The 288,358-nt window shown below is 42.1% G+C and overlaps 1 protein-coding gene across 4 annotated transcripts; it reads right to left on the bottom strand.

Annotated features, from left to right (window-relative positions):
• Positions 1–65,417: 65,417 nt before the first annotated feature.
• On the bottom strand, positions 65,418–287,153 carry ADGB (androglobin). 4 transcript variants are annotated; one of them, XM_030556520.1, is made up of 35 exons: positions 287,066–287,153; positions 264,699–264,858; positions 258,975–259,067; positions 247,926–247,997; positions 245,366–245,575; positions 234,613–234,752; positions 227,807–227,893; positions 225,869–226,062; positions 222,571–222,699; positions 216,127–216,221; positions 211,845–212,019; positions 209,978–210,068; positions 203,298–203,442; positions 188,687–188,732; positions 166,587–166,755; positions 162,126–162,189; positions 160,130–160,232; positions 157,908–158,049; positions 153,948–154,062; positions 152,298–152,465; positions 150,758–150,896; positions 147,643–147,777; positions 144,005–144,098; positions 143,131–143,265; positions 139,298–139,451; positions 129,992–130,179; positions 126,237–126,421; positions 111,666–111,862; positions 105,519–105,630; positions 84,961–85,148; positions 82,404–82,559; positions 81,103–81,211; positions 71,052–71,160; positions 67,886–68,069; positions 65,418–65,809 (listed from the first exon to the last, which is right to left on the bottom strand). In XM_030556520.1, exons 1-35 carry the CDS (start codon positions 287,140–287,142, stop codon positions 65,618–65,620), a joined length of 4,752 nt encoding a protein of 1,583 aa, XP_030412380.1. In that variant the 5' UTR covers positions 287,143–287,153; the 3' UTR covers positions 65,418–65,617. The 4 variants fall into 4 exon arrangements, with proteins under 4 accessions (XP_030412380.1, XP_030412381.1, XP_030412384.1 ...); XM_030556521.1 differs by lacking the exon at positions 247,926–247,997; XM_030556522.1 differs by lacking the exons at positions 65,418–65,809; positions 71,052–71,160 and having other exon boundaries at positions 67,946–68,069.
• Between the last annotated feature and the right edge of the window lie 1,205 nt (positions 287,154–288,358).

Below are 288,358 nucleotides of genomic sequence, written 5' to 3'. Positions count from 1 at the left end.
TGCAGATTCCACTCACTCAAACTGCGGGGACAGGAACCCCTTGGTCGGCCGATCCCCGGAAGGAGACGGCACCCAGACTCAAACACTCCACAAGAGGACGGATAGACACAGAGACAGGACAGTCCTCAGTCCAGACAAAACACAGAAATAATTACCTGACCAGATTCCTGACGTTAGATCCCGGGATCCCTACCAGAACAGAGTGGGAACTAACAGGTTTGATGGCGTAGACTTCACTGTGGTCGTGCGCCTTTCCACCCTAGTGGAGGACTGCTCGGGCCAAATGCCCAGGTGCCGGCTGCATCCTACAAAAACGGTCAGGAATCACATGGCCCCAGTGAAGACGGTTGCCATCTCGGTGGGACCTCCAAATTGTCAAAGTTAGACTCAGGACTCACAATTTGTCAGACCACTCTGTTTTATTAGCAGAGCGCTCTGCTAATAACATCCAGATAATGTGAGTACCATGCAAGACACAAACTATCCTATTTATACAGATAAAAGAGCGGGAATTAGACAAAGGGACAAAGAAAGCAAAACAGTAAAATTCACCTGGGGCACAGCATGCATATACTACTTCCTTACTAACTCTTAGGGCTGGTCCAGACTAGGGGCGGGAAATCGATCATAGATACGCAACTTCAGCTACGTGAATAACGTAGCTGAAGTCGAATATCTAAGATCGGATTACTCACCCGTCCAGACGGCGCGGGATCGATGTTCGCAGCTCTCCTTGTCGATTCCAGAACTCCGTTGGGGTTGATGGAGTTCCAGAATCGATATAAGTGCGCTCAGGGATCGATATATCGCGTCTAGATTAGACGCGATATATCGATCCCCGAGCAATCGATACGGCGGGTAGTCTGGATGTGGCCTCATAGATCTAAGGCTAATACTTCACCAATTGCCCTTAAACGATGCAATTGTTCTATGTTAATGTCTGTATTCCTGACACCTGGATTGCAGCATTCCAACAATTTTGCTTAAAGTTATAGACAGCATTTCTTTAATCCTTTCTATTTTCACAATAGAATTCATTCTACTTTCACACTATTCTACTATAGCTATGCCCGAATAACTCCCCTTTCTGACACTTTGTTCTGGAAGAATTACTCCATTCACAAAGTGGAGCAATTATTCTGGAACAGAGTCACATTTATTCTGGAATAGAATGTCCACAGGGTGAATCTATTTTGGAATGGACATAGTAGAACAGTTTATTCTGCTATAGCTATGCTGGTCATTCTCCTCATTTAGATAAGTCCTAAGAGTGTTAAGAGGATAAGTCAGTCTTTGTATCCATTGTCTAAGACAACCCACATGGGTAACAGTTACAGTCAGTATAATTGATTTGTTATGCACTTGTTTTCTAGCAACTGAACGAAGTATTATACATACAGCACACCCCTGAACTAGAGGGCTATGGGCTCAGACCTACAGGCAGGATCAGATGTTCAGATTTTAATTCACAGTCACTCTAGATGTACTATGCTGAAAAACTAAACATACTGAGTTGTGCAAAAGTGTAGATTTGGGATTGGAATTCAAATCTTTACATATGCCAGTATTTGGATCCAGGGAGTTTGTTTTCTGCCCATCACAGAAATAGAAAGTGTGGAGCTGGATCAGTTTGGTCTGAGCTTTTCTGGATGATGAATAGCTACAGAACTTAGAAACAATCAGCCTAGGGTGGCTTTGAACCAGCAGCCATGAGTTAGAAGATTTGGATAGAAGATTTACCATTCTCCTAAAATCAGCCAGTCCCCTATGATAGTCATCTGAGCACAGGCAAATGGAGGCAGTTCAAGAGTGAGCAGCACCAACTAACATGCTACAGGAGTATAATCCGTTTCTCTGGCAAAGGTTTTTTGTTTTATTTTTGACTACTCGCTGACTGCATTATTTTTTGTACACATCAGATTATGCAGTGTAGAAGGGATCAACCAAATGACAATCTATTGCTTTAATACCTGTGTGTGTGTGTGCTTAATCCCAGAATTTCTATTTATATGACTGAATACAGTTTAATCAGAAAAGAAGAGAATGCTCTTACCTAGATGAATATTAAGAACTTTTTAAAAAGCCACCATCTCCAAAACTTGGGCTATTTTGGACTGGAGTTTAAAAACTATCCTCCGCTTAAAACCCAAAGAGATGTATTTACTGTATGTACAAACACTTGTTCAAACCCTAAAAGGCACACTCTGTAAATAAGAACATAAAAATGGCAATACTGGATCAGACCAATGGTCTATCTAGCCCAATATCCTGTCTCTGACAGTAGCCAATGCCAGATGCTTCAGAGGTAATTAACTAAACATGACACTATCAAGTCATCTATTCCATTGTCCTGTCCCAGCATCTGTCAGTCACAGGTTTAGGGACATCCAAAGCATGGGGTTGTGTCCATGACCACCTTGGCTGCTCCAAGAACTTATCTAATTATTTTTAATGCAATTATACATTTGACCTTCATAATATCCCCTGGTAATGAATTCTACAGGTTTACTGTTCATTGTGTGAAGTACTCCATGTTTGTTTTAAAACTGCTGCATATTAATTTCATTGAGTGACTCCTGGTTCATGTGTTTTGTGAAGTGATAAGTAACACTTCCTTATTTACTTTCTCCAGACCATTCATGATTTCATAGACCTCCATCATATCCCCCCCCTTAGTCATACCTTTTCGAAACTGAACAGTCCTAGTCTTTTTAATCTCTCCTCATATGCAAGTTGTAACATATCCATAGTCATTTTTGTTGTTGTTCTCTGTATCTTTTCCAATTCTAATATATATTGAGATGGGGTGACCAGAACTACATGGAGTTGTCAAGGTGTGGGTGTGTCATGAATTTATATAGTGCGTTATCATCTTTTCTCTCTTATGATCTGTCCCTCTCCTAATGGTTCCTAACTCCAAGATCTCTTTCTTGAGTGGTAACAACTAATTTAAATCTATTCATTTTGTATGGATAGTTGGGATTATTTTTTCCAGTGTGAATTGCTTTGCACTTATCAGTGATTAATTGTATTTGCTATTTTGTGCCCAGTAGGAACCATACAGCAAGTGTGAAAAATCAGGATGGAGGGAGGGGTAATAGGCACCTATATAAGACAAAGCCCCAAATATCGGGACTGTCCCTATAAAATCGAGACATCTGGTCACCCTATTGTCCAGTGATCCAGTTTAGTAAGATCCCTGTGAAACTTTTTGCAGTATGCTTTGAGCTTATCTTGAGTAATTTTGTATCTTCTGCAAATTTTGTCACCGCTTTACCAGCTCATTTATGAATATGTTGAACATAGGTCCCAGCCCAAATCCTTGGGAGACCCCACTATTTACCTCTCTCCATTGAGAAAAGGGACCATTTATGCATATTCTTTGTTACCTATCTGTCAGCCAGTTACTGATCCATGAAAGGACCTTCCCTTTTATCCTATGACTGCTTACTTTGCTTAAGAGTCTTTGGTGAGGGACCTTGTCAAAGGCTTTCTGAAAGGCCAAGTACACTATATCCACTAGATCACTCTTGTCCACATGCTTGTTGAGTCCCTCAAAGAATTTTAATATATTGATGAGGCATGATTTCCCTTTACAATGTTGACTCTTCCCCAACATATCGTGTTCATCTATGTGTCTGATAATTCTGTTCCTTACTATAGTTTTAAAAAATTGCCTGGCACTGACTCACTGGCCTATAATTACCAGGAATACAACTAGAGCCTTTTTAAAAAATAGGTGTTACATTAGCTACCCTCCAGTCATCTGGAACAGAGACTGATTTAAGTAATAGGTTACATATCACAGTTAGAAGCTCTGCAATTTCGTATCTGAGTTCCTTCAGAACTCTTGGGTGAATACCATCTTATCCTAGCAATTTATTACTGTTTAATTTATCAGTTTGTTCCAAAACCTTCTCTATTGACACCTCAATCTGTGACAGTTCCTTAGATTTGACACCTAAAAAGAATGGCTCAGGTATATCTTCTGTAGTGAAGTCGATGCAAAGATTTCATTTAGCTTCTCCACAACAGCCTTATCTTTCTTGAGTGCTCCTTTAATATCTCAATTATCCAGTGGCCTCATTTACCTCTAATGTACATTTAAAAAATTGTTTTTGTGTCTTTTGCTAGCTGTCTCTTCAAATTCCTTCTTGGCCTGACTTATCATATTTTTGTACTTCAGTTGCCAGAGTTTATTCTCCATTCTATTTTTCTCAGCAGGATTTGACTTCCAATTTTTAAAGGATGCCCTTTTGCCTCTAACTGCCTCTTTTACTCTGCTGTTCAGCCACTGTGACTTCTTTTTTGGTCCCCTAATTTTTTATTATTATTATTTGGGGTATCCATTTAATTTGAACCTCTGTTATGGTGTATTTAAATAGTTACTATGGAACTTGAAGGTATTTCACCTTTGTGATTGTGCCTTTTAATTTCCATTTAATTAGCTTTTGTGTAGTACCCTTGTTTGAAGTTAAATACTACTGTGGTATTTATGGTTTTATGTGGTGGTTTTTTTGGCATTTTCCCTCTACAAGGATGATAAATTTAACTATTTTATGGTTATTACCAAGTAGTTCAGTTATATTCACATCTTAGACCTGATCCTGTGCGCCACTTATTACTAAATTAACAATTGCCTCTCCCCAGGTGGGTTCCAGGAGAAGTGGCTCCAAGAAGCAGTCATTGAGGGTGTATAGAAATTATATCTCTGCATCTCTTCCTGAGCTAACCCGTACCCAGTCACTGTGGGTATAGCTGAAATTCCCCTTTATTGTTGAGTTTTCTGCCTTTGTAGCCTCTCTAATCTCCCTGAGCAATTCACAATCACTGTTACCATCCTGATCAGGTGGTCAGAAGCATATTTCTGCTGCTAATATATATTCCTGCTGTTAATTTTGCAATAGGTTTAAAAATAAACAGATTCAGAAAAAAATCACTGCCATCCATTTTTCCCAGTTATTACAATCAATGTTTTGTTGGGTAGCATCTTTTGTGGTAACCCTTGGCTACATTAAAGAAAGAACATAAGAATTAAGCACTTTCTAATACTCTCCTGATGAAAGGATAGTTTTCCAACAGCATCCATGGTGGTCTCAGTCTATTTCCTACAGGAAACCCTGTTGGCAGAGATACCAAAGAAAGCATGTACATGGAGTCTGAACTATTCACTCCTCTACAGGCAGGCTCTCCAGGCCATGGTGAAAGCAAGTTAAGAATTATGATGTGGAATCTGGAAAGCCATTGCTACTGCTTGGGTTGTGACTGTTTTAGGAATAAATCAAGGCAGTCCCCATCACCCCCAATTCAGCTCCTTTCACCAGCACTTCATTTCAAAAATAAATCTATATGAAGAGTCTTTCATGAGACATATATACAAAAACCTTCATCATAGGACCAACCTCAGAGCTTCTGATGCCCTGCAAGAGACCAGAGGGAAGCACCTTCTGTGGTGTCCCTGATAGGTGATTTGTACCTGAGTGTTTGCTCCATCCGAGTGCCTCATGCAGAGTCAGTACAGACATCACTTCTGAGCTTGCAGCCACCAGCATCCCCCATCCCATCAAGATCAAGCACCAGTGGAAATGCTATCATGATGTTTATTTCCAGTAATACAAGCAGCTATATCCTAATAGTTTTGACACTCTTTTACTGAGAATGTGGCATCATTCATGTATCTCCTCAGTGCACATTCATTTTGATGTAGGCTATTTTCTGTATTTTTTTGGCTCTTTACCTTTGTTACTAAAATCATGAAAATAAGATTATTACCTTGGAGATCAGCAATGACCCACTTATTTCCCCACTTGCTTATAATTAACTCAGAATCAGTTCCACAGCTATCGGTTTTGAGGTCACGGATGAACCTAGGAACTGAGGTAAGGGAACAAATTAGCTCTGGAATGGGAGATCTCAAGTTAAATGCAAATATTTAATGTTCTAAAGCTGAAAAGACATTCCAGAAAATAATGTAGATGATTACACTGCAACATGCTTTCTAAATGGAATGCTCAAAACCATGCAGAAGCAGCTCTTAAAATTACTAGTAAAACAACCTCCCAAATACTAGCAAGAGGTTGTCACTTTATAATTTCTAACCAAGTTGTTACTGTGCTCACCACAGGCAGCAGCTTGGGCTGAGGACTGACCTAGGATCTCGGACAAGGGTATACTTGGGTGGCTGTCTGAGCCACGCCTGTGCTGCTGCAGCCACACTGCTTCTTTGAGGACGCTAGTTCAACCAGAGCTACCACATGTATGGCTACCTGAACTTGGAATTACACCTCCCAGCTGTAGTGTAGTCATAGCCTTAGGCTGCCCTAAGTGTATGTAGCCACTGTTTATAGCACTGGTTTTTATAATCCTCTTTTGAACTGTTATATGGCTGATTGCAATATGGTTTAAATGCAGTGGACTGACTCCTAACATCAGCAATGGCTTCTTATCCTCCTTCTCTAAGTGAAACTTGCATCAAGATTGTCCCATTCCCACCCCCAACCCTTCCACAAAACTGTCATGTGATCTGATAAAATATTGAATGGGCAAATACAGAGCTAGTGCTTGGGACAGACTTCCCATTGTTTAGCCATAGATTGCAAAGCCAAGAGAAATCACAGTGATCATTCCTCAGCCCCAGCTATTTTGTGTGGAGTTAGGCAGGCTCAGAACATGCCTACAGGATTGAGCCCTGCAGGGAAGATCTCTCTGGGGCTTAGGTGTGAGACAGAGATCTGTACCCCTGCTCAGAGGTAGAAACATAAGCATCTAGGTGTCATGGCCAGGTTGCGGGCAGCCAGACTAGTGGTCAGAGCTGGCATCCACAGTCACAAGACCAGGGCTTAATTTGTAATGAAAGTGGTGCCAGGGCTCACGCAATTTTTTTATATTCATAACTAATGTGGCAAGCCCAGAGGTTCCAGGGATATGAACTGCCAAGCCTAGAGGTGCCCGGGCTCAGTCCTGGCACAAATTAAACACTGCACAAAACAGAAATTGAGAGTCAGCTGGGTCAGGATATCAGGAGGCAAACTTGAGATCAGAACCAAAAATTAGGAACTAGAGTCAGGCAACAAACTGGAGAGCAGAACCATAAGTCAGACACCAGGAACTCAAGTCAAGAGAGCAGAAGCAGGATGGAAACCACTTGTTCAGAGCTTCTCGTTCCTGCTGCTGGCTTAAGTAGGGTCAGCAGGCCAATCAGCTGCTCTGGGACTCTGTCAATAGCAGCTCAGGGGCTGAGCCTCAGATGGGGGCTAGGCTTCATGGGACCTGGATAAGCAGTTGTCAGCAGACTGCCAAGTGGAAGAATGAGCATGGCTGCTCTTGTGGATCTGGGTTCAAAACCCTAGGGAACTCTTACAACACCATGAGAGTTTAGGATGGGCAACAGCTGAATGGGGGATTAGTGGATTGCAGTAGTGCCTAAATATATGGATCTGGGCCATTGTCTTTCCATTACCATCACAGCCTTCCCTACAATAGGTGCACCTCTTTAAAAAGGTGCTATTGTTACACTTGTAGCCCTTAGATTAGGCATGGGTTTTATTGCAAAGACTGTGGGGAGAGAGAAAGATTTTGTAATATGTCAGAGTTGGCCAGGGCAGCCTACCTGCAAACACTTCTCACATACAAAGCTTTTCTTGCAGGTATTTAAACAAAAAAACAAAAACAGAACAAAAATAAACAAACAACCACCAGAACTTCACAGCCCTTGAAACAGAAAATAACAATGTCTAGCATACGTTATAACAAAAGCCAAGGCCTGAAAATCAGGTTTTGCTCTCTGCTTTTTCCAAACTGCCTAAGCTGGCCTGTTTCCAGCAACTTCCACCATTCCCCCTTCTCTATTTACCCACAAGTTTCAATAAGATTTCAGTGTATACGTCCTCCGCATGCAGTTGCTCTCAGTCAATAGGTCTGCATCAATATTCCTGCAACCCTTCATACCTGTGTGCAATAACGCTCTGCTCACCTCTGCAGCAGCTGTTTCTGCCACATGCAAAGTAGGCCTCCATGCATCAGAGTCTTAAAATGAAGTCACGTTATGGTGTGACTTGGGGTTGTTTGAAAACATAGTGTTCTGAGCCCATATTTGTTCAGATTTCCATATCCTCGTAATTCATTTTATATCGTTCTGTAAAGACTAGCACTAAATTGCGATAGTATTTGATACATGTACACTTAGAAGCAATTAAATGTTACCATAATCTTCCTTCAAGGTAAGATAGCAAAAAGAGTAAGTTAAATTCTGTAAAATGTTGTTCTATTAATGATGTCCCTAAAACCACAGGAAGTCTTACACACACACAATTCTGTTGGAAAGGATGAAAGAGTTTGCCTAGTGGTTACCTAAAAGCAGAAGGAATTGGGTAATTCTGTTGTTTGTTTACAGATAAGGGTTCAAGAAGCAGAACAGTTAAGCAACTGTTCCTTCCGCTGCAGGCACTGCTGCAAGATAACAGCCCTCAGGATTTCTGTTGTGTTTTGAATCCGAGGGAAGGTCATATAATAAGATATGAGTTCATTTGTCTCAAAGTGAACTTTGCTGCTGCAATGAGATCCCTCTTAAAACACTTATTGGGCCAAATTCTATCCCTCTGCATGTAAGCAGTGTCACTGCTATAAAAGAGTAGAATTTTATTTCAGTGAAATGATACTGGTGCAGGAGGCTGGAATCTGATCTATGGTAATTTTTCATTTTAAATGACTACGTCATCCTGTTTTAAAGTTAGTTAACTTGCTGTTGTGGAGCAATGTCATTACGCAAAAATTAATAAATAAACCCAAGAGACCCACACTGCACGAGCTGGATGTCTTAGCACGCTTCTAAAATGAGTCAGAGCCTCAGTCAGACCATGGCTGGGTTTGAACATAGTTTCAACCTCAGTGTAGACAGAGCCCTAGAGCTGGAATCTGTTTGGCTAAGAGAATTCCAGTGTTTTTGAGACATTCAGTTTCATGAGGACCTGGAAGTTTTGTGACCTGGCTAGATGTGCCACTGCTGGTTTCAGGTCATATTAGCCACTGGGCCCATGGTGCTCATGTCCACAGGCCCTTGCCAACTGGGGGGCCTTGGGAAAAATTGCGCAGCCAGGCAGCGGAAGCCTGGACCACAGCTTCCAAGTGGGTGGGGCGGGGCAGGGGAAGCCACTGTGCCCTGATCTTGCTCTGTGGCAACAGCACAGAGCAGGGGAATCCCCCCCTTAGTGGCTCTCAACTCCAGTCCCAGCCAAAGCCGCAGGAGGGGAGAAGTTCCCCTTCCCCATCTGCTCCCAACACCACCCCTGGCACATGCCCCCAGGCAGGGGAAGCCCCAGCGCTCCCCACCCAGCCCCCGCAGAAGTTGCAGAGCAGCAGGGAACGCCCCCACACCCCCACACCTGTCTCTGCTTTCCAGAATAAGCGCTGGGCAGGGTGGGAGGAGCCCCAGCCCCCCAACCCTGGTCCCCCCGCAGAAGCATGGGGGTGGCAGGGGAAGCCCCTGCATCTGGACCCCCACTGTGGCCTTGGGACTGGAGGAGATGTCACTCTCCACTGCATGCCAGGGCCCTGGTGCGGGGACCGAGCTTCTCCAGTTGGGGCCAGTGGGTGGGGAGCAGAAAGGAGCAAAAGGGACTATGGGGCTGCAGTTGGGGGGAGAATGAGGCCTCCACCCCCAGGGAAGGGACAGAAAGGGGTGGGGCTGTGGGCAGGGCTGAAGGTGGAAGAGGTGGGGAGGAGTCCCCCATTTGCTCTGGCCCAGGGCCCCAGGAAACCTTAATCTGCCTCGGGAAACTAGGTGCCATAGGTTGATGTATTTATAACTGTCATAAACAGATAGTTAAGGGTTAATAGAACAGGAGTACTTCATGTCTCTTTTGCCTGTAAAGGGTTAACAAGTTCAGTGAGCCTGGCTGTCACCTGACCAGAGGACCAATCAGGGGACAGGATACTTTCAAATCTTGAGGGAGGGAAGGCTTTGTGTGTACTGTTAGTTTTTGGTTGTTGTTCTCTCTGGGTTCTGAGAGTGACCAGACGTGCAACCAGGTTTCTCTCCAATCTCTCTCATACAGTCTCTTATACGTCCAGAATAGTAAGTACTAGGAAGATAAAGCAAGTTAGGCTTATGTTTGTTTTCTTTATTTGCAAATGTGTATTTGGCTGGAAGGAGTTCAAATTTGTATTTTGCTGAAAGGATTCTAATTTGTACTTGTATACTTAGGCTGGGAGGGTATTCCCAGTGTCTATAGCTGAAAGACCCTGTAACATATTCCATCTTAAATTTACAAAGATAATTTTTACCGTTTTTCCTTATTTAATTAAAAGCTTTTCTTGTTTAAGAACCTGATTGTTTTTTTATTCTGGTGAGACCCCAGGGGACTGGGTCTGGATCCACCAGGGAATTGGTGGAGAGAAAGGAGGGAAGGGGGAGAGAGAGGTTAATTTTCTCTCTGTGTTAGGATTACTTTCTCTCTCAGGGAGAGTCTGGGAGGGGGAGAGAGAAGGACGGGGAAGGTGGATTTTCCTCTCTGTTTTAAGATTAAAGGAGTTTGAATCACAGTGATCTTCCAGGGTAACCCAGGGAGGGGAAGCCTGGGAGAGGCAATGGTGAGAGAAAGGGTTTACTTTCCTTGTGTTAAGATCCAGAGGGCTGGGTCTTGGGGGTCCCCAGGCAAGGTTTTGGGGGGAGCAGAGTGTACCAGGCACTGGAATTCCTGGTTGATGGCAGTGCTACAAGTACTAAGCTGGTAATTGAGCTTAGAGGAATTCATGCTGGTACCCCATCTTTTGGACGCTAAGGTTCAGAGTGGGGAATTATACCATGACAATAACAACAACAGAAAAAACAAAACAAAACAAACCCAAACCCCCAAAACAGTACAACTCTGGCAAACATAGCACATGTACAAGCTGCAGTCCGTCACTGGAGTAAAATCAGGAGAGAAAAGTACACAGTGCTTTGGAGGGCTGGTACTTTTAATTTTAGCTGGCGACCATGTGGAAGATGGGTATGCTTTTATATTATTATGCACAAAAATTGATCATCTAGCACTGAGGTATTTACATTTCTCCTGTTACTGAAAAGAGCTAATAAAATGATGTAGCTACTTCTGCTGGGAAAACAGAGAAGTTATTTATAAGTGATAGTCACCATCACTAATCAGATGCAGTCGATTCATTTCTAGTATAGGGCAGAGTGCCCAGGATGTGAATAAATACATACATACATATGTCCCCATTCTGGGTGGTGGTCTCTTGAGCTGAAAACATCCCACATGTACAAGTGTGCCAGTAACTAGCAGGCGAAAGAAGGAAACAGACAAGGGAATGTGAAAGTCATGGCCTGGTTCGCCCTCACAAATCTTTTTCATCAGGCTGAAGAAAATTAAAGCATCTCCTCCTGTTATCTTTGGAAAGGTTAACCGTTAATGAAGGCAAGGCAATCTGTACTGATAAGAGTATTGCTCTCACAGTCAAACCCCACACATATATTTCTTCTGGGAAAGGCTGTTGCTTGCAGTGTATTGTTTTAAAGCAAAGGGGAAATAACACAGTTAATGCCACAGCAGAATTTATGTTTATGAAGCTCCTGATAACTTCTTCAGTGTCTGCCCTCCGTATCCCCTTTCCAGAAGAGACAGACCATAAGTGAGACAGGAGCAGTTAAAGTAACAAAATAATAGGAGCCATATCTAGCTGTTTTGAACATGCATCCTGGAGTTGTAAGAGAGACAGCCAAGAAAAAGCTCTTTCAACACAGTTTCTGAAGTAGCAATATGCATTACATCCCTCAGGTCTCCTCCACTCTCTGCCCCCCAACCCCAACTTTTATCCAGGGATGACAAGAGGAACAGTTTAATTCAGGAGGCATTTATTGATGGTCATTGCCAAACACCTATCCTTCCCTTATATTTTCTCTCTGGGACACATGGTGTGTTTTGCTGATTTAGAAAAAAACAGAACAGCCCAGAATAATGCGTTGACTGTTTGCTATTAATGAAGTGTGCCAAACATAAAGGGCCAGAAACTGCTCTAACACTGGTGTAAATTCAGTAACTCAGTACTGTAGTCAGGTTCCCCCAGATTTACATTAATGTGAGGGTGGGATTTAGCTCACAAGATAAACAGGATAATTGGACATGGCAGTCATAGTATACAAGGAATAATGTAGCAAGGAGAGATTCAACTGTGAGAAGCCCAGTGCAATGACTGAGGGATTTGTACTGGTCAGGCATTAAGCCCATATCCTTCAATAGGATCAGTATTGGTGAAAACTTGCACCTGTAGTTAACCCCATGGATTCCAATGAGTTTATACTGGCATGAAATGGATTGCAGGTGATTAATCACAGGAACAAACTACCAAGGAAAGTGGTAGATTCTCCATCTTTCGATGTCTTCAAATCCCAACTGGGTGTCTTTCCAGAAGATACGCTTTAGCCAGACACAAAGATATTGACTTCAGTGCCAGGGTAACTGGATGAAATGTAATGGTCTAGGACATACAGGAGGTCAGATTGTGATTCATCTGGCCTTAAAAATCTTTGAAAAGATTTGATATTTTTCACTTTAAATGAAGCTAATATTTGAGGTATACTAAAATTAATAAAGGTATCAGATAACAATTAATTAGCTATTAGATTATGATGATGCAATATCATGTATACGCATATGTAAATCTTTTAAATCAGAATCAGAGAAGTGTGTGTGCAGGGGCTGACTTGATTTTGTTCATTTCAGAGTTAATAATTAACACTACATTTTTATTTTTAATTATATGGGGTCCATGCTAGAGGATTCCTGGATACCTTGCGAGGGTTGAGTTTGCAAATAGCCATGTCCTGAAAAATGCTATCTGTGGAGAGCAGCAAACGCAGATGGGATTAACTGAGAGGAACAGGTGGACCATTAGCAGCTACAAGGATAGAAGTTTGCCGGAAAAAGGGACTGACCTACAATGAACTACTTCTGAGAAAATGCTTTGGAAACTGCATGTGTGGGGCCCCAGAAATCATGAGGTTGGGTTTTTTGATTTGCTCTTTGATTTACTAGTGGGTTTTTTTTAATGAAAGCTGAGAGTCTGATGTAATCATGTGACTCCAGGAACTGGCGCTTTGATTAAGAACTAAATACCATGAGATTCATGATAAAATCAGGAGAGCTGGCAACACTGTATGAGCATTCCAAGGTTTGGGGAAATTACAAATATTTGGTTAAAAGTCTGTAGATTTTATGACCATTTTCTCATCGCAGTTTTAATACCTGTGTTTTTTGTTTGGATCTCAACAGCAGGCTGGCTGCGTCTCGGGTGATCACCTGGCCACAACTGCTTAGCATGGCGACAAAGTGTTCATTGGTTTAATTTTTGTTAAAAAGTGGGTGAAGGAGGGTACACAGTCAAAGATAGATTTGAGGTGATTGTCTGAAGGAGGAAATAATACATCGCCATGTGGCACACTGTGTTGACTTCAGACCCTTTTTTCAGCATATTGATAGCAAAAAACAAACATAGAAAAGGAAGAAAAAAAGGCCAAACACTAAGATGGCTAGAGCAGTATCTTTAAAATAAACTTTGTGCGTCTCTGTCCATCCATCCCACAGTCATCCTTGTGGTATCTGAGCAAGGTACCACAGTGACTTGTGGCTTCAAATGCCTGTAAAACATAGAAGCCATCATAACCGGACTCCATTCACCACACAAATGTCTTATGGTATCCAAACAAGCGAGTTAGTGGCTTGACAAATGCAGGATGTCAAATATTGGTTGTACAGATATTCCTTGTTCTGTTATCTTCTATAGTGCCTAATCTAGACAGCACCAATAATGTATTTAGATTAACACCACATGAAATAGAAAACTGAGCAGACTACCACTGGAAAGGCACCTTCTGGAAAACAAGAGATTTGTGCCATAAAAAGGTCCTTGTAATGTGTCTTGAGGAGTTCTGTATGTTTTATAGATTAGAACAGACTCAGCAGGGTGCTTTAATATAATGAAATGCTAAATAACCCAGGGTTGAACAATTTGTATAAAAATTTCTCATTTTTGTGGAGGGAAAAGGTGAATGTGAAGAAAGCAATTGCAGCATTGCACAGAGTAATGCTGTAAAGGGGGGGACATTGTAAGTGCCCCACATTGTAAGTGCCCCATATTGCTTGGAGGGGAGCAGGAATTGTGGCATGAACCAAACATTTCTGTGCGGCTTTTTTCTTCTGTTATGGCTGCTTTTCTGTACACATTGACCAAGCTTTTCACTGTCACCCTGGATCTGGCTCTTGCTGAGATGCATCACACACCCTTTGCATGCTGCATGTCCTCAGGCAAAACAGCTCATGAAAACGCGATCACAGTGGAGTCAGGGTTTGAATTAGATCTGCTCAGGCGCTCACTAAGAGGGTTTTGTTGTTGGTTTGTTTGTTGCATCTCCACTGGCTGTTAATTTTTATTGCTTGCAAACGTCTCCTGTCTAAAATCTGTGGGAAAAGCTGGATTATCACATTAAAGGATATTTACCAGATGAGGACAACATGGATGATTAATGTGGCTGCTTCCATCTTTGCTCAGTGTTGTGACACATCCTCACATTGGGTAACATGAAATGCAGAGAAACAAGAGCAGTGAGCACTGACAACTTTATGTGCCATGCTTTAATGCCTGGAGCTGACTAGGGTTTGTGTTTCGCAAATCTCTTGGACCTCTTGAGGGTTTTTTTTTTCTTTTCTTTTTTAAGGTTTTTCTGAAGAAATGGAAGGGGGGAAAAGCATCTTGCTTCCTACTTTCGATTTTCCTGTGTGCAAAATGAAGACGAGGCAGAGACTTTGGTCTGCCTCATATAGGGATTTAATTGTCTTAGTAAGTTATTCTATAGTATATGCAACAATCTTTATTTCTGCATATCACCTTTATTCTTCCCAGCCCAGAGAGGAAGGAAGGTCTTATGGTTAAGGCACTAGATTAGCACTCTTGAGATTTAAAGTTCGGTCACTAGTTCGGTCACTGAGTGACTTTGGAGAAATTGTTTATTCTCTTTGCTATCAATTTCCTATCCATAAAATGGAGATGATAATACTTCTTTCTCTCATACTTTGTCTATCCTATCTATTTAGACTGGGAGCTATTTACAGAAGGAACTATTACGATGTAGCACCTAGAACCTGAGGCCCTGATTTTTTGGGGGGGCTTCTACTATATTCATGATAAATAAATAATAATAATGATAGCATTTCATAAAAAGTGAGTGTTGTAGACCATTTCACTGCTCAGTAGTTTATATTGTACCTACAAATATTGTACCATTCAAATCTGTGTACAGTAGTTCACATTATATTCTGAAGGTAGAGTTAGGGTGGACCTAGATGCTATGGTCAAGTTTCAAGGAGGCTGATGGGGCCCAAGATAATTGTAAAGGTGTAAAATGTATTTGTTTCTGTGATGCTGTGTGTAAGACAGATGACCATTTGTATTATGGTTGCTACCACTGTTATACAGTTGCAATAAATCTTTTGCAAATTATGCCATGTAAGGTGTCAGTGGAAAAGTTGTGATTTGCTAAGTATGAGTGTCCTGTTTATATGCATGCATCATCTTTGTATCTGAAGTTATGAATATTGGCTAGGTACTTGCATCTTAAACCTGTGTTGTATTCCTGGGTGACACACCCCAGGATAAGATTTACAACAGGGCTAAACAGTTATGTGTTGTTGGCCTATCCAGGACACTCCATTCTCACAATGGGCCATTGAAGAAACTCATCTTGTCCAGATAGCACTTCCTGAGGATAGACCTCAGACAGCAAGGAGCCAATGGCCATCCCCTGTCATTCAGCAAAACATGTAAGGACATGTGATATGCTCCTGTACCCTGGACTCTGTCTTGGGTGGATAATTTAACATTCCACAGACAGGTTCTGTGGGCTTTGCTTGGGACAGTAAAGTTCCATGTGCCTGGCAAAGGATGTAAAAAGACACCAAAAACACCTCCATATTGCCTCTTTCCTGCTTCCAGTCTCTGGACTGTGGATTTACAACTAAAAAGAGCATTGTGAACTATGGATTGAAGGCCTGCCCAGGAGCAGCGCCAGGGTTTCTGACGCCCTAGGCGGATGGCCATTTCGCCGCCCCCCGCGGCCCCGGTGGACCTATCGTAGTCATGCCGGCGGACGTTCCGCTGCTGGAAAGGCTCCGGTGGAGCTGCCGCAGTGATGCTAGCGGGCAGTCCGCTGGTCTAAAGGCTCCAGTGGACCTGCCGCAGGCATGACTGCGGTAGGTCCGCTGGAGCCTTTAGACCAGCACACTGTCCGCCGAAATGACTGCAGCAGCTCCACTGGAGCCTTTCCAGCAGCGGACCGTCTGCCGGGATGACTGCGGTAGGTCCACTGGACCCACGTGCTGCTCCCCCGGCAAAATAGCGCCCCCCAAAAATTCTGGTGCCCTAGGCCATTGCCTAGGTCGCCTAAATGGTAGCGCCGGCCCTGGGCCTGCCAATCTTCTGAAAGTTATTAGAGAGACTTTACAAGCCAGCAGTCTATTCCATCACTGCTACAAAACTGATATAAGAACTTTTGCAACCACTTGTCTGTATATGTTCTATTAACCATTTATAATCACTTCTTTTCTTTTATTAATAAATCTTTAGGTAGGTTACTAAGGATTGGCTGACAGTGTGATATTTGGGTAAGATCTGAGATTCATATTGACCTGGGGGGTCTATGTCTGATCCTTTGGGATTAGAAAGACCCTCACATGTGGTGAAATGGGTTTTCAGTAACCTCTCACTATATTGGATTGGGTTGTCTGGATGGGGGCCATGGGCTGGAATGTCTAAAGGGGACTGTGTTTGGCTTCTTGTTATCCAGTGTGGTACTGCAGAAGCTCTTTTGTTACTGGCTTGATTAGTCTAATTATAGAATAATTTTTATAGAACCAGTTTTGGGGGATTGTCTGCCCTATTTCTTGCAGTCTGCTCTGAGTGTGGCATTCTCAGTGTGGTCCATCCCAGGCGCCCGGTCACAGTTTCATTAGGGAAGTAGGAGTGTTAGTGAATGGATACAAATCAGCCATTTGGGATGTGAAATAATAAACAAGAATCTTTTCAGCACTGCAGCACATATTTATAAGCAAATACACTAACTTGCCCTGACTCCTTCCAATATATTGGCTCCGTGTTCCAGCAGGGTTCTGTAGTAGCTGCGATGGTGCGCATTGGAGTGTCACAATAGAGTGGGAACTGATTGGCCACAACATCATGCATTTTACATTTCAAAATTAAAATCAGTTGTGCTGGATGCCCCTCCCTTCTGCCACACCCAGCTGTCTCTCTAATTCCATGTCTATCACTCCCTTCCCAAATAGATAACTGGCATCGCTGCCACCCAATCCATCTCTGCTCCCTTGCCAACCTTAGTTCGTCCTCTGATTCCTATCATTTACAGCATTGTCACTGACCTATCATTCCCCTCAACTGATGGCAGGGCAGAAGCCTCCATGATATCCCCACCTCACTATTTTTTACCTGTTGCAAGGCCAATTCGAGGGCATTAATTGCTGCATGGTCTATTCCTCAGCCATCACTAGCTTTTTCCATAGCTCACACTCAGGCATAGGCTTCGATGAGGTCTTTAACCTTGTCTACGTATTGCTTTTCTCTGTACTAATGTCAGTACACAGTTTGCCTCACCAATTTGTTCTCTGCAGCGTTGGTGTCAGGGCACTGATTTCCATGCTTCAGAAAATCCTAGCCTGCTACAGGTATCATTATGAAGTCAGGGCCTGTGCAAGGATGAATCACGCCCTAGGCAAAATTTCCACCTTGTGCCCTCCCCCTCCCCTGAGCCCTGTGGCAGCTCCCTGACCCCCCTCCCCCGCCCTGAGGTGCTCCCCCCTGCAGCAGCTCCTCACCTCCCTCTCCACCTGAGGCACTCCCCCGTAGTAGCTCCCCCGCCCCGGAGAGCTGTGCGGCAGCTCCCCACCTCACCTCACCTCTACTCCACCCTCTCCCCGAGTCCTGCAGCAGCTCCCCACACCCCCTACACTGAGGCATCTGCCCCATGGCATCTCCCCACCCCCCCTCCACCCTGAGGTGCCCCCCCTGTGGCAGCTCCCCACCCCAGCTCATCCCTGCTCCACCTCCTCCCCAAGCACACCATCGCTCCTTCACTTCTCCCGCCTCCCAGGCTTGTGGCACCAATCAGCTTAAGCGCTGCAAGCCTGGGAGGCAGGAGAAGTGAAGCAGCCATGGCGTGCTAGGGGAGGAGGTGGAGTGAAGGTGAGCTGGGTTGGGGAGTTCCCCTGCCTGCCGTGCCTTCCCCTTACTTGCTGCAGGTGGCCCTCCCCACACTCCCCTGCTCCAGCTCCCTCTGCCTAAATGCAGACAGCGACTGGGGCGGCCGAAGATCTGGCCGCCGTAGTCGCCACTGAAGAAAATGCCGTCACCCAAATTCTAGCACCCTAGGCGACCACCTACGTCGCCTAATAGGTTGAACCAACCCTGTATGAAGTGCCCTTGAACTTGCTAAGTGTTAAATTGTAATTTCTTGTGCTAATATCACTTTCAATGACAAATCTAGCAAAATGGCTGAAACAGCTCACCCAGAATACTGTTCTAGACAGATTTAAATGGTCAGGTCCATCTATAGAAGGCAAAATTAAAGGAAGAACTAAAACAATCTATGCTGATGTTAATGTGAGATAGTTAATCAACTATGAGAAATTACCAGAACATGGCTATAAGCATCTATTTAGAGAAAAGCGAATTACTACTTAATTCTATTGAGCACACATCTGAACCGAAAACTGTAGATAGCCAAGTATGCAGAGGTAAAATGCCAAGGCAAGTGTTAGCTCGGCCAATCAAAATAAAATGAAAAAGATGAGAGGAGTCTCAGGTGCAATCATCCTAATCTTACCTTTTATGGATGTTCTGTGCACTATTTAACTCTTGTTTAAAAGGAAGTAGCACTTAGCACAGACTAGAGCACAAAATAGAAGCTGAAAATTCTTCTCTGTGGTTCTTGAGGTTTATCTGCAACAGCCCTGGCCCTAAATTTGAGGCTGCTCTAATTTAGGAGAGCTGGTTACAGCTTTCAAGGGATTGCTAGAATGTATCACACTCTTGCCTCACCTCTCTGCTCATGCCTCACTCTGCCCCCCTATGCTGTGGATTAGTGAGGCGGTTGGGAGTAATATAGGAACCCAATACATCAGCAGGACGGAGTCCACAGTTGTGGAGATATGGGGGTTTGTACTCAGGCAGCTCAAAGGAGCTGGAATCAAGCCTTAGTATCTGACCTTGTATTTCTACTTGTGAATCCAGCTATGATAAGTGTGTGGAAATTTGCAAGGAGTAGTAGGAGGCCTTTGATCTAAACACAGCATATATTATACACAACAAGGGATTCTATAGAGAAAAAGCAACTGATGAAAGTTTCAAAGGGACTTGACAAATTACAGGCTGATGGCACTAATGTCACTGTCCCTCAGGAAATCTGGCTTTATCTAATTAACAAAAAGAACTAGACCCACGCACGAGGACAGAGTTGCAAAACAATTCAGAGAAGCTACAGATCTTTCCAATACTTAGCCAGCATATCTCATCCTGATTACCTAGGTCGAGGTGAAGTGATGAAACATGGCAGACAGGGCCGGTGCAACCATTTAGGCGACCTAGACAGTTGCCTAGGGAGCTGAGATTTGGGGAGCGGCATTTCCTTCGACAGTGACCGCAGTGGCCAGATCTTTGGCCACCCCAGTCGCCGCCAGCATTTAGGCGGAGGGAGTTGGGGCAGGGGAGCGCAAGGAGGGCAGCCTGCAGCAAGTAAGGGGGGGGACGGTATGCAGGGGAACTCCCCACCTCAGCTCACCCCCGTCCTGCCTCCTACCCGAGCATGCCATGGCTGCTTCACTTCTCCCGCCTCCCAGGCTTGCGGCAATCAGCTTAGGAGGCGAGAGAAGTGAAGCAGCCACGGCGTGCTCGGGTAGGAGGCGGGGCAGGGGTGAGCTGGGGCAGGGGGTGTGTGTGCCTCAAGGTGGATGGTGGGGAGCTGCCACAGGTGGTGCACCTCAGGGTGGAGGGGGGGGGGAGCTGCTGTGTGGGGGTGGGGGGGTAAGGTGAAAGTTTCGCCTAGGGCGCGAAATATCCTTGCACTGGCCCTGATGGCAGATGGAACATAATCCTGAGTTCCTCTTCCAGCATTTATAATTGATGATCCAGATTTCTACCCCAAATCTTTGTTTGAGAAGGAAGTTCAGTTTGTTGTATCTAAATAATGAGCATGTGTGAATATAAAATCATGGAAAATGAAATTCAGACTGTTGTACATTTTTAAAAGACCTACACCCCTGTTCAGTCAGCTCAGCATCTCTCAAATGTAGTTTGAACACTCTTACACTGGGATTCATAATAGGCTTGGTGCTAACAAACAAACAAGTTGATCTATTGGTAACTAAGGGCAGGTACAAACAAGTGGTGTGTTTTGTATTTCATAAATAAACAGGGAGGTTTTTTCCCCAGGCTGGAGAAAATCAAAAATCCAGCAAGAAGCTTAAAATAATGCTTATGTGTCAAACAATGAATTTGTTTCTGCATTGTTTGTGTTACCTTTTCTAGGGCCAATTTCATGAGTCAGTGTTCATCAGATATTGTAAATTATTTATAATAACCATGGACGGGACCAAGGTAATGATTTATATCTTGTATGTCCACCACCATTGGCTTGTTTCAGTACCAGGATCCAGCACTCTTCTATGTCTGAGCACAGGCCAGAGTGCATTATCTATCTTTGGGAACAAGGCAAATAGAAGATGCAGCACATTCAGCCTCTGGTGAGCTAGAGTGAGAGAATGACACTCTAGCCTAGTGGTTAGCACACTCACCTGTAGATTCATGTTCAAGTCCCTGCTCCAATGACTATTTAAGCATTTTCTACAAAGTGGAACAGCTTCAACAGGAGAGACTCACTGCAGAATACCTAATAGCCCAGGGGGTTAGGGTACTCTCCTGGAAGGTGGGTAATCTGGGTACAAATCCCTATTCTTAATCAGTCAGAGTGGAGATTTGAACCTGGGTCTTCTACTTTCTGGGTGAATGCTGTAATTACTGGGCTGTAGGGCATATGAGGGGACACCATTCCCTATTGAACTGCGTTTGGTGTGGGGCCTAATCCAATAGGCAGCATCTAAGATTACCTACCTGATCAGGCCCCCAGGTGCGCTACGCGGGGGAATATCTCATTTGAGAATCCTGCCAGGGGTTAGGTACCAAGCTTCTTGGCGGTGTCAGGATTCTGGCAGCTTTCTGCACATGCACTGGAAGAAATGTACCCACGCACAGGGCTTTACTGGCATAAATGCGGGTGCTTATGGCATATAGGTGCCTACAGGATTAGTGGGAGCTGAGTGGGGCATTTTGAGGATCTGAAGTTTAGATTTATGTGTTTAAAGTGGTAGGTAAGCACCTAAATCCATTAGTGGAGCTAGCAGGTATTCTCACAGAAAGAGAAAGTTGTACAAGCAGCAAGAGGTGGAAGAGCAAAAGGGGGCTGCTGGGAATGGGGGTGGGGCAAATTATGATGGTTTTTATTTTTTTTTAAGAATGCCACTCTTTTTTCTCTGACCTCTCTCTTCAACCCCCTGGACTAGATAATAACTATATAGTAAATCTGTTAAATCTCTACATGACATACATGAAGCATTGTAAATTGGCACAAGGCTTTTCTCTGCATATCAAATAGTCGAGTACTTGGCACCTAAATGCTGTGGTGCATCTATAGTACAGATGACTGTGAGTTTAAATATTCATATAAATAGGAGAATGATGAGACTAGTACTTGCTGGATAATTTATGAGCTGGCAAGCAGGCAATAGCTTATGATCATCCCTTAGAGGGTATGAAGTGCTTTCTGCCAAAACGAACAGTCCTTAAGACATTTCTTAACTTGTCTCAGCTAGGCTTTTCCTCTCAGGCTTATTATCAAAGACTGCCTGCCAACTCTGCATCCAGTTAAAGAAGAAAACAATCCGTAGTGAATAATTTTTCTACAAGAATCTGAAATGCATTTGGACTGGGCAGTGTAACATCAGGCACAGAAAAGGCAAGGGAAGTTCTTTCAGGAGTAAGCTTGTTATTGGCCTGTTCAAATAGAGCCACTGGCCAAGAGTTTCAAAAGTGACTAGTGGTGTGGGGTGCCTCAGCGTTTGCTCACCCACTTCGAGACACCTTTTGGGACCTGCTTTCAGAGGGTGGGTGCTCAGCACTTTCTTTAAGCTCCACTTCCTTTGAGGTGTCTGAAGTTGGACACCCAAATACCGAGCCAGTCATGTCACAGGGCAGCTGGCCTCCGGTGACTGAAATAGGTCCAGCACCCCTGGGCCAGAGCAGGTGCTCCCAACTAAGCCAGCTGAGGGGATATTGGGCAGTGGGCTGTACCTGGGCTATCTAGGGTGAGAGGGAGTTCAGCAAAGGCAGAGCTGGAAAGGAAATTGTAGAGTGGAGCTGTAGGGCAAGAGGGTCTCCTTTAATGGTTCCCTGAAGAAGAGAGCTGGAGCTGGGTACAACGCAGCTGAAAGGTTTGTTTTTCCTTTGGGAGAAGGCTGGCCAGGCCTTGCATAGCATCTTTTCCTGCTGCCCCAAGAGCAGGAAGGACAGTATCTCAGTAGGTTAGATAAATGTCTATTAGGGATGGTCTAGACAGTATTTGGTCCTGCCATGAGGGCAGGGGACTGGACTCGATGACCTCTCGAGGTCCCTTCCAGTCCTAGAGTCTGAGTCTATGAGTCAGGGAAGAGAGGCTGTGAGCAGCTTAAGACTGGGTGGAAGATTCATTGTTGTGTTTGCTTTTTGAAGCTTTGTGTTAATAATGACACCAGACCTCAGAAAGGACTGTGTTTGGATGAGCAAGACTGTGAAGTTTTGTTTAAAGACTCCAGAAGTAGGGGAAAATGCAGCAGAGCACAGCAAAGGGCTCTCTGGCCACAAGGGGGTGCTGGTGTGGCAGACATTGTGTTGCAGGTCACTTCTGAAGAACAAGTCCTACTTGCCCACACAGCTGAAGGATTGAGTCATTAATTTCAGGTTCAGTCCAACTATGCTATTACTGTTAGTGGTCTGGGTTTGGTCTAAACAATACATTGTCTGGCTCCCTTAATACAATCATTCACTGCCAACATTTTTGGTGAGTTTGCAAATGACCAGAAGGCATGGGCAAAAGTGGAAAAGTGTGAGAACAAATATTGTAACAGTTATTTCTAGAACTATGTTTTATGTCATTACTTAAAAAAGCACCAAAACCTTCATTCAGCTAGTCACACTTGCTTCTTTCCTGTTTTCATGAAATGACAGCTTTCTACATTACCACTCGCTGCATGGAATTACAAGCTCAGCCTGCTGCTGGCACTCTGGCCACAAAGCTTCCTGTGATGCTCCCCTCATGAAATGTGAAGGGATTATGATAGTGTGCGGTACACAGCATTGGATGACAGGGGCACTGCAATTGTGGATGTGTGTAATGCATCCCTAGAGCACTGCAGCATTTGTAGAGAGACTTTGGGCTTCATTCTGACCTCACACCAGTTTTTACACTGGTGCAATTGATCTGGATGGAGTTCCTTCCTCTTTACCCACTTGACAGATCAGAATCTGTCCTGCTTCCCAGTTACTTAAGATACGTAGGTAAAGATTTTACAAAAGGGAGTGACCTTACTAGAATGTTTTCCTGATCTAGTCTGAATTTAAATGAAAAAGAGCTGTGGGATGATGAGAAAGTGAAGCTGAGGAGAAACTGACTCAGAAGCTCAATTGTTTTGAGTTGGGTAAAATGCAAAGAGTAAACAACACAAATAGAAAGTAAATCAGATTTTTAAAATGTGTCTAATAAGACAGGTGAGGAATTGGTTATTCAGCACTAAATTTATGCTATTTTTTTAAATAATGCTCTATTTGATCAATTCCCTGACTAAGTGACTATCATGGATAGGGCGATCAGATGTCCTGATTTTATAGGGACAGTCCTGATTTTTGGGTCTTCCTCTTATATAGGCTCCTATTACCCCCCACCCCCGTCCTGATTTTTCACATTTGCTGTCTGGTCACCCTAATAATGGAGCAGATTCTGACACCCTTACTTTTGGGGAAGAGTACTTTATTCCTCAAATGCTCCCACTGACTTCAGTAAGACCACCCATGGAATAGGATCCTACTCAACGTGAGTAAGGGTATTAGAATCCGTTATCCTCAGGATAAGGAAAGCATGAACAGTAGCAGTGCAAGCTTGATTACGTTGCCATTAACTTTCATCGCTATAGATGAGGGAATATTTCAGTCTCTACGCCCATCGACTGAGCCTCTTTGAAAACAATAGAATGCCAGTTGTGAGGGGGACACTTTTTCATGAGGGGCCTAATCCTAAATCCACTGAAGTCCATGGGAGTCTTTTCAGTAACTTCCCTGGAGTTTCGATCAGGCCCTAGGAACTGGTCTGAAACTGTTTCATCATTCTTTCTAAGGCTGACAGTGTCCCATTCACTTTTTCTGAACTCATTTTTTCTCTTCAGTGTTCCTATGATTACTTTCCTTTCGACCCTTTCTCTCCTTAGCAGCATGCTTTGCCTGGCTAATTTCTCCTGAGATTATATCAGCAGGGATGATCAGCAGCTGAGAGCCTTTTATGAATCCTGACGCAGGCAGGCTGACAGATGAAAGAGCTCTTCAGAAGCTCACAGGGGTCAGCCTTTAAAAAGAGAGAGAGACTAGCTGGCAGGTAGCAAGAACTGGTTGCTTTTGATTAGTATCTTTTGTTGCTTTGAACCAAGAACAACACAGGGAAGCTTCCATGTGTTATGCTTCCCTTGATTTGCCCAGAGGAGTCTTGCTGGCTACTGGCTGGTCAACAACCTGCTCACACAGACTGCATTATGCAAACATCCGACAGCTTTTCATGTCAGCCTGCATTATTTCATTCTTCCTCCCTTCTGAGATGGTACCTTTCCTCAGGAGTAACCTCTGTGGTTTAACCTGGTAGGCCTGTTCTAAGAGAAAACTCCAAGTATTCCGGCATTGCCATTAATTCTGTGAAAAGTGATGAAGCCACTGAGGGGAGGACAAGTGAGCTGTGGTGGAATCTCCCGAAACCTCTCTCCAGAGGAGGATTGTGCGCTGGATGCTTGAATCTTGTCAATATGTACTCTACATTCAGAAGAGTGAATCCATGAGCAGTAGGTGGCATTGTTAAACGCTGTGGCTGTTGACTGGACGTCTGTGATGAGGCCGGCTGGAGAGGAAGAAATACATGGTGGACAAATGATATGACCTTCAAGACTGGAGCAGGGGGAAAAGAGTGGCTGGGAATAACGTTACTGCCTCGTGACCAGTGTGCACAGAATATACTATTAGTTGTCCAGGAGGGTGTCATAAACAGATAGCTAAGGGTTAATGTCTCTTTCACCTGGAAAGGGGTAACAAACAACACCTGACCAGAGGACCAATCAGGAAACAAGACTTTTTCAAATCTGGGTGGAGGGAAGTTTTGGGTGTGAGTCCTTTGTTCTTGGTCTGTTCTCTTTCTGAGAGTGACCACAGGAATCTCCAGGCTTTCTAATCTTCTGTTTCCAAGTTGTAAGTACAAGGATAGTAAGACAATAGGTTTATATTGTTTTTTTGTATTTACATGTGTGTAGTTGCTGGAATGTTTTAAATTGTATTCTTTTTGGATAAGGCTGTTTATTCATTTTTTCCTTTAAGCAATTGACCCTGTATATTGTCACCTTGATACAGAGACCATTTTATGTCTTTTTCTTTCTTTTTATATAAAGCTTCCTTTTAAAGACCTGTTTGAGTGTTTTTCACTGGTTAAGGCTAAGAAACGAAGGGAGGGGGAAAATCTCTTTGTGTTAGATTTACTAAGCCTGACTTTGCATACCCTCTGGGTGAGGGGGAGAGAGATTTGATCTCTCGGTACTTGTATTTCAAAGACTTGAAGCAGGGAGGGTGGAATCCCTTTGTTTAGATTCACGGAGCTTGAATCTGTATATCTCTACAGGAACCCGGGGGGGAACACCTGGAGGGGAAGAGGGAGAAGGGAAGTGGGTTATTTCCCTTTGTGGTGAGACTCAAGGAATCTGGGTCTTGGGGTCCCCTGGGAAGGTTTGGGGGGACCAGAGGATATCAGGCCCTAAAATTCCTGATTGGTGGCAGCGCTATCAGATCTAAGCTGGTAATTAAGCTTTGGAGGTCTCATGCTAGCTTCTCATGTTCTGAACTCTAAGGTTCAGATCTGAGTAGGAAAGTTATGACAGAGGGGGATAAAATGTTTGTGTATTCAAGTCTTGCTCAGTCTTAACCCACTTCTGCCCCTTCCCTGGTGGCTTCAGGAAAAAATAGAATTACTATCAGATGGGAAGCATTTCAGACAGGGTAGTTTTCTTGTTCTAGTGGCACATTTATCAGTCCACTGGGCAGACACAAAATTCCCAGAAGAGAACGGAGTCCACACGGGCTCTGAATATCTCCCTCCCCAAACCACAAACAAGCAGTAAAAGGAGGTGACAAACACCTCCTCAGAACTTGATGCTTTTACAGCACTGAATTATACACCAATCACTTTGTACCATATGGCCTCACCTCAAAGAATGATTTTGATTTAAAAAGGAGAAGCTGCAGACTTGACTCTTGTTCTCCATTGGCAGAATCCATTTTATTGCATTGCCAGCTCTTGTTATTTTTTGGACTGTGTCATAAACAGATGGTTAAGGGTAAATGTCTCTTTTACCTGTAAAGGGATAAGAAGCTCAGTGAACCTGGCTGACACCTGACCAGAGGACCAATAAGGGGACAAGATACTTTCAAATCTTGGTGGAGGGAAGTCTTTGTTTGTGCTGGTTGTTTTGTTCGATGTTCGCTCTTGGGGCTAAGAGGGACCAGAAGTACACCCAGACTTTCCCAATCTTTCTGAATCAGTCTTTCTTGTTTCAAAATTGTAAGTATAGCCAGGCAAGGCAGATTAGTCTTATGTTTGTTTTTCTTAACTTGTAAATGTGTCTTTTTGCTGGAAGGAATTTTACCTCTGTTTGCTGTAACTTTGAATCTCAGGCTAAGTGGGAGGGGGAGGAGTCCCTCTAACCTATATGAATCTGAGTACCCTGTAAAGCATTTTCCATCCTGATTTTACAGAGATATATTTTACCTTTTCTTTCTTTAATTAAAAGCTTTCTTTTTAAGAACCTGATTGATTTTTCCTTGTTTTAGAATCCAAGGGATTGAGTCTAAACTCACCAGAGATTGGTGGGGGGAAAGGAGGGGGGGGATGATTAATTCCTCCTTGTTTTAAGATCCAAGGAGTTTGGATCGGTGTGAAGCTTCCCAAGGCAATCCAGGGAGGGGAAAATCTGGGGGGAAAAGGAGGAGATGGTTAATTTCTCCTTGTTTTAAGACCCAAGGGGTTTGGGTCTTTGGTTCCCCAGGGAAGGTTTGGGGGAACAGAAGTGTGTCAAACACAGACTTCTGGCTGGTGGCAGTGTTACCAGATCTAAGCTAGGAATTAAGCTTAGAAGGGTTCATGCAGGTCCCCCACATTTTTACTCTAAAGTTCAAAGTGGGGGAAAAAAACCTTGACATGGTGAGCAGCGTTGGGATTTTTAGGACCCAAAAGCCAATAGGATTTTTTTTTCTCTCCTTTCTAGCTGCTTGGAAAGCAGCCCGAGGGCAGAGGTGTTAAGTTTTTTTAACAAGGGTCTTTGTTAAGGGGAGGCTTCAAGCTGTGAGCCAGCAGACAGCCAGCAAAAGGCATTTACAAGTGAATTGTTTTCTTTCTTTCTATCTCTCCGGTATAGCTAGTTAGAAAATCTCTGTTAACCAAGCAGCCTGAGCTGCAGAGGGGTGCGGGCAGCACAACAAAGCAGAAAAATGAGTGCCAAGAAAGCAGTTAAATAGGAAATGGCTACTCTGGACGCAGAAGAAAAAGCCAAAGAGGCTGCCCACAGAAGAGCTATAGAGAGGAAACAAAAAGAGCTGGAGATGAAACAAAAAGAGATGGAAGAGAGGGAAAGAGAGAGAAAGCATGACCTGAACTTAGCACAGGCTAAGCAGGATGGAACAGCCAATCCTAACAATCCTTCTCCAGGTTCCCCATCCCAGGAAATTCCCCACCTATAAGGCAGGTGATGATACTGAGGCCTTCTTAGAAAATTTTGAAAGGGACTGCCTTGGGTACAACATCTCTACAGACCAGTACATGATAGAGCTGAGGCCACAGCTCAGTGGACCCTTAGCAGAGGTGGTGGCTGAAATGCCTAGGGAAAACATGAACGATTATAAACTTTTTCAAACCAAGGCCAGAATCAGAATGAGGCTAACACCTGAGCATGCCCATCGGCGGTTCAGAGCCCTAAGGTGGAAACCAGATGTGTCATTTACCCGACATGCCTACCACATTGGAAAGAATTGGAATGCCTGGATATCAGGAGCAAATGCTAACTCTCTGGCAGAGCTGTCCTTCCTAATGCAAATGGAGCAGTTCTTAGAGGGTGTTCCTGAGGAAATAGAAAGGTACATCCTAGATGGGAAGCCCAAAACTGTAACTGAGGAGGGAGAGATTGGAGCCAAATGGGTGGAAGTGGCAGAAAAGAAGAAAGCTACTAGCAAGAGGAGCGAATATGAGAGGGGGCAAACCGAAAATAAATCCTATCACCGAGGGCAACCCAAGCCCCACCTACAACCCAAGGAAAGCCCCAGACACCCTATTGTCCCACCTCACCAGTCTCCAGCAACCCACCTCGGCCCAGTGACCAGTCAGCTGGGCGATGCTTTAAATGTAATGAACTGGGACATTTAAAGGCCAACTGCCCCAAGAAACCCAACCGAGTGCAGTTCATTACACCACCATCACACCAAAGATCCCCAGGCCCAGATGCCTCTCAACTACCCTCGGAGTGAAGGGAAACCTTGAGAGTGGGCGGAAAGAAGGTTATCGCGTGGAGAGACACGGGGGCACAAGTGTCAGCTATTCACCAATCCTTAGTGGACCCCAAATTCATCAACCCAGAGGCCCAAGTGACAATTTACCCATTCACGTTAAAATCTGTAAACTTGCCTACAGCTGAACTGCTTGTCCAGTACAAAGGCTGGTCAGGAATGTGGACTTTTGCAGTCTATGACAATTATCCCATCCCCATGCTACTGGGGGAAGACTTGTCCAACCAGGTGAAGCGGGCCAAGAGGGTGGGAATGGTAACACGCAGCCAAGCCAGGCAAGCTTCCAGACCCATCTTTGTTCCTGAGTTGTCCACAAAAGCCCCGTCTGTGTTACCAGATACCCAGGCAGAGGTGGTGGACCTGGATCCCCTGCCAACGACGGCAACAGCCACAGTGCATCCAGTCCCAGAACCGGAACTGGAAAAGCAACCAGCACCAAAACCGTTGCCAGCACTGACACCAGCACTTGCAAGCCCATCTACCACTCCAACACCAGAGGGCACCAGCGGCCCTGAACTGGCAGAAGCAACAGACAACTCTACCCAAGAGGCTCAGCCAGAGCCTGAAATATCGCATAGTGCACCAACTGAAAGCAGTTCACCATCAATGAAAACAACCCCATCACCTACATCGCTTCTAGAGGAACCAAGCCCAAGTCCACAGTCTAAGGAGGAACTGGTGTCTCCAGCCTCAAGGGAACAGTTCCAGACTGAGCAGGAAGCAGATGACAGCCTTCAGAAAGCTTGGGCGGCACGGAGCACCCCACCGCCTCTCAGCTCTTCTAACCGATCCTGGTTTGTTGTAGAACAAGGACTTTTATACAAGGAGACTTTTTCTGGTGGACACCAGGAAGATTGGCATCCTCAAAAACAGTTGGTAGTTCCAACTAAGTACCAGGGAAAGCTCTTAAGCTTAGCCCATGATCATTCCAGCGGCCATTCTGGGGTGAATAGAACCAAATACAGGTTGGGGAAGTCCTTCCACTGGGAGGGGATGGGCAAGGACGTTGCCAAGTATGTCCGGTCTTGGGAGGTGTGCCAAACAGTGGGAAAGCCCCAAGACCAGGTCAAAGTCCCTCTCCAGCCACTCTCCATAATTGAGGTCCCATTTCAGCGAGTAGCTGTGGATATTCTGGGTCCTTTCCCAAAAAAGACACCCAGAGGAAAGCAGTACATACTGACTTTCGTGGACTTTGCTACCCGATGGGCGGGAGCAGTACTCTAAGCAACCCCAGGGCTAAAACTGTGTGCCAGGCCTTAACAGACATTTTTGCCAGGGTAGGTTGGCTCTCCAACATCCTTACAGATTCAGGAACTAATTTCCTGGCAGGAACCATGAAAGATCTGTGGGAAGCTCATGGGGTGAATCACTTGGTTGCCACCCCTTACCACCATCAAACCAATGGCCTGGTGGAGAGGCTTAATGGATCTTTGGGGGCCATGATACGTAAATTAGTAAATGAACACTCCAGTGATTGGGACCTAGTGTTGCAGCAGTTGCTAGTTGCCTACAGGGCTGTACCACATCCCAGTTTAGGGTTTTCACCCTTTGAACTTGTGTATGGCCACGAGGTTAAGGGGCCATTACAGTTGGTGAAGCAGCAATGGAAGGGGTTTACGCCTTCTCCAGGAACTAACATTCTAGACTTTGTATGAAACCTGTAAAGCATCCTCCCACACTCTTTAGCCCTTGCTAAAGAAAACCTAAAGAATGCTCAGGAAGAGCAAAAGGCCTGGTATGATAAACATACCAGAAAGCGTTCCTTCAAAGTAGGAGACCAGGTTATGGTCTTGAAGGCGCAACAGGCCCATAAGATGGAAGCATCATGGGAAGGGCCATTCACGGTCAAAGAGCACCTGGGAGCTGTTAACTATCTCATAGCATTTCCCACCTCCACTCTAAAGCCTAAAGTGTACCATGTTAATTCTCTCAAACCCTTTTATTCCAGAGACTTAAAGGTTTGTCAGTTTAAAGCCCAGGGAGAAGATGACGCTGAGTGGCCTGAAGGTGTCTACTATGAAGGAAAGAGCGACGGTGGCGTGGAAGAAGTGACCCTCTCCACAACCTTGGAACGTCTGCAGCGGCAACAGATCAAGAAGCTGTGCACTAGCTTTGCCCCATTGTTCTCAGCCACCCCTGGACGGACTGAACGGGCATACCACTCCATTGACACAGGTAATGCTCACCCAGTTAGAACCCCACCCTACCGGGTGTCTCCTCATGCCCAAGCTTCTATAGAAAGGGAGATTCAAAACATGCTACAGATGGGTACAATCCGCCCCTCTACCAGTGCATGGGCATCTCCTGTGGTTCTAGTTCCCAAACCAGATGGGGAAATATGCTTTTGCATGGACTACTGTAAGCTAAATGCTGTAACTCGTCCGGACAACTATCCAATGCCACCCACTGATGAGCTATTGGAGAAATTGGGACGTGCCCAGTTCATCTCTACAATAGACTTAACCAAGGGGTACTGGCAAGTACCACTAGATGAACCCGCCAAAGAAAGGTCAGCCTTCATCACCCATGCAGGAGTGTATGAATTTAATGTGCTTCCTTTCGGGCTGCAAAATGCACCCGCCACCTTCCAAAGACTTATAGATGGTCTCCTAGCAGGACTGGGAGAATATTGTGAAAGTAGAATGAATTATGTTGTGAAAATAGAAAGAATTAAAGAAATGCTGTCTGTACCTTTAAGCAAAATTGTTGGAATGCTGCAATCCAGGTGTCAGGAATACAGACATTAACATAGAACAATTGCACCGTTTAAGGGCAACTGGTGAAGTATTAGCCTTAGATCAATAAGAGTTAGTAAGGAAGTAGGATATGCATGCTGTGCCCCAGGTGAATTTTACTGTTTTGCTTTCTTTGTCCCTTTGTCTAATTCTCACTCTTTTATCTGTACAAATAATATAGTTAGTGTCTTGCATGGTGCTCACATTATCTGGGTGTATTAGCAGAGCGCTGTGCTAATAAAACAGAGTGGTCTGACAAACTGTGAGTCCTGAGTCTAACTTTGACAATTTGGAGGTTCCACCAAGATGGCAACCGTCTTCACTGGGGCTGTGTGATTCCTGACTGTATTTGTAGGATGACCGTGGCAGCCGGCACCTGGGCATTTGGCCCGAGCGGTCCTCCACTAGAACAGAAGGATGCACAACCACAGTGAAGGCTATGCCATTGAACCTATTGGTTCCCACTCTGTTCTGATAGGGATCCCAGGATCTGACATCAGGAATCTGGTCAGGTAATTATTTCTGTGTTTTGTCTGGACTGAGGACTGTCCTGTCTCTGTGCCTATCCGTCCTCTTGTGGAGTGTTTGAGTCTGGGTGCTGTCTCTGTCCGGGGATTGGCCGACCAAGGGGTTCCTGTCCCCGCGGTCTGAGTGAGTGGAATCTGCACAATCGCAGCCACACCGCACTTTGGGTAAAACCCCTGGTGTGAAAGCAAGGGCGATTGAGGCAGTAGCCTGTGGGCTCCTTTTGTGTGCTGCAGCGGGCATCGCTCTGACGAACCCGAATTTCCTTCTTGTGTGATTGGTGTGTGAAGTCCTCCTGTATTGGTAACCAGACGTCTAAGTTGGGACAGTTCCCTAAATGAATGCTGGCTCATTTTATGTATTTAGGATGGGTCCGGACTCCTCTGAAAAGGGTCCAGACTCCCGTAAATTTCTGGAAAAATGGTCTAGGCTAACTCAGGGGGATCCCAAAACTCAGTGGCCACTGTTAAAATCTTGGAACAAAGACTGAGTAGACGTCTTAAAAGACAAACTTGGCCAACCTAAAACTAAATTGGCTAAAGGAGAGGTTAATTGTTTCATGCAGCGGTGGGAAGAGGCAAATCGTAGGTGGACAAAATCAAAACTTGCCTCTCTCAATTATTCAAATAAGTTAAAAGCTTTATTAAAAGCCTCCTCTCTCACCACCAGACCGAGCGCTCCCCTTTACCCCGTTCTCCCCTTTACCCCGGATCGATCCAACCCCCTTCAGACTCCCATCTCATTGTAAAAAGGACAAAAAGACCCTTTTTCTGTTCCCCTTTGTTGTCTGCCTCAAAAACTGATTCTTTAGTGTTCCACTACCAATTCAGCAAGGAGGGTGGGCTCCTCAACTAGCCCCCACCCTTCCTGGTCCCTTTCCTTGAACATTTCTTTCAAAATTGTGAAATGATCACAATATCACTCACAAACGGTTCATTGGAAAAAGTAGGATCAGGCCCAGACAAGCAGGCAAGCAACAGATAAAGAAACAGGTTGAAAGCCCTAAGGGAATAGTGTCAGGAGTAAGAAAAGCAGTAAGTGCAGGCATGAACCCCTGGAACAATACTTAAAATGGTGAAATCTGAGGTGATAAAGGTGTCATTTTGGGACATAAACAAGTGATTTAAGGAAAGAGAGTGAAAAGTTAACTCTACAGAGGCTGGAGAGAATTAAGCAGGTAAACTTTGTGAAAATGTTAAAAAAGGACCATGTTAAAGAGAGAGAATTCTTGGTTTCTTTGCAGTCATTCTGAAGGGAAAATGGGCCCTTTTCCAGAAGAATGGTGTAAATAATCCAAATATATATACAGCTATGTAAAAACAAAGCAATGTAAAGGAATGTTAAGGAAAAGAAAATGTGTATGTATCTATTTGTCTGTGAAAATATGTAAAGTTCTAAGAATCTAAACCAACACATCTGGTTTGTAAAACTCCTGTTTTGTAGGCGTAAGATAAATTGCTTTTGTTTTTGTTTTTAATGCCACTACAAATTCATTTGACTCTTTAATTCAAAGTTGCAAAACTGACAGACCTTTTTGCAAGACCCAGGTAAGTAGTGCTGTTTGGCTTTGGGATTTAGCATTTAACCTTTAAGGGGTAACTTGATTCTTTACAAAATTAAAATGTTTTTAAATAAAGACCAAGTCATGGCTGCAATAGGGCAGTCAAAATCAGGAGAATAGGGAGAGATTCTGAAGTCTTTTTGTTTGTTTGGTTGGGTTTTTTTGTAACAATAGTAGATAAGAGCTGTAGTGAAAGAATAAGAAATTAATAGTGACCCTCTGAAGCAACAGCAGAGGTGAGGTGCACAACACAAAAAGAAGCAATGTTAAAAACACTGAGCCTTAAAATAGCTCTGTGTAATCAGACTGTCACTTTGATAAGGGTACATGAAAACTCTGTAAGAACAAAAGAAACAGTTACACCTTATGCAAAAATTGATATGGCTAATGTTTTTTTAAAAAGTTATAGTATAGAAAGAATGTGCATTTTCCCTAGGACATGTGCAGTGTATATTGTAGAAAGGGGTAAAAGAAACGCAAATGAAACGTGCTGCTGAATTAAAATCCTATCAGGGCTCCAAAAAAGAGCCGCAATAGGCTGTGTTTTCTTTTTCAGATCCTTGTGTGTTAAGACAGAGTCTCTGAGCTCTGCTGATGGCTTTGAATCCAAAAACCAAGCCTGTGTTGATGCAAGTTACCTAACTGATAAAGACAGGTGAGAACTGCCAGCACAAAAGAAGCTGCAAATAAAGAACATATCTGGTCAGCAAACAAATTGCCTACATAAAAGGCCTGGTATAACAAGATACCTTTAACAGATCTGATGCTTATGTTATTATTAATATTAAACATTGAAATAAATATTATATTAGTAAGTACCCCTGTAACAACTTATTGTGTATGATTTTTGGAAAAATCCTTTAAAGTAATATGGTAATGATGTTTCTCAGCTATTACCTGTGAATAAACTTAAAGCTTAACACAGCAGGAAAAACATTACAAACTTGGTCTGCTATATAAGAGGAAAAACTTGAGGTACACCGCCTCATGAATTTAATAACTAAACAGTGGAATAATTTCCGCATAACCCTTAAAAAGTAGAAGCCATTAAAACCTGGCCTGCCTATAAAACAAACAACAACAAAGAAAACACACAGGAAAATATGGGGGTAATTCCTCTGTTTTGCCTGCAGTAAGCAAGGGCCTTTGTAAAAGAACAGAATCTTTAACCAATAATCAATGCCACCCCAAAAAGGGTAGAAAAATGTTATCTTTGTCTTTCAGATAATCCAAAGTACAGTATAATGGGCTATGTATATGTGTTAATTCTTGGGGAAAAGTGTTTAAAAAGTGTTAGCAACCCACCAGAAGACAAATGTAAATGTAATGTAAGTACTGTGTTTACCAATAATCACATTTACTGTTTGCCACAACAACAACAACAAAAGAGTCTCAGCTTACTGTAAGCACTGATTTAGCTGAGTTCTCTATCAATCTTGGCATTGAATGGCAAACAGTTACCAATCATCTGTTAAAAGGTAAAAAGATAACATAGTTCCTAGAAAAAAAAATGTGGAAAACTGGACCATTCATATTATACACACTGTGAAGGGGGAACCCAGGCCCACCCACTCCACTGTGTTCCAGCCCGGGGCCCTAATAGTCGCTGTCACCACTAAGGGTCAGTGGGGTTCCTGACCGCAACACACTGACAGGACACAGGTAATTCTGCAGCCTGACTAGGGTCGGCTGCCCCTGGGCTACTTCCAAAATTCCCCTCCGGGCCTACCTGGTCCGTGGTGTCCGCTCCGGGGAGGTCCAGCCACATAGGTTCCTCATGGCCAGGGCTGGGTGGGAGGTCCGGCAGTACTTCTGGGAAGTCTGGCCAGGCCTGCTCCAGGGGTACCTCGGAGTAACAGCAGGGACGGGGCGGCTCCGGCAGCCTCTCGTCGTAGCAGGTGCGGGGAAGCTCCGGAAGCTCCTCGTTGTAGCGGGCGCGGGGAAGGTCCAGCCAGTTAGGGCAACAGCCCTGGGCCTCAGCAGCTTCCCAGTCACGGGCACCCTCTGGCAGGTCTGCTCCCGACGGCGGCTGGGCTCCAACTGAGCGCTGACGGCCGGCTTTTAAACTTCTGGGTCGCCTCCTAACCCTCTGAGGGGTGGGCTCACTACTCTGTAGCCCTGCCCCTTTAGGTGTCTGACGGGGCTCGACCCTCCCTGAGGAGGAGGGGAGACACACCACCTCACTACATGCCCCCCCCCTCAAGTCTGGCTCCCGCCTGTCGGAGCCAGGCTTTTCCATCTCCTCGAGGCGAAATAGGAAGTCTGCACTGGCATGGTCCTTGCTGGCCCGATGCTGGATGGTAAATACGTAGGGCTGCAAAGCCAAGTACCAGCACATGATGCGGGCTTTGTTATCCTTCATGCGCATTAGCCACTGAAGGGGGGCATGGTCCGTGACGAGTGTGAATGGGGCGGCCAGGAGGAAGAACTGGAGGGCTTCGCAGGCCCATTTCACCGCGAGGGCTTCCTTTTCGACCACAGCATAATTCTGCTCCCGGGGGAATAGTTTTCGGCTTAGGTAGAGCACCGGGTGATCTCCTCCTTCCCCTTCCTGAGATAGGACCGCCCCTAGGCCGACCTCTGACGCATCCGTTTGGAGGATGAACCATTTTTTCGAAATCTGGACTATACAGGACTGGTTCCTGACACAGGCAGCCCTGGAGTATCCTGAAGGCTACCTCGCACTCCGGGGTCCACCGTATCTGTCGGGGGCTATTCTTTGTTAGCAGCCCAGTTAGGGGTGCTGCAATGGATGCAAACTGCAGGATGAAGCGCCTGTAATACCCCATGAGATCCAGGAATTGTCGCACCTGGCACTTTGTTGTTGGCGTCGGGCATTCCATGAGGGCTTGCACTTTCCCTACAAGGGGTTTTACTCGTCCTCGCCCCATGGTATAGCCGAGGTAGGTGGTCTCCTGCCAGGCTATACGGCATTTCTTGGGTTTAGCCATCAACCCTGCTTGCCGCAGGGTTCTTAGGACCGCCACGACCCGATTTAGATAGTCTTCCCAGCAGTGGCTATAAATCACCACGTCCTCCAGGTATGCAGTGGCATACTCCTGATGCGGCCGTAAGAGATGATCCATGAGCCGCTGGAAGGTCGCGGGGGCCCCATGGAGACCGAAGGGCATCCGGGTAAACTGATAGAGTCCCGAGGGGGTGGCAAAGGCGGTCTTCTCTTTGGAGGTCTGCTCGAGCGGGATTTGCCAATAGCCCTTGCTAAGGTCTAGAGTAGTAATAAACTGGGCCTCCCCGGGGTGGCCCAGCAGTTCGTCTACCCGGGGCATTGGGTAGGCTTCGAAGTGCGATATAGCATTGACCTTCCGGAAATCTATGCAGAACCGGCGGGTGCCGTCTGGTTTAGGCACCAGGACCACTGGACTGCGCCACTCGCTCCGGGACAGCTCGACAACCCCCAGGGCCAACATGGCCTGGACCTCCTCCTCAACCTCCTGGCGCATTCGGTACGGCAACAGCCGGGCGGTTTCTCGTATGATCTTCACTGGTTCGGTCCGGATCGTGTGACAGGCCAGGGTCGTGTAACCTGGTATTGCCGTAAAGGTTCGTCGGAACGCCTGCAGGAGACACTTGGCTTGCTGGCGCTGTTCCCCCGTGAGTCAGCTGCCCAGCAGGGGTTCGGTTGAATCCCCCGTCTGGGCCACCTCGGGGCCCAGCTCCAGTTCGGGCGAGCAGGGGTCGATTAGCAGACCCTCCCGGTCGCGCCAAGGCTTCAGCAGATTGACATGATATAACTGCGTCTTCTTCCGTCGATCTGGCTGGCGAACCTCGTAGGTAATGGGCCCCACTTTCCGAGTTATTTTGTAGGGCCCCTGTCAGCGGGCCAATAACTTCGATTCACTTGAGGGCAGGAGCAGCAGGACCCGGTCCCCGGGAGCAAACTCTCGCACCTACGCTTCTCGATTATAGCTTCGCCCCTGTCTCTTCTGGGCTACCCTCAAGTTTTCCCGTGCCAGGGTTCCCGCCTGAGTAAGATATTCCCGCAGCTGGAGGACGTACTGGAGGAGGCCCTGGGTTGGGGAAGCCGATTGTTCCCACGTCTCCCACATTAAATCTAGGAGGCCCCGCGGCCTACGCCCATACAATAGTTCGAAGGGGGAGAACTTGTTTGATGCCTGGGGGACCTCCTGGACGGCCAGCAGCAGCGGAGGTAGGAACTCGTCCCAGTGGCGCAGCTCCTCTGGGGGAATTTCTTCAGCATGTCCTTGAGGGTGCGATTAAACCGCTCAATCAACCCATCAGTCTGTGGGTGGTACACGGAGGTGTGGAGCTGCTTCACCCCCAGGAGCTTGCAGATCTGTTTGAGCAGCCGGGATGTAAAATTAGTACCTTGGTCGGGTAGAATTTCTCTGGTTAATCCCACGCAGGCAAAAATCTTTACCAGTTCGCCTGCAATGGTTCAGGCCGTGATGCTCCGCAGGGGGATAGCCTCCGGGAACTGGGAGGCGTAGTCTACGAGGACCAAGATGTACTGGAACCCGGCCGCGCTTCTGGGGAGTGGGCCTGCCAGGTCCATAGCGACCCGTTCGAATGGGGTCTCGACCAGGGGCATAGGGATCAAGGGCACTTTGGGTACCCGGGGCGGGGCGGCCAACTGACACTCCGGGCAGGAATTGCAGTACTGCTTCACTTCTTCATAGAGCCCCAGCCAGTAAAACCGGGTCTGGATTCGGGCAAGGGTCTTCTTGTGCCCTAGGTGTCCAGCAGCCAGCACATCGTGAGTCAATCTCACCATGGCCCGGTGGTGGCAGCGTGGCACGAGCAGTTGAGTCCACGGCTCCTGCGTGTGGAGGTCCTGATCCACCCGATAGAGCCAGTCTCAGCGGAGTTCAAAGTGGGGCCACTGCGTGGCCTGATGAGGATCGATAACCAACCCATCAACCGCTGTGAGTTGCTCGTAGGCCCGGCTGAGAGTGGGGTCCGCCCGCTGGTCCCGGCAGAAGTCCGTATCAAAGCGGGGTTCGGAGGGGGGCTCCTCCTGCAGACCATCGGCTTCTTGGTCTTCTGCTTCACCCTCCTTGGCGTCCTCTATGGCCTCTGGCGGGGGTTCCTGGGGTTCGGCCTCCAAGGCCGGCATGGACCGGAGGATCTCCTCGAAGGTGGGCCAGTCCCGCCCCAGAATCACGGGGTAGGCTAGTCGGGGGGTCAAGCCGGCTATCAACTGTCGAGTGATGCCATTCACAGTTAGCCGGACCCAAGTGCTTGGATAGGGCCAGACGTCTTTGTGGATACATTGTAGATGAATCGGGCCCAGGCAGTCGTCGGCCGGGGGTCCCAGGGCCTGGCGAACCAACGTTTGGCCACAGCCAGTCAATTATGGCCCGCGTGACTTGGTCCCCAACGACCACCGGGACCGTGAGTTTGGGGGGCTGTGATCGTCAGGCCCAGCCCTCCCCGGCACAGACCTGCCCAAAGCTACACTCCATTTCGGGGCAGTCCTGCTGTAGGTGCACCGCCTTCCCACATGTGAAGCAGGGTCCGACCTCTGCGCATCCGCTCCGAGGAACGGCGGTTCGGGGACTTCGGGGAGGGCTCCGGCGGGCCCTCGGGAGCCCCGGGGTGGAGGCCAGCGGTATAAGCTGCGGGGCGGAGTCCGGGTGCGGGGTCTGGGGTGCCTGCCAGGTGTCCGGTCCGCGGTTCAGGTGTCACGGCCCGGACATGGTGATTGCCTTCTTCTCATCCCGGGAGTACTCAGGCCCCAGGGTGGGTGGCTGGAAGGTAGGCCCCGTGGAAGCTTCCGTGGCCAGGAAGCCCTCCATTAATGAGACGGCCACTGCCAGCGTCGCCGGCCGGTGGCGGAGGACCTAGGCCCTCCCCCGGGCAGGCAGAATATGGACAAATTGTTCCAGGACCACCTGCTTGGTTACCTCCTCCGCCGTCCTGGCTTCTGGCTGTAGCCAACGGCGGCACGCCTCCTTCAAGCTCTGGGCTACCAGCTGAGGACGGGCGCCTGCCGGGTAGGTCTGGCTCCGAAAACGTTGCCTGAAGGTTTCGGGACTGACGTCCAAGGCGTCCAGGATCGCAGCCTTCACTCGATCGTAGTCCCTGCCCTCTTCCGCCGGCAGCCAGCGATAGGTGATCTGGGCCGGTCCGGTCAGATACGGGGCCAAGTGCGTGCCCATTGGTCTCGGGCCCATCCCGCGACGAGGGCCACACATTCGAAAATGATCAAGAAGGCCTCAGGGTCATCACCCGGGCCCATCTTGGTCAGGCGCAGGGGGGCCGCTGGACGCGAACCCCCGGCGCCTTCTCCCGGAGTCCAGTCAACAGGGCGGGGCACAGGCCCGATAAGTTGCTGCAGCTGGCTCCCCAGTTGCTGCATCAGTCGCTGCTGGAGCTCCAGCTGAGCCGCGTGCTGCTGCTGTTGCTGTTGGAGATGAGCGGCGTCTCGCTGCTGCTGCTGCTCTAGTTGGGTGGCATGCTGCTGCTGCTGTTGCAGCAGTTGGACCGCCTGCAGTCATTCCTGGCTCTCCGCTAGGAGCTGGAATAGCCATTCCATATCCATGTTCCCTGGCTGGGAGGGGGTGTAATCTACCACCCTCCGACTGGCCCCTTCTCACAGGGGCGAAGGTTAACATCCCTGCTCAGGTGCCAGTTGTAAAGGCACACGGCTGGGGCTCAACCCTCCCTGAGGAGGAGGGGAGCCACACCGGCCTCGATACGCATCATCTACGTCAGCCCCTTTCTTCAGGGCTGAGTGACGCTGCCGAATCGCTCAGGGCCCGGCCTTCTGCTATAGGGCAGGGCAATAAACACAAAGTTATAGAGGCCCAGACCCTCCTGGCTCAGGACTGAGCAACAATAGTTCAGGCAGCTCAGGCCCTTTGGGGCAGGACCGAGCAGTGGCACAGTCAAAGGGGCCCAGGCCCTTGGTTCGGGCGGGGCACCAAATACACAGTTACCAAGGCTCTGACCCTCGTGACTCAGGGTCGAGCAGTCAATCAATAGACTGGATGGCCTTCTTAGGCCGGGGAGAGGGGGATTCTGCCACCTGGGCACGGGTGGCAGGCGGAACGCAGGCCCACCCACTCCACTGCGTTCCAGCCCGGGGCCCTAATAGCGGCTGTCACCGCTAAGGGTCAGTGGGGTTCCTGACTGCAACACACTGACAGGACAGAGGTAACTCTGCAGCCTGACTAGGGTCGGCTGCCCCTGGGCTACTTCCAATATTCCCCTCCGGGCCTACCTGGTCCGTGGTGTCCGCTCCGGGGAGGTCCAGCCACATAAGTTCCTCACGGCCAGGGCTGGGTGGGAGGTCCGGCAGTACTTCTGAGAAATCTGGCCAGGCCTGCTCCGGGGATACCTTGGGGTAACAGCAGGGACGGGGCAGCTCCGGCAGCTCCTCGTCGTAGCGGGCGCTGGGAAGCTCCCGCCAGTCAGGGCAACTGCCCTGGGCCTCAGCAGCTTCCCAGTCACGAGCACCCTCTGGCAGGTCTGCTCCCGATGGCGGCTGGGCTCCAACTGAGCGCTGACGGCCAGCTTTTAAACTTCCGGGTCGCCTCCTAACCCTCTGAGGGGCGGGCTCACTACCCTGTAACCCCGCCCCTTTAGGTGTCTGACCGGGCTCAACCCTCCCTGAGGAGGAGGGGAGCCACACCACCTCACTACACACACAAATGGGGACATGTTAAGAATTGCCAATGCAGAAAAAAACATAACAGCTTACCATTGGTATAACATATTTTCTGGATGGTCTCCCACAACTACTGGCATACTAATATTACTACCCCTAATTGTTTTTGGTTTTAAATTGTATGTGTTTAATTGAAATGTTTAAAATGTGCTGGTGGATAAAACAAATGTGTGCCAAGCTAAAGCCACAGGTCCCAGTCACCTCCCAGTATTTTCTATTACGTGGACTAAATAAGAAGTGACACTGGCGATTAATAATCTTAATGTCAAAAGGGGGATATGTAGGAGCAGGATTTTATAATGTCCCATAAGAATTAAAGTATAATTTGATTTCATCCTGCTAGCAACCTTTTTTTAAATAGCAGAAAGAAATGACTCCCTGGGACTATAAGATTCTGTTTTCCCATATGCATTACAAATTGGGCCCTCTCTAACTCTTTGTTTTAAGATTTAGGTAGTATCTAACTCTTTGTTTTAAGATTTAGGTAGTAAGAGACAGGATTCTCTATTGTGTCTATGTTAAGTAAATTAGAGAAACATTGCAGGCCTGGGTCTCAGTGTAAATTATCTTAGTTATTAATAGTAAAACTTAGCAGGGTTTAATTTACAAAGCTTTTTTGCTCAATATAAAATACTACTGTTTGTATTTTCAATCTATTTGTGTGAATGAGGAATGTATGCATCAGGAAAAGATAAGGTGTGAAGGCCATTGTTATAGCCAGAGTCAAGGAAGAAGTAGTAAAGAGACTTAAAGAACATCAAAGAATCATCAGGCACTGCTTACTACCCCGACGGCTGTTAAACTGTCTGGCATCTCAGAGTGGATACATGCTTCGCCATGTAAAAATGCACCACCCCCAGCGAACCAATCATCACTTCAGGACCACGCAGAGTCAGTTGTGACTCCAGAAGAAGATGCAGAGGAACAGCCTGCAATACCTTACAATCTACACTCTCGTAAGGGTTGCCAGAAGCAGACGACAACATAAAGCAAGGCCCAAGAAGAAGCAGTAGTGAGCCTAGCGCCTGCTGCCTGGTGGACATAAAACTGTGACTGCAGTTCCCTCAGTTGAGGTTGTCAGAACCAGAAGGGCCCTGCCTCCAGCATGCACCTCTGGTGGTGCCTGTTCCTCGGCTGTTGGCGTCTTAAGGTTTGGGGAGTCTACAATGACAATTCTTTTATCCAGCAGCAAGTGTGGATAGCTCAGACCCTTAATATTTCTAAATGCTAGGTCTGCAGCCACATCCCAGCCCACTCTCAAACTGGTGTTCCTGTCCTGGTTACCCATTCAATTCCCCAGACCTCACTGGAGGACCTTGTCCGTTTAACGCAATATGGAACAGTAATGACACCTGGGAAGAGGCTATTGGCAGTTCCTTTATCCCACTTGGGGAAGTAATAAACCATGCAAAAAGCTCCTGAGGTTACAAGCAATAGTTAAAATAATGGCAAATAAAACTGGAGAAAGTTTAAGAGCCCTGGCCAAAGAAACCGGGGCGATCCGACAGGTGGCACTCCAAAACCGTCAGGCATTGAATATAGTGCTGGCGGCCAAAGGAGGATACTGTGCTCTCATTGGAAAACAACACCAATGAGATAATAGATCATGCTAGCCACTTAGAACAAATCGCATATCTTCCCCATGTAGAGCCGAGTTCTTTATGGAAGTGGCTAAGTAACCTGTTCAATTTCTCTGGCATAGGAAACTGGTTGTTTCAGGGAGCCCTAACTATCCTTTTTGGAATCTTAGTGATTTTTGTATGCTTTCAGTTAATCTCCTGTTGTATCCAGAATTGTGTCACCCAGGTGACTGCCCCAAAACAGAGTGCTAATATGATGATTTTGAATATTGCTGATGAACAAAGAGATAAGGAATGGTTAATTTGTGGAACCCAGTAATTGTTGGTCATGGCGTGCGCTTGACCAAAGGGAGGGATTGTGAAAGTAGAATGAATTATGCTGTGAAAATAGAAAGGATTAAAGAAATGCTGTCTGTACCTTTAAGCAAAATTGGAATGCTGCAATCCAGGTGTCAGGAATACAGACATTAACATAGAACAATTGCACCGTTTAAGGGCAACTGGTGAAGTATTAGCCTTAGATCGATAAGAGTTAGTAAGGAAGTAGGATATGCATGCTGTGCCCAGGTGAATTTTACTGTTTTGCTTTCTTTGTCCCTTTGTCTAATTCTCACTCTTTTATCTGTATAAATAAGATAGTTTGTGTCTTGCATGGTGCTCACATTATCTGGGTGTATTAGCAGAGCGCTGTGCTAATAAAACAGAGTGGTCTGACAAACTGTGAGTCCTGAGTCTAACTTTGACAATATGCAGTTGCCTACCTCGATGATGTGGCCATTTTTTTCTGATTCATGGGCAGAACACCTAGAACACATGGAAAAAGTCTTTGAGCGCATCAGGCAGGCAGGACTAAATGTTAAGGCTAAAAAGTGTCAAATAGGGCAAAACAGAGTGACTTACCTGAGACACCAGGTGGGTCAAGGAACAATAAACCCCCTACAGGCCAAGGTGGATGCTTTCCAAAAGTGGCCTGTCTCAAAGTCAAAGAAACAGGTCCAATCCTTCTTAGGCTTGGCCAGATATTACAGGTGATTTGTACCACACAACAGCCAAATCGCTGCCCCACTAACAGACCTGACTAAAAAGACCCAGCCGAATGCAGTTAAGTGGACTAATGAGTGTCAGAAGGCCTTTACCCAGCTTAAGGCGACGCTCATGTCTGACCCTGTGCTAAGGGCCCCTGCCTTTGACAAACCATTCCTAGTAGCCACAGATGCATCTGAGCGTGGTGTAGGAGCAGTTTTAATGCAGGAAGGACCGGATCAAAACTTGCATCCTGTCATTGTTTCTCAGCAAGAAACTGTCTGAGAGGGAAAGCCACTGGTCAATCAGTGAAAAAGAATGCTATGCCATTGTGTACGCCCTGGAAAAGCTATGCCCATACATTTGGGGACAGTGTTTCCAGCTACAAACCGAACATGCTGCGCTAAAGTGGCTTCATACTGCCAAGAGAAACAACAAAAAACTGCTTCGATGGAGTTTAGCTCTCCAAGATTTTGATTTTGATTTTGAAATTCAACACATTTCAGGAGCTTCTAACAAAGTAGCTGATGCACTCTCCCGTGAAAGTTTCCCAGAATCAACTGGTTAAAAATTGTCCTTAAAATGTTAAAAGTCTTGTAGTTTACATAATTAGTAGTATATGTAAAGGTGCATGTGTTTTATTAATCTGTTTATTCTAAAGTTCTAGGAAGAAATCACCGCCAGTGTGGTTCCACTCTCTCTGAGATTTGGGGGGCGTGTTATAAACAGATGGTTAAGGGTTAATGTCTCTTTTACCTATAAAGGGTTAAGAAGCTCAGTGAACCTGGCTGACACCTGACCAGAGGACCAATAAGGGGACAAGATACTTTCAAATCTTGGTGGAGGGAAGTCTTTGTTTGTGCTGGTTGTTTTGTTCGTTGTTCGCTCTTGGGGCTAAGAGGGACCAGACGTACACCCAGACTTTCCCAGTCTTTCTGAATCAGTCTTTCATGTTTCAAAATTGTAAGTATAGCCAGGCAAGGCGGATTAGTCTTATGTTTGTTTTTCTTAACTTGTAAATGTGTCTTTTTGCTGGAAGGATTTTTACCTCTGTTTGCTGTAACTTTGAATCTCAGGCTAGGCGGGGGGGGGGGGGGGAGAGGAGTGTCCCTCTAGTCTATATGAATCTGAGTACCCTGTAAAGCATTTTCCATCCTGATTTTACAGAGATATATTTTACCTTTTCTTTCTTTAATTAAAAGCTTTCTTTTTAAGAACCTGATTGATTTTTCCTTGTTTTAGAATCCAAGGGACTGAGTCTAAACTCACCAGAGATTGGTGGGGGGAAAGGAGGGGGGATGATTAATTCCTCCTTGTTTTAAGATCCAAGGAGTCTGGATTGGTGTGAAGCTTCCCAAGGCAATCCAGGGAGGGGAAAGTCTGAGGGCAAAAGGAGGGGATGGTTAATTTTCTCCTTGTTTTAAGACCCAAGGGGTTTGGGTCTTGGGTTCGCCAGGGAAGGTTTTGGGGGAACAGAAGTGTGCCAGACACAGACTTCTGGCTGGTGGCAGCGTTACCAGATCTAAGCTAGGAATTAAGCTTAAAAGGGTTCATGCAGGTCCCCCACATTTTTACTCTAAAGTTCAAAGTGGGGGAAAAAACCTTGACAGACTGACTTATTTTTTCCTTCAGTAAAGTTGAGAGTGGGGCTGGCACACCAACCTTGCTAAACTCTAATCTTCAACATTTATACATCTGTAGGCATACAGATCTATACTAGCATTGCCAGAAGTAAGCAGCCAGTTCTCAGTGGATCCGGGGAACTACAGGCCAGTCAGCTTCACCTCAGTCCCTGGAAAAATCATGAAGCAGGTCCTCAAGGAATCAACTTTGAAGCACTTTGAGGAGAGGAAACTGATCGGGAACAGTCAGCATGGGTTCAGCAAGGGCAAGTCATGGCTGACTAACCTAATTGCCTTCTATGATGAGATAACTGGGTCTGTGGATGAGGGAAAAGCAGTGGAGGTGTTATTTCTTGACTTTAGCAAAGCTTTTGATATGGTTTCCCACAGTATTCTTGCCAGCAAGTTAAAGAAGTATGAGCTGGATGAATGGACTACAAGGTAGATAGAAAGCTGGTTAGATCATCAGACTCAACTGGTAATGATCAATGGCTCCATGTCTAGTTGGCAGCCAGTAACAAGCTGGGGCCGGTTTTGTTCAATATCTTCATTAATGATCTGGAGGATGGCGTGGATTACACCCTCAGAAAGTTTGCAGATGACACTAAGCTGGGAGAAGTTGTAGATATGCTGGAGGGTAGGGATAGGATACAGAGGGACCTATACAAATTAGAGGATTGGGCCAAAAGAAACCTGATGAGGTTCAACAAGGACAAGTGCAGAGTTCTGAACTTAGGATGGAAGAATCCCATGTACTGCTACAGACTAGGGACCGAGTGGCTGGGCAGTAGTTCTGCAGAAAAAGACCTAGAGGTTATACAGTGGACGAGAAGCTGGATATGAGTCAACAGTTTGCCCTTGTTGCCAAGAATGTTAATGGCATTTTGGGCTGTATGAGTAGGAGCATTGCCAGCAGATCAAGGGACGTGCTCATTCACCTCTATTTGGCATTGATGAGGCCTCATCAGGAGTACTCTGTCCAACCAGTTTTGGGCTCCACACTACAAGAAGGATGTGGAAAAATTGGAAAGAGCCCAGCGAAGGGCAACAAAAATGATTAGGGGACTGGAGCACATGATTTATGAGGAGAGGCTGAGGGAACTGGGATTATTTAGTCTGCAGAAGAGAAGAATGAGGAGGGATTTGATAGCTGCTTTCAACTACCTGAAAGGGGGTTCCAAAGAGGATGGATCTAGACTGTTCTCAGTGGTACCAGATGACAGAACAAGGAGTAATGATCTCAAGTTGCAGTGGGGGAGGTTTAGGTTGGATATTAGGAGAAACTTTTCCACTAGGAGGCTGGTGAAGCACTGGAATGGGTTACCTCGGGAGGTGGTGGAATCTCCTTCCTTAGAGGTTTTTAAGGTCAGGCTTGACAAAGCCCTGGCTGGGATGATTTCGTTGGGGATTGGTCCTGGTTTGAGCAGGGGGTTGGACTAGATGACCTCCTGAGGTCCCTCCCAACGCTTATATTCTATGATTCTATGATTTTTCATGGAAATGAGATTGCAAATGTCCCACAGACCCTACTATAATGACTTACTCTTCCTCTATTTCCTTCATTTCTCTTAAAGAGAAATTGTCACACTGAGGAATACTTTCACCTAAAAACAAAAAATCATTATTGGGGAGTTTCTTTCATCTCCAGCTCCTAGAGTCATCTGAATACAAAAGAACCTCCACTATAATTTTACAAAAAAAGTCAGTTTCTAGCTCTCAAGGATGTGGGTAAAAGCTTGAAAATATAACCTGATGTACTCTACAAGCTAAGAAACTAGAAGGCAAAGAAAAATACCCAAAATGTATTAAAATAACCCCCAAACTCCTGATTTTTAAGCCACTCATTATTTGGGGGAGCTGACTTGTGATGTTCTGTTTGGAAGAGTTCAGCAGTACCTAAGCCTTGCGCTGGCTCCTCTGGGCTGGGGTGACTTTCATCCAAAGTGAATGGACATAATGTAAAGTCAGATGCAGAAAGGCTACAGCCAATCAGTACTTTTCAGCCTCAGTGTGGAAGTCCATATGGACTCCCCATTGAAGAGCCTGGTGATGCATTGTCTGAGCTCCTTCTGACTTCATCTAACTAGATGAGAATCACCATTTAAAATGTTTCACTGTGGAATCTTTTTGTGCACAAAAGAAGGGGAATGAGTTTGGAAGAACGTAGATCGTCTTAAGTAAAGTCCGCTAGTGATGGGGGAAATGCCTGATATCAATTCCTCCATTGGGGCGCTGTAAAATTAACTGCCAGAAAGGGTCCTTTTAAAAAAAAGCCTTTTGTCCTGTTAAATTCTCACTTAAATCTGTAAAAGAATGTGTGGTGGGAAAAGAGCAGAATGGGACTTAGGTTAATGTTAATTGTACAGCTGGTGGACATTTCTGTGCTTCATTAGGGGAGAGAAAATCATTTGACTGGCTGGTATTCATTTTCCATTAGCCTGAGTAAAATAAATCCTACAAGCTAAAATAAGTCCCACAACATACATTCAGTCTCAGGTTATTCGGTATAGCACTAGAAATCTGCAGCTAAATTTTCCCCTCAGTTACAATCCCGTTGAAGTCAATGAGCAGACATTGGCCCTTAAGAGTGCAATTAACCAGTTTTTTCCTACCACTAGATGTCACTCTTGTCATATGAAATGATCCTCACACAAAAGTTAATTTTTGGGAGCTTAGTTTATTTTGTAAAAGCAGCAAAGAATCCTGTGGCACCTTATAGACTAACAGACGTTTTGGAGCATGAGCTTTCGTGGGTGAATACCCACTTCCTCAGATGCATGTAATGGAAATATCCAGGGGCAGGTATATATATGTGTGCTAGCAAGCAAGCTAGAGATAACGAGGTCAGTTCAGTCAGGGAGGATGAGGCCCTGTTCTAGCAGTTGAGGTGTGAAAACCAAGAGAGGAGAAACTGGTTCTGTAATTGGCAAGCCATTCACAGTCTTTGTTCAATCCTGAGCTGATGGTGTCAAATTTGCAGATGAACTGAAGCTCAGCAGTTTCTCTTTGAAGTCTGGTCCTGAAGTTTTTTTGCTGCAGGATGGCCACCTTAAGGTCTGCTATAGTGTGGCCAGGGAGGTTGAAGTGTTCTCCTACAGGTTTTTGTATATTGCCATTCCTAATGTCTGATTTGTGTCCATTTATCCTTTTCCGTAGAGACTGTCCAGTTTGGCCGATGTACATAGCAGAGGGGCATTGCTGGCATATGATGGCGTATATTACATTGGTGGATGTGCAGGTGAATGAACCAGTGATGGTGTGGCTGATTTGGTTAGGTCCTGTGATGGTGTCGCTGGTGTAGATATGTGGGCAGAGTTGGCATCGAGGTTTGTTGCATGGATTGGTTCCTGAGCTAGAGTTATTATGGTGTGGTGTGCAGTTACTGGTGAGAATATGTTTCAGGTTGGCAGGTTGTCTGTGGGCAAGGATTGGCCTGCCACCCAAGGCCTGTGAAAGTGTGGGATCACACACTGCTGAGCTTCAGTTCATCTGCAAATTTGACACCATCAGCTCAGGATTGAACAAAGACTGTGAATGGCTTGCCAATTACAGAACCAGTTTCTCCTCTCTTGGTTTTCACACCTCAACTGCTAGAACAGGGCCTCATCCTCCCTGACTGAACTGACCTCGTTATCTCTAGCTTGCTTGCTAGCACACATATATATACCTGCCCCTGGATATTTCCATTACATGCATCTGAGGAAGTGGGTATTCACCCACGAAAGCTCATGCTCCAAAACGTCTGTTAGTCTATAAGGTGCCACAGGATTCTTTGCTGCTTTTACAGATCCAGACTAACACGGCTACCCTCTGATAGTTTATTTTGGAGTCCCCTCTCCAGATGGAAGTTTAAAATCCAGGTCCCTGGGCCTCTTTCCCCCCCTAGTTACAGTCATTTCCTGATTAATGCAAGATGTTGCACAGTAGGCAACCACACTTCTTACATTTAAAATAAGGTGAGGAAAGGTTGAATTTACTTTAAATTACAGGAATTTTCCCTGGTAGCAAAATAAAGCCAATGCTCTTTCAGCTAAGGGGATTCTTCTACTGAGCTCTGAAGTTTTGTATACTATTGAATAGCATGAAAAGAAGGGCAATTTTATGGTTAAGTCACTGGATTTGGACTCAGGCGATCTGGCTTCAATTCCTGTTTCTGCCTATGTGATCTTCACCAAGTCACTTCTCTTAGGGCTTGTTTTCACTACCACAGTAAGTTGACCTAAGTTACTCAATGTGAATAACGTCACTGTAGTCATCATGCCTAGGTCAACTTACCCCAGTGTCTTCACTCTCTCTGGTTGACTTGCCTTACTCTTTTCGGGGAGCTGGAGTACCAGAGTCGACAGGAGAGTGCTCTGCCTTTGACTTAGCGGGTCTTCAGCAGACCCACTAAATTGACACCTGCTGCATCGATTGCAGCAGCATCAATCTCCCGGTAGTGAAAACAAGCCCTCGATTATAATAATACTTCCTTTTCCTATATTGGCTGGGATCTTTGGGAACTATTATTAATAGTGACACTTCTTTACCTGCGAGGATAAAGGCATTAATGGTTGTGATGTTCTCAGATGCCATGTAACGATAAGCTATATCCCTACCCGCTATGGAAGAAATCTTCAGAAGCTCTGATTGAAAATCAGTCCAGTTTTATTTAGGTGCCTAAAGTTAGGCTCATACGTTGGAAAAATGTTGGCCAGGATAGACAATGAAAACACATGAAAGTAAAATGATTTTATGTTTTTAGGTGAAAGCATTCCTCAGTGTGACAATTTCTCTTTAAGAGAAATGCAGCAAATAGAGAAAGAGTAAGTCATTATAGTAGGGCCTGTCAGACATTTGCAATCTCATTTCCAGGAGAAATCCACTGAGAACTGGCTGCTTACTTCTGGCAATGCTAGTAAATGCCTACAAATGTACAAATGTTGAAGATTAGAGTTTAGCAAGGTTGGTGTGCCAGTCCCACTCTCAACTTTACTGAAGGAAAAAATAAGTCAGTCCAAAAAATATCTGAGATTGCAGTTCTGAACCACAATCTTATACTCTGATATATGTGGATAGACCCTTAGGCCCATGCACACCTTACTGGAGTCTATGTAGATCCTTAAGGGCTCAGTGTCCATCTCCATGGATCAGATTGCACGATCAGGACCAGAATATATATTTATTTTAACGAGCAATTGGGAAATACTGGGAGCAATTCTTCACTAAACAAAGGTTACCATATTTCAAGTTCCCAAACAGAGGACACTGCCAGGGGGAGGGGAAATTGGAGGGAGAAGGGGAAGGGTGGTAGAGTTTCTACTGTACAGTTTCTTTCTACTTTGAATATCTAACATTTATAAATAACAAGTGTAATGGCCTCAAAAATGAAAGCAAATCAAATTTATATGTACCTTTTTACATGCACTCAGTTCTTTCCTACTGTGCTTCTTCCTGTTGTGACTTAGCTTTCTCAGCAGTGGTTAATTGCTCATCATGTAGCCATGAAGGTCTTTGCAAGGTGTGTGCCTGAAGTTGTGCTGTGCAAGCAGGATACCTTTCAGTGACTCAACAGTCAATACCATGCCACTCCTGCTTCTGTGCTGCAACTGGCAATGGTGCTGGCTTCAGATCTGGGCAGCCAGACTGCAGCTGCTTCTTTCTGGCTGCCCAGCTCTGAAGGCAGAAGTAAGAGTAGCAAACCAGTAAACATGCACACCACTAGTAGGGCATGCTGGGAACTGGATTCTATCAGAATCAATGCTGGGAAAAAGGACAAACAAGGAAAAATCACAGATATTTGTTCATATTTCAAAAATCCATCCGGCTGGAGATCAGAGGACCAAAAAAGAGGTCATGTCTGGGAAAACCCACACTTATTGTAACCCTAAACCAAACTGACTTAGCTGGAGGTTCCTGATTTAAGGCTCTTCCCCTGACACAGAGCATCTGAAATACACTAAGATCAGCTGTTTGAACTTTCTATTTTTAACAGAGTAAATACCTGCCCCACTGGCACATAACACTGACTGTACAAACTTGCATCCTCTGGCCAGCCTATGTAACTTTTCACTCAATTTATTTATTTTGGGTATTTCTGGTATATGATACACCAGGATGGGGATAGTTTTTCCTATTTAATCCTAACCAGTTTTTTACAATAACTGTGAACATTTACTAGCTCTTACACAAATACTACTTACCCACATCTTATCATGAAGATGAAACAAAAGAATGATAGTTTACTTGCCCATCCAAAAAATGTATTTGCACTAGAAGGGTAGGGTGAATATATTTAGCAAGGCTACATTGTTACCGTCTTAGCTCTTATGATGTTATTGTGGAAGAAAAGAAAGCAAATATGTTTTGTTAAAGCTGCTACATATAATGAATGGAGAAGACAGATCACAGTAGGGAGCCTATTTCTAGAAAATAGCCTTGTTCAGTCTTGCAAATACAGAGTTCTGACTCCTGTAAAATTCCTACAGACTTCAGTGGGACATTTGCATGAGTAAGGACTGAAAGATTAGCACTGTCCTACATGCTCTTAGTTATATCAAGGATGATAGGTTGAGGCTTTCAAAGCCAGCTATAGGGGTGTTAGCGTTATTGTCCCTATTAATTTCAGTGGTTGACTTTGAAAAATCTCAGTCCTAAAATTCATCATTAAGCAAATGCCATGATTTGATACAAACTTCGACACAAACAAAAACACTTTAAAAATCCTTCAAAAGGCCCCATGATCATCTAGGATCCTATTTGGTTGTCCCTGCACTGAGAAAATTTTTTACCATGGTTATGGCTGCACAACCCACAAAGCTCATGATGAGACTATTCTCTGCATCCCACTCCTTTGAGAGAAGATGGAACCCTCTGAGCCCACGGTGCTTGTTGACATTTTCAACACAAAGTGGAAAAATAATCAAATCTAAATGGTTCAGTGAAATACTTAATGCTGTAATTAGAGTAGTTGCTCAAAGGAAACAAAATATGAATATCGAACACTTTCATAAACTACAGGGAAAGGTCATTCTGCTGTTTGAAAACCCCTCATAGTGTGGCAGCAAACAGGTGGGGCTCCAACTACAAAACAAATTACAGCTGCCTTAAGCTACAGGTGTCCAGCAGCTCACTTGGTGAGAAGGAGTAAAATGGTCCAGCCCAATGTGAACTGTACAGTGTTTTCTTTTAGGGATGCATTCTCCCGTATGCAAAAATATCCCACAGAATGGCATGGAAATCAGGGCATTTCCTTCTGTCTCTTTTAATGGGCAGGTTACAGGTTTTATCCCCAGTGGAAGAGGCTGGGTGTGCCAATCCCCAGACTCACAGAGCTGGGGTTGGGGGGAGCCTCCCTGCTGCCCAACATACAGCTTCCCCTGCACCTTTGCATGCTGTGGCACCTGCACAGCACAGTTTGTACATAAGAACACAAGAACGGTCGTATTGGGTCAGACCAAAGGTCCATCTAGCTCAGTGTCCTGTCTGCTAGCAGTGGCCAATGCCAGGTGCCTCAGAGGGAATGAACAGAACAGGGAATCATCAAGTGATCCATCCCGTCACCCATTCCCAGCTTCTGGCAAACAGAGGCTAGGAACACCATCCCTGTCCATCCTGGCTAATAGCCATTGATGGACCTATCCTCCATGAATGTAACTAGTTCTTTTTTGAACCCTGTTATATGCTTGGCCTTCACAACATCCTCTGGCAAGGCGAGCCATAGATTAACTGTGTGTAGTATGAAAAAAATACTTCCTCTTGTTTGTTTTAAATCTGCGACCTATTAATTTCACTTGATAACCCCTAGTTCTTGTGCTGTGAGAAGGAGTAAATAACACTTCCTTATTTACTTTCTCCACACATCATGATTTTATAGACCTCTATCATATCCCCCCTTAGTTGTCTCTTTTCCAAGCTGAAAAGGCCCAGTTTTCTTAATCTTTTCTTATATGGCAGCCATTCCATACCCCATCATTTTTGTTGCCCTTTTCTAATTCCAATATATCATTTTTGAGATGGGGTGACCACATCTGCACGCAGTATTCAAGGTGTGGGCATACCATGGATTTATATAGCAGCAATATGATATTTTCTGTCTTCTTATTTAGCCCTTTATGAATGATTCCTAACATTCTGTTCACTTTTTTGAATGCATTTTTGAGCGTCCTTAGATTTTCAAGCTGCGTATCAAGGGGAGCCCTTAGATTGCAGCTGCCCTGGAGCCTTCCTGGGATTGAAAGATTAACATTAACAATCATGTAAGTGCAGATTGACTACCATTTTCTTTTGTGTTTGTGCAGTGCCTAGCACATGGGCTCCTGGTCCATGACTAGGATTCCTAAGCACTACTGTAATATAAATAAATAACAAGAACAATACTGTAAATTATGCAGACTTCCCCTGAGGGGAAAAAGAATCCTGCCGTGGTGCAGGGCCAGAAAGGGTTTAACATCCTGCAAAATAAATGACTCAAACTCAACCCCCTTAAAGACATGTGGGAAGATAATGTTTGTGTTTTGTGTGTTTACATATATATGAGTAGGGTCAACAATGTAATCAACAGTCCCTGTCTATGCTGTATTCTGTTAATTCAGAGGGCAAAAGAACATCCTAGTATTTAAATGAATTGTAAACATGGGATATCTCTGTATTCATCTCTCTTTGAAATGTATAGTAAATCATCAGTGAATGGTGGAGGAACAGCTGATTAAAAAAACTGTTAATTTGTATAGCTTAGTACCAGCAATGGACCCACTTCAAAGATTCCCTGATTACCTATTGTGCCCCCAGGGACTCTAACTTTTCAAAGAAGAGCTGAAATTGTATAAAAGATCCTTGGGTTCTGATCCTTTTTATCTCAGATCTGCTTAAGCTTCATCAGAGGAAGTTTGAGTCACAAGACTGAGGTCAGAGTTAAGCTGGTACACGCTGGATATGATATTGGACATTGGACTACAACATATGAACTAAATTTTAAAGGAACTCTTTGCAACTACACAGCTCACCATCTGCTATGTATCTGAACCTCAAGCATTGAACTGATGTCTGTATATATATATTGATTTTTTAACCATCCTCTCTCCCTCTTCTTTTTAAATAAATTTTAGTTTAATTAATAAGAATTGTCTGTAGCATGTATTTGGATATGATCTGGAATATTCATTAACCTGGGAGGTAATGAGTCTGATCCTTCAGGATTGGTAGACCCTTTTTTTTTTATTTGATGAAATAAGATTTTCAAAAATCTTCATTATATTTGACTTCATTATATTGGTACTTGGATGGAGTTTAAGGGAACTGTGTTGTTGGTTTCTGGGCAACCAGTGAGGTGCTGACTTGGTAAATCTGAGTATTAAAAATATCCACCAGCTTTGGGGATTGTCTGCCCCATTCTTTGCAGTTCACTCTAATTGACTGACCTTAGCTGGCCCCCATTGGGATCCCAGTCACACCTGCAAACCCTAGATCTCATCTCTTCTCCCACCCCATTACCTCCAGATACTGAACTCTGTGTCATCCCAGCAGAAGGACTTCTAAAGGGCCAGGCAGGTGCACATGGTCTGGAAATGGCAGTTGCACACTGGGGGCCCTCTTTACCTGGATCTCCAAGGCATGATCTTGATCATCATAAACAGAAGGAGGAAATGCCACTGAAAATAACAGTGAAATTGTTTACAATTTTTCACATTGATTCTTCTCTGGGTCTGTTTCAGTGTCATGTCCAGTAAGAGGTTACAAATGTGCTGTGTATCAATACCAGCCAACATTTTCAGAGTTAGGTACCTACAGCCAGAGTTAAGCAGCTGAAATAGTTGATTTTACCCAGCGGCTTAATTTGAAGTGAATGGGAAGCATAAGTGCTCAGCATGCCAGAAAAACAGACCCCTCTTAATTAGATGCCTAGGTTTAAGTAACTGATTTGGAACATTTTGGTCTGTTTGTACCGTGTAGCCTGATATACAATCACTATGTCTCATTGTTTTCCTTGCTAAGGGACTAGGAGGTCACCTATGAGTTATATAAAGAGAAAAGCAACACACTAGGTAAATACAGTCTTCTAAGTCTCAGAGAGCCAAGGCATTTAAATTCATGCAAAAAATGTAAGTAATTCATGGAAGTTTATGCTAGTGAAGATTTATACTGTTGCTGTAATAAATGTGCCTGGAATTTACTGCACAACAATTATATATATTGTTCAACTATGCACAATACTTTAGAGCAATACAGAATACTTACAGTGCAATCGAATTCAGTGGCTGGGCTAAGCCAAAACAGGGCACAACCTTCAGTAGTCTAGCTAAAAGCAGTATGTTTTTGTTATTTTGCAGGCCAATGACTTTCAGATATGTATTTTTATTCAGTCTGTTTATTTATAGGACTACTCAAAACTGAGTACATATTTTGCTGTAGGTTAAATACAAGACTAAAAAGATAGCTATCCTGCCTCTAATGCCTCAGAAATAAACCCAGCTCAGCTGAAGAGTCAGCAGTTCTCTCTTGGGCTCTCATTTGCTGATGTACTCCCATGGGGGTGGGGAGCTAATCAATAATACAGGTCTTACCTAGAGCTCTTTTCATCAGTAACTTAGCACTATGGTGGCATACATGTGGAAATGGTCATGTTTGTCAGAGGTGTGGGTGCAACACAAATAAGCTTCAAGGAGACAGGGCTGATTTAATTGGTAAACTGAAAAAGCTTGAGTTAGCGTCACTACTTAAAAACAAGGCACATACAGAAATGACTCCCTCTAGTGAACAAATGCAGAAATTGCTGGTGTGTGTTAGGTCTAGGGTGACCAGACGTCCTGATAAAACTGGGACTGTCCCAATTTTAAGAAGTTTGTCCCGTGTCCCGACCAGAGTACAGTTGGGACACCATTTGTCCCGATATTTTGTTTCCTGGTCTTTGGCGGCAATTTGGCGGAGAGTCCTTCAGTCGCAGACCGTCTTCGGCGGTATTTCAGCGGCAGGTGTTTCTGTCTTTGGCGGCAAGATTTATTACTCACCAATTACTCACCACTGAAATACTGCTGAAGACCACCCGCAACTGAAGGGCTCTCTGCCGAATTGCTGCCGAACTCCCAGACGGGTGAGTGTAAAAACAAACAAACAAACAAAACTCACACACACCCCCTGTGGCGGTCCCAATATTTTCCCCTTAACATTTGGTCATCCTAGTTTGGTCAGCTATGCAGCTGCTTGCCTGAGTCTTATGCTATGCATTGCCGTTTTGGTTCTTGGCTTTAAGTTTCACCCAAAGTGTGTTTAACCCTTTAGAACTGAGGGAGGGAAGTCATTGCCATATCTCCTGTGTCTGCCTGAGGGAGGCTTGTCTTTGCCTGAATCAAGAAGCTATGTGATCTGACAGAAATGACAGAGCTCTGGGTGCTGTAGGCAGATGTAGCCCTCAATTAATAGAGTTTGCAAGAAACAGTAAATTTGGCAGAAGAGACATTATATCTGAATAGAATGTTGATGAATATTAAACCTACGATAAAGGCTAAAAACTCTTTCTCCCAAAACTCTGACCAAGATTATTTCTTTTGTGAAGATGGCAAAGAACCTTTAGTTCATTCTTCGAGAGAGCTGGCATTTATTTTTCTGGAGAGTGGTGGCTGGAGGTTATATGATGCAGGTAGAGTGCACAGCTGTGTGACTCAAAACCCCCTCAAAGTTATGTTGTGTTTTGATAACTGATAAATACAATTGTTTAATTTTAGATGTCATTCAGTGACAGTTCAACACAGACATTCACAGGTCATTAGCTAAATTGCATGCGCTCTTCTTTGTGTCATCTCTGGCAGTGTATTTAGTACATGTGGCACTGGCACGATTCTCATTTCTGATCAAGTGTTCATTTCAATCTCAATTAATATTAATTCTTCCAAGCAACAGTCATGCTCATGAAGATTTAATAATGCTATGATTCAGGTTCTAGATCAGTGGTTCTCAACCTATTTACCATTGTGGGCTGCATATGTGGCCCACAATGTGTTATGTGGGCTGCATTCAATACTATCTCTATGCCCTGAGGATGTCACATGGGCTGCAGCCTTGCACTGATTGGGCTGCAAGAGGCCTACGGGCCACAGGTTGAGAACCACTGTTCTAGGTTAAGTGGTTCAAGGGTGAGCCTTGCCCCTTTGTTAATTGTACTGTCCTTGCTTACACCAAGGGCTCTTAAGCGCTTCCGGACAGAGATCTGGTATGACATTTTCTAGCTCTTCACTACTTAAAAAAATATCATTTAAGGCACATCCACACTACTGAGATTCCCTGCTGCAACCCGTGAAAAGGATTCTGGGATGCATTAGGAAGCAATGAGGCACCAGCTTTTGTGGTTACTTGTCCTTTGTGATAATTCTTGGCAAATTGAGTTGAAAATCTTCAACAAAGCAAGTGCTGATGAGGATACCCCTACTCATTTCTCTCCGGAGGTGCTCCTCTGCTTTTACTGTCCAAAAGAAAAGAGTTATAGTTTATTCAAAAACCAAAACCCTGCCAGGCTTCATAATGGGCAAAGCCAGATTGTTTTCCTTGGTATAAAGTAAAACTTTTTCAGAGAGTCCAAGTTTGTGTGCCTGGAGCATGCTCATCTCACAACCAGGAACATGCAGAACTTGGTGTTCTCTTCCTTGTCTAAGTCCTGGTCAGAACCTTTGTTTGCCAAATGGTGGTCTCATGTTCCTCAAATAATAGCAAGAGGAAACTCATTAATAACTTAGCCTCCTGGATCCTGGTTTCTCCGGACTGTAATTACATTGTGACAGTCTCTGGGGCAAAATTACTTGGTGCTTAACACCCCAACTCATATATATTCATGTACATTATGAGCACATTGTGGATGAAATCCTGGCCTTATTGAAGTCAATGACAAAACTCCTATTTCCAAAGCCAGGTTTCACCCCCTAAGTTTTATCAGGCCTGATTTTCCATTATCCTGCAGCTTGTGTGGTCTGGTACATTGGTACCAAGTGGGCATAAAATGTTACTAAATCAGAATGGTAGTATTGTGCACATACTTATCACACATTTCAATGACCATAGAAGGTACAGGGCAATGGAGAATCTGGTTCCCATTAAAGTAGGTGGAAAGACTGGAAATAGGAAATGGATAAAGCCTTGTATTCTTGACTTTTCATTTCCTTCTTTTCAGTACATGGAACTCATAAATGATATGACAGGCAAGTACAAAGTCATCACTTGGCAACTTTTATTGCCTTTTAAAACTTTTTGTTTGTTTGTTTTGGGAGTAAATCAGAATCTCTAATGAAACATATGGCTAGAAAAAGAAAATCAGAAATCTAGGTAACTGCTTTTCACTTGAGCATCCTTCTCAAACATAATATGGATAAATTATAGCTTTTTAGAGTATCACTTATAAGAAGTATTTCCATGTAGAACATAATTAGAATCACTGAGATGTTCTAATCAAGAAGTAATACTTAGTTTAAAAATGAAAGCACAGATATAACTTTCTTATAACTTTAAAGCTAACTAGTTGATACCAAAATTCATCTAAGACCAAGTGAGAGATTTCTGCATTGTTGGTCTGTCAGTCTTCAGGAATTCTATCCCATGGACTGGGCCTCTTGACAACTAGGGGGATGATAGAGAAATATCTCTAAAAGCTCAGGACCAGGACAAAGGAGGAGGCAAGAGGAAGCTATCTCTGAAGGGTGGGGTGGCTCTGTCATCATGAAGAAACAGTATTCCCTATTTCTTCTCATCACTGGTGCTCTCTGGGCTGAGAGAGAAAACACAGAAATTGCTCAAGATACTTGCAATATAGTTAACAATTTCCATCTACTGTTTTTTCAGACCTGTCCCTCAGTCACTGAGCACTGCTATTCTTGAAGAGGTAGTATAAAAAATTATATCTGTAATGTCAAAATGGACATCCCCTTTATTATCCCTCTGCCCACGGCTCTGCTGAAATGGGGCAGCTTCAGTCTTTGCTGGTAGCTCCAGCTCTGGCTTCACATGTGGAGGCTTCAGCAAGGATACTCTGAATCAGGACATAGCTCATTGCCTTAGCCATATAGTCTAGCACTATTTACTTTTTGGGCAACACTGCTGCCTGTAAGATCCTACCATGAGTAGAGGTTGCTACCTTACAGGTGTCTTGTGACACAATGGCGTGTGAGTGAATTCTTTGAGGCCTTTTGCCAAGCTGGTCCATTAGCTAATTAATCCTGAGAACATCCCTGTGATATATGTAGCTATTATGAACCACCTTTTACAGAGGGGGATTCTAAGCCAAGAAGGCCCCCGTTTTTACTCTGATGCCTAGAGTTAGCCATCTAAATCCATATATAGGCTTCTACACGAAGTGACGAGATTTTCAGAAGGGCTGAGCACCTGCAGCGTCCTGAGAAGTTGCATCCCCCTCATTGGCCTTCCACCTTTTTCCAATAGGAGATGAGGCTGCTAAACACCTATGAAAATCAGTTGGTTTTTTTAAGGTATCTAAATATGGGTTTAGATCCCTGTTTTTTAGGTACACAGGTTTGAAACTGTTGGAATAAGTGACTTGCCCAAGATCACTCAGGAAGGTTGTGGTGAGTTTTCAGGCTCCCAGGCCCTAATTCAACTGTCATTGAAAGTCAATGGGACTTAGGTTCTGGCGTGCCTGAAACACTTTTGAAAATGAGATATAGGGTACACCTATGCTACCTGTGCTGTGATTTAGGGTATAATTTGCAATGTATGTAGGTGTACCATACTAGCTTTAATCTCGCTAGCATGCTAAAAATAGCTGTGTGTGTGTGTGTGTAATTCAATGTGGACTGTACAAGCCTGCCCCGCTTTCTGGATGCATGGTCACATTGCTAGCCTGAGCCTCACTGCTAGATTTAGTGGACTGACCAGATTAAAACAAAAATGGGTATGTCCACAAGAGCTGCAAATTACATCCTTGATTGCTGTGTAGATGTGCCCTAAGGCTCTGAAATCATTAAGGCCTTGCAAAGCTGGATGAAGCAATACCTAAATACAATTAAAAACCTGGCCTTGATTTGCCCAGGGTCATGCAGGAAATCTATGCAGAACAGGGCATTGACCCCAGGCCTCCAGTCACAGATTAACAACGGACCATTTGTCATCGTCACTACATCACCAAGCACGTGATTAAATTCCATTTACATCAATGGGCCCCAATTCTGGTCAGATCACACCTCTCTCTCTCCTTTTATTTCCACTGTTGTTGTAGGTGGCATTTGAACATGCCTTTGTTTCATACTCTTCTGTCTCTCTCTCAGTACCATATGGACTTTCTTCTGCTTTTCCCTGGCTTTCTTTTGTCTTTCTGTTTTTATCTTCCTTTGAGGTAGGTACATCCCTGTGATGTCATGGAGATGTTGTTTTTCTGAAAACAAGAATATCTAATCACAGATAAGTTACTCGAATTGTGCAAATAGGGGGAATAAAGTAGGGTTGATCCAAGAAATGAGACAAGGAACAAAGGGCATTTGGAGTCAAACACCTGTTCAGAATTCTAAAGGAGAGATTTCTGTCATTCCACTAAAATGCTAGCAGCTCAGATATGCAAAGTTGTTCCCTTAAGTTTCCTGCCAGACAAAATACGGTGTCAAATCTATTTCCTGTTGGAGGAGAAATGGTGTCATAATAGTGTGCGTGTATAAAGGTTATAGCTGGTCTAGACAACGATTGCCTGTTGCTGGGGTGAGCAGATTGGCATCTTGAGACTGAGTGTCATTTCACAGCACACAGCTTGTCTTCATACTCCAGATGTAAGACATCCTGGAACAGACTTGTCAAGTTTTCTGCAATTCATTATGCAAATTCTAAACAAATTAAAGGAATGCAGATGGGAAAAGGCATTTGCAGTTTAATGAAGCTATTTGCCTTTAAAAAAAGAGACTCTAAATGATTCTGTGCATCTCAGGTACCTTTGGAAATGCAGTTTAATTACAAGGATTTTTTTAGCTCATGATTGCTGCTGGATAGCCATGGATAAAGGGGAAAACCAGTACCTAAAGCTTAGCAGAATGCACCAACAGATTGTTATTTAAAGTGATCAGCTCATCACAGAGATGACCCCATATTTCTTCTCTAGGGGCTTGTCTACATCAGAAAGTTGCAGCGCTGGTGAGGGAGTTACAGCGCTGCAACTTTGAAGGTGTACACATCTGCAGGGCATCACCAGCGCTGCAACTCCCTGTTTGCAGCGCTGGCCGTACTCCCGTTTTGTCTCGGGTGTAGAGGATCCAGCGCTGGTGATCCAGCGCTGGTAATCCAATGTAAACACTTACCAGCGCTTTTCTTGACCTCCGTGGAAGGAGGAAGCCTCTGGTAATCAAGCTGATCTCCTTTCCCGGTTTGCTCTCTCGTTCCCGGAACCCCGAGCAAGCAGGTAAGGAGAACCGCTTGCTCGGCGGTTCGGGGAACGAGAGAGCAAACCGGGAAAGGAGACCAGCTTTGCCGCGGTTTGCTCTCTTGTTCCCGGAGCCACCCTGCAAACCGCAGGGAAGGAGAACCGCTTGCTCGGCGGTTCGGGGAACGAGAGAGCAAACCGGGAAAGGAGACCAGCTTCGCCGCGGTTTGCTCTCTAGTTCCCGGAACCCCGAGCAAGCAGGTCTCCTTCCCTGCGGTTTGCTGGGTGGCTCCGGGAACACGAGAGCAAACCGCGGCGAAGCTGGTCTCCTTTCCCGGTTTGCTCTCTCGTTCTCCTCTCTGTTTTTGGAAGTGATTCAGTTTCCACCACAGAATGTCATAGTAGCATTTGCAGTGACATCAAGAAGATCACTTTAATCTCATCCTCTTCTACAGAAGTCTTATCGCAGAATCACACAAGAAAAAGGTCAACACGTGCCATTGCCATGGAAACGGTATTGAATATAGCAATAACGCTATAATATGAAATGCAGAGAACAAAAGGAGCCAGTCCTGACAAGTTTTTACATTTGCAGCCTACAGCAACAAACCAAAACTTACTAGGCTCCTGAGCTCTGAAATATAGGTGGCCAACATATGAGCAGGAGTCTGGTTTCATATTCTTATTTGCATATACAACAAAATTAATTGGAACACCCTTGAGGGGGTGGAGTGTCAGACTGGGCTTCACAGGCAAGAGGTGTGTGTGTGTGTGTGTGTGTGTGTGAGAGAGAGAGAGAGAGAGAGAGAATGCACAGAAAGGAAAAGGAATATCACAGAATGAGTGGAGGAGGGTGCTGATATGCTTCACGATGAGAAGGAAGCTGGAAAGCCCAACAATCAGCAAGGGGGTGGGTGGGAACACACTAGAATGGGAAGAGAAGGAAAGAGAAAAGAGATACAAAAGAAATGTCACCTTTTAGCAGCATTTGCTGTCAGAACAACTGCGTTTAAAGTCACAATTTTAATTTGATTTGTCCCACATTGGTATCCAAACTTTGTTTGGATTCCATCTGGCTATAGCTGAGAACTGTGTTTACAGTAAACACAGTTTTTAAATGTGACTCATACAACAGTGCAGCTAGTGCTGTGGGGGGTGGAATGACAGATGTCCTTCCCACAGATTATGCCCTTAAATCACTTTAACAAAGGGATGCAAACCAACTAATGAGGAATTGCTCAAAGTAGTGGTGACCTGAATAGCTGGTGTTTAGTAGTAGAGGCAGAATGGTATATTCTGCAATGGCTGCTCAAACAGCTAAATATGACTGAGTGACTGCAGAATGTTTTCAAGTCACGTACTCTAGCTGTTGTGATTTAGAACATTTTGAACATGGTCTCTTTCTACAAGGACTGGATATCGCATAACATCCATCTTCATGGGTGATGACTATATCCCGCAGTGAAGGACCTTCTATACCCATATAAGCAGCTGCTCTAATGAGTGATTTCACTCTACATGGAGAAGGCCAGGTAACTGTCACTGCACACCCCTATTGGTTCTATCTATAGGGAACAGCTTTAAATTCCAGTCAAGGCTCCAAAGGCTCTAAGGCTATGTCTACACTGGCACTTATGTAGGTATAACTTATGTCCTGAAGGGAAGTGAAAAAACACACCCCCGAGCGACATAAGGTGCACTGTCCACACCAGCACTTATGTCCGCAGGAGAGCTGCTCCCGCCAACACAGCTACCGCCTCTCACTGGGGGGTGGAGTAATTATGTCACCTGGAAATCTTTCTCCCACCAGCACAGCGCAGCTACATGAGAGATCTTACAGTGGCACAGCTGCATCAGTACAGATGTGCCACTAAACTCTCTAGTGTAGACATGGCCTATCAGTGGTTCTCAAATGCGGCCACCGTGATCACATGGGGCTTTCTTGTGTCCACATTCTCCTGGGCTGTGATGGGGGGGGCCCTATCCCCCTTCCTCTTACTCCTGGATGCACCACTTTGGTGTTGGTTGCTGGGGCTCCCAGGTGGGGTTGAGCCCTGCCCCCCTCTGGAGACACCTGGGGCATAACACTGGAGGAGCTCACAGCTGGTGAGTTCCCCACCTTCTCAGAGGCAGTGGGGTTCAGGCTTTGTGCTTCAGCCCTGTGGTGGCCAGGTAGTAGGCTCTGGCTGTGGGACTTTGCGTGCCAGCCCTGGGCTTCGGCTGCATGACGGCAGGCCCAGCTACATGGCTTTGGGCTCTGATGTGGGGCTTCAGGCTCCAGCTCCCCACCCGGCTGCCGACCCCCATTGCCCCTGGCCCCGCTGCCTCCCCCAACCTCCCATCCAGGGCTTAATTTGTCCCCAGGCTTGCCAGGGCTGAGTAAGTCTGCTATGAAAAGTGATACACGTATGTTTGTTATCACTTTTCATAACAGACTTAGTAGCTAGCAATACATACGCTACAATGATTTGGACATGTATCACTTTTCACAGCAGACTCGTTTTTATTTGTTTTTCCTAAAGTTAATTAAATATTTTAGGGAAAAGTGTGAGAGCGGCCATCAGCAAGAGTTGGTGGCTGCACTCTGAGGCCAATAAATAATTTGTCCTGAAAATCCTTGGATGAAAGCCCATCAGGGACTGTGCTATGGGACCCGTGGACATAAATTACACTGAGCAGTGACCTCAACATGAAATGCCTCCTCCTCACTGCCCCCTGCAAAAGATAAAAACCACTACATAAAAGCTGAAATGAGAACTAGACAGGTAGAAAAAAGGGGAAGAGAGTAATGTGGTCCAGTAATTCACAATTTTCAGTGTACAACCATAAATCTAGATTCTTAATGGTGTGACATGAGGGACATACTCTAGGGAGCTATCATAGGATTTGAAAGAATTTGTGAGGGGGGGAGCTAGATGCGAAGAAAAAAAAAGTTTTAGTATCCAAATAACTTGGAGATGTCTAGTATGATAGTCTTTTCTAAACATTTTGAATTCTGCCTATGAAATAGAATGGTGTGGTACTACTTAATTAGTATGCATAACTCAAATCATCGTCCACTGAAGGAGTTCATGTTTCTGCAAAGTTCAGTGACACAGAATCTAATAGCCCAAATTCATCCTTAGTGTGACCCTGGTGAAGTCATGAGTATAAGCCCACAGAAGAAGCTGGTCCTAGGTACAGCCTTGAAACTGGACATCTGTAAACATTTTGGAATGCTAGAGAAATTTCCACACGAGGTTAAGCACCTTTTCTTGATTCCTCGTGCCCTGTTAAAAAGAATAGTCTTTTCTTCTTGATCCAATCCTTTCAGAGATGTTATTGCCTTCTTTTTGACTGTTTTTCAATTGAAAAATAGGAGGACAGACACGAGGTACTGGGAGAACAAATCCAATACAATATGAATAATTTTAGTGTAAAATTTTATTTCAGTTAAAATAGATAAACTGTAATGGTATGATTATCATTTATCATATGAAAACTACAAACTTTTCATGTTAAAAAGAAAGCAATGCTAGATGGATTTTGGAAGAATACCTGGAAAAGAGAAAAAACTGTATTTTCTGGGTAACAAAACATTGACTTAGAAAAATATTGAATAATTCTTTTAATCATTAAAAATAAATTCTCTTTCCTAAACAATGGGCAGAGTTAACCTTTCAGGTTGTTACTTTTTTTTCCCTGCACTTTTTGCTTGCTTTTTTTTCTGTGCATCTGGACTTTTCTTCTCTTGCTCTGCTCGAACAGTTGCTTCTTCAGCAGCTAGTGCTTCTTGTTTTTTGAGTTCAGCCTCTAGTAGCTTACTTCTGTATGCTTCCCGAGCACTGAGAACCCTGCCTCGTGCTTCATCTAAGGATACCTATCCAAAAACAAATACCCCCCACAATCAAATGAGCATTCATATATATAATAAGGTCATGTACCCTGCCATTTATGTTTCTTGCTCCTGTTCTGACCTTGACTATATCGAGGACTTCTGATTTCTCCTTTACTTGTTAATGCATATGCATTGTCTATAGTCCTATCCTGCCCTGTGTCAGAGCTGCTTAGTGATTACAAACAGGTGATCTTTTACATCATGAAGAAGAGGAAGGAGTTTACAAAAAGCTTCCTTTTAAAAGCATTTCTAGTATGATAAACAATTAGTGTGGATAGAGGATAGGGCACTGAACTGGTCAGGCCCCTGGTTCTAGTCTCAGTTCTGCCACTCACTACTTGTGTGAGCTTAGAAAAGTCACTTAGGGTGAAATTTTCCAAAAGTGACGTAGACCCATTTTCAGAAGTCACAGTGGGACCTAAGTATCATTGCAAGTCAAGCTCCTAAGAGCTTTTATCACTTTTGAAAATGAGATTTAGGCACTTTTGACATTTTTTTGCCAAGTCCCATTTTCAAAAGGGACTAAGCCGCCAAAGTCCCTCTGACTTTCAATGAAACTTAGGCCCAAACTCACTTTTGAAAATTTTTCCCTTAACCTCTCCATGCTTCAGATTCCCCATCTGTAAAAGCAGCAGTAATGATACTTAGCTATTCTTGTAAAGTGCTCTGAGAAGATTATGGATGAAAACACTTTAAGTGCTGATTAGTGTGGCCATGATGTTCTGAAGTGACTAAAGAGTTTGAGTGCTGAACAACAACCCTCTAAAAATCAACCCTTTAAGATGTTCTTAGTTGGGCACCTAAAATAAGGCACCTAAAAAAACTAGTAAATTCTGAAAATCATTGTGTGTGCTTTATTGAGGACCCAGTCCTGCAAGCTCCCTTCACCTGTTGCCAGTGTGTAATTGGTCAGTTTATCTTATATGCCTGTTTATGTACTGTGCATTATTCAGTATGGCATATTGGAGCTTTTATGAAGGAGAAAGTTAAAATGATTTCAATAAATTACTCCATCTTATTGGAAGGATACTTTCACTGGCTCTTATCCAGCTCTAAAAGAGCAGTACTGGGGTCACTTGATTCATGGTGATTAATGCATCACTGTGGCTTGCTTGTCAAAAATCATATTGCCCTTATTTACTCTTAAAGCTTAAGTCAATTTTGTTAAGGTATCTTTACCCACTTCATCTATTAAATAGATCCCAACCTTGACACACTGCACTAATGTTGTACCATCTCCTGAGTGTATTGTTTGTAGCTGTGTTTTATCAATACTTAAGAACTCTACTACTTTGCTAGCTGGCCTTATGCAGATTTCAGGAAGACTGCAACATACCAATATTGTATTCTTCACAGCAGCGGCTCCAGGCACCAGCGCTCCAAGTGCATGCCTGGGGCAGCAAGCTGCGAGGGGCGGCCTGCTGGTCGCTGTGAGGGTGGCAGTCAGGCTGTCTTTGGTGACTTGCCTGTGGGAACACTGAAGCCGTGGGACCAGCAGACCTCCCGCAGGCATGCCGCCAAATCTGCGAGTCTGGGGACCTCCCGCAGGCGCACCGCCAAAGGAAGCCTGGCTGCTGTGCTTGGGGTGGCAAAAAAGCTTTGAGATGCCCCTGATTCTTCAGTATCTCACTTGAAAACATCAGTAGTGATTATTTTTTTGTCAATCTAGTTTTCTATTGTCTACAAAGTTTTCTTTCCTTACTGAAAAAAGCTACATGGCTCTGCATCAAAAACAGGCGAAACTGGAAATGCCAGATATAGTATGTACACACAGGTATGTACCAAACACTCCGCTTACTCTCACTTTGAACCATCATACTACGTTGTTATTTACAAAGTAGTGCCCCTTGAATGTAGTACCTCAAGAAATGTATTGTAGAGTATCATTTCTACAATGTTGTGTAACACTAATATTTTTCTGGGAACCGTGTGTTTTAACCATGGTACAAGTGAAATTTCAGGCTCATTTACTCTAATGAAGTGTACTTATTATAGAAGTCCAAATAGGTTTGTGTGCATAGGTGGTTGAAATCACAGAAAACCTATCTATGGACTTACTTGTAGATGCTCATACATTTCAAGTATATTTTGCTTCAATAATGTGCGAGCATTTTGGTCTTTTTCTCTTTGTTCCAGAACCAGCTGTCGAAACTCCCTAAAATGATTGATTTCTTCTGCTTTACGCATCTCCTGCTGTTGAATAATAGACTCATTTCTTAGCACAGGCTCAGGCATTGTTTTTCTGTAGGAAATACAAACATTGTTTGTCTCACTTCAAAGGCAGATTAGAACAGTTTTTACATGACTGTCACCAGTATACAAAATATCTAATTGTACAATTCAATGTTACTATCATGATTCTAGGTATGGTTAAGGAGCCAATTTTATTCTCACCTACTGTTTACTGATAATCATAACTGGAAAAATGATTCTTTTGGCCAACATTTCTCATGCCTGATCCTTTGTTTTAAAATTTTGGTAAAATTGTGCTCATCCCTATTTTAGTTATCTGGATGGGAATTCTGGTGTTTCTCAAAAAACAGGGACATTTTCAGATTTTTCATATTGCAATAACTCAAAATGATTTTTAAATTGCATGTGTTCAGTGAGTACCTGTGAGTGTTTTGATAATGTTGATAAAATTGATTGAGAAATAAAGAAGTTATAAACTATTGAAGACATAACATAAAATCCTCGAAAGAGTCATGCATGTGACAAGATATTGGGTCAAATTTTCTGCTGTCTCAGGCCACGTCTACACTACAGCATAAAATAGAAATTATTAAAACTGGTTTTATAAAACTGGTTTTATAAAATCGATTTTACGCGTCCACACTAGGGCACATTAATTCGGTGGTGTGCGTCCATGGTCCTCGGCTACCATCGATTTCTGGAGCGGTGCACTCTGGGTAGCTCAATAAAAGAATGGGACCAATAACTTCGATTTCCGTCCACACTAACCCTAAATCGATATAGTAATATCGATTTTAGGGTTACTCCTCTTGTTGGGGAGGAGTATAGAAATCGATTTTAAGAGCCCTTAAAATCGATTTAAAGTGCCTTGTAGTGTGGACGGGTACAGTGTTAAATCGATTTAACGCTGTTTAAATTGATTTAACGCTGTAGTGTGGACCAGGCCTTAATTTCATTCTCTTCAGTATTGTACTAGTTTCCTTCCCAATTAAAGCCCTGATTCAGGAAACTGTCCTTATGCTGGACAGCACTTAAACATGTGCTTAACTTTAAGCATGTGTGTGACGTTGCACTCCATATGATTTTATGAAAATATGCTAATGAGTGTGAATATAATGTAACTGGAATATGCTTCATGCAAAAGGTCTCTTGTAAGGTATCAAAGCTTATAATCTACTGAGCGTGGTCATCCTATTTGTACGAATGTATCATTCTTGTATCTGAAACTAGGAATATAAAATATAACTCCGAGGTCCTATTGTTGTTAGGCAAAGAGTGGGCCATTAATGGTGGTTTAGAATTTTGATGGCTCCCATCAACTAGGACAATTAACTGTAGATGGCTCTGTTTACTTGCAAGCCTTCCTGTGAGTCAGGCCAGGAAGAATGAAGGCTTGGGGTATCACAGGACATGTCACCATTTCACCTGGCACTGGAATCCATCTTAAACATGGTGCTCTTCCATTAAGGAGGGGTGGGGACCCAGAGAGAGAAAAGATTCTCGCCTTGTGCCAAAGCTATAAAAGGTAGTAGAAGAGAACAAAGGAGGTTCCAGCCATGAGAAGTCTCCTAGTTACCATCTGAGCTGAAGCTAACAAGGATTGTACCAGGGGAAAGGATTGGGCTCAGACTAGGAAGGAGTCTAGTCTGTGAAAGAAGCTTATTGGAACACCTCTGAGGGTGAGATTTCATCTGTAATCAGTTTCTTAACTGTATTAGGTTTAGACTTGCGTGTTTTGCTTTATTTTACTTGGTGACTTGCTTTGTTCTGTCTGTTATTACTTGAAACCACTTAAATCCTACCTTTTATGCTTAATAAAATCACTTTTTGCTTATTAATTAACCCGAGTAAGTAATTAATACCTAGGGGAGTAAAGAGCTGTGTACCTCTCTCTCTCGATCAGTGTTATAGAGGGTGGATAATTTATGAGTTTACCCTGTATAAACTTTAACAGAGTAAAACGGATTTATTTGGGGGTTGAATCTCACTGGGAACTGGGTATCTTGGTGCTAGAGACAGGAGTGCTTCTTAAGGTGTTTTCAGTTAAGTCTGCAGCTTTTGGGGGACATGGTTTGGACTTGGGTCTGTGTTTGCAGCAGACTAGTGTGTCTGGCTTAACAAGACAGGGTACTGAAGTCCCAAGCGGGCAGGGAAAACGGGCTCAGAGATAGTCTCAGCACATCAGGTGACAGTCCCAAGGGGGTCTCTGTGACCCAACCCATCACAATATGCTTAAGTTCCATTGTAGTCAGTGATGTGCTTAAGTGCTGGTCTGAATAGGAATGGACTTAAAACATATCTCCAGTGAACTGGGGCCTAAGTGTGTCTATATCTAGAAAGCTGCACATTAATACACACAGTATTTATTCCAGTGATTAGACATATTTATTTAAATGCATCATTACACATATATGTGCATTAAATATAGTACTGAAAGCTTGCATGACACTCTGACATACTGGAAGTGCACTAAGTATGATTATTTTAATGTATGATCACTGAAACAAACACACGTTAAAATAAATTTGCATGTGCATTGTCTCGATTCCACATATTTAATTCTCATGTCATACATTGTGTTACTGTTCAATTCCTTTTTTATTTAGTTTTATACAAAGAAAATGAATTGCACTTAGTTATAGTAAGGCATAGATTTTAAACACATAAAAGTCAGGTATCGAGCCAAATTCTGATATCACTTACACCTCTATAAATGTGAAAAAACTATTGAGATCAGCTGAATTACTTCAGTTTCATAGCATGAAACTGAGCTCAGAATACAATTATGGTTTCTACAACTACCGTGACAGGCAAATGACCATCATGGGTTGGGCTAATAAAAGCTGAGGAATAAAGGCTAATGCCATATACAGTAAGTCAAAGTACTGTAGTCTATACTGTATGCACCCAGAGATGAATTACACTTGTAGAAACAATTTAATGCATGCTGTAACTCTTCTATTTGTAAATTCTTACTGTAAATACTGTTTTAACATATTTTTAGCATTTAATTACATTTGCCACAATTTACCTAACGTAGGGGGTTAGGTCTAGAGGTTCCCATTCCTTTTGCTGAGCTTGTGTGCTTGCGTCAGTGGCTGCTGGTGATGCTGTTATTTCAAGCACAGGGGAAACTGCATCTGCAGTAAAATAGATTAAACTGGTTACTTTGGTCATGAAAATCTTCCTCTCCTTAATAAAGATCTACCCTCTTCTGGCTCAGGAGCACACATTATTACTGCTGAGCAGGAGAACAACTAATATTTAGCTACTTCTGTTTCTTGTGTTATCCTTACAGAATCCCAGAAGATGGAAAGCACTGTACATCTGCCAAGGTACATTTTTAAACCTTCACAATATCTATTTTATGTATAAACTTAGTTAAACCCATATTGCTCACAAACAACTATGGCCAATTTCAGCCCTTTCCAAGTTATTCATTTCCCCAAAGGATCTGAGAGCAAAGTATCATCCCCAAAGGCAAAAGAGTGAGATACTTATGAGTATGTGAAATCAAGAGCTTATTACAGAAACAATTTTTCAACCTTTACTATATCTGGTGTTGGGAGAATGATATGATACTGTAAGTGCTGATGGACCCAAAGCAAAACCCCAGGTCCAAAATCCTCTGAGCTTTGGGGGAAAAAAGGAGAGTTGAATCCAAAATCAGATTTCAGTTTTTGACCCTATCTTCATAATAGATCAGATTAAAATCTTAGACTCACATGCCCCCAGATTGTGGTTTGTTTGAAATTTTGATCCAAATGTTACAGCTCTGTTTCATTTCTAAATTATGTAGCATTTGAAATTTTGTATGAAATTAGTAGTTCTACGTCTTGGGCCAAAACAGCCTAGAGACCCACTTCCAACGTGTCCATCTGGAGGATAAACGGTTTTGAAAAATTAAGGCTGAAGAGAACTGGCATCTGGGTTAGCAAGTTCTTCAAAGTTCTAAAGGTCTGTCACATTCCTCTGTCTCTTGCACTTTCTGGGGTGAGTGCTTTTTACCAGATCAGTAAGGGCATCAGCTATTGTGGTGAAGCTGCACAGCCTATAATAGCCAGCGAGGCCTTGGAAATGTTGCACTTGCTTCTAGGTTGATGGGGTCAGGCAATAGGTCAATGCTTGGACCTTATTTATCAGGGGCCGTAGCCAGTCCTGTCCCATAGTGTACCCAAGGTAAGTTACTGCTCTCTGTCCCAGGCAGGATTTGCAGTAAGCCCCTGATTCTTGAGGGCCTGCATAATCGCAGTGACGTGTTGTAGGTGGTCTTCCTAGCTGCAGCTATAGATGGCTATGTCATCAATATAGGCAGCTGCATACTGGTAGTGGGGATGCAGCACCTGGACTATCAGTCACTGGAAGATGGTTGCTGCTCCACGCAGGCCAAAGGGCATGGCCACGAACTGACAGAGGCCGAAGAGAATAGGGAAGGCTGTCTTTTCTCAGGATGCCTTTGCCAGTATCCCTTGGTCAAATCAAGCATGGACCTGTACTTGGGGTTCCCAGTCTCTCTAGTAGCTCATCCACCTGAGGCATCGGATACGTGTTGAATCTTGATATAGCACGGATTTTTCTAAAGTCTATGCAGAATTTTGTTGAGCCATTGGGTTTTGGCACTAGCACAATAGGACTCCTCCACTCACTGTAGGATTCCTCAATGATCCCCAGGTTCAGCATAGCCTGGAGTGCTTCCCACATCTTCAGCAGGGGCTGATGATTCTTTGTCTGGACATCATTGCAATGTGATGTTGCGTTAAGGAAGTCCTTCCTGAGAGGGCCAAGAACACCATGGGGAATGCCTGAGTCAGTTGTACTATTTGGACTTACTGACTCGAGTTGAGCTCTGACCCCACTGGCACAGGTATTTGTTTCGGGGATGTCATGGCTTGAGGCCCCACTTCTGGTTCTGTGGTATATGGGGCTATCAGAAGGCTCTCCTGATCCTTCTAGGACATCAGGAGGTTGACGTGATACATTTGTGTGTTCTTCCATCTCACAGGCTGATGGATGTTCTAGTCCATTGGCCCTACCTTTCTTACTACTTCAGATGGCCAGTAGTCACTGGTCAACAGTTTTGATTCAGATGTCAGGAGTAACATCACCATCCTGTCTCCTGGTCTGAATGTTCACAATAGTGCCCCCTTGTTGTGTGTATATTTCTGGAACTGTTGGGCCTTCAACAGGTTTTCCTTGGCAAATCCCACTAGTGTTTTCAGGTGTACTCATAGTTGGAGCACATAATGCACTGAGCCCATGACCAGAGACTCCTGTTCTTCCCATGATCCCCAAAGGAGGGCCAAAATTCCTCTGGTTGCCTCCCAAACAGGAGCTCAAAGGGCAAGAACTCCATGGAGACTTGGGGGATCTCCTGTACAGCAAATAGCAATGATAGTAGCAGTTGGTCCCAGTGCCAAGGGTCTGCGTCAATTAATTTGTTCAGCATGGCTTTCAGTGGCCCCCTGAATGGCTCCACTAGCCCATCCATTGGCGGATGGTAGACAGAAATCTTGAGGGCTTTGATTGTCAGCAGTTTGCACAATTCCTGCATCAGTTCAGATGAGAAGTTGGATCCCTTGTCTGTCAATGTTTGCCTTCATATTCTGACCCTCATAAAGATCTTAATGAGTTCATTCGCTATGGTGGGTGCTTTAGTTGTGTGTAGCAGGTTGGCTTCATGGTACTGCATGGCACAGTCTACTATCGCTAATATATAATGGTACCTTGGTGCGTTCGTCCGAAAGGTGCCCACTAAATCCACTCCTATCCATTTGAAGGGTACACCCACCACGGGGAGCAGATTAGGGAGGGTTTGGGCATCCCTTTTGGCCCTGCCATTTGGCATTTGGAGCACAAGGCACAGAAGTTGTACACCTCTTTGTGGATGCCTGGTCAGAAGATTCTAAGGGCCACCCTCTCCAGTGTCTTTGCTCTCCCTTAGGGAAAGCAAATGCTGCATCCTCCAGCAGAACTTCTTGGGTACCAGCAGCTGTCACCATTTGTCGGGGTTTGGGGGTTCTGCATCATCAGTAAAGCTGCTTATTCCAGAGTTCAAAGTGGGGCCCACTGGGTTTTGCGATCCTCCCCATCAGAGATGGCCACCTGCTCCCAGGTGTGGCTCAGTGTCTGGTCCTCCTGTTGTTCACAAAGTCCTCATTTTCTGGTAGCCAATCATGGCTTATTTCCTCAGGTGTCCCCAGAGCTAGTGGGCTGCTGAGTTGGTGTCCCTGGATGTCCGGAGGAGCCCTTCTCCAGGTTCTTCTGCCATGTCTTGACCCATAAGCCTGCTCGTTTTCAGCTTTGGGTTGCTTTCTGTGGGGGATTCCTGTTACAGTGCTTAAGGAGCTCCCCAATCCACTTCCAGTCCTGAGCTAAGATGACCAAGTAGGTCAGGGTGGCTGTTGGCTGACTGTGCAAGTCTCCATGTGGCCACCTACCCTCAGCTGCACGTTCATCACAGGGTAGAGTCACACGTCCCCATGGATGCACTCGGGGTGGATCAGGGCATCTGACATATTGGAGGACTCTATTGTTGCCCATACAATAGTTACACCCAGAGACTACCAAGCCCATCACTTCAGCTCCTTTGACCCATAACTGCAGAAGCATCTTGGCTGGGCCCCACCTAATCTCTAGTGCCTACCATCCATGCTAGGCCATAGCTGCAATCCATGAGCGAACACTCCCGCCTGAAATGCCCTTCCTTGCACACTTGAAGCAGTTCCCCTTCAGGGTCAGAGGTGGCTGGCTCCCTTCTGGGACTCTAGGGTCTCCAAGTGGGACATACCCCTTTCCTTGGCAATACTAGTCCCCTCTCTACTCTACATTGGTCATGTCCTCTGGGTGGGAGCAATCCAAAGGGGGAGGGGGCAGCTGGCTCATCCATCCTCAGCCTCTTCTACTAGCATGGCCCTTGCTAGGGTTCAGAGTACTGATTCTGGGAGCCCCTGTCCTCGGTGTTGGTGAGACTGGACTATTAGCAGCCACATAGTTATCCATCGGGGTCATGGCTTCTACCACGGTGATGTTAACCACACCACTGTATAAACCAGGGGTAGGCATGGATGCCGAAGGCGGCACAGGAGCTGATTTTCAGTGGCACTCACACTGCCTGGATCCTGGCCACTGGTCAGAGGGGATATGCATTTTAATTTAATTTTAAATGAAGCTTCTTAAACATTTTAAAAACCTTATTTACTTTACATACAATAATAGTTTAGTTATATATTATAGACTTAGAGAAAGAGACCTTCTAAAAACGTGAAAAAGTATTACTGGCACGCAAAACCTTAAATTAGAGTGAATAAATGAAGACTCGGCACACCACTTCTAAAAGGTTGCTGACCCCTGGTATAAACCCTACACTGTGGTATTTGCTGTAGTCCTCTTACTTTGACTACAAAATGCTGCAAAAGCTGTTGTAAATTTGAATACAAGTACTCAGGTAAATTTCAAGATGTAATGGTGTTCACTACAGTTTGTTTCTATGAAAGTATCTGGTTCCTTTATTTAATTCAGCAACCAACAAGAGGCTTTTAAAGATATTATTGGAATTTTCTCCCCAGCAACAAGAAAGATAGTGCTTGAGCATTAAAAGATTTTACTCCGAGGCTGGAAGCATTTGTGTCAGTATTTGCAGATAAGTGTCTGTAGCTGTTTCAAGTTAATTTTTAAAAAGAGTTTTGAAATGCTTCATATGAAAAGCTATATGCATATTCATTACTGTTAAGAAAATTGCTCTCACCTGCTACACAATCCTCCTAAATTGCATATATGGGTATAATGACAAACTCAATTAATAAATAGCAAGAAATAAAATTTAATTAAATTGAAGGCCCAAATCACTACTGAAATCTAATCGCTAAATGGATAAATTCATCACGAAGGATGAATATAGGCAAATAACACAGGAATGCAGAGGCAAGATTAGACAAGCAAAGGCACAAAATGAGCTCAAACTAGCTATGGGAATAAAGGGAAACAAGAAGACTTTTTATCAATACATTAGAAGCAAGAGGAAGACTAAGGACAGGGTAGGCCCACTGCTCAATGAGGAGGGGGGAACAGTAACGGGAGACTTGGAAATGGCAGAGATGCTTAATGACTTCTTTGTTTCAGTCTTCACTGAGAAGTCTGAAGGAATGTCTAGTATAGTGAATGCTTACGGGAAGAGGGTAGGTTTAGAAGAGAAAATAACGAAAGAGCAAGTAAAAAATCACTTAGAAAAGTTAGATGCCTGCAAGTCACCAGAGCCTGATGAAATGCATCCTAGAATACTCAAGGAGTTAATAGAAGAGGTATCTGAGCCTCTAGCTATTATCTTTGGGAAATCATGGGAGACGGGGGAGATTCCAGAAGACTGGAAGGGGGCAAATATAGTGCCCATCTATAAAAAGGGAAATAAAAACAACCCAGGAAACTACAGACCAGTTAGTTTAACTTCTGTGCCAGGGAAGATAATGGAGCAGGTAATCAAAGACATCATCTGCAAACACTTGGAAGGTGGTAAGGTAATAGGGAATAGCCAGCATGGATTTGTAAAGAACAAATCGTGTCAAACTAATCTGATAGCGTTCTTTGATAGGATAACGAGCCTTGTGGATAAGGGAGAAGCGGTGGATGTGATATACCTAGACTTTAGTAAGGCATTTGATACGGTCTCACATGATATTCTTATAGATAAGCTAGGAAAGTACAATTTAGATGGGGCTACTATAAGGTGGGTGCATAACTGGCTGGATAACCGTACTCAGAGAGTAGTTGTTAATGGCTCCCAATCCTGCTGGAAAGGTATAACAAGTGGGGTTCCGCAGGGGTCCGTTTTGGGACCGGTTCTGTTCAATATCTTCATCAACAATTTAGATGTTGGCATAGAAAGTACGCTTATTAAGTTTGCGGACGATACCAAACTGGGAGGGATTGCAACTGCTTTGGAGGACAGGGTCAAAATTCAAAATGATCTGGACGAGTTGGAGAAATGGTCTGAGGTAAACAGGATGAAGTTCAATAAAGATAAATGCAAAGTGCTCCACTTAGGAAGGAACAATCAGTTTCACACATACAGAATGGGAAAAGACTGTCTAGGAAGAAGTATGGCAGAAAGAGATCTAGGGGTCATAGTGGACCACAAGCTTAATATGAGTCAACAGTGTGATACTGTTGCAAAAAAAGCAAACATGATTCTGGGATGCATAAACAGGTGTGTTGTAAACAAGACACGAGAAGTCATTCTTCCGCTTTACTCTGCGCTGGTTAGGCCTCAACTGGAGTATTGTTTCCAGTTCTGGGCACCGCATTTCAAGAAAGATGTGGAGAAATTGGAGAGGGTCCAGAGAAGAGCAACAAGAATGATTAAAGGTCTTGAGAACATGACCTATGAAGGAAGGCTGAAGGAATTGGGTTTGTTTAGTTTGGAAAAGAGAAGACTGAGAGGGGACCTGATAGCAGTTTTCAGGTATCTAAAAGGGTGTCATCAGGAGGAGGGAGAAAACTTGTTCACCTTAGCCTCCAATGATAGAACAAGAAACAATGGGCTTAAACTGCAGCAAGGGAGATTTAGGTTGGACATTAGGAAAAAGTTCCTAACTGTCAGGGTAGTTAAACACTGGAATAGATTGCCTAGGGAAGTTGTGGAATCTCCATCTCTGGAGATATTTAAGAGTAAATTAGATAAATGTCTATCAGGGATGGTCTAGACAGTATTTGGTCCTGCCATGAGGGCAGGGGACTGGACTCGATGACCTCTCGAGGTCCCTTCCAGTCCTAGAGTCTATGAGTCTATGAGTCTATATCTAAAGCAAATCACAAAGTCAGCATATCTAAACTCCCTATTTTCCATTCTGATTTCTTGACTCTAAGTTCCTGTTAAGGGGAGGGGGAGGGAAATAGAATTCACAGAACTGCTCATATAGTACTTTGAATAAAACTCAAGAATTTAAACAGGATATTTCAAAATCTATACGTGTTCAATGCTTCATCTCTTTACAGCTCCAACTTTCCCTCAGGTTGACATCAGTTGTGTTTTTTATTACACAATTTGTGCATTACACTATGTCATTCTGTGACAATGGGATTAAATGAGTCAAGATTGTTTTGGTTTGATTAGAATTTAATTTACTCAAAAAGCTTCACTGTTCTTGCTCTCCCGTGTACATCAGGCAGGGAGGACAACATTTTCATTTATTGCTGATGTCTTTTTTAGCCTTTGAATTTTTAATCTTAAATACAAATAGGGTCAGATTGGCTTAATGTTGGATCCCTTGTGGCCCTTTCCTGAGTGCAAAGAAGAAGCCACCTACACAAGAGTCTGGCCTGGGATATTGTTGGTTGGGACTATAGCTTCTCTTCAGTCACACTGGGACTCTCCCCTCCCTGGATCACTAGTCTCTGTTTTAAAAAGGACAGAGGTCTGTCCTGGAGGCCTCAGCTACTACCCACTAGAGCAGCATGGGGAGGCCTCTTCCATCACTAGCCCAGCAGAGCCAAGACAGGATGGAAGAAAGGAGGGTCTCCTTCCCCTCCTAGCCCACGGTCCTCTGCTTGGGTAGTGTTGGAGAGCGCCCTGGAGAGCACTGGGTTTCAAGTCAACACCCATTAAGATGTTCCTGTCTGTCAGAGAGTTCGTGTCTCACTTCGTATGTCTCAGAGAGCTATTACGCAGGCTGTCTGCAGAGTCAGGCAAGTGATATTACATCAGTTACACTTGATTCACATTTCAAGTTTTTCTTTGCAAGCATGAGGGCTAGAAACATAACTTTTACAAAAATTAAAGCTGAATTCCTGATGGCTTACCATGACTTCAGGAGCTGTGACCCTAGGACCAGGTCTACAGTGCTTATGCCTTAATCTAGCCTTGTGTACAAGAACTATACCACCTTCTTTTCCTTATCCCACGCAAATGTCATGGTAGATGGACTTTACCAGGACAGCCACTCCCCCCAAATATCAGCTGGCTGTGGCCTACTGTATCTTATTTGTGGTAGCTGGCCTATGGTACTGTGCATGCAGCATGTGAATAGTGAAGGAGCCTTCTACATGGGGGTCTAGCCAGGGTGCTAAAGGAAGAATTGTAAGTGCCTTTGAGGCTATTTATCAGACAACTATTCTCCAGAACAAAACAATTACAAAGATACTGCACACAAAAATGCTCATAGGCCCCTTTTTCCAGTTGCCACTCTTTAAGGGACTGATCCAAAGCCCATCAAAATCAATGGAAAGTCTCCCATTTACTTCAAGAGTCTTTGGATCAGAACCTAAATGCTCAATTTAGTTCAAATTCTGGCATTCAGTACATGGTTGGTGACCTTGTTAATCGAATGATCATCTTTCACTCATGTTCTGAGCACTCCAGACCCAAAACAGTTGAACTATATTATAAGTATGAAATATAGCTGTGGTTTTAAAAATAATAAATGTGTGTCAAGTAAGGTAGATAATCAGCTGGTTCAGGATAAATGAAACATGTGATCAACATTTCTGATTTACTGAATGAGTATGATACTATTTTACTCAGAAAGTTAATCTGCTGGAAATGCTGCCCAAAATTTTTTCAGTACTGTGTATTCCTTAACACAGTGGTTTTCAAACGTTTTAGGCTGCATACCCCTTTCCAAATAATGTAGTCTGTACCCCCATCTAAAGTAGGGTCTAAAGTCTGCATACCACCATCTAAAGCAGGGTCATAATATACCTATGAAAACAACAAAAAAAGGTCTGTAAGGGATAAGTTCACCATTACAGGATTTTTCTCACATACCTCCTGACGAGAGCTCATATAACCCTAGGGGTACAAGTACCTCAGTTTGAAAATCACTGCTAAATTTAAAATTGCCTCTTTTGTACAAACCTAAACGGCCAGCAGTAAGATAGCAACGTTTTGTATATATTGTAGGAGAAGTCTAGACATCAGGTGTCTAGCTCTCCAGATAAGGGGAACTCATGCTAAAAAGCAGCTGGAGGATAACTATTAATTATGGGGACTCTGTTCTACAACCCAATATACAAGGAAATAAAAATTCCAGATTTAACTCAATTTAAAATGTAAGAAGTAGCTATTGCAGTGTACATATAAAACACAAGACATGGTGGGCTAGGTGATGATCTTTTGTGCTTTATGCTCTGAAATATACAGTTGAAAATTATTTTCCTATCTGGCAATGAATTAGTGTTAACAGTTTAATGAGTGGGTGTGGGCATATTCTTGATTCTTGCACATATTAGTCATACTTTTAAATTCCACCCACATTCGCAGAGACCAATGTTGTTACAATTAGATTGGTATTTGATACTGCATACTCTCTGGTGGGCTGATCTCAGTACTATTCTTAGCAGAAAGATACTGCAACAAAATAACCACCAGGACAATTTTACCTTTGTTGGAATTCCCACAGAGTCCAGTGATCGTTAGGGAATGAAAACTGAACTACCCCTAGAAATATGCCCTACCAGAAAGTTGGATGGCATTTGTAGAGTCTGTGGAGAAGCTTGTGCTGCTACAGTATGTGCTGTATGTGCTCTGTGGTAAGCACTTCACTTTTCAGAACTGTCAGTCTGGCCTTTTTCATAAGCATCACATTAAAACAGAAAATGAACATCAAGAGATAGTAATGTCCTTGAATCAATCATAGTGATTATTTTAGCTTCTGAATTCATTTTTAATATTTCTACAGCTATGACCTCTAACATCAAGATAGCTCAAAAGGGTGTGTTTTTGCAAGGAACATATATAAATAACTATTGTAATGTTTACTAGTTAGAACCCCAATGTGCACTGAACAACCTTGATGAGAGCTATGTCATCCATTTGCCATCAGCATTTAATGAGAAAGGTTGTTCTGATCAAAAAAGTAATGAACAATGGGATGTTTAATCTCTCAGCATCACACGTCTGTATTAAAAAACAGGCTAGGACATACATGGGCCATATGTTAGGATGCATCATGGGAAAGTCTGTACTACAGTGATTCACAGAATTTTCATTTCTGCAATCTCCTGCCCGCCATGTAATTACTCCTTCTGAATAACTTTACATTCGAATTCTTCTAGGTAGGACAACTTCTTTTGCAGCAAAGTTATACCCATACCTCCTTCCCCTGGGCCCAGTGCAACACTGACACTTTCAGGCTCAGCCATGGGCTCTGCAGAACCCTTCTGTGTGCACTTATTAATGAAGTGCATGCGTTCCTGAAAAGCCTAGAAAACAAAAACAGTTTTTCATTATATGTTTTTAAAACATCTGTTATTTAGTTTTAACATGCCATATTCATGAGGAATATGACACTGCGATTTATGTCAAGTACACCTTAAGTGAATGGGCAGGAGCCCCTAAATAAGTCTTCATAATTGTGGTTCAGTAAAATGAAGAGTATGCAATACAATTTTAATAACATGTTAAAACTCAAGTAACTGACTTTCTTATCACTACAGTCTTTCCATACTGAATATCTACAGTATATGCCACATACATGATATGAATGCTGTCTGCATCATCTATAAACAATGGATCAGTAGGCTGTTGTCTATGACTCTGCCTGAGGCAGGAAGCAAAAATGGAGATTTTTAGACAGATCTAGTGCTGGGTTACTGCAAATATGTTTGGAGAAACAAAGCCTGTTTTACACATTGCCTTTCCTCCTGTTATGGCATCATATAACATATTGTGTCAGTGTATGAACTGACATAAGAAATAGCAATAAAAATAAATATTTAAACAAATATCTTTCCCCTTTAGATTTGGTGCTGTTTAACTGTTAGCACTTACACAGTAAAAACAACCTTTTGTTAACCATAAAGAACAGAACACTTACAAAAACAAGAATTTAAAGTGCTACTCACTAACAAGCAAGCAATGAGAGGTTCTGTAGAAGTTTGGACTTTATTCTGAATACTATGATCTGTTTTTTGGAAAATTAAAAAAATCTCTAAAAATTGTTTTTGCATTTCATTAGGTTTAGCAACAGTAAAAAGTAATAATAAACTAATAAATAAAAAATACTGTTTACTCTGGGCCAAATCCCAAAATCTTTCCTCGGGCAAGAACTACCTCTGGCTTCAATGTTTTTCCTCAGTAAGCTTCTCAAAATCTATCTCTGTGAAATTTGGGCCGTGTTTCCACAGTCAGATGCTCACAAATGCAAAGATCCAGCTGTGTGGGTCTGATTGCAGGAGTAGGACCCAAGTAATGGATATGAAGCATTTCCTTACAGGTTTGTCCCCACTGAAGTCCGTTAATCCACTCCCATCAGTACTTCTCATTCTTTAAAATGTGCAACACTGTCCCTCTTCCTGGGGAGTGAATGCAGATCTCCCAATTGGCACTGTTCTGACACAAACCACTCTTGGGACTTTTACACAGTGTACCTGTAATAGGATGAGCTCTGATTACCTTGATAGCTCTTCCTGGTTCTGCAGACTCCCATGCTTGTTTCATGGCTTTGATCTCATCTGCTCTCTCTGTGTCTTTCTTCAGTTCCAGCACCTCTGCCTCACTCTGTTCAATGACTAGATGCAAGATCCAGTAAGGTTTGTTTGGATCAGATTGCTGAAGGTGGAATGGAACAAAGCAAGTGAACTAAACTTATTGGTTAGTCTACATTCATTATGTCTTTTTTTCTGCTCTTTGATAACTTCCCACTTATTTGAGAGTCCTGCACACTTTCAATATTCACTGCTTAGAGCGATTCCCAGAGGAAGCCTCTCTTTTATTAATGCCACCCTCTGATGTTCATGGGTGTGCCCACACTCAGTAGGGAGTGGCTGCACACCAGATGGCTGGAATTAAATCATCATGAAAGTTCTCTTATTCCATTTCAAGCACATCAATGTTAAAAATAAATGTATCTCACTGACACTAACTTACCAATGAAATAATCATTTTGGAAAAGGATGGTAATTTTCTGCCTAAGAAGCCAATTGTGCCTGATCGGTTCAGGTGCAGAGCTCCTTTCGAATAGAAAGAGTCTCAGCCACGTCTGTAGCAAATGTCACCTTTTGCCTACATCCTACAAATTGCTCTCTGAACAGTCAGAATACATGCAGAGAGGAGGTGGGCGTGTCTTTTCCCATTCCCAGCAGAGCTGAGTTAGAAATCTAACACAATCAGAGGTTCTACTGATTTTCTGAGGACAACACCTCCAGTTGCAGAAGCCCTGACAGTGTGGCTTCATTGAAGCTGTACTGCCAAGGATCAGAGGACAATGCTAAAGATGCATCCCATAGTTAGCATGGATGTCCCCAATCTCTCCCATGTGAATCACAAGGAAGCTGTAGGTATATGAAGAGGCCTCCCAGAACAATTAGGGAGAAATTCTGCATGAAAACCTCATGAAGACATCCTCCACTTTAACTTCCTCCTATGGGATTCCCACAGAAGGATGATTAAAATTAAAATGATATTACTAAAGGATGAATGATCATTGGTTTCCCTCTTTGGGAATTAGTCTATCTGCAATCTATAAAGGCCAATTAGACCATTCAGTAAAGATGGCATGCTAAAAATGGTTGATCTTTGCATGTGCCCCTCACTCCATTTTAAATGACTTGGCTCCTCGTTCATCTGGAATTTACTGGACCTGATTCTGCTCTTACTTACCTGTGTATATGGGCGGTAGCTCCAATGAAGTCAATACAGTTCCATGGGTGTAAGCTGGCTTTTGTCAGTTTGCACCAATCTTATTGTCATTTAAAATGTTTTTACTATACATATTTTTGAATTTTAAGAAATTATGAAAGTTTTTAGAAAAAAAAGAAATTAGCACTTGGAGCAATTTAAAAACACGTTTTGAAAGATCTGAAGGTTTCCACAAACTGATCAACCTTTGACACTAATCACAGCCTCTGATTGTGTTAGATTTCTACCATCAGCTCTACTGGGAATGGGAAATGACACGCCCGCCTCCTTTCTGCACGTATCCTGACTGTTCAGAGAGCCCTTTGTAGGATGGAGGTAAAAGGTGACATGTTGCTGCAGTGTGTGTGTTCACGAGAGGATTTTACAGGAGTGTTTCAGTTATCAGAACATTGTCCGTTTTGTGAGCAAAACATCAAATTTTCAAAATAAAAGGGATGCAGTATAATGTTCAAATTCTTCTCTCAGCTCTGCATCATGGGTCTCTTAAAATAGGAGTATACTGTAGATCTAAAAGGCTGACAGCAGCCTTGCACCAGATAGTTGACGTACTGGTGTTCTGCTCTTTTTCATGAGGAACAAATCCTGCCTACCTACCTATGGCCAAGGGAGGATCACATGAGCAGGCAGGATGTGGGCAGGGGATGAACACTGCTTGCATGCCACAGAACCCTCAGATTGTGCTACCTCTGAAGCGGGGAGTTGGTGGGCAGGGCAATGCCTGCAGATCTACCATTAAGTGGTTCCACCAGCCACTCCACTCTTGCTGCCTGATAGGAGGGTTGTAACCAACACTGAAGCTACTTCAGACCTGAGGCTGGATGTGGTGGAAAGACTCCTTTTTTCATCCTTGGGCCCCTGTAGAAATCCCAAGTACTGCATAGCTGCTTAGGCTGTGTACTAGGGCCAGGAATTCCCCTGAAGTGCAAGTCATGAGATCAACATATCTTTCATGTAAGTGAGGCTGGATCTCCAAAAGGGGCTGGGTGTAGTTTGTCTCCGAAATGATATTGTTGTGACCAAACAAATACATCAATCATATAACACAAGATAAACATATTGTACATATATAGTCCAACATTTCTACATATTTAGGAAGGAGACAAAGCATGGCATAGAGGAATATATGTATTCCTGGTTATTCTGGTTTAGCTGCCTGTAAGCACTTTTACACCCTGTATGAGGATACAGTTTATTTGTAAATATGGAACCACCAAGTGAGGGAAAGTTAATACAATATTGTGCCAAAGAACATCTAGGAAATGCTGGAGTTGCACATAGACTTTATTTACAGGCTTCCTGGATTTATTCTTACCTGAGATTCCGGTCTAGATGCAGACGCTGTTTTATCTTTACTGGACTTGTCTTTCTCTGCCTTCTCAGTCGCTTTATCTTTTGTTTTTCTAGTTGTTTTAGGAGAGCTTGCAGATTTTGGCCCTTCAAAATTGCTATAACCATCCTGGTTTACTGCTGCAGTGGGTTCATCATGTTTCTCACCATGTGCTATCCATATATCGTTGAGAGGATTACGTGAATTATATAACACCATTGCCAACAGCGAACAAATGTCCCCACATTATATCCAGGATGGAACAGAAAAGCCATTCAATGATACAAAAAGAAAAAGAGAAGCCAGTTAATGATTTTGTGATATTAAGCACTGAACTAGCACTGTTTGGCAGAAAAAGGAGAAAAATAGTCTTAGGGCAAGAAAAACTTTAATACTTGGCTTAGAAAGGGCCAGATTCTGATATCCTTATTTGTCTTAAATAGTACCTCACTGTGTACAGGGCAGTGCAGTGTTTCACTGATCCAGGAGCAGCCCAGAAATTAAACTGTGACTCAGAAAACTACACTCTCCCTCTTGGTTCCCCACCACGTTCAAAGATGAATGTCACCTATGTCAGCCCAATACCTGGTGCAGCATATATCACCTGATACATCAGCTGTGCTTTGCTGGCCACAGTACTGGGTGAATGTGGGCAGAGTGGGGTAAAGCTACACCTCTTATTGTCCACAAGCATGGAGAGTGAAATGGGAAATACAGAGGAGAGGGAAAGCAAAATATTGCAATGGTTAAGAAACATTTTAAATAATTTCATATACACTAAAGTCGGAAAATTCAAAGTCATGGCTCTGATGTCAATCCCAACATATTTTGTATTACTGTATGCACCATAATATTTATGTGTTGTATGTGGAAATGTGTCAGAGTAAAAGATGCTGAGAAAATCAGAACTGAAATTCCCGAGGTATCTTCCCTTAGCTATGTGTGCATTAACAGATGTTTTTACATTAAACATTCTTGTTTTTAAAAAGGAAAAATATAGAAACCTGAAACAGCACACACAGTTTATGTGTTGAACTGAACAATGGGCTAGATCTCCAAGTGTCTCAGAGACCTAAAAAGCTTTGAGTTGGAAATCTGAATCTTATCAGCACTTCATATGCCTTGAAATATATAGAAAGATTATGCTGAACATTTAGCTTTGGTTAAAATGGCAGATTTGGGAAATGGGGATTGGTGGAGTGTAAAGAAAATGTAATTATTTTATAGCCTGTCAATCAATATTCCTTGAAATATTTTTTGTTACAAATCCCCCTTTCTTAGGGATTGTCTACATAGTAGAGTATGCACACTACACGGGTGTGATTCCTAAAGTGCGCTAACATGTTGCTCATCAATTGGTAAGTGTAGACCCTGTGGGTGCTCACTAAAGGTTCCCCAGTGTGCTTTACATAGTACTGTTTCAACAAAACCTATATTAAGGTGCACTAGGGAACCCTCAGTGTGCACCAGCAGGGTCTACGCAGACCAAGTAATGCTCAACACTTTAGTGCACTTTGGAAATCACACCCTTCAGAGTGTGTGCATTATCCCTCATTTAAACAAGCCCTTAATGACAAATGCAGTGCCATAACTATGCTCCCACACCCCTTCAACTGAGTGCAAGCCATCCTGTCATGGGGTCAGATCCAAAGCCCACTGAAGCCGGTGGAAAGACTGTTGCAGTCTCCTTCTGTGTGATATGTGGGACTATAAAATGATAAGTAAACAACAGAGAAATGCATACACTCTGAAATATTATTTTTATTATGTAGAAAAATGTCTTCTCATACTAGATTTAAATAATATATGATGGCACTGCAGTGCTAAGCTTAAACTGACTCAAGATCGCTGAAGCATATATTAACAAATGAAAGCAAAAATTAAAGCAGTTACTGTAAATATTGCAAATAAAAACTCTAGAAGAAATGCTAGTATGAAATAAATATTGATGATATAACTTGAAGTTACAATATCATTACATTAATGACTTTCTATTTAATTTCCTATTACCATAGCATATTACCACAATAAATCAAGCTGGGGCATGTGCACTATTCTGTGAATTATTAACGTTTAAAGATAAAATATTTATATATAAAAAGTTTATATTTATCTGAATACATTAGAGACAGGCAGTGCCATTAGGTAAATGATGCTTGATACAGTCATCTGCATTCTGGGATGCTGCAAGTTTTTGCTGACTTCTTTAAAGACCTTGAAGGGTTCTGAATTTTAGTGTGTTGACATCAGTGATGGGCAGCTGAGTGATCGCTACTGGGGATGCTTTGTAGAACCTAATATATGAATTTGCCATATTTTTAAATAAGCACCTCCACCTAACTAAAAACTAAAGCTGAAAAGTCTGAGCCAGATTCTCGGCCCAGCTACAGTCCCTTTGCATTGTTCCAGGGTGGAAAGAGGCTGTAAATCTGGTCTTTCTAACACCCTGTGAGAAGGAATCCCTGGGTGGCACAGGGCTGGCACAAGCAATTCTACGTCAACTCCTGCCCCCCAAACTTTTGGTGTAAAGGTTAAACAGGACATGGCTGGGTTCTATTATGTTGTGCTCCAGAGTGATCCAATGGCTGCAAGAATGGCTCAGAACCTGGCTAGCTTCAGAACTGGGGAGTTACAGAGGTAGTGTAAAACCAGTTTTAGTTCTCCTGCTCTTGCACTGGGTACAGCAGCTGGTCCCTTAAGACCCTGAGTCAGTCAGGGCTTAAATACCTGCCTAACTTTAAGCAAGTGCCCAGTCCCACTGACTTCAGTGGGTCTACTTACATGGTTAAAATTAGACAAGTGCTTAAGTACCCTGCTGAAGTGGAACCTAATAGGATGGGAAAAAAGAGGGAGAGACAATGGAGGAAAGCATCAAGGACACAAGTGGGCTCCAGCTCACTGATCCTGTGGCAATCATAGGATACTAAATTACAGAACATGGTCATTTTATAACCCTGAAGCTTGGATGCAATATATACTGATAACTGACAGCCACTATCTAAAAGAGAATAGAGGAATCTGGTAACAACTACTATATTTACATTGCATAAAAATTTCCATTTCATAGATGCCAAGGCTAGAAGGGTCCATTACATCATCCAGTCTGACCCCTGTTTCACAGGATTTCACCAAGTGATTCCTCCAACAAGCCCATAACCTCTCATTAAGGTTGAGCATCTCTTTTGGAAAGACATCTAATCTTGATTGAAAGATTTCAAGTGATGGAGACTTCCCCACAACCGAAGGCAGAATATAAAGGTTTTTTGTGACCTTGTCTTTGAACAGCTTTCATATGCCCATTATCTGCAGCAGGCCAGTTAAATATAGCAGATGTAACCCCTTTGGGCTATAGCAGTGCCTTTTCTTTGTCCCATGAAATCATATTCAATTTTGGCTGAGAATGAATGTATTAAAAATTGCCATTTCCTTTCTCCCACTTGTACTCCTCAGGAAATTTCTGGAAGCTTGTCAAAAATCAATGAACATTCCAAGGCCGAGCTCATGCTACCACCATAGCAGTACCATTGCACTGGGGCACCAGAGAACTGCCACAGAGAAGCTGCCAGAGAGGAGTGGAAAGAGAACTAGGCTTGGTTCTCTACTCACTGTAAACCTCTAAACCCAGTGCATGGCCCCAATGGCCCATTTATCCCAAAGAGCACCATGCCAGGCAGGAAATTTCCCCATCTCCCAGGCAGGGAGAGATATATGGATCAGGCTCCCCACATTCCGCTCCCCCAGACTCACCTCATGGCCCCCATGGACAACAAACAAGTCAGGAGGATCCTCAACTCCAGGGGCAGAGGGGAGGTGGAGGGGGAGGGAGAGAGAGAGAGGCGCTAGGCAGGGCTTCCCCCTAACCAGACTTCAGCCCAGCACCTGGACCCAGCGACCCATTTCCCTCCCACTCTGGGAAAACTGCTTTCTCCTACTGTCAGTTTATGTTAGTTTGGCAGCTCAAATAGTAGCAGATTATGCTGCAGTGTTGAAGGTTCAGGAGTCAGACCTTGATGATGATTCATGATAAGGGGTGGAGGCTGCTACAGTTGCATATACAATTTTTTTTTACCTTTATCTTAAACACACACACACACACATGAAAATCTGTGACCCTAAGAGCATCCCAATGCCAGCTGACATACTGTTATCATGATATATACCCCAAAGATGGCAAGTAATACATCACTGGCACAGGATGGCCATACAGGGAGCAGAATTAAAGGTTGCATAGGCAATTCAAAATTTGGTATTTCCTAACGTTCAAGTACTTGACTTTGCAATCTAAATAATGTTCTTTATAGCAATATCTTCTATACAATACAGACATTTCCTGATATAGCATGTATAACAACCAACCTATTACACCTCTACCTCGATATAACGCTGTCCTCGGGAGCCAAAAAATCTTACTGCGTTATAGGTGGAACTACGTTATATGGAACTTGCTTTGATCCACTGGAGTGTGCAGCCCTCCCTTCCTCCCGAGCACTGCTTTACCGCTTTAGATCAGAATTCATGTTATATCAGGTCGTGTTATATCGAGGTAGAGGTGTATTATGGTTGAGATAGTATTTGCTATTTTTCCTCAGTCCTCATCACTAAAAAAAATAAAATAAAATACTGCCAAACAGCAGCTCTAAGGAATTTTAAGAAAGAAAAGAAAAAACAGCAAAAATGAATCAACGGAATTCAAAATTTTGGGCAAGATGTTGGTTTTCACCTGCAACCTGGATTCAGATTTAAAATCCGGTACTAGCATTCACCCATCTTATACAGCTTTTGGGCTGAACCCAAACCCTGAATCCAAACAGCTCTGAACTTTGAGGGGGTTGCAAAGCACTTGAAAGTTAGAAAATGCCAAATGTAGAGCTGCCCATGCAATTTTAATTTGCCCTCCTTATGCTATGAATTATAATCCAGTCTATAATTACATGATCACCCACTAATGTTTCACTCATTCAGTGCACAGGATGGCCATACAGGGAGCATGTATACATACAGGGAGGGGTTTGGAATGCAGATTAATATTTAGTAGCTCAGGCACATCTCTTGGATATTACTATTACACCTCTACCCCGATATAACATGAATTCGGATATAACATGGTTAAGCAGTGCTCTGGGGGGACGGGACTGCGCACTCCGGCGGATCAAAGCAAGTTCCATATAACGCGGTTTCACCTATAACGCAGAATGATTTTTTGACTCCCTAGGACAGCGTTATATCAGGGTAGAGGTGTATTTATCTACAGTAGCACTAGGCATATATGTAGCACTTTACAAAACACAAATGACAACTGTGTGCAAATAACTGACTTTCACCTAAACATTTGTGAAACAATAATTTATAGACCATGAGAGAACTACTGGTCTTCATCTAAAAGATGAATTATTTAAAAAAAAAAGAAAACCCTCAGACAAATGCAAATGTTAATTTAAAAGAAGAACAAAGAACAACATGTTCCTGTCCTGACAGGTTAATTCAAGTACAAAAATCGACTGCAGATGGCACTGTTGTCTTATATTAAAAAGTACCAACAGAAACCATGAAGGTTTGTTACAAGAATTTTCCGCCTTGCTCAATGCAGTTTTCTTAAAATTCCCATGGTGAGAGAGTCCTTCTTTGTTATATACCAATATTGCCGTATCTATGACTCGTGTTTGAAAATCAATGTTCACTTTAAATTTTGTTATGAAGCCTCTTGGCACGATCCATCGCTCTGAAAAATGACATAGTCTGTTACATCACAGGGGAGCCCAGGATAGTAGAGCCACATTCAGAAAGAGGTTTAGAATATTCGGTGCCGTTCTGTTCCAAATATGCATACTGTATTTTAAGTATTTTCATACAATCTATACAAAACTGACCAGGTAAAATATTACTATTAGTAGTAACATTTGTTCATATACTAAATATTAGCATTAATTTAAATTTCCAGAACTTTAAAATGTACCTTATTTTCAGATATGTCCTGTGAGTTTAAAGTTCAATGTAACTGGGTTATCTTGGAAGACAGATAGTATTAGGGCACAGAGTAATCTTTCTTAGCCCTTAAAATGAAGCCCTATACAAGGATACTCTGCATCACTCACCACTCTAAAATGTTTGCATTGAGACCAATGTGGCAAGCACTACTCTTGTGAGGAAGCCCTTTGTTAATAAAAATGTGCCAGCAGGCCCTTTGTTAATAAAAATCCCTTCTAAAGGCTCTCTTATCTCTTCCTCATGGACTCCTTCCTGTTCTCAGTGAAATCAATGACACCACTCCCATTAACTTCAATGGTGCAAGATCAGGCCCTATACAGAAAAACTGCTTTTTTAATATTTAGTGATGGATTTAAAATCTTTTAAAAATATGGCTTTAAAAGAGAAATGAAGAAAAGAAGTTCAGTCAACTAGGGACTAAACCAGTCCATGTTAAAAGCGTAATTAATTATTGGTAAAGAATGGCTAAGGGAAAGGTTAGAAAATTTGAATATATACAAATCAACTAGTCTAAATGATTTACGTCCTCAAATATTAACACAATTGCTTAAAAACTATATTGAACCACTACAAATTATTTTGGAATAGTCCCGGAGGATCAGGAAGGGTACAAGAAGACTGAAAAAAGTGAATGTTATAATAATCTTTAAAAAGAGGGATGCTATCAAGTACCATCTGATAAAGCCAACATCAGTCACCAATATAATGGTGAAACCAATAATAAAAGAAACATCTAGAAGGTAATATAGCAATGGGCAATAATCAGCATGAATATATAAAGATCAAATCTTGCTAAACAAATTTGATTGCGTGAGTATATAGCAAACAAATTGCTGGAAGATCAGAATGTGGTAGATATGCTATGTTTATATTTCAGTAAAGCATCTCACAAAATCCCTCTCTGTAACATGGATTGAAAACTGACTGGTGGAACTTCAGCACTCATGACATACGGCAATTTATTCAGTTGGGGAAAGAGCCTTGTGGGATTACTGCAGGGATCGATGTTGTCTGATTTTATTCAACAACTCAATGATGATCTGGAAGAGGGGATCAACAGCATGTTAATGAAATTCACAGACAACACCAAATCGCCAAAGGGAGCCGGAGAGATTAGAAACATGGGAAATAGCTCCCTTTTCAACTACTGTCCCTTTCCCTTTTATCTTTGCTCAAATGCTTATTTTCTGTCTCTACCCTGGATCTCCATCCAGCTCATTTTTTACCCTTTCTTGACTACATCTCAGAGCCTAGTTCTCCTTCTTCATCCTCCTTGACCTCTCTAATGCCTTTGTAACTGTCAGTTACTCCTTCCTTACTAATCTAGTCTTTATTTGGGTTTGTTACTGTCCTCCCTTGATTCTCTTGCTGCTTCCCTGACCACTTCTTCAGCATCACTTTCAGTAGATCCTCTCCCACTTTCTGGAAGCTCTGCCTACTAACAGCTTTGTGTTTTCTTCCATTTGCCCCTTACAAAAGGAATGCCCTCACTGAATTATTTTGTAAGGCCCAGCTCTGTTTCATTGACTGAAAATAACTGGCCAATTTTTCAATAGCTATGGGACAGGCTACTGAGAAGCAGGTGGGGAATGTACATATTGCATGATGTAACTGCAAAAAAAAAAATCTGTGTATATGGACATATGGGTCTATTATCAGATTGATGATCAGTCCCCGCCCCCAGCCTATTGCTCCTTGTTGCAAATTGTAATTTCTTTTGAATAAAGAATATTTTTACTTCTATGTTTGCACAGGGCCTAGCAGAATGGGGCTCTGATCCTGAACAGGGCATCTGAGCATTGCTGTAACACAAACAATAGCAATAAAGACTACAACAAATGAGATTCAAGTTGAGAGAATGTAAGCTCATAGAGTGACCGAATGCACCCCTGTATTCACACCCTACACACTACTGTAATAACCCTTGTACAAAATATGCCTTGTGAGGTATCATTTGAAAACTAACAACTAGCTGGTTAATAATATCATGGATAAATGTATGTAGCAACATTATGTGTAAAGTTATGAAATCCCCCTGTATGATGTTAAAGACAAATGTTCAAACTCAGGTAGCCCCAGTTAGGTAGAACTGGTCAGGCAGACCTGTCTTAAACAAAGGGATGTGTGTTTGCATATAAGCTGTAAACAGAGGCCTCAGGCAGTGACAGGGGGAAGAAAGAAGGCAAAGATAATCTGCATCTTAGTAAAAAATAAAACAGCATAACTCCTCTCCCCATAAGATGCCATATCTCCTTGCTCTGGGCTGGAAAGAACTTTATCTAGGGTCACTGTCGGGAAAATAGACTTCAAAGGGTGACTGAACTATAAAAGTAAGGGGCAAAAACACCCCAAGTTCTCTCGTCCTATCCATCTCTCTCTTTTCATCTAAAAAGACAAAAGAAATATCTGTTAGACTTTGAGAGCAGATCCTGGCCTGAGAATTTTGTCCCTAATGTTACTAGAAACATGTGATAAAGGACTTCACCTTGAATCAAGTCTAATTTGTTAAGTTTAGAAAGTATTCTGTCTTTATTTTTCTTGTAACCATTTCTGACTTTAATGCCTCATTACTTGTTGTAGTCCAGGGCTGCCGCCAAAGACCCCAGGCCCTCTGAATCCTCTGGGTGGCCCTGTTGTAGTCACTTAAAATCTCCCTCTTTGTAGTTAAATTTGTTTCATTTTTTTAAACAAAACCAATCCAGTGTTGTGAGCTGTGTGGGTAATTTCATTTAAAGTGGCAATTTATTCTATACTGACCTCTTAGAGGGGCAATGGATCTAATACATCTGGACTGTTCAGGAGAGGGCTGGACAGTGCAGAACACAGATTTTGGGGGGAAATCCAGGACTGGGAGCGTGTTGGGACCCTCATGTGAAAACCAAGGCCAGTGAAAGCCAAAGCATGTCTGGTGTTTGCTGACAGGCTGGTGGGGTCAGAACTGCTGGACCAGAGCTGTAACTATGCACAGACACTCATGGTGTGATCTGCATGCTAGCAGGCTGTTTGTGAGCAACCCAAGCTGGAAGCTACAACAGCAAAGCATTGTGAGGCACCCAAAGTTGCAGGGCAGGGGTGACACAGCCCCTCACTGGTCTGGACTGCACCCCAGAAAATAATCTGAAACAGAGCTATCCAATAAGAGGTAGAAACTGGAAAGAAGTAATGCTGAAAGAGGCTTAGGTGGGAGAGTAGGCAGTGAAATAGATGGGAGTATGCATGGGGATATGATAGCAAAACACACCATTGCAATTCTGAGTTGCATATGCAGAGGCATTACATGGAGCATGGAAATAATAATCCTTACTTCAGGACAGTGGTGTGACTGCAGATGATAAACCTTTTCAGAGCACAAAGATGTTGCTAATGTGGAAAAATCAGATTAAAGAAACAAAAATAATTTTGAGGCTGGTGTGATTGATTTATAAGGAAATATTTAAAAAGGCATATATGTTTAGCTTGGCTAAGAGATGATTAAAGGGAACCTTGATAGCAGTCTATAAATATATGAAAGTTGTTAATACTACAAAGAAAGAAGAAATTTTTGGGGTGGTAGAGATCTATGCTGATGAATTATCTCCCAAGGGAAATGAAGGATGATCCTTAAAATGGGACATTTAAAACTAGATTGGACAAACTGCTAGAAAATATACTATGGAAAATAATTCTGCATTGAAGAGGGGATGGAATAGGTGGTGTAGTGGGGTGGCTGCCTCACTCCTGGAGAACAGGGGTTCAAAGCAGCCACGCTAGGCTGATTGGGGAAGCAGCCACAGGTGTGGCTGGCTAAATCAGGCCACAGCTGACCTGGATAAAAGGGCTGTGGGGCCAGGAGACAGGAGAATCTCACTCTACCCCTGGAGTGGGAAGGGCTGGCTGCCTAGGAGCAAGGTACCTGAGGCGGAGCAGTGCTGGGGAAAGTGAAAGGGAGCTGGGGAGCTCTAGCTTGGTAAACCTCCAGGCTGCAGGCCTTGTTGAAGGCCTATGAAGGTACTGGGCTGCAGAGGGTCAGCCTGGAGACAGGCAAAGGCAGCAGGCCCTATCCCCTGGCTGATGATGAATGGCCATTACAGACTGCAGTCTGCCTCAGGGAAAGGGGGCTGGATAACGACTGACAGTAGCTACTGAGGCAGGGTGGGGTTTAGAAGGCTGGGGGTTCTCCTGGGAGGGGAGACCTAGAGTGGAGGTATTGCAGAGGGCAGAACCCCAAGGTAAGGGGCACCAGGATCCAGGAGCAACACAAGGGCCTGAGGCAAGTGAGACATTGGCCAGCAGAGGGTGCTCCGAGTGCTGGATGAGCTAATTCCCAAGAACACCAGCAGGAGGCACTGCACTGGTGAGATGTCGCCCCGCCATAGTGGCCTAAGTGGTCTTTTATTGTCTAATTAACCTGAGTCTATGATTTAGCTTCATTTAGAGTAGCATCAGAGGGGTAGCCGTGTTAGTCTGGATCTGTAAAAGCAGCAAAGAATCCTGTGGCACCTTATAGACGAACAGACGTTTTGGAGCATGAACTTTCGTGGGTGAATACCCACTTCGTCAGATGCATGTAGTGGAAATTTCCAGGGGCAGGTATATATATGCTAGCAAGCAAGCTAGAGATAACGAGGTCAGTTCAATCACGGAGGATGAGGCCCTGTTCTAGCAGTTGAGGTGTGAAAACCAAGAGAGGAGAAACTAGTTCTGTAGTTGGCAAGCCATTCACAGTCTTTGTTCAATCCTGAGCTGATGGTGTCAAATTTGCAGATGAACTGAAGCTCAGCAGTTTCTCTTTGAAGTCTGGTCCTGAAGTTTGTTTTGCTGCAGGATGGCCACCTTAAGGTCTGCTATAGGGTGGCCAGGGAGGTTGAAGTGCTCTCCTACAGGTTTTTGTATATTGCCATTCCTAATGTCTGATTTGTGTCCATTTGTGGGGGGAGGGATAGCTCAGTGGTTCGAGCATTGGCCTGCTAAACCCAGGGTTGTGAGTTCAATCCTTGAGGGGGCAATCTGGGGCAAAAGTCTGTCTGGAGATTAATCCTGTTCTGAGCAGGGGGTTGGACTAGATGATCTCCTGAGGTCCCTTCCAACCCTGAGATTCTATGATTTATCCTTTTCTGTAGAGACTGTCCAGTTTGGCCGACGTAAATAGCAGAGGGGCATTGCTGGCATATGATGGCGTATATTACATTGGTGTATATGCAGGTGAATGAACCGGTGATGGTGTGGCTGATCTGGTTAGGTCCTGTGATGGTGTCACTGGTGTTGATATGTGGGCAGAGTTGGCATTGAGGTTTGTTGCATGGATTGGTTCCTGAGCTAGAGTTATTATGGTGCAGTGTGCAGTTACTGGTGAGAATATGTTTCAGGTTGGCAGGTTGTCTGTGGGCAAGGACTGGCCTGCCACCCAAGGCCTGTGAAAGTGTGGGATCATTGTCCAGGATGGGTTGTAGATCCTTGATGATGCGTTGGAGGGGTTTTAGCTGGGGGCTGTATGTGATGGCCAGTGGAGTCTTGTTGGTTTCTTTCTTGGGTTTGTCTTGCAGTGGGAGGCTTCTGGGTACACGTCTGGCTCTGTTGATCTGTTTCCTTATTTCCTCGTGCGGGTATTGCAGTTTTGTAGGTGTTGGTCTCTGTCTGAGGGGTTAGAGCAGATGCGGTTGTACCTCAGTGTTTGGCTGTAGACAATGGATCGTGTGATGTGTCCGGGATGGAAGCTGGAGGCATGAAGGTAGGCATAGCGGTCGGTAGGTTTTCGATATAGGGTGGTGTTAATGTGACCATCACTTATTTGCACCATGGTGTCTAGAAAGTGGACTTCCCGTGTAGATTGGTCCAGGCTGAGGTTGATGGTGGGGTGGAAGCTGTTGAAATTGTGGTGGAATTTTTCCAGAGTCTCCTTCCCATGGGTCCAGATGATGAAGATGTCATCAATGTAGCGTAGGTAGAGAAGGGGCGTGAGTGGACGAGAGCTGAAGAAGTGTTGTTCAGGGCGGCCATAAAGATATTCGCATATTGTGGGGCCATGCGGGTGCCCATGGCAGTGCCATTGATCTGGAGATATATATTGTCATCAAATTTGAAATAGTTGTGTGTAAGTATAAAGGCTGTGGCAAACTCAGGACACTTAGCTACCAAGCGTGGGGTAGTAATTAGTCCCAGAAGGCTTAACCATGGAGGAATAAGGTTCAGCTGGAACAGGGGTTACCAAGGAGGTAATTAGTTTCAGCTGGCCCCAATGGCTGGAGACCTTTTTAAACCCTCCCTGGCAGGGAAGCAGGGGGGGGAGGAGAGAAGTAGAGTAGCTGCTAGTGAGTAGAGGCAGCTGAACTCTAAAAACTTTTCTTGCAAGGCAGGTTGCACTCTCTCCAGAAGGAGAGGAAAACAGAACAAGGGCCTGACTGAGAAGGGATCAGCCAGACCCTGCGCAACTATGAAGGGCTTTTGCTTTGCCCAAGCCTGTGTCTCCAAGGCTGAGGAGGACTGAGCTAGGAGAGGAGAGACAGGTACTTTGCCACAATGCACAGAGCTCAGCAGCCAGTTGTGCTGTGGAATCATCAGGGATAGTGTTCCTGACAGCTTGTATTCCATCTGTGTGTAGCAGACAGACATTCTAAAGCCATTCTTGTCCTACAAACTAATGGGTAAAATCTTTCTTACTTATGAAGTCTTCTTTTTCAATACTTACTTTGCAGTAGTGCTTAGAGACCAAATTTGGATCAGTGCCCTGCTTTGGTAGGTGCTGTACAAACATATGCAAAGAAACCGTCCCTGCCTAAAGAACTTGCAATGTAAGCAGAGAAGTAACATACAAAGGGTCTAGTGTGGGGAAAAGACAATTAATTATATATATAATTGGGTTTTTTTAAAATACTGTTAGAAGTAGATGAAATAAGTGTCAGGTATCCCCATTTAGGTATTCAAGGTTGTGGTGTGATTGCCCATGATAAATTGCTCTCAGCTCTGGAACCGCTATACAATAAAGATATTAATGAAGTGGAAAAATTAACCTGCTACTTTCTTATAAGTCTCATGGCCTATAAGACTTGAATAGGTCTCGAGGAGAGGGTAGAAGACTTGTGGATCAGTTCACGGCTTGGAGTACATGAGTACGGAGTAGTATGGAAGAGGGTGAGGGATGTTTGTGCACAAAGATGACAAACCAGATATAGACAAATGAGATGCATGTGCAAGAAATATTTCCTTGGGGTACCTCCTTGAACAGATTCATTCCCAGTTGGATTTCAAAGTGCAAACAGAAAGCCTAAATTAATTTTTTATAGCCATTAAGTTAATACTGCTGAGCCCCATTATTAATTTCTGTGTGCCACTTTTGGTATTCTGGAATCACTCTGTAGTAACATCTTGATCCTTGTACTTTATTTACCAATGTCACTATTATTAACAGATGGCCTGACACAGTCCCACTGACTGAGATCTCCATGAACTTCACTCTTCCATACAAACATTTAACCAATCAAATAAATGTTATTTATATTTTAAACCACCTTTCTAAATTTAATGTTTAGTTCTAGATGTGGTTTGGTTGAAAGTGATAGAAAGTGACATTAATGACAAATTATAACAGAGTCTGCATGGCCCAATAATATGAAATGTTAAATCTAAGCTTGATTCAGCTTCTAAGTACAGTGAGTCAGAGTCACCTTGGCTAGCACAAGCAGATGGAAACTATATCTTGCTGCATTGTTCAGGTCCACTGCACCTCAAGGAAGATTTGCTGAAAGGAGGGCTGCAGCAGCATCAACATGTGCCTGGGGTTGCTGTCTCTGCTAGCGGCAGGCAGCTTTGATCTTTGCTGGTGGCTCCAAACAAGTCCTGCAGAAACTGCACTAACAATGCGCTGAGTTACCTCATCTCCTGGCCTCCCATCCCTGGCCAGTGATGTCTATTTTGAGGTCTGTGCTGGGTACTTGCGGGTGCACAGCAAAAGGAGAGGTTGTGAGCCCCTAATGCTCCTCCACTGCCAGAGAACAGCATCTTCTGCATCAGCAGAAACCAGCACAGATCCTGGAACAAAGGTGGCTAATATTTGATTTTACATTGACTGCACCAAGCTAAGAGGCACAGAGTTTGATCTCAGAGCCTCTTTCTTAATTTTATTATCGCCTAGTCACTGTATTCTGCAGAGAGATGCAGTGGAAATACATACACAAACAGATAATGAAACTTACAAGTACCAATCTGTCTTTATTTAGAAGCTTTTGCCAGCAAGCTATCAGAAAAGCAAAATAACTGATATTCATTGGGGCTTTCTTAGAAATACGCTGCATCTATCCATCCATCTGGCATAGCTAATAGCTAGCTGGCCTCTTAGTCTGCTAGTCAATGTAACCCAAAGTATGAGTAATTGATTCACCACTTTTCAATAGTAAACAATTAATACTCTTTTTGAAACATATCCAGAGGCTTTTACAGACGAGATTGATTCTACCACAGTAAGTAATTGTGTATGGAAGAACTGACATTTTTAAAAGCAGATTGCTAAATTATGATTGGTCACTTGGTTGTGCCTGTTAGGGGTGATGTGGAACTGTACTGTCCTAGGGGGAGCACTGAGAGGCAAATTGCATCCCTGAGTCCCCAGTTATTCAGGGGAAGTATGCCCACTACTGAACCCCATCAGGCAGTGCAGCCTGCTCCCCCTTGCATGCCCAGCTCTGTAGGGTGGTTAGAGGAACCTGACACAGTCATTGCCCACCTTCCTCTCCTTTTCACTCTTCAACGCTTCCATGCTCCTCCAGAAAACTAGGGTCTGAGCAATTCCTGCACCCTCTTTGAATGTAGGGACTGCAATTCTGCCTGGCCCTTTTGCAGGTTGTGAGGCACAGGACTCCATATTCCCTCATCTCCCTAATGCATATCTATATAAGGGCCAGATAGAATTGGCATTGACTAGTGGCAGAGTGGACTTCCATTAAATACTCCTGAAATAATGTGTGTGTTTGGAGGTTGCTGAGGCTCCAACAGGATTCTACACCTCTACCTCGATATAACGCCACCCGCTATAACACAAATTCAGATATAACGCAATAAAGCAGTGCTCTGGTGGGGGGGGCTGTGTGCTCCAGTGGATCAAATCAAGTTCAATATAACGCGGTTTCACCTATAACGCGGTAAGATTTTTTGGCTCCCAAGGACAGTGTTATATCGAGGTAGAGGTGTACCAGCAAAACACTGATACTGACTTACTGACAAGGACTAGTACTGTAGTTGATTGAGAAATAAAGATATTTTTTAAACTAAGAAAGGAGATGTCAAGAGGAGACACTTGCTGTACTAAGTGATTTGAATTGCATATCTTGGTTCAAAAGGCTATCAAATGACTATGACAAATCCCCCTGGAGGGCAGTTATCCAGCTGCTTTGTGTTGCCTCCTGAGCACAGAATAAATAGAAGGTCCAAGAATCTAATCTATTACTCTTACTTATACTTTAAAATTCTGTCACATACACCATCTTGGACACTTCTGAGGAGAGTAATGGGTCTTCATAGGAGTTGCAGGGACAGAATTCTGTCCCTAATGCATGACCAAGATACATGTACAATGACCGTGTAGTTGCTTTGTGGACACTATTCCAGTCTCTGGACTGAAACAGAGATTATTTTATGACTACAAGATGTAAAATTGTGGAGCCATAGGTCATATCCATGTCCTTCTACAAACTGGCTTATGGTACATGGAGGTAACATGCAGCCCAATATGACTGTGTGGATGGGGTGTTAAGGCTACATATGAGCCTCCTGCAGCTCCTATGCTGTCTGGTGAATTTTCTCCAAGAACGATAATTTTTTAGCTGGCAAAAGCTTAGTTTAAAATGACCTCTTCTGAAAGTAACACATATATTTCCCTGCATCTTCCAAAATTATAACTGAAGACTCAGACAATAGCAGCAAGAAATAAAACCTCCTTTTAAAAACGTTTAACTAGATGAAACAGACCAGCCAATACAAAGAGAACAGCAGTGACTGAAAAACCAGCTACAAATGTAAGTCATTGACTTGTTCTTCACAAATATTCTTGCCATTAAATCAAATCACTATGTTATACCCAACAGTAGGATCCTTTTTATGTTTGTAGGAATGCCTGCTGTGCATCACTTGGTAATGAGAAGCTTAATGGTTCTTTCCCCTTAAAAGTAAGAGGCATTCATAAATAATTGTACTAGCACATACAAACTGAAAAAGCTATCAAAAGAACATTTGCCTAACACTTTCTTTAAGCAATAAAATATGGTTATTAACCTTCTGTAACTGTTGTTCTTGGAGATGTGTTGCACATGTCCATTCCACTCTAGGTGTGTGCGTGACCTGAGCACAGTCACCAGAAATTTCTCCCTCAGTGATACCTGTTGGGGCGGTTCGAGTACCCTCTGCTGCCATGTGCCTATAGTGCCAGTATAAAGTGCCTAGCCAACCTTGCGCCCCCTCAGTTCCTTCTTTCCAGAAAAACTGGGATGTAAAGGGGAAAGAGGGTAGGTTGTGGAACGGACATGTGCAACACATCTCCAAGAACAACAGGAATGGAAGTTAGTAACCGTTTTTTCTTCTTTAAGGGATTGCACATGTGCATTCCACTCTAGGTGATGCCTATGCAGTTGAATAGGTGGAGGGATTGGATCCAAGATGAAATTGTCTCTGAAGAGATTGGGAGACAATCTCATCCTATTGGCTCCCGCTACGAACAATTGAGTGGACCTTGGGAATGTTTAGTCCTTTCTATGTAGAAATCTAGGGATCATCTATGAGTGAAGGTGCTGTTCTTCCCTATTTGCATATGGCTTCAGGTAAAAGACAGGAAGATAGAGTGCCTGATTGCTAACAAATTGTGAAACCACTTTTGGGAGGAAACTGGGAGGAGGATGTAACTGCACCTTATCTTTAAAAAGCGTATATACGGAGGCTTTGATGTGAGGGCATGGAGCTCTGAGACCACCTGGCCAAAGTGATGGCCACTAAAAAAACCACTTTCCAGGAGAGTTACAATAATGAGCATGTTGCCAATGGTTCAAATAGAGGTCGCACGAGATTTGATAAGATCAAGCTCAGGTCCCAGGAAGGAAAGAGCTCTCTTACTTGAGAATATAGCCTCTCTAGGCCCTTCAGGAATCAGAGAGACATGTCATTTGAAAACAGACTGGTTATCCAGAGCGGCCCCGACCCTGTCCCTGGCGGAAGTCGCCGGACAGGGGAAGCACCAGTGCCCCTCACCTGTCTCCCACAGAAACTGTAGGGTGGCAGGGCAAGACCCCACACCCACACTCGTTTTCTGGAAGAAGCACTGGGCAGGATGAGAGAAATCCCAGCGCCCTGATCCTGGTCCCCCACAGAAGTGTGGAGGGTGGCGGGGGAAGCCTCTGCACTCAGACCCCAGCTGTGGCCCTAGGATTGGAGGATCTCTCACTCTTTGGTGCAGCCCAAGGCTGTGGTGCAGGGATAGAACTTCTCTGGACTTGGGGCCATGGAGACGGGGAGAAAGGAACAAAATGGGTTGCAGGGCTGCAGTGGGGAGGGGGGGGCAGAATGGGAGAACCCTGGGTGGAACAGGGGTGGGCCCTGCCCCCAGGGAAGAGGCAGAAAGAGGTGTGGCTGTGGGTGGGGCTGCAGGCAGAAGGGGCAGAATGGGAGCAGCACCGCAGGTGGAAAAGGTGAGGCGGGAACCCACACGTGCTCTGGCCCAGGGCCCCAGGAAACTTTAATCCACTTCTGATCATGGGAACTGGTAGGGTGCTGTCGAGTGTCCCAGCAAAAGGCCTGCTTAGATCACCCTGGATGTCTGGATGGCCAGACATAGCCATCATACCTGCATAGTGGGTTTCCCCTTTGACAGTACTGAAGGGCCTGATACTGAACAATGATCGGAACCAATGGGTTTCCTTCCTGACTGCCAGCAGTGACACCGCCAACTCTTGTATGACTGGTGATACCAGTATTGACAGCAATAGAAGGTCTCTGGCAGTAGCAAACACCACTGGCAAGGGCGGCACTGAGATAGTGTTGGTACCACACTGTATTGCTCATGTAGATGGCTCATCTGGTACTGGACTCAACGGTGTCTGTCTAGGTGACAGAGTCAACGGTGCTGACTTCTGTGGTACTGAGACATAGGAGTACCCTGACTTAGGTCACACTCTACTCTGATGTCCATGCCTGGCTGTCTTTGGTGCTGGGGATTGACAGCCAACAGTTTTTTGTGCCTTTTCTTAGGCATTGGAGATGGTGAATGGTGCCAGGACTCCAGTAGGCTCCTTACTGATGCGGGGGCCCACTCTATGCTCAGTCAGACTGGCCTGCCTCAGATGGAGGTCTCAGTGCTGCCTCCATGAGCAAAAACTTCAGCCTGGTCCTTCTTCATGCGAGGCTTAAAGTCTGTGCAGCTCTGCCAGTGACAACCCCCAACTGAGCTTCTCCCAGGCACTTCTGGCAGCTTGAATGCATGTCACTCAGGGGCATAGCCTTGTTGCAGGAGGTGCAGGGCTTGAAGCCCAGTGACTGAGGAATGCCTTGGCACCAGGTAATGGACAAAAACATCGCTAACTCAGTAAGTTACCAACTTACACTAAAATTGACAACAATTATTTACAACTAGCTAACTATGTACAAATATATAAAAGAGAGGATGTCTCCGAGAGCCAGCCAAAGCAAGGATAGCAGTTCCAGCAACCATCACGGGAGAACTGAGGGAGCACGGGGTACTTTATACTGACGCTATAGGCGTGCAGCAGGAGAGGGCATTTGAGCCACCCCAACGGTACCATTGAGGGAAAAATTTCCAGCAACTATGCTTGGGGCATACACACACCTAGAGTGGAATGCACATGTGCAATCACTCTAAGAAGAATAGTGTCAGAGGGGTAGCCATATTACTCTGGATCTGTAAAAGCAGCAAAGAGTCCTGTGGCACCTTATAGACTAACAGACTTATAGACTAACAGACTAATGAAAGCTCATGCTCCAAAACGTCTGTCTATAAGGTGCCACAGGACTCTTTGCTGCTTCTAAGAAGAATATGCATATATGTGTAGTATACATAAGGCTTCCAGGTCAGGTAAGAGGAAGTAAAGATGAGAAATTTACTTGACTTCAAAGCGATTTATTGAAAGTACTAATTACGTCTGACCTGTGACAATGATAGAAAGAGTCCCTTTGTTCTAATATTGAACGAGAAACTTTATTAGAATATGGGGAATACTATCATATCTAAAGCCACTTTGTCTCTTTCTGCTGCGCTACAGAGCTTCCCCTAGGACCTTTCCCAGCCCTTGTCCTGCCTGGATTGCTGTTATAGAGTTAAAGAAATAGTACACATCACCACAGCTTCTAAATTTTATTGGATTATGCATTCTGGCACGAATCTGGAGTTAGGCATTCTGGGGGTGAATCTAGAGCACACATGGTCAAGATGTGTTAATTCATATGCAACCTGATTTAGCCATTACCCCACATTTTATGCAGTTTCTTCTGCTCCTAGAAGGATTTAACTGGGCAGGGGACAATCCAAGTCATAATACAGACCCACATTAGCATAGATTTTGAAATAAAAAAACCAAATAGGGGCTGAAATTTGCCTGTGGAATGCCAGATATTGGGAAAGATATTTGAAGCAAATGGTAAGAGCCAGATGCATTTACTTCTGTGAAAAGGGGGACTGAGGATATAGAACATACAATATGACTAAACAAAAGGAGGAGGAATTTATAGCAACAAAAAAGAGCCAGTGACTGGACACATTGCCTTTTTCTTATTGCTCCATTACCTCATATTATACACAGATATAGTTCAGAATTCTCAATCTACAGAGAGTCTTTTCTTTTCTTAGTCTTACATTAGTTTACTTGTACAGTGAAGACATAACTTTATATACACCTGATAAGTATTCGGAACTATAGTTGCAGTCACTCTCTTCCTACCTTCCTGTGTAAAGTTGAGCCCTGAGATCCCAATGTATGTGTTGCAGACTATGTTTTGTTGTTTGTTTGTAACTGACTGGTTAGCTGTGAAAGTTATTGGGCAGAGCATCTTTTGATATTTAATGCCTGGAACTAATCAGTGCACCTAAGAAAAATATTGTATGATGTTGTTCCGTGGTCTGGGCTACCTCATCTTTTTTAAATGTTGATGGTATTTTTCATTTGTTTGCATATCCTGTAAAGAAGATGAATACTAATAAAGAGACAAATTCTAAGGTTTTTGATTGAGGTTTAGGCTTTGCTATAGGAAATTATTCATTTTGTTTCCACATAGTGGACAGGGCTAAGAACATGTTCTATGGGTTGGTGGTTAATATGCCACCTTCTAACATCTCATCTTTCCTTTTACTGGACTATATTTTGCTAGTAGAAAGAAAATTCTGTGCAAATTTCAGCTTAACAGCATTATGTAATAACCCCTTTTCCTTGCTATTTAAATTGACAAAAGTGTGATGTTATTACCAAAAGACAATAATACAAGTTATGGAAATATCTTATGTATTTACTGAATAGAAATAAGTGATATACCAATACAACATCTTTAAAAAACAAACCATACTGCACACTCTAGCAGGTGTGTTTAAAGCGACATACCTTTGATTTCACTTTTCTCCATTTCTTTCAGTGCCTGAACAAATGCCAACTGACTCTCGGTAAGTGGCCAACTGTTATACAACACCAGCGCTTGTATAATGTACTTGTGAGTCTGTGAAGCCAAAGGCAATATGTTAATCTGCTGATGACATTAATACGCATCCACAGTGAGCATCCCAAAGTACTTCAATAAACTGTTAGACATTGAACACAGGCTGCTTAACTACAGCAAGAGAAGTCATAAATTAGTTCACAAACTTATACATATCATATTATTCACAAGAATCTCAAAAGAAGTCTCATTACTAATGCCAAACTACATTGTTGTAATTTCCTTCTAGAACTGCACACTCGCTTGCATATTTATCAAAGTGAAACTAAGTTGAGCTATAGAATAAGGAACTACATTCCTTGAAGGTTTTCATGTAACATTTTCCTGAGCATATGGTGCACAAAGACTTCTTTTCTTCTATAAAACCATAAACCCTCAACAGCTCACTGAGTTTTGAGTGCTCATACGTAGAGTTACATTTGTAGAAGATTATCATTTAGAGATGCTCCCTCATAAGCGACAGTATTATGAACATAGGAATTTGGAGATGTGCCTTGGAGACAGGGATTGGGAACACCACATGGCTGTGTGCAGCAGTTCACCACAGTAACTCTCCAGTTTGTTTTTATTAAAGTTTTATTCCTTTCTCATTCACTGGTTTGTTATTTAATGAACCCCATGATCATTACATAGATGAGGACAGATGATTCATTTTTCAATAGAGATCTGTGACTAGTAAGTTGCACTATTCATTATTTACAATGAATAGTAAATTATTCTAAGAGTATCTCTTATTCTCTTCATCTATTAATGTTATCTCTGTGGTAAAGAAACAACTGAAAGTAGGCATGATTCATCTACCTGTAGAGTTAACAATTTATTGAAATTAAACCCCAGTCTTAAGAACAAAAAATCATATTTAGCTAATGGGAGCAACTGGCTACAGAAAAAACAAGCACCGTTTGGCAGCAGAAGTACATCCACGTTATTTTCCTACAAATACATAAATGATGTCAGGGGAAGGCCAAGGGATCATTGAACTGTAAGTTTTGATCTCCCTCTTAAAAAATTCTTGCCTCAAGTAATGGGCAATTTTTTTTTCATGTGCTGTATAATGGAACATGAACTTATAAGAAATCTGCCTCCAGAAGTATCGCATGTCAGCTCCAAATGTCTTACACAATTTCACATGGAACAGATGAAGTGCCTGCTCTTCATTTGACCCTGACTCTATCTTGGCATGATTTTCTTTTTCTAGATTGTAAATTCTTCCTTGTCTTTCTACATATCTGTACTTCATCTAGCACACTTTGAACATAAATAAATATATAAACATAAATAAATATAAATAAATACAAACACCATAGTAAATAATCTTTCCAATGAGGGCCTGGCTCCAGAGGACCTTTTACCATTTGGAAGCTGTGATGGGTGGCAGAGTAGGGACCCTGTTTTTTCACTGGTTTCCTGGACACACGTTACCCTGCTTGGGAAATTTTGCTCTGTGGTATGATGGCATTAGAAACACTAGGAATATGGATGGACATGAGGACTTGTCACACCTGAGAAGCAGTCTGCCTCACTGAACTGGGAGCTACTGGTGACCCTGGTGCCACACAGCAAGCTACTGAAAAGTGGACTAATATAATTGAATTTGGTATCAAGGGGATTCCTAAACAAATATATTTATGCAGAGATACCTCATTGGCTCTAGAGAAGGGTTGCCAGGGTTATCATTCTAAATTTAATCATAAACCCTTCAACAGATTGTGAAAGTTCAGCTGTTTTCCATAGACACTTTGGAAGACAGCAAAGATAACAACTGTCAACAAAGAAGATTACCTTGCAAGTAGAGGTCTATGAAAAGTTTTTTTTAAGTATTCTCAAACATCAAATCTATAAAACATTCTTGCAGTTTACTTGGAAATGAGTGTCATGCCCATGACAAGTAAAGCTTTTCAATCTGTACATTGCTTCAGGGCTGTTTAGCATAATTATAATTAGGCAGGCCAAAAAAGAATTTGAAGAATAACTAGCCAAAGACTCAAAAACTAACAGCAAGAACTTTTCCAGGTACATTAGAAGCAGGAAGTCTGCCAGCAATCATAGGGACCACTGGATGATCACAATGCTAAAGGAGCACTTAAGGAAGATAAGGCCATTTTGAAGAAGTTAAATGAATTCTTTGCATTCTTCACTGAAGAGGATGTGAGGGAAATTCCCTCACCTGAGCCATTCTTTTTGGGGAGAAATCTGAGGAACTGTCCCAGGTTGAAGTGTCAATAGAGGAAATTTTTTGGAAAAAATGATCAATTAAACAGTAATAAGTCACCAGGACCAGATGGTATTAACCCAAGAGGTCTGAAGGAACTCAAAAATGAAACTGCAGAACTACTAACTCTCATATGTAATCTATCATTTAAATTAGCTTCTGTACCAGATGACTGGAGGAGAGCTAATGTGATGCTGATTTTTTAAAAAGGCTCCAGAGATAATCCTGGCAATTACAGGCCAGTAAGCCTAACTTCAGTACCAGGCAAATTGGTTGAAACTATAGTAAAGGACAGAATTATCAGACACATAGATGAACATGATTTGTTGTGGGGGAGTCAACATGGCTTTTGTAAAGGGAAATCATGCCTCACCAATCTATTAGAATTCTCTGAGGGGGTCAACAAGGGTGATCTACTGGATAGCATGCACTTGAACTTTCAGAAAGCCTTAGACTAGGTCCCTCACAAAAGGCTCTTAAGTAAAATAAGCAGTCATGAGGTAAGAGGGGACTTCCTCTCATGGATCAGTAACTGTTTAAAAGACAGGAAACAAATGGTAGCAATAAATGGTCAGTTTTCAGAACGGAAAGAGGTAAATAGTGGTGTCCCCCAGGAATATGTGCTGGGACCAGGGATGTTCAACATATTCATAAATGATCTGGAAAAAGGAGTAAACAGTGAGGTGGCAAAATTTGCAGATATAACCAACTTGAGAAATTTTGTAAAGTCCAAAGCAGACTGAGAAGAGTTACAAAGGGATCTCACAAAACTGAGTGACTGGGAGACAAAATGGCAGATGACATTCAAAGTTGATAAATGCAAAGTAATGTACATTGGAAAACATAATCCCAACTATACATTTACATTTGCTTTGCATCACTCTCTATTGAGCACTGTGCCTAATAGCCTTAGAACATAACCAGATATTGCTTTATCTTGTTAAAATAAGCAAGTCCCCCAAGAGTTTGTGTCCCCGTTGTCCTAGTAAATCACACTGAAATGTTGAGAAGTCTGTTGATAATAAGAATGGGATAGACAATCCTTTCATAACAGCTGCACCTTTCTGCAAGCCTGTCAGGTCTAATACCACAAAAGTTTGGGAATAAATCCCATATGAAAAGAGCAGGCACAGAAATGTCTAAGTCTGATGTCCATTGCTGCAGTCAACTGTGGGTGTGACATTCACAGTACTGTCAGGAGAAGCAGCGATGAAGAAAGTGCTTCTGAGTGCCTGGTCTATGCCTTAAATATAGGTCTTCTGCCCTTGAGATCTTTTGTTTTATTGGGATGGCAAATCTGAGAACCAACAACTACAATTTATATGAAGAAAAGTTCAAATTTATTACAGTGGAACTCACTTCTAGTGTACTCAGAAACAGTGAAAATCTCTACAGTGAAGACCTTCAAGTCCCACATTGTTCAGATTATTGCAGCATACAATTAATATTCTGATTGTAAAATGGATCTGCTTGTTTTTCTACAAAAACTCATTTCACTATAAGAGAACTCAGGTGTTTATCTACAGAATGTTAAATGGTGTTGATATGATGGACTCATAATAATTCTGCCTTTCATTCTTTAATTATTTTACAAGTCTCACAACACACTTTTGATGTATATAAATATTACCGAACCACTTTGCAGATGAAGAAACTGATGCACAGAAACTAAGTTATATTCTTGAGGGAACATTCAGTCTCTTTGCATTGCCAAATCTGGATGTTATTTCTTCTACACATTCTCCAAAATCCATTCTAACCTCTGTAACCCCATTGTCAAAACCATCAGCCATGCCCCAATAATTGCACATCTCAGCTTCTGCAGCCTCTTCTTCCATGACACACCCTCTGACCTCTCCAGTCCATCTAGAATGCAGTTGCTAAACTCATAAGTTTCCTGCCTTTCTCAGCAATCCCAATTAAAACCTGTTACTGGCTTTTTCAAACTATTCTTAATCAAATTCAAGCTTCTAGTTCTCACTTTCAAAGTCCACTACCACCACCACAATCTCATATTACTTCTCTGCTAGGATATACTTTTATTCCCTGCTCACTCCCTTTACTCCACCCAAGATGCTCTCACTTATAACTTTTTCCTGCTCTTCGACATTGGACATCTTCCATGTAACTCCTTTTCCTAACTGGAACTCTCTTTTCTAACCCAGTCCATCATGCTTCCATCCCTTCTCCCTTCATATTTCTCTTCAAGACACACTTTTCCCATGAGGCCAATGTAAACTAATCCTCTCCTCTTCGTACCTCTATCTGCATATGTGTGTACATGTGCACATACTTAAACCCACAAGCCATCACACCATCCACTGTTGAAGATGTTTGCTGCCGGACTGTCATATAAGCACACAGCCTTGAGTTCATTATGGACTCCTATAATGAGGTGCATCCACCTCTCGCAAGCAGGACCGGCTCTCCAGTTTTCGCTGCCCAAGCAGCACACCAAATTGCTGCTGTGGGCAGCAGGGGCAGTCCGTGTGCCCTTAGGGCGGCAGGCGCGTTTCCTTGGCAGCTTCTATGTATAGCTGAAGCCGCCGCGGACAGCTAAATATAGAAGCTGCTGCCGAATTGCTGCTGCTGCGGAAATGCACATGCTGCCCTAAGGGCACATGGACTGCCCCTGCCGTCCGCGGCGGCAATTCGGCATGCTGCTGGGGGCAAAACAACAGGGACTGCCGCCCCTTGAAAATTGCCACCCCAAGCACCAGCTTGGAATGCTGGTGCCTGGAGCCAGCCCTGCTCGCAAGCACCCCCTGGTTGAGTGCATGTTCCTGCAGTCTCTCAGTTTGTAATTTCTCAGGTGGGTTTTCTCAGCAGGCCTATGTTGAGGCAAGTCACAAAGTAGGTGGGCAAACCTCAGGACAGCATGAGTGGATACGTTTCCATTTAGGGATCTGGGGTGAAGTCCTGTCCCTCTTAAAGGGAATGGGAGTTTGCCCATTAACGTCAATGAGACCAGGATTTCTCCTCTGGTTCTTCAGTTCAGGTGGTAGAGGCTCATGCTTTTAGGATGTTTTTCTAAAATATATATGTGAGCTCAACCACAAGATATGTGGTTGGTGCAGGAATTACTGGGTGAAATTATATGGCCTGTGTTAGGCAGGAAGACAGACTAGAAGATAATCATTGTCCTTCTGGCCTTAAAATCTGTGGTTCTATGACAGAAGGAGATGGTTTAGTTATCAGATAATGTGATTGTGAAGATTTTGAAGAACGCACCTTAAAGGGCTGTGTGTGTGCTGTGGCATAACCCTCTTTCTTCCTTCATACACTCAAACATATGCACATGCATGAATACACAGATACAGATACTAAACAATATGAGTATGAAGAGTAGGCCTCATGAGAAAAGTATGTTTTGAACAAAAATACTAAGGAGGAAAGGATGGAGGGCATGGCAGATTGGGTTACCAAGGGAGGTACTGGCATAGGTATGTATGTAAAAATATGATTGCAGAAGAAAGATACAACAGGGCTGGTTAATTTAGAATATTGGGTGGAGCAAAAGGGCTGAGGTGGAGAGTAAATAGAGTTCCATTGTTAAATCAGTGGGATTCCGCACACTTGTATTATTTTGCAGTATTCAGGCCTTAGATTTTTAAATCCTCTGAGCAGGGCCAATATTATAAATATTTGTGGCACTACAGAAATAAAATAAATAACAATGATGATTATTTCATCCTATGAGAATATATGGTTTACACAGTATCAGGATATTAGATTTTCAAACTTAATAAAAGAATTATCAGGACCACTTTTCTATTGTGCTTTTCCGAAATCTTTGCAGAAATTTGGATTTAAAATCTTTTACCGGTTGTGGATCTACAGCATTCTTTTCAGGAGCTGGGAGGATGACAGTCTCTTCTTCTGTTACAGCCTGGCCTTCTAGTACACTTTCTGGCCTATGAGATTTGATGCCTTTCTGGGTTGCTAAAGCGCCTTTTCTTTTGGTCCCTCCAGTTTCCGGGTCCTTCTTTGTGCTGCTTTGGCTAATCTGACCTTTGCTTGCTGGCAGAGAGATAAAAATGTCAACTTTCAGTTTCCTGGAATTCTATAAATTTAGTAGAATCAGCTGAACAGACAGAGGCACATATTGTAAAGAGAGAGTGACTTGAGTCAATTTTCACTCAGTTCATTATGCTCATAAGGTTCTAATTAACTCTATGACTATGCTAAAAATCAGCCTAATTCATTTTCTTCTGCAATGGAAATAACGTATCTCTTTAAAATATTTATTTTTCTTAATAACCAACACAACGTTTGTTGTACCCAGCATTGCAGACTCAGTTGCTCTGTAGTACATATTTTCTATACACTCTGACCTAGTTTCCAATATATTCTTGCTGAACATCACTCTGTGGTCCCAATTGACTATTGCTCTGTATGATGATTTGGGGACTCTGTCTGTCCAGTTTATGAATTCTGGTAGATAATATGAAGTTATGAAACTGCTGTATCATGGAATGCCTCTGAGTAGATGTGGAATTCACCACTGCTGACTGTTGGTGGGTCTCTCCCAGACAAGATATGATGGTAGGTTGTTAGAACTAAATGGCTGCCTATTAGGACAATGGGTTAGCTGAAGGCTGTGGAAAGCTACTTCCCCCTGCTTGTCTGCAGGCAGGAGGGAGTGGAGAATAGAAAATTCCCAAACAGGACAAAGGACAGAGGTGACAAATCAAGGATTTAAAAAGGACCCATGGGGGAAGATTATTAGAGCCACACAGGAAACATTGAGCATGAGACGGGGAGAGAACAGGGATTTCCTAGCTGGTGGCTGGCATTTTGTGAGTGGAAAATTACCAGTATTGATTTCTCTAGTGGGAAACTGACTTGCAAGGCTCCAGACATCTGCTACCATGCAACAGAAGGGCAACACTAGTCAATGTCAGCTGATTGAATATATTGGTCAAGAAATAACAGCCATATAAAACAATTCAACAATTCAAAGTCTGGGAGCATGACTGCAGATGAATCAATGGCCACTGTGGGAAAAGGAACAAACGGTCCTTTGTTTATGGTACTTGCACAATAATATCAGCAGAGAGGACTTCATCTAGCATACAGAAATCACTGCTGTGCCTGGCAGAAGCAGAGCAGAGATGATATTAAATGAGCTTCAAGACACAGGAGTGGATCTCAATATTCTTGTAGGTTTGGGCTTTGATAGTTCTAGTTCAACAAAAGGATATTTTTCTGGAGATCAAGCAGTGTGTACTAAGTTGCATTGTATATCCAATGTGAAGATCTCTGTTTAAATTTGGCATTTAATATACCTCATGAAGATCCCAGAACCCAATTAGTCTGGAACACTATTTCCAGAATGCTTTTGATGATAGCAAAAATAACAAAAGCTCCACACTTTTACTGATGGGCTGATTAACACGATACTGTCATTATTTCCCCACAACCCATCCATAGCTCTTTGATACTCCGAGAGATATAAAACTTTGCAAAATGAATATTTTTTCTTTATTATTTATCTGACATGGGGATGAATCCTCAGATGTGTTAGTAAAGCATAGCTAGATCCATTTTCTAGCTAGAAATTTTTCTAGCTGTTGTCCCCTTACTAAAACTCAGTGTGGGTGTTTTGGTTGGCTAGCTCCCAGTACCAAAAGAAAGGGGAAGGGCTGATGGGAAATAAGGATCCTGGGACTGACAGTCCCCAGGAACAATGGGAAGAGGCCAATACTCCAGGTCAGCCTGATTGACAGGGTGGACAGACTAATTAGAGAGTCAGGAGGCCGGGGGTCCTGTCTCCCGTGTGAGCTGGAATTGCCTGGGTCAGACAGAGTGGGGAAGAGCTAAGGAGAAAGCAGGGGCCCAAGCTGAACTGAGGAGAACAGACCCTCTGCTGGGAGCAGAGCTGCAGCCACAGAGTCAGAGAGACCAGAGAAGCAGCCCAGGGGGCTGGAGGCAGAGCAGCAGCATGAGTTCTGAGGCAGAGTGGAGCCAGAGCTGAGGCTGGGCTTGGCGCAATCTGGAGCTGGGTGCAGTGAGCAACTGGGGCTAGCCAAGGGGGGACCCTGGGCAAAGGGCCCAGTGCAGAAAGACACCCCCAGCCAAGGGTACTTGCAGGGCAGATGGAGGGGGGATCTCAACCCGATTGGGGGCTGATGCTAGGAAGAAGGGTCCCACCAACCAAAGCCTGGAGGTGTGTTAGCACTACCAGAGCAAGTGTCCAACCCACAGCATCCCTGCAGCACAGCCAGGGCCTTAAGAGGAGGCCTGGGACCTACAAGGAACAGACTGTGAACTGCCTGACATTACAGAGACACTATTTCTAATGTTCCCTGCCACAGAGCGGGGTGATGTGTTTTCCTTTAACCTTTCCCATTTTCCCTTATTCTTTTTTTAAATTAATTGCTAATTAAATAAATTGTATTTGCTTTAAATTGTATGAAATGATCAGTGGGTTAGGGAAGTGTCCAGTGCAGAGAGAATACCCCGGAGTGGGGACACCCTAGCCTCTGTCCCGGGTGACCACGGCAAGCTTGAGGGCCGAGCCCCCCAGGAATCCTGGGTCCAGCCTTGTTGGGGTTATGAGGACTCTGCCAGACAGGAGAGTGGAAGGGGAGTCCTTGAGGGCAGGGAGGTCTCTGTGTAAAGGTTGTGGGAGTGAAAACTCGGATCCTTCTGCTAGCCTATTTCACAGGGGTAGTGCAGAAGCCAGGAAAGTTCTCCACAATAGCAGGACCATTCCCCCACCCACACTATGTCTGGGCAAAGGGACCACTCAGGATTGATAAACAGCCTGTTAAGATGATCTGCAAGTGTATTCAGAGCCCGTAGGAGGTGGGCCTCTTTCAGAAGTACAGAGTTGCTGATGTAGAAGTTCCAGAGCAGGATTCCTTCCTGAGAGAGCAGTAAGGATTGAGCCCCTACCTGCTTGTTTGCATTGTTGGTCAGAACCAATAGGCCCCTTCCCCTGATGCAAGGAAGGAATGCTAAACAAACAGCCCACAGTTCCCTGATGTTTATATGTAGACTGAGATCTGGGGGCGACCAGAGACCCTGCATCTATAGTTGTCCCAGGTGAGCCACCCCACCCCAAGTCTGAGGGGTAAGAGAGCACTGAGATGGGGGTGAAAGGAACTCCCCTGCATACATTGGTTGGATCTAACCATCTATCTAGAGGGGAGATGATGTCACTTGATACTTACACTAACATGTCTATGCGATGCTTTCTTGGAGAATATACTTCTGCCATCCAGCCCTGAAGGAATCTGAGGTGCAGTCTGCCATACTGGACCACGTAAATGCATGCTGCCATGTGCCCCAGCAGCTTTAAATAGCTTCTTACCATCATGAGAGGATAAGCCTTTAAGTCCAGAATGAGGCTCTGCACTGTATGCAATCTTGTCTGAGGTAATATAGCTCTGGACATCGTTGAGCCCAGGACTGCACCAATAAATTGTACTTTCTGTACTGCAGCCAGGACTGACTTGTCTGAGTTTTTCAGGAGGCCTAACACATTGAAGGTGGACAAAATATGCAAATGATGGACACCAACTGTGACTTGGATTGACATTTTATCAGCCAGTCATTCAGGTAAGAGAAAACATGAACGTCTAATCTCTGGAGGAAAGATGCTACCACTACCGTACATGTGGGTGAGCTGAGAGACCAAAGGGGACCACTGTGAATGGATAATAATGGCCGCTGATCATAGAATCATAGACTATAATGTCAGAAGGGACCATTACGATTGTCTAGTCTGACCTCCTGCATTATACAGGACACAGAATCTCACCCACCCACTTCTATAACAAACTCCTAACCTATGTCTGAGCTACTGAAGTCCTCAAATTGTAGTTTAAAGATCTCAAGGTGTAGAGAATCCTCCAGCAAGTGACCCGTGCCCCATGCTGCAGAGGAAGGTGAAAACCTCCAGGGCTTCTGACAATCTTCCCTGGAGGAAAATTCCTTCCTGACCCCAAATATGGCAATCAGCTAAACCCTGAGCACGTGGGCAAGACTCACCAGCTAGACACCCAGGAAAGAATTCTCTGTAGTAACTCAGATCCCATCACATCTAACATCCCATCACAGGCCATTGGGTATATTTACCGCTAATAGTCAAAGATCAATTAATTGCCAAAATTAGGCTATCCCATCATACCATCCTCTCCATAAACTTATCAAGCTTAGTCTTGAAGCCAGATATGTCTTTTGCCCCCACTGCTCCCCTTGGAAGGCTGTTCCAGAACTTCACTCCTCTGATGGTTTGAAACCTTTGTCTAATTTCAAATCTAAACTTCCTGATGTCTGTGGGTATGAAAACAAATACTCATATACAGGGCCGGTACAAGGATGCTTCGCGCCCAAGTGAAACTTCCACCTTGCGCCCTCCCCCGTCCCCGAGCCCCCGCCCTGAGGCGCCCCCCCATGGCAGCTCCCCCTTTCTGCCCTGAGGTACCCCCCCACTGCGGCAGCTCCCCATCCTCTGCCCTGAGGCACCCCCCCGCCCCAGCTCACCTTTGCTTTGCCTCCACCCTGAGCACACTGTGGCTGCTTCACTTCTCCTGGCTCCCAGGCTTGCGGTGCCAATCAGCTTAGGTGCCGCAAGCCTGGGAGGCAGGAGAAGTGAAGCAGCCACAGTGTGCTCAGGAAGGATGGGGGGCAGGGGTGAGCTGGGGCGGGGAGTTCCCCTGCGTGCCGCCCCCCCCTTACTTGCTGCAGGCAGCCCTCTCTGCGCTCCCCTGCCCCAGCTCCCTCTGCCTAAATGCTTGCGGCGACTGGGGCACCCGAAGATCCGGCCGCCACGGTTGCTGCCGAAGAAAATGTCGCCCCCCAAATCCTAGCGCCATAGGCGACCGCCTAGGTCGCCTAAATGGTTGCACCGGCCCTGCTCATATCCCTTGGAAGGGATGAAGTATTTACGCTCAACGTCTCTGCCACAGAATTTTTGTATTGTTCTGCACCATCTTGACTGGGGCAAAGCCATTCGTAATGGACCTTCGGGGGTGAGAATGTCGACCATGGGGTCCTCAGTCTCAATAACCTTCTCCCCTTGCAACCCCATGTTGTGAGCGATTCGCCTGAGGTGGTCTTGGTGCGCCCTGTGATCTATTGGAGGCGGCCTCAAAGCTGACGCCCCTGCTACAGCTTCATCTGGGGAAGAAGATGAGGTGGCTAGTGGAGGTACTGGGTTCCTCTAAGTTTCTGACCTCCTCTTGGTCAGTACAGACAATTGTGACCATTACAGTCAATGCCTGTGGCGGAGACATCTCAGCCACAACCCAAGGTTGAGGGGGCGGTTGGGACAGGGTGGCCTCAGATCCCCGAGGGGCGGGTCTGTCCCCAGGAGAGTGGTATGGCTGGTGTCCTGAGGCTACAGACATTGACCCCCCTTGACAAGGTGCCCTGGGATTGATGATATGTCCAAGGGCTCTAAAAGGGCCACTGCATCAGGGGTTGCCCCTACTGTTGCCAGTTCAGTGGCACCTCCCTTTGTCACCTCTGGGATCTACGCTGACTATATCTTGAATAATATGAGTCTTCTAATATGAGCCGCCTTCTGTCACTTGTGAGACACTTGGGAAATTGAGCAGTGCTAACCCGCTGATCATGGTTGAAGCGTCGGAGCCGAGACTCTCTTGTGCTAGAGTTCTTCCTCAGCACCATGTCGTGTATGGATGCTGGAGCACTCTGTACGGATGCACTCTGCACGGTGCCGGATCCTGGCACTCTGCAGCCGGTTGCAGGTGAAGAGCAGACTCCATTAAAAGCTGTTTCAGGAGGAAGTCACGCTCTTTCTCCACTCTTGACCGAAAAACTTTACAAATTCTGAACCTTTCAGTTTAGTATGCCTCTCCCAGACACTTTAAGCAAGAGTCGTGGGGGTCACTTGTGGACATAGGCTTATGACAAGCACTGCACAGCTCAAAGCCTTGGGCTCACAGCATGCCCCGGAGCCCAGGGAAGAGATAGGGATTGGGAATGTACCCCGTTCCCCACCTACTATCTAACTAAACTACTAATAAAACTAAACACAAACTAAATCTAACAAGAAAAGCTAAGGGAGCACTTACTGAGCAAGCCGAGCACTGTTCCAAAGTCTGCCATGGTTAAAAGGAACTGAAGGGGGCTCAGGTCTGCAGGGTTATATACTGAGTGCCATGAAGGCACCACTCTATGGGGCTCCCTAGCCGACCCAACAGGAGCTGCTAAGGAATAAAGTTTCTGACAACTGTGCACACAGCCCGTGCACACCTGATTGGAATCGATATGAACAAGCACTCGAAGAAGAACCTCTGCTCCTTCTTGTTGGTAGGTCTTGGTCTCAAGGAGCAAATCCTGGAAAACACTAAGACTGATGATGGCAGAACTCCTTCTGCTTCACTGCTGGGCTGCAAATGCCCAGGGATTTCAGAGTTGATGTAGAATCTTTGAGACTATGCAGAATCTCTTCAGTCTTTTCCGAAAAGAGCAAACGGTAGGCTCTGGACTGTCTGTTGCACTTTTGAAAGGAGGCTAGAAGAACGTAAGCAGGGTGAGCAGCTCATTGTGATGACAGAGGTCATGCTTCATGCAGCAGAATCTGCTGCATTGAGATTGCCTGTAAGCAGTTCTGGAGACCAATTTGCCCTCCTCTACTAAAGACTGGAACTCCTGTTTCACCTCATCTGGGAGCTTGTCTTTGAATGCTGAAACTGTATCTCACATGGTGAAATCGCAGCATCCCAGCAAAGCTTGCTAGTTTGAAATATGATTCTGTAACCCACGTGCAGAATAAAGCTTCTTCTAAAATAAGTCCAGCTTCTTGTCCTCTTTATTTTTGGGGGTTGAAGTCTGGTGTCCCTGTCTTTCCTTTTCATTGGCTGCAGCCACAAATGAGCCTAGAGGAGAATGGTTAAGTGCTCACACTCTTGAGAAAGGACATAGTACTGTCTCTGCACTCTTTTTGCAGTCAGAGGCAGAGAATCTGGGGTCTGTCAGAGGACACTGGTAAGCTTCAAGACAGCCTCATTTATTAAAACTATTCTAGCTGGAGCTGCAAATATCACATTCACCAGCTTATGGTATTTTTCCCAGACCCGCTCTGGGTGGATATCGAGGGTCACAGCCATCCTCCTCAACAGCTCCTTATAAGTCTTAAAATCGTATGGAGGAGCAGAAATAGCCTCTGCTATAATTGCCTCATCTGGGGATAAGGAGGAGGAAGTTACAGGTAGCAAGAGCTGGTCCAGTTCCTGCTCCTCTTGCAGAGGTTCATGAGATGGATCCCGACTGTGCTCAGTGTCGGCCTTGGTACTGATGCTACATTGCTTGTGGACAGGACCGGTGCAACCATTTAGGCGACCTAGGTGGTTGCTTAGGGCACTGGGATTTGCGGGGGCAGCATTTTCTTCGACAGTGACTGCAGTGGCCAGATCTTTGGCCACCCCAGTCACCGCCGGCATTTAGGCGGAGGGAGTTGGGGCAGGGGAGCGCAGGGAGGGCCGCCTGCTGCAAGTAAGGGGGGGGGCGGTACGCAGGGGAACTCCCCGCCCCAGCTCACCCCTGCCCCGCCTCCTACCCAAGAACACTGTGGCTGCTTCACTTCTCCCGCCTCCCAGGCTTGCGGCCCCTAAGCTGATTGACACTGCAAGCCTGGGAGGCGGGAGAAGTGAAGCAGCCACGGCGTCCTCGGGTAGGAGGCGGGGCAGGGGTGAGCTGGGGCAGGGGATGTGTGTGCCTCAGGGTGGATGGTGGGGAGCTGCCGCAGGTAGTGCACCTCAGGGTGGAGGGGGGGAGCTGCTGCGCGGGGGTGGGGGGGTAAGGTGAAAGTTTCGCCTAGGGCGCGAAACATCCTTGCACCGGCCCTGCTTGTGGAGACAATGCTCCTGAGGTCCAGGAGATGGAGATGGCTGTGGGGACATTCTTGGTTGCATGGGGGGAGGGGAACCTCACAGCTTCAAAAAAGTCCATTGATACAGCCCCAGACTCCATCTATGCATAGCCCAAGGATCCCCTCCTGCTAGCTTCCTGCTGGCACTGAGGTGGAAAGCAGGGTGGGCAGGTGACATATCGAGACTGGCAAGGTTGGAATACATAGGCTCCCACTTCAGAATCAGATGAGGAAGTTTCTTCTTGAGACCACGCCCATGCTGCCCACATCGGTACGTTGGTGTTGAGGTGAAGGTGTTGGAGGTGGTACCTTGGGCGCTAAAGCTGGGTAAATCTCTTGAACTACTGGCACTGAGAGGTTTAACATTTCTCTTGCAGCCTCAAATGCCTCAGGAGTATATAGTGCCAGGAAGACACTCTGTGGTACTGTGGCATGAGGAGATGCTGATGAAGATGTTTCAAGAGCCAGTTTCAGCAAGCTCTGGAGTCAGTGAACTCCCCTGTTTAGAGGTGTGCTCTGGGGAGTGCTTCCTCCTTGAATGCCTTCCTGGGTTTGACATAGCACTCTATATGATTTTATGAAAGTATGCTGATGAGTGTGAATATAATGTAACTAAAATATGCATCATGCAAAAGGTCTCTTGTAAGGTATCATTACAAAGCTTATAATCTACTGGGTGTGGTTATCTTATTTGTATAAATGTATCACTCTTCTATCTGAAACTAGAAATATGAACTATAACTCTGAGGGCCTATTGTAATTATGCAAAGTGTGGGCCATTAATGGTGGTTTGGAATCTTGATGGCTCCCATCAACCGGGACAATTGACTGTGGATGGCTCTGTTTGCAGGCAGGCCTTCCTGTGAGTCAGGCTGGGAGGAATGAAGGCTTGGGTCTTACAGTGACATGTGATCATGTCACCTGAACAGGAATCCATCTTTAACCTGGTGATTTTCTATTGAGAAGGGGGGGTGGGAAACCAGAGAGACAAAGGATTCCCACCTTATGCAAAAGATATATAAGTGGGTGGAACAGAACAAAAGGGGAGGCATCATGAGAAATCCCCTAGCTACCACGTGAGCTGGAACAAGGGCTGCACCAGAGGAAAGGGTTGTGCCCAGACTAGGAAGACGTCCAGTCTGTGAAAGAAACTTATTGAAATGTCTCTGAGGGTGAGATTTTATCTCAGATAAAGATTTTATTTTAATTCAGTTTTATTACTGTATTAGACATAGACGTGTGTTTTTTTAAATTTTGCTTGGTAATTCACTTTGTTCTGTCTGTTACAACTTGGAACCACTTAAATCCTATTTTCTGTATTTAATAAAATCACTTTTTACTTATTAATTAACCCAGAGTATGTATTAATACTGGGGGGGGGACAGCTGTGCATCTCCCTCTATCAGTGTTATAGAGAGAGAACAATTTATGAGTTTACACTGCATAAGCTTTATACAGGGTAAAATGGATTTATTTGGGGTTTGGACCCCACTGGGAGTTGGGCATCTGAGTGTTAAATACAGGACACTTCCTAAGTTGCTTTCAGTTAAATCTGCAGCTTTGGGGCACGTGGTTCAGACCCTGGTCTGTGGTGGAGCAGACTGGTGTGTCTGACTCAACAAGACTGGGTGCTGGAGTCCCAAACTGGCAGGGAAAGCAGGAGCAGAAATAGTCTTGGAACATCAGTTGGCAGCCCCAAGGGGGTTTCTGTGATCCAACCCATCACACTGGGTCTTTAGAAGTGCTCATCCTCTGAGTCTTTTGAAGATCCCGTTACCGAGTCCAATTTCCAGTGCCTCTTCCTGGGTACCAATGATGCTGACCTGCATCTGGTATGTTTATGTCACACTCCCCATCAGTATCTCGCTTGGGCTGGGGAAGCTAATGATTCAACCAGCTAACCAAATTCAGTGATGATTCCAGGTCATGTGCCATCTAAGGCATGTTTCGCATATGCAAAAAAGAAGACCAGTAGTGCTGGAGGTGTGATACTCACTGACACGGAGGTGCTTGGTACCCAGTACTTGGACTGAGGTAGAGGGCGTGGGGGAGCGTACTGTAACCCCCATATTTCTCATTTTCATATAATCATGATCTTACATATAAAGCATGCCTTATAAGGTATCGGGGAAAGGTCATGATCTGCTGAAAGTCATTCCTCTATCCATATATGTATATCATTAATGCATATGAAGTTACGAGAATTGTAAAACATGCTGTAAGTTTGGGAATCAGCCAGATATTAGCTCCCCAGAGGCAACGGCAAGGAAAGTAACCAGCACTCGGGTGGGGTATCAACCTATTAACAGCCATTGTCCAGCAAGGGAGCTACAATGAGATGACTCACCTGCAGGAGGCCACACCAGGAGAACTGCTCAGCCTTGCTTGGAGAGACTCAGCAATGCACTCCAGACATGCCTGGACTTGTGTTCTACAAGCACATGGACTGAGAGTATATAACAGGCAGAGTAGACACATACGGGGGCCCTTCTCTTCCCCCACCTATGCTGCAAGCAACCAAGACACTGAGTAAAAGACAAGACTCCAACACAGGAGCTTGGCCCAGGTTTAAGGAACAAACCTGTATATTAAGGACTGCAATATCCAGTGGGGTGAGAAAAACTGCTTCATCTAATTGCTGCCCAGTCTAATAAGGTTGAGAGTTTAGACTGCGTGCCTATATTTTATTTTTTTTTGGTAACCGCTCTGACTTGTTATGCTTTGACTTATAATCACTTAAAATCTATCTTTATAGTTAATAAATCTGTTTGTTTATTCTACCTGAAGCAGTGCGTTTGGTTTGAAGTGTGTCAGAGGCTCCCCTTGGGATAACAAGCCTGGTACATATCAATTTCTTTATTAAATTGACGAACTTATATAAGCTTGCAGCATCCAGTGGGCATAACTGGACACTGCAAGATGGAGGTTCCTAGGGTTGAGTCTGGGACCGGAGATATTGGCTAGTGTCATTAGCTTGCAAGTAGCTGGGAGCAGCTTACATGCCAGAGGCTGTGCGTGAACAGCCCAGGAGTGGGGGTTCTCACAGCAGAGCTGGTTCCCAGAGTCAAGGATTGGAGAAGCCTAATAGATCACTGGTTCAGATAACACCAGAGGGGAACGTCACAACCAGTAGTTCTGGAGGTGTGATGCTCACTGACACTGAGGTGCTTGGCACCCAGTACTTGGACCAAGGTAGAGGGCTCAGATGGAGGCTGCAGTGCCAGTTCCATCAGCAGATATTTTAATCTGTCTGAACTGGGCTTAAAGCCCTTAGCAATGCCACACTTATTGCTTACATGAGCCTCTCTGAAGCACTTGCGGCAGGTGGGGTGAGGGTCACTATTATGTATAGCTTTGTTACAACAGTGGCAGGGCTTGAAACCCAGAGAGTGCAGCATATCTCCAGTGCAGGTGACAGCACCCAAACTGATTCTGGTACCACACAAAACTACAAAAACAGTTAAGATTTTTTTTTATACCTGTCTAATTACACACAGGTACTTTTACAGATATCAAGAAAAGAAGCCAAGGCAGGGACCTCCAACAACCTTCCTGGTCAGTAGGAAGGAACTGAGCGAGGCAAGGGGCAACTCAGCCCTTTATACCTGAGTGACATGTGCCAAACAGCAGAGGATGCTGGGGTGCGTGGGCTGATGGGTAACTCTCCCACACTTGTGCACTGGTGTGCACAACCATCTACAGGGGAATGGACATGTACAATCATTCAAAGAAGAATTGCCTGTTCCCAGATCAAAGACTCGGTTGTACAAAAAAAAAGGGGGGAAGGACTAAACTTTTCATGAGTGTGCTTGTTCTGAGCTAACAACTGTCATGAAATTGTGACCACAGAGAAACCCCTTGGTGGTGTCTGAAAGACTGTTCACCTGCCACCGCCCTTCTTGGAGCTGGGTGATTGCTGGTAAGCTGATTAGCATGCGTGTAGGTTCTTTTATTGTTTTTTATGTTTCTCTGTAATGCTTTTAGTGGTAACTTAACTGTTGACAACTGCGCTTTCTCTAGCCTGTGAGGAAGGAAGGCAAAGTCTGACATGTTGGGGAATTTACAGGGTAGGCAGGGAACTGTGTAGCCTGGAAATACCTTTGTGCAGATTAGGGGATGCATGTCTCTCTCCAAGAGAGATGATGGTTGAAGTGCCAGAAGCCTAAGAATGGGTGCCATGGAGGGGGAACACAGGTGCAGTTGCCCTTATTTGTGAGACTAGGTACCCCCACCTCTAGGCCAGGAGGGACAGACAGTCCTGCTGCAGACTTTCCCTTTGTTGGTAGCTCTCTGTCAGCATCTCCCCTCAAGCAGCTGCTGACAACCCACTCTCCCTCCCTTTCTTCAAAAAGGGACATTTTAACGGAGCCTTTTGATCTCTAGGCTCATGGCCTTGGCCGAGTAACCATATAACTTTGTTGGAGCCTAGAAGTCACATCTCAGCTGATAGCTTGGTATTGTCTTTCAAGTGTTTGCGGAGCTGTTCTTTATCCAAGCTATTGTGTGGCCTTCCTACTTGTTTTTCCAACTGCCCACTAATTAACTAAATCAATCAATACATTCCCACAGTCAAACAACCCACACAGCTCTACACTGACTATTTTAATAGCGAGGTCATGTAATCATAAAATTGTTACAGATTAACTCTACATTCTCCACAGCACCCATTAAAATAAGTGACATTAGTTTAAGGGGGAAATAAAATTTGTGATTACAATGTATTTTTGCTGAATCTTAGTAGCCTTTTTTTTTGAGGATACTGAAGTGTAATGCATACAGTAATCAGAAATGTCTACATTTGTTCTGATTAAATTAGATATTTTTCTTATGTAGTATTGGTAATTTATAAAAGATAAATTAAAGTTACAAAAAAAATCATGCATTTCATTACAGAACCATCTGTGCAAAACTACTGGAGACGAATGCATGAAGAGACACCATTTTGATCATTACCAAAGAATAATCTTACAGAAAAAACACCAGTAGTTGAATGATTTGTCTTTGCCTTAAGCTGCTAATATACTGATAGAGAGGTAGAAACTGGCTGATTGCAAGAGGATTATTGGTATATAAAGATTTACTTCTGTTAAAATTTCAACATTGATGCATAGTGCTATGTATAAGTGTAGTAGTTGAGTTAGCTGTTTGCTTTGAATTAATCATTGCTGTATTATTGCATATATTTGAAGAAAACATGTAGGGCAGTAAACCCTACACAGAATGAGATTACACAGAAATATCTGTATATGTTTCTGTAAACTTCAGCCCTGTATCTAGATCTTGTAAGCAAATTGCAAACAATGTGGTTAGAAAACACATGGATAACAGCAAAACAAGTGAAGACTAAACAAGTGACGCTGAGATTGGAAAGCACATTGATATAAACCCTTTACAGATTGTTAGATATATTAAGAATTTAATAAGTATGGTGTATTTCATCTGAATTGAAATTACTTTAGCACAGTAATGAAAGTGTCTGAAATACAAATACATACCTGATATTATTTTAATCACAATCATTGCTCCATAACAATACAATTAAACAGTACTTAAGAATCAAATGTCAATCTACTAGTTCAGGAAGAAAGCTAGATGCTAAATTTGCAAGAGCTGACACAAATCAAGGTTCAGTTTTTTACTTCTAATATTTAAAAGCTGTTGTAGAAAAAATGAAAAGGTCTACTAAACTAGATATGGCTAGTGATAATAAAATTAATGGGAAAGAAAACAAGCTAAGCAAACATTATAAATTTCTCAGTCTGAGACAAAATTATTCAGATAAAAGAGGAGAGAGAGAGAGAGAGAGTGTATGTATGTATAGTAACTGATAATTAAATTTAGTCCCAAAGGAAATTCTGTATAAATTGGAATGTTCCCTCTAAGATAACTTTTTATCAATACTTCTGTTGGCATTATAATGAGCTGCCAATATTCTCATGGCTATTTATGCCCTCTATAAATCTGGTACTATTAGTAGTTCCTTCAGAATCCTCTATTCCCATGATGAAGGTTGCAGGGGAGGAAGAGCCAGGGATAAAAAATAATGCTTGTCAAGGGGTATTTTCTAGACTAACAAACAAAAGAATGCTTATGTTTTAATCTCTGAAGATCAAATGGTAAGAACAAGATTTGAGAAGAGAATATATCTCAGTTCCCTCTGACAAGGGAAACGTGTCCACATAAAAATCTTAGAACTAAGGATCTGCATTAATTATGGCATAAATCCAAATTACTCATAGATGAGTCAGAAAACTTAGGCAAAAGTCACAGGCAAATAGTAATGCTAGGCAACTATGCAACCAACCTCACTTCCAACTCTCCCTGGGGCCACTAAGCATTTCTGGCCCTCATGTCAAAGCAGAGTGTAGAAGAGAGCTGAAATTCACAATGAAATGAGGAAAATTACAATGAAATGAGGAAAATTACATAATTCAAGGAAAAATTGGGAAAAAATCATAGTTCCTGTGTGTGTTTTAAAGGTTATTCCTTATTTAAAGCCATTATTAGAATGCATATTCCTCTTGAAATGCAAAATAAAATACTTACATTGAGAACTTAAAGGCCTTTCAGTACACAAGAAATTAAATGCAGGGATGACAGCATGGCCCTTTCCAATAGTGCTTACAATTTCCTCCTCACTATCCAGGACTTGCAATTTAATGAACACATCTGATTTAGAGGTTTGTACCTGCACTGTAGCAATATGTGATGCTGTGACTTTTACTGCATACCTAAAGAGGAGAAAAATTCCAACAACATAAGCAACTAAACCAGATTTTTCATTGTGATGTAAGCAGAGTCAGGATAAGCTCTACCCTGACATCTGCTGGAAAGAATTTCAGAGAGTGTATTTGCATAGGCACGCCTACTCTATCCCAGACTGCCGAGCTGTGGGACTGCTTGGTGACAAATGACTCACCCTCAGTTGGGTGGTACTTGCTAGACAAGGGACATGGGTTCCAAAACCCAGTGAATTGAGAGAGGCTGGGGATGGGTATCTGTGCTTTGTGGTGCAGTCTCCTTGGGGAGCCAGAAGCACCAGTTCCACCCCGTCCTCTCTCCACTGTGGAATGTCAGAGTTGATTTTTTTTATTCCCTCAAGAATCTAAATACAGGTTATTGAGCTGAACTTTGGGCTAATGGTGCACTAGCACTGGGGCTCCCCTACTAAGAGCTGAGATCACTAAGAGTTGAAATCACTAAAGAGCTGAAATTACTGAGCTGAGAGCACTGAGTACTGTGCTAACTAGTGGGGGAGCCTGAAGCTATACTGTGGAACAGAGCAGCTGGTGGAGTGGAGCAGTTGTGGGGATGGCTGGAGCGGATCACGGGACAGCTGGTGGGAGCAGAGTGGCTGGCAGAGCGGAGTAGTTGTGGGATGGGTGGAACGGCCCACAGAGTGAGCGAGCAGAGCTGAGCAGTTTGCAGAGAGAACTGGAGCAGCTCATGGAGCAGAGCAGCTGGTGGAGCGGAGCAGTTTCTGAGGACGGCTGGAGGAGCAGAGTGGAGCAGCTGGTAAAGCGGAGCAGTTCGTGGAAAAGGTGGAAGCAGAACCCACGGAGAGGCAGGGCAGTTGGCCCCGGACCATGTAAGGTGCCCCTTTCTACCCAGGCTGGGGGGAGGGACCTCTACAGATAAACTCTCGAACTCTGGGGTGGCATTGACCAGAGACTTTTGGGTTGTTGGACTTTGGGGTGATTGGACTTAAAACCCTAAGGGGAAAAAGGACAGTGCCAAACGTACTTGGAGGTGGGTTTTCATTTATGGTCTGTGTTATAACCCTGTTTGTGGTGTTTCTCCAATGGGATGCTGCATTGATTCCTTCCTTTATTAAAAAGATTTCGCTACACTCAGACTCCGTGCTTGCGAGAGGGGAAGTATTGCCTCCTAGAGGCACCCAGGAGGGTGTGGTATGTGAGTGTCCCAGGTCACTGGGTGGGGGCTTGAGCCGGTTATGCATTGTGTTACTGAAACGGAACCCCTGGATACTGAACCCGGCCCTTGTTGCTGCCAAATCAGAGGGGCAGAAGGGTTACAGTTAGAATGTCTAAAACCCAATTAAGAAAAGCATCTTCATTCAAAAAAGCACTAAACCACATACTTGTATAATTTGGGGGAGGTAGCTCAGTGGTTTGAGCATTGGCCTGCTAAACCCAGGGTTGTGAGTTCAATTCTTGAGGGGACCATCTAGGGCAAAATCTATCAGGGGCAGTACTTGGTCCTGCTGTGAAGGCAGGGGACTAGACTCAGTGACCCTTGAAGACCCCTTCCAGTTCTGAGATAGGTATATCTCAATATTTATATTTTCGGGGGAGGGAATAGCTCAGTGGGTTGCGCATTGGCCTGCAAAACCCAGGGTTGTGAGCCATTTAGGGAACTGAGGTAAAAATCTGTCTGGGAATTGGTCCTGCTTTGAGCAAGGGGTTGGACTAGATAACCTCTTGAGGTCCCTTCCAAACCCTGATATTCTATGGGCTTTAGCTTAAATTGTGTCCTGAACTGGAGCCCAAGACACTAAGCCTTGACTTGAAAGTCATCAGATGCAACTAAAACAAGACTTTTGTTGTTCAAACTACCATGAATTAGCTAAAGTTGTATCACAACTTTCAGTATGAAACCCTTCCCCCATCTTTCCCAGGTTCAAAATTCTTAGGTTTACCAAAGGAAACAAAGTAAAAAGACAGGATAATGTACATTTAAAAAAAAAGTCAGCAACTATCGATATGCACTAGCGATAGGTAAAGAACATTCAGACATATAAGCCTGTGAACATAATTTAAATTTTTTTGAAGGAGCACAGACAAGAGAAAAAGGGAAAACTGCCCAAGGCATGGCACCGTTAACAAGAATTTAGAGCAGGGGTAGGCAACCTATGGCACATGTGCCAAAGGCGGCATGCGAGCTGATTTTCAGTGGCACTCAGACTGCCTGAGTCCTGGTCACCAGTCCAGGGTGCTCTGCATTTTAATTTAATTTTAAGTGAAGCTTCTTAAACATTTAAATAAAGTTATTTACTTTACATACAACAATAGTTTAGTTATATATTACAGATTTATAGAAAGAGACCTTCTAAAAACATTAAGATGTATTACTGGCACGCAAAACCTTAAATTAAAGTGAATAAATGAAGACTTAGCACACCACTTCTGAAAGGTTGCCGAACCCTGAATTAGAGTATTTGTTATATTTCCATTTCAAGTTTTTCTGGAATTTAATTATCTTTATTTCTGTTGGGACTGATTATGTTACCTTTACTCCATGAGTAATCCCACTGATTTCAGACTGTGGTGTGAAAAGTTGTAATACTGCTCGATCAAGACCCATGTATAAAAGTTAGACCCTGATCCTACAAAGTCTATGTGTGTGCTTATCTTTTAGGCATGTGACTAGTCCAAATCTGCTTTAATAGAGCTTTCACTTCCACATTTAAAAACCGAAACATGTATACAGTAACAGAGGGTTATATAATACTAGAAGGTTTTTTTTTTTTTTTTTTTACACACCGTTAAATACTGCTGTATTTACATGTTTGAACAGGGATCTGCTCACAGATCTGAACCAAGAGCCAGTTAATCAGCTGGGGTAAATTGGCATAGCTCCTTTGACGTCAATGAACCATGGCTATTTATGCCAGCTCAGGATCTGGCCCAAAATCATTTTAGTCCATTGAAAAAATACTACAAACCCAAATAATTGCTTATGTTGATATGAAATATTCTGTCCTAAAAGAATATGCATGCTCTAATCAAATGTGTATAATTTGCAATCAAATGAAACTTGCCTTCCAATATTATAGGATGGGAATGTGTCTGGCAGTTAGAGCAAGGGACCCAGTGTAAGGACCCCTGATTCTGTTCCCATCTTTCTCACTGACTGGAGCCAACCAGTTCTGTGCCTTAGGTTAGCATTGTAATGTGCATTTTGCAAATGGGGAAACTATCTCAGAGGGATTATGAAGTTTAAATTATTAAAGTTTATATCATTTTCTGAGATCCATGGTACTGAAGTACAAGATATATTATTATTATTTTAAAAGAATGAGTTAAATGTAATATTTCTTTACCACGGCACCACACCCCACATCTGCACTAACTAGTGGCAATATTTTAGAAAATTAAACCCTAATCTGGGGAAATGTTCAAGTCTGACTTTCATATCGAATAAACATAATTGCCTGTAAAATTCAAGAATATCTTTCCTCTTTGCTTGAAAGCATTTTTCTTCCAAAAATAATATCATTTTCCCATGAGTAGTGTTCATATAAAAAGTGACATTTAAATTCTTCTCCTTCCAAAATTTACCTGAATACAATGTGCTTGTCATTGGGTATATAATAGTCTTTAATTTCCTTAGTGGAATAGAAATTGTTTACAACGTCACGAGAGAGAATGGGGAGTGGACTATGCGAACCAATGAGACGTAGTCTCCATTTCCCAGCTGCTACAGGTAAGTCACCAGTATGTGCTTCAGCCATGAATGTGTATCCTTTCTGAAAAACAGAAAACATGTCATTGTTCATTAGAAATGAACATCACTAAAAATGATGCACTTACAACGAATACCGTGTACCCACAGAGGGCAAACACTGCTAATGTGGAGTACTATCGCTCTCTTATGATCCTACTATAGCTTAAGGAGCTCATAGTGAATCCCTTGGTAACATTGTTTATATTTGGTAAAATTTTAAATGGCAAGTCATGCAAAATCCAATTTGGAAAATATTGATCAAATCTTAAACATTATTTCAGCATGTTCATAATACTTATGATAACTCTCCCGAGGGCTGGCTCCAGGGTTTTTGCTGCTCCAAGCACATGCTTGGAATGCTGATGCCTAGAGCCAGCCCTGACTCTCCCCATGATTATTCTGATTTTGTTCTCTTATTGTTCATTTTACTTGTGTCCGATGAACTGCCACTTATTTCTTTATCTTAGGGTTTTATACTGCTGCAGTATCTGAGTGCCATCCATATTAATTCAATAGCAATAGCAATGATTGCAAATAGAGTTCATTTTCTTTCTCTAAAATATGCCTTGGTTCTCTCCCTCCACCCCAACATCTATTATAAATGGAAGTAGATACACTAGAGGAATAACCAAAGGTTATTTCACAAGCTGAGAACTTTCATTCTGAATTATGAACGAGACAACAAACAAACTTCAGTGATGCTTTTTGGTTCCCTCCCCCTGCCCCAAATCCCATAAGGCAGAGGCAGGGAAATGTCAGTGAGCTGTATTTTCAACGCCATTCCCCAGAAGTTATGCTTTAGGTTTACCTTGTTTGAAGATAATACTGACATCAAATGACGCTATTACCATAAAAAAGGACATATTGACATCAGTGTATAAGATAATGTAAAATTCCTATAAAATATTTTTAGGGTAACTTCACACTGACCAGAACTCAGAACTCTGGTGTTACCTAATATAGGTAAAACTGAAAAAATGTACCATGAAAGGCAAAGGACTGTTTCACAGCATAAGCTGTAAAGCCTGGATGAGAACTAGTGAAGGAGGGTGGAATGGAAATATCCCTGCTGAAATATAGAGAGAACGGAGGATTTGAGGTAGGAAGTGGGTGAGGAAGGGGGTAGTGAAAGCAGAAGAGAGAAGGGTTATAGCTAGTTCTAAAATGTTATATAACACTGACTGTAGAGGTACAGATTTCTGTGGTCTAGACTGAACAATGCAGAGGAAAGGAAATCATCTTCCACTGACATAAAAATAGGAATTTTTGCTAAATCGTTAAGAATTTAGGGAAGGAACAACTTCTTATAATGTGGCTGTACAATGTCCAGCACCATTATCTTAACAGGGGACTTGGGTTCTAACGCAATATAAATGTTAAATAATAAAAATATACTTCCATAGAACAGAAAAGTTTTCTTCTGTTCCATTTAAATTGGCAACGCTGTGGATTATGGCAGCATCCTCAAGTTATTATTATACTGACATTTTCTTTCAAATATGAATAATTTAAATGAAAGGAAACAGATACAAAAAATGACTGTGACTACTGAAACTAACGTCTAAAAAATGCATAAACCCTTTGGTTCTTTCTTTCCCACACCATTCCCACCCTATTTTCTTTTTTTAATCTTTCTTTATTTCTGTGTTTCTCTCTCTCCTGCTTTGAAAGCTCTCCCTCCCTTCTGTGTATGTATATCCTGGGTCCTCAATTTTCCATAATTTTTTGGGGTCTCCTGAGTTGTTTGGATAATTGGGGTTGCACTTTAGCAGGAACTAGCTCAGAAGACTTAGATCACTTCAGAGATAGACTATTTCAGAGGGATAGAACCAGTTTCTCCACTACTTAAACATCTATGAATGCTTTGAAGGTGTGTGATTTTTCAAAAGCATCCAGCTGTTTACCTAATCTGCTTCCACTGAAGTCAATGGGAGTTTTAGCATTGGCTTTAACAGAGTAGAGTTTAGGCCAATGCTGTGCTCTTTTGAAATTACCACCGTAAATGAATTCAATCCCACTTCCCAAAGTCCCCATGTTGTGATGACCTTGCCTTTGGTGAGTGCAGCTGGATGCTACTTGCCTTGGAGGACAATACTGCTCCTCCAGTCAGCCAGAGAGAACTGCTAGAGAGTGATACAAGGTGCACTTTTCCCAAGGGGATGTATCCTATCACTCCCTGCTGCCCATTGGTCAGATCCCCCATGCTCCATTGTTACTGGACCTCAAAGTAACTTATTAAAGCCTGACTTATTTGCATTTTTTTTAATAAGTGTACTACTGTTTATTCATTTTCTGTTCAGCAACAGCAAAAATACCTGGCCCATTAAAAACAGAGGGAGGATTGTTGGGGTTTATATTTCATGCCTCTCCATATCCAGTAGCCCCTAGTGTGGACAACAGATTGGTACAAGTTAGTTCCACTCAACAGAGGTGGGGAGGGGTGTGCTGGATTCATGTTTTCTGGATGATGTGGCTAAATACACAATAACTGGCTTTTCTATTCACTGCATATGTATATTGATAGTGGTGGCTGGGAGCAAATGGTATGGTTGGGGAAAGGGTCTCAGATCAGGTGGGGAGACAGATAAACAGGAAAGAATAGGTAAAGAATTTTCTGTGGTAAGAAGTGCAAAAAAGAGAGTTGAGGGTCCCTACACTGGGACAGGAAGCCAGTGATGAGTTGGGACCTGGGATAGCATAGCTGTATTTGTACATAAATCAAATATGAACTGAAGATTTGTCACATCCCTATTTCCAATGCTATGTTTGGAAAATTATACCAAAAACAGAATTTTGTATAATGAAACACTCAATAAAAATACCAGAGGAAAAACAATATTATGCATGGTTTTGTATTAAGAATTATTGGGAAAGGTTGGTCTGCAAATTTTATCCTATACACCAGATTTCAGAAAAAAAGATTTTAGCTTTGATTGAATTGTGTGTCAGAATTTATAAAAAGCATTTAAGATTTTGAATCACTCACTAACTGGCAAATTGCAGTGCAATCAATATGATATATCAATGCTTGCCTTTACAAACACAGAATATCTTAATTAGCCTATATTCAATCATATTCATGCTACAATTTGTCTTCCTCTTCTTTTTGGGCCTTAACCAAAGTCCACTGAAGTCAACAGAAATACTCCCATTGTAAAAGTGGACTTTGGGATCAAGCCCTTAATCATAAATACTATAGAATTGCACTATAATCAGTGTATGAATACCAAATTATAAAGCTATATGTAAGTCAATTTTATAAATTTGGAAAGTAACAAATACTAGTACATGGTGCATTGAGCAACAAATACACATTTTAGTTTTTCACATTTCAGTTTTTGAAAAATTGAACAAGAGGTTTACTTTTCATGCTCTTTCTACTTCAGAACTTCAGATTCAAATAAATAAGTCAACCAAGTTTTAAATAAGAAATACAGCACAGCTCCCAATCTCCTGTCTTTTGGCTTCAGATTTATCTGTTTTGGTCTTGTGTTGTGTTCTATTATCAGGATTAGTAAGTGTTTAAAATGAGAGCTCAAAAAGCAATGAAAAAAAGACCATTTATAATACAGTGACACCATTTTGCAAAGTCATACCTATGAGTAACTTTACTCACTTGTAATCAATTGGACAATACAGACTACTCAAGGCCAAAGCCAGGATTCAGGAAAACACCTCTATTTAGGTAAGCACTTAAATACATGCTTCAGTCTCATTGACCTTAACAGGATTTAAGCACACATTTAAGAGCTTTCCTCAACAGGAACAGATTTAAGCACACGCTTAGGTATTACCATGACTCAGGGTCTAAATGATTATAGGTATTCAGGTGCATATGTATTTAAGATCAGATCCCAAAGCCTTTCTTATTTATTGAACATAATAAATAATGCAGAAAATTTGGTCAAAAATCATTTGCTTGATTGGACCAACAATTTTAGAACACTTACAAATGATTAAAAAAATAGAATCTTTGGACTCCAGTTGAAGATTCAGCAGTACTTTGTTCCTTATTCTATCTCATTATTCCATCCACTCATAAAAACCTTGTGAACAATAAAAAAAATAAAGAAATAATGTGATATCTTCTTGGTAGCGGAAGATAGGATTATACAGGGAAAGAGTTTAGATTAAAATGGTATGCTTCCAAATACAGCCAAGGATACACCTCTACCTCGATATAACGCTGTCCTCAGGAGCCAAAAAATCTTACCGTGTTATAGGTGAAACCGCATTATATCGAATTTGATTTGATCCGCCAGAGTGTGCAGCCCCGCCTCTCGGAGCGCTGCTTTACCGCGTTATATCCAAATTCGTCTTATATTGGGTTGTGTTATATCGGGGTAGAGATGTATAGCTAAAGTGTCTATCTACACAGTAAACTCTGCAGAAGAGAGACAGATACTATTGCTACTCTGCAGATTTTATCCTCAGTATTAATCATTTTGAAATTAACTTTAATTTTTTCCAGAACTGGCTTTGCAGCAGAATAATATCATGTGTGGATATTTTAACCTTTGTCGAGAGTTGCTGAGTCATAGTTTTGGCAGCATAAAACTTAATTGGTAGGGTTATATCAAGAAAAGAATCTGGTTTGCATTAATACTGACATTTAGGAATTTAGATATTTCTCATTAGCTGTGTTACATTGGTTTTTTTTTATAACATACTATTAGAAAGGAGGTGTAATGTCTGTTCGTATTTAAAGTCAGTTAACTTAATAATAGCATTGGATAGTATATTTATGTTAAAATAACTGCATGATGTCACACCAATACTATTGTGGCTTTTCTACATTGTTTGCTGGCCCACTGGAATTTTAATGATCTATATATGATTATGAAGCCAATTAAAATACCGCTAGCTGTCTAATTTAAAATAGTATTTTTATTGAGAGTTTCATTATGTGAAAGCAAAGTTCAAGTGAATAAAATACAGACAACACACAATTCTGGAGTAATACTAGGATTCTAGCCTTAGTGTTTTGTCTCCTATGCTATTAAAAAGAAGTTTAAGTGAAAAATTGTTTGTTAAAGATATCACATTATCAGCATTGGTAAAACACAGAATTTCTTACTTACGCAATATATGTTTTCATTAACAGAAAAAAGTTTCAGTAAGACAGATTGAAAAGACAGTCTCAACTTAAAACAACCTTAAATAGGCTGCAGTAGTATTAAAACAATGTGAGAGTTTAGTGAAATACACAGTACTAGCATGTCTAGAATTATTAGCTATTACTAAAAATGAAATAAGAAATGGTTACTCACCCAGTGCAGTAACTGCAGTTCTTCTCTGAGTAGTGTCCCCATAGGTGCTCCCTTCGGGGTGCATTTGCGCCTCTGGATCCTTCGACTGGAAATTTCTCATGGCAGCATCCAGTTGGCCTGTGCATGTGTGTTACTCTGCCTTGTGCTCGGTGCTATTTCTATACAGTACTGCATGGACTAACCATCCTCAATTCCTTCTGTACCACAAAGCCCCATGACAGGGAACTCTGAGGGGAAGGAGTGCGGAGCACCCATAGGAACACACATCTCAAAGAACTGCAGTTACTGCACAGGCTAAGTAACCATTTCTTCTTCTTTGGGTAGTATCCATATGGATGCTTCACTCTAGGTGATACTGAGCAGTTCCCCTTTACGGAGGAGGGGGCTTGGAGTCAAGTCCAGTGTGGAAGGAAGTACAGCTGAGCTGAACATAGTAGCAAAAGCAGAATCACGAATTATTGCACAGTGTTCAGCAAATGTATCCATAGAAGCCTGAGTTGCAGCTTTACATGTTTCAATGACAGGAATGTTCTTAAAGGCTGTATTGGTGGAAATAGATCTCATTGAGTGGCCTCATATGCCAGTGGGTACTTTGAGATTATGAGGTTGGTAGCAATTACTAATATAGTCAGTTATCCACCTAGAGATCCTCTGTTTAGAGAGAGCAGCTCCTTTTGATTTGTCTGTGACTGAGACAAACTATCTGCAAGTTTTCCTGATGCGTTTAGGCCTATCCAGGTAGAAGACCAGGGCTCTCCGGACATCAAGCATGTGGAGCAATGCTTCCCCCTTATCCCAGTGAGGTTTAGGGTGACAGATGGGGAGGTGAATGGGATTATTTCTTTTAATGTGTGTAGAGATTCATCTGTGTTGCCAGAGAACAACTTAGTACTGTCAAAGGAAGGTCTTGTACCGTATTCTGGACCTTCTCTGGGAATCCAGAAAGCTAAAGCCAGGAGGACCTCCTCATAACTAAGGCTGCGAGTTTGTCATGGAAGTCATGGATTCCATGACTTTCTGTGACCTCTGTGACTTCTGCAGTGGCCGGTCAAACTGGCTGAGAGGCAACTCAGGCAGTCCCTGTGCCAGGTGTACCGGACGCTGCTAGGGCACTCTCAGGCCCCCATGCTCCTCCCCAGCAGCAGCAGGATGGGGGAGGGAGAGGGGTTGGGGCACGGGACAGGGTGAGGTGAGCTCTGGGCAGCGCTCCCCGGAAGTGGTGACATTCGTCTCACTCAGCTGCTAGGTGGAGGCATGGCCAGGTAGCTCTGCACATTCCCTCCACCCAGAAACCACAGCCAATGGAAGTTGCGGGGGCCCTGGGCAGCCGCCCCAAGTTTTATTCACTGATTTTAGTTAAAGTCATGGACAGGTCATGGGCTGTGAATTTTTGTTTACTGCCTGTTACTTGTCCATGACTTTTACTAAAAATACCCGTGACTAAAACGTAGCCTTACTCATAACTACTGCTGTGTAAACTGAATCAGTGGCAGTATCGGCAGCATCAAGAGAAGCCTACAGAGATGTCCTGGCAAGGAGCTGACCTTCTGTAACAACTGCCTGGAACTGCTCTCTGTGTTCTGCTGACAGGTGTTCAATAAAGGAGTTTAGCTTAGTATGGTTTATATGGTTATACTTTGCCATTAAGGCCTGATCATTGGTGATTCTAAACTTTAAAGTAATAAGATTTTCTGCCAAGGAGGTCAAGACATTTAAGATTTTTATCATAGGGCACAGATTTAGCGTGGTGATGCCTTCCACATTCGTTAACTGCCTCACCCACAAAGGAGTTAGGAGATGGGTGAGAAAATAAAAATTCTGACTCCTTAAAGGGAGTGTAATATTTTTTATCTGCTCTTTTGCAGGAATTGAGGCTACCAGATGACCTTTGCTGGGTCCAGGAGTGCTTCATTGACTGGCAGGGTAAAGGAGGCATGGTAAAAAGGGGTGTTCCTGGCCTGGGTCAGAGGATAGACACAGTGAGCTCTCCATCATAAGGAATCAAAGTTTAATCTCCCTGTTCTTTTTTACTTTAGATTTTACTGCCAGTCAGAAGTTTCATTTTTGGGGAATGAGTGATTCCCCAAGGCAATGGATGCAACAGGTGTGTCCATCGCTTACCAGGATTGCCCGTACCAGGACAGGCAGTGATCAATTCTGGGAGACCTGGGCATACCCTTGGAAAGGGAGAAAAATCACTCCCCTGGGGAGCAACTACTTAAAAGATGTATATATATACACAATTTACTTAATTTTTAAAAATATTTTTGTAAAAAAGAAATGAATATATAACTACTATATACACTATCTACAGAAAAGCACAGATGAGGTAAAAAACTCAAGCCAGACAGCTAGTTAAGGCTCCATCTCAAGCCGGGGTGGCAGAGAAGGAACTGAGGATTGTTAGCCCAGACAGTACTATATAGCAATGGCATGGAGCATAAGGTGGAGTAACACGCATGGATGGGTCGAATGGACACTGCTATGAGAAATCTCCAATCAAAAGCACATAGGGTCACTACTCGAAGAACTATAAAACACTGATTCCTACAAACATTTGAGTTTATTTTTATGCGATTTTATCCAGAACTTAAAAAGGAACACTTGCCCTGACTCCATCCCAAAAATCAATTTGCTAATTTAAATAATATATGTAAGCATTACAATATTGTACAATTCATCTTACAATGTGCATTTCTACAAATACTTGATTACAATCAAGCTGTAATTTTTTAAGGAATGAGTTATGAGACTTCATTGCTATTTTGATGTTGAAGACTGAGTGAAGTCGCAGTGTTTACATTAGTCAAAACCAAAACATTAATAAACAGTGACTCAGATTAAAGGTTAGATTTTCAAACAATAGTGGGTGTACTGTTCCTGAAAGCTATGCCAGCAAACAAAAGTTATTAATATTTGTATTACAGCTGCACCTAGAGGCTCAGAAAAGGATTGGGCCCCACTCTGCTAGGTGCTATACAAACCAATGCAAATACATTCCTTGTCTAAGACATCTCACACAATAGTGGAAGGAACAGACTAAAGGGTGGAATGAGGGAATAAAAGACAAATTACCTGTTGAATGAGCTAATTTTGAAAAAAAAAAAAGGTAGTCTGTGCTTGCCATCTTCCTACCCATTATCTGCACAATCAACAATTTGCACACACAATTATTCAAATTGTGTGCTCAAATACATCATTTACATCTGCAATTACCTGTTTGGGTATTGTGTAAGTTTTGCAGATACATGTTGGGTTTCAATTTTTGAAAATTTACCCTTAAAAGCTAATTTTTAAGAGAGTTAAATTCAAAACATTATTGTTTCTGAAGTAATGCAGGCACTTTTGTGGAACCACGTCTAAAATAGTAACTAGCAGTCAGCATTGGAGTCATAGTAACCAAATACTACATGTGAAAATGCACATGCCTTGATATTAGCCTCATCATTTCCAGCATCATAGTAGTTGGCTGGCGTACCCATCTCCCACATATGAAAGACTATTTGTGCTACATTCATGGGTTTGTTCCTGCTCCTCCATACTAGGTCCAATAGAGCAACAGGATTAGCAATTACCACTGTGGTGTCAGGGATAAATGCAGCAATACTTTAGCTAGGGAAATTGGGAGACTGAACCTCTTTTGGAGATAACAGCAAACTTTGAGGAAAGGTACTTTCTGAGGTGACAGAGACTTGGAATCGAACTGCAGCTGTGGCAGCCTCTCTTCTGGACCAATCAGATAAATTAAAATTGCGTGTGCTTTTGAGACATATGCAAGTCCTGTGAAGTCAGAGGAGCTTGGCCTATATATATATAACCACCATTATTATATCTATAGTGATGTTGTACTCCCCAGATGTTTGGACTTACCTTATTCTTGGTATAAACATGAGGGGCTACTCTGAGAAAGATGCGTGGCATTTCTTCCAGTGTGTCATTATCTACAACATGGAGCATACAGGTAGGGATGGTTGTGTACATCTTTGGCACTACAAGCATATCTTCTGTCACATGAAATGTTTCCCTACAGTAAAAGAGAGGTAACATCTTTTTTGAAAAATGTTTTCAATTTGAAACTGCTTTTCGCCACTAAAGTGGATCCTGTAATATAATAATAATTGTGTGTGTGTGTTTGTGTACATTCCAGCTGATCAAAATTAGAAATGCTAGATGTTGTTTAGTTTTGTCCTAACCAACAACCCACACAAAGCCATCAACAACAACTAGCTGCAGGCGTTGCAATCTTTAAAAATCTGAATATAAACTAATTGCATAGGGTTACAAACATTATTTGTTTAAAAAGCTTTTTAATTGCAATTTCACTTCAGGGGGAAAAAAATCTAAAAATAATTTAAAAGTTTAATTGTAAAAAATATAATTCACATAGTCAGTCATAGTAGATACTTGAACTTAAGTTACTGAAAGCACTGGACCCCCAAAAAGTGTGAGTAACTAATATAGACACACATGCTTACATGTGTTGAAGCTTACTTATCACAATGTGGTGCAAAATATGCTCATTATTATATGCTCCTTATGTAATATGGATCTTGTAATATAGGTTGATTGGTGTATACTGGCGCACATGAGACCTGCACACAGTTTGGAAAGAGAAGATAATCCCAAGAGAATGAAGAAACCCCATACTGATACCAATATGCAAACCCAAAAGTGACACACACAACTGTTCAAAGTACCGAGCTGCTGTCCCTCTGCATGAAACTGTTTGAGAGAAACAGAGATAGTTGCATTCATTGAATAGTGGAGCCTGTTTTAGGAAAGGAGCTATGGGTTTTCGAAAAGGAAAGGGATTACAGATGTTCACCACTAGACAGTTGGTCGAAAAGAAGCTAGAAGGAAATGTCAAGCATGGTTAGACTTTCATCAATTTGGAGAAAGCATTTGACAAAGTACCTAGTATCTAGATGACTACTGGTGCCTCTGCTACATTCCTATGGAGTACCAGAAGCACTTGTCCAGATGGTGACAGGTCTGTATGATGGTTTGTTCTGGGGTCCACTTGCTTCTCATGAGCGCCCTGTATCAAATATGTGCATGTGCCTGCTGTTTATTCAGTTTTGTGCTGCTTGCGGTGCCTCCCACTGGCTACCACCCTCCGGCTGAGTCACACACAGTTCATATGTGAACAAAACTAACCCCTTCTGAGATACAAGTCCAACAAGGCCTATCACAGTACCCTTGGTTGGTCTCTTCCTGCAGCCCTCCCTGGGCTCTCTTAAATTGCCCCATAAGGTATGAAACAGTACCCATGGCTTCCTCCCTGGAGACTCTTCGCCTATTGCCCCAGCTCTTCAGCTGAGTCACTCAGGGCTTAAGGTACTTCCTCAGTGGCAGACCCAGGACTGCCCACAATGCCAGGTCCCAACCCAGAGACCCTATAAAGTAGCAGCCACTTGCTGCTTCCCTTTAACTATTTACTCTGTTGCTGCTGCTACCGTTCCCTGGGCCACTTCCCCACCTTCACTCTCACCCTTACCCCAAGGCTGAAGTCTTTCTTGAGTTCCTGCAGCCAGCCAGGAGCATTTTTCTTACTCCCCTGGTCTCTGCCAGCAATTGATCCTGCTCAGTGGTCCAGCAGCTCCTTCTTATATGAGCTCGCTGGACTCTGATTGGCTGCTCCCTACAGCCTCTCTCAGATTGGTTGCTTCCCCGCAGTCACTCAAGGCAGCCTGGAGGACAAACTTCTCTCTTTCCTGGGGTGGGATGTGGTAGGGCTGTGAGGCCTCCAGCAGAAGACCACAGGGCCTGGTACACCTAGTCACATAGCTCCATGATAAAAAGTTAGATGCCTTTCAGTGCAGTGGGGGCGGTTTGAGGTGAAGGTTGGACTCCACCAGGGATCAGTGTTTATTCCATTACTATTCATAATTTTGATGGGCTTTATAAGTAGGCAAATACAAATGGAAGGTGATACAAAGGTGATCTATGCAGAGGATAACTGTGCTAATGGCCAACAGGGAGGAAGATCTGGTCTAGGTGATTGATGCCTGGAACGTGGAAATAACAAATTATGGCCTCAAAATGAGTAAAGAAAAAACTGAAATCATGCGAGACTTGCATGGAACCAAGACAGATGAATATAAGTATTGAGGGCCAGTACCTAAATCAGGTTTATGCACTGAAAAACTGTGGGGGCTGGTTAGCAGCAAATGGAAAAATCCACAAAGAACACCAGGCAAGGCTGCTGAGTGGAAGGTCTGGTGCAAGATAAGTGGAGTGATCTATGATAAACAGATGTCTAGACTACTTCAGGGACAACTGTACGAAACCACGATAAGACCACTCTTCTGTATGGATCAGAGACATTGGCAACCAAAGAGAAGCAGTTGAGAAGACTTGACACCATTGAAATGAAAAGTCTTGGGGCAGTGAAGAGGTGGCATTACTGGACCAAATGCAGAATGTCATCAGATGTGAGACCAAGGTCTGTGGTATCAGACAGAAAATGCAAGAGAGGAGGTTGAGATGAGATGATATGGGCATGTGTAACAGAGGTGCAGAGTCAGGAGCTAAGTCAGTATCCTGTCATTCAAATCCCCACCAATATCGGTTAATTGGGACCTAATTACAGGATCAATTAACAAGTGGAGCTATAGCTGAGGGGTTAACTAGAGGAGGACGTAACCCCAAACAGCTGGGAGCAGATAAATTGAGAGGAAGGAAGCCCTGGATGGAGGAGCTAAGACCCTGAAGAAAGGCAGAGCTGGCTCCTGCTAGTACTGCTCCCTTCCCCAAAAGCAAGTGCGGGAGCTGGCTGGGAGTTGTAAAACGTAAATAGCATTAGAGATGGTGGCGGCCTGCTGGACTAGCTGGTGGTGAAGGAGATCTGAAGTGGGTGGGGTCTGTACTTAAGGTAAGAAAAGACTTAGGGGACCACCCTGTGACAGCATGTATGAAGGATGGATGAAGAGAATCCTATTAGAGAGGCATCTGTCACTAGAGTTTGTGTGCAAAGATCAAAAACAGCCAAAAAACGGTGGACTGACTGTATACGAGAGGACAGAGCGGATATGGAGTGAGCGTTGCCCAGCTAGCAGAGGAAAGGGGAAGACAAAGATGATGTAACATTGATCTCTTTTTTGTAGATTCTAATTCTAGACTTAAAGTTTAAAAGGTTATTTTTAAAACCCAATGTCATAGTTGATTTTTACTCTCTATTGCTTGTACTTTCACAGAAGTTTGAAATTAACGTTACTTCTACTATCAAAATAATCATTTTATATAAAAAAAAATCTGAATTCATTTAATTAATGTGGCCAAATACAAAAGCAGCTTTGCCTCTCCTGGAATTTTCAAATAACTGATTAGTGATTTTGGATACCCAACTTTTGACACCTTGAAAGGTGGGATTTTCCCAAAATCGCTGAGCACTTGCCATCTGAAAATTAGGCCCCTTTATGGTGCCTCAAGTTGGACATCCAAAAACTGAGATATCTGAGTCAGCGTATTTTTTTACCTGTAATTCAAATCAGTTAAAATGAATTGTTTTCAAACTTCCACAGACATTCTCCATTGGCTTCAGACTAACTTTGGCAATTTCATGCCCATCCAATTTTCCAAAACAGAGTTTTGGGTGAGGTAAAATAGGGCTTTATATAGAAAGCTGGCTGCAACTTTGAATGTGTAGTGGCTACTGCTTCTCCATAATAAATTATTTCCACATAAGAATATTTGAAACTCACCTAAAAACCACAAACCAAAAATTTGGTGGCTGATCAAAATACGTTACAGCATAATCAGCAAAAGTTGTTTTAGCCCATTCATCCTCATAGCAGGGGTATTTTTTGATAGACTGACAGTTGCTTTTAAACATTTCTCTGAAAAACAAAAAACAAAAATAAAAGAGATGAATGCTTAAACTTAATAAGGAGAAGACCTAGATCTTGACTTCAACTTCTACATGTAAGGAAGAACACCAGGGTATATGTGACTCATTGGTACAGTATGTGTTATATGTCCTTCCCTACTGTCTGGTCCATATGAAACGATAATAATCTACTACTGCTAACAGTTAATGATGATATTCCTTTACCTCAAGTGATAAAGTCCTGTGCTATGAAGCTAGAAGTCCTGGGTACAGTCTCTCCTAATGACCAATAGGGGATGGTTGTCACATCTGTGTTCATATTGTGATTCTGGCATATCTCCTGAGCGGCATGAAGCCAAAGATCAATTGCAAGTAGCAACCCAACATTTCATTGCTTTTGCAAAACTTCTTTACAATTTCTAATCATCCAGTGTAGTTTCCGTTCCCTCCCATCATGCTGCCATCTTGTAGTTTTTCTTCTGAGGCCCCATTTGAAGATTAAAAGCTTTATTTTACCTTTAAAACACTTCTTTGAACAAGAAGCACTTTAAAGCAAACCCAAAGATTCTACATTTCAAATGTGTCTTTGAAAATCTCAAATGCTTTGTATGTTTAAACAACATTTTCAAAATTTCAAAATAAGTCATGCATTCATCACATTTATTCTGATAAAACATTGGCTGTATGGTTATACAAAGAATTCTGTGGACCAGGCTGCAATACAAAAAAATTCATTTATTATATAATACCTCAGTAGAGTTACACCACACTGTTCAATATTTGATTCAATCAAAGTCCACAGTTTTTGCAGGGTTTCTTTGACATTAGCATTCTCCTTAGTGCCTGAAAATAACAAAATGTGTTAGAAAAAAAATCACAAAATATTTAACTTTATCATTGTTCTTTTTTTTAAAAAAAGGAAAAAAGTATTGGGGCAAATCAGTCATGTTCTGAATCGAGTTATGTTCTAATTTTAAATTTTACAGAATTCTTGCACTTCTGGAAATTAATTTCTCGTTTAACGCAGTACCATCTCCTGTACCATCAGCATTCTCCTTGTCACATGCTGATCAGCCCTCCTGCTATAGTGAAGAATGATGTGATCAGTCCCTTTTACTGAAGTATACACAGGCCCGGCTTCAGGCACCAGCTTACCAAGCAGGTGCTTGGGGCGGCAACTCCGGAGCGGGGCCGGCACTTTAAGGTATTCGGCGGCAATTCGGCGGAGGGTCCCTCGCTCCTGCTTGGAGTGAAGAACCTCCCGCTGAATTGCCGCAGATCGCGATCGCGGTTTGTTTGTTTTTGGGCTGCTTGGGGCAGCAAAACCCCTGGATCTGGCCCTGAGTAAACATCCCCATATATAATGACACATGAAGAGAAGGGAGTACCTCACAAGTGGAGATCAGTCCAGTACAAGTGGATGTAGTCCACTCCCAATAATAGATGAGGAGGTGTCAATTCCAGGAGAGGCAAAGCTGCTTTTGTAATGAGCTGGCTGGCTCATTACATAAGCAGCTTTGCCTCTCCTGGACTTGACACCTTCTCATCTATTATTGGGAGTGGACTATATCCACCCTGATCGAATTGGCCCTGTCAACACTGATTCTCCACCTGTGAGGTACTCCCTTCTCTTCATGTGTCATTATATAATGCCTGCATCTGTAACTTTCACTCCATGCATCTGAAGAAGTGAGGTTTTTTTTACTCATGAAAGCTTATGCCCAAATAAATCTGTTAGGCTTTAAAGTGTCATCGGACTCCTTGTTGTTTTTGTGGATATAGAAATTAACATAGCTACTCCCTGATACTTGACAGTGGAGAGGAGTAACAACTGAGAAAGAAGAGGTAGAGACAAACAAAAGAAAAGAGTTAGGAAAAACCCACTTGGCAACTGACGCATGGAAAGCTAAATCTCCAGAAGAACAGAATGATGAATATAGACTGAAGCACTGTTAATTTATATGGTGCTTGCCAAAAATAAATAAGGTAGGCACTAAATTATTTGAGGCAAAGAGCCTAAATAAAACAAGACTAGGGATAATCGTTCAGGCACGGGAGAGTGTTGGGATTATGGATGAGAAGAAGAATGTATGAGGGATTGCTTGAAGAGGTGGATTTTAAAGGAGAGATCTGAAGGAGAGAGAGGGTGCCTGGCCAAAGACAAGACTGACCCAGGCATAGAATGCACAATGCATAGAGAGAAAAAGCTTCCATAAGGGTGGCACTGGCAATCATTTAAAAGGAAGAATCAACCCGAAAAGGATGGTGTATTAGTGAAGGAGGTGGTACCCAGGAAGCATGTGTCTCTCACAGGGCTGTTTTCTGTGCCAAGGCACTCATGAGCTCTCAGAAAATTGTAATCATATGACAACTGTTGCCTTGGCACCCTGCGCACCCTTTTTCCTGCGCTGGCTGAAAAGATCACCATGGTTCTTCAGTCTGATGAAGTGTATCGATAGGAGAACAGATAGAATGTGATGGCACAAAGCCCTCTCTGAAACCACCCAATAGCAACACAAAAACTTCTTATATGAATGGGCCACTACAGGAAAGGAAATGCCAGACGCATCTGAAAGTTCAGTGCTCACCTGCTTCAGAAGAAAGTTAGGACTTAACTGAATCATCAGCTCTATAACATTTGCAAGAAAAAATTGCACTGTGTCATTTGAGGCTTGCACTGTTTTATTTAATTTGCAGGACTGTTTCATAGGAAATACATATTGGAACAATATTCATGGCATATGTCTCTATCACATGCGATATATTAGGAAAAGATTAAGAAGATTCAATACAACTAAAGCATTAAATATATTTTTGTATTTTTGTACACGCTCTTGGACTAATCTCTGTACCTCTATTTCCTCATTTGTAAAATGCGGTTAACAACAACTACCTTCTTTACAAGGTTATTGTGACAGTAACTCATTAACATCAGATGTAGATATGCAAATTTATCATCATCATCTTTAGGATTTGAAAGATCCATTACACTGATACATTCTAGGACTTTCTGCTGACATTCCCTCCTAAGTCTCTGATGTAGATCTGTCTGTGACTAAGCAGTTTTTTGGGTACGAATGATGAAAAACTGTGTTGTGTCATACATTTATTTGTAATTTTTATCATCATCAATTTTTATATTAGAGTTGTCTACATATTTCTCAGTGATATACAATGATTTACCCAAGGTCTCTCTCCCCACCTCCCAATCTGCTCATACTTTGCTTATCAAAGTCTCTTTCCCAGCCAGAATAAGATGCATGAAATATTTTGCCACTGTCATTTAGATTCACCACTGACCTAAACTCAGACTGTTAATCTTCTTCACTATCTACATTTAAAAAAACAAAACACACAAAACAAAATGTGGATATACAATATGTAATTGGCAAACCTAAAAAGAACTCTTCATACTTTATCTCTTTATGATTCACCCATGCCAGCTGTTCATACATATTCTCTTGAAAATGCTACTGTATGTTTGATCACAAGTGGGCATCAAAATATTCAAATATTTTTAGTAAAACATACATAAGCCTTTATGTAAGAATGATAAACTGTTAACTATGTTGAGCTCTTGTTTTATTTGTAGAGATCTGTGGTAATACGTCTCAGAAATGCATTACACTTGTTTAAAGGAACAGTATTTTTAAGTGAGCAGTTTCATTGTGTGGCTTAATATAGTTTTATTCTGAGGAAACTGATTTTATATATTATATATAACTCAATTATATTCCACTTTCCACAAACTAAACCCATCACAATATTTTGAGCTAACCAAAACTACGTTTACACAGGCCCTTATCCGAAGCCCACTGAAATCAACGGCAGTCTTTCCACTGACTTAATGAGCTTTAAGTCAGGTCCATGGTGAATTTCTAGCATCATTGATGTGACTAAGGGTATGTCTACACTGCAGTCAGTGGTGTAGCTACAGCTCAGGTAGGCACACCTGCACTAGTTATAATATAGCTAGTGCAGCTAAAGCAGCAGTGAAGATGTAGCAGCCTGTATCCTGACATGGGTTAGCAATGCAAGCATGTACCAGAGTTCTGGGCAGACTTGTATAGCCTATGCTGTGGGCTGTGCCACTGCATCTTCATTGCTATTTTTAACTGCTCTAGCTAGATTAAAGGTAGTTCAGCTATGCTTACATGAGCTGCAACTGCATCTCCAATTGCAGCGTAGACATATCCTGAGTGTCACACCGGGCTCTGTGTCAAGCAGTAAGTTCAATTTAATCAGCCATATTCATTTCATCTATAATATTTCATTGCACTCCCAGTAAAAAATGTTATTAAATTTTCAGATAACTAGTAAGAGGGTAGCACAGATAAAATAATATGGTGAAACACTAAACACTTAAAATAAGATTTAACAGGCCTACCTGGTTTTCTGCCATTTATCAATTGCCTAATATGGGTCCCTCTCCAATTGCTTTGCAGCTTAAGCACTGCAGCTTCTTCTTCAGAAGTTGGAGTTCTGTTCTGCCAAGCAACAGGAATATTTAGCTCTATCACCTCTGAAAGAAAAAGAACAATGAACAGTACTATAAACAGGGTGTGACGTGAAGGCTACAATCACTACAACTGCTTGACTGAGAATTAAACAACTATGTGAGCTATATTCCAGAAATGCCTTGATTTGCTCACAAAGCTTCCATTTATGCTATCCCATCATCCTGTTATAAATTTTATTATATAAGAACTAATGTAAGTTAAAGCACTGTTATCAAGATATACCACATGGGGACATATATTTATTATGTAATTACATGATGTTGTCATGCAACTACTATGCTAATATCAGGGGTCAAACTTGTCTAGCTCACAGTGATTTGGTAAGCTGGTATTTCTCCTTAGTGGGAGTCAACTTCTGTCACAGAATTTAATTTAAGTCTCTTGTTCTAGCTGGAAAATGACCTACAAAATATTAGCCAAATAGAAACTGATGGAGTGATGTCAGATTCCACAGACACCCTGAAACAAGAGGCACAATTTTCACCTCCATAACAAAAAACCTTTCCCCACAAAGAATTCTGTTACTGATCTGAGTGTTGTGTTTCACTCTCATATTTGGGAAGCCAGTCACACTTGCCTGCAGATCAGGTAAAATCTCAGGCATAACTGGAGAGAATGAAAGATTCCCCTGCCAAACACCATTTGGCTTAGGGAATAATGACCTAGGTTTAGAGTCAGGAGACCACGGGTTCTGGTCTCCCCTCTTCTACTGAATACTGTTAATATATCACAGCCCTTATTACTGTCCAAGGTTTCATATACCTATCTCAGGAAGCAGACCACTCTAACAAATAAAGTACAAGGCCACTTCAGACAGGTCTCTAAATGACAGAAACTTGTCTTATCCATTCAGGTACACTGCCTTTCAAAACGAATATCTGCCTTTCAAAACGAATATCTGCCTCTCTATTCTGTCTGCAACTACTACTTTAGCCCCTAGACCACATTCACCTCCCACAGTCAACGGGTGAATTCTGATACTGCTGTGAAATGCTGGGTCTCATAAATAGTTGTGTAACCCACAGGCAAACTGCTGTGGTGTTCCTGCTGCCCCCGCCAGAGGCTCATCAAAAGAGAGGATAACAGTATACTTCTGCTACCAGCAGGTTTTGTTATCTCAAGATCTATGTAAAAGTCCTGGCTCAAAACCCTGCTTACCACCCAAATGAGGGGCAGGGGGAAGAGTATAGGATTAAGTAATAAAGACTATATCATAATTCACATGCAAAAGAGGACAGAGTTAAGATTGCAAAGATTATATTTTTTCTGGTATTTCCTAAAGTTTGAATACTCGACTTCGCAACCTTCCTTTTATATATAATTTTTGGTAGGCTGAGCTGGCAGGTTGTAGGAGCAGCAGGAACATGGTCTCTAGCCCTGAATCTGTAGCAATTTTACAGGCTACTGCCAAAAAACCTAAATTTTATTGCTACACCCTCTAAGCTGTTCCTCTTCTTCTCATTGTTGTTTTATCATTTTCAACTCAATACCCTTCCCTTTACTGTACCCATTTGGTGCCACGGGCAGAGAAGCCTGAACAGTTCATTGGGACAGCAGAGGTAACACAGCCAGTCAATGCCACTGAGTTGAGTGTAAGGCCTCAGTTAACTCAATAAATCTATAGTGTCTCCTCTTAAATTAGTATGAGTAGCCTGAAGTAACTGTAATTATGGAAATGATTTTATATTGCAAACACTGTGTCCAGAATTAAATTGGAACATTGTGTTAATGCTGATTATCTTATTTGTACTTTTGTTTATGCTAGCTGTCCCTTTAAGAACAGGACAAGGTTCTTGATTATACAGTGGGTTTGCAGGACAGCGATGTGTGGGTAGTTTTTGCCTGTGTGTTGAGAATATGGAAGTCTCTGCCTGTGTAAGCTCTAAAAACATTAGAACTTTAGTTAAACTTATCTTTTAAATAAGAAGGCTGCATTCTAAATAGTGTAACAGAGTAGGGAGCTGAATGCTTTAGGTCACTGCTAATCGGCTACTAAGCCTTTCACCTGCAGATAACCAGTTCCTTCAACAGGAATTAAAAATTGTTCCCATCTAAAGGATGCGTGTGGCTTCTATATGAGAACAGTTTGATGGGTCTTAGTTCCAGCTCACGTCACAAACTCACTCTTATGCTAAAGGCTTGTCTTACACGATGGGGCAATGGAGGGAGTGTGATTTTTAATGTGTACTAATGTGTTGTTTATTAATTGGTACATGTAGACCCTGCTGGCATACTTTAATGTGATGCTGTTTGAAACTTTCAAGCATGCTAGGGAACCTTTGGTTCTTTTAAAAGAAATGTTTTATTTTATTCAAGATGACTTTCTGTTTCAGAGTTTCCTTTAACTTTATTTTAGAAACTTCAAACTACGCATTTTGTTCAGCCCCAAATGATTTTCATATTTATTTTATGGAATTGCCAGTGAACCAAAACCTCATCATTTGCCCAGCTCAGTCTAGGAAGTGAATAAGATTATTGTATCTCATGTCTTGACTTCTAGACAAGAGGAAATATCTAAAGAGGTTTTCTACATAACTATACTCACAAAATTCTACACAGATTCTAGCCAGGGCATAGTGAACTTTGACTTTGAACCAATAATATTTTTCCTACAAGAAAGAAATGTACATTTTGGGTTGTACCTATAAGATTCTCAAGAGTTTTTCAGTTTATCACTATTTCTGGCTTAATATGTGACCATATACATATAAACTATATGCATAAAAGTCACATCAAAAAGTTACTTAGGTTGCAAAGTAAACCACTTGAAAGTTAGGAAATGCCAGAATTACAGCTGCCTATGCAAACCTTATTTTACCCTCTTCGTGCATCCTGCCTGCAGACTTAGTGGGATGGGGGTTCTGAGGGTTTCTATGATGGCAAATGTTAGGCAATCGAAATATAGGGTATGTGACCAGCTCCCCCTGAATAGAAACGGACAGACAAATCTGGATAAAATGATTAATAATATCAGCACAGTACCTGAAGATACATTGTCTTCCACAGGAGCATCGTTGGCTTTCAAATCCAAAGTGAAGGATCTAAAAGCGAATTCAAAATTGGGAGGAACTTTATTACCTAACACTTGTTGGATCAAATGCCTAAAAGCATTATTGAAAACCTAAAATGAAAAAGAGGAAAAAATTCAGACAACCATTTATTTTGTCAAGAAAGCTGATTTATATATTTCTTTGATCATTAATACTCTATACAGAATATTCCACAAACGTTTGTTTGTTTTTTCCATTTCAAAATTATGCCTTTGACCTCCCATTTTGCACAAATACATATGACAAACACTTCCCTCTAGAGACCTAGATAGTTTCAGGAGCAAGAAATGGGAAAATACTCTTTCATCTTACTCTGTAGTACCACATTCATTTTAAATGTAAAACATCTGCTTATGAGATGACTAACATATTTATTCCTATAGGACTTGGATTCTTTATCATAAAATGGCACAAGGGTTATTAAAACGTTTGGCTACCTGTTTATATCAGAGATGAACTTAAACTGAAACACTGATTCTTACTTCCTCCCCTAAACATTGGAGATGTTTGAATCTGGCACCAATTTCACATGCAACTACTGTGAATTGGACTGGCTTCTTTCTGTTTTTTATCAGTGAATGTAAAAAATTGAATATCTACTTCTAGTGAGTAGTCTAACTGATTAAATATGCATCATCATTTCTATCAGCTGTTCTGTACCTGAATACAAGTCACACATGCTGAAATCAATGTACACAGTGTTGTGTTGAATAAAAAATAAATCAGGATGGAGCTACTCCAGTACTGTAAACATTTCAGGGAAAATATTTGTTAGGCTGGGTGGCTAAATACCAATTATAGTCAACAGTAGTATTGCTGGTTTTGGTTGTAATCACTTTGTTATCTCTAGTGGCTGCTATTACAATAGGACACTCTATGTTAAAAGCATGATTATTTAATGTTTTGAAGAAAGACCTAGCATAATTAACTACATGCATACAACATTTAAGGGAAAGTTGTGACTATGAAAATAATCTATTGTCTTCAATAACAAAAAGCCAAATCAATTTTTCCTGAGACATCAATCTCAGACACGGTAGGGAATTGTTCTGTGTATTGCTTTCTGAACTTTGGTTAGTCTCTTTGCTTTCATATCCTGAATTAGATCTCGAAAAGCCGATGAATTTTGATGTTTGAAACATGCAGTGCCAAACTGCCAAAACAGTGTCTCTGATTTTAGTATGTACAGTTCTGCATATATTATCATTTGGATATATAAAGGAAAGGCAATTTCTATTTGTATTTGTAAAGTCTATCATTTGCACATGCAAGTTATAATGGATTTCAAACCATGTGTGCAAAATCAGAGGCAGAGCTGGAGACCCCTTTGAAAATTTGGCTAATAGTAATAAATAATAATAAATAATAACAACAATAATAGCAGCTTATTTGAAGAAGAGAATGAATGTTCACATACACACTCTTTTATATTGTGAACGCTTTTAGAAAAAGCAGATTATTAGAACTGTTACCTTGAAGTGTTCTCTAGCTATTCCTGTCCCATGGAGGCTGTGAGGGAAGTGAGTTAGTTCCAGCTCCTTCAGGGCCTTGGAAAGTTCAGGCTCACTGCTGAAATTATTAATCACATTTCCAATAGCTTTCAGGATAACTGTAGCCTGTTCTATAAACCGGTAGCTCTCCTGGGGAGAGAGAACATTCTAGCTTGTGGAAGGAAAATGCTATCAGTTTATCAGATGAAGAATATAAAAATATTATGCATTGATTATTCTTCTTTTGTACCAGGCACTGTAAAATATTAAGTGAAAATTAAGATGCATATTTATATCATAGTAAGAATAAGTGAAGGCTTCTCCTAGCTAAAATATACATTGTGACATAATAGTGGTTAATCCCATCCATATATTCTTAGAAGAGTATTTGTATTTGGTTGAACACCACGTCAAAGTGAATGCTGCACATAGCAGTGTTAACCTTCACCTGAATTTCTATGTGAGACTGTAGAAACTCAGCTGGCAGTGCACTCTAGAGACTAGATGCTCCTCTTGCAAAAATCTGTGGAAAGACAACCACAGAAAGCAACTGCAGGGGCAGTTTTACATTGTTTTTATGGCCAAGGAAGTTCCACCCACAGATTCTCCCTTTTGTAAAGAGAAGGGAGACAAGTTGAAAATGTTTCTCTTTTTTTCTTAACATATCAAGTTCTCAGGTTTAATCTACTTTCCTAAATATCCATCCTAGCTTGCATAAGCTACTTTAATATCCTATTATTATGCAGCGGTACAAATGGCTGCAAAATATCCCCTTTTAAAAAATTTGTTGCACAACTCTGCTTGAGAATCTACACTTCCATTTAAAAAAACCCCAAAGTCTCTGGCCCAATCATTTGTAAAGGAAACCTTGAAAACATGGACTGAGTTTAACTAATAAAGAGACACCTGTCTGGATCTACAGACAACCTAACCAACAGCTCTGAGAAAGCATTAATTTCTCCCCCAGGGTCTCTGATCACAGCTATCACAAATCCTTTTGAATCAATAGTTCATTTTAAGAACAAAAGCTATTCTGGGGCCTACTGGTCATTTTGCAACCATATGGGGGGAAAATGTATTCATCTGACCGACAGTTTGCATCACTAAGTCAGCATTTTTGAACTTATCTTAATAATCTTTACATGCATTTTATGACTATCAGAGCTGCACACTGCAAAAGAGAAGACAATACACGACCTCTAATTTAAATATTTCCACTACATTCTTTAATATCCAATTATATATTGGCACATTAATGAATTTTCAGTTATTTTATATGAAACACATCATCCAACGCCTGCTTATACGTTTACATCACATAGCTATAATAATGCCCATCTTCATATGTGTCTCTCTCCCTCACATTTTCATATCTCAGAACTGTTTCCCTTGCTTCCATATATATTTGGAATTTACATTACATTATTCAGTAAAATCTACTATAAATAGAGATGCAACATTATTTATATTAAGATTTAAATTTCTTTTTGTGACAATACTTCTGCACAACTCACAGAATTTTCTTGCATATCCTCCAAACTCAACATTCAAGAGAAAAATTATATCAGTCTGCAGAAGAGTGTGGTCAATGACTTGCAATAATATTGCATGCATTGTTATGGTAACATGTACCTTGTCAAGATTTGGCAAAACAGTATCCTCTTCACCAAACACACATGGCACCATGCTACACAGATGGATATGGTGCCCTATGGGGGAACTTGCAGTGAAGATTAACACATGTCGCCTACATAAAAAATAAAATAAAACAAAAAAGAAAAGCACGCTCTTTTAGAACAGTGGTTCTTCAGACTTTTCATTCAGTGGACCAATTTCACAACAGTGAAATTCTTTCCTGGCCCACCTCTCTTTTTAACCCTCAATTGCTAATTGCTTGATTCTCAAATAAGTACACCTCTACCTTGATATAATGCTGTCCTTGGGAGCAGGGCCGGCTCTAGCAATTTCGCCACCCCAAGCACTGCGGCACGCTGCGGGGGGGGCTCTGCCGCTCGCTGGTCTCGCGGCTCTGGTGGACCTCCCGCAGACTTCCCTGCGGGGGGTCAGTGGTCCCGCAGCTCTGGTGGACCTCCCGCAGGTGTGCCTGCAGATGCTCCACTGGAATCACGGGACCAGTGGACCCTCCGCAGGGACGCCTGCGGGAGGTCCACCGGAGCCGCCTGCCACCCTCCTGGCAACTGGCAGATTGCCCCCCGCGGTGTGCCCCCCCAAGCACGCGCTTGGCGCGCTGTGGCCTGGAGCTGGCCCCGCTTGGGAGCCAAAAAATCTTAGCGCTTTATTGGTGAAACCGTGTTATACTGAACTTGTTTTGATCCACCAGAGTGCGCAGCCCTGCCTCCCCCGCCCTCCCCCTCCGGAGCACTGCTTTACCATGTTATATCCAAATTCATGTTATATCGGTTGGCGTTATATCAAGGTAGCGGTGTAATTGAGCAGAGCATGAGGAAAGGCTCCTCGAACTACTGGTGAGGTTATAATTACAGGCTGTAATTTGAGAAGCCACTGTTTTAGATTTATTTTCTGCTTTAATTTGATTACATGTGGTTTTTATAACACAGAATAACATATTGCTGTAGTATTTCGTAAGGAGAGAGTATAACTCTTTGGGTTGGGGACTGTTCCTTCTTTTGGGTTTGTATGGTATTTTCCAGACACTGATTGAAACAAATAATAAATAATGATAAGAAGAATTTAAAAGCAAAGACCACAGCTGGCTACATTTAAGTTTATAAATCTTATCTGGAAAATCTAAAGTAAGAGTCAAATGTCTTAGTTATTCATTACCTTAATCAAAATTACTATAAGGACATAGGCAAGGATAAGGAAATTTAAATATAAAACCAGATTAGAATAAAACCACTTTTATGCAATAATTCCAGGCCCAATCCATTCAAGAGTAGCCTCATCAGCTGGTGATTAACAGAAGTTCAGTGTGCCTCCTTGGGAACTACAGCTAATTCCAATTTTGAAAGGAAGAAGAATTATTTCTTGTATTCATACAAGACAGGATCAGGCACTCAACACCATATCCCTTCTTTCGCTTGTGAACGGTGGTATGAAAACTTCTTTGGTTAATAGCAACAAGAATAAGGGAAGAGCCACATGGTGCAAAGATTTTAAAATTTGCTTTTTTTTAATTGCAACTGGTTAGGGATGAAGACTACACCACTTCCTGCCACATGGACAGTGGGAGGAAAGCTTCCACTTGGATTTCCGAGTAATTTTTCTTTTTGAATGTGTCCTATTGGCATCCAGCGGGGGTGTCTTTTTGAATGTGTACCTATTGGGTGTCTGGGAAGTGGGCGGGCGAAGCCCGCCCACTGCTAAAGGATCCTCCCCCAGCCTAAGGGGAGGAACCACAGGGCCACAGAACCCACTGAGTGCGGGGGACAACTAATAAAAGAACAGGGACAGGAGTGAGGTCAAAGGGTCAGAAGGTTTTTGAATGTGTAGCGGGGTGGTTAACCGCTCCTGCCCTCTGGGGCTTAAAACAGCCCTGAAGAGGGCTGTAGCTGGGGCAAGAAGCCTGGGCTGATTGGGAGAAAGCAGGCTCAACTGTGGCCAAGCCCCAATCAGGCCCAGCTGGCCCCTATAAGAGGCAGTGAGCCAGAAGACCACACAGTTTCCCTCTGCCTGTAGAGGGAGAAGGGCCTGGCTGAAGGGAGTTAAACAAGGCACCTAGGGTGGAGCAGGACTGGGGACAGGCAGAGGAGCTCTTGCCTGGAAAGCCCCAGGCTGTGAGCCTAGCATCAGACCAAGAGATACTGGTGGTTGCAGAGGGCAGCCCAGGGCTAGGCCAAGGCAGCAGGTCCAAAGCCCTTTGCTGATGATGAGTGGCTGATACTGCAGTCTGCCCCAGGGAATGGGGGCTAGATGGAGACTGGGGAGTAGCCAATACCGAGGCAAAGTGGGGATAGTGGGGTGGGGTTCCCTTGGGAGGGGGAAACCCAGTTAAAGGGGCACTGGGGTCCTGGGAGGGACATGGGGGCCAGAAGCTGGAAAGTGGGTCACTGGCCTGTAGAGGGTGTTCTGGATGCTGGAATGAGCTAATTCCCTGAGAGACCAGCAGGAGGCACTGCTTGGGTGAGTCCTGCTGTCTACAGAATGAAATGGAAATTGCTCCACAGGGTGAGTACTAAGCCCACTTCTACTCCCATGCCTGAGACTGACATTGTAAATTCTACACAATTAATTATTCCTTGTGGCATGATTGCAAATTGTGGAGGATGGGGAATCAGATGTAGTGTCATGGGTGGGGAGCTTACCTGTAATAGATACCTGCTTCTTGGGTAGCTCTGAAACTTGCAGTTGCAGAAATATAAAGATTTGTTCTTTGATTTAGAGTCCTGCAGAAGACTAACTTTTCTTCTGAAATTTCTGACAGTGCAGTCCCCCACAGAACTTGAATCTCCAACTTTCAGAAACTGCACAGCTCAGAGGAATGTAGATGCTGATTAATCTGTCCATGAGCCAGTTCAATCAGGCATTCTGATGTGTATATTTTTTTCCAGCTGAAATTTGTTTTACTGCCATTTGTCACAAATGAAATCCATTTTAATATTTTTAATCAGTTTAGAGAAAAAAGGGAGCACTGTTCAACTTGGTTGACTTAATACCAGATATATAACAAGTCTTTGTGTTTACTTTTCTATTCCTTTGAAATCTTCTTTGATTTCCATTTATAGTTTGTTGGCATGGACATACAGGACATGACAGATATATATTGTTCTGTTTAAGTTTTATAGGTACTTTTTGTAATTTTTTTTGATATATAAAAACAAATAACTATCTTTTAAAATAAAATCTACACAAGAAAAAAGAAGCTAAAAGTTCACAGCAGCAGTCCTTTGTTCATTTTCATATAATCTTTTTTAAACTAAACTGGCAAGTTTTTATTTTTTGAGAACCAAAAGCTTTGAATTATCCAGCAATTCAGTCCTTGTGCCAATACATCATGAATTGTTTCTTTCATTTCAAACATGTTAAGAGACTAGTAGATATCTAAGGATGAAGAGGGTGGTATGGGGTTATCTCTTCTTTATTTTTACAGCCAAGGAACTGCTTTAAACCAGATATCTAGGGCTACATGCCAAGAGAAATGATCCCACAAAGCATCAATGTCATGGCTTCCTAATCATTTTAAATTGGAATTGTTTGGGAACTTATGTCCTTTCATGTTTCATAAATTCCATTTACAGAAGAGTTACAATACTGGCTACAGTATCATACTTCAGTAAAAGTTTTAATTAAAATGAGTGTTAGCTGCTAATACCTCAGCCAAATTTCTGAAGCCTTCTATTTAGAACTGAATGTATTTCAGTTTTTTTCTAGAAAAACTAGTGGGATATCAGCAAACAGAGTAAGGGATTCACAGAGTGACACACAATTTTAAAAACTTTAGTAATGATTCTTAAATCCAAATAAACATGAGAAAATCTTATAAATTTTATGCAAACATTCAAATATTTGCAAATAATTAACTATTCCAGATTCAGTTATGTAAATTATATCCTTAAGGCAACAGCAGGTCTTTAAATGCTAGAGGGAAATTAAAAAAAGACCAGTACACACCCTGGGGGAAGTCTTAGCATAGCAGCTTTGGTTGCATATGTATGTATCTTTAGCACAAGCTGTCCAGCAGTCACACTTTTCCAAGAGAAACTTTCAACCGTAAGCATGCCCTGTGGTATACCAGAACCTTCTTTTTGTGTCGCTGTAAAAAAAACAATTAGAAAAATAAAGTTAGCAGAGCAATTGATAAAATTTTATCATGAGACAGAATTCAGGATCACATTTTGGTCATCAAAGCCCATGAAAAAATAGAGACTATTTGTAAGTTAATATATGCCAGTGGTGCCTCCACCAGTAAGTGTCCTAGTCAGCCACAGAAATTGCCTACCCTTAATGGTAGCTCTGGGAGAAATTCAGCCATTTTTTAAGTTAACTGGGTTTAAAAAAGAACTAAAGTTCCTGGAGGACAAGTCCATCAGTGGCTATTAGCCATAATGGGCAGGGATGCAAAACCATGTTCTGAAGTGTCCCTAGCCTCTGCCAGAAGCTGGGAATGGGTGACAAAGGATGGATCACTTAATGATTACCCACTCTGCTCATTCCCTCAGAGGCACCTGGCATTGGCCACTGTCGGAAGACAGGATACTGGGCTAGATGGAGCTTTGGTCTGACCCAGTATTGCCGTTCTTAACCAGTGTACAAAGACAGCACAGAACAAAGGTTATGTATACACTCTACTCTGAAGGTCTTATTCAGAAGAGATATAAATTTAGATCCCTTTTTACTCACTTTGGATACATTTACACTGAGAGTGTAAATTCCTGCTCAAGGAGCTACATGTGTGCTAACTCTGAGTCAGAATGCTAAAAACAGATTGTAGCCACAGTGTTGCGAGCAGGTTCTAGCTTTCCTAGGTACGTACCTAGCACCTCAAATGGGCTCATACTTGGAGTAGCTAGCCCCTCCTGTCACCGTTGCTACACATTTACTTTTAGTGGCCTAGCTTGCTCAGAATAAGTGCAGGTACTTGAGCTGGAACTTACACCACCAGCTCAAAGTGTAGACATAATCTTAGACTCCCACAGAACTACTTGGACCTGTTTTACCCTGTGTAAGAGGGTTTAACACACAGGTGTAATTACACTTTATTTTGGCTCCTTGGCATGTAAGTTACATGCCCTCAAGGTAGGTCTAGACTAAGGTTTATAGCCCTATTTAACTCAAGGTGACTGCCAATTAACTTAATTCTTTAAAAATATTAATCTAGATTGGGGTCGGCAACCTCTGGCAAGCAGCTCGCCAGGGTAAGCACCCTGGCGGGCCGGGCCAGTTTATCTGCCGCGTTGTCAGGTTCGGCCAACTGTGGCTCCCACTGGCTGTGGTTTGCCATCTCAGGCCGGGGGGGGGGGGCGCGAAGCGCCGAGGGATGTGCTGGCGGTGACTTCCCACCACTCCCATTGGCCTGGGATGGTGAACTGCAGACAGTGGGAGCCGCGATCGGCTGAACCTGCTGACACGGCAGATGAACAAACTGGTCTAGCCTGCCAGGGTGCTTACCCTGGTGAGCCGCATGCCAGAGGTTGTTGACCCCTGATCTAGATATTTCAGACATTTGTGATTTACCCTAGGCAGAGCCATAGGGTATCAAGATGAGTCTGCTGTAAACAGATCCAAAAGTGTCCAAACAGGGATTTGCATCAATTTTAGTTAAATCAATGCAATTATTGCGTGTAGACCAGACCAAAGATAGAACAGTTTGCAAGAAGAGAAAACTAGGCAGAAATGACACGGGAAATGAAAGGAAATCCATTCTAGGAAAGTATGGACAAAAAGGAATAGCAAATGATTAAACATAGTAAACAATTCCTTAAGAGGCATTGTTCATAAAAAGGATGTGAAAAAGTGTTTTCAATCAGTGTGGTGCAATACAAAAGCACCACTGTGGCACAGCCAAGTGTTTTGACAGATCATTTCCTAGAGTCAACTTGCTCTGTTTAAAGCCTGCCAAATTACTGCACAGGTGAACTCGTCTTACTAAGCAGATCTGTGTGACTCATAATTGATCACGATACTATGGACATAGCATGTGTCAATATTGCAGGAGAGAGAACTCTAAAATATCCAAAGGGAATATTGCAGTTCTCACTAAACCATCTAGGCACTGAGTGTCACCTACTCCATAAAAGACCAAAAAAAGAAAAAAGCATGGTTTCAAAAGAAGACAGTTAATATAAAAGTCTTTAGCAGTTGAGAACAATCAATATTAACACTTTTTTTCTTACCTCCAGAATCTCCCCAGCGTACTAATGCAGAAAAACTAACCAGGATTTCAATAGGCTTCAAACTGTCCACAAATAAATAATAGAAGACTCGATCATCTGTAAACTGCAGGTGGAAAAGGGCATTCATGTTTAATTTGTTGAATTAGTCTTTTACCATTTTTGATTTAAAGTTCAAACTTTGACTCAATGTACATATGTAAAACAAGCAGTTAATTGTTACCAGTGCTTCTGACAGAGCTTCAAGTTTCATTTACCTATTAATATTCATTCTTTCCACAGATTAGAGAAAAAATAGTTTCTTTAATAGAAACTGTACCTACATCTTATGCACATCTTCCCTGTGCACCACCTTTAATTAAACCCTGCTTATCTACTAGTATTAAGGGACCAACTTAGTTACCTTTTTAAAATATTATGATATGAAGCATCCAGGAATTGTTCTACAATTTGCCAACTGTAAGCAATTCCAACAAACTTGTAAGATATACAGTATTATGAATATTCTTGACTTGTGCCTTAACATACAATTTATTTTGCATCATTATGATTTCTACTTTGCAAAAATAATAAAATATGGTAGCACTTTACATAAAACTTTAATGCATAAACATCAGAAACAGTAATGTGTATTGCACCATTCCTATAAAATACTCTAATTTAAACTTCATTTGTCTCTTTCATTTTTCTTAAATTGGCGTTACAGCCATAACTGTAAATATTAGCAATTTGATACTGAGATATTAGCAATATTGGCATGTCTTCAGATCAAGGCTAGATGCACTTCAGGGAGATGTTTTACCCCAAACAAGGTATTGGGGTCAATATAGGGGCAACTGAGTGAAATTTAATGGCCTATGATATATAGGACATCAGACTAGACAATGTAATAGTCCCTTCTGACCTTAAAAATCTATAAAACTATGAAATTACAGTACAACACTGTTATCCCATATGGTTGATATTTAATTTGCCAGATAGCATGAATATTTGATTTACCTGTGTCTAATAAAATATTATGGTACCAGAGTAAAGGGTCCTAAAGAATATACTTGGCCATCCTAGCACACCGCTAGGATTGCGTTGACTACATTTTAGAAAATAGAGCATGTTTTCAGTTGCATGAAGTTGCATATACAAAGCAGATCATGGGTCAGGAAAACTGACCTATGATCTGGTTACACTTTATAACTGTGAGATTAGTGACACTGAAGATATGCTGCAGTTAAGGAATATAACGCATATAGATAATTTTTGGGTACAAGATTTTGTACTAGGTCTATTCATGACAAAGTTTAACTGCACAGCAATTACAGGGTATTAATGTACTAAATATGAAACTAAAGGAGCAACATGTTCAGACATGTTTAATCTTCCAGTTACATTAATTTATTAGTTAACTGTAGGTATCTAAAACATTGCTAGTGTGTTTACATTGTAATTGTAATTACATAGGTAAAATGTAATTCCAGTCAAGTGCACCAGATTCTCAAGTGCACCAAAGCAGCACTTAGTACACCTAGAGTCGAGGGATGGGAGACTATACTTCTGCCCTCCCAATCTTGAGGCTCTCAGATTGAATCAGTCTGGGATGCTCTTGAGGCATCTCAGTGGCTGCCTCAAGGCAAATTTAAGTCACCTTTGCCTTGCATCTTAAGTGGAGTTGAGGATCTGGCACACTGTATTCTATAGTGTAAACTGAAATATTTTTGCTACCTCCAACAGTCATTATTTTTTAGCCATTGCCAAACAGTAATCTGTGGCACTACTGTCATTTCTGATTTTGAAGGAAGGGAAATATTGCAGTATAAGTGTCAGCAACATGTTGCCTTAACGATGACCACTATTGCCTTAAGTATTTCCATATATATTTTCACATTATTATTTTGTCTGTAATAGTTGTTCATGGGTTAGCACTAATATTTAGGACTTATGAATTATCAAGATGTAGGTTCTCTCAATAAAAAAGTGAAATCAATAATGTGATGCATGCATGTACCTTAAAATCAGCTTTCTGATAACTATAAGCATATGTATTTGGTTTGTGGAAAACATGCAGGTTCCTAGAAAGAAAAGAGGGGAAAATTAATTTTAGTATTTTAATTTAGTAAATTTTCTCTCATCCCACATAGTGCTACTGCAACCATTTCTATCCATTATGAAACAGATTCAAAACTATTTCTTGAAAGTGGTTCAACATTTGAAGCCTCTTAAAAAATGAACACATACAATTTATCTCCAGTGAAAGCTGTTGACCAGGGGTTGCCAACCTCTGGCACACAGCTCGCCAGGGTAAACACCCTGGCGAGCCAGGCCAGTTTGTTTACCTGCTGCATTGGCAGGTTCGGCTGACCACGGCTCCCACTGGCTGCAGTTCGCTGTCCCAGGTCAATGGGGGTGGCGTGGGTGAGGGTTGTGCTGGCCATGGCTTCATGCCACCCCCATTGGCCTGGGATGCTGAACCGCGGCCAGTGGGAGCTACGGTTGGCCGAACCTGCCGACACGGCAGGTAAACTAACTGGTCCAGCCCGCCAGGGTGCTTACCCTGGCGAGCTGCGTGCCAGAGGTTGCCGACCCCTGCTGTTGACATTGATTAGTATCTTTGTTGCAGGTCTAACTCTCTCTTATGCAGGTCTGACAGCTAGTTTCATCTTATTTGGATTTGTAAATGGCAACAAACTGAAATAGTGTTAAAATTTTAACACCTAAAAAATCACTGAACTATAGAAAAAGCAGAGGCATCACTATAGGGGACAATTGCCTTTATGTAATTTCTTAATTCTTCTAAGAAATTGTGTTAGCCAGAAAATGACTAAGAAACTGAATCAAATTGTGACCTCAGTTTGACCCAGTTAACCTCATTGAGTTCAACTTTAACTGATGACAAAATTTGAACCAGAGTTCAGGGTTTTATACAAAGGAAGAGTTCAGATTATTGAAAGTCCCTATTGAGGCAGTGATACATTCTTGACATTCACCAATTCTATAACTGCTGATCTGCTCCTCCTCCCCAAAAATTGATGCCAATTTTTAACATCCATATCAAGTTCTCTGTATTTGACCTATGTTCACATTAGGCAAAGAGAAACATTCAACATCATTGGCTGCCAGGATAAAACTCTTAGCCTGGCAGCTAAAATTTCTGTGTAACAAAGTCTTTAAGGCTCAGTAGGAATCATTTTAAAAAAGTGTAAGTTCTAAAAATAGGTAACTCTCTTATCCTTTTTAGAAATGAGAAAAAGGAACTGACAAGTTTGGCATATAAGTTTATGATGGTGGTCTTCAAAAGGCAACAGTAATTTACTCTGTTCAACTAACAAACCTTTTAAAAACTTGTTCATATTTCACCATTGACTCTAAGTGAAGCTGTAACTAAACTACACCCTTTACGAATAGGAAACAGTGTTGGAGAATGGAAGGGGGAAATCACTTTACTTCAAATCTTGAAGGATTCTCACTCCTGTTTTGGTGCTCCCTAACATGAGACAGGGAGTCCTTCCCAAACTCTGAAATCTCTGTTTAGTCCCTACAGGTAGCATGCAGGTTCAGGCACTAGCTATAGCCCTCCTTCATGTACCACCTATGACAATAACTGCTGCCATAGAGAATTTCCAGTCAGTTCTTAACGAGTGGAAAGTGAAGGCTCCTCAAAGAACTATCAACCATAAAAATAAAATATCTGAAATATATTAGTGAGGCTAAAAGACAAAAGCATTTAAAAAAATGCATAGAAAACTGGAACATCTAAAATTAGGTTCCCCCTCAGAACTAGGATTGCATATTAAGAAATCCCAACTTCTGTAAAGATACCAAAGGAAAACCACAACACTGCAGCATGCAGCTGTCATAAACAGATGGTTAAGGGTTAATTAGCAGTAAACTTGGAACATCTGACCAGAGGACCAATCAGGAGACAAGATACTTTCAAATCTCAGTGGAGGGAAGCCTTTGTTTGTGCTTTCTGGGTTTTTTCTTTGTTCTCTCTGGGTTCTGAGAGGGACCAGACATGTAAGCAGATATCTCCAAGTTTCTGAAACAGCCTCTTTTGTTCAATTTAGTAAGTACCAGTTAGAAAGGCGGTTTAGTCTTTTTTAATTGTTTTATTTTGCAAATGTGTGTTTTGCTGGAAGTATTGTATCTCTTACTTTTTGCTGCAACTTGTATTTGTTCTGGGTGAAGGATTCTCTCTAGTGTCTATAAGCTGAAAGACCCTGTAACATTTTCCATCTTGATTTTTACAGAGACAGTTTTTATTTTTCTTTTAATAAAAGTTTTTTCTTTTTAAGAACCTGATTGGTTTTTTATTCTTGTGTGAGACCCAAGGGGAGGGAGTTTGCACTCACCAAGGAATTGGTGGGAGAAAGGAGAGAAGGGGGGGAGGAAAAACCTGATTTCTCTCTTAGTATCACTTAGTCTCTCTCTCAGGGAGAGTCTTGGAGGGGGAGTGAAGAAGGAGGGGAAGGTGGCTTTCCTCTGTTTTAAGATTCAAGGCATTGAATCACAGCGATCTCCTAGTGTAACCCAGGGAAGGGAGGATCTGGGAGGAAGAGAAGAGGGGAATGGTTTATTTCCCTTTGTTTTGAGACCCAAGGGGCTTTGGGTCTTGGGGTCCCCAGGGAAGGGTTTGGGGGCCAGAAAGTGCATCAGACACTATATTTTTGGGTGGTGGCAGCTTTACCATTTCTAAGCTAGTAATTAAGCTTAGGGGGGTTCATGCAGGTACCCCAACTTTTGGACACTAAGGTTCAGAGTGGGAGTTCATACCTTGACAGCAGCAAGAACTGGGGCAAGAAAACAATTAAGGTTATTTATATAACATCAAACAAGGCTCAATGCTTGAATAGCCTGTAGAATACATCCAAAACTAAGTAACAATCTCCAGGTTTCTTTTAGGATATAAAACGTCTAGGATTGAAAGAACTGGGTTTCCCTACTTTGGATACAGCTCTATAGGACTGAAAGTATGTTTGCACTGAAGCAGGAAGTGTAATTTCCAGCTCAGGTATACATACTAGCACTATGAATGCTAAAGAGGTTAGGACTTTTCAGCTTGGAAAAGAGGAGACTAAGGGGGGATATGATAGAAGTATATAAAATCATGACTGGTATAGAGAATGTGAATAAGGAAAAGATATTATGGGAACAAGTAAATAAAAGAACTAGAGGCCACCCAAAATGAAATTAATGGGCAGCAGGTTTAAAACAAATAAATGGAAGTTCTTCACACAGTGAACTGGTGGAACTCCTTGCCTGAGGAGATTGTGAAGGCTAGGACTATAACAGGGTTTAAAAGAGAACTGGATAAATTCATGGAGTTTCAGTCTATTAATAGCTATTAGCCAGGATGGGTAAGGAATGGTGTCCCTAGCCTCTGTTTGTGAGAAGGTGGAGATGGATGGCAGGAGAGAGATCACTTGATCATTACCTGTCAAGTTCACTCCCTCTGGGACACCAGGGATTGACCGCTGTCAGTAGACAGGATACTGGGCTGAATGGACCTTTGGTCTGACCCAGTATGGCCGTTATGTTCACTAGAAGCTTGCAACTAAAAATAGCACTGTAGCCATAGATGCATAGGTAGCAGGATGGGCTAGCCACCCCAAGCACATTCCTAGGGTCTCTGATTGGATTGTACTCAGATGCCTGCTCATATTGCTGTTCACGCAGCGATGATTACACTGCTATTTTTAGCAGGCTAGTGGATCAGAGCTTATGTGAGTTTATCTACTCAAACTGGAAATTACATCTCCAGCTCCAGTGTAGACACACATTGAGATTGCTGAAGTGGGACATGAATGGTGAATACACCTTGAGCTAGCCCCCTGCGCAGAGATGAATAAAATAACTGAAAAGCTTTATTTAAAAGTATAGTTCTACTCTGAAAAGTGACTGTAAAAATGGCACATTGGATTGCATGGTTTTTGTCAGTCAATGATTTCAGAATCATGAATATTAAATTTACAAGTTAAAACACTTCCAGCCTTATAAACACAACCCAGCATCTATAGCCTGGTCTTGATTATAACTAAATCAATTTAAAATGTTTATATTATAATATAAGCTACACTGATTTAAGCAGGTTCAATCAATGTCTATATTATACAATATAGACAAGCCCTTAAGCTAAGTTCTTGCTGCATATTAGTCTTTCTTTGACAGTTGCACAATCCCACTGCCTTTACTTGGTTTGTAAAGGTACAGAAATTTGGAATTATACTGATGATGCACAAGAACCAATAGAATTCAGCTTGCCTTAGCTTAGCTGTGTTGATTCTGCAGTACTAAGAAGTAAAAGATGCCAACAATTTATTTTTGTTCCTAAAATTAAGCCAACATGACTCAGTATACATACAAGGAAGTAGATCTGTTGAGATACAATTTTTACAAAGCCATTTTTTACTGTACTTCACTACTTTGATCTAAATTTTAAGGAATATAAAACAAAACCTCTGCTCCTTACTGAAAACAAGTAGAGAAGTCTTCAAAATCAAACCATGTTTCCCTGGAAACAGGATTCCGTTCTGACTCAATTTCTTCTGGCGATTTATCCACCATCTGGCTGTATATACTAGTGTCAACTACTTCTGATGTCTGAGCCACATCAATACTTATATTTTCAATTAATTCATCTGCATAAATAAGAAGTACACACAGATTTCAACATGCTAAGAATGTGCACATTAAAGAAATGCTGGGTTTTCTTGGTACTGGGAACCTCTAAAAATTATCAAGATTTTTCTTTCATATCTTTTGAAAATGAAAATAAAACCAAGTAAAATAAAACAACTCAGCAGAATAACAAAAACAAATTTTAAAAACCCTTAGTTGGCTGTAACTGGAATTTTCTGACTTTCCCACCTCCACTTATCTATACATTTGACATTGCACACCAAGCTAGAACTTTTAACATTGGCACTTCTGTTAGACATCCTGTAGCTCTGTGAGTGCAACAGTGAACCCCAAGTCAGCTATATAGTGGAGAACACAAGCCCCTTCACCCAAAATTCTCTGGCCATATGCCCAAAGAAAAGCAGAGATGTCATGAGATTTTGATTAGCTGAAGAGCAGAAGCAACCAGCGACTGAATTGTGGAGGACACAACACTACCCATCCTGCATGTACTTAACTTTATTACTTTGCAGGAACACGGCCTAATACTGCATTAGGAAAGTTAGACTACCACAATCTGACTTTTGCCAAATATGGATATAGAAATTTTGGTCTGGCTAGCCATCAGAGGAAAAGTGCATGACACTGTGTAATGTACACTTTATATGGTATTCTGCAACAAAGGCCTGGTCTACACTATGCGTTTATACCGATTTTAGCAGCTTTAAAGTGATTTAACGCTGCACCTGTCCACACAACGAGGACCTTTATATCGATATAAAGGGCTCTTTAAACTGGTTTCTGTACTCCTCCCCGATGAGAGAAGTAGTGCTGAAATCAGTATTACCATATCGGATTAGGGTTAGTGTGGCCACAATCCCAAATACAAAGAGCTCCAGCATGGACCGTACAGGAGATACTGGATCTGATCGCTGTATGTGGAGACAAATCTGTTCTATCACGGCTCCGTTACAGAAGATGAAATGCCAAAGAATTTGAAAAAATTCTCCAGGCTATGATACAGAGTCCACAGCACAGTGCTGTGTGATAAACGTAACGGAAAGCCAAAGAATCAAATGGACGCTCATGGAGGAAGGGAGGGGGGACTGAGGACTCCAGCTATCCCACAATCCCCGCAGTCTCCGAAAAGCATTTGCATTCTTGGCTGAGCTCCCAATGCCTGTAGGGTCAAACACATTGTCAGGGGTGGTTCAGGGTATAGCTCGTCAATTTACTCCCCCCCGCGAAAGAAAAGGGAAAAAAATTGTTTCTTGACTTTTTTCAATGTCACCGTATGTCTACTGCATGCTGCTGGTAGACGCGGTGCTGTGGCACTGAATAGCAGCATTCTCTCCTCTCCCTGCCCCGGTAGCAGATGGTACAGTGCACTAGGACTGGTAGCCGTCGTCATCATCCTATGAGTGCTCCTGGCTGGCCTCAGGTGAGGTTGGCTGGGGGCATCTGGGTAAAAATAGGAATGACTCCCAGTTATTCCCGGCAGATGGTACAGAACGGCTGGTGACTGTCCTCATCATAGCAACGGGGGGCTGAAGTCCATTAGCCCCCCCCCCTTTCATGTCTAAAGAAAAGATTCTGTACTGCCTGGACTATCATAGCAGTGGGATGCTGGGCTCCTCTCCCCCACACCATTTAATGTCCTGCCTGGACTATCATAGCAGCTGGAGGCTGCCTCCTCCTCATTTTATCTCACTAAAAAGTCAGTGTTTCTTATTCCTGCATTCTTTATTACTTCATCACACAAATGGGGGGACACTACAATGGTAGCCCAGGAGGGTTGGGGGAGGAGGGAAGCAACAGGTGGGGTTGTTGCAGGGGCACCCCCTAGAATGGCATGTAGCTTATCATTTCTGTGGGATCTGACATGGAGCAGCTGTGCTCTCTGGTTCTCTAGTACACTTGCCCCATATTCTAGGCAGGACTGACTCTATTTTTAGATACAACCTAAAGGAGAGAATGACCCAGGGGGTCATTCCCATTTTTGTCTTTGCACCCCCAGCCAACCTCAGTGAAGGTCAGCCAGGAACACCCATGACAGCTGCAGACAGTATAGAGTGACTGATAACCGTCATCTCATCACCAATTTACAATGGTACAGTAGACAGTACAAAACAACTGGTAACCATCTCTGCTACCTTGCAAAGGCAAATGAATGCTGCTGTGTAGCACTGCAGTACTGCCTCTGTCAGCGGCATCCAGTACACATACGGTGACAGTGACAAAAGGCAAAACAGGCTTCATGGTTGCCATGCTATGGCATCTGCCAGGGCAATCCAGGGAAAAAGGGCGCAAAATGATTGTCTGCCGTTGCTTTCACGGAGGAAGGAATGAGTGATGACATTTACCCAGAATCACCCACGACACTGTTTTTGTACCATCATGCATTGGGTACAGTGGGCGGGGGACACTGCGGGAACGATGGGATAGCTACGGGATAGCTACCCACAGTGCAATGCTCCAGAAATAGACGCTAGCCTCAGTACATGAATGCACACCGCCGAATTAATGTGCTTTGTGTGGCCGCGTGCACTCAACTTTATACAATCTGTTTTACAAAACCGGTTTATGTAAAATCGGAATAATCCTATAGTGTAGACATACCCAAAAAGATAGTTTTTACCTTAACCTAAATCACAGGAAGTGGGTCAATTTATGCATTTTGAAAGAGCAGCCTGGAGAAGCTAATGTTGTTGTTTCCTGTGCCGTGATTGATTTCTAGAGAGAAGAATTTACTAATCCCATGGATGCCAAACGAGTACCTTTCACAACGACAATAACAAGCTATTTAAAAAAGTTGTGTTCAGAGAGCACATTTCGTATACCCTGCTTTATAAGAGTTATATAAATTATTGTCTGAGATGTTTAGTCTTGTCGGAAAACAGGCTTCTGTGCTGCACTATTGCTGTGAGATACAGGCAGATTAATTAAGATACGAACAGACTACTAATTTTCTTTCCTCATCCACGTTTGCTAAAGAAAAAGAAGTGACAAAATATCTAACTGGGTATAACAAATGAAAGAAACTAATTAAAATGCTTAATTTATGTGAAAATGTGGCTTTTGTAATACCGCCATGATTAGTGAAACATATGGTGATCTGCTGGAGAAGTGATGGTTTTGTAAGAAGGCTGAATGTGGGTTGTTCTACCTTATGCAACCAATTTCTGCAAGAGCTGAAACAAGTTTAATAGAAGACAATACAAGGCCAAGATGTGCCCTATTTGGAAAGCCTGCATAAGGGCTAGAAAACTAGGCTTTCCCTGTGGTTTATTCCACAAGTGTGTGGAACAATCAGGGAGCATGGATCACAGAAGAAATGCTGGAGGCCAGGGTCACCAGTGCCTCCATGCTACTTTCTTGACCCATCAGGCTACCGTTTGCTCCTTTTGAATATGGCAGTCAGTGACAGATTTGTGCAAACAGAGTTTCCCTGGTGGTTGCTGCCTTTACAGTCCAGACATAAAAGACATCTTTCACAGACCACTGGGGCTCCATTCAGAAGTTAATACAGCCCTAGATTGCATTATCTCCTGAGCAGATGTGTTGAAAAGTTGTGTGTATATACGGTGGGGGAAAAGGTGATGTATACCTCATAGCCTTGAACCTGGCCCATCCCTTCCCTTTGCACTCTAGATTTCCAGTCCCCAGTGGAAGGCAAACAATCTGACAAAATGGCTTAATCTTCCCCTTCTGTATGGAGTGATGATGAAAACATAAATGAATTGTTCCTCCCAGCCCAGGCAGTCAGATCTCGTTGTCATGGTAACTTGTTGGGCTCTAACCAAAGGGCACTTTTTATGTATATATTGATTTATTTAGATGTACATATGAAAAGGAAAATGCCTATCCAAGCTCTACAGGGCCCACAAAAAATTAATTTAAATTTAAAACATGCCAGTTAGTAACTTCTTGTCTATTGCTTATTTTGTGCAGAGAAGTGCAATTACCAGGTGAAGTCAACTGCAAAACCTTTTGATAACATGAATATTTAATCTCTAGAATAAACGTCGTAAGTGCAATATCTGAGAAGTGTTCAAACAAATATTCAATATAAAGCACTGTTTTAAATCTAACCACTGTGACACAGAAAGTTTCATTATTACCTGTAAATATAATATAGATTATTCATTAAGCAAGACAAAATGAAAGTCCTACTTGAATTTACAAATATACAGTGTGCTCTGACAATCACTGTAATAATGAAATAAATAAGGGTGTAGGACAAGCATACTGTAAGTCAAAACTTCGTAGACAGCCCGCAGAATAAAGATAAATGCAGCAACATCAAGCCCCAGTGGAAAACAAAATTTGATTAGAAAGGCTCTAAAATATTCAAACTGAGAAGGAAAAGTAAAAAAAACAATTCTAAAATAAAATTAGACAAGGAAAACAGATCAAGTCAGAGCAAAGCAGCAGAAAATCAAGATACAAAAGGAAAGACTGCTGAATAAAGATTAACTGCCCTTATTGCAAGGCACTGTACACATGGTAAAACATTCAGACTCTCTGACAGCAGTACAAGAGCTGGAAAAAGAATAAACATTTTAGAAAAGAAGACAGGGCCAAATTTTCAAGAGCTCAGCATTTAATAGCTCCCACTGCTTTCAACGAGAACTGCAGGGTGCTTAGAACTTCTGAAAATCTCGCCACTTCATTTAGATGCCTAAATGGGAGCTGAACTCTGGGGAATCTAGTCTATTGGTGGCTATTTGCCATCTCGGGTCCTTTCAAAAGAAACCAGGGGCATGTCTACACTACTGCTCTATGCTGACCTATATTAGGTCAAGTTACAGCCACTGCAGTAATTACTACGGTAGCTGACGTCCACCCTACCCTCCTGTTGATGGGGTGTGCCCTTACTAAGAATGCTTCCACCAACTAAAGAGGGGCAGTATGGGGAGCTAAGAGCCAGGGTTCTCAGCTCCTCATCAGGAGCTCACCTGTCACCCAGGGTTCTCAGCTCCCCACTCCCAGCCACCAGGGGGGGCAAGTGAGGCAATTTGCTCCAGGCCCCAAAGGGGCCTCGCGAGCCCTGGCCCAGCAGCAGTCTGGGTCTTTGTCGGCATTTCGGCGAAGACGCGGAGCAACTGAAGGGCCCCCCGCCACCAAAGACCTGGACCGCCACCGGGTGAGTACAAGCGCCGCAGCTCCCTCGCTTTGCCCCAGGCCCCCTGAATCCTCTGAGCGGCCCTGCCCAGCCAGAGGCAGGGGTCAGCTGCCTGGTTTTCTTGCCTCTCTGAAGATTAAGCCAGGCTTCTTGCCCAGCTGGAAGTGGGGGGCCTGGGGCAGCCCTGCTCTAGTTCCTGACTTTCTTGTCAATTTCACGGCTCCAATGAAATTGACAAGACAGACAACATCCAGTGTAAGGAATGCAGCGTCTACACAGACATTGTGTCACCATAACTACACCAACATAAGCGCTACAACTCTTGTGGAGGTGGAGTTATGATGTCAGTGTAGCAAGGCACTTACATTGACAGAACAAGGCTGCAGTGTGTACACAGACATATTTGGTCAACATAAGCTGCCTTTCATCGACCTAACTGGGTAGTGTAGACCAGGCCTGAGTTGGGCCCTTAAGATACTTTTGTTCCCCCCAGTCATGTGAAGATGTTTGGTGCTGTCCTAGTTCATGCAAAATAGGGATAGCTGCAGTATAAATAAAATACATTAAAATTGTTGTTTAAAGTATTATGATCATCGTTTTAGTGACAAGATATACTTAGAACAAGTCTGTGTGTATTATTGATGGGCCCTGAAAAGCAAGTTTATAATAAAAATCTTAACATAGCTTTCATCAGCCGGATACAATTATATATATTTACTACATTATTTATGGATTGCTATAAAAATGGTTGTCCCTCAAAAATGTAATATCTGTGCAAAGCAAACAGAAGATAAATATCCTTTAATGCTATTAGATATAGAAAGCAAGAATAAAAACATGTCCCAACTATATATATATACACACACACACACACACACGAAATGTCCTCTAAAAGGCTAGAAAACTAAATACTTGTAATCAAAGGAAATATGAATACATTATCCCCTAGAATAGGAATGAAAAAAACAAATTTATTTTCAGCTCCATGCACTTCTTTCCTCTCTCAATGATTTCTCACTCTATTACAGTGCATGGCATAAATTAATATTTTAAATCACAATCATGGAGCACCGTAAATGAAAAGCCTGCCACTGGGAAATTATTTTTCATATTTACCTGAGTAAAGGGATTATATGTGAGAGCACACACTTTCCTACTCAGAAAGAAGTGATAGCATTACTAATTACATATATTTTCATTATGATACAAATATTATATAATGCTGCAATGCTAATGGCACCCAAATCTGTTAACTAGAATGTTTATCCCTTGTTGTTCAGTTCGAGGCCTCTTTATTTTTTTCCACAAAAATAAACAGAAAATCTACCTGATGATGTGTTATTTTTAATATAGCCTGTATTTATTGTACAAGAAAATCTTATTTAATAATAATAATAATAATAATAATTAATAATAATTCAGTTCATGTGGAATCTGGATTTTCCATTATATTTTTTATTTTCAGATTGTACTTGTTTATGGTCCCCTGCTCGAGTAAATAATCAAGCAACAGTTTTCTGTGAGATAGTAGACAAGGTAAATAATGTGATACCTTCTATTGCACTAAACCAAAAATTAGAATACAGTAATGAGTTTTCAAGCTAAGCTCCACTAGTAATCAGTAACCAAACAGAAGCAAAAAGAACGAGGAGTACTTGTGGCACCTTAGAGACTAACAAATTTATTTGAGCATAAGCTTTCGTGGGCTAAAACCCACTTCACCGGATGCATGCAGTGGAAAATATAGTAGGAAGATATATATACACAGAGAACATGAAAAAATGGGTGTTGTCATACCAACTACAATGAGATATTAATTAAGGTGAGCTATTAGGTGAGCTATTTTCAGCAGGAGAAAAAAAAAACTTTTGTAGTGATAATCAGCATGGCCCATTTCCAACAGTTGACAAGAAGGTATGAGTAACAGTAGGGGGAAAAATAGCATGGGAAAACAGTTTTTACTTTGTATAATGACCCATCCACTCCCAGTCTTTATTCAAGCCTAATTTTAATGGTGTCCATTTTGCAAATTAATTCCAATTCAGCAGTCTCTCGTTGGAGTCCGTTTTTGAAGTTTTTTTGTTGGAGTATTGTGACTTTGAGATCTGTAATTGAGTGACCACGGAGGCTGAAGTGCTCTCTGACTGGTTTTTGAATGTTCTAATTCTTGATGTCTTATTTGTGTCCATTTATTCTTTTGCGTAGAGACTGTCTGGTTTGGCCAATGTACATGGCAGAGAGGCATTGCTGGCACATGATGGCATATATTACATTGGTAGATGTGCAGGTGAAAGAGTCTCTGATAGTGTGGCTGACGTGATTGGTCCTAATTCATTGTAACACGAAATCACATTAACCTAATGTGACCAGATAGCAAGTATGGAAAAATCAGGACAGGGGGAGGAAAGTAATAGGAGGCTATGTAAGAAAAAACTCCAAATATTGGGACTGTCCCTAAAAAATTGGGACATCTGGTCACCGTACATTAACCAGAACTTGTCAAGGTCCAAAAGGGGACAAAATGTGCAGCAGAAAAAACAGAGTACTGAAATGAAGAGTAATAAAAGCTTAAAATGGTGTAAGATGAAATTTGTTAAATAAGAAATTTCCTATGTCTTAGTTTTATAAAACAGCATTTCTGAGATAAATAATGGACACTAATAAAACAGTTCACTCCATATCTGTTTGAGAAGGAGGTAACTGAGTCTAAAATGAAATGACAGCACAAAATACTTTGTAATAAGTGTTCACAATGTTGGGAACAGAATTCATTCCCCAAAAAACTGGAATATTTATTTACATTTTTTGGTAAAACAAGGGGAGAAATAGGAGGATGCCCTGGACGCACAAAAGAAGTTAGGCACCTAGAAAGTCACAGGAACAACACTGGGATATTCAAAGTCTGAGTTAAGTGCTTAGGCTCCCTGTAAAACGAATGGGGGGCAGGGCAGAGTTAGGTGTCTTAGAAAGCAATGCTCAAAAGGTAAGCCAGATGAGCTGGGAGCACCCCAAGCTAGCCTGGAAGCTCAGCAAGGCCCACATCAGACTTCTGCCACCTCCTACACCGAAACACCCTACTTGAGTGATCAAGCAGAACCATATGAAAGTCAGCTCTAAAGAGCTTCTCATGTTGAAAGCACAAGGACATCACATTATCTTCTAAAAAGTACATCTTCAGAAATGGATTGCAAGGCCACAGGCTCAGAAGACACCCATCTCAAAGTCCACCATTTCACTCACCTTTCAAAATCTCCACAGGAGAGCACACACCCAGGACTCCAGACACACAAGCAACAGACGGTACAGATGGCGGTGAGTTCAAATCACCCGAGGGACATGTGATTTCCGCCCCCCCCCCGGAACGAATGTGGAGCAACAAAGGGGAAGAGAGGGGTGAATTGGGGAGCAGAGTTGCATGTTGCACCATCTCTCTGACACACTCATACACTTTTCTACAGTCTCAGCAACCTGCCAGACCCCAGCCATGGGACATCCTCCCAGAAATCACCCTCAATCCAAGAGCACATCAGAGATGTCCTGGAACTCCTGGCTGCAAAGGCATTATGGGTTTATGTTAAACTTGTCCACAGATGGAGGGGAGCAGTCTCATATCATGGAAGTCGAAACAGGTCAGCCTTACTTCTGGGCCTCATCATTACATGGTCATCCAAATGTATGCAAGGGTGCCAGCTGCCCACTGGAAAAAAATCAAATCCTCTCTAATCATGTTCCTCCACTGAAATGTGCTCCAGGAACACAAGACAGCCCTAATCCAGAAAGGAAGACAGTGTAGGTTCCCCACCCCACTCTTCAACACAACATTCCACCAGGCACTTCTACCATCTGGCCCCAGATTACCTTCCCCCACCAAATACACAGCTCCCACAGAACACCACAGAAGAGCAAGCAATGTTCAGAACACTCACCAATTCCACAGAATAATGAGGAGGAGGAGGAGAAGAGGAGACTCGCAGCCAAACACAGCAGGAGTAGCAGCAGCGCAACAGAGACCCCTGGCATCCCAGAACAGACATAGCCCACCCTCACCAGCTGACCCAAGAAAGGAACCACATTGCTCCATGAGGACCACACATAGCAGGAGAAGGAGGGAAGCAAGAAATGGAAAGGCATACATCTGTGTTGGGGTGTAGGGTCCCCCATATCCTAGGGCTCCACAGAAAGCATTCCTTTGTTTTAGAACTGCATAGCTAATCCATAAGAGATAGGTGTCCAAAGATGGAGCCTCACCAACTGCATGGGCTCCTATGTCTGAGAGTTCAACACAGGAGGCTGGACTAAGGTGCCTATATGATTGCCAAGTGCTGAGCGAGGACTGGGTGTCAGCTGAACACAGACCACATGGTCATGCGGTAACAGGAAAGCACCACTTTGGAACACGCAATAAAAGCTGAAGCATGGGTCACATTCTGTTTGCACTCCAGCCCCAGCATGGAAGTATTGGATGCCAGAGTGAGGGAGCAGCCACCAGGCATCCTGGGGAGGTGGGGACAGCATAAGCAGCACAGAGCAAACATCAATGAAGCAGAGATCAAGGCCATTAATGACTTCATGCAAGCCTATGCTAATGTGCTCATGGATGCCAGGACTCAACAAATGAACATAGGTGCTAAGGAAAGGCTTTGGGTGGGGGGGCTCAAGGACCAGGTTAGTGCCTAGGAAGACATGGATGGGGAATAGAGGACATCAAGAAGAAATGGAGACTGATAAGGGAGCACGCAAAGGCAGGCTTGCAGGGGATTGCTGGAAGAGACTGGGGCAGCCTAGGTGTATCAACTCCCACAATGTGTGAGGATGGCAGGGGCCACCTTCTGTGCCTTGGCCATGATGGGGACCAGGGAGCTGAAAACCACACAGATGTGTCAATGACCATGCCATAAGTATCAGCAGTAGAGTAGAAAGAACAAAGAGGATGCTGGATGGCATGGAGGACTGCACATGAGCACTTTATGGGTGATCAATCACAGCAGCCAAGTGTCTCCGTCATATTATTAACAAGCACATGCACTGCTACACAGTCAGAGACCATAGAAGCAAGGTGGCAAGATTCCATTTTCCTTTACCCTGAAACAGGGACTCAGGCACCTAACAACTTTTGTGCATCCAGGCCTCTAAGCATCTCCAACAACAACATAATATTCTCTACTACTACTTTAATAATTTGGAGGAGAATCATTCCTAATGTAACTTCAGTGAAGTTAGAACTACGTCAGATAAATTTGACCCATTACGCTCAGAATTAAATACAATTTTGATACGAGATATATAATTTTAAAAAATGGAGCGTCAACTAGATAAACATAATATACACACTTGAAGAGGATGACATAAGACACAAATGCTTTTGAAAAGTTAACCTAAGATTTAAGAAAATTAAGTCCAATAGGCTTTCAATAGGACTTAGGCTCATAAGTGACTTCGGTGCTTTGGAAAATGTTATCTATAGGCCCCAGTTCTGAAAGCTGCTCCATGTAGGTGGATCTCAAGAGCCCCATAATGCCCCACTGATGTTAATAGGTTCCACCTGAGTGCTGGTCCATTCACACAGTTCTTATAGCTGGACTAGGGTCATAGACCATATCAGGAGATGGAAACAATGAGAAACAGAAGGTTTTTGAAGCTGCTCCCACTAGGTATTTGAGCAAATAAAGGTAACAAAGTTTTCTGAAACTGCTCAGTGAGGAGAGGGAAACAGTAACGGGAGACTTGGAAATGGCAGAGATGCTTAATGACTTATTTGTTTCGGTCTTCACTGAGAAGTCTGAAGGAATGTCCAATATAGTGAATGCTTACGGGAAGAGGGTAGGTTTAGAAGAGATGGCCTTCACCTTTCGAGGAGGGGAAAGGCCTTATTTGCGCACAGACTGGCTAACCTCGTAAGGAGGGCTTTAAACTAGGTTCGACGGGGACAGGTGAGCAAACCCCACAGGTAAGTGGGGAACAAGACCTGGGAGATGAGTTGGAAACAGGAGGGAGCATGGGCTATAATGGCAGTGAGGAAGGAGGGTCAGGGCAAAGCTGGGAGGCAAGATCAAACCAGTATCTTAGATGCGTATATACAAATGCAAGAAGTATGGGTAATAAGCAAGAAGAACGGGAAGTGCTAATAAATAAATACAACTATGACATTGTTGGCATTACTGAAACTTGGTGGGATAATACACACGACTGGAATGTTGGTGTGGATGGGTATAGTTTGCTCAGGAAGGATAGACAGGGGAAAAGGGAGGAGGTGTTGCCTTATATATTAAAAATGTACACACTTGGACTGAGGTGGAGATGGACATAGGAGATGGAAGTGTTGAGAGTCTCTGGGTTAGGCTAAAAGGGGTAAAAAACACGGGTGATGTCGAGCTGGGAGTCTACTACAGGCCACCTAATCAGGTGGAAGAGGTGGATGAGGCTTTTTTCAAACAACTAACAAAATCATCCAAAGCCCAAGATTTGGTGGTGATGGGGGACTTCAGCTATCCAGATATATGCTGGGAAAATAACACCGCGGGGCACAGACTATTCAATAAGTTCCTGGACTGCATTGCAGACAACTTTTTATTTCAGAAAGTTGAAAAAGCTACTAGGGGGGAAGCTGTTCTAGACTTGATTTTAAAAATAGGGAGGAACTCGTTGAGAATTTGAAAGTAGAAGGAAGCTTGGGTGAAAGTGATCATGAAATCATAGAGTTTGCAATTCTAAGGAAGGGTAGAAGGGAGTACAGCAGAATAGAGATAATGGATTTCAGGAGGGCGGATTTTGGTAAGCTCAGAGAGCTGATAGGTAAGGTCCATGGGAATCAATACTGAGCGGAAAAACAACTGAGGAGAGTTGGCAGTTTTTCAAAGGGACGCTATTAAGGGCCCAAAAGCAAACTGTTCCGATGGTTAGGAAAGATAGAAAATGTGGCAAAAGACCACCTTGGCTTAACCACGAGATCTTGCGTGACCTACAAAATAAAAAGGCGTCATATAAAAAATGGAAACTAGGTCAGATTACAAAGGACGAATATAGGCAAATAACACAGGAATGCAGAGGCAAGATTAGAAAGGCAAAGGCACAAAATGAGCTCAAACTAGCTATGGGAATAAAGGGAAACAAGAAGACTTTTTATCAATACATTAGAAGCAAGAGGAAGACCAAGGACAGGGTAGGCCCACTGCTCAGTGAGGAGGGGGAAACAGTAACGGGAGACTTGGGAATGGCAGAGAGGCTTAATGACTTCTTTGTTTCAGTCTTCACTGAGAAGTCTGAAGGAATGTCCAATATAGTGAATGCTTATGGGAAGAGGGTAGGTTTAGAAGATAAAATAAAAAAAGAGCAAGTAAAAAATCACTTAGAAAAGTTAGATGCCTGCAAGTCACCAGGGCCTGATGAAATGCATCCTAGAATACTCAAGGAGTTAATAGAGGAGGTATCTGAGCCTCTAGCTATTATCTCTGGGAAATCATGGGTGACGGGGGAGATTCCAGAAGACTGGAAGGGGGCAAATATAGTGCCCATCTATAAAAAGGGAAATAAAAACAACCTAGGAAACTACAGACCAGTTAGTTTAACTTCTGTGCCAGGGAAGATAATGGAGCAAGTAATTAAAGAAATCATCTGCAAACACTTGGAAGGTGGTAAGGTGATAGGGAATAGCCAGCATGGATTTGTAAAGAACAAATCTTGTTAAACTAATCTGATAGCATTCTTTGATAGGATAATGAGTCTTGTGGATAAGGGAGAAGCGGTGGATGTGATATACCTAGACTTTAGTAAGGCATTTGATACAGTCTCGCATGATATTCTTATAGATAAACTAGGAAAGTACAATTTAGATGGGGCTACTATAAGGTGGGTGCATAACTGGCTGGATAACCGTACTCAGAGAGTAGTTATTAATGGCTCCCAATCCTGCTGGAAAGGTACAACAAGTGGGGTTCTGCAGGGGTCTGTTTTGGGACCGGCTCTGTTCAATATCTTCATCACCGATTTAGATGTTGGCATAGAAAGTACGCTTATTAAGTTTGCGGACGATACCAAACTGGGAGGGATTGCAACTGCTTTGGAGGACAGGGTCAAAATTCAAAATGATCTGAACAAATTGGAGAAATGGTCTGAGGTAAACAGGATGAAGTTTAATAAAGATAAATGCAAAGAGCTCCACTTAGGAAGGAACAATCAGTTTCACACATACAGAATGGGAAGAGACTGTCTAGGAAGGAGTATGGCAGAAAGAGATCTAGGGGTCATAGTGGACCACAAGCTTAATATGAGTCAACAGTGTGATACTGTTGCAAAAAAAGCAAACGTGATTCTGGGATGCATTAACAGGTGTGTTGTAAACAAGACACGAGAAGTCATTCTTCCGCTTTACTCTCCACTGGTTAGGCCTCAGCTGGAGTATTGTGTCCAGTTCTGGGCACCGCATTTCAAGAAAGATGTGGAGAAACTGGAGAGGGTCCAGAGAAGAGCAACAAGAATGATTAAAGGTCTTGAGAACATGACCTATGAAGGAAGGCTGAAGGAATTGGGTTTGTTTAGTTTGGAAAAGAGAAGACTGAGAGGGGACATGATAGCAGTTTTCAGGTATCTAAAAGGGTGTCATCAGGAGGAGGGAGAAAACTTGTTCACCTTAGCCTCCAATGATAGAACAAGAAGCAATGGGCTTAAACTGCAGCAAGGGAGATTTAGGTTGGATATTAGGAAAAAGTTCCTAACTGTCAGGGTAGTTAAACACTGTAATAGATTACCTAGGGAAGTTGTGGAATCTCCATCTCTGGAGATATTTAAGAGTAGGTTAGATAAATGTCTATTAGGGATCGTCTAGACAGTATTTGGTCCTGCCATGAGGGCAGGGGACTAGACTTGATGACCTCTCGAGGTCCCTTCCAGTCCTAGAGTCTATGAATCTATGAATCCAAGTATCCAGGATAAGCTAGTTTAGACATTTCAGCTTATTTCTAAAACAAAACACCCAATGGGGATAAGGCAAACTACTTGCTGGAGATTCTAATACTATTGCAAGTGAACACAGGGTGCCTGACTGTCCTCAGATAGTTCATGTATTTGACTACCCATTGACTTGAAAATAAACTCCTAAGAGATAAAGTTATTGAAGTACCAGTCAAATAATCTGCTCTTTTTAGTCTTAGAAAAATGTATATTTCAGAATATTGCTCTTAAATAAAACATTTCTTTAAAGTGGACATGATTCTCCCATTTTTTGGTTTGTGATTCATGCTGTGACATGTTCTATGAAGTTGAAAGTGTCACAATAAATTATTTTGCAATAATATGAGCTGATTGGTACAGGCTGATGTAATATATTATGACACAATACAAAGCATTAGGCCAAAACATTGTTTTTAAAAGCGAGATGCTTTTTAGAAATCACATTTTTAAAAGAATTGTTTAGCTAATAAATTATGAGTCAATAAAAAATTGCATTTGTGATGGGTTGTCACCACGGGGGTGCAGTCTGGGAACTGTGGGAACTACTGCATGTCTCTAAGACAAACAACAGAGCTGGGGACACAGCTAGCCTCACCCTACAGGACAGCAGGACAGCAGGTGGCATCACTCACCCAAACTGGGCTACCTGAGTGTAAACAGCAGACCCCTGCCAGTTTCCCAGCTCCCCAAGCATGCACCTTCCTTTGGAGTATAAGTCCAACATTACATGGTCTTGCACTGCACAGGGATCTGGACAGTGTAAGCTCATTAATATGTCCACCCCTCCCTCAATGTGAAGAGGAATATACACACTTGTGGTAACCAAACAGATTTTCCCCCAGACACGTCACTTAAAGGCACACTGGTTTAGGTTAAAATAAAACATAAAACAAAGTTTATTAACTACAAAAAGATAGATTTTAAGAGATTATAAGTGATAGCAAACAGATCATAGTAGATTACCTAGTAAAGAAACAAAAACACAAACTAAGTTTAATATACTAAAAGGCTAGGAGTTGAATTAACAATCTCTCATCCTGACTGACGATACAAGCAGGCTTGCAGATTCTCAAAGCACAAGCTGTACTTGCTTTGCAGTGTGGGATCCCCACCCCCATTCCAAGTCCTTTTCCTTAGGAACTTCTCTCAGGTATTGAGTTGTGGGGCGGTGAAGAACAGAAGATGTCACTCCCTGCCTTATATAGCTTCAGCATATGGTGGGAACCCTTTGTTCCAAAACCAGTTCCCAGACCAGTTTGTTGAAAAATACAGGCCCCCAAAATGGAGTCCAGAGTCATGTGGGCTGGTCACTTGCCCTTGCAGAGTCACAGCAGCCATTACTTATAGGCTGTCTGCAGCGTTCTCAGGAAGGCTCACGGGGGTGAGGGGGGGAGATAAGCTTCTCCTAAGGTCTATTCTTTTCCCTAATGGCCCATTACCCTGAATGGGCTCTTCACAACCAGCTATTTAGACCCGAAGCATCTTGCCTAATGGGTATTACTCAGGTTTGACTACATGTGAAATACAGAGATATAGTCAATATTCATAACTTCAAATACAAAAATGATACATGCACATAAATAGGATAACCATATTCAGAAAATCATAACTTTTCCAATGACACCTTACATGACCCGTCTTGTACAAAATGCATCATAAATTATGCCATAATCATTTCATAATATCACTATGAAGAATATGGGGTGCATTGTCACAGCATTATTTAAAGAAAATAAAGCTACATTTGTACCTCAAAACCATTAGGAAAGCATCTCATGGGAGCTAGGAGCTCCAGCCTCTGAAGCCTGTAATTATTATATATATTTATCTAGGGTGTGTGACAGAATATACTCATAGACTCATAGACTCTAGGACTGGAAGGGACCTCGAGAGGTCATCGAGTCCAGTCCCCTGCCCTCATGGCAGGACCAAATACTGTCTAGACCATCCCTAATAGACATTTATCTATCCTACTCTTAAATATCTCCAGCGATGGAGATTCCACAACTTCCCTAGGCAATCTATTCCAGTGTTTAACTATCCTGACAGTTAGGAACTTTTTCCTAATGTCCAACCTAAATCTCCCTTGCTGCAGTTTAAGCCCATTGCTTCTTGTTCTATCATTGGAGGCTAAGGTGAACAAGTTTTCTCCCTCCTCCTGATGACACCCTTTTAGATACCTGAAAACTGATATCAGGTCCCCTCTCAGTCTTCTCTTTTCCAAACTAAATAAACCCAATTCCTTCAGCCTTCCTTCATAGGTCATGTTCTCAAGACCTTTAATGATTCTTGTTGCTCTTCTCTGGACCCTCTCCAATTTCTCCACATCTTTCTTGAAATGTGGTGCCCAGAACTGGACACAATACTCCAGTTGAGGCCTAACCAGCGCAGAGTAAAGCGGAAGAATGACTTCTCGTGTCTTGTTTACAACACACCTGTTAATGCATCCCAGAATCATGTTTGCTTTTTTTGCAACAGTATCACACTGTTCACTCATATTAAGCTTGTGGTCCACTATGACCCCTAGATCTCTTTCTGCCATACTCCTTCCTAGACAGTCTCTTCCCATTCTGTATGTGTGAAACTGATTGTTCCTTCCTAAGTGGAGCACTTTGCATTTATCTTTATTGAACTTCATCCTGTTTACCTCAGACCATTTCTCCAATTTGTCCAGATCATTTTGAATTTTGACCCTGTCCTCCAGAGCAGTTGCAATCCCTCCCAGTTTGGCAAACTTAATAAGCGTACTTTCTATGCCAACATCTAAATCGTTGATGAAGATATTGAACAGAACCGGTCCCAAAACAGACCCCTGCGGAACCCCACTTGTTATACCTTTCCAGCAGGATTGGGAGCCATTAATAACTACTCTCTGAGTACGGTTATCCAGCCAGTTATGCACCCACCTTATAGTAGCCCCATCTAAATTGTACTTTCCTAGCTTATCTATAAGAATATCATGCGAAACTGTATCAAATGCCTTACTAAAGTCTAGGTATATCACATCCACCGCTTCTCCCTTATCCACAAGGCTCGTTATCCTATCAAAGAACGCTATCAGATTAGTTTGACACGATTTGTTCTTTACAAATCCATGCTGGCTATTCCCTATCACCTTACCACCTTCCAAGTGTTTGCAGATGATTTCTTTGATTACCTGCTCCATTATCTTCCCTGACACAGAAGTTAAACTAACTGGTCTGTAGTTTCCTGGGTTGTTTTTATTTCCCTTTTTATAGATGGGCACTATATTTGCCCCCTTCCAGTCTTCTGGAATCTCCCCCGTCTCCCATGATTTCCCAAAGATAATAGCTAGAGGCTCAGATACCTCCTCTATTAACTCCTTGAGTATTCTAGGATGCATTTCATCAGGCCCTGGTGACTTGCAGGCATCTAACTTTTCTAAGTGATTTTTTACTTGCTCTTTTCTTATTTTCTCTTCTAAACCTACCCTCTTCCCGTAAGCATTCACTATACTAGACATTCCTTCAGACTTCTCAGTGAAGACCGAAACAAAGAAGTCATTAAGCATCCCTGCCATTTCCAAGTCTCCCGTTACTGTTCCCCCCTCCTCATTGAGCAGTGGGCCTACCCTGTCCTTAGTCTTCCTCTTGCTTCTAATGTATTGATAAAAAGTCTTCTTGTTTCCCTTTATTCCCATAGCTAGTTTGAGTTCATTTTGTGCCTTCGCTTTTCTAATCTTGCCTCTGCATTCCTGTGTTATTTGCCTATATTCATCCTTCGTGATCTGACCTAGTTTCCATTTTTTATATGACGCCTTTTTATTTTGTAGGTCACGCAAGATCTCAAGGGTAAGCCAAGGTGGTCTTTTGCCACATTTTCTATCTTTCCTAACCATCGGAATAGCTTGCTTCTGGGCCCTTAATAGCGTCCCTTTGAAAAACTGCCAACTTTCCTCAGTTGTTTTTCCCCTCAGTCTTAATTCCCATGGGACCTTGCCTATCAGCTCTCTGAGCTTACCAAAATCCGCCTTCCTGAAATCCATTGTCTCTATTCTGCTGTACTCCTTTCTACCCTTCCTTAGAATTGCAAATTCTATGATTTCATGATCACTTTCACCCAAGCTTCCTTCTACTTTTAAATTCTCAACAAGTTCCTCCCTATTGGTTAAAATCAAGTCTAGAACAGCTTCCCCCCTAGTAGCTTTTTCAACTTTCTGAAATAAAAAGTTGTCTGCAATGCAGTCCAGGAACTTATTGGATAGTCTGATACTCATGTTTACCCTCTGAATACCACGTAATAATCTTTGTACAAAATATGTCTTGTAAGGTATCATCTGAAATCTCAAAATTTGCAGGTCAGTATTGTCCTGGTAAAATATGTTCAGTAACATTGTATGTGAAGTTATAAGATTCCCTTGTATGATGTTATTAACACGTTTCAAACCCCACAGCCCTACCCAAACGGAAGTCGGCAAACAGGTCTGTCCTAAACAAAGGAATATGTGCCCTGCTTACTGTGCATTTAAGCAGTAAACACTTATCAAGCAGGAAGGGAAGACAAAGGAAGTTCAAACAGGTGAGAAAACCAGGGAAGGGAACATCCTTCCACATAGACTCATTGTCTCCTGGTTCTGAGTTGGAAATGTTTTTCAAAAGGTGGACAAACACCCCAAGGCACCCCTCTTTCTCTCCCTGCCCATTGCATTTACTGCACCTGAAGAGACAGAGGAAGCAGACACTGGAGTCTGTGGGAGGGATCCTGACCTGCGAGTTGGGTCAATAAAATGCTGCAGCATGTGGTGAGAAGCTTTGCTTGAATCTAATATAGTTTGCTAAATTAGGCATTAGTAAGTGTCTTATCTTTATTTTTCTTGTAACCATTTCTAACTTCTATGCTTCATTACTTGTACTCACTTATAATCTCCCTTTGTAGTTAATAAACTTGTTTTATCTAATCCAGTGGGTTCAAGTTGAAGTATCTAGGTAACCTCATTCGGCGTAACAAATTGTGTGCATATTATTCTCTGAAAGGAATAACAGACTCAATATATTTGCTCTGACCAGGAGAGGATTGGGCAGTACAGGGGGAAATCTGGGACTGGGAGTATGTTGGGGTCACCCTGTGGTGATTTTTAAGGCTGGTAAGAACCAAGGTCTGACTGGCTGGCTGCAGTGTACACACAGACATAGCTGGGAGTGATTTGTATGCTGGAGGCTGTTTGTGAGCAGCCCAGGTTGGAGGCTGCAGCAGCAAAGCATCATAAACAGCAGCATAGGCAGCAGCTGCACAACAATACATAGTCTGGATTGTACCCTGGTATGTCACAGGGTGATATTCGGTTCTGCACACAAATTCCAAATACAGGAGGAATTACAAGGTTTTGGTAGATACAATCCAGCATGGAGGCAGTGCACAGAGAACCTAGCCATAAACAATCTGGGTAGCCTGGCCACCACTAGTATCATAAGACGTATGGCCAGTGTCCTGCAAACCCCTTACCCTTTGCAGTGTTGAGGGTGGGGGAGCATATAGAGAGTGTGTACATGGTGCACAGAAAGACTCTCTATGCTGTGTGTGAACCCCTGCACAGTAGTGTGAAGGGAGATTTCAAAACCAGGCCAAATGATCTGCTGCAGAATGACAGACAACCCTCACCTGATGGGAAAGGAATGGAGAAAGGATTCTCTGGCCTTACCCATAGTTCATCTCTCCCATCTCCTGCACATTGCTTCCTTGGCTGGGAACTCACAGCAAAGCATGTCTCCACTCCACATACGTGATATGCATCATCACATTTCCCTTCCACACCCAAGTTGCTTCTTGCACAGTGGAAGAGGTTTCTCTTCCTGATTACCCTGCCCACGAGGACCTCTTCAATTCTGTTCCCTTTCAGCTGCATGAGAGTTATGGAAAAGCAGTAGACAGAGGAAGGGTGTCTGATGAGGGCTGAAGGCTCCTCTTCAACGAAAACCAGACTTCTTTAAAAAAAAGCCATTTGCAAGGAAGAGGCTGCTCCTTTCCCTCAGTTTAAGATTTCTCAGTTACTCCCTATTTAAGATGCATCTTTCCAAGTCAGGACCCACTGCTTGATTCTTATGAAGATGATATCTCTAAATCTCTGTGTTTTACCCATTTTAACTGGCAACTATTCCACTTTTGCCTGTTACAAATGACTACAGTATTGTTAACAGTCTGTCATATTGTCATTCTACTCAACTCCCGCTGCATCAGCTGATGAGCCTTCCCTCTATGAGTAATTCAGTTTTAGCATTAGCACACTGTAGAGGAAGTGGAGAAGGGATCAATTTGGCTATTCAGATACACTAGCTTCAAAATCAATTGACTGTAATGGATATAAAATTTCTCCAATTGCCCATGCATGGCAGTTTTAAGGGGTCATCTATTCCACACCTACATGGCACATATATTACTTCTATTTGTATTAAATAATTGTCTCATCACAGTATTAAGAGAAATAGTTGAAGAGTATCTTTACACCTAAACAATTTGATGCAATGATCCTTCATTGAGATAAGACTAGTAAGTATATTGTTTAATAGTATTTAATAATCTCAAAGAGAATAAGTTCAAGCACCATATTAACCTTATAACAGTCCTTAAGAACATAACCTCAGAAACAAAGTTTGTCTGCAGTGGATACTCTCTTGATTAATTTGTTTAAAAACTGTAACTGTCATGATTTGGTCGGATACGCTTACTATATGCTCCAAGATGTAATAACTGGACATGTCCATCATGAATCTACATTCAAGTTTTAGCATATCTCAACTGATGCATTTGGTGTTTTTAGGTTACTAACTCTAGTTGACAGGTTTCATGTTTTCCTTAATAGAGGTAATGGCAAAATGATATGAGAAAATGTGTGAATATGTCTCTTGCTTTATTGCTGTTATTTACAATAGTGGTTACTGTTCAGGATATGTGATTTCCCTCACATACAATTAATTCTATTTCTGGATGCTTGAAATAATGGATCACAGATGTTTTATGAAAAAACAATAAAAGTTTTAGAAATCTAAATTCTGTGCCTTTTCCACATTCTAGGCTACAACTACTAGAGGCTGCAGAGCTCCAGCCAGGAATGAAAAGATGTGACACAGATGAAGAATATGAAGTTGTGGGTGTATACAGCTGAAATCACATTTACATTTACTTCTCTTCACTGTGAAATAACTCCACACCTCTGGTAGGTAGGAACAGCTTTTACTAATTGTGAGTCCTATGCAGTAAGGCTAGATAGGTCAGCCTGCTGCGTAATATCATGCACATATGGTCATCTTCTAAGCCTCTGTGGTTTGGAAGGCTGTTGATACCTCCTGCTGAACCAAGCCCTTTATATTGATTCACAAATTTTCAAGCCTTCAATACCTAAGAATACTGGAAGTGGTCCTGCAGCCTACAGTGCTACAATATTTTCACTCCCTTCTTCTGCCAAGACTCAATAAGCATCTGAATAAAAAAAAATCTATATTCAGCTTTAAATATGCTCAAAATTGCCTCCCTCCCCACACACATTTAAAATGTAACATTTCTCACAATGAAAGCTCTCATTTATTCTTGCCTTTCACTTTTTTCTCCCTAAATTAAAACAGCATTCATAATGATCAGGAAAAGACAAAAACAGCATACTATATATGAAAGAAAATTGTAAATGTTTCAGAAGTATTTATTTTTCAAAATATTTATGTACATTAATTAAAACCACTCAAGATTGCAGTGTACAAAACCTTTACATTATATTTCCAGTTCTCTGAAATCCTGACTATGGACTAAGTCTTGTTCCCAATGATGTTAAAATTTTTGCTATCGATTGCAATAAGAGTAAGATTTCATATGAAGTCATATGAAATCAGTGAAAGAATTAACATGATCTATTTTAATCGCAAATATATTACCTTTTGTGAGGCCTTCTGTGTTATGCTGTTGAATGAAGGAAGTCTCCTATATGGGGAAAAATAAAATCTGGTCATCACAATCTTACATATGTAGGCCTGGCTACATACATGTTGCTGAGAAGTAAATGTAAAATTAAAAAACAAACAAACACCAAAACAGATTTCTATATATCTCTTAATATACAATGAGACAATCACTTATGGTTACCCCACTAACATGGCTACCCCTCTGACATATGGTTAAGTTAGACTATCTAGCAGGTATGTTTTATCTGCGTAATACATCAAATACATAAACTAACACAGTTCAAATATGTAGCCTAGTGGGAGTTGTGCTTCAGTAAGGATTCTAAGATCTCATTCTTACTGATTAAACTTTGCCTTTTTAATATTTATTTATGTATAGTTTAACTGCTTCAGAACAGACAAAATCTGGAAAACAAATGGTATCCCTAATTAAGTGATTTTTTTTAGTTGACACCAGCAATGACTGAGAGTATGACTTTAGGCACACTTAAATTCAGAGGGCTATATTTAATGATGAAGAAACCAATAACCAGTAAAAAATGAAAATATGAAAGCCATGCCATAGGGAAGCTGTAAAATAATAAAAATGTCATAATGTTTCGTATAGTTTTAATGTTACCAAAACTTTAACAAATAACATGGCAAGGATTACGGACAATTCCAAAATTTTCTTTTTCTTTGAAACCACTACCAAAAAACATATCTAAAATAACTTCTGAAAATGTGTGATATAAATGCATGGTATGTTCAGTGGCATAAAGATTTTTATTGACAATTGGTATAACTCACATATTTCACTCATGGTAAAGCCACTCATGAGTCAGATAAACTTAGCAAACTAATGCAGTAATACTCCTGTGCTACAGCCCCTCTTGTGTTCTCTCATACATAAGTCACAATACACATTCTTACGACTTCATATAGGCTGTACAGACACATAGGTAGATGTATATGACATCATACTATTATCGTTTTTTTAGTACAGTGAGATACACTGGTAATCTCAAACAAGTATCAGTACAAATAATATACCACCTCAGGTGTTCTATGCATACACCATATTTTGCAGGAAAACTATTTCAGAAGTGCTAAGACGATTTATGAAAATACTATTGTTACTGTTTTTCATAATCCTTCACCTATAAAACCAGGCTTCCTTTTTGTTTTTTAATGATTTCAGCTATGCAGTTCCACACACAACAAAGCAGTTATTTTAATATATTTTAGAAACACCTACAAATTAACTAAAATAGCTTTTTAAAAGAATCATGTTGTCATTACTTAAAACTTCATTATTATATAGCCTTCCAGGGCTAGAAATGCGTTCCTTATCCATATGGAGAGGAGGAATTTGGGGCATTTTAAACTTAGAACTAATACTGTCCTAGGCATCAATATTGCCTATTGTGTACTTCAGAGCAGTGCAATTTTGGAAGAAGATTCCACATTTGAAGGGTAAGAATAAAAGAAGTTTGCTTGTCAGGTTGCCTGTTTCAAAAAATGGAGGCTGTTTGAATCTGGTGAGAGATCTGGAATATCAGTCTCACAAGGTATGTCTACACTATGGGATTATTCCGATTTTACATAAACCGGTTTTGTAAAACAGATTGTATAATGTCGAGTGCACACAGCCACACTAAGCACATTAATTGGTGGTGTGTGTCCATGGTCCGAGGCTAGTGTTGATTTCTGGAGTGTTGCATTGTGGGTAGCTATCCCGTAGCTATCTCATAGTTCCCGCAGTCTCCCCTGCCCACTGGAATTCTGGGTTGAGATCCCAATGCATGATGGTGCAAAAACAGTGTCGCGGGTGATTCTGGGTAAATGTCGTCACTCATTCCTTCCTCAATGAAAGCAACGGCAGACGATCATTTTGCGCCCCTTTCCTCTGGATTGCCCTGGCAGACGCCATAGCATGGCAACAATGGAGCCCATTTTCCCTTTTGTCACTGTCACCGTATGTGTATTGGATGCCGCTAACAGAGGCGGTACTGCAGCACTACACAGCAGCATTCATTTGTCTTTGCAAGATAGAGATGGTTACCAGTCATTCTGTACCGTCTGCTGTGCCATTGTAAATTGGCAATGAGATGACAGTTATCAGTCGTTCTGTACCATCTGCTGCTGTCATGGGTGCCCCTGGCTGAGATCGGCCGGGGGCGCAAAGACAAAAACGGGAATGACTCCCCGGGTCATTCCCTCCTTTATGTTGTATCTAAAAATAGAGTCAGTCCTGCCTAGAATATGGGGCAAGTGTGCTCGAGAACCAGTGTACCAGAGAGCGCAGCCGCTCCGTGTCAGATCCTGCAGAAATGATGAGCTACATGCCATTCTAGGGGCTGCCCCTACAACAACCCCACCCGTTGCTTCCCTCCTCCCACAACCTTCCTGGGCTACCGTTGCAGTGTCTCCCCCATTTGTGTGATGAAGTAATAAAGAATGCAGAAATAAGAAACAGTGACTTTTTAGTGAGATAAAATGAGGGGGAGGCAGCCTCCAGCTGCTATCGTAGTCCAGGTCGGACATTAACCGTGTGGGGGAGAGGAGCCCAGCATCCCGATGCTATGATAGTCCAGGCAGTACAGAATCTTTTCTTTAGACATGAAAAGGGGTGGGCTGATGGATCTCGGCCCCCAGTTGCTATGATGAAGACAGTTACCAGCCATTCTGTACCATCTACCGGGAATGACCGAGAGTCATTCCTATTTTTATCCAGGCGCCCCCTGCCAACCTCACCTAAGGCTAGCCAGGAGCACTCACGGGATGACGACAAGGACGGCTATCAGTCCTTTTGTACGGTACCGTCTGCCACCGGGGAAGGGAGGGGAGAGGATGCTGCTGTTCACTGCCGCTGCACCGTGTCTACCAGCAGCATGCAGTAGACATAGGGTGACATATAAAAAAGTCACAAAACGATTTTTTTCTTTTTTCTTTCACAGGTAAGGAGGGGGGTAAATTGACGAACTATACCCTGAACCACACCAGACAATGTGTTTGACCCTACAGGCATTGGGAGCTCAGCCAAGAATGCAAATGATTTTCGGAGACTGCGGGGACTGTGGGATAGCTGGAGTCCTCGGTACGCCCTCCCTCCCTCCTTGAGCTGTCCATTTGATTCTTTGGCTTTTCGTTATGCTTGTCACACAGCACTGTGCTGTGGACTCTGTATCACAGCCTAGAGATTTTTTTCAAATGCTTTGGCATTTTGTCTTCTGTAATGGAGCTCTGATAGAACAGATTTGTCTCCCCATACAGTGATCAGATCCAGTATCTCCCATACGGTCCATGCTGGAGCTCTTTTTGGATTTGGGACTGCATCGCCACCCGTGCTGATCAGAGCTCCACGCTGGGCAAACAGGAAATGAAATTCAAAAGTTCGCAGGGCTTTTCCTGTCTACCTGGCCAGTGCATCCGAGTTCGGATTGCTGTCCAGAGCGGTCACAATGGTGCACTGTGGGATACCGCCTGGAGGCCAATACCATTGATTTGCGGCCACACTAACCCTAATCCAATATTGTAATACCGATTTCAGCGCTACTCCTCTCGGGGAGGAGTACAGAAACCAGTTTACAGAGCCCTTTATATCGGGTGCAGCGTTAAATTGGTTTAACGCTGCTAAAATCGGTTTAAATGTGTCGTGTAGACCAGGCCATACAGAGATGAATTCATAGCAGAATGATGATGGGACGGAGATGAATGCTATCAATCACATGGATGAGCAACTTACTAAATGTGTGTTGTGTGTCTACTAAATATACATGCAAACAGACATGTATGTATGCGTAGACGCACTCTGCCAAACTGTGGTTCTGAGAACTAGTGAGTACCAAAGTGGGAGTAAACACCTTCCGCATTCAGGCAACATAGGCATATCATCTTGCAGATGCACACTAAGCCATTGCACTTGTTAAGGCTTGCAAAACAGATGCACTCCCTTTAGCATTGTTTTCGTGGCACATTAGGCAAGTGCCAGATGGGGCTTTGCAATGGCCACACATCTACGCCTTTCAATCAAGAAAAGAACAGGAGTACTTGTGGCACCTTAGAGACTAACAAATTTATTTCAGCATAAATTTTCAGCCACAAGTACTCCTGTTCTTTTTGCGGATACAGACTAACACGGCTGCTACTCTGAAACCTTTCAAGACCTCATCTTGGGGGTTGCAGGGACAATCACATAGTAAAGTCCATTGGCTTTACTGTTATGTATGGTAAAATTTCTGAATTAACATTGCAATGGATATAACAAAGGGCATTTTATGGAAAAACAAGTCCCTTAAATATGAATTTAATATATGGGGCAGAGGCTTTGCTGGTGTAAACTGTCATAGCTACACTGACATCAAGCTGAGGAACTACCCTTTGGTAATGTGGCAATATTGATAAATGAAGGTCCCCTCATCAGAATGCCCAGAGAATGGCAACCACACACAAAATATATTTATTTAAATGAACTAATTTAATATTCATTAGTGATATGAGAAGGGTTTTTTTTGTAAAATCAAAAGGCATATTGCAGGAGTCATGAATCACATATACTGCAACATTCATTTAATCAAGCACTAAGAGGACGCAGAGTCAGTTCTATTTTCTGATATTGTTATTTCCCATGCAGCATTCCTGCCAGACAGCAAAAATTAAAACTTATTAAAAAAATATCAGGAGTAAGCAGTAGGATGAAAATAATAGGCAGGGAACACCTTATATTTACAGCTACTGTCACAGAGAATCTATGCTATTCTGAAGTGAAACTCAGACACAGATATAGCAGCTTTACTAATTTTCTTCACTACAGTTGTTTCAGCTAACTCTGAAGATCTTTGTATGTGTGTTTATCTAAGGGAGCAGTACTTGAGGAGATGAGGATTGGAAAGGGGAAGAATGTGGCTATTTTCAAACCAATCACACAGGGGAAAACAATTAAAAAAGTTGGAACACACCATATCTCCTTTCCCCAATCTTTCTCTTGTAGTTTCCACCCCTCAAATAAAAGTAAAAAAACCTGAGCTCTGGAAGAAAAGATAAAGCCCAAAATATTTGTACTCCTAAAACGCTGTATAATGTTCATAGCACCATTCCAATAAGACTTCCTGCACTATGATAAGATCCTAGGTCCATAGTCTTTAATGCCTTGATTGGGGCCAGCTGCTGCTTATAATAGTTGTGTCCTCCAAAGATTTAATAAAAAAATCTGAAATTGCTACAATATGCACTATGTTTGTATATTCTGATGTATATGTCGGAGTGCAAATGTTTTGCAAGGTATTCCCAGAGCCAGCCTATGTGAAATGCAAAGCCCTCAGGCTCCATCATTCTTTTGGGGACCTAGTAATGTCTGGGCTAATCTGTTTTCATTTTAAAAAATAAGTACATTTCTAGCTCTTTTCCATGGAAAATAAGGAAAAAGCAAACATCGTTAGGGTTAGGAATTTGTCACTGAGTTTTCTTACAGATCATAACTTATTCTCAAGCTGGCCTTTTGGCTTCATGAAACACCTGGTCACAGGTCCCTTGATCTTTGGGGAAACACTAAAGCAATTTGTGGCTGTGAAAAGCAGTACTACCCAGGCTGCTGTTGCTGCAAGCTCACACCCAAATGGTTACTTTCAACTGAGATGCCTTCTCTGCTGCACAGCTAATGTGGCCTCTAGTCAAAAGAGGAGGCAGCTTAGTAGTGTAAGGTGGAGTCGGCAGCACCTGGGGCCAGTTTCAATATCTAGGCTTCCTCTTTACAAAACAGAATCTTCTTGAACCCCCAACTAGTAATCTGGGAAAACAAAACACCACCGTGGGCTCCTTTAAGAGGCAATACTTTCCCCACTCACAAGCACAGAGTTTGTTATAACAAATGAAAACTTTTATTAAAAGAAAAAGGGAACTTAGCATTAATTTGGGAAAACACCATAACACTGATTCAAAAGCACATAGCCAAAAGCACCACGGCACATTGTGCAGTGTCCTTTGCCTCAGTTTTACATCTTGTGATGTGAAAGTCTTATGAACAAATGTCCCTTTATCACACCACTCCACTTTCCCTCCGCTGCACCGCACTGTTGGTTGTCCTTGGTGAGCAAACAAAGAGTTCTGAGGTGCATTCACATGGGACCACCTCCCACTCACTTCCTGCAGCTCCCATTGGCTGGGAACGGTGAACCATGGCTACTGGGAGCTGCAGGTGGCCATGTCTGCAGACAGTCAACGTAAACAAACTGTCTCGCGGCCCACCAGCAGATTACCCTGATGGGTGGTCTGCGGTCCGCAGGTTGCCCACAACTGTTCTAGATGATCTTGACATGATTGTACATCTTAAGTGCTATGGTACAATTTAAGAATAACCCATCACCAGTAAGTCAGGAAACTAAAATACAAGTCCCCCTTCCCTTTAAAAAAAAATCCACTTCCTTCTCATTCTTCTACCTTCATGTTTCCTACCACATGACATTTTTAGATTGCACAAGTTGTTTTCTGCCCAACAAAGGTGACAGATTCTCCACAACTGCTTGTTTCTTATTCCCACTTTGAATATGGCATTGAAGAAAATATCAGTGGGTGAGGATGTCCTTGATAATGGTCCTAAGCACTTATGTTTCACCTTTTCACTGAAAAATGTTAAAGCGTCCCACAAACGTATAGACTTTCCTTTTATGTCAACTACCCTTTTGACAGATGTTTTTATTCTTTTTTCTCTGAACTTTTCTCAGGCTTTTGGTAATTAATTTTTTTTCTTGTGTTGAAGATAATGGCATTTAAGTTGGTAGTGTTAAACTATGGTGGCTTTAAGGCCAGTTACAGAGTGGCACCAGTGAAGGTATTGCTCCATTCGCTCCCCTGCCTCTTTCAGGGATGGGAGGTGAACCACATGAACTCACTTTTGAATTCTGGGTTTTCACTGACCAAGGACAACTGTGAGTAGGATGTTAAAGGGACTTTGACACCACAAGGCAAAGGACATTGTCCAATGTACTGTGGGGTGGGTGTTTGCTTCTGGTTACATGCTTTTGAAATATGGTTGTGGTGTTTTCCCAAATTAATGCTAAGTTCCCTTTCCCTTTTAATAAGAGCTCTCTTGTTGTACACAGGCTCAGTGCTTGTGAATGAGGAAGTATTGCCTCTTAGAGGCACCAAGGGTGGTATTTTGTTTTCCTGGGTTCCTAGTTGGGGGCTCAAGCTGATTCTGTTTTAAATTGCTAAGAGGAACCCCTAGATATTGAACCTGGCCCTTGCTGTTGCCAACTCACCATGACATTATTTATTTTGTTCAAACCCAAATAAAGCTGTGTCTCATCTTTTCCACTGACAAGATTTCCCATACTTTATTTCTGCATGCCACTAATGTTGGAGGAATCTATTTTACATATCTAATCTCAGGTAAGATGATGTTGTGAAATCACTGTTTTGAAGATACATTTTCTAGGCATCTAAAGAAAATGCCTAGAAAACTAGGAAGAAGTCTGAAGCGCTTATAATCTAAGGTCTTCATTCATTTGGGTACATGTTTATGCACATGAACAGTCCAACTGAACTAACTGCAGGATTGCAGAATCAGGTTCAAATTTTAGATATAATATGGTAAGTGGCAGTAACAAACAGTAGTGGATTTGGAGGAAGAACATTGGTACAGTTGAAAGACTGTGCAGTTACACAGTTGAGATATATGTACGTAATGGTGAGTTAGTTCTTTAAAAAATTCTATTTTTCACTCAGTTCTTTAAGGGTGTAAGAAGCAAATCTTATGGAAAGAGCTAGGTGAGGAGGGGATAGAAGATTGGCAGATCATAATTGGAAGGGCATTCCAAGTATATGGACAGCCTCCAAAAAAAAAAGGCACACACAGTTGGGAAGCTTCAGAGCAGAGGAAGCTGGCTATGGTGAGACTAATTTGGATATGTAAGTAATGGTGGCATTATGTGGGTCGTTAAAGACAAGGTCAAGAAGTCTTTGGTGTGGTAGAAAAGGGGAACAAATAGAAATATTTAAAGAGGATGTGGTTAAGTCAATGGACAAAGATGATGACTTCTAGCAGCTGCATTCTGGATGGCCTAGAGGAGAGCAGTATCAGAGTATGAGACTGAAGTAGCTGAGAAGGAAGATGATTAAAAAGGGCAGCAGTCTGAGGATTTCTGGATATCGTAGTGCAATAGTCTGTAATTATGCTTAATATTCAGTGATTAAATGTCTTTGCAATTTGAAGGAGAAAAATTCTCTTCTTTCCAATGGGAGTGGGTTTGGCGAGGGCAAGATGGCAACACAGGGAAAAGGCTCCAGCAGCTACCTGGTGCCTAGGCAAGCCAGTTATCCAAGATTAAGCTGTACAATCCTGGTTTTCTAAAGTTTGTCCCCCATTCAGTATGGAGTCAAAAACAGACATGGTTTTGACCAGTACCAGACAGGAGACACCATTTGTGGCTATATTTTCTTAGGTGTTGGCCCCTTATCCATATGTGAGTTTCCAAGTACCTATAATTGGCGTTTTAATTGCTGACATAAGCTATTTGTGTCAATACTGCATTAATACATTTTCCAAAACATTAATGATGTTAACTTCATGGTTACACATACTACAAATCCCAAAAAAACATTTTCATGTTTTTGCAGCGTACTTGTTCATTACAAGCTACATATTGTAAAAACTCTACAAACCTTATAACCCTAAATCAAGTACTTACTGTAACTCATACTACCTGCCAGGCCTTGCTAGGCCTCATATTAATCACTACACCTTATCAGGCCATAATGTAGCTTATTGCAAAGCCTAAACAAATATTTTACATTTGTTTACCCTTCTTGCATTTTCTAAGCAGCCTAACTTATTTTAACATGTAGGTTACTGGTTTATTATCAGTTATGGACCTGCTAAGATCAGGTGAGGGTCACAGGTTAACACTTCTGTAAAAGGAATATTCTCCATCCTGGATAAATCAAGTGTGAATTTTAGTTGACAGAGCTACAAAGAAACAGTCATTCAGGGTCATCTTCTCAAAAGAATTTGGTAGAACTGTGTTTTTAACAGTTGACAAATGTATAATTTAATCTTTTGCTTTTTTCTTACCTTTAAGAGGAATAAGCATAAAAATGAATGATAAACCAAATTCTGAACTCCCCTTTGTTCAGGAAATAGTTTTCTCCCCCCCCATGAAAAAAATGTATCCAGTCAAAAAGAAGGATAAGAGACTACTTTGAAATGTCACCCTGAAATTTGTACAAAAATAATTGTTAGACAATTTTTATTGTAAAAGAATAAAAGTGCTTTGAGAACCTTAGATGTAAAGTGGTATGTAAGTGCCTTTTATTGGAGGGACTTAAATTGATATGGTGTAGAACAGTATTTACCCAGCCTATCTCCTGAAGGTTTTAAACACAAAGTTCTTGATGCTTAAAAATGGAGAAAAAGTTATCCAGACTTTGTAGACTATAAGATTAAAAAACAGAGATTGCCAATAATCTGTGTATCAGGGATATCAAGGCTTGACTTTCAGCATTGTTTTTGAATTGCTTATCTCAAGTAAGGACTGCATGCCTCTTCAAAATAAATTCAATATTTCTTAAAAACAAAGAGACAAAGGTGTCCCATGAAAGAAAACTGACCAGCTGTAGCTCTATGCTTCTGAAGGTGATTTTTGCCATTTAAAACATGTGTGAAATGAGGAGGATTCTTCATCAATTTATAATCACTATTTTGTCTTTCATGGCAGGCAGTATATGTCTATAAAAATGCATGCGTGCACACAAACACACTCTTCTTTTTTCCTTATTTCCAATTTGAATTCCCCATTAATAGGTATGAAATTTTTCACCTGAGATTTAAACTGAGGCAAAAGTAAGGTTCAAGTATAGGTCAATTAATTGCTCATGACATCTTACATTTCATCTATGAATCAGATTGCCCTCAGACTGACTCCCACTCCCATTCCTACCATTCCATTTTTCGCAAAATCTGTCTCATGTATGTTCTTACTTGCCCTTGACCCTCTCTGCTTCCTTGCCCTTTTGTGAAAGACCCGAATTCACAATCAGTGTGGTTTCTACAGCCAGAAACTACAGGAGAAAATTAAAGTAACATTCCAAGCAACGTTTATGCTTCTGGCACACAGTCATCTGTCTATATTTGTAGAAATATAGAGTTTCAACACACTGATTCAGCTTATAATGATAATAAACAATAGGATTCTATTACAACTTGTTTTCATACATTTTTAAAAGATTTTCATGCACATTGTAAATAAAAATCTAAAACTTGCCAAACTAATGACATTAAATATCTTATTTTATATAAAAACACACATCCTACATCAGAAACAATGTATTTGATTTTAAGAACCTCCCTCCACCAACAAGTTTGGGGTACTTTGCGACAAAACCAAACCAATTTACAGTGGCTGAAGATCTGGTCCTACATACTTGAAACTCGCTTTTAAAATGTTACAAACAAACATGATCAAGGATATTCACAACGGGAAATGTTTTTATTTCAATGCACCAAATCCTGTTTATCTGAGTTTGCCATTTGGCTATGGAACATGGTGTGTCTTAATAAAAGATATTATCTGACTGTTTATGAAGGAGGTCAATAACACCCTCAGTTAGATCTTTGTAATCCTCAAATATGATTTATGACCCTGCTGGTGGGCATAGCGCATCAGTTATAAATATTTAAAAGGGAGGATTTTGCCCCCGTTTATATTTTCATTTTGTGCCAGAAACAGACAGTGGGGATTTTTAAATAATTGGTTCATCTTTGTCATATCTTTGACACTGAGCTATTAAGGAGTTTGTTGTTTTTTTCTCCTTTGAGATCAGCACCAACTATGAGTGACTAAATTCCATGGTAATGGCTTTCCTTTTCATTCCTTTCCATATTCTAATCACTCTGCATGCAAAGAAATGGGAGAAAAGAAAGTTCATTCTTTATCATTACTTCCTAGTCCAAATACAGGGGAGAACTATGGTAAGCTCTTAGGAGTTGGGTTTATGATTTCTTAGTATTTCTGCATAGTATCTGTGATAAATGAAGGGGTGGTGGGGGTGGTGCTCCCTTTTATGGACACTCAGCCAGGCAGTTAGCTACAAAAAACACTGTTAGGAGCTGTTCTCTAATTACTTTATTGTAAAGGGTTAACAAGCCCACATGTAAAAAGGAGAGGAGTGGGCACCTGACCAAAAGAATCAATGGGGGGGCTAGAACTTTTTAAAATTAGGAAAAAAACTTCCCTTTGTCTGTGTTCCGGTTCTCTGGGAAAGAGAGAAACAGGGAGCAGTTATGCTATGAGAAGCTTTAAGCCAGGTATGATCAGAGATCATCAGATCATACTTAGAACTAATCTGGAACCATCCAATTTGTCAGTAAATCAGGAAACGTCTAAAGACGCAATTATGATTATTTCTTTTATTTCTTATTGGCTTGCGGACTCCTCTGTGCTAATCCCAAATGCTTTTTGTTTTGCTTGTAACCTTTAAGATGGACCTCAAGAAGGTTATTCTTGATATTTAAATTTTGTAAGTGGGTTTTTTAAATGTAGCAAAAGCCTAAGTTCCAGATGTATTTTCTTTCTTTTTGTTTTTAATAAAATTTACCTTTTTTTAAAGAACAGGATTGGATTGTTTTGTCCCTAAGAGGTTTGTGCATGTTGTTTAATTAGCTGGGGGCAACAAATAATTTTCTTTTTCTTTCTTTCTCAGCTCTTTCCCGGAAAGGGGGGTGAAAGGGCTTGAGGGTACCCCACAGGAAGGAATTCCCAAATTAGTCTTCCTGGATCCCAAGGGGTTTATTTTGCACTTGGGTGGTGGCAGCATTTACCGCTCCAAGGTTAGAAAGAAACTGTGACATAGGGAGTTTAATACAAGCCTGGAGTGGCCAGTATTAATTTTTAGAATCCTTGTGGGCCCCCACCTTCTGCACTCAAAGTGCCCAAGTGGAGAATCAGCCTTGACAGCATCTAATACAATAGGACTCAGATATTATTTATTTGTATTACCCCAGTGCCTAGGAGCCCTAATTACACTATGCTAGGTGCTGTACAAAGATAGAACAAAAAGACAGTGCCTGCCTCAAGGATCTTATAATTGGACTAGGAAGGATTAGATTTTTATCATTAAATGTTGATGAACTTCAATTTCACCATACACCCAGGCAAACTGATGAAAAATATTTCCATTGATAATAATAAAAATTTACAGATAGACAAAGAAAGAAAAATGCTGCTTGAGAACTCATTAAAGATTGAGTTAATGCTATTTAGTTTGTATATTTTGACATAAGATGTTGGTAATTTGTGGTTTAATGGGCAAAGTTTTGACATTTTAAATCTCAGTGTTGACTGTTATTAAATAATTGTCTAACCACCCATAAATTCCCACAACTGTGAACATGTAAGTTGATAAAAATAAAAATTGCTTAAAAATGATCAGTATGACCCTATTGATTATAAAAACAAAAATCAAATTCTGTCAAGCCTACGTATAATCTGAGTATAAAACAAAAGACAACAGCTGGATATAGACAGAGTACAAGGGAACAATATTACATGATAGGCAGCAGTCTCAGCACACCAGCGACCTAACCATTTTCAAACTTTCGAATGAGGCACTACTGCCTAACAAAGTTCTATTTGTGCTGGATAATATGTGACTGTCAAGAATGCCAATCCTTTTCTACACTTTTTGAAAGTCTACAAAGGCCAAATCCTATCAGTTGCTCATGATTTGTATGAGCATAACTAACAGAACGTGTGTCAGTGTTTGGGAACTCAAGATGTATAGGCACTGTAGAAGTGCAAAGTATTATTTAAGTTAATGGAATTGTGCCAGTATACACCAATATATGATCTGATCCTCAGAGACTAATTACTACCTCCACTAGTATGTTCTGTTATATGATTTAAATTCCATCTGCCACTTCGTTTGCTTGAAAGTCTCCTGCTCTCTGTTCACCATGACTCATTTTAGATATTATGAGTAGCATTTTCTAAAAATGGGTGTCTAAAGTTACAATCTGAAGCACATTACAGCAGCAAAGGTGCTCAACATTTTTGAAAAACAAGACTTATTTAGGTGCCTAAATATGGACTCAGAAACTAACTTAAAGCATCCTTCTTAAAAATATTGGCCTACATGTCTAGTTTTGAGGGTTATTTATTCCCAAGTAACTGTGTATCTAGGTAACCTCTGTACTGTAACTGAAATACAGTAAACATATTATAAACACACACACTAGCTGTGTAAAGCCTATGCTGCTATATCAGGGTAAACAGTAAAGTCACGTGTATACAAAAGCCAAAAAATGGCTGAGAACTTCAAGGTTGTAGACTAACAAACTGAAAATCCCAGTGATATTGATCCTAGTGATATTCTAAACAAATGTCTTAACTGCACTTGTAGCTGCTTCCATCCTTTTTCACTGATTCAAGCTTTTTAGGCTTGAAAGTCAGACACAGGCCTTGTCCACACCCATGGAAGCATATAGGGTAGGTATAGCCACAGGCGATGCCGACTCTGTGGGTGCTCCAGGGCTGGAGCACCCACAGGGAAAAATTAGCAGGTGTTCTGCACCCACCAGCAGCTCCTCGCCTACTCCTCCCCCCATGAGCGCACCACATCCCCGCTCCTCCCATTCCTGCCATCTAACAGTTGTTTGGTGGTGCTTAGGACTTTCAGGGAGGGAGAGGGAGGAGCGGGAACATGGTGCGCTCAAGGGAGAAGGCAGAGAAGAGGTAGAGTGGGGGAAGGGAGTGGAATGGAGGCAGAAAGGGGGCAGGGCTGGAGTGGGAAAAGGTAGGGTGGAGCAGGGGGAGGGGGAGTGTCGAGCACTCACAGGACAGAGGGGAAGTTGGCTCCTATGGGTATAGCTATGCGCTGCTGTAAAAAGGAGGGTGTGTCCCAGTGCAGTGTGTATCTACAAGTGTCAGGGAAAGGCTCTGGCAGTGGGGAGGCAGCAGAGAAAGACTCTGGCATCTCCCTGCTTCTAGAGCCTTTCCCTGCTGCCATAGTCTTTCACTACAGTGGGAAAGGGGTCTGGCAGTGCAACACTATATTGCTAAAAATAGCAGTGTAAACAGAGAAGGCACTTCTTGGGCATGTAGAGAGCTATGTTCTGGAGTGTCTTTATTCTACTTGTCTAATCAATACATCACCATCTACACTGCTATTTATACCTGTGCAAGGGCGGTATGCAATGTCTGTGCTCTACACACCACCATAAATGTAGACATAGCCACAGAGTGACATTCCTGAGAAGGAAAAACAAAAAGAGAAAGAGAGAGATACTGTATCCATGTTTTCTCTTTTAAAGAGCTGTTTTTCTTTTCTTTATAAACAGCCAAACTAGGATTAGAAGATTTAATGCATGAGCTACATATTGCAAAAAATAGAAAGTTAAAATGGAAATGCTGATATATTGATGCCTACTAGGTAGGAAGACTAACTATAAAAAAGGTAAAAGGCTGGTTAATTTTAATGCAAAAAGAAACAATGCAGTAACAGCATTTTTTAAAAAAATCTACATCTATTAAAAATTTTGTGTTCCATCTTCCACTGTCATTTGCAGCACAAAACTGGGTTAGTTTTTTTTTTTTTAATGTAACATTATTACCTGGGAATTATCTTCTGCATTCAAGAATCTCATATTTTGATTCAGATCCAAATAAATATCATTTACATTTTCATCACTTTCAATGACAGAAGGGAGGGTGGATGCAGAATTATATCTTCTTTTGATAGTAGATGATGAAAAATGGCTATATAATAAAGAAAAACTCAAACACATTAATACATATACTTGTTTTTAAGGTGTCTTCATAACTATCTTATCTGAAAAATAAGGATTTGATTTACAAAACAATCTACATTTTTATGTCCTTTGTTTATTTTTTCACCCCAGTAGGATAGCAGTATACCTAAGCAGTGTCATTACAGGCTTACCACCACGTGCATACACACACAATATAATTTTTCCATCTAATTTTTAGAGGAAGCCATATACCTGTACTGCAAAGTTATAAAACATCATTACTAATGGTTGACCTTCTGTGGCCACTGGGGAGAACACATCCAGAAGACTGATACCAGAGGAAGCTGGGGGAAGCGGGCTTTTTGGCTATAGGAAGCAGTTTTGGTTTTTTCTTCAAAATTCATCTCCATGGATACAAGACAGACAAAAATGTGAAAATCTATGTAGAACCCAATCCTACTCCCATTGAAGTACATTGGAGTTTTGCCTTTGACTTCAGTGGGAGCGGGAGCTAATCTACAAATATTACAGCATTTTATTTATAATTATTACTCCATTTACTATTTCAACACATTTCATTTATAGATATTTCTCCATTTTAAGGCAAATTGCTTAAGGTACAGAATAAAATAAGTCAAGCAATTTTTGTTATGTATCATCTATATAATTCTTTTTTACAAATAAAAGGTAAAAAATTTCATCATCTCAATAACATTAAAGAATTATATTATAAGTCAATAACTGATTTTTTAAAATGGTTGTTTGTAGTGTTGTTGTATTGGCCCCAGGATATGAGGGAGACAAAGTAGGTAAGGCAGAGCACGTCTACACTCGCCTCCAGAACGACCGATCCAGCAGGGGTTCAATTTATCGCGTCTAGTGAAGACGCAATAAATCGACCACTGAGTGCTCTCCCATCAACTCTGGTACTCCACTGGCGCAAGAAGCGTAGGTGGAGTCGACGGGGGAGCGTCAGCAGTCGACTTACTGCAGTGAAGACACTGCGGTATGTAGATCTAAGTATGTTGACTTCAGCTACGTTATTCATGTAGCTGAAGTTTGAAGTTGCATAATTTAGATCAATTTCCCTCCCCCCCCTCCCAGTGTGGACCAGGCCCATATATCTTTTATTGGCCCAGCTTATGCTTTTTGAAGAGACACGGAGTTCTTCTTCAGGTCTGGGTAAGGTAATTTTTAGTGTCACAGCTAAATACAAGGTGGTACAGACTGTTAAGCATAAAGAGACCATTCAAGATGAAGTGAGCAATTAACACCTCTGAAGTCATACAGCAAAGGAGAGTTAGTGGGTACAGACCACGGGTCTCAAACATGTGGCCCATGGGCCGCTTGTGGCCTGCGGGGCTCTTGACTGTGGCCCACCAAGCTCCCTGCACCACCACCCTGCTCCCACCCCTCTGCCTACCCACGGGATTGCCCCCTGTGGAGCTGTGAGCCCTGCGCTGCTCTCTGAAGCAGCTGGCAGCATGCCCCTTTGGTCCGCGGAGGAGGGGAGAGGGGAAAAGAGGCATAAAGCTCCTGCAGTGCCTCCTTCCAGGCACCGCCCCCCGCAGCTCCCATTGGCCGGGAACAGGGAACGGTGGCCAATGGGAGCTTCATGGGAGGTACCTGGAGAAGTGGCAAGAGCAGCGGACGCACGGAACCCTGAGCCCCTCCCTCTCCCCAGGGGCTGCAGGGATGTGGTTCCAGCTGCTTCCTGGAATGGAGTGGCGTGGGGCTGGACGCTGGGGGCTAGGGCAGGCAGGCAGGGAGGGAGCCTGCCCTGGCCCCGGTGCATGCCGCTGCCACCCCGGAGCCGCTCTAGGTAAGCGGTGCCGGGCTGGAGCTCGCACTCCGAATCCCTCCTGCACCCCAACTCCCTGCCCTGAGCCCCCTTCCCTGCACCCCTCCTGCACTCCTTGCCCTGAGCCACCTGCTGCACCCTGAACCCCAAGCTGCATTCCTCATCCTCTTGCACCCCACACACCAACTCCCTGCCCTGAGCCCCCTGCCGCACCCTGCACACCTCCTGCACCTCAACTCCCTGCCCTGAGCCCCCACTGCACCCTGCATCCTTTCTGCACCCCCAGCGGCAGCATTGGGGTGGGGACTTTGGGGAAGGGGTTGAATGGGGCAGGGAAGGGATGGAAAGAGGCAGGGCCTAATGGAAGAGGTGGAGTGGGGGGCAGGGCCAGAGGCAGCAAGGGGTGTGTGTCAGTGATGCAGCCCTCTTGTCAATGCACTAGTCCTCATGTGGCCCTCGTAGTCATTTGAGTTTGAGACCCCTGGTACAGACTGTTGTAATGAGACATAAAACCGGTGTCTCTGCTGAGTCCATGACTTTTAGTGTCTAGCAAACTTATGAATTTAAGCTCCCAGGCTGGTCTTTTGAAGGTGTAGGGCAGGTTTCCTTTGAGGATGAAGACTGCGGAGCTAGATATGGAGGGACTGTTAAAGTATTTGTCCCTGGGTGACATAGTGTTTTTATCTTTTATCATTCTTCTGTGACAGTTCATTCGGCAGTATAGTGATTGTCTGGTTTCACCCACATAGTTGTTCTTGGGGCATTTGATGCACTGATTGAGGTATATCATGTTACAATAGTCATATGTAGGACCCATGGATCTTGAAAGGTTTGTTGCAGGGGTGTTGATCATTGTAGCAGTGAAAATATGTTTGCAGGTTTTGCATCTGTTGTTCCGGCAGCATCTAGTGCTTCTTTGAGTTGATGTGTCTTGGTTATGGAGAGTTTGCTTCTAATGACAAACTTGGCAAGGTTTGGGGGTGGTTTGAAGGTCAAAATACAGGGTTCAGAATATGGTTCCCATCAAGCATGGGTTGTAATTGTTTGATGCTACCCCATATAGGTTCCAGCGTGGAATAGAAGGGGTATAGGGAAGTCACATCCATGGTGGCAAGGTTGGTGTTCTGAGGGAGGATGTTAATGTTGTGGTGTTTTTGGAAAAAATTAGTTGTGACCTGGAGTAAACTGGCCCTTTATGTAGTTTGAGGATGGTTTCTACGAGTCCTGATGTGCCTTCAGTAAGCATATTATAGTCTGATATGATGGGTCTGCCCAGGTTCCCTAGTCTGTGTATCTTGGTAGTAGACAGAACACCCCACACCAGTGTTCACACAGGAATTTAGGATATTGTCAAATACTTTCCCAAACAACTCCAAGAGAAACTCTACAAGTTTGCACTGGGGTGGGTTCATCAGGGCGAACTTGTAGAGTTTCTCTTGGAGTTGTTTGGGAAAGGATTTGACAATATCCTAAATTCCTGTGTGAACTGTGGTGTGCGGTGTTCTTTGAATTTTTTATAGCAGGTGGTGTCAGAGAGGAGTTGGTTGCCTCATTGACATAGTCATCACAGTTGAGGACTACAATGGTGCCTCCTATGTCTGCTGCTGTGATCACTATCTGGTGGTTGGATTGTATAGCTGTCCTCTTGGCAGTGGAGAGATTGTGGGGGATGTAATGTTTGTTAAGGATTGAACAACTGATTTCTTTCCTGAAGCAATAAACATGATGATCTCGTCTGTATGGTTTCATCCATTGGGGGAGTCCAGTCAGATGATTCTTATAGTTCTCAAAATTAGTATGCTATCAGATTCTGTGATGAGGCAGAAGTTCAGTCCCTTAGGGAATACAGATAATTCAGCTCCAATTAGGGGTAATCTTATGCTTATCTGATGATACTGGGGCATCGTCTAGTGTCCATGTGGTGGGTCCTGGTGTCATGATTTCTCCTAGAGGTAATGTTCTGTGAATCATGGAGTTGACTTAGTTGATTCCATTTTTTGCTTTTTGTTTTAATGGCTATGCTACTGTGATGCCTTCTCAGGGCACACTGGAGTGTGTATGACTTTATTACTTCCTTGTCTCCAGCATGAAGGGGTGTATCTTATGGTAGGTGCAATACCAGTGCAATACCAGCCTTTCAATCACTTCTGCCCCACCACAGAACCTGGCACCATAATAAAATGTGGAGAACTAAAATAATTATTTCCCTGATTCCAACCCAAAGAATTATTTCATCACAAAGACACCACCAACCACAACCTTCACATCCCCACTGATACTCATGAGAGAAAAGAATCATCTGACTGGACACCCCACAGTTATGCAGTTGCAGTTGTGAGTGCTTCTGCAAATTAGACCACAAATTAGATCACAAATGCCTCAAGTTGAACACCCTGAAAATGAGAAACATATAGTGGTCACCTGTGGAAATTTTGTTTTACATGCCTTTCTCAGCATCACACAGGAAATCTGTGACAGAGATAGGGACAGAATTCAAAACTCCGTTTAGCTGGCTTAACCAGGAGACCATCCTTTTTCTTTCTGCAATCCTTGCCTCAGTGTAGGTCTACACTTACAACATGTCCAGTTAGCATCGGTATGAATAACAGTGTAGACAGTGAGGTACTGTTTAGGCAAGTAGGGTGCTCTACATGTCTGAACCCTACTGTATATATCCTACACAGCTCTCTACCCACCCAAACAGTGTCTTCCAAATCTACACTGCTAATTTTAGCAGTATAGAATCCCAATGCCAGAGCCTTTCATTGCCATGTGTAGATACATGTGGATTTAGCCTGCCTTTCACAGCAATGTGTAGCTACATGTATCCTACACATCACTGCAAGTGTAGACGAGGTCTCACTCATAACACATCTTCCAACTTCTGCAACTAATGAAGCAGATGTCTTGCAGGCAACAGTTTCCTTCACAGCACAACCCTGATTTAGCCCCAGAGCAAGTGTCCATCCTAAACGAGGCAGGGGCATACACATAAGAGGGCTGAATTAAAGTTGCACAGATAGCTTTAATACTGGTATTTCCTAACTTTTGACTGCTTGACTTTGCAACGTTAATGTTCTTTTAATGTGGTGCTTTTCAATGTAATAAAATATATGGTGGTAGAATTCTTCATGCAAGTGCAAAGGAAGGGGCCTGTTAGGAGAGAAGCCTTGTTAGCCAGACAGGCTGCTCTCCGTTCCTGGACATTTATGTGAAGTTTTTTTATACTCATGTGTACAAAAGTCTTTGATTGTGAGTTGAAACAGCTCAGCTTCCTAACAGTGTTGAAGTATTTGTTACCAGCATTGCAGATGGTTGAAAGAGGCACCTCTGCAAGCATGTTATGGTATTATCTATTGCACTTGTGAAAACATAACTTCAGGAGACACAAATGGCCTGTTGCTGCATATTATCTAAAGGAAGCCAATGAATTGTTCTAAGCCAGCCTTGCAATGGTTTCCTCTGAAGTCTGGCTAGAGGAATGACATATGTGCAAGAGGCCATGAGGCTCAATAGAACAGAGAAAATCTGAAAGCTATCTGAAGATATTCTGAAGTAGAAAAATCATTCTGAAAAGTCTGAAACCTTTCTTCAGGAGAAAAATTGCTGTCACAGATCTGGAGTGTAGAACTGATGACATGAGCTCCATTACATGAGAGCCATGAATGTGAAAGGGAGCTCTTAGAGATTCCATTCTTTGGCCCAATGAATCAAACAACTGGCAAAATGTCTTGAGGGCAGAGTGAAATCTCTGAGGCAAGTAGTCTTTTAATCAACAAATCATTGGGTTATGGTTCTTTTTAAGAGTATAATCATCCTTGTGATTGAGATCCTTGATGTATTGTCTTTCTGGCAAATCCAATATAAAGCTGAAAATGAAAACTTTTCCCACCTTTTCTTTTACAGGTGACTAACATAACTATCAGCAACTGCACCCTATACTGTACTTTAGGAAGAATACGTTCACAATTGCCCCTCAGCCAGAAGCTTTAGGAAGAATGCAAAGTGGAGGAAGAAGAGAAATTTTAAAAAGAAGCAAATTGAGCAGTATCCATTTCTTCTATCATTTAGAGGTGATTTAAAGTAAATTAGTTCCTGGGGCCAATTTTCATATTCAGCTAAAAATCACACATCACTCATAATTGTGGCGAAGATTATCTTAACATTTAATAACCCCTTAGACATAAGAGGAACATTGAGCATCTTTACTGCAAATCTCATCTTTCAATGCAATAACAAAAGGAGAAAAGAAAAACAATAAAAACCTATTATAAGAAAATACTAAAGAGGCCTGACCCAGGCCCTGATTAATTCAGTAGAAAGACTCTATTGATTTCAGTGGCCTTTGATGAAGCCCATAAATATTTGAAGAAAGAAAATTCCCACTTTTGGATCAAATGATCCATGTGTGTATAGCAGGGTTGAGAGAAGAGAGAAGAACTGTCTGGCATACAGGTCAAAATAATGTAGGAAAGGTAAATGGGAAACATGTGCATTGAAAATTCTGGATTTCAATTGATCCTAGACATTCTTAATTTAAAAAGGGATAATTTCTTATGCAATTACATCTGAAATAAAAGGCAAATGAAATGAAATGAAAGTAAACAATTTGCATATTATAGATAAACACAATACTTTGTTTTTATATTGGTTACATGATGAATGTTGAACAGAAATGTTAACACTATATTGAAACAAATAAGTGCATTCCCTTATTGTACAGAAGGTTTAATTTACTTACGTATTTGTGGGCATTGCAATAGGAGTGACTCTATAATTCAGAAATGGGCTAACAATCTCGATATACTGTTCAGGTTTCTTTATTATAGGTTCTGAAAAAATAAAAAAAAGATTATTATGAGTTTTAAAGCATTAAAACCAGTGATATTGTTCAAAATAAAAATTCTCAAAAAAGAGTTAAGACTGGCTACTTTTGGTACAATTCAAGGTGAAATCTGACATTACAAGGCTAGCTGTATATACTAAACCATTAAAGTTCCAGTTAATTGTACTTTTGTAAAACACAGTGATTTTTGAAAGTACAGCTTTCAAAAGATTTTAATGCAGCAGCACTTTTGAAATATGAAGTGGACACTTCTACAACTTGGTTTTGCAATGTCATTACTATCTATGAGAACACTTTAGCCTCTTAACATAGTTGCAGCTGAATAACCCAATAGCTCCCTGCAAGCAACCAAGCCATATTGGGTCAAATCTTGACCACCTAGTTCAGTTATTACCTCATCCTCAAGAAAACTGCAGCTGAAGTCAATACAAGTTTTCCCAAGTAAGGAATTAAGGATTTGGTTCATTTCAAATAAATAAATATAATGCCTAAGATGCTGAAAAAACCTGTCTTAATTCATAACATCTATATGCATGAAATGTCTAAATTAGACTTACCACTGCATTATTGTTCAAAGTGAAAATTACTAATATTTCTAATGAAGAGTATTTGAGAAATAACTATTAAGGACCACATTTTTAAGAGTGCATGCACACAATTGGAATAACTGAATAAAAATGGTCCATTAAATTTCCAACTAGTTATTTAAGGAAACTTCCTGAATTCTTAGTGAAATACTGTTAGGCGATTTTCTGATCTGCAAGACTCTCTACAAAGACTTCAGGAGCAAGTCTATGAGAACCCTCTTAGACAATTATGAAATTGCTATTGAGGAAATTTAAGCCCAAAAGACGGCATGTTTTAGAAATGTAGGCCTGTTTCCTGTTCTGCCATTCCTGCAGTTAGTGCAAGAATGGAAGGAGACAGTCAACAGTGCCTTTAAATAAAGCACTGTGTGCACACAGAGCTTACATACTGCCATGTGCTGATTACTCTGAGCCTGAGCCAACAAGGATAGGCCTGCACTGCAGCTCTGAGCCTCCCTGCCAGGGTAGACACACGCATGTAAGCGGGGCTCAATATAACATGCTAAAAATAGCAGTATAGATATTGCAGCTCCAGCAGAGATTCAGGCTAGCCACCCGAGCTCAGACACGGGGTGCCGGTGGACCTGAGAGCCCAAGCTGATGACAGAGACATCAACATTCACACTGCAATTTTTAGCACATTAGTTCAAGCCTTGCTAGCGCAAGTCTGGCTATCTGGTATTGGGAGGTTTGTGCCCAGCTGCAGTGTAGATATACAGTGTAAGTACGTGAATAGGATCAATAAAGTCAGTGGGACTATCCATATGCTTAAAATAAAGCACATGTTTAAGCACTGTGCTATCAACATCGTGTCCCTATAGCTCTAATAATAATAATAATAAATAAATAATTTCTCAAAGCTTTCCAATTTCTGTGTTCTCAGTTAAAAAGTGATTAAGTCCATCACTGATTCTCTCCAAATCTTTAATTCAGGTTTGGGGATTTTTTCCAGTTATGATATATCCTGCCTCTACAAACACTCATTTATGAAAGAATGGGGAGAAAAGCCTTAAACAAGGGTGCAAAAATAAGGAGCAAAATTCAGCTGCGATGTAACTCCACTGAAATTATATGCCAGGAGTTTCCACTACATTGATTCACAACTGAAACACTAAGAACTTTAACTGTGATTCATAGTAAATTAAATATATTTTGTAAGGTCTGAGTAGACAAACCTTGAGCTTCATCTGTCACAACAATTTCTTTTTTCGGGCGGATAAGTTTCCATCGAGGAATTGGCGGTGGTTTTGGTGGAGCTACCAGAGGACAGGACCTAGTTCTAGTCACCAGCACAGGATGGCTGTATATGTGGGAAAGTCCATACTGCCTCAACTTCTCAGAGGAATCAGCCTGCAAAATTCAGAAGGATAAACTTAGTGATGGCAGTTTTCCTTTCCCATGCTAATAGAGCTAAATAGTAAGCCTACAGAATCTTGAAAACTATTAGATTTAACATGAAATATTTAGTCAGCTCCTTGTTCGAAACATGTCTAGCAAAGACGACTGATCAGGAGTCCAAATTTAATGGCATGTTTTTGGTTTAAATACATTTTACTTATAATGGATTTATCATACAAAAGTTGTTTCAGCCACAACAATGCGTTTTTCAGCTCTGGAGATAAACATCGAGTGATACTGTGTCACAGCAGTGGAATGAAAAAAGGAGGAAGGCTGACAACACTTTGTTTTAAGAATGTTTTTAAAAATATTGTAAGCAGAGTCAGGATGAGCTCTACCCTGACATCTGGCGGTGAATTGTGGCGAGTGTGGAAAAGAACTTCAGGGGCTGATCTGGTTTGCAAAGGGACTCCCACCTGGCCTAGCATGAGCCCACAGCAGCCCAAAATGGTCACTTTGGCAGCTGGGGGATTCCCAGTTTCTTTGCTATTGGGGCAGGAGGAATAATGTGTTGTTACCCTGATTATGTGAATGAAGGACCACGAAACTGTTTTATGACAGAGGGTCTCACCATCAACTAAGTATCAGAGGGGTAGCCATGTTAGTCTGGATCTGTAAAAGCAGCAAAGAGTCCTGTGGCACCTTATAGACTAACAGACGTATTGGAACATGAGCTTTCGTGGGTGAATACCTACTTCGTCAGATGCATCTGATGAAGTGGGTTTTCACCCAGGAAAGCTCATGCTCCAATACGTCTTTTAGTCTATAAGGTGCCACAGGACTCTTTGCTGCTTTTACCATCAACTAAGTAGCATTTGCTAGACAAGGGACATGAGTTCCAAAACCCAGTGAATTGAGAGAGGCTGGTGGCGTGGGCCCCTTTTGTGAGCCTGAAACACTCATTTCAGCTCCTCCTTTCTCCACTGTTGAATGTCAGAGCTAATTTTGATTCCATTAGGAATCTAGTTATGGGCTGCTGAGCTGAATTCACTTTGGGCTAATGGTGCACCAGCACTGGGGCTCCCCTACTACAAGCTGAAATTGCTAAGAGCTGAAATCACTAAAGAGCTAAAGTTACTAAAAGCTGAGATCACTGAGTGCTGTGTTGACTAGTGGGCGGAGCCTGAAGCTGTATTGCTAAGTGGCTAGCGGAGTGGAGCGGAGCAGTTTGCGGAGACAGCGGGAGCGTCTCACAGGAAGGCTGGTGGAGCGGAGCAGCTGGCAGAGCAGAGCAGTTTGTGGGACCGTTGGAGGAGAGAAGCGGCTGGTAGAGCGGAGAAGTTTGTGGTGAAGGCGGAAGCAGAACCCCATGGGGAGGCGAGGCAGTTGGCCTTGGACCATGTAATGTACCCCTTAATACCCCCCACTTTCCACCCAGGCTGGGGGGGTAAAACCCTGCAGATAAACTTTTGAACTCTGGGGCTGCACTGACCCAGGACAGAGACTTTTGGGTTGTGGGACTTTTGGGATTGTAAGTGATTCTTGGGTTGCTGGACTCAAGAGACTTTGGGGTGTTGGACTTTGGGGTCTTTGGGTGATTTTTGGGTTGCTGGACTCAAGAATCAAAGGGAAAGGGCATGGCCCAATTTGCTGGGGTGGGTCTTTACTCATGGTTTGGTCTATGAACTCTAGTTGTGGTGTTTTCCCAATTTAATGCTGATGTCGTTTATCTCATGTTATTAAACATTTTCTGCTACACTGAGACTCTGTGCTTGTGAGAGGGGAAGTATTGCTTCTTCGAGGTGCCCAGGAGTGTGTGTAAGATTTTCCCAGGTCACTGGGTGGGGGCTCGAGCTGGTTTTGCATTACATTGTTGGGAGGGGACCCCTATGTACTGAACCCAGCCCTTGCTGCTATCAACTTGGCCTGGCAGAAGGATTACATTATTTTTCTGAAGTGTTGGCCACAGCTTCATGCTGACATCTACAAGGTGGCAGAGTTTTACTAAGCAACTGGCTTATTTAGGTGGCTCGTGAAAACATCCGTAATGTAAAATCATTCTGCAGCTATTTTTTTTTAAATCAGATTTAGTCCTTTAATCTAACTGTCTATTTTAGTACATGTGGTTGTATGTAAAGACACTACAGCTGGGCCCTATAACTATGACCTAAGAGCAATTTTAGATATGGACATTGAGTGGTGCTCTTCTCATTTAAACAGTTATCTTCCAATTTAAGTATATTCCTTCACTACTTAATGTTTAGTGTTAATATTTGGACATATTTTCTTTTTCTTTTTTTAGCTATGTATCTTCCGTTGTTCACTAAACAGACTACACCAATTACTCATCTTTATACTGCATTCCAACAAAAAGCACACCCCATTGCTCCCGCTCATTGTCTAACATCCCTAGAACTCCATTAGTTCTGCAACAATTACTGTGATTGTGATTGACAGTGTGACTGAAAATAAAGAGAAATCAAGCCAGAATACAGAAAAGATCCATAAGCAATCTCATCAGTTTGATGTGATGTTTCCTCCTGAACATATAACATGCAGGAGTGGTGCCTGAGGAAGCACACATTTAAACAGATAGTACTTCATATGTAAGAAGCAAAGCCAACTGGTGTTTAGAAGTGATTCTGCACTGTAGCCAACCAGTTTAGCTACTTTACTGTAGATCTTGGCAGATAACTGTTGGCCAAGATACATACTAGAGTAATATCAAACTATTGATTTTTCCCCTTTTATTTGAGTAACTCTGCATTCTTTCTGTAACCAGCCAAAACCCAGCTATACAAGCATTAGGAGATGTAAACCAATAAAGTAGGCCAAAAGAAAAAAATGCAAAAATCATGGTCCCATTGAACTGAATGACAAAACTCTCATTGACTTTAATGGAACCAGGATCTCAACCACGTAATTAAACTAATCTTCCAAAATATGATTACTTTCCAATGGTGGATTTCTGGGTCCCCAAAAATGGTCTGAACAAGGCTTGCCTAAAAGAAGTCCAGAAGAAATAGTATATTTCTATATTTATGCCCCCTAGACTACCATCCTTGAGTCTACTAAATGACCATATCGGACAAATGTCTAAATGACACCTCAGACCTGCCTTACTCCACCTGGTCTATCGCACCTCTTTTGTGGTAATCTCTGCCTCATTAGGGATTGAGGCCAAAACCGGGGAATTAGACTTGACTCTCCATATGACAGGACAGAAAGCAACCACTAAACTTCCAGACTGCTTTCTGATTACTATAAATTACCAGTAGCATAGAGAAACTGTGCTAAACACATCAATTATACAGGATTAAATTGCAGCGGTCCTTCTAGTAACATGATACAATTTAAACAAAGAACACAATCCCGGGTCCAACTGATATTAAACATAGTTAATTCAAAACAGTCTCATAAAAGTACTGCCAGACATTTCTTTATTATGTGAAGACTAATAATCTTTAAGTGCTCTAATTATTAGTAATAGGAATCAAGTTGAAGAGAAAATTTGTTTTTATTCCTTACATCTAAAGCTAATGTTTCAAGAAATCCTCCCCTCTCCATAATTACAAATAGCTTTTGGGCTGGATGAGTGAATTAATTGTAAATATATTAACAGGTTACACCTCCTTTTTTTTCTTTTTCTGCAGAAACAAGAATTGTAACATTTGCCACCCACTTACTTTCACCAGTCACAAAAACAATCACATCTTAAATGAGCACACATTGGCTATTTTCTGTTTTATACTAGTTTATTAGAAATTATGAGTTAATTGTACTAAAAAAACGGAACTCAATTTTTCAAGGAGCTCTTACAGTAATTAGGCTTACTTTTTTCATTAATATCCCATCTTGCCTTTTTTTTAGCCAGAAGTACACTGACTAACACAGGGACTCAAGAGTGGGAAGTGAAAAATGCAGTAAAACTGAGGGATTGCTAGGGCTGTGGCAGAGAAATGGAGATGTAAAGATTAAAAGAAAAGTATTCAGCATTGAAATATAAATTGAACTGAACAGTCATTTCCTGGGGAATTTTTTTTTAAATGAACTTGTGACAAAATAAATATCTTAATTGTGAAAGAGTTATTTGTTTTTCCTGAGAGAACAAAGCCTTACCATTTGCCCCAAAACAAAGATCTTTTCTTCAGACAAATGGAGAGGTACATAGCTAGCATACACCACCATTTGTGGTAGTGTCGGCACTGGAGAGCCTAGAAGAGAGAACACTGCATCAATACTGCTTAGAACAGGACAAAATCAAAATAAGTTATGAAGCAGATAACACCAAATGGTTCCAATTTCCTGTGGAACACCGTGTTCTCTAATTAAATTAGGATTGGAATATTTAATTGAGAAGAAGAGTTTGACAGACTCTCCACTGAAAAGGAACAATTTCTAGAAAAGCCCCATTGTTTTGGTCCAATGCAATTTAGTGCATTAATATCTTTTAAACATTTTTCTTGCATTACACAAAATAGGTAGACAGGCTGCTTGTCAGAAAGTAACGTTAGCAACTGGTCCACAGGAGATATTCCTTTTTAGTTTTCCCCCTGAATGTTACAAAATATTGGTAGTGAGATGCCACAGCACACAATATAAATGCCTAGACAGGTAAGAGAGGGTATGTCTCCACTACAAAATTATGTCGACATAAGTTCATAGATTCATAGACTTTAGGGTCAGAAGGGACCAATGTGATCATCTAGTCTGACCTCCTGCACAAAGTTATGTTGATGTACAGCCACTGTAGCAATTAAAATAGGTTTTGAATGTCCACACTGCTGACACAAGCATAATGTGTGGCCTCATCAGGAGAGCTTGAACTCATTTAACTGTCAATGTAGGGCTTTGTGGGATGGCTTCTGAAAAGTAGCAACAGTTGATGTAAGCAATGCAGTGTTCACATTGACACTGTGTCATCCTAACTACATCAACATTGACTCTATTCCTCTCATGAAAGTGGAGTTATTAAGCTGGTGTAGTGGGCAAGTTACATCGGCAGGAGTGACATTTTAGTATCTTTAGTGCCTTACGTCAACTTAACTATGAGGCCAGGCCTTAGATATGTAATCTGGATTATATAAATGGTCCAAAACCAACAGGAGCTATTTCTTCCTGTTTCACTTTCCCAGTCTGTGGGAGTGGGTGCTGTATGTATGAACCGATTGATCATGGCCTGATTCCTGTCTTTCATGGGCATTTTTTGTTCATGTAGTGATGTGACAGAATATACTCGTGTTCACACCCCACACACTATTGCAATTTTGTACAATTTTTGTACAATTTGCTGATCAATAATATCATGGTAAAATGCATGTAGCAGTGTTATATGTGAAGCTATAAACATAAGCTGAAATCATGACTAAAAGTATGTTTTCCAAATAGTCTGGGGCGTGGCCAAACCAGTTCTTCAGAGACAAAAAGGCAAGCTGACAACTTAGCCAGGTGTAAAACCAGGCTGATGGATCATTTCCTGCTAAGTGGTCATTCTTTGTCAGAAAAGGGGATAGGGGTAGAAATCTACATCTTAGCAAAGAAACAGAATGGAGTTTTCTTCCACAAAGACTGTTTATTGCCTTGCTCCCAGCTAGAAATGCTTCTCAAAGGGGGGGACAGAACTATAAAAAGCACGGGCCAAACAACCCCCATCCTCTCTCTCCCTGCCCCTTGCATTCACTGCATGTCAAGGGACAAAGCAGCCTTTGGACAGTTTTGTCAGTATTACTGCTGAAAGCATGTGGTGAGAAAAACTATATCAGACTCAAAGCAAGTTAAGTTAGGCACCAATAAGTTATCTTTATTTTTCTTGTAACCACTTCTGATTTTTATGCTTCATTACTTGTACTCACCTAAAATCTCTTTGTAGCTAATATATTTTTGTTATTGTTTTATCTAATCCAGTGAGTTCAAATTGAAGTGTCTAGGTAATCCTGTCTGTGATAACAAGTTGTGTGCATATTATTCCCTTAAAGGAAAATGGACTCAGTATATTTATACTATCTAGGTGAGGGATGAGCAGTACAGGACAAATGTATCTGGGGGGGAAATCTGTGACTGGTAGTGTGTTGAGGTCATCCTGTGGTAATCTTTATGGCTGGTAAGAGCCATGGTGTGGCTGGCTGGCTGTAGCACACAGAGACACAGTTGGGAACATGTTGGAGGCTGTTTGTGAGCAGTCCAAGTTGGAGGCTACAGCAGCAAGGCATTGTAAAGGGCACCCCAAGTTACAGGGCATGGGTGACAGCTATTCATTGGTCTGGATTGTACCCTTGTATGTCATTTCGATTTGCAAGATAGAAACGGATCCATTACCTGTCTAATTCTAGTGAGTCTCCAACTATCTATGTTGACAGAAGTGCAGCTTTCTATGTGCTTTTAAAATCTGTCTTTCTGGAATGTATGCAAAGCTTTCAATGCTCTTCTTCAATACTGCAGAAAATCTTTGATTCTTGAATGTCCCTTCTCAAACCCTTTTAAATTCAACATCTCTGTAAAATCTGAGAGGTTGGTGAATGCTCCAGTTGGTCCTTAATATCTCTCTCCACATGCTTGTGACTCCCATGTGAGCCACAGCTGTTGTGTTAACTATGGGTTTCATTTGTTTAAAAGCAATAATGTCATTTGGGCTTGATCTCAGTCCCCTGCAGACGTATTGGACCTACTACAAAAGCAACACTAGCAGCTCCAATGTACATTACAGAACTGTAAATGCCACAAGCCAGACCAATTTCAGCTCATGTGAGAAAACATTTTACTCAAATAACCAGAACTTCATCAAATACCAGGTGGAGCCTAAAGCTGCAAAACCAAGTCCAGATGGACTGTGAAACAACATGTATACAGGGCACTGAACAAATTATTAAAGCATGTAAATCATTAACAGATTGCTATATCACATCCACTTTAACATTAATAGAATATACTGACTGCTTTTAAAAATGAAACAATCTTTGATTTTTTTTCACTGTACAAAAATTAAGGGGGAAATTTATTCTTCTGTAAAGTAGCATGAAATCAATGTTTGTAAATTTGGTTAAAATGGGTAACATTGCTAAATGTGAATTATTAGGTGAAAAGTGTTACAACCTACAGCATTAGTAAAATGTTTAGCCCCAGCAATGCCTATCATTTAGATCTGTCACTGAAGATTTACAAACTGTTCAGTCAACTGCTAAAGATTTGAGATCTCAGCAGTTGCACGGTTTTAGATCTTGCTGTTTTGTAAATTCATTCAGAGAACACTACATTTTGAGCAAGCTTATCTTTTTCCCCATGGGAGCAAAAAAACATTTAGAATTAACTCTGGGAAAATTTGTATATTAAAGAGAAGGACCAAAGGGTTTTTATTTTCAGGATTTATCAGGATTTTCTTCTAGGTCATTCTGAAATATTCACCTGAACACAACATATACCTGTAAGATTTTTAATACTAAAAATATTAGACTCTAATTTCAATCTGTGAGTGAAAATTAACTATTCTGCACAGATAAAAGACAAACTGTAAGAATATCAAGGCTCTTTTTATACCTATTAACTACCTAAGGTACTTACATTTCCCCCATTATCAAAGTATCTGTGTACCTCAATCTTTTACTGTATTATTTCTGTCAATACACCTGTAACAGAGAAATACTACTATCCTATTTTACAGATGAGAAACAGAGGCACAGAGAGACTGACTTGCATAAGATCAGTCAGGAAGTCTGTGGCAGAGCAAATTCTCTCAAGTCCCATGCTAGTACTCTAACTACTGGAACGTCCTTCCTGTCTGGGACTGTTAGGGCTATTCAGAAACAACAACAAAGATAAGGAATTGTCTAGAAGCCTACTGGAGTTGTGCTTGATCAATAGTGACTGGAGCAAAAGACACAGCTAGTGGGTGAAATCATTGTCACTGGATAATGAGGAGAAAGAGGATATCTGTGAACTGTTAGGGGCCTTGGTTTGCCAGAATCTAGATATTTCTAAAAGGTGGGAAAGGCCTCTGATAACCATCATATATAAAGCTGACCATTAATCTTATTTTTCAATATTTTGTCTTCCCAGCATTGGTTTCACCAAGGGGTCCTTTCTCATTCTAAGCAGTAATTATGAAAATTGCTGATCAATAATAAACAAGTGATTTGCATTTACCAAACATCCGTACATGAAGGCTAAACTTAAAATAAGTAGTTAAGAACAAATGATTGAATGGACTCACGTAATGAAGAAGAAATTCTTTTGTAATTCTAAGAAGTAGAATGTACACTTTATCAAGAGTTGTTTTACAGCAATGTAGGAAGGATTCATGCTCATCTCAAAAAGTAAAGGAGATCAGTACCTTTGGACTCCTCAAGATCAAATGCGCTGTTGAGGGAAACTTTGCTGAAATGAAAGAGCAATTTCATGCTGCTGAAGGTGAGATAATGCCATAGCTGCACAATGATCATCTAGGTCCCATTCCAAGACTTTCAGTAGTAATTCAGAAACTTTCTGCAATCATCACCAGCCTCATGATTCTGAATCTGAATCCTTCCTGCACTTTCAAACGTCAGTTAGGACATGAACAAGGATCCGCCACCCCTGCATCACTCTTTACATGTCCTTTATGTTAACTCCCAGACATTTTCCCTCCTTTAAGTACCATTCAGAAGAGATTATTTAGGTCAGACCCTTTATATGCTCCTCCAGCTGTCCAAGGGCATGGTTACCATTACAGATGCTCTGGATTCATTCTTATCACCCAGCCTAGGCATTTCCATCTTCTTTTTTGATAACTTTGGAGATGAAGGGTTATTCAATTCTCTGATGAACCTCAGAATTTGTTTTAAGTTCATTCCATTTCATACCTAGTATTTTCCTGAGCCTTTGCTTTCAAACTGATGTCATTCAGGAGCAGTCTCTGTTCATCTTTGACACCCAAAACATAGCAAAGATCAATTGATGATTATGCCACTAAACTAAAAAAGACAAAACACTTGAATTTATTAGGAGAGTTGCAACCTTCTTTTATGTTAACATGGTTTTCCATGCAGCACAAACTCAGCAGTTTAAAAAAAGTGAGTGAAGCACTTTGCCCTGGATATACTTTTTCAGATAACGTTAAATGTGAGGGCCAATACTACATGTGGCAAGTGAAGAAAAAAAGAAGACCCAGAATAATCAATACTGAAATTAATACAGGATGGTTGGTCAAACAAAGAAACAATGTATTGATACTGGCTAGGAGCATTCATACAAGGAAAATGTCTCTCCTTAATACTATTGATATTATGTGTGAAAAGAAACAAAGATAATATTATATGGTGTTCAGCACACTACTTCAACCTCATTGGGAATGAAGTAAGATCTACCACAGTATTAAGCACCCTGAAAGTTCCACATTCTTCTGCAATCACAGCCATAGCTGATAAAATTAAAAGGGAGAATAGATGACCCACCTTTTCAATGTTTGTGAAGGAGACTGTGTCAGTCTCCTATATACATATATTGGAAAATATGGGAAGTAAAATTATAGAAAACAGGATGACTGAATTCAGGAATTTGTCAAAAACATTAAAATTTAATACGCTCCTTTTCTTCACAGCCAACCAATCTTAAATTTTTTACCCACCTTACAGATTCCTTCTTTACAAGTTTCAGATTCTTATCATACCCATTTACTAAGTATCTGAACATGCATCTCTGACTGGGACTTTCAGACTCAGCTCTGGTTCTTTTCACCTTGCTAATGCCTCCACAACATGTTTTAATTTTTCCCTTGGGCTAGCTTTCCTAGTTCTTCATTCTTGCAGCTCTTTAGATGTCTCGAGTTTTTGATACCTGAAAATTCAGGATATGACAGCTCTACTGATTTGGCTGAAATATACCATGGATCACTGCTTTTCAAATGATTTCATTGTCCCACTAAATAGTAACAACAGCCCTTTTCTTTTTTTTTTTACTCTCATGGAACAAAGGTCTCTCACATGTATTATGATTGCATTTCATCTGGTCTCTGAAGTAGGCCTGAGATCAAAGGGTACTTTTGTTCCACCAGACATGGAACCAGAATCAGTTTTCTCCTCCATTTCTTCTTCACACCCATCTTCCATTGCACACCACCAACTGTCTCTTCTCCTTTAATGTAACAGCAGCAAAGAAAAAGTCTTCTAGAAAATGTTGCCTCTTGACCACGATTTGGTGATTCTGCCTGTCCTTTTATTGATCTAACAAAACCTCCAGTTCCAGTTCACTGAGACCTGTTTCTCCCCTCCTTTCTATATTTAAACATACCATCACACTATTAAGGCATTTGCTTTTTTCTTTCCATAATGTGCTTTAATACTGCCTTTTGCTGGCCCAGAAGTGAGTCTGTTACACTTCCACAACTATTAAACAAGAAGAGATATTTTTTCAAATAAATTTTAAAGTTTATAGTTCTTTTACTCCACTAACAGTGAACATAAATCAGATGTCAAACTAACAAGCTTCCTGATGGTTGTTGATGACAAACAACTACACATAATACCTTCATATCTGTGTAGAAAACCAAAAGCAAAACAACCAACTGATTAAATTCTACAAGCATTTATAACTTACTCTCAGTAAAGGACTGAAGGGAACTTTGAATGTCTGTAGCGATTCGTGCAAAATGAGGTGCTGACTTGTTTTTTTCTTTTTCACCATCTCTACTTTTCTTCTTTCCAATTTCTCTTTGTTCCAGCTTATCTACCAAACAGAATAAAGACTACATCTTTTCTTTTCCTTGTAATGCCTTTAAATCATGAAACCTCATTGTCTTATCAGTATTTCAGGTAAGCTTTTTAAAAGAAAAAGAGTAAAATTCTTGCTCAGTTAGATAAGTAGAATAGATTGAGAAAGCATAGTAAAGACAAAGGCTGTGTTTTGTTTTTTACATCAAGACAGAAACCTGTAAAAATCCTAGTGGAGACAAGGCACTGTAGTTTTTACATTAATGGACCTGATCAGGGGAAATAGGCAACCTTAATTCTGGCACTTAATTTTTGAGTGCTTGACTTTCTTTCCTTGACATAGACAGAGAGGTAGGGTGTGTGTGTGTGTGTACACACCACATGATGGGTCACCTGCAAGGATGGAGCACTTAAATCCACCACACAGACCTGTGCCTCTTGAACTACGAGTAACTGATAGCAGGAGGAGGTTGTTATACTCTGTGTGGACTAGCACTCGAGGAAGATGGGACACTTTCCCAGCGGGTTTGCTGGCACCAGAGGAATAGTGAGACTCAGGAACCTTGATTCTATTCCAGATTCTGTAAAGAGTGTGCTTTCATGGGCACATTCTCCTCACCTAGCCAGTCCAAGCCTCCACTTCTCAGGCTTTTAATGCCATATCCCTCCTTTCTCCCCTCCCCCACCAAGTCCTAGTTCCCCACATCCCAGATCTTCAATCTCTATCTTTCCACATCTGTGGTCTCTGGTCGCTCCACCCCCATGTCCTTGATCCCTATCCCTACAGGCTCCCAGTTCCAATCTTACTTGCCAGATTCCTCATCTGATCTCGGTCTCTCCCTATCTCCATTGCCCTCAACTCTTTGGTCACTTTCCTTGCCCAGTCACTCCCAGTTTTCCATCCCTACCCTGGGTCCTCATCAGATCCGTTTCCACTGACAACTGCCTCTGAGTCTCCACCCGATTCTGGACCCAGATTCCAGTCCCAGTCTCCTTGTCTAGGCTTCAGTCCCCTCCTCCCCCCAGTCACCGCATACTCCTTGTCCCAATCAACTTCATCTGCTCCCTTCCCACAGGTCTGGCTCTTGACTTCTCTGCAATTGACTCAGGCAGCTTCATTCCCCACACTACCTTAGTCAAGCAGGGTGACCAGAAGCCATTCTAGCTATAGTCCTGCTAGGCAGCTACCTAGTGTGACTGGTATTTCTGGACTGCTGCCTATAAGTGCAGAACTGGCCCAACAGCTCCTCTGTCATCACAGAGGAGCAACTGGGCCAAACCTGAGTGATTCAACTGTTTTGGCCCAAATTTTCCAAAACAATTCAGCATGAGCCACAAACCCAGAATGGAAAATTTCATCCAAATGGTTAAAGTTTGCCAAAAATATAAACAACTGAAAATATGGTGGTTATAATGGGAGTTATCAAACAATCTTAATTATAGATAATCTTATCAACCCCATCTAAAATAATATCAACATGCAAGAGTTAGTCTCATAGGTTAATACCATATTTCCATCACTGATACAAATCTAAGACTTCAGAAACTATGCACTTTGAATGTTCAAAAGCAAATAATTTAAAAAATAAGTAATATAAGCCTTTCAGAGGCACAGCACAGAACTCACAGCCAAGGGGTGATGGGACTAAGGGCTTGGCTACACTCGAAACTTCAAAGCACTGCAAGTGTGAGTGTGGTAGCAGCGCCAGCACTGGGAGAGAGCTCTCCCAGTGCTGCATGTACTCCACCTCCTCTTGGGGATTAGCCTACAGTGCTGCGGCACTGTTTACACTGGCGCTTTACAGCGCTGTATCTTGCAGCACTCTGGGGTGTGTTTTTTTTCACACCCCTGAGCGAGAAAGTTGCAGCGCTGTAAAGCGCCAGTGTAGCCAAGGCCTAAAATGGCTTGAAGCCAGTGCTGTGTCCTCATTATCAACTGTTTCAAGGGCTGGAGTGGTCCCTGTTGTAATTTAGATGGAGGCTATGTTACAGCAGCCTCCCTGGGCTGCCCTACAGCGGACAGTGCTGCTCAGGATCTCTGCAACCCTATGCCCTCAATCCTGCCTGCGGAACAGCTGTGAAGCTTCCTATGTCAAGGCTGGAGAGAGGGTCCTCAGAAGGTACCTGAGGCTATTTTCCACAGTTCTTGCACAATGGGAATTCTCCCCCGGCTAGCTCCAGGGCTTTTCAAGTTCCTTGGTTTTACATCATTCTGGCTCTTTTGCTCAGTGCGCAGGGACCAGAGAGTGGCTAACTCAGGATCTCACCCAGTATCTTTAAGTTTAAGTTAGGGTAGGCAGTGAACACAGGATTCAGTCTATAGCTTATGCTTTCTTATAACATACAGAGTTGTTGCAGAACTACACATATGTTGTATTGTAAAAACTGAAGCTAACAGAAATAAGAATGAGATCTAAACATTGCAGAATGACACTGTGGAATAAGTGCATTAATAAACCTGGAACATTACTTTTCTATTTAAATTCGAATGGGATTTTACAGAAAATTGAATTCCAGAAATGTTAAATATACTAACTCACCTTCAATACCATGAATAGAAGTTATAGTTGCATTTTGATTTAAACATATATGAACAGATTTTTATATACACTCGCATGTTCACAAAGATATACACAAAAACACTGCTATCTTCCTTTCCTACTTTACAAAAATAAACAAAGACACTTTTGAAATTGCATGTTCATGTTAATTTTAGTTTTCTGAGCTCCTTACAAGTAATCACCACCTTGTAACACCCATTATGAAATAAATAATGCTGTCAAGCTCTTCTTGGTCAGAATTACACTGGGTCAATCACCTAAGGGCAAATTGTAACCTATATACTTGTTTCTTTCTACAAGGAACACGTTTCTATGGAAATGTCCATGTGCTAAACAGTGAAACACAGTGTTCTGCCACAAATGAATCAAAGGGAGGAGATACTTCAAAAAAATTAGCCCCAAACCCTGCTACCACTATGGTCAACAGTTAAAACTGGACTTACTCTGGATTTACACTGGTGTCACCAACAGCAGAATTTGGTCCAGTGACTTCAATGGGAGCAAGACTGGGCCTATAGAGTAGCACACAGTGTAACAAAGTAGGATGTGCTTGAATGCTGAGCATTATGTTAACTTTGCATATCTTCAGTTTGAAAAGTTTTTACAGTATCGGGAGTTTCCTACCTTTGCCAATTTTCTCAGCCTTCTCTGCTTGCTTACTGGCAACTGGAATTTCATTTTTTAACTCAGGCCCTTTGGTCTCTTTAGCCTTCATATCTGACAGAGGATTTTTCAGTTCAGTTGTCGTCTCATTTGGTAGCTTAAATTCTGGCACTATGTCTTTTAAAAAGATCCAAACTTTATCCAAATATCCAGGCCTTAAAAAATACATACAATACATCAACATTACTTATATTTGCTACCGAACAAGGCTTTCTGCTCTGAATCTGACAATTTGGAAAAGTAACTGTATTATTTCAGATAACAAGCACACTGCTGTATTTATATGTTTTCATGTATAATTGTCAGAAAAACAACAAGCGTTGGCAAGAACAGGGTTTGTGCCAGGCGTTATAGACAGACTGCTTAGTGGAGCCAGCACATCAAGCCATCCTGTGCTCATGCTTGTTAGGGGACACTGCTGTGGAAGACCTGATACTTTACAACTAATGGGGAAATCTTCAGTAGATCATTCTGCAACACTAAAACGATAATGTAGGATCTTAAACTGAGACATAGAGTAAACATCTTAATAAGTAAATCCTGATTTTGTAAAAAAGAAACACCCCTCCAAACGTCCTTCTAGCTGCTCCTATTCACCTCAATAAAACCAACTCCAACACCTTCTCCCCATGGAATCCAACAAAGACTGTCTAACAGTCCCTTGATATGATGGCAGCTGTTGTGCTGGCTCCCCATAGGGGATCCTTGCATCCAGAAATAAAGTAAACTCTGATCAATTGATGTGGAAGGGGCGGGGGAGTGGAGGGAACCTGAACTGACTCCCACAGTAACTGCATGAAAAACTTAAAACCATATCTCTCAACAGTTTATTGTGCAACAAGCTGTAGCCAGCTCTGTGTTACTGCACTCAGCAACGGTGTAGTACTCAATCCTATTTGCAAAACAAACAAAAAAAACCCCAAAATAATATTCAGGGTCAGACACTAGCTTTCATTGCTGAAGTAGTAAATTGCAGATGCAATATGACCCCTGTAAGTTAGGTCACTTGGATGTCTAAATTTCTGATCTGCCGGCATATTCTGGGGCTTAAACAGCTAAGTACCTGGTAACCTATATTGCAAGCACAAGTAGGGGCCCTATATAAGGCCAGACTGAAATTTTGGCCCCTTACGTACTATTTACTGTTGGAATATTAGTCCATTTAATGTTTAACTGTTTCTTTTAAAATACATTAACTAAAAGGCTACCAGTTGCAAAAGTACTATTTCTTTTACAAAAAGAGCCTACTACACCATATATCCCTATCAGCCACTCAAAAAAAGGAGGATGTCAGACTAATTCCCTGTTGCACTGGCTGTTCAGAATGGACTTGAATATGAGCTATCAGGGAGAGGGAGCTGGGAGAATGGGAGCAAGAGTGTTATTAAATGAAGTTTAGTATTTTAGCTTGAAATAAAAGTAAACAAGTTGCATCAGCTTGGAAATGTGAAAAGAACAGTCAATTGAACTCAACCTCTTTGTTTCTAGTTACACATAGGATTTCTTGTGTTTCCTACAGTAAATTCTTATACAAAGTGATGCTACTATATATTAAAATAATCTTTGCCTGTCACATATCAGAATAAACCAGACATACATAGCAAAGTAGACTGTTTTCATTGCTGGGTTCAATATGAGTTAAAAAGTGTAACTAAAAAGAAACATCATCAGCTCTAACCTTGGTAATAGCTTCACAAGTGTCAGAAATGCTTGCAGACATAAATTTAGCAAAATTCTTCAGAGACTGCAAGCTTCTGACCTTCAAAGTCTTTAAACACACATCTCCCCACTTATTAGAGTTAAAAACCTGACCTTTCATAAATTGATTTTTAAGGCCCACATCTCAGTTCATCTAGGCTCTTTGAAAAATAGTATTTATTGCTTAACAGAAGAACTCACTGGAGAGGAATAACTTCCGGTATCCATCCAGTAAGTGCATGGAGAATTGTGAATTCCTCCAGCTCTCGTTTTCCAGCTTCGTGTATACTACAAGAAATTCAAATATTAAAATATTTATAGTTAAGTAGAGCCTGATACAACTCCCATGGAAGTCAATAGTTAACAATAACATTAATAGAGGTTAGATCAGGCATATAGAGATTAGCAAATTATTGTAAAAAAAGCTATCAACACACAGAGCCATTACGGATGTTCCTGAATCCATTGCTGCTAAAGATCTTCCAGTTGAAGTTTCAACATTTTCAGCTTCATGGGCTGCAGCTAATTCTCTTTTAAATTTATTTAAAGTGTATAATATACCCTTTTAAGAAAATCTACTACAATTAGCACTTGTTTCTGCAATGTCACGTGATAGTAATGAGATTAAATAAAACTGGAAACCAAAAGGTTATCTGAAGTTTGTTATAAATAAATTTTCTGATATCTCTACCAACTTATAAATGCCACACAAAATTAACTTTCACATATATGTCTCTTTGCTGGGTTCTCAGACCTCAGTCTTACGGCCTCTAAACTTATATTTAATTAAACTAAAGGTAAAATGTTTAAAAGTACCTTAGTTACTCATAAGTGTAAAATCTCTCTTTTGAAAATGGAACTTAGGCTTCTAAGTCACTAATCAGCTTTTGAAAATTTCAGCCTAGACTTTTTTTTTTTTAAACTCCCATAACTAATGTTGCAGTATACTAGAAAACAAAACTCACTTATGTGTAGGCAAACAACATGATTCAAATGTTGAAAGTCTTGAGACACAATTGCTCGTGGAGAGCCAGATTCTGGGGCAGGGTCCATCCCTGCTCCCCAACCCCACCATCACCTTGGAGCAGGAGGGGACTTGAGAGGCAAGCTGTGACTGAGCCACAGTCTGCTTCCCAGGTCAGTCCTGGGGCAGTGCTTCACCATGCTGCTGAATACATGTGACAAAATCATGACTAAACCCTAATTATCAATATCTTGTGATGGTCTATGTTTCTATACATAGACCATAGTTCTATGTTTGTCGGTTTTATTTTATATGCAAAGTACCTCTAAATTACATTTTTTGATAAATACTAGCAAACATATCTCCTACATGTTTTTATACTTAGTTGTCTCTATGATGTTTATTTTTGTAAAGCTTTGATATAGTCAGATTCCTTAATTTTGTCTTTTATAAGAATAGTGTCATAACTATAAAGGGAAGGGTAACAACCCTCCTGTAGACAATACTATAAAATCCCTCCTGGCTAGAGGCAGCAAAATCCTTTTACCTGTAAAGGGTTAAGAAGATCAGGAAACCTGGCTGACACCTGACCCAAAGGACCAATAAGGGGACAAGAGACTTTCAAATCTGGGCAGGGGGAGGGCTTGTGTTTGTGCTCTTTGTTTTGGTGTTGTTCGCTCTTGGGACTAAGAGGGACCGGACATCAATCCATGCTCTCCAAATCTTTCTGAACAAGTTGTTCATATTTCAAACTTGTAAGTAACAGCCAGGCAAGGCGTATTAGTTTATCTTTGTTTTTCTCAACTTGTGAATGTTCCTTTGCTAGAGGGAGGTATCCCTGATTTGCTGTAACTTTGAACCTAAGGCTAGAGGGGGTTCCTCTGGGCTCTTTGAATCTGATTACCCTGTAAAGTTATTTTCCATCCTGATTTTACAGAGATGATTTTTACCTTTTCTTTTTAAATCAATCCCTTCTTTTAAGAACCTGACTGATTTTTCCAAAGATCCAGGGGTGTGGGTCTTCGATCACTTTTGTAACCAATTGGTTAGGATATTATTCTCAAACCTCCCCAGGAAAGGGGGTATAAGGGCTTGGGAGGAAATTTGGGGAAAGAGGAACTCCAAGTGGTCCTTTCCCTGTTTCCTGTTAAATCTCTTGGTGGTGATGGTGGCGGCGGCAGGTTTTAACTTAAGCTGGTAGGAAAAAGCGTAGGGGGCTTTCATGTGGGTCCCCACATCTGTACCCTAGAGTTCAGAGTTGGGAAGGTATCTTAACAAATGCATACCGGTAATTATTTCAGAAGTTGAACACTAAATGAAAAGGCCCAGCAAGGAGTCAAAGAATATCCAGTATATCATTCATGAACTACGAAAATCTTTCTGAATTGATAACTTAAGTGACTGGCAAACATTATGTTTAAAATATGCAGGATGTGACCCTCTCCGTCAAATACTACAAAATACATTCACTAGACTGCCACAGAAATAAAGACTGCAGTTTAAACTTTGCCTCTTCAGAATCCACTTTCCAGCTCCACTATTTTTCTTTCCTTTTCCTAATCAAAAGTCCTAATCTTTTTTTAAAGGTCACTCTCAAGAAAAACTTGACCTAATAAAATACACTACTCATTCTCAGAATAGAATTTTAAAATTTACAACTTATTGCTAAATACAACCTCCCTTTTAAAAAAGAGAACATGTTTGTTTATATTGTTACAAATGAAATTCTATCCTTGATTCTATTTTTTCTTCTCTGTTTTAACAATAAACTAAGGCTATGTCTACACCACAAAGTTAAGTTAACTTAAGTTATGTTGACAATCCTCCACCACTGTAATTAAACTGCTGGTGCATATCCACACAATGATCCTTGTGACAGCAGAGTGTGTCCACAGTTGGTGCTCTTGCATTGACATACAGAGCAGTGCACCCGTGGGCAGCTATCCCATTGTGCAACTTGCCACCATCTGCCACTGGGTGCTCTAGGAAAGGATTGCAGTGCAATTCTATCATATAAGGTAGCATCCTATCATATAATTTTCTTCATCCCATCATTCCATGGGCTTCCTACTATGTTTTACACTGCTTTTCAACAGCCCTTGTAAATTGTGTGTCCGCCATCTCTGGCTAAAAGCATGGATCCTGTCTGTCTTGTGATGAGTGTTATGAACACAATGCAGCTGATCTTCCAGTATTTCATGATCTGCAATCTGATAATGCCACCATGGTGCCTGTCCTGCTGTGTGCTATGGAAAGAAATGATTCAAGATTGCTGTTGGCATTCACGGAGCAGCAGCACATGGTGGACTCTCAGTACTGGGCTTGGGAAACAAGCACTGAGTGGTGGGATCACATCATGATGCAGGTAGGGGAGGATGTGCAGAGTGAAGAACTTTTGGATATGCAAAGCCACCTTCCTGGTGCTGTGTTCTGAGCTTCCCCTGTCCTTCAGCCCAAGAACACCAAAATGAGAGTTGCCCTCATGGTGGACAAGTTAGTGGCACTCGCTGTGTGGAAGCTGGCAACTCCAGACTGCCATCAATCAGTTGTGAATCAGTTTGGAGTTGGGAAGTCCTGTGGGAGTTGCAGTAATGCAAGCGTGCAGGGCCATTAATCATCTCCTGTTATGAAGGACTGTGCCTCTGGGCAATGTCAGGAAATAATGGATGGTTTGCGGCAATGGGATTACCGACTAGAGCAGGGCGATAAATGGCGTGCATAATTCCATTTTGGCCCCAAACCACCTTGTGATGGAACATATCAATAGAAAGGGCTACTTTTCTATTGTATTGCAAGAGTTGGTGGATCACTGGGGTTGTTTCACCGACATCAACACAGGGTGGTCAGGGAAGGTGCATGGCACATGCATCTTCAGGAATAGTGACCTACACAGAAAGCTGCAAGCAGGGACTTTCCAGACCAGAAAATTGTAATTGGGGATGTGGAAATGCCAGTTGTGATCCTCGGAGACCCAGCCTACCCCTTGCTCCCGTGGCTCATAAAGCCTTACACCAAAAACCTTGACAACAGCAAGAAGCACTTACACAACAGGTGTACTATGGAAATGCTCCAGCTGCCACTGTGTGTGAATTTCATCAGCAACCTTCATGTGTAGGAGACTAATAAAGATTCATTTTGTTTCCCTAAGTTCAATTTTATTTAACAGCTATACAGACATTTCTATTATCTATGAGGGACATGACAATGAGGAGCACTTTTTAATAAGGCTTTCACAGCTGCGTATATGTCCAGCTGCCATTGTGAAACATGCCCCTGGGGTGGAGTGCTGTGGCCCAGGAACATGCTAAGAATGTGTTTGGGGAGGGCACTGAAGGCAGTTCTGAATGAGCTACAGGGGGAGAGCACAGCTGTGTTCCACTTGAAGCACAGTCAGGGACCTCAGCATGTCTGTTTGGTCCTTGAGCAACTAAATCATCCACTCCTAAATGTTTCCTCTCCTAGCTATATATTCTCATTTTCATTGATAGCAAGCACGGAGCTTGGAGAGAAGCTATCAACAGCATCAAATTATTGTAGCACCTTCTTGAACACATCTTCCTTACTCTTCCTGGTTTGTCTCCTTAGCAGACACAGTTGCTCAGCTGGTGTACAGGAGGAGACTCTCAAGGCCACATCTGCAGAAACTAAAGAAACAGACAGAGGCAGCCTTGATTACATACACCACCTTCTCACTGTCCCTTGGCAAGCACATAGCATGGAGAGAACCCTAACCATGGTGAGTTGGGCATAAGGGAGAGGGAGTAAGATGGGACAAAGGGAAGGGGGATCATTACAAGCTCCTAGGGATACTATTCTGAATACTGGAACCATTTTCCATAGACGGGGGTGATAGAAGCTGATATCTCACTCCTGAATGTAACCGAAGATGCAAGGGTGCAGCTCCTGCATGTGTGCGGCTGCATACTGAGTCCATATGCTGCGCACCTGTGTGCTGCTCTGGTGCCTGCAGACATAACTGCTGATTGGCATGGCAGGGGAAGGAACAAAACAGCCCTCCCAAGGAATCCTCGGCAGAGGATTGCAGAACACCTCCACAAAAAAGTTTCCAAGAGATCAGTATGGAGGATTCCTGGGACATCCCGGTGTGCATCAACTTTTCCATGGGCCCCTCCTCGGTCTAGCTACACAGAGGAATAAGAGGCAGATGCATACAGTGCTACTGTTGGTTATATCTATCCCTCTTCTACATTGGGAAAAAATAGCTCTCTCTCATTTCTCCCTGCAGTATCAAAGCACAACAAGTACTTACTGGGGCGCTCTCCTGTATCAGGCTCTCTCTGGTACTCTCCTGTATCAGGTGCACCAGGAGTGCTGGGACTGGCTAGACCACTCCGGAGTTAAAAACGGGTCCTGGCTCATCACGCCACTAAACAATTCAGTCACCTGTCTTCCATCCTCCTCCAATTCCACTTCTTTGTCTACCACTTCATCCTCAGGGTTAACGCTGCTGGCCACTGCCTCCAACATCCCCATAGGGCTTCTGGCGGTGAAAGTGGGGTCGGCACAGAGGATAGTGTGACCAGACCAACAATTGGCCTCCTTTAACTTCTGGTATACCTGCCTCAGGTCCTTGATCTTGGCACGGTACTGCTGCATCTCCCTCTCACACCCCTTCAGCTCCGTGCCGCAAGCAATCTGCCCATAGGCAAAGTTTCTATGACTGGAGCGGAGCTGTGACTGCATAGCCTCTTCTCCCCACAGACCCAGTAGATCCAACAACTCCATGTAGGAGCGTTTTTGCTTCAGTGAGCCGCCATGCTCAAATGGGAAGATGCTATGTGAACTGTCTACAACAAGCAAGGGAGGAAGAGGAATTTCAAAAATTCTTTTGGCTTTAAAGGGGGAGGGGAACGTGCCTGTGTACTTGGCTGCAGGGCAGCGGAGCCCAAAGTGGTGATCAGAGCAGTCATGAATGGCATTCTGGACACTTCCTGGAGGGCAATTTGGGCAACATAAGCAATGCAGTGTCTACCTTGACACTGCGTCACTAACTTTATTGAAAAAAACTCTATGCTGCTGGTCCAGGTTGTTTTATTATGTCAGTGTAGCAGAAGAGTTAAATTGGTTGGAGGAGATTTGCTGTATGTACACCTCCACTGTTTTATTGATGAAAGATAACTTTCGTCGACAAAACTGTTTAATATAAACATGGCTTTAAGGTCTCCATCCTTACTGCCTCCAATTTATAATCTGTTGTACACTGACTCCATTCTTCTTTAAAGAGAGAGATGTAGTGGACTGGAATCCTTTCAGAGTGTATCATTACTACCCCTAACTGGCTGAAGGAGTTCCTTTCTCCTTTCCCAAGAAACACAAATCCCATTGCTCCTGCCCAATGGGCTGAGCACAGAGCACTTCGTATCTTCATTGGCCTGGCTTACAACTAAACAGAACCAAATCTATAATATGGCATTGCAGATTACTATCACTAACTCCACCAGCAGAGACTCAGTTATTTTGTTTTCACTTCCAGTTTGTATATTACTTGTCCAATGTTGATTGGTTATGCATTACTTAGCTTAGCATCACTGCTGTAAGACATGATATTTAACTGACAAACTACCGATGCTGAAAGCAAGAACCACCATGCATTATGACAATATTGCATGTAAGTTATCTTGGATTTGTCATCTATCTCCACTCCTCCAAACTCATTAAAATTTCTGGGACATTTCTACTCTGCATGTGAAGAGTTTTTTGGTTTGTTTTCTGCAACACACACAGTAATGTCATGCAGACAAGGCAGTGAAAAAAAATTCTTGGATTAATTTCCTTATGAAGCTTTCAGAGTGTATACACACACACACACACACACACACAGAGCGCGCGCTGTGTTTGCTACAGCCGCTGAGAAAACTGACTACACAGATTTACTGTGTCAGTTTTCACATCACAGCTCAAAAACCACATTTACCATTACAATAATTTGCAACAAACATTCACCATGTGTATTATAATTTTGTTGCTTATTAATTCCATCTAATTTTATAGAACAAACTGATAAAGAGCTCACTAAACATACTCAGTGTTCGCCAGCTTAATGATTGCTTTCGCCAGCAACAGTGGCCAAAGTTCAGTTTGACAGGTTGTAGCTGGAAGCAACAAATTATTCTCTTCGTTGAAAGGCATAGTATCATCCACAATGATCTTTCGCCAGCATCCCTATGAATGAGAAAAAAAAGAAACATTAAAACAGTGTGATGGAAATAAGAAACAGATTCATTGCAGGAAATCTATGTGTTCTCCAAGAATCCACTCCTAGTGTAGCTTCATTTATATTACTGATTATTTTAATGAATAGGGAAAGTAATGCAGATTGCAATTTAAAACCCTAGTAGGTACACTTAGCATGTCAGATATGGAAGTTCCTTGCTAATTTGATAGAGCTTATTTCCAATTCTGTTACTCTCACGGATCTCTACTAACGCCATGTTAAATCTTAACCTACTATTTGTTCCAAATGATTTGGATAAGGCTCTAATTTGGCACTCTGTACACCACCTGCAACACATGCGAAAAGCAGGGAAGAATTTTAAACATGTATATTTGTGTTATATTTTAACATTTAGGACACACCATGATAGATTTTGAAATATTGTTGGTATGCTGCACTATGCAAAGAAAATTGTTCAGAGAATGTGAGAGATTCATGGAATCTGTTTTCAGATCATCCATATTACTACCTCTTTACTGTTTGACTATTTTATTTCACATAGAAATCTAACTGCAATTATTTTCCAGATTTATGTGCAGTGTTAAATGTATGGCATATTTTCAATTGCTATCACGGAGTCCCTGGAAAAATATGCCAAATGCCTCTTTAAGGCCCCAATCCTGCAAACACTTAGGCTCACGCTTGACTTTATGCATATGAATAATCCCATTGTCTTAAATAGGACTACTAATATGCCTAAAACTAAGGATTAGGGCTAAATCATATAAGGTATAGAGAGGAGAAATGATGGTGTAGTTCTATCGACCTCTATAGGTATTTATAATGCAATCACTGTGGTATCTGAATTATTTACAAAACCTCAGTTTTAATTTAGTGTTATGAATGAAAATTTAAACCCTTTGTGGTTTTGTAATCAGAATAAGGCACATTTCAGTTTCAAAACATTCATTTGTGTCTCAAACTGAAATAGTAATTAATTTCACCCTTTTCATAATCCTTTTGTGTTCATGGATTATAAAGTGAACTTAAAAATTACCAAACTCAATATTAAACACAGCAATGAAACCACGTTAGACTCAACATTGCAAAAAACATATACAAAAGGCATAACCTCCCAAATTAAAAAAACATGGCAAAAATACATATAGGAGCATGCAAAATTCTACCATCAACATTTCACAAAATATGTATTGCTACCAACCTACATCCCTTACCTGTGGTTGTTCTACTGGGGTTTGGATTGCTGGGTGAACCCTGTAATCTGCACCTACTGGTACAGTTTATTTTATTTTAGGACACCTTGACCTCACCCTTCTAGTGCCTTCTCCAGAATCCCTGAGAAAATGGGATATGATAGAGAACCCAGAAAATGTTTATTTGAAATCTAATTATTTCCAAGGACCCATCTGACAAAACTGCAGAGGTTGCCAAACTACAGTCCATGGATCACTGGTATTTGCAGAACACTTACTGGCTTGTCACATGCTGCTGCCTTTTTCGTTTCCAGCAAAGACAGCCTCTATGGACCTGTATAACTTGATGGAGAGAATGCGCAGAAGCCAGCTTTGGCTTCTCTGCTGCATCAGAGGGAGAGAGGAAACAGAAGTTGTCCTCTGAAAAGGGTGAACCACCAACAGCAGAGGAAATTCCAAGGGAGAAAGGAACCAAGCAAGGGAACCAGGGAAAGCATCTGCAGAATGAAAGGAAGAAAAGGCAGCATAGAATCATATAAAAGGCAATGGACAAGAAGGGGAGCAGGCAACAAAGATGCATGGACAGAGGAGCAGGACAGGAGACAGGAACAAAACAAATTGTGCAAGAGATGAAATGAAGAGCAAAAGAGTACTTAACTGTCTTTTTAAAACAAAAAACAAACAACTAAGTGCTAGTTGCTTTTCCATGTAAGTAACTGACAATTTCCACAGTAATGCTGCATGATCAAATAGGAAAGGGAAGTAATCAATAAGGGTGTCTCTATTAAAATGTTATCTCCCCTATGAAAAAGCTGCTAAACCCTCAGAGTACAGTATCTGGCATGCTGCTGTGATTAGTTAGAGGAGGCTTATAAGGGCAGGCAAGGCAGGCTCCAGGCACCAGTGGAGGAAGCATATGCCTGGGGAAGCACATGCTAAGGGGTGGCATCCCGTCCATTCTTGGGGCAGCACAGTCCGGGCAGCTTTTTTTTTTTTTGTGCGCGCTTCGGCAGTTTGGGTGGTGGTTTTTTTCTGCTTGGGGCAGCAAAAATGGTAGAGCCAGTCCTGAGCGCAGGCCAGCCTTTTGGCCCCATTAATGATAAACAAAAGAGCTGAGATTAAGAATAATAAAAAATACAAATTAAATTAGAAAGTTGGTGACGCAAAACAAACACAGTCAACAAAAGAGGCAAAAAATCCAAAAGGATCAGTGACAAAAGTGGCAAAAATGGCTATATCGACTTTTGAGTGACCAGGTTTAAAAGATAGCCACTGATGGTTTCCAGCATACATCCTCAGGGAGAGAGTTCCTTAGAAGGTTTCCATGAAGGAAAAGAACCTGCCCCACAAGCAGAAGCTAAGTACTTTGTACTTAAATTAATAAAAGCTTTTTAGGCTATTTTCAAGATATTCGAATCCACTTGGTTATCAGAAGCTGGAGAAAGCTCTGCACTTCACAATGAGGGAAACAAATTCACCACATCAAGGAAAGACAAATGCTCTCCTTTACTTAAACTAATTATTAAGTAAAAGATATGAGTAGTGTTACTACATTATTAAGAGGTGGTAGTGTTAAATGAATTTACATAATGATTTTTGTATTTTTTTAAATTGGCTATCATCTGTATGCTTTAGTTCAGTTTGATAAATTATTTAAATATAATAGGTACAACATGGATTCAGGCTGGTGGTTCCTATTGCTATGTAATTGGTGCTTCCACCAATTCTTAAGATTTTAGAAGACAAGAATCTAAAAAGAGAGTTTAAACCATATAATAAGTAAATGAAGGCATCATCATATAGGTAGATATTTCTAAAGGCAAAGAATATTTGCTAATGGCCATAACTGATTTTTTAATTTCTCAAGTGTATTTTTGAAAACCAAAAAAGTTTTTGAATGGCAGACCTTTAATTGCTCAAACAAACAATGAGATAAGACATAGCTTTGTTGCCTCTCTCATGTAGCAGTTCAACCAAATGTTTCATAAACTAAGCAGTACAAGTTAATGGGCAAAAAAAAAAGGAAATGTTTGTCTACTCATTTTTCTCCATAGCTAAGGATGCAGTAACTCTGTAAGTTATTCTTAAGAGTGCATTAGTTACTAATCATACTTTAACAGTTAAATAACATACACTGCAGTGTGACAATCTTCTTTTCCTTTCAGATATTATTTGACTTTTTCTCCTTGACTGATTTTTTTATTAACTAAGTGTATGAAATCTTCAAATCTGTATTGTAATTATCATGCATTGACAATAGCCCCTTTTAAAAGCCTAAATATATATTATTTTAAAATGTACATTGTGAGAGAGGGGGACTGGAGACAGAGGGGAAGTAATTCCTAAGGACTAAAAGTAAGAGTTCAAAATCAGAAATAGGAATCCTTATGAGACAGAGAGCAGAAATGAAGCAGCAAGTTCAGTTCAGGGTAATACTATTTTTGGGGTCAGAATTTTATTTGATGGAAGAGGGAGGACATTATTGGCCGAAATGAGCTGAATGAATGTGCAGGACGAAAATCAAGCTAATGGCTCTACTATTTTGCAATTATGTTGAATAAGTACACTCCACGCCAGGTCTTAAGATTTAAGAGGCAGCCCTGTGAGAAATGAATATGAAACCCCCACAGAACTCCTACCAAGACTTTACACCAGTTGGTCCCAATTCTTTCCCTGTAGAATACAACTTCTAATTGTGGAGAACTGAGACTCAGGACAGCAGAATGGGGATAGGACTTCTAATGCAACAATATAGGGTGGAGGTGCCAGAATGTGTTCGCTTATTACAGTTATTGCTGAAGAGACTGGATGTGGTATATCAAGTAGAACAAAGAGGAAGGTTTAACCACATGGTGATTCTGGTGAGATATCAGTCTCCTTAAGAGATAATATGATGTCTCACTGAAACCAGCCTAGAGTAAAAGCCCACTCCCTCTTTATCCTCCCATCTGTGAACTTTCTCTCCTTCTCCCTTTATTCTTCCCCCTCTCAATTTCCCTTCAGCTCTCTCCCAGATTTCCCTTCTCACCCCCCACCATTGATGTTTATCGCTCTTCCTTCTCCTTTGCACGTCCCCTTCTTTCTCCCCACCTTTCCTGAACTAGTGGAAGAGTTGGTAGAGCCAGCAGAGGAAGCAACAAAAAGGGAACTTCAGTGAAGGGAGAATAGAACACACAACTCAGGAAATGACAGTTAAAGTAGCCTAAGCAACTTTAACTGTGCAGATGTGTTACAATACTGTCGTTTATTACATGCTGTTGTTCCCCATAGAGCCCCAGCATCATTCAGACACTACAGACAGCACTCTCAACCCAAGATTATAGGGGTAAGATCATGTTCTCTGAACTCCTGCAACTGACTCAAGACGTGGAAGGCAACTCCTGGCTCCCCTGTATGGGGCATTAGCATTACAAGTCACAGTGCCAGGGAGAGGACTGCCTCCACAAATCTAATTCACCTCCCAAGCAAGTGGATGGAGAGGAGACTTGGCTCTCCTCTTCCCCACCTCTACACCCCCAAACAACCTGGCAAATGGAACTCAGCATCAATCAATAGCAGATTACTATCCCAATGGAGCAAGGAAAGAGCCAGGGCATAAATTATGACTCTCACAGTGAAGAGCTGCAATTTGTTCCCTCATCTACTCCTTGGGAAGCTTAGCTATGCACCACCTCTTACACAAGGCAAATTGTAGAGATACAATCTAGCACTATATTATATTTTGTCAAGGTAGCAACTATGGTTATGAATGAACTGACACTTTCATTGTTTAACCCTATTTTAGTTTCTCTTACATTTCTTTTAAAATTACCTTTTGAGGGGCTATCATATATATGTTCAGACTGACCCTACAAGCAAATCTCTTTGGAAAGATTCCTAAAAATCTATTAAGATATTTCTAAGTTAATCCAATCTGAACAGAACTCAATTTTAAAACTTCACTTGGGGCCTGTACTGAATGGAGGAATGTGTGCTTTTCCTAATATTAAACAAAGTTGGGGATATTTAAAAATAGAACGAACATGTATAGGATTTTGTTTTCTGTTACTTAAAAAAGGGTGCACCAAATCACAATGGTGCCGCATATATGCATGGGTGCTAATATTTAAAAGCTCCCCTCACCTTTGTTTGCATTTGTGCTCATTCCAAGAATCAGAAGTGATTATAAATATTTTAACGGGAGAGGAATAAGAGAATACAACACTTCCTTCTTACTTTTCTGTACAGTAAATTTAGACAACATGACCACTAAAGCAACAGTTTAACACTGAGCTGAGATGAGTGATTTTGCAAGGTTATGGAAGAATTTAGGTAATTTTTATTTTTATCTGTAGAGGTTTTTGAAAGAACCTGGAGTCACGTAGTTGCTAAGCAACACAACATACATTGCAAGGCTCGTTCAATATCTCTACACTAACACATCGCTTTATGAGACATATGTAAGCAGAGATGTGTTCCTTTTTGTGCTACAGTGTTAGCAAAAGGACTTCAAGGCAAAAAGATACATCTATAATGGACTGAAGACAGGGAGTAAATGGCTAATCTTGCAGACCAACTGAAAAAAAAATTACTGATCTGAATCAGAGAGCAGAAAGCAGTGTTTGTAAGGAGGCTATGTGTGGGGTGGAACATACATGGGATTATGAAATGCATGTAAGGGGTCTGAGATGTGGTATCACAAAAGGAAAATGGAAGTGGTTTTCAGAAGTTAAAGATGAGAAAAGATTGAGGGTTCCTGTCCTAAAAACACTTAAATTCAGGGTAATTAGCCCCTCCATAAGATTATGCAGCCACATAAATTGCTTTATATTTTCCTCTTTTTCTTTGGCTGCTGCAGTGTTCCACCGTTCTGCTGTCCCTGCTTCAGAGGACAATATTTTACCTACTTTTGAGATATGGAAAAAGTTGTGCAAGGCTGTGTGTGGGGACTTGTGGAGGCTACAGTCACCCCAAAATTTGCCTTAGTCCCCCAGTTGCCACCCCTCCCAGTGCAAAGGTCAAATATTATGCAGAAGTAAGGGTGGCATGGTATGGCATTGCCACACTTACTTCTGTGCTGTTGTTGGAAGTGGAACTGCCATCAGAGCTGTGTGGCTAGAGAGCAGTGGCTGCTGGCTGGGTGCCCAGTTCTGGGGGCAGTGCCACCATCAGCAACAGCTCAGAAGTAAGCACAGGCTGGGAGCCGGGGTGTTTGAGAGTAGTCCTGAGCTCGTGTTCCTGCCCACTGGGGCACGCTGCCCAGTGCAGGTGAAGGTCAGGGGCTCCCCACAGTGACCCAGATTGACCCGCTCTAGCCTGGGCTCCTGGGCCCTGCCTCCTATGGAAGTTGCTCTCCAAGGGCTCTACCAGCCCCAGAGCCAAGACCCTCTGCCCAGGCGGCTCTTACTGGCTGCAAGCAACCATATTATGTTTAAGAAATTACTTGTATTTACATTCTGATTTTTTATGCCTGTCAGCTTCTGGTTTTTTGCTTTATTAGCAGTGCTTTATTTATTTTGTGCTATTTTGCATTAATTGGTCATTGGTTTAGTTAAGAGCCTAACTGCTTTTGTTACTTTAAACAAAGACTGTGGCTCACATGGGTGCACAACAGAGTGACCTCCACCACCCCCTGCCCAAAAAAACCCACCCAGCCTTAAAATATTTTTGAATTTTCAGATTGTAGGAATTTGACTGGGTTTTTTTTTGACTGGGATGGAAATATGTCCTCAAATAGCTAGGGAAAAAAAGTGTACATAGTTTTGGACAGTTATTTATTTTGCTTTAAATTGTGTGCGTGTGTGCATGTGTGTGTTTCATTTTCTTTGCGTGTGCAAATGGCTAATTTTAAAATATAATACAGTACATTCTCTGATTTAAAGTAATTAGTTATTAGTATTATCTAACCAATAATTTTTTTCAGATGTTTGCATTTATTGTTATTTGTTAATATTATTAGTATAATTATTTTTTTTGGCTTACATATTTTTCCTATTGATTTTCTGTGAATAAATGTTCCACCAGTGAGCTGCCATAGATGAAGTTTAAAACCAATCTGTCTGCATATATTTTTTTATTCTCCTTTTGAGTATAACAGATAAAATGCACACTTAAAAGAATATTGTTAAAAAATAAATGTGTCCTCCCCCAAGATTAATAGCACAGCCCTACCCCCCGCCCCCAATTTTCTATCTAGTCCACCTAAGTCCCCCTCTCCCCTCACTGGGAAGAGGACAGCATCGCCTCTGACATTGCATCTGTGGGCTGTGCAGTGATGAGGAAGAAACAGTGGCCTAATAAGCTAAAGAATTTGCAAGAAGCAAAAGGAGCCTTGTACCATAAGAGGCTAGTTCAATGAAGTGCCAAGCTCTAATAATTGGACACTTTATCCAATAAAATGAGAAATGCTATGAGCAGGTGCCTGCAGATCTGTGCAGGATGGAGGGCTACTGCAATAGATCCCGTTAGGTAAAGATTTAAGAAGAGGAGGCAGGAAAGGTATTAAAATATAAATAAGCTTGGAAATTGGGAGCTTTTACAATTAATACTGAGTTGTTTTCCAAGTTGAAAGCTTTAATAGCATAACATTTCTCAATCCAGACATATTACCAGCATAAAGAAATGACTGCATAAGGAAGGGCCTAACAAGTGCCTATTAGATGGAAGTTTTTCCTGTCCTCCAGCAGAGAAGCATTAACAATCACAACTAACAGAAGACCCAACTTTTTTTGAATTCAGCTCAATCCAATTATCTCTTGGATCCTAACCTGTCTTGTTCTCTCCCTCCTCCCCTCTCTCTCTCTTGTTAATTGCTCTCTTCCCCTTAGCTTTTTTCTCTGCATTCATGAATACTGTTATTTCACACATCCTAAAGAAACATTCACTTGATCATATAGTACTTATTTTCCTCTCACAGTTTTCCCCTCCTCCTTTCATTTCCACCCTCCCCCCTTTAAACTTTAAGCTCATTGGGTGGTCTATTCCCTGAGCCTTTACTTCCTCTCCTTCAGCTCCATTCTTGATCTGCCTCAGTCCTACACACTGTACTAAAACTCTGCTTGCAAGAGTCACTAGCAATCTCTTCCTTGCCAAATTTAAGAGCCTCTTCTCCGAACACATTTTCTCGATTCCTCTACTGCATTCCTAATGTTGACCAACCACTTGGGCTTCCATCACTGTGTTCTTTCCAGTTTCTCCTCTTAACTTGCTGACCTTTCCCTTTCAGCAGATCATCTTTTTTCTTCTCTTGCTCTGTTTGTGTTAACCAAAGATTTGTTCTTGGTCTCCTTTCTCTCACTGCACTTGACTTTAGTTGATGTTCTCTGCTCTCATTGTCTCACAACATATACTCCCAGCCTTTTCAGACAGGAATTGTCTCTTCATTGTGTGTGTGTAGTGCCTAGTAAGTGGGGCACAGAATCCCTGACTGGGATCTCCACCAGCTGCAACTGCATGATAAATAAGTCATCTCATCATCTCTGATCTAATGACTCTGAAACCCACCTTTATCTGGATATTTATCTCGTTCAGTCTCATTCATCTCTCCTCATGGATATCCCGCTGTTTTCTTAAATTAAAACTTCTAATCTTTCTTCTCAAGTCCTCTCCCCATCATCCTACCCATAACTCAAACTCAGAATCTTGGAGTTATTGACTCTTCTTTTTCTTCCTTTCTTAATACTCAGATCTTGCCATTTCTCTCTAAAATTTCTAAAATCTGTTTTTTCCTTTTCATTTTCCCTGCTAACACACACTGGCTCACATCACAGTTCTCCCCTCTCCCCGAGAATTCCGTAGCCTCCTCCTTTACCACATCTTTTCCACATTCAGCAGCTAAAACGGTCTTCCTTTCCTGTTGCTTTATAAGTGTTGTGACATGGTAAGAGTCCATTTTTTGGCTCCGTCTCTTTCCAAATAAAGTTCAAGAGCCTCATCCTCACTTTTAACGCTATTCCTAAATCTGCCCCATCTACATCTTACTTCCCATTGCTCCACTCCTTTCCCCACTTCTCTTGGTTTGTTGGTCCTGGTATCTTTTCCTCACATGCATGACTTCCTACTTTCCATTGTCCCAGCACCTGAAGTGATATCAGTCTTGTACCAGGCTAAGCATCATCATTCTCTCGATCTAATTCCTCCCCAAAACTCACTTTTTGCCTTGATTTCTTCTAGTGACTTCCATACCTATTGTGTACTCCACCTTCCCCATCCATGTGGCCTAGCTCTTTCTCAGTATTTTAAAAACTAAAATTTCTATGATTCATTTGAAACGTCACTCATTTATTTTTTCCTTCCTTACTCCTTTGCCTGATTATCTTCAATTTTAGTGACACATCTATTGAAATCTAATATGCAAATTTGGGATTTTAACTTTCATCCAGCCCTAGTAAAGTTGAAAATAGTCCCAACAGCTGTTTAAAGACAATAAATTGAGCTTCTTAGACATCTTAGAGAAAAACCTTATACTTAATCCTAGTACACCAGGGGTTTGGTCTAGTTTAGTCTGAATCTATTGCAAATTTGCATCGAATCTCAATATTAAACCATTCAAACCACAAGACCAGAAGATGTTTGCCTAATGTTTCATAGATTTAAGTACTTCCTTTAAAACTCCAGTTACCACTTCTTGTACTGAATGAGAATTTCCACTTACTTTATTCATGTACCTATGTGTGATATTAAGATGTTGTGTGAAGGTTTTTGTTTTTGTTAACACAATGGATCTCCAAGCTGTTCTTAGAGTAAAACAAAAGTGCACATGCGTTAAATCAATTTTGAAAAAAACTCAAACTCAGCAAAATCAAAATAAAGTTTCGCTCACACCATCAGAAGGTACAGTTGCAACATAGGAATTAAAGCCTGTCAAAGTAGGCTCTGCCAATTTCAAGTTTCTATTCCAAACCACTGAGATACTCGTGCTGTTCAAAATGGATCATTTAAACAATAATTTAAAAAAATACATTTTTACCACTCTTTTTGTAGTAGTGAGTTTGAATAAATCCGAAAATTTCAGTGTGAAAGCAAAAAGGGTTGCAAAAGTTCTAAGCATGTGAAAAGCCCTTTATATAGATGCAACATTAGCTACACACTTCTTCTCTACTGTATACACAAACTGCATATATTATTTATTTTTCAGTAGTACCTAGATAAATATAATTTCCTAAAAAGCAATAAAATACTCCAGGTAGTGTGTTTCTAAACAATTACTGCACATCTGGCTAATGATCTAGGATTTCATAACTCTTAAATTGTACAAATATAACAAGAAATATTCATTTTCATATTGACAGTTTAACAATTTTACCACTACAAAACATTTTTTTCAAAAAAGCAATATATTTATCCTGATAAAGATAATACAGTATATTCATATTAATGGCATAAGCATACAGATATAACATTTTATATAACTGAAAGCAGTCACTTACCATCCAGTAAAGTTTCACCACATATTTTCCATAGCTATTATACAGTGGCATGTGTCCCTTAATAGCCTTGCATAAGGCATATATATGCTCCCATGGCTTCCAAGAGAATATAGATGTTTCGTTTGTGTTGGTTTTACCTTCATTAGTTAAAATATTCACATTATATATCCTCCAGACTGCACAAATTTCACTTATTATCCATCTCATCAGCTGAAATCACAGAATTTTTTTAAAAAATAAAAGTTTTAGTTTTTCACATTGCACATTTTAGGGGAAAAAAATCAAATGAAGTTAAATTATATTAGTCAGAAAATGCAAAACAATTCCAAAAGCTAACTGGAAAGCAAGTCTCACAGAAGAGTGCATTAAAACTAATTTATTGCAAGATTTGCTTTTATCAGCACAAATAATCCTTAAAAGTCATCCATAATACGTGACATTTAGCTGTATGTAGAGATCTACAAAGCTTTATGAAAATGGGAATTGCTAATAGACACTGTATTAATTAACACATGCCATCAATAGCACATCTGATGCCACAATAGTGTTGTTTCATGAAAAGTATGGGTGGGAGACCTGCCAAGTGAAGCTGGTAGGGTCTAATGATAAGACTGCAAACATGAAACTACTCTTACTTTGTACATATCGTGCCTAAGGGAATGCATTCATATAGTGCAGTCACATTTTTTACATTTAGTATCTGCTGCATTTTTTATTTTTTAAAGAAAACAACATTTCTATAATCAAAAATTTTACAAAGAAATAGAACATACTCTTCACTAACCAACCATGATTCACCAACGAGAGCTACAAGAACTGGCACTAATCACAGGAGAAGTGGCCTGAGAACTTTTCAGAAATCTGTATGCTGACTGATTGATGAGCAGGTAAAGGATTATATAGTGCAACAATGATTAAAAGTATACACTTGACCTTTAGTGGTAAGGAAGTTTTTCCTTATTATGCAAGACATATGTCTATTGTTATGTGTTTAAAGGTTAACTGGTTAAGTGACTTGGGAAGCTAATCCCTCTTTTATTTATTTTACTCAAATATAGTATATAAACAGTTCAACAGGAATATCCATATATTAAAGTTGGCTCTTTTATAAGACCGTTTCCTTGCCCTAAAGAGATGTTGATTAATGTGCAAAGTAATAAATGAATATTAAATAATTTAAATTTTACGTATGTACATATTTCCATTTTTATTAATATTTCAATCTTTTGTGTTAGCCAATTTAAAGTTAGTAGCTTTTGTTTTGGGGTTCCCACTTCCCTAATCCCAATTAGAGAGAGGCTAAACCAAAATCCCATGGTCCAGCTCCAGATCCAACTTCACAGCTCAAGCATCGTCTTCTAACAATCAAGCACCCTAACTCTGAAAAAGTGAATATCCGGATCCAAATTTCAAAGCTGCAAGTTCAGGACTGTTTGGATCTGATGCAACAGTTCACACCCATCTCTAACCAAAATCCAAAATTCTTAGCTGTTCTCTGAAAATAGAAATATAAGACTATCATCCCTTTATAAAAAGGAGAGATTAGTGTTTGGCAGTTTTCCCTGCTGAATCACCTCTGTGTTCTTTTTAAGGAAGTGAGGAATCCCAGATAATGTATGGTAATTTTGTAACATGAATAACTGTTTGCTAGGATCTGAAACCACCAATTCACCCCATATACTTATTTCAAACTGTGCTTCAAACAACAGGCCTTGATATAAGAGTCATTAAGTCATACAGCTTCTTCTATATTTGAAGCCTCAATATTTGTATTTTGCCCTGTTTTGCCAAAGAAAAAATGAAAGACATGTAATTTATTTTGAAATCAGATATTTTAAGAGATTCATTCCCATTCTCCTCCACCTTCCGCACAATGTTAGCGATAAGATATGAAAAATAATATTTGTTCCTGTAATGAATATTGTTTATACTTAGTATAATGTAAAAAAAAATTAACTCATTTTAAAACATCTAAATATTTTCCAAAATAATCATGTTGCTATACTCCGCTCTTTAAAGAGCATGTCCTTTACTTACATTTATAGTCTGCCACACAGATTTAGAAGGCTCATACTAACCAGTAGCTAAATGCATTCCTATACTTGGCCTCTTTTCTATATAATGAATATTGTAAACCAAAATGATAAAAGATTTTTCAGCAGTTTTAGATTCCATACTTCTTTTGTTGAAGTGAACTGACCCTAAAGTTAAGGATCTTTACCTTCTTTTGTAAATAATAGTTTCCTTTTAGCATTAACATCATTAATTTTCCATGCAAGTATTAACAAATCTTATTCATAACCTGCACTGTTACTTGAAAAACACTGATTTCTGTTGATCAGCCTTTCACTGTCTCTGTATTTATTTGTTCAGTTTCTAAGAATGATCACCCTTCATTATTAAACCTGTTTGATCCTGATATGAGACTGACTATCATTTCCCCCGCAACCCACTGACAGGATTTATTACACTTAATTTCTCCTGTTGATGGTCTATTTATACCACTAATGTTGAGGGATCAGTCCTTATTATGACATGAGCTATCACATTGACTACATACCTCACTACCAAGTAAGTGCTCATTTGCTGAAAAAAGGTCAAACCAGTTTTCATTTTTCACTACTACAGGAACCTGAAAGAGAAGAGGTTTTAGTTGAACGCCTGTACCTACATCCACTGAAAAGAATAAAGATCCATGAAAAAAATATGAGCACAATATTGTACAAATTCTAGAAATGCCAGTCATCAGCTAAAAGGATGCCAGATCTGCAAATTCCCTTACTGCTTCAATATTTCTTAATGGGGAGGGGTAGTCTTTTCAAAACACAGAAGGTGTTCAAAATTTAATTAATCATTAAGTTGTATTGGGAACTTAGTTAACAAGTGATAAAAAGCAAAAGTTTTCTGTGTCTCGATAGACAAACATTAACGATAACAGATTTGCTCCTTTCACTGCACGACATTCAAATACAACTATAAGGACAACTGAAAATGAAATTTAGGGGTTCAGTTTAGGGCTTAGTAGATTTTAGTTCTTTTATGACAGACAAAATAACCATGTCATGAAATAAACTGCCTCATTCAGCACAAGTAGAAATGGCTGTCTGTGAAAGAAATACAGTAGAATACAATACAGATGCTGAAAAATATGATGTAAATGTTTTGACAGTCCTGCAAGGAGAAGACTGTTTAGATCATAGCTGGGTCTAGCAAGTCTCTCACTTTTATGATTATCAGATTCACTCAAGATATTTTATTAAAAAGATGATACAACATAGTTATTTTCCACTCAACATACTAAAAAGCATTTTGAATCATTTGGCTCTAAGGTATTTTTTGTTTTGTAATTTTGTTTTTAAAAACAAAAACAAATCTTCAAGACCACTCCTGTTTCCAATAAAGTCACTGAATTTTGCCACAGTATTCAAAGGAATTTATTTGTATATATGTAACACAATAGTTTACAAAGATACAGACATCTGGACCTGAGCCACCACTGAAGTATAATACATGCTGATGATCTGCTTAACAGACTGTCATTTTGATTTCTATTCATTTTATAATTTATCCATTATCAAAATATCCTCTCAGAGCAATATGATTTACAAATGATTACACTTATTGTTTTCTATAACAATACTAAAATCCACAAGATGACTCAATATCTAATTGACTTGAGATATTGGTGGTATCCCTCTAAACTTAACAACATTATAATTAAATAAAAAAATACCAGTTTTGTATCAGATGCTGTAAATGCTGTTTTAATGACAATTAGTCTAGAACCAATGTCTCCTCTGAGAAAATATATGGAAAAATGGTTTGCTTTCTTGCATTTTATTGTGTTTTTACATATTCGAGCATCATTAAGTTGATTACTAATAATCACTTGATGAACTGAGATTTTTATTAGATGCTTTATTATATGACTTCAAAAAATTTACTGCAGTGTATAGGAAGTGACAAGAGATTTTTGTTAATGTCATTGCAATATGAAGAATAGTTTTCTATAGTGAAAGATTAGTGCAGGGATCGACAACTTTTGGCACGTGGCCCACCAGGGTAAGCCACCTGGCAGGTTCGGCCAATCACAACTCCCACTGGCCGAAGTTCGCTGGTCCAGGCCAATGGGGGCTGTGGTTAGCAGCATGGGCCAAGGGATGTGCTGGCCACTGCTTCCCATGGCCAGCACATCCCTTGGCCCGCGCCACTTCCTGCAGCCCACATTGGCCTGGAGAGGCAAACTGCGGCCAGTGTGAGCTGTGATTGGCCGAACCTGCGGACGTGCAGGTAAACAAACTGGTCCCTGTCCTGCCAGGTGGCTTACCCTGGTGGGCCGCGTGCCAAAAGTTGTCGATCCCTGGATTAGTGGATAGTTCTAAAATAGACAAACAACATTTGTTCCTTCCTTCCTGTTTGAGGCCTGGCTCTTCAATTTCTATCAGCTGTGCAAATATTTTAAAGTTTCTTAAGAATGAGTTAAACAGTGTGTAGCATGTTCCTTACTACTTCCATCCCACAGAGTTCTCAAGAATTATTTGGAGAAACACGTTCTATTTCAGCAGCTGTTTCATCTCCACTTATTCACAACTTAAAACTTCACACTGTATCATAAGACAACTGCATTTTTTTTCCAAAGGGTGACTCTTCACTAATGTTCTTTCTCCAAACAGTGTGTGTGTGTGTGTGTGTGTGTGTGTGTGTGTGTGTGTGTGTGTGTGTGTGTGTGTGTGTGTGTGTGTGTGTGTGTGTGTGTGTGTGTGTGTGTGTGTGTGTGTGTGTGTGTGTGTGTGTGAGAGAGAGAGAGAGAGAGAGAGAGAGAGAGAGAGAGAGAGAGAGATTATGGCAACAAGAGTTCAAGCCAAACATAACTATATTTTTTAAAAATAATCAGTAACTCAATTCTGACTTCAATCTTTAATGCTCCAATGAGAAACATATGCAATCTAGGCTAAAAATGACCTGATATAAATGTAGACTTCACCAAGACACTAACAGGAAAGTTAGTTTAAAAAAAAAGGGGGTTGGGGCACTATCCCCTGTGCTTACAACCGGAACATGCGTTTGTTTATTTTAGGGCAATAACAGATAGAAGGATTGCAGTGGAAGTCTTTGGAAACAAACAAAACCACTTTTATTTCTGATCAGCTGCTTGAATCTTTTCTTATTACTTCACGTATTCTTGCTCACCATATCCTTTTCTGTTTCTGCCACATTTAACACTAACTACATTATTTCATCACTTGGTGTTTATGATCATTTTATTAGTATCTATAGCGTTTATAATAATTTTAGCAACTTGGCACTAAATTAAGATGATTAAAACCAAAACAAGAGTTGATCAAATACTAAACAAATTAAATGCTTTATTCATTGGACTCTGAAGATGGATGTTATAGTTGAAGGATTTTATATACATATAGGTTTATCTGTTTCTGGCTGCCATATCCTTTGCTCCAGTCCTTTAGCTATCACAACTTACTTTATGTATTTTGGCAGCATTTATCATGCAATCTTTTGCTCTTGTGAATTTCCACCCCCACCCTCCCATTAAAAATGTAAACTTGAAACACACTTACTGCATATTTAATAAAAAATGAAACTGACAAGCTGACACAAGTAAAACTGACAAGACTGAAAAGCTAGAGAGGCAGGCAAAATGTTTTAAGAACCTTCAGATTTCAAACGGGAATAAAAAGGAAATAGGATAGTTTTAAATTTAAACAGCAGCAACAGATTTTCAGAGTTGAAGAGCACTTCACCTGTGACATGGCAAGCAGATTATTCATTTCTTGTTTTGTTTTCTATTTAAAAGCAGCTGAAAATTAAATAAAGTTGTGCACAAATAAAAAACATTACTGGATATTAACCAGCCAAATACTGTCAAAGATACGGACATGTTATGTAGGCAGTTCAAAGAAGTGGGAGACCAAGGATGATAACATATCATGGGTACATTCATAATCTTCAGATCTGCATGGCAGATTTCTACTTCAATGTTCTGCTCAAGTAAAACCACAGTCTGAACAGCACATGTGGGAGAATCAGGATTAGGCCCTCTGGACCCACTGATACTTTCCCAAGACCTTTTGGCATTCTTAAAAGGGAGAAAAAAATACACTTTTTGTCTCTGCAGAGAATCAAGAAGGCATATCTTCCTGCAAGTTTAACATACAGAGACCTGTAGGAAAAAAATTGGAGTTTTGTGAATTTACAAGAGTAGGCAATTAGCTCTATTTATGCAGTTAACCCCTTCTGCTCACTGGTGACACAGCTGGACAGCACCTGAAACAGGGAGGTTCTTCTCTTCATAACTTTGCCCCTGTGTACCAGTTGTCCTGAGACAATTCTTTGTCCTGAGAATTTGCTAGACTGACAGGCTGCATTTTTCCTCAAATGTAACTTTCAATTTTTTTTATGGTCACATGGGTGCGATGCTCTGACTTGGGTTCCCTAAGGCCATGGCTACACTAGAGAGTTGCAGCGCTGGTGAGGGGGTTACAGCGCTGCAACTTAGGATGTGGCCACACTTGCAAAGCATGGCCAGCGCTGCAACTCCCTGGTTGCAGTGCTGGCTGTACACCCGGTGGAGCCTCGGGTGTAGGGATTCCAGCGCTGGTGATCCAGCGCTGGTCAGCAAGTGTGGACGCCCACCAGCGCTTTTATTGACCTCCGTGGTATAAGGAGGTATCCCAGCATACCTTAGAAGCCTCACTGGTAATCATGCACACTCCACTGCCCTGGGCTCAGCTGACCCCACCTTTAAATGCCCCGGGAATTTTAAAAATCCCCTTCCTGTTTGCTCAGCCAGGTGTGGAGTGCAATCAATCATTCAATCAATCAGCGACCATGCCTCCACGCCCCAAACGAGTCCCAGCATGGAACAATTCCGAGCTGCAGGACCTCATCAGTGTTTGGGGTGAGGAAGCTGTGCAAGCACAGCTGCGCTCCAGAAGGAGAAATTATGATACCTATGGGCAGATATCACAGTCCTTGCTGAGAATGGGCCATGAACGGGACGCGTTGCAGTGCAGGGTCAAAATAAAAGAGCTGAGGAATGCTTACTGCAAAGCCCGTGAGGGAAATCGCCACTCAGGAGCTGCCCCCACAACCTGCTGTTTTTACAAGGAGCTGGATGCCATACTTGGGTGTGACCCCACTGCCAATCCGAGGACCACGATACGATGGAGAGTTCAGAGCAGGGAGAAGTGGGAGAGGATGTAGAGGAAGCCGACAGTGAGGCTACTGGCGTGGAGGGAGACACCCCGGAGTCCCAGGAGGCATGCAGCCAGGAGCTCTTCTCAAGCCAGGAGGAGGCTAGCCAGTCGCAGCAGCTGGAAGTTGCTGGTGAGGAAGAAGCTGCGGAGTGTGCTCGGGGTAAGCAGATTTTTATGTTTTGGGAGATAAGGGTTTGGGTTATGGCTGCCTGCATGCATGCCTAAACGTGGAATAGCCCATTGATTTGCTCTGTCACGTCTCTGTAATCTGCCTCGGTAATCTCTTGAAAAGTTGCAGTCAGAGCGTGCGCAATTTGCTTTCTCAAGTTTATAGGGAGAGCCACCGTGGTCCTTGTCCCGGTCATGCTAACTCGTCCGATCCACTGTGCAGCGAGGGGTGGGGGGACCATGGCTGCACACAGGCAAGCTGCATAGGGGCCAGGGCGGAATCCACATTGCTGTAGAAGACCCTCCCTCTCTTCACAGGTAACACGCAGCAGTGATATATCTGGCAGTAGGAAACCCTGTTGAGAATTTAGGGATACTTGAGTGCAGGGCGCCAGGTTCGCGGTCCCAGCTCCGCGGTGTGCTCCGGTCTCTCCCCCCCCCTTCCCAGCAGGCAGCCAGCCCCGCGGTGCCCTCCGGTCTTCCCCCCGCCCTTCCCAGCAGGCAGGCAGCCCCGCGGTGCGCTCCGGTCTTCCTCCCCCCCCGTTCCCAGCACGTAGCCAGCCCCGCGGTGCCCTCTGGTTTTTCCCCACCCTTCCCAGCAGGCAGCCAGCCACGCGGTGCGCTCCGGTCTTCCTCCCTCCCTGTTCCCAGCACGTAGCCAGCGCCGCGGTGCGCTCCGGTCTTCCTCCCCCCCTCCCAGCACATAGCCAGCCCCGCGGTGCGCTCCGGTCTTCCCCCCCCTTCCCAGCACGTAGCCAGCCCCGCGGTGCCCTCCGGTTTTTCCCCACCCTTCCCAGCAGGCAGCCAGCCCCACGGTGCCCTCCGGTCTCTCCCCCCTTCCCAGCAGGCAGCCAGCACAGCTGTGCGGTTCCCCCCCCCCACCAGCAGGCCGGCAGTTACGCGGACCGCCCCCCCGGCCAGCAGCTCGCCACCTTCCTGTTCACTACTGTCCCCTGTGCATGACACCAGCTACCTCCTGTACCCAGTGCAGATAAACCCCAGTGACCCATCGGTCAATTCCCCCTCCCAGGTGCAGTCGGGGCAGAAACACTCACCCCATTGCTCGCCATGCCTTTGCTTCCCTGGCCTCTCTGTGTTATGTTAGGTATGTGGGAAGGATGCTACAAAAAGTCTAAAAACTCCTTCACTGTGTGATAATAAACAATGTAGCCTCTGTGTATTACATGTTTCTATCTATGTTTTTTTTAGTGACCTTAACTAATGCAGCCGGATCACCGGCCTCATGCTGGTTGCAGAACTTGAGAAAAAATCCGCAAAAATCAAAAGGAGAATTGATCAAAGCAGTTATGATTCACTACAACAGAGAAAGTAGGAAGACGCAGGAATGGAGAGAGAAAATGTATGAGTGGAGGCAAACAGAGAGCAGGAGAAAGGAATTGGCTACCAAAAAAACCTCAAAGCAGATGATAAGCCTCCTGGCTCGCCAAACTGAGTCTTTCGAGTCTCTCATAGCCATGCAGGCAGATCTGTACCGTGGTAACCCACACCCCTCCCAAAGCTCTCTTTCTTGTTCCCCAGTATTTGCACAAAACACCTTTCTCCAGCAGCCAGTTTCTTATTACCCCCAGCTGCCCCCAACACCTGTACGATCACCTACCAGTCCTGATAACTACAATTCTTACCCTGTGCACTCCACCCCCATTACCCTGCAGCATAGTAATCCTGAAGTGCAGCAGACATTGAACAGTAATCCAAACAGGACATATTCAAACCTCTGAATGTACAGTCCACCACCCTAACCCCCCTGGCCTTTTATGTACTGTACTTTGAATAAAGGATTTTATGGCTTTTACAATACGTTTTATTATTGCAGGAAGTGGTAAATATTGTACCCTAAGGTAGAAAGGAGCACAGCAAAGGCACCAAACATTACTGTTGGCTCTCAGCATCAAATTGCTCCCTTAAGGCATCCCTAATCCTTGAAGCCCTTTCCTGGGCCTCTCTAGTAGCCCTGCTCTCTGGCTGTGCAAATTCATCCTCTAGGCGTCGAACCTCGGAGGTCCATTCCTCACTGAATCTTTCACCCTTCCCTTCACAAATATTATGGAGGGTACAGCACGCGGATATAATAGCGGAGATGCTGCTTTCCCCCAAATCTAGCTTCCCATAAAGACACCTCCAGCGGGCTTTCAAATGGCCAAAAGCACACTCCACAGTCATTCTGCACCGGCTCAGCCTGTAGTTGAACCGGTCCTTGCTCCTGTCAAGCTTCCCTGTATACGGTTTCATGAGCCATGGCATTAAGGGGTAAGCGGGGTCTCCAAGGATCACAGTGGGCATTTCGACGTCCCCTACTGTGATCTTGCGGTCTGGGAAAAAAGTCCCGGCCCTCAGCCTCCTGAACAGGGCACTGTTCCGAAAGATGCGTGCATCGTGCACCTTTCCAGGCCATCCTGAGTAAATGTCAGTGAAACACCCACGGTGATCCACAAGTGCTTGCAGAACCACGGAGAAATACCCCTTGCGATTAACGTACTCTGATGCCAGGTGGGGTGGTGCCAGAATAGGAATATGCGTCCCATCTATTGCCCCTCCACAGTTAGGGAAACCCATTTCTGCAAAGCCATCCACAATGTCCTGCACATTCCCCAGAGTCACAGTTCTTCTTAGCAGGGTGCGATTAATGGCTGCGCAAACTTGCATCAGCACCATTCCAACGGTGGACTTTCCCACTCCAAACTGGTTTGCCACCGATCGGTAGCTGTCTGGAGTTGCCAGCTTCCAGATTGCAATAGCCACTCGCTTCTCCACTGGCAGGGCAGCTCTCAATCTCGTGTCCCTGCGCCGCAGGGTAGGGGCGAGCTCAGCACACAGTGTCATGAAAGTGGCTTTTCTCATCCGAAAGTTCTGCAGCCACTGCTCATCATCCCATGCTTGCAGGACGATGTGATCCCACCACTGAGTGCTGGTTTCCCGAGCCCAAAGGCGCCGTTCCATGGTGCTAAGCACGTCTGTTACTGCCACAAGCAATTGAGTGTCTTGAGTGTCAGGCGTTTCAATATCATCGTCTGACTCCTCACTGTCACTTTGGAGCTGAAGGAATAGCTCCACTGCCATGCGTGATGTGCTGGCAACATTCATCAGCAAGGTCCTCAGCAGCTCAGGCTCCATTTGTAATAGAAATCTCAGAAATCGCGCTGCAGACTCACAATGCCGCCAAACTGCTCGGAATGTGTAGCAAAGCACCACGGGGCCTTGGAACAGGAATCGGAAAGACCCGCACACTTCCTTCCACTTCCCACAAGCCACAGCGCCAAAATGGGACGAGGTGCTCTGTGGGATAGTTGCCCATAATGCACCACTCCCAACAGCACTGCAAGTGCTGCAAATGTGGCCACACTGCAGCGCTGGTAGCTGTCAGTGTGGCCACACTGCAGCGCTGGCCCTACACAGCTGTACGAACACAGCTGTAACTACCAGCGCTGCAAAACTGTAAGTGTAGCCATGGCCTAAGACTTGCTAAATAAAAAGAAACCACCTTTCTGTTGTCTGGTAGTATGTGAACATTACTACCCTGGTGGGAACATGCAATACAGGAAGTCATGGAATACAGGAGAGATTCCAGAAGACTGGAAAAGGGAAAATATAGTGCCAATCTATAAAAAGGGAAATAAAGACAACCTGGGGAATTACTGACCAGTCAGAGTAACTTCTGTACCCAGAAAGATAATGGAGCAAATTAAGCAATCAATTTGCAAACATCTACAAGATAATAAGGTGATAAGTAACAGTCAGCGTGGATTTGTCAAGAACAAATCATGTCAAACCAACCTGATAGCCTTCTCTGAAAGGGTAACAAGCCTTGTGGAGGGGGAGCAGAAGATGTGGTATATCTTAACTTTAGTAAAGCTTTTGATATGGTCTCGCATGACTTTCTCATACACAAATGAGTGAAATACCTAGATGGAGCTACTATAAGGCAGGTGCATAACTGGTTGGAAAACCATTCCCAGAGAGTAGTTATCAGTGCTTCACAGTCATGCTGGAAGGACATAAGTGGGGTACCTCAAAAATCAGTTCTGGGTCCGGTTCTGTTCAATATCTTCAGCAATGATTTAGATAATGGCATACAGAGTACACTTCTAAAGTTTACCAAGCTGGAAGCGGTTGCAAGTGCTTTGAAGGATAGGATTAAAATTCCAAATGATCTGGACAAACTGGAGAAACGGTCTGAAGTAAAGATGATGAAATTCAATAAAGACAAATGCAAAGTACTCCATTTAGGCAGGGCTGCCGGGGGGGGGGGGGGCAAGAGGGGAAATTTGCCCCAGGCCACGGGCTCCGCAGGGGCCCCCACGAGAGTTTTTCGGGGCCCCTGGAGTGGGGTCCTTCACTCGCTCGGGGGCCCCAGAAAACTCTTGCGGGGCCAGGACCCGGAGCTTCTTCCACTCCCGGTCTTCGCTGGCGGGGGAGTCCTTCCGCTCCAGGGCAGAAGGACCCCCGCCATCGCATTACCGCCGAAGCGGGACCTACCGCCAAAGTGCAACCCAGTCTTCGGCGGTAATTCGCCGGCGGAGGGCCCCCGCCACGGGTCTTCGGGGCACGTCAGCGGCGGGTCCCAAAATGAAAGGGCCCCCCGCTGCCGAACAGGGCCGGCTCTAGACATTTCACCGCGTGGGGTGCCCCCTGCCGCTTGCCGGTCCCACGGCTCCGGTGGACCACCCGCAGGCATGGCTGCGGAGGGTCCGCTGGTCCCGCGGCTCTGGTGGACCTCCCGCAGGCGTGCCTGCGGATGCTCCACCGGAGCCGCGGGACCAGTGGACCCTCCGCAGGCACACCTGAGGGAGGTCCACCGGAGCCGCCTGCCACCGATGGCCCCAGGCCCCCGGAATCCTCTGCGCGGCCCTGCATTTAGGAAGAACAATCAGTTGCACACATACAAAATGAGAAATGACTGCCTAGGAAGGAGTACCATGGAAAGGATCTGAGAGTCATAGTGGACCACAAGCTAAATATGAGTCAACAATGTAACACTATTGCAAAAAAAAGCAAACATCATTCTGGGATCTATTAGCAAGAGTGTTGTAAGCAAGAAATGAGAAGTAATTTTTCTACTCTACTCCGTGCTGATTAGGCCTCAACTGGAGTTTTGAGTGCAGTTCTGGGCACCACATTTCAGGAAAGATATGGACAAATTGGAGAAAATCCAGAGAAGAGCAACAAAAATGATTAAAGGTCTAGAAAACATGACCTCTGAGGGAAGACTGGGTTTATTTAGTCTGGAGAAGAGAAGACAGAGGGGACACAATAATCATTTTCAAGTACATAAAAGGTTGTTACAAGGAGGAGAAAGAAGAATTGTTGTTCTTAACCTCTGAGGATAGGACAAGAAGCAATGAGCTTAAATTGCAGCAAGGGAGGCTTAGGTTGGACATTAGGAAAAACTTCCTAACAGTCAGGGTGGTTAAGCAAGCACTGGAATAAATTGCCTAGGGAGGTTGTGGAATTTCCATCATTGTAGACTTTTAAGAGCAGGTTAGACAAACTCCTGTCATGAATGGTCTAGATAATACTTAGTCCTGCCTTGAGTGCAGGGGACTGGACTAGATGACCTCTCAAGGTCCCTTCCAGTCCTATGATTAAGTTCTAACATGTTTCATCTGTCTCATAAACCATTTTCTGTTTATTGTCTGGTGGAGGCACTTTATGAGGACTTTGAGGTACCTGTCTCCAGAATGTCTGCAGCTGACAAGTCTAGAAAAGAGTGCATTTGTAGAGAGAGGCTTGCAGTTCCTTCATTGTAAATTTCTTGTTTTATTTAGTTGAGGAAAGGTAGCATATGTCTCTTCCAGAGTAATAGTTGTCTCTTCCCTTGCAAGGATGTGCCAAGCATTTGCAATTCATTAGCCCAGTTGTGGCAAGTTTGAATTCTACCACTCTGCTATTATAACAATTGTGGCTGCTACTAACACTGCAGTCATCAATTACATTTCAGTTTAGTTTTCTCATGCAGAACAAGCAATGCATATAAAAAGACAATGCAATAGGTTTCATTGGGGCAACTCAGGGAATAAGGTGAAAGACTATGACCCATACTTTTTTTGAGATGTTGTTGAGAATCAGTAGCATATATAAACTTTTGAAGTTTTTGCCCTATGAAATGTGTTTGTCAGAAAAATAGGAAATCAATTTTAACGTAAAGTCTTCATCACTACAAGATCTTGTATCTACTCTTCTGTAGAGTTAAAATACGTGCTGCTTACCTTATTAGTTAAAAATTCGTGTGGACGTTTCCAGGAATTCACTTTTAAGGAAGGTGGTAATTCAATCTTCCCTTCGGGGTCCTCAAAGACATGCTATATAAAATATTCATGTACAAAAATTGAGCAGTTTGTATTAACTATTCCACTGGATCATCAAGATTTAGAATGCTTCTTTGCTCATGATTAAGGCTAAGATGCTGTCATGCATATTTTTAGTAAAAGTCACAGACAGGTCACTGGCAATAAAGAAAAATTCACGGAAGCCCATGACCTATCTGTGACTTTTACTAAAAACATGCATGACAAAATGGGGAGCTGCAGGCTCACCACATTACCGAGGGGAGCCTGGCTTGGAGGTGCAGGGTACCCCCACTGCCTGCAACACCCGCCCATGGCGGCTCCATGCTCCGGGGCACCCACGGCAGCTGGGACTTCCCAGGAGCCCCGCTGCCTGCAGCGCCTGGGAGTTTGGGGTCTCTCTGCTATCTCAGAGCTCCGGGCACCCTTGCCTCCACCCTGGCTGGGAACTGCCTGCAGGGCATCCCTGCCTCCCTCTGCGGCTGGGAGCTCGAGCCCCCACAGTTCCCAGCTGCCAGAGGACACAGGTGCTGGGAGCTCAAGTCACAGATTCCGTGACCTTCATGACAAAATTGTAGCCCTATTCATGATTATTCACTGGGACGAAAAATCACACATTATGGCACAATGAAGAGAAAAGGTGGTTACTTACCAATAAATAGAGTTCTCAGAATATACTGTCTCTGCAAAATCCATAGTCAAGCACATTAGGTGCTTGACATGACTAGGAGAAGTGTACTCAACCTGTGTTGTTTTTACTGCCAAAGTAAAATGTGAACACATCTCCCATTTCTTCCTGGAGCCTAAGACTTCCAGATCTTTTATCGCCTCCCATCCAAGCCACATTATTTGGATTCCCTATTTTTTTCTGTCTTCCAGGAAGGCTGCCTGAAGAACTCTGTTTGGGCTACTATTTCCGGGAGTAAAGACCACACAGTCTGAGCAACTTCAGAAAGCACCATTCTCCCAGTAATTTTTAAACACTTAAAATGCTGATTCATAAAAAACATTTTTGTCTTACAAACTCATTGCTCAAAGGCTTACTGCTTCTTCAGATCTGCCATGAGTAAGTGGGACTGAAAGGGACCTCCTGGATCATCAAGCTGAGTCTCCTTCAGTCACAGGCAACCCCCATTATATAATCCCACTCTTAAGATTGTCAAGCTCTATCTTAAAACTAATTGAGTGAATCCTACGCTAACACAAAAATTATTTTAACAACACTAAACCCAAAGTTTTCTACCTGGGAAGCCTAAAGTTAGACCCCTAAATCCATATTTAGGCAGGGAATTAAACTTGGGACTGCGCATCTACAACTCTCACTGCAGTCAATCCAAACTATAAGTGTTCAGCATCTGAACATCAGGCTGCTAAATCAGGTATTTGGATACAGATTTCGGGGCTAAAAGTTAAACCACTGAAGTTTAAAACTTTGGCCATCTAATGAACAAGTACCATCTAAGAATAAACTAACACAGGTTATAGGAAGTTTGGATAAATTCATTGTGCAATTGATGATGTGGAAATGATTCTGAGACTGCTCACACTGGTGGAAAAAGAGGTATTGATCATAGGTACATAGGTACATGGATAGGACCTTAAATACCTGTAGCTGGAATGTTACATCAGTGGGCAGATGTGCAGGCTGTGATACTGTATAAAAAAGGAGATCGTCTGCACTATTGTCACCAATGTTACACAGTGTGATAAATCTTGTAAAAAGTATGCCTTGTAAGGGATCAATAGAAAAATTATAATCTCCTAAGTATTATTATCCTGTTGAAATATATATATATATATCAAATGTGTATATGAAGTTATAAAATGTTACTGTATGCTTGTTACTAAACATGTTGTGTTCCTGGGTAGCACCCACAAGCCAGATTTACATCAAGACTCGCCAGCCATCTGTTGATGGGCCATTAAGGAGAATCAACTCTTCCAGTCAGCCCCAGAGAGCATATGGACAATGAAGACCCAATGAACTCAGCAGGGCACGTAGAACATGTGATCATGTTCAAACAAACTCCCTGTTTGAGCCAGTATTTTTCCATGCACATGGACTGGGAATATAAACTGGAGACTGTGACATCCCCTTCTTGCCTCATTCCTGTTCCACATCTCTGGACTGTGATTTCTAACAAAAGGGACAGGAGCTTTGAATAATGGACTGAGGACTCCAATCTTTTGGATATACCAGAGACTTGCTGCAAGCTAGCAGATTTAACATCACTGCTATTATCCTGATCTACAGACTCTGAAATCCATTATAATATATATGATTCACTTTAACCATTTAATAATTCTTTTCTCTCTTTTTATATTAATAAACCTTTAGTTTTAGCTTACTAAAGGATCAGAGTGGTATTTGGTGAAATCCTGAAGTATGTTCCTGAAGTAAGTGGCTAGCTCCCTGGAGCTGGAGGAACCTAATATATGTGATTTCTGGTTTTGATAATTATTTATCACAGAAGTCTGTTTTTTTCTGGGTTATTCATGAGGGACTAAAGGACCTGACAGGGACTATCTGTGGCTTTATAATAACTAGTAATGTATTTTGGAGGCATGTATAAGTTGGCATGTCATAAACAGATGGTTAAGGGTTAATGTCTCTTTTACCTGTAAAGGGTTAAGAAGCTCAGTGAACCTGGCTGACACCTGACCAGAGAACCAATGGGGGGACAAGATACTTTCAAATCTTGGTGGAGGGAAGTCTTTGTTTTGTGCTGGTTTTTTTGTTCGTTGTTTGCTCTTGGGGCTAAAAGGGACCAGACGTGCAACCAGGTCTTTCTCCAATCTTTCTGAAACAGTCTCTCATGTTCAAAATAGTAAGTACTAGCTAGAAAAGGCGGATTAGTCTTATGTTTGTTTTCTTAACTTGTGAATGTGTATTTTGCTGGAAGGATTGTTACCTCTGTTGCTGTAACTTTGAATCTCAGGCTAGCGGGGAGGGAGTCCGTCTAGGCTATACGAATCTGAATACTCTGTAAACATTTTCCCTCCTGATTTTACAGAGATAATTTTTACTTTTTTCTTTCTTTAATTAAAAGCTTTCTTTTTTAAGAACCTGATTGATTTTTTCCCTTGTTTAAGACCCAAGGGGATTGGGTCTGAACTTACCAGGGATTGGTGGGGGGAAAGGAAGAGGGGGAAGGTTAATTCCTCTCTGTTTTAAGATCCAAGGAGTTTGGATCAGTGTAGCCTCTCAGGGTAACCCAGGGAGGGGAAAGTCTGGGAGGGGAAAAGAAGGGGGGATGGTTTATTTCTCCTTGTTTTAAGACCCAAGGGGTTTGGGTCTTGGGTTCCCCAGGGAAGGTTTTGGGGGAACAGAAAGTGTGCTATATTTTGGCTGGTGGCAGCACTATCAGTTCTAAGCTAGGAATTAAGCTTAGAAGGGTCCATGCAGGTCCCCACTTTTGGATGCTAAAGTTCAAACTGGGGGAAAAATACCTTGACATGGGGGTATATGCCCTGTATTCTGGCAGTTTGGCCTGAGACTGGCACTCTTACCTGTGTCCAATACCAGGCAGCATGAGACAGACATTACCTAATGGCCAAGCCATTTTGACATGTTTCAAGGACTGCAAGCTACTACAGGGTAATCGGCAGAGACAGTTTCAGGGAGGGAAGACTATGGTGTTTTAAATAATTATCAATTATGGAAAGATATTAGAAGAACATGAAAAATCATTACTCTGTTTCTCTCTTCTGTTTCTCATATGAGAGAAGTAGAAAAGCTTCTAGGGAATACAGACCTTTGCAGACATGGTTATGGTCTGAAAGCTTAAATGAAGCCTAGTAGGCTGGACTGACAAATTGACCAGTGGATACTGTAGTTACTTGTTTGACCAAGTTAGCATAGAGTTCCACAGTGAGGGCAAAATTCTGTTTTCAGATGTGGACACAGCTTATAGTGAATTTAACCATATGCAAATGTAAAGGGAGAATTTGGATCTTAAAGATATGGTTCACATAAATGGAGGATGGCCTCACATTATGTGAGGGATCAAATGAGAAAAAAATGAAATGTTCCTCTCCCTCTGGACAATCAATGTTCCACAAGTAATCACAGAAGTACTTCAGAGAGAAAGTTATCACGAGGGGTGTGTTTTACCAGCGACCAAAAGCTTTTAACATCCTTTTTCCATATCACATATATGAAAGCAGCAATGAGCAATGCAGCTTGATGCTAAAGGTCTGAGCATTCTAAGAAATACACTGAAAGATGCAGGGCCGGCTCTAGCCATTTCGCTGCCCCAAGCACGGCGGCGCGCCGCGGGGGGCGCTCTGCCGCTTGCCAGTCCCGAGGCTCCGGTGGACCTCCTGCAGGCATCCCTGAAGAGGGTCCGCTGGTCCTGCGGCTCCGGTGAACCTCCCGCAGGCATTCCCGCGGATGCTGCACCGGAGCCGCGGGACCAGCGGACCGTCCACAGGGACGCCTGTGGGAGGTCCACCGGAGCCGCCTGCCGCCCTCCCAGCAACCAGCAGAGTGCCCCCGTGGCATGCCGCCCCTGGGGCCTGGAGCCGGCCCTGGAAAGATGCTTAAAGGATAAAGATTTTCAATTAATATTATTTTTATGTATTATTTATATTACAATAGTGTCTGATGGTCCCAACCAAGATTATTATTATAAATCTATTTTTCTCAGTTTTATTAACCACCGGCTTGTAAATCAGAGCCAAAAACTGACTCACTTGTATGTGAAAGTACAAGGCACATGCATTCTTATTGCCAGATAATGTGGCTCTACAGCTGGCATATTCACCAGAGCTTAGCCAAGATCGATACAGCTAGAGTCAAATTAGTTCTATGTCCCCTTTGCACATCCTGCCTCTCTCTGCCCACAGAACTAGGATTGCAGAGACTGATTTTGATGTAGGGCAATTTGTAATTGCCACAGAGAAGAGAAGTGGGGGAGACTAGGTCCCCAAACTGGTGTCACCCCATAAGTAAACAGTATTGAAGGGGAACTTCCTCCTCCCATCCTATATTCCACAAAAGGGGCAGTGCTGGACAGCCATAAAGCATTATTTTAAAGCTAATAATTTATGCAATTGTGTTTATAATCCCTGTAAAGAAACAATATATTAGTTAACCCATTAGGTAAGGGGAATGGGACCAACAAATAATTATTAACTCAAAGTATGACCACTAACAATTATTTAAGACTATAAGATTTGTGCAATACTCGAGGAATCATGAGCCCCTAGTAAAGCCTATTTTTCTGTGTTTTACACAAGCATAATTAGTAAGTATTTTTTGAGTATTGTTTATACTTTTACAAAGGGCTCTACAGATTGTCTGAAAATGTAAAAGCAATATGTCTGCTCCCATAAGAAGCAGCAGTTTTAATTATGATCTGAAACATTTCTGCTTTATTTAGTTTGACAACTGTTGCACAAACAACAGAAAAATGTATGTCTTCCTTTTTAAAATTTGAATGAGAAGAGGCAAAATACATTTAGCTTAAGACTGGACTTGATCTAGGAGGAGCCCATTTAAACTTAGGCAACAATTTAAAAAAGATATGCGGGAGAAATTAACATGTTTATCCACAACAAATTATTCTGAAGTTAAAGCAAAGCATACTCTATTAAATAAATGTATGTAGACAAATTAATCTGAAAAAGTAATATTCAACTTACTAAAACTGGACTCTTTCCAGCTTTATCTTTCTCTTTTCCAACTTTTCCTGCATCCCACTTTTCTGCATTGATATCTGCTTCGTTCCATTCTGGCCAAATGGGAAATTTCCCTTTCTTTGATTCACTAGCAGCACCCACACTGGGTAACACAGCAGCTGGCCTGAAAAGAAACAAACAAACAGCCAATTTAAAATGAAGATTACATCAGAGAAGAAAGAAAATGTGTACAATAGAAAGATTTTCACAAGGTAACACATTTTCATATCCCATTGTTTTAATTTAACTTAATAAAAAAGTTTAGTGCTACTAATTACAATACCTTTCCTTTCTGAATTCAGAAAAAGTAGTCTCAAAAGGTCTTTAAAACTACTAGATACAATTCTGAGTAGTAATCCTGCAAAGCATTTAAGCACATGCCATTTTAAAGTACATTAGTAAAGCCACTACTAAATGGAGTATGAAATGGAGCCTGCCAGTGGAACAAGGTGTTGAGCTATAGCATGGATGGGATCCCTAACTGTGCTGAACCCAACACAGTGATCCTGCTGTGTGGATCCCCTAGTCTTGCCTGATATGGAGAAATACATACACCTGGCTGCCAGGTAGCAGAAATAGTTCATACACATGCAGCTCCACAGGATTTGCAGAATAAAAAGGGACATGATGATGACTGGAATCAGGGCATGGCACTTCCTCCCCTATGGATGTGTGATCAGGGAGTGAAAGGGTACATGTTACAGAAGACCTCAACAAAATTCCTTTAAATCTACTTGTTGCAAGCATAGGAGCAGCCTATAAGACTGGGACCAGGCAGGGACCTGCTGAAACCTGGCAGCTGCACCACAAGTACCCTGGCCCCAAACATTGAGCACCATGGCCCCAAACACAGACAACCTTGCTGAAGAAGAGGCACATCTGAGGTGTGGACAGCCTACCTCAGTCAGACAGAAAGGTGACCTGAGACAGAATCCACCTCCCTGCATTGTTCTAGAGCCATGTGCTCCCCTGTGATGAGTTCACTGCATCTGCGTGGGGGCTTGTCTCCTGCACATGGGCAGGCTTGAGATCATGTAACATGCAGGGTGCTCCGCAGAGGGCTCCACTTGCTGAGCAGCGCTCTGAGATCTGCACAGCAGCAGAATCAAGATCTCAGAGAAGGGCTTTTATACTTCCAGAAGCTTTCAAATAAAGTATATATCTTATTTAAATAATCCTTCTAGTTCATAGGGGTTTTTAATATATAATTTCTCAACATTTTTCTAATTCTGATGATGTGGGTTTAACAAGAAAAGAAGACTGGGCCCCTTCCTTACAACACATTCCTTCTATCTCCTATGAGCAGCAGCAGAGGACCTAGAGCTGTATGTCTGTAGACTCAGGACGACAACACTCTTTTGGTTTATACTTGGAAAGTTATCTTCACAACCATTATCGTAAGTGGTTTGTGTGGATGTGGCGGTGGTGATTTTTTTAAGATGAAAGCTGACATTCAGCAGAAACTGAAAATTGCAGGGGTACATATTTGCAAGGGAAATCTTCCCACTTGCTGTGGATGAGTGGACTTTTCAAATCCTGGAATGGGTCATATTATATTGGGTGTGTATTTATATTGCTGTGCAAATAATTGATAATAGAATATAAAACAATTAAATTTTGAATTTCAGATCTATAATTTCTTCCTGGGGTTCTGGTGAATATACAAACCACTTAAGCTTTTCCTTTTGTGATTTATTGCATCTCCAGGACCACTTTACAGATGTGACAGTTTAGATAATCTGATCATAGCCTCATGATTCAGTTTTGTTTTATATTTTTAATTCTATGGTACATGTTATTGCCTGAATTTCAGTATAGTGAGTATCTAATTAATTATGCCTCAGCTCTAATCACATAAATACTGACTGCACAAATAGGTATTCTTGGAGTATTAGTAGGTGACATCCTTTAATGTTAAACTCTTTACTCTTACCTTCTTATTAGCTGCAAGAACAAAGTGAAGTCAAAACTAATGATCCTTCACTATTTAATCAAGTACTAGTAGTGTGTGTCAGTGTACTAACTCTTCCTGGGAGTTAAATTATAAAAATTCAGTACAATCTGCATGTGTATTCTGCTTTGTATATTATAAAGGTATAGCCCAAGCCATCTTCACAAACTGGAAGACAGATGTATTCTCTGGGGTGAATCTTCACTTTTCTCTTCTATCTCTATCAAGTATAAAAAGCCTCAGGCATCTCCTTTAAGATATTTGATCTTTCACTAACAGGATCATTTTCTCTACCACATCTTCTTAACAGAATGTCAAAAGATATTCCAGACATGCAGATACTTAGCAGAATTTTAGTGAATTACCAGAGAACTACCCCACTTTCAGTTTCTTTACTGAGTTTGCTGTACATGCATATATGCACACCCGTGAAGAACAGAATGCCAGCTCTACTAGAGGTTTCAGTATTCATGATGATCATTATTTTTGCTCCTTTTAAAATTGATCTAGGCTAGGTCTACACTTAAAAATGACAATGACCTAGCTATGTAGCTCAGGCCTGTGAAAGATATCAGACCCTGTGTTACATAGCTAAGTCAACCTAACCCCCCTGTGTATACATAGCTAGGTTGACACAAGAATATTTCTGTTAACTCAGCTGCTGTCTCTCGAAGAGGTGGATTAACTACATTGCTGATCTCAAACTGTGGGGCAGACCTCTCAAGGGAAGCACAGGAATGTGTTAAGGTAGGTGCAAGCTGTGTGCCTTTATTAATTATTATTATTATTAAAAGAGTTCTGGCTGTCAGCCCCAGGTGGCTGGGGCTCATGCAGAAGGGCCGTCCACATCCAGGAGGCAAGGATAAAGGGGACAGCTAGAGCCCCACCACATAGGCTCTCCTTCCCTCTGCCCCTCAATCCCCATGGGAAGGATCCTAGGCTTGCGCGCACACACACACACACACACACACACACACACACACCCCTCTCTCTCTCACCCAATCTCTCACCTGGAGGTGGTGGGGTTCCAGTTCTCAGCCCAGGGTGGCAGCAGCAGCACAAAAGTAAGGGTGGCAAAAGTGATATTCATCAATATCACTTTTCACATTGCCACCCTTACTTCTGTGCTGCTACTGGCACAGCCCTGCCTTCAGAGACAGCACGTGGCCAGCAGCCCCTGCGCTCTGCTCTGCCTTCAGAGCTGGGTGGAGGTATATGTACGGGGTTGGGAGGGGGTAAATAAATGACTACACACACACACACAGGATGCCGAGTCAAATAAGTTTGAGAACTGCTACATCAATTAAAAAACCCATTTCTGTCAGCGTAGGAAGCATCTATGCTACAGAGGCACAGCTGCAGCACCATAGCTGTGCCACTACCATACAAACATACCCCTAAACAGCTCCTTTGAATAGCAATATGTCACCACAACACACCCCCTTTTAGCTTGAGGTGGCATTTCAGCAGCTGTGCCTCAGTTTCATCTCTCTATCCTTTGGCCTGTTGAAGGCATAGGACTGTCCTGGTGCTCCATCCCAACTATTTTACTGAATTCCTAAAATTAGATATACAAAAACCAAACCTTCAGCCTAGTTCAGCTCATCTGATGCCCACTCCATCTCAGGCACACTTTTGACCACCCTTCTATGCCTTAACCCACCCTATGATGCCAGGGCTGGCCCACTCCTTCCCTTACTCAGGAGTTCAGGGAGACTCCAACTAAGCCTCTAGCCCAACCCTGGAGAAGCTTTTCAGGCATCTTCCCAGAGAGAATCTCTCTAGTCAGCCTCCTCTCACAACTGGCCTTACCCAACTTCTTATGGACCAACAAGCTTTGTCTTGCTCCAGCTGGGCTTTATTTCTAATTAGTCCAGGTACAAGCAAGAAGCTTAATTGTCCTCTCAGGCCAATATTAACCTTTTCATGGCATGGGTGGGGTAGACTACTGCATCGTGCTTTCACATACACTCAAATTATCAAATACATAAATAAAAATTGTCTGTTCTTATGTTTCCCTATAGATGTACATATTAAATATAAATGAAGTATTTGGCAGTTTAAAAAAAACTTCAAGGACAACTTGATTGTCTTACAATTTTTAATTTATTTATTTATCGGTCTAAATGTGTGTGTTTAGTTTTTTTAAGTATTTATAGACAAGAAAAAGATTCATTTAATAATAATAAAAAAAAATGTTCAGGAGTCAGTCCCAAAGACAATTTAAAAATTCACATAATTCAATGTTTAAACATTATTAAATCATCCACTGCTATTTGGGGTGGAAAGAAAGGAATTTAATTAATATTTTCCTAACCAATGAAAACCAAAATACTAACGATCCTGTTTTCACTCAATATTTTATATTTCAGCAAATCTTGTGTTATCTCAACCTAGCTAGAGAATTTAACAAACTTCTCAAAAAGGAAGAAGAATATAGTAATTGAGAGTACTCTCTACACAATAGCTACAGGGGGCAGGAGGGAGGAGGAACGAGACCTACTAAAAGATCTGATCTTCCATACAGCTTTTTGTAACAATTTTAAAAATGTGCACGAAGATGTCAGATTTTCATTATTTCCTTTTCAGTTTTGCTTTGTCATTTCCAAGTCATTTTTCATCCATACTGTGGTTCCATATGCATTCCCTCACACCATAAAAGATAGATGTAGACCTTTCACTTCACAATCAGTTCTGGTGAGAATGATGGCTGGATTGCAAGGGCCCCTCCCTTGCAAACATTTTTATTTGGTTCATTTCCTTTCTTTGGCTTTTGCTTAGCAAGCTAAATTTGAGAATGGACATACAACCTTTTCCGCACTATAAAATAAGTCTCCTTTATTTTTGGCCACTTGTAACATGTAGAAAGGACAAATAGGTCTAACAGTACATTAGTGGTGCCTACACTAGCTCCTTAACGCTTCACATAGGGATCCTGCTAGAGCCTTCAGTATATACAAGAGCCTTTTCCTTATCCATACTTGAAACCAAATCTTCCTCATGAATCCCATAAATTCCAATAGATCCATTTATTCTTCATTCCTGTTTCTCAGGATTTGTCAGTTTCTTCAAATGCCTTGCCACTTGTTTTACTCTTTTCCCTAAATCCCTGTCATTCTTTATGATATGGGTTGCAAAGTGTCTACTTCCTTTGCAGATCTCAATTGTTTAATGTTTTCAGCTTTTCTCTTTAATCCTTCATCACTAACCTGTTATATAACCAAACATTTTCTAGCAAGCTTGCTACTTTAGTTTCTAAATTTGTTAAGGCTTTCTTCATGTCATCCATTTTATGGCAAGTAAGTGGTAGAAAGGATTTCACGCTTTCCTTATGATATCATATCGGCCTGGGAAAAACAATTGAAATGAGCCTGATGACTGGTTGAGCAATGCAAAGCCTGAGCTCTGGGACCAGACCCATGCCGTTTAATTAAACCAGTCCTCTTGATTTGGGTATTCTTATGACTAATGTCTTAGACGCACAGAAACAAGTCTGGAGTTCACTTCCTACTCCTCAGTGACATGCTACATTAGCCACTGCTTATCTTCCCAGTAATAGTTTACCTACTTAGTGACTTTCATTGCTGGCATCTGGCTCCACCTACATACACCTTTTGTGCATTTGTTTAAAAGCTTTATCCATTTTACATTAAAATGTACAAAAAAATACAACATGAACCATGAACTCAACCATACAATCCCAATGGAAGGTAAGATATGGGCTGTATTAGCAGCTTCTCTCATTGTCTCCTGGGCAGCGTTACCAGTCTGGAAACTGACTTGGTAACTGAAAGCCAAAACTTTGTTAACACAGAGTTAAGATTGCCTGGGAGTGAGTGTCTTGTGATCTTCCAGAATGTCAAGTTCAGCTACATTCAAACTTCTGAAAACCAGAAAGTAAACAGATACAAACTTCTGAACCAAACAAACTTCTGAAAACCAGGAAATACATTAAGGTACAGGCCACACCCATAATGGAGCTTTAAATGTTTCCCTACAGCTGTCAATAGCCAGTGAGAATAGTTCAATAAGAAGGAGTACCATAAATAGACATGAAGAATGACTAAGAGAATGTGACATTTGTACAGATTTGATTTGCTGCATTTATCTGTATGCACTTCAGCTGTTAGGTGTAGCTGTACTGAATGATGAAGTGATTAATTGGAGCAGGTTGGGAGCGCTGTCACTCTGGTATGAGGAAAAGTGCATGCATACGTTGGGAAACAGATATGACTGATTTCAGTGCTAAATTCCATAGGCTGTGTCAACACCGGTGCATAAGGATCTTCTTACCATAGGGATTGTCAGCAGTCTGGTGTCATGTATCACAATGGTCTCTGGAGAGTATTGAAGGGCAAGTGAAGGCAATGTCTCGGATGGAATCCTCAAGGCAAAAGTGACCTAAACCCAAGTTCTGCGTTTAGATTTTGTCCTATAGTGCTCATGTGCTGTTTCCTGAATTTTCTGTAGTATCTGTAAGGGTAGAGCCCAGGAGACCTGACACCCCTGCTCCAGCTGAAACCAGGAGTGGTGTCCTGGGGAGCCCCAAGCCCTGGTGCTCCCTATGGGATAGAAGCTAGGAACTGAGTCACGGCACTGAAAGCTCAAGCCCCAGCACCCTCTGTGAGGCTGAAACCAGGAGTAGAGCCACAGGGCTGAAGCCCTGGGCCCCAGCGCTTCCCGCAAATCTAAAGCCCTGAGCCCTGTTGCTCCCAAGGATCAGGAATCCCACCCCACCAGAACCCCGGACACTCCCACCCTGCTGCTGAAGCCCCAGCGCCCCAGCCTTCCAGTAGCTGAAGTCCGTAATGTCTTGTTCAGCATCATGGACAGTTCAAAGTTACGGACAACCTCCATTCCTGAGGAACCCATAACTCTGAGGTTCTACTGTAATTATCCTGGTCATCCCCTTTAACCCTTTTTAAATATTAGCATAATATTAGCCTTCTAGTTTTCTGGAACTTCCCCAAGATTAATTGAAAAGCAATATTAACTGTCCAGGAAGCTCACTGCTCAGCTCTTTTAAAACTCCTGAATGCAAGTTTTCTGGACTTGCTGATTCAGAAGTGTCCAACTTTAGTATCTGCTGTTTAACATCTCCCAAGCTACTACTGGACAGTATTTCATGATCATTATATGATATGACTACATCATCTCTCCCCCCCCCCCGCAACTATAGATCAAATATTTATTAATATTTCTGCCTTTTCAGCATTATTATTCTAAAATATCCATCTAGTAATTGACTAATACAGTGGTTTTCAAATAATGTAATCTACTACATAACCCCATCTGAAATGGGGGACTCATAATGTACCTATGAAAACAGAAGGGACAAAATGGTCTGTAAGGGATACAGAATTTTTCTGGCTGACAAGAGCTTGTGTACCCCCAAGGGTATGTGTAACCCAGTTTGAAAACCACTGGATTAATACACCTCTACCCTGATATAATGCTGTCCTCGGGAGCCAAAAAAATCTTACTGCGTTATAGGTGAAACCGTGTTATATTGAACTTGCTTTGATCTGCCAGAGCGTGCAGCCCTGCCCCCCCGAGCGCTGCTTTACCATGTTATATTTGAATTCGTGTTATATCGGGTCACCTTACATTGGGGTAGAGGTGTACTATTGTTAGAGTTCTTTTTGTTCTAAACATAGATTTTTTTTTTTAAAAAAGTTTCTTATTGTACTTAATTCTGCTGGCCATATTTCTCCTTGTCCTTTTGCTTCCCTTATCAATTTTCTATAATTCCTTTTACAGGAAAAACTCACCTAGGGAAGATTCAGAATTAAGGGTACTATATCTCTGTTGGTCAAGGGCAAATCTGTTTTTGTAGGTAGTTTGGACTGCTTGGAAGTGTAAGGGATTTGGGATTCTGGTACCTGGGTTCCCAGGTTTTGGGAAAGGAGTTGGAATGGGGGCAGGGAAGGGGTGGGGCCTCATGGAAGGGGTGGAGTGGGGCGGGGCTGAGGGCGGCTGGGGGAGGTGTCAGTAATGTGGCCCTCGGACCATTGTACTAGTCCTCATGTGGCCCTCATGGTCATTTGAGTTTGAGACCCCTGGGTTACACCATCAGCTGTAGTGGCAGATGTCTGCCCTTGCTTCATTCAGTGTACAAGATGAACCTGCTCTTAAAATGAATCATGGCTGTGTTGCAAATTAGGCTGTTGTCTGTAAGATCACTGTCTCATTTATTGCAGAAGTTGTAAGGTCTGTAGTAAACAAGGTAGGGGACTGCAGGAAAAGAATCAGACTGGAAGGGACCTCGAGAGGTCTTCCAGTCCAATCCCCTGCACTCAAGGCAGGAACATCAAGACCATTCCTGACAGGTGTTTGTCTAACCTGCTCTTAAAAACCTCAAATGGCAAAGATTCCATAACCTCCCTAGGCAATTTATTCCAGTGTTTAACTACCGTGACAGTTAGGAAGTTTTTCCTAATGTCCAACCTAAACCTTCCTTGCTGCACATTAAGCCCATTGCGTCTTGTCCTATCCTCAGAGGTTAAGAAGAACAATTCTTCTTCCTCCTCTTTGTAAAAACCTTTTATGTACTTGAATACTGTTATGTCCCCCCTCAGTCTTCTATTTTGTTCAATCTTCCCTCATTGGTCATGATTTCTAAACCTTTAATCATTTTTGTTGCTCTTCTCTGGACTTTCCAATTTGTCCACATTTTTCCTGAAATGTGGCACCCAGAACTGGATACAATACTCCAGTTGAGGCCTTATCCAAGAACCTGTTGGATAATCTGTGCCCTATTGTGTTATTTTCCTAACAGATGTTTGAGTAGTTGAAGTCCCCATCACCACCAACTCCTGTGCTTTGGATGATTTTGTAAGTTGTTTAAAAAAAGTCTCATCCACCTCTTTGCCCTGGTTAAGTGGCCTGTAGCAAACCCCCACCATGACATGACCTTGTTTTTTACCCCTTTTATCCTTACCCAGAAACTTTCAACAAGTCTCTCCTATTTCCATCTCAACCTGTTTAAATGTATGTATCTTTGATATATAAGACAACACTTCTCCCCTTCAGGAAAGAAAGGATGGCCTCATTGTTGAATGCTGCCCTGGAGGATTGGATTCTGTCTCTGCCTATGCTACAAGGCAACAACATATATGGAGAAATATAATATACTACATGCGTGCATTAACTATTGTTAAGGCTATGATTTAGTCATGGAAGTCATGGAATCCGTGACTTCCATGACTTCAGCTTGCAGTGGTTGGGAGCTGAAGGGTCCTTCACCGCCCATGGGGGTAGGGAGCTGTGTGGTACCCCTCCCCACACCTCTGGTGGTCCCCATAGCTTCAAGCCACCACAGGCAGCTGGGTACCCCACAGCCCCCACCCACTGTGGGCAACGGGGAACCCTCCAAGCTCCCAACTGCTGTGGGTGGCAAGGGAATCCCTGAGCTCCCAACCGCCATGCCCCCCAGAGCTGCAGGCAACAGGGGTACCTTGAAGCTCTCAGCCCCCGTGGGCAGTGGGGGAACTCCACAGCTCTCAGTTCGCATGGACAGCGGTGGACCCCCGGAGCCGCAGGCAGCAGAGGTAACCCAGAATTCTCATCTGCTGATGGTGGCTTCTAGCCCCTGCACAGCTGCCACACTTCAGGCAGTGTGGGGACCTGCAGATCCCCATTTTGTCAGGGTTATTTTTAGTAAAAGTCACAGACAGGTTATGGGTTCCATGAATTTTTCTTTTTTGCCCATGACCTGTCTGTAACTTTTACTAAAAATATCTGTGACAAAATCTTAATCTTAACTATTGTAGAAAAAATAATTGAAAGTAAGAGCTAATATAACATTTAGTAGCCGAATGTTCACTATATGCAGATCTGTAAAATAATGCCATTTCTAAAATGAGAGATTGTAAATGCACATAAGCAAAATCTCCGTCTTGCATCATCAAGGGAATTCAATCACTTTAGCACACTGATCTGGTTATAAATGGCATTCCCACCATCTGCAACATACTTTGTTTACAACCAAGTGGCACTCTTAAGATTTGTGAAATTCTTTCCTGCCTTTGAAAACATAATCCTTAAAAGCAAATCTCTACTGATCATTGCAAGCAAGGGACAAACACTTCAGCAGCAATAGGATATAAAAAACCTTACTTCCAAAACAGTTTCTCTCTAAAGAACGATACCATCCTTCTTGTGTTCCTGGTATACGACAGGATAGAACTCCCCACCTCAAAGATTTTTCACCTTGAGAGTAGCAGTTATAGTGATGATGGCAGATGCTCCTGCTTGTCTGTACACACTACAAATTCCACTACCACCTTTTGAACCTAAGGGTGTGTCTAAACTAACACTTTACAACACTGCAACTTTCTTGCTCAGGGGTGTGAAAACACACACACACACACACACACACACACACACACCGAGCACAGCAAGTTTCAGTGCCGGAAAGTGCCAGTATAAACAGTGCATGGTTCTGGTAGCTATGCCCCTTGTGGAGGTGGTTTTTTAGAGCTCTCCCAGCACTCTGTTGTGACTACACAAGCCATGTTAACGCACTGCCTTGGCAGCACTTTAACGTTATCAGTGTAGACTGTAATTCATTTGTGTGTGTATGTTTACCTGATTTAACCTTGTAAATAACTCATTTTTCTTAGTTAATAAATCTTTAGTTAACTACAAGCACTATCTTTGGTGTGAGATCTAAAGTGCAATTGATCTGGGGTAAGTGACTGGTCTTTTGGAGCTAGGTGGGTAACCTGAATATTGTTGTGATTTTTGGTGCAAGGGACCATGAGTCACAAAGGCAAGCTTGCCTCGGTAGCAAGATAGATTGGAGTACTCAAGGGGACAGTCTGAGACTCTATGGTTAGAGTGGTAAAGTCCCTGAGGAGTTTACACTTGACTGTGAGTTCTATACTTAGATTTCATCAATCAGTTTGGAGTTTGTGTCCTTTTTCTTACCAGTCTGCCCTAAGGTTGGTACTCATGCTCTTGAGCCACTCAGACACCTTGACAGAGATAATGTAAAATCAAGGGGCATGGGAAGGAAAGAACCTTAAGTGGTCAACTTCTACAAAGAATTTATAGTTTACAAACTAGTGGTCCTTTTCAGATGGTCCTGTTGCTCCACCTTTTCTGTACCTCCTTCCCTCAGGCATAGCGACACATAGCGCCAGTATTTTAACAAATGGCAGATCATAATTGGCTAACCAACACCAATTAAGTGTTTGGCAACCTTAACTAAAGGCATCACTATATACTTCTCCAATAATGTCTGCTGTACAGGCAGAAGCCATAGCCTTATATGGGCTCAGATATGTTGTGCTGAATCAGACTGTAAAAGCATAATGAAAGACAAAAAAAAATCCTCGCAGGCAATCCAGCAAGAAAATTTAGGGTGAGCCATAAAATATAATTTGATATCTGTAAGCATTACCTTTATAGAACCTAAAATAGCCTGGTCATGTATAGCATGTAAATATAAAAGATAGCACCAGTATTTGTAGAATTAATTTACAATGTTCAGGGCTTCTTTCTCTAAATAACTTTAAAGTCTATTAATCATTGTTCCTTTTTATACTATCAGTACTTCTGTGATAAGTCACAACATTTCAGGTATGTATTAGATAGCAACAAATACCACTTAACAGTAGAAAACAATGTAAAAGAAAATTTTACTGCAGCAACAGATGCTCATTAGAAAAGTGAGATAATCAGAAATAACCTGCCTTTCAATTACTGCAAACTGCTAGACTTACAGGATATTTTTTTTCACCAATCTTGTAATCATCCATGTCCATCTCTGTCAAAGGGACAGCAGTGCGACCATGCCATCTGGGTTTTGTAGACTAGAGTTACACATCACTTGCATATTGATAGAAATGTGACCAAAATTGTCTTGCAAACATATTGAACAAGAGGGGTAACAGAAGCCCACATGATAAACAAATGTCCAATACTGGCCTCCGAGATCTGAGAGGAAAGAGCAGATCAGTCCTAACCAGGGTTCAACAATACCCAGTGGTCAAAGACTGCAGACAGATCTAAAACAATCACCATGGACACTTGGCCTCTGTTTGTCATTAGGGGGAAACCATCATCAACAAAATAGTGCTATCTTCATTCCACACAGGATGTATGACAGATTGAAAACAGTCAAGAAAGTCTGATGACTCTACCTGGTAAAATGACTTTGCTATAAGATTCAATAAGTTTACCCAAAAAGGAAAAGTTAATAATACTGTGATAGCTGACAAAATTTTAAATGTCAAGGGTTGTGGGCTTAATGACTACTACTTTGTGACTATCTGGCATGGCACAGAGAAGCATTAATAAATTCATCCAACAGCAGACCACTCAATCCACACCTAGCCCTCTTGGATTTTACTGGGCATGAGAGGCATAGGTCCAACTTGCAACATGCAAGTCTGAGCTTCCAGAGAAGAAATGGCATTTGTCTCTTGGCATATTTCTGCAAATAAGGACAATCTTTGCATCAAGAAATAGACTATTTCCACCACCCAGATTTTCACTGGTCAAGATTTCACTGGTAGGTTGGAAGAAAAAGTGTTTATTTCTATGTCAGACATAGCACAGATTTTCAAAAAAACACATATTTGGCAAATCAGAGTTAGTAACCCTAACCTCCTCCCTCTGGGCCTGATCGAAAGTCTATTTAAATCACTGGAAAGATTCTCATTGACATCAGTAGGCTGTCGTTCAGAACCTCAATATGTAATGTATTGCAGACTCTCCTGCGCACTAAAATGAATGAACGTGTGTGCTACATCATGGCTGATACACTGAGATGTTTGATTAAAAGCACTCATTGAAAGGACTAAGATCATTGGAACATTTTGGATATTTAGGGGAGGAATTTAGGGACCAATTATGCAGTGTGCCAAGCGCTATCAACACCCACTCCAATGGGAGTTAACGCCAATCAGCATCTCACAGAAAGCACTCATCCCCTCAGAAGTGAAGTACTGGTGCCACTGAAATCAATGGTAAAACTCCCGTTGACTTCAATGGGACCAAGATTTCACTCCAGGTCTTTAATGATTGAAGCCCCAAAGTGTGCTCAACACAATGACGATCCCGTTGAGAGAGTCTGCTAGATCTGGTAATTGGCCTAGAAAGAACACCATTATTATGGTTTACCTATATTGCTTATGAAAAATGGCATTAACCTACACATGATTTCACAGTCTAGTAAATGCCAAATTCAGTTTTCCATTTTAGTTTTCTAATTCAGTCTTTATCAATTCTGGCAAAGAACAAAGAATTACTCAAACTAAAATAGAATACTGAAAGGAAAATCTGAAAGCATTTGATTTAATAGCTATTTTGGCAACACAGTATTAAAAATAAAAACATTAAATATTATATTAATAAATTATTTTCTAAACAAATAAAAATTCTCCTAAAAAGTAAACAAGTGGTTATTTTTAAAACTAGTAAGATAATATATCCTGTGTTTGTTAAAACTTTCAAAATCATTATAAAGTCCTGCTTCTAGCATTTCTGTTACAGAAACCAAATACATTCCGCTGTGATTATACATACATAACTCATTAATAGTAATCAGCATCACATGTGCAGAGGCAGAAACACAGGCCACAAAAGGAGTAGCAAGAAACTGCACTCAGTTTTCTCATGAGGAAAACAAGTTTGCTTGTAAAATGTTTGCTTCAAGATAAAAATATCACTTCTTAATAGATTAGAACAAGCTGTCACCTATTTCTCTTTATTTAAATTCACTATCTATGGTTCAACAGAACTTCCTCACAGCTTAGACCATAAAGCTTAGCTGATGGTTTGTTGAACTAGAAGAGTTATACCGGTATGTTGTTCTGAGCTGATGATTTTTCAACTTATGCTTTAAAAAACAGTCTTCATACATCCAAAAGATCTTAATCATATTAAGAGGCTGACAAAAAAGTAATTAGAGATAGGGTAGTCTGCAAAACAATTCAAGAATTACTGCAACTTCAGGTTGTTTGTCAAATGGATTTTTAATATTGCCAGCTTTTATGGCCATCACTGTACATTAAGGTGACCAGACAGCAAATGTGAAAAATCGGGATGGGGTGAGGGGGTAATAGGAGCCTATATAAGAAAAAGACCCAAAAATCGGAATTATCCCTATAAAATCGGGACATCTGGTCACCCTACCGTACACTGTCAGTAACAAAGAAAGAGAGCTTGACCCTGCCCTACGCTACAATTGGTGCTGTGAATCAAGTTATATATCTATATCAGTCTGCTAGTGCATGCCAGAGCAGCAGCCAATTTAAGAAGCTACAATATGTGCACATAAATCACATAATTTAGGCTTTTACCTCTGACCCCACAGAGAATGGGTCTGATTCTCATTTATATTAAGTTCACTCTATATCATGTTGGCAGAAGAGGCTGAAAGTGTGAACAAATGTCTTTCTAAAATATATGCTATAGCTGAAACTGAGGTTCTGGCTTGATGCAGAAATTTCTGAGTGAAGTTCTTTGGCATGTGTTATGAAAGAGTTCAGTGCAGATTATCATAATTGTAGGTTTGGGCATTTGACCAGCCCAAAAATAATTGGTCAACTGACCCGTCAAATAATGTCAAAAATGGTCAGATATTGTAAGGCACTAATTTAGCAGAACAGAAACAAAAAGAATAAGACATCATGGTCTCTTGGATAGTACATATGCTTAGTTACAAAAGATAAGTTATTTAACTAAGTCATTTTTAACCCAGAACAATGCAAAACACAAATGAAATTTTAAAAACTGAAATAATTATTAATATCTTTTTTTAGCAATGTTTTGTAACACTTTAACCTAAGAGAGAAATGAAATTAAACAGAAATAAAACAAACACATAGAAATTATAAAGAGAAAGTCATTTTTAAATGCACTTAAACTAGGTAGGCAACAGGCCAACTCCTCCAGCAGCTTAATGGGTGTGCATCTTTTCTCTTTGTGTTGGGGGAGTTCATTTCTGAGTTACTTTCTGTATATTTGTCTAGTCAGTTTAGATTGTAAACTCTTTGAGGCTTGGAGACTTACTTTGTTCTGTCTGTAATTACTTGAAACAACTTTAATCCTACTTTTTATACTCAAGAAAATCACTTCTGTTTATTAATTAACCCAGAGTAAGTGATTAATACCTAGGAGAGCAAACAGTTGTGCATATCTCTCTGTCAGTGTTATAGAAGGCAGACAATATATGAGTTTACCTTGTAAAAGCTTTATACAGAGTAAAATAGATTTATTTGGGGTTTGGGTCCCACTGGGAGCTGGGCGTCTGGGTGCTGGAGATAGGTGACCTGCTGAGCAGTTTTTGGTTAAAGTCTGCAGCTTTGGGGGCGTGGATGAGACATGAGTCTCTTGCAGCAGGCTAGCAAGTCTGGCTCAACAAGGCAGGGTTCTGGAGTCCCAAGCTGGCAGGGAAAACAGGCTCAGAGGTAATCTCAGAATGTCAGATGACATTCCCAAGGGGTTCTCTGTGACCGAACCCATCACAGATAACGGGAAAACCTTTCTAATTATAAGGCTAGTTAATCTCTGGAATAGTCTTCCTAGGGAGGCTTTGGAAACCCTGTAATTGGGGAATTTTAAGAACAAGTTAGACAAATACCTGACAGCAATGGTCTATGTATACTTGGTCCTGCCGCAGTGCAGGGTGCTGGACTAGCTGACCTCTTGAGGTCCCTTCCAGCCCTACATTTTTATGATTCTGTGATGTGAGAACTGTAAGTCTATGACTAAAAGAAAAATTATTGATCATCTAACATAACATTAAGTAAGGGAACTCGGAGAAACAAAGGAGGGAAGAGACACAGGTAGCAATCCGATGGCAAAGGATCCCTCATTCTTTGCAAACTGTCATCTCAGACCTGACAAGCTCACTGCGCAAAAAACATTTTATAGGATATTTTATCCACAGAGTAACACATAAGGTATCTACAGAAAGCTTGTAACTTGTCAAGTTTCATAATCACTGCAAGATGTATGTATGCATAATATTTAAGGAATTTATATTTATATTGAAAGTATGCTTTATGGACTTAGAGTAGAAAGTAGCCACCAGGAAGTAATGTGTCTCAAGGATGACCCATTTTGGCAAGAGGGAGCGGTCATTTCTCCCTAGTCAGCTGGTGAGGTAACACAAGGTTCCATTTCTACCCTTTCCACATCACAAAACAGTCCACAGAAAACCATCAAAGACAATTACAAATGATCAAAACCACTTGGAGGTAAAAAGGAATATTTTAGCAGGCAAGAGATCACCCTGGCTATGAATAAGGCAAAAGACCATTTCAATATAACAGAATGTTTGGATCCTGGTTCTTATGAAACCAGACAGTTCTGCAACAGACTCAACCGGGTTGGGGGGGAGGCTACTTTATAGCATAAGACATTTAACTATTGATAAGTGTAGACCCAGATTCACGTTTTAAAAATTTTGTTTTGTTCTGTAACCACTTGTTTCCCCATTTTCTCTCACTTATACTTAAATTTTTACTCTTTCTTAAAGAAATCTACTTTTATTTTATAAATGCTCATGAGTGCAGTGTGGTTTACAGGAATGGCCGTGTCACAGGGTGCTTCTTCAACTCCCCAGTGAGCAGCAGTTTTGCCTGGCCTATTTTTGTGGTCTCTCAGTCACAAAACTCACACTGTGTTTCTTTTCCACTATGGCACCTTTAATCTTCCATTTTCAAACAGCACAGGACATAGCACAGATATACAACAGGAGGAGCCTTTCACACAATTTCTCTCTTCCATCCAGCTCACCCTCTAGGCTTTCCCCTGCTTTCTGTTCCTCCCAATTATATATCCTCCAAGTTACTGAGCCAATTGTCTCACTAGCCCAGCAATTACCACCCAGTGTCAGTAAATCCCACCAGTAACAAGTTGATTGATTCGTTAAGCCTGAAGTCTTCTCTGTGCTACAGCAACCTCAGTGACCAGGGTGCTACAACTAGCACTCTGTCACAGGTGCTTTAAGGCAGTGGTTCTCAAACGAGGGCTGCCGCTTGTTCAGTGAAAGTCTCTGGCGGGCTGGGCCAGTTTGTTTACCTGCCGCATCCGCAGGTTCGGCTGATCGTGGTTCCCACTGGCCGTGGTTCGCCATTCCAGCCCAATGGGGGATGTGGGAAGCGGCAGCCAGCACATCCCTCAGCCCGCGCCGCTTTCTGCGGCGCCCATTGGCCTGAAGCAGCAAACTCCCAGGCCAGTGGGAGCCGTGATCAGCCGAACCTGCGGACGCAGCAGGTAAACAAACCAGCCCAGCCCGCCAGGGGCTTTCCCTGAACAAGCGGCAGCCCTAGTTTGAGAATCACTGCTTTAAGGTAAAACTAGTAAATTGGGATTCCCTGCACTCAAAAGTGTAGTGTATCTAGCATTTCTGTGAGTAGCCAATATTAGGGGCTCAGTGTCACTGGAGAATGATTCAAAGGGACTTGGTTCTTAGGGTGCATCTACTACTGTTAATCAGCAAGGCAAAGTTAGGACTGGCATAGTCCATAGCTACTTGAGTAGCTAAAAGGCTGGAGCACGTAGGTGGTGTTAGAAGATGACACCCTATTACCACAAGAAAGACTCCCTCTCACTGGAAGCAGGAGTTAATAAGGTGACTCCTAGTCCTGGGTACCCCAAGAATCATCACACAGAGATAGGTTAAAGATAACTCTTTTTTCCATCCTAAATTGGTATCTAAATATTAATTGGCCAGCTCTAACTGATAAACCATTGTGTGGTGAATGTCAGTAACTGCATATGCAATAGATTCAAAGGAGAATTTCAGGAGTAACTTCCAGTAGTGTACTAAGTGTTGTGACTAACATCTAATGCATAGTTTGTTCTTTTTTTTCGTCATCTCTCCAGGGGCAAAATTGGGCATGCAATGTAATTTTTGAGGGGTAGGGGAAGGATTAAATGTACACACAATGTGTTTATATTAGAGAAGGCAAGGTCAAAGTGTGTCTTGCCATTAGAGTGGACAGTGGCGAGGTGTATAATTATCCTTCTCTCCTCCATTATGCCCAAGGAGTGGATTTATAAACATTCTGTATTACTTAAAGCTATCATCAGCTCTTAGGAAACTCCACGTCCAGGTATACTGCATCACTTAGTCCCGATAGAAGATGCTAATAAGTATAACTGAGGCCAGATCATCGTCCGCCAGGATAAGAGAGAGTCTCTTAACCAACCGGAGATAGTATAAAGCATTACTTGTGGATGCTACTATATATGGGAGCTTAGCATTAGTGAGGAATGCAGGAGTACTTCTTGTGTATTCAAACAAATGAAGCTGCAACATGGATGCAAACTCTTCTAAGTGCTTTCCTCCGACTACCAGCATCACTTCTGTCTTGCTTGGGTTCAGCTTCAATCAACTATTCTTCATCCATGAGTTGATTTCATCCAAGCAGTGAGCCATCTTAGTGCGAGTGGTATGACTATATGTGATGTGGGATAAGTAGAGCTTTGTGTCATCTGCATATTGCTGGCACTTGAGTCCATGTTGTCTCACTATTTCAGTTAGTGTCTGCATGTAGATGTTGAACAGAACCAGAGAGAGAATAGTCCTTGTGGGGCTCCACGAGTGAGAGGTCTAGTGGTGGAGGTACTGTGACTCGGGGACCCATTACTGTCAACAGGCAGGGGGATGATGGGGCACACATTGGATTAATAGGGTTTTATAAGGATTTCCTGGGTTGGATATACATAATAATTCACCAAAAGGTGTCATAATCATTGGAAAATGTATTTATGAATAATATTTAAATAATTATGAACCTATATTGGACATTATGTTCTTAGGGTCTTGGAGTTAAGGCAGGTCATTAGGAGGTGACATACCTTAGAAATATTCCCTTCAGGCAGGAGAGAACAGATGTGAAACAAGAGATTATAAAATCTACAAGAAAGAAAATCTACTAGATGAAACAGAGCAGGGAGTGTCCCATTTATGAATAAAGATAAAAGATTGTTCTAGTATATCTTGGAGAGTAAGGAAACACACTGAATCCTTCACCTGGGACAAGCTGACAGTATACTTGTCTCATGAAAGGAGACTCACAGCCAAGCCTGGCTGTAAAGCACTGCAAGGATTTTGGGTGAGCAGTATTTCTCAAGATCATAACTGCCATAAGGAGTCAGACCATGGTCCATCTTCCCCAGTATCATGTCTCTGACACTAGCCAGTACCAGAGCTTCAGGGACAAAGTACAGAACAAGGCAATTTGACAAGGCAAAGTACAGAACAAATATCTGCCCCTCTCTTCCATTCCTGCTTCTGGTAGTCAGAGGTTTAGGGTTGCCCCAAGTATGCCCCTGACCATATTAGCTCAAAGCCATTGAAGGACATATCTTCAATGTGCAGCACCTTTTGGTTTCAAGTAGTATTAAAAACCCAAATACATGTTTCTGCCTTCAGCACCCCCACTATAAAAATTATTCTAGTATCACTGTGCAAGTGTCCAGTGGGCCTGGGGCTGGACACTCCATGGAGACCCTCAGAGGGCTTACGGATTAGAGTGCACCAATAGCTAACCTGTAGAGAGACAATGAGGCTTGTGAGGCCTAGAAGGCAGTGCTTGTGTTGCCTGGGGCTGGTGGAATTGGAGACCTGAACCACAGCAGGCACAGACAAGTCTTCTTCACACTAAGTGCAGGTGGTAGCTATGTGCCTCATGGTCCTGTGTATGCCCAGGAAGTGTCACAGGTACAGTTTCCCATTACTATATATTGGGTGCATCCCTCCAGGAAGGTCTTCAACTCGTTTTTTAGTCCTCTCTCATATGAGAGAACAGGATCTCAAGGTCAACAGTTTTGAACAGTGCAGAGAGGTCCACGAAAATGAGAATGGGAGTTAGCCATCACCCATGCACAGCAAGAGTCCATCCATCAGTTCCTCTAAAGCTGTTTTTGTCCCATTCCTTGGCCTGAATCCTGATAGTGCCAGGACTAAGGACTAGTCATTCTATACTTAGATAATTAAAAAAATCTATTTATTTATCTTTGCAGAAATAAACACTTTCACACAGCAAGGTTATTCCCTACACTATGTGTGCTGGTGCTTTAGTCCTGTCTAGTCTAGCTTTAAATATCTCAAGAGATGAGGCTTAGTGTTTCTATTCGGTGCATAAATATTTCTAATGTTGTTTATACTTAACTACCGAAGTGCCTTATAACATGCAGCAAACAACTAGCCATTATGCATTGTCTTCCCCTTGTATAAAAATAATACACCTAAGTTTTCAATGCCAGATGGCTCTTGAAACTGATCTCCTTTATAACACCTCCCACTATGGATGGCATCCATAGTCAAATTCTTAAAATCAATCCACAGCATTGAGGTCCTTTTAGGTCCAAAAACTATGGCAGCAAACCCTGTTTCTGTTTGCAACTGGCCAGAAGACTGTGTTCTGTACTCTTAGGGTACGTCTTCACTACCCGCCGTATCGGCGGGTAGCAATCGATTGCTTGGGGATCGATATATCACGTCTCATCTAGACGCGATATATCGATCCCCGAACACACTTATGTCGATTCCGTAACTCCACCAACCCGAACGAGTTGCGGAATCAACAGGGGGAGCCGCGGACATCAATCCCGCGCCGTGAGGACGGTGAGTAATTGGATCTTAGATACTTCTACTTCAGCTACGTTATTCATGTAGCTGAAGTTGCATATCTAAGATCGATTTTCCCCCGTAGTGTAGACCAGCCCTTAGAAAAGAACTGACCATAACAATCCACACATTTGGAACATATTGACAGTTACATCTAGGAATCAAGCCACAAATCTTTAAATATCTCCAACTGAAGCAGTCTGTCAAGGTAGCAACACAGAGCACCACGAACTTATCATTCCAGTGCTCTGCCTTCTAGTTTGAATACTGTTCAAAGTATTTGTCCTGATATTCAAAGCTCTCCATGTGGCTGATCATAGCTAATGGAGAGATCCTGTCTTCCTCTGTAATCATGACTTCCCTCAACAGCTACAATCCACCGGAACAATGAAACTGTCAACCAGTGTAGGATGCTCCTGATGAAAGAAGCAGAACTTTCATAGTAGCTGGATCTAAGCTATGGAACTCAATCCTGCAAAAGAAAAGAATGGGCTTTGGAACAAACCACTTTCTGAACTAAATTCAATATTCATTTAGTCAGTTGACACAAAAGCAAACAAAGACCCCTACAAACAAATCAACCTATTTCTCTGAAGTGTTGGGAAAAAAGAAAGAGAGGGAAAGAGAGGTTTTTATTTATATTTTTAAATATTTGAGTGGTACCCAGATACTATGGTGTTTAGGTAGAGAGTTAAGATGAGCTGAAGTTTCCAGTTGACATCACCAGAGTTAGAACAAAATTTTTGAACCAGATTGTTTTGAAAAACAGATTTTTTGTTTGAAAAAAATATTTCAATTCGTGTCTATTTTGGACAGTCTACAATAGAAACTTTAAATGAAAAATATTGCCTGCTGGTTGTGCAAAATTTGTTTTCATTTTCATTGGGTTTTGGTTTTCAATGTTTTTATTACCAATTTTAGTTGGTCGGCTTAGTGACAGAGTGACATCTTTTCATTTTCAAAATGTCGATTTTGAAAACTAACAAAAGTTCCAAGGAAAACTCAGAAAATGACAAAACGAACAATTGCAGGAAATAAACTGAACAAAATCACTTCCAAATGTTGTTTACGTTTCTGAGCTCTCTTTTTTCAAACCAGTTCTAACAGCTACAAAGTGAACAAATGATGCCCTAGTGCCAACCACCTTGCAGCCACAAAGGTCCACATGAACAGCCAAAGGCCACGGGGGCTTGTGAGAGAGAAGGAACCTTCTGATTCCTGATCCAGACTGGTACCCCAGTACCCCTTATCGCCTCTGTCGCACAGGGGAGAGGGAAGGGCAGAGAAGCTAGAACTAGGCTGGTGACACTCAGGTATTAGGACAGGGAGCCTCATGCAACTTTGAGCCAACCGCAATACAAGCCCCACTCACTGGAAGTTGGACGATTTCTGTACAAAGTAATTAAGCCTCGGGGGGGGGGGGGAATCAACAGGTGGAGAGAGACCGAGAGCGAGATCTCTCCCGGGTAGGGGGAGGCGCGTTCATTGGCTCAGTGCAGACACTGTTTGTACCTTCGGGGAGTCGGGGGAGACAAAACAACTTCCCTCCACCAGAGCCAGCAGGAGCTGGTCCATTTCCTAATGCTGCCACGCAAGTGATCCCGCCCCCGCCGCAAGGAGTCGGCTAGGGCACCCTGCGCTGGGGGGCGGGGTGCTGCGCCCCTGGCTCTAAGGAGGCGCTGGCTGGGGCATCCCCGAAGGGCAGCGGGTGCCCGCGGGGGAGGAGGGCTGCCTGTGGGCGGTCGCTGGGCGAGGGGCCCGTGGCGGCGGCGGGTCTCTTACTCTTTGGCGGGGGCGCTGATGTGCGCGGAGTTGTTGCGAGTGAGCAGCTCCTTCTTCTTGCTTTGCTTGGAGGCCATGGCGCCGCGGGGGCCGCGTCCGCTCCGCGTTGCTAAGAGACGCGGAGCCCCGACGCTGCGGAGCGTGCCCGGGGGAGCGGCGTTGGGCACAGGCCCGGGGGGGCGGGCGCTGGGGAGGCGCAACAGGGGAAGTAGGAAAGCCAGAGGGTAAATCACTAGTGGAGGGGGGTAAAATCGGGGGGACACAGAGGGGGCAGAGAGGTGAAATGCAGGAGGAGGGGACAGGGGGCTTGTGGGGGGGGGGCGTTTATGAAGGAGCCACAGCAGGGTTTCCCCTTTGTCCTGGAGGAAAGGTGTAGAATTGTCACACAGGCAAGGAGAGAGGGAGGGCAGGCAGGAGAGACACCGTGTTGTTTGTTAGGTGGGGACATCGCTGCTCAGCTTGAAACATTAGGGAAGAGGAGAAGTGAGCAAAGAAGCGGGGCAGAGGGATGTAGGGTGAAAGCAAGGCTAATCTAAGCTCTGCCAAGGGCTGAACTAGACAGGCAGCTGCAAAGGTGGCATAAAGCTCCCACACCCAACACAGCTGGGCAAGACCAAAACTCTGCCTCATGTGTTTAGGCAAGAGCCATCTGTGGTTCATTCTCTGCTGTTTGGAAGAATAATGATCTCCCATCGCTCTCTGAGAGGAATTGCACATGATGCTTGCAAAATGCAAATCAGTTCAGTCGGAGAAGTTGAACTCGGATGCTGGCTGGAGAGTTGATCTGCAAGTGTCTTTCCCAACCCTAAAGGGTTAAACACTTTCAGCTGTGGTTTTGGTGTTTGTAATACTATTCTGCCAGTGTTATTTCAAAGAAGCAAAAGAAAAAAAAAAAGGAGTTGTCTGCCTACTATAGAACCAACAAAAAACTGCAGAGGGAGTTGCTAACAAAGTACAGGAGTCCTATGGCAAGCATCTCTCATCTTCATTAGAAAGTTAGGTTATGCTGGAACACAAACTTTAACAAATCATTTTAGCTAGCATGATGCTGAATATGACTTCTCCTGTCTGCAGTAACTATAATGTTTAACATGGCATCAAAGCTCAATACTTTGCTAAGATCAGTTAGAGCCCAATTCTTCAAAAGAAACAATATGGATCCCTTGGAAGGATTTGGCCCAAAATGTTTTTGCTAATCGCAACTGAATACTCTCTGCTGAGGAAGCTAGCCACATATAGAGGTGGAAAAAGTAAATCTAAGATTTTTGGAAGATTGGTGATTCAAAAAAAGTT

Source organism: Gopherus evgoodei, chromosome 3, assembly GCF_007399415.2.
Source record: "Gopherus evgoodei ecotype Sinaloan lineage chromosome 3, rGopEvg1_v1.p, whole genome shotgun sequence".
In the NCBI taxonomy this organism is placed as follows: Eukaryota; Metazoa; Chordata; order Testudines; family Testudinidae; genus Gopherus; species Gopherus evgoodei.
The sequence above is the reverse complement of the archived record's forward strand: the minus strand, read 5'-3'. Positions and strand labels throughout refer to the sequence as shown.

Coding starts and splice junctions, on each gene's coding strand:
- ADGB (XM_030556520.1), bottom strand. CDS start 287,142: ATGGCCTCCAAGCAAAGCAAGAAGAAGGAGCTGCTCACTCGCAACAAC. Junction 264,859..287,065: donor ATCAGCGCCCCCGCCAAAGA/GTAAGAGACCCG, acceptor GTTTCTTTTCAG/GCCAGCTGCTGTGTTACCCA. Junction 85,149..105,518: donor GGAGAAAAGTGAAATCAAAG/GTATGTCGCTTT, acceptor ATATATGGATAG/CACATGGTGAGAAACATGAT.